Below are 286714 nucleotides of genomic sequence, written 5' to 3' on the forward strand. Positions count from 1 at the left end.
CAAATTACTATAAAATGGTTTACGATTATCTAGTATTTGAAAGTATAAAGAACTGTATCTGTCATTTTGTTTGTTTTCACACATTTTTCTACACCCTTTGATGGATGCAAACATCTCCTCCTGTTTTTTTTTTTCTCAGAGTCTTGTGTTGAATTTGGTAAAACAAATGTGTCATCCAATTGGACCACAAACGCAACATCGCCTGCAACAGAGTTCTGGGAGTAAGTGTAATTCAAACCTGTCTTTATAGCAGATGTCACATCTTTTAGGAGGCTAAGCACTAAAGGAGAATTGGCCCCCTATTGTGTCCATGTGTCCGTGTTTGTCTTTGTTTGTTGTTCATCGGTCAGTAAAAGGGGGTCTATAGCAGCCCGTAGAACCAGGCGGTCACATATTACAAGCGATCAATCGTGAGCTTCATTCCCATGTTGCTTAGCTCATGGCATGCTCGTTATTTATCAGTCGCCAATGTAGTCTACCTGTTGACACATTTTTCCCAGTGGGGAAATTCCTTAGATGACAGAAGAAAATAAATCCCTCTAGTGCTGCCATCAGTCAAAATTTCAACACATTTATTGACACGGTAATCCCTGAGTGTTAAAAAATCTACTGTATTTGTTCCCAACATTTACTCTATGTCCCCCTCAGGATGAATTTGAAAAGCATTTTTTTTCCTGAGGTCACATCATTTTCTGTGTAATACTTTGAATTTTGACTACAAACTTAACAGCCTTAACTGAACTGTGTCTTCATTGCCAAATAGGAAGTGTTAGCGTGCTAACAAACTAAATTAGATTTGTGAACATTAAACATTATACCTGCTTAACATCAGCACGTTAGCTTGATCATTGTCGGCACATTAGTAGCCTTATGTTTGCATGGCTCTAGGCTTGTTTCCTGTGTCAAGAACAAACTCTCAGATTGACTGATGATTCAGATGTCTTTGCACCTGAAGGCCCACAATGGTCTGGCCCAGTTCAATGACTTATTTTAGCTGCCATTTTAAGTTTCCCTCAAAACAAAAAACCTATTTGTATTTGACTTCTTTCAAATTTCCAAACGTCACTGAATTTTCTGTGATGCATCTTGTAAAGTACAACCTTTTTAATCTACGAATTCAACAAATTTGGCTGTTACATACAAATAAATTTGGCAGCAAAGACATAAAAATAGGGTGTGTCTCATATTGCTTTTGCTAAATCATGGCCAACCTTTTTCTAAAGATAACACGGAGAACATTTAGTACATGTAGTCCAAGCGATAAAAACGAGCCCCAGTTTGACTTACTGTAGGAGACATTTTCTTTCAAAGTTAATAAAACATTTTTCTGTCCCTGCAAGAGGATTTTTTTTCAGCAAACCTTTTGGCTATGATCAGGTTGACTTTAGTCAAGTGATACTACGAAGAACAGACTGTTTGATCCTCTACACATACTCTTCTTTGTCATTTGCTGAGCTGTAAATGAAGACACCAAGCAGATACAAATATGATGCAAGTGCTAATATTTATTTATTTTTATTCGGTTGTACAGGGCTGATATTCATACAGGGCATCACTAATGTTAGACTATGTAGCATAATTGGTATAAAATAACTGTATTAAATAGGGCTGGACTTAAAAAAAATGTAAAAAAATGTATTAATTTGGATCATCATATGAAACTAGAAGACCTAAGGCATCTGTTGGTACCATGTCATGCTAGCTTGTCAGGCATGGAGCTAAATAATGATCCAAAGTTAGACTACATTTTGAAGAGGGGAAAACTGGCATGGGCATTTTTAAATGGGTCCCTTGACCTCTGACCTCAATATCTTTGAATGAAAATGTTACTTAAAACTTACTGACTGTCTGTAGAGTTTCACTTTATTGTGTGGACTGAAGTAGTTTGTTAAATGTTAAATCATAAGTACATTAATTAGACTGCTTTGGGATCAATTCTTAATGTAAACATTCATATTTTGATAAAGCACAAGGTGGGTTCCTTGTACAATTTAAAGCATTAGTTATCTGAGAATCTCTATCATGTCCAAGAAAAATAGTTTTTTTTTAAATGGAAATATCCCTTCTTGATCAAGGACCTTGTGAATCAGAACCAAATCAATTCAGGAAAAATCTGTGGCGATACCCAGCCTCATATTCAAGTGTTGTCAGTAATACCTCGATTACTCATCTCCAACTGAATATTTCCTTCTGCAAGGCCAAAAACATTTGCTTGTTGTCAACATGAATGTGGTGCCTCTTAACACCGCATGATTAGTCACATTTGATCGTTTTTCACTTTCATAATAACCTTCTTTATTATTTTATGAAAGTTACAAGAAGTCTTGAACAGAGTTCCTAGTGTGGCTCCAAAACACTTTCCCTGCCCCTGTTTTGGCAATACTATGTGTTTCTTTTCAGGAGACGAGTGCTGGGTATAAGTCAAGGGATTGAGGAGATTGGTAGCCTGAGGTGGGAGTTGGCCTTGTGTCTCTTACTGGCGTGGATCCTGTGCTACTTCTGTGTTTGGAAAGGAGTGAGATCCACCGGAAAGGTACAAGTCGTTCCTTAGAAGACGATGTTGAATTTTGTGTTTGTAAGTGTGTTTGCGCTCCTTTTATTATTGCATCTGAGGAGAAATTATTTTATATCTTTTTGGGATCGCATTCACAGGATTCAAGTATATCATTGTCATCATTAAAAATAATTATTATGAAACCTTTTTCAAAGTCACTTTTTCATGTTAATCCAAAATTGAAGTGGACCTGCTCAGCATTTTTATACACACAAGCCGATTAAGCAACTGCTTAATTTTATCATCCACCCCTATGTGGAACAATCTGCATTCATATATATTGCCAATACAAGGAGATTCTTGGTAGCCGAGCCACGTAACCGCAATATCGCTAGTTTGATTCCTGGGGAGTTTGTTGTTGTTGCAAGCCCCCCAAAAAAACAACCATGAAAAAAAACAAACACTGCCAATACAAGATGAATGTGCTCTTCATTATCAGGCAGTGTTGTGGATTCATTACAGTATAACGTAAGTAATCCTGTTAATGTTCTGTCATTCACGTTGGGCAACAATCACTGCACTGCTTTAATCTGCTACGCAAATTTGCTCCATGTTGTTTTCACCACCTCCCAACAAACACTACCAGCACCACACGTAGCAGAAAACCCAAAGTAGACCAATCAGAAAGGTCACAACTGCACATGGCTTACAAATCACAGGGAAAACCTCATTAATGAAACATAATGAATGCAGATCTCTCCCTAAGTGGCAGACTGTACATTCTAACCACATAGTTGGTTTATACATCAGTACACATGGAGCCACATTAAGGATATATGGTGGTTTGGTATCCTCCGACAGCTCCTGTATAACAGGAGCACATTTTTGGTGTGTCATATTGTGTCTGCATGTTCAGGAAATATTATTTCACAAATGTCCACTTGATATTTACTTTGTTTTTCCTAATGTGACTCGTGCTTGTCATGTTACTGTTGTATTGCAGCTTCTTGTCCAATAATCAACTGTGATTTATTACGCGTGTTGATCCATGTATATTTGTCACACAAAATCATCTGAGAAGGCCTCATTGTAAACTCTTTGGTAAAGGGCAGGATCTCAATGAATACAAGTCTCTCCAGTTCTGATAAAACTGATGCTATTTTAGCATATAAGCTAACTTCTTAAGAAGAGCTTCCATTGTTGTTTTGAACGAGTGGCCGCCTCTCATGTCCTGGTAGGCTCTCACCTGCCAGTAGCCCCTCACAGGACACTGATTGGCCGGATGACTTTTAGCCGAAACACAAACGCATCCCTTGGAGCCTGTCAAGATAGATTTTCATATGACATGTGAATGCAATTCATGTGTGATCTCGTGTTATCGTGAGAATTCGACTGCAGTGCAAAGTAAAGTTACATCAGGGAGGGCGTAAAAACTATAAAGAATCAAATATGTAGATCAGAGGATTGTGATTTATCTGCTGAAATAAGAATAATTGTGATTTAAAACAACATTAAAAGCAGAAACCTGCCTTTGTCTTGTGTTGACAGGTGGTTTACTTTACAGCAACTTTCCCCTATGTGATGCTGGTGGTTCTGTTGGCTCGTGGGCTCACTTTACCAGGAGCTATGGATGGCCTACGTTTCTACCTGTATCCTGACCCGACAAAGTTGGTGGACCCTCAAGTAAGTAATAAAGTCGAACATTCAATATAAGATGGGCTGCCCACTGGAATTTCCTCCCACCGGAAACCCAAAATACTGTACATTTTTTTAATTTCATGGTATATGGTTCCACTCTTACAGTTTATGTTTTGGTATCTGGTTAGGTTTGGATGGATGCAGGTGCACAAGTTCTTTTCTCTTTTGGGATTTGTCAGGGGAGTTTGACAGCTCTTGGCAGTTACAATCAGTATAACAATGATTGCTACAAGTAAGTGCTGCTTTTCTTCTCCCTTTTTAATCACAGGGTGCCCGAGATTCAAGAAAAAAAATTTTCTCTTGTTTTTTCAGCCATACTTAAGTATTTTATAATACATTTTCCAAGGCAGCATTTTCACATTGCTTGATTTGGTCAAATAACAGTCCAAAGATATTACGTTTACGATCAACAAAGTTAGCAAATTCTGACTTTAGATTTTAGAAGCTGAAACCAGAGAATGATTTGCCTTTTCTTGGGTGAAAAAGTATGCAGTTAACACATATCCATGTCTGTCAAAGACACGTAAACTATGGTTTAGTTTGGATGTCGCTCGTGATTTTAATGGGCTCTTTAATACGTTCTGATAAAGATCTGTGTTTTCTATGCCATATTTTATGGTGCTTAGTTGTTCTAATTTAATGTTTATTGTTTCAGCCTCTGGCCTAATTTAGTACCCAAAGTTCTGATAAAACAATGAAACGCTCATCAATCAATAAGATGATTGATAATGATAAGATAATTCAAATTAAATTCCTCGATCTCAAAGCCCAACAAACAGAGCTGAACCGAGTCAAGTCAAACCAAGCCACCCGGTGATTATGGAAATGGCATTTTTGCTTTCTACCACAGTGTCTTTGTAAAATGGCCACTCGAAATTGAGAAAGTTAGAATTTTTTGAAGGAGATGAGGTAAAGTAAAAGCCTTTCATTAGTCAGGCATGATTTACAACTAGCATTTTCTTCAAAGGCGATCCATCCACATTAGCATTTTACACCACTCATCATCTGTTTAGATAAATGTCTAAATGTCTAATAATTAAATATTATTGACATGTCTTTTTGTTATCTCTATCATGCTCTGTTTTATTCTCATTGTAACAATTTTACACGTTCTTTTCTTTCTTTTTTCCATTTCTTTTTGAAACATAAAACAAAATAACCAGACTCATTCATTAGCTTAATCATTCTTTTGTTTGATTTGGTTTCCTCAGGGACACATTTGTTCTCTGTTTGGTGAATGGCGGGTCAAGTTTTGTGGCAGGGTTTGCAATCTTTTCAGTTTTGGGCTTTATGTCCTACGAACAAGGACTACCTATATCTGAAGTGGCTGCTTCTGGTAAGACCATCACTTCCGAACAGTACATACATTTCATGATAACCTCTCTGTTTATGTAAAGAGCTCAACCACTAAACAGTAATTAAATAGATAGGGTTTAGAGTTTAGGTGTTGTGCTCAAATATGGAGCCTGAAAACTGTAGCCATTTTGAAATGGAAACTTCCGGTGTAATAATGTTCTGTGGGACGCCTCGGTCATCACTCATCAAGCTACTCAACAAATCAAATCTGATCTGGAAGTCTGTGCTGATTTCACCACAATTATTTTCATTAATTCATTTTTAATGAAATAAAATAAAAGATGTCTTTGGATTATGTGTTATTTTTTAAAGATGAATACACTACAGGGCATGGAAAAAGGTTAGTTGGTTGTTGATTATCCTTTTAATACTACTTTTAATCCTTTAAACACCCTTCTTCCCTGAACTAATCCAATAAACAGCTGGGTTTTTTTTTTCTTTCTTTAGTATACATTTGTGAGATTTATGACCTATCTGTGCATCTCTTTGACTGAGTATTTTCTTCATGAAATAATTAATACCATCTAGTCAATAGGGTGCACAGTTCTCATCTCTTGCAACCAGAACTGTACTTCAAAGAATTTACGGTATTTTAAAGGCAAAACAATCATTAGTGGCAGCTGGAATACAGACTGTCATTTACACAGTCTGTATTTTGAATACAGAGTGTATTTTACTATTTGACACATGTTGTCCCTTAAAAGTAATCTAAATTATTTAATAAAATAAAAAGATTTCATCTGCATGTTCACAAATACAGGACCTGGCTTGGCATTTATTGCCTATCCACGTGCAGTAGCCATGATGCCTTTACCTCAGTTATGGGCTATATGTTTCTTCATCATGGTCATCTTGTTGGGTGCTGATACACAGGTGAGATAAAAACCCATTTAAGTAAGTAAGAGTTATAAGTGCTCAATTGAGTTGTATTATCTAACCTGTTCATTGCAGACAAAACATTTTAATCCTGAAGTTATTCAGTTCACTCATCGGTTTGTGTCTGGCAGTTTGTGAGTCTGGAGTGCCTGATGACCTCAGTGACAGACATGTTTCCCACCGTGTTTCGAAGAGCTTATCGTCGAGAATTGCTGCTGCTTTGTCTCTGCTGCGTTTGCTTCTTTCTTGGCCTCCTTCTCGTAACAGAGGTGAGAACTCGTGTTTGTGGTGTGTTCACAGTGACTAGAAGTGAGCCTGTGTACTGTCCAACAATAGGCCAATACAATCTCCCCTGGACCTGTGGCACACTGTATTGCTTCAGTCATCCAAGTTTAAGCAGAGCAAAATTGTTGTGTTGTGTTGTTTTTGTGTTTGATGTGCAGTAACAATCAACCCTCTATCCTCCTGCAGGGGGGCTTGTATTTCCTTCAACTTTTTGACCATTACGTTTGTAGTGGCAACAATCTCCTCCTTCTTTCAGTGTGTCAGTCGATAGCAATCGGATGGATATATGGTGAGTCATTATGGTTAACCTGCGTTAATGAAACAATGTACTTGATACAGCTTTTGCTTTATGCCTATTGAAATGACCATCAACCAAATTATTAATAGTTTCAAAAAGTTTTATAAGAAATGGACGTGGTTAAAAAAAATCTTTTGATAAAAAGTCCACTTTTTGGTTTATTAAAAAGCCTTCATTCAGTATTATGTTGTACTACAATTGGCCCTTATTACTGGAGGGAAACAAGATGAGGTTTGTGTTAGATCAACGGAATTTTAGAAGTAGCATAAAATACACCAACATGTTGGACTTTGGTCCAATAAGACCTTCAAAAATTAAGATCAAATGCTTTTCAAACAGAGCAAACTCATAGCATAGTTAGACTTCTCCTTCTGATTAACTTGACTACGAGTCAAAAATATGTATTTCAGTAAAGTTTGTCACTAGAGAGGTATTTTCACATGCCTCTCCTGCAGGAGGAGATGTCTGTACACTTCTCTGAAAAATCGCTAATATGAATAGGAAACATTCGATATTCTAGTTTTTGTTTTGTTTGTTACTTTCTAGGTGAGAAAACCATGTTAAACTAAATATTAATCATAGCAGAGAAGGGTGTTGCACTTTTTTTGACATCAGTATCATTCTATAAAATCATAATTCATATGCTCAAGAGGATGGGGCTGTAAAGTACATATATCACTGCCTCATTAAATCTGGTTTATATCGGGTTTGTATCAAGCTGCAGCAGAGTGGTCGTTTTTTCTTAACTGGGGCTGCTGTTAACAAAATGCTGGCAAACAAACCAAATTTTAGGTCTCAGTTAAATAACAATATAACCAACATTTTACTGTTGATGTTCTCAGGCGTTGTTTGTTCGTTACTAAACGAGGTTAGTGTTGATGCTCCTTACATAGCTTACATTCCTCTGGTGCATTTTTGCCTTTACAAAGTGGCCTGCACTTCTACGTAAAACCTCACTCCTGTGGTACTTCTATTGATTTACTAGATACTTTGTCCACAGTTAAATTCCTAGGCTCTCTTTTACATCCAGCTTTTACTCCAGTCTAAACTTGTTTAAGCTTGATGGGCATTTGATCCTCTTGAGGAGGGGTGTTTCATCTCTTTCCCCCTTGGCGCTCTTTATTTGAATGTGAATGAATACAAAAGATCTAAGAGAGGTCGATACATTCACTCTAAAACACGTCCTTCACACTGGCCACTTTACTTGTCAACAGGGATTTAAATACTGCCAATTTTGGGGAGTTAATGTGAGAAAACATTCAACATGATGAAGTGGTGTTGTCAACTGTAGAAGGTTAAATATAATAATTGTAACACAAGCACCCACAAAAGTAACTATTAAATCCCACCATTGTCCATTTAAACACGTGTGGTTTTGAGTTTTGGATTTAACTTACTGTTTTGGGTGACTATGCCGAATGCCTTTTCATATCTACAGATTTTAAGTTAAAATGGTATTTTCTTTTTTATTACCAGGTGCAGATCGTCTTTATGACAACATTGAAGACATGGTGGGTTATCGTCCATGGCCAATAATGAAGTATTGCTGGCTTTACATTACCCCTGCTGTTTGTCTGGTGAGTGAAATAGTTCATTTAAATTCCTTCAATAGTAAAAAGACGTGTAGTTTAATGTATTTGTGTGTGGCAAAGTGAATGACTCTTTCAAATGACTATTTAAGCAGTTTAAATAACTTATTTTTGGTAATTAACACCAAATAAAAAAATGTGTTGAGTTTACGTCCAGTGAGTGGAAGGAGGTGAGGAGAAAGAGATGCACGCATAGACTGTAGTGAGGTTTTCAAAAATGTGAACTAAAGAGCTTCTTATTAATTTCAGTTGGACAAACGGGCTACATCTTAGGTCTCAGTTTGGAGAGCTAGGGACACCCCTGCCTTCTTAAACCGGCAGGAATTTTACAGGAAAATATTCCCTACTGTGAGGTGTTTCAGAGAGAAAGGAAGGAGGGGAATCATATAGCCACCTGTGTTTATGGTATATAATTCATGGAACTTAATACACAGTATTTGCTGACACTATTTCACCTCAAAACTGCTTCTGATAAGATAGTCAAGAAGCAGATTTTGAATTTTTGTCTATCTGGTAATCTGACTAGATCTTAATCTAAACAATAGTATATGCGTGTGAAACCGCCCTCAGGGGTTTCACATAGGGTAAATGAAAAGACACTAATAAGGTCCTGTAAATTAAATGTGTGATATGTTAGTGGTGAGCACTCCCATGTGCTAACAAAAAAACAACATTCTTGAAGGAAAAAATGTGCTACAACACCGAGGGCTGAATAGACATCACTGTACTGGGGGTAGAAGACAGTTATCTGACCTGATTTCACTGAAACTGTATGAACATTTTTGTTTCTCCTGTCAGGGTACCTTCCTCTTTTCATTGGTGAAATACAATCCTCTCAAGTTCAACAAAACCTACGTCTACCCGACCTGGGCCTATGCTTTGGGCTGGTCCCTCGGACTGTTCTGTGTTCTCATGGTTCCTTTTTGGATCATCTTCAAACTGACTCAGATGAAAGGGACGATAGGGCAGGTATGTACTCAGTAAGAAAAATAGATATGACAAAACACAATTAAAGTCTTATTTGATCTAGGGCGGAAGCATGTAATTTAAATATGTCAATATGAGCTCTGGGAAATGTCCTCGTTTTCACCTTGTTTTCAGACATTTCATAAAACCGACAATTAATCGAGAAATAATAAGCAGATTAATTGATCATTAGAATTAATGTGATCATTAACCTATAAAATCAGTTTGGGAAAGCCTTTCTGTAAATCTAAAAGTCTAAACCCATTTTTTGTTGTGAGGCAAAGCTGCAGTCATTGCTAGGGACACTTTTTGATGCTTTGCACTTTTAATTTTGTGTGCAATGTCTAATAGTTTGATATTGTTCTCAGGCTTATGGTAACTACTTAGACTTTGTCTGAGAACACTGGAGTACAGTAGGGGATAAGACTGTGTGGTAGCCTGGGTACTTTGACCTCAAGTGCCTTATGACCGTAACAATGAAACATCTAAACAAATTGGTCGTACTATTCTTACTAAGGACCCAGGTTAGGATTTACTTTAAATGTTACTTGTTGTTGATGTCCTCTACTTTAAAAATACGCTGTATAAATGTAATACGTCCTTCTAAGCCTTGAAATTGTATTTCATTTTACAATACATAAGGGTTTTAAAAGCTTTCAAAAGCAGGAGGTATTAACGAGGCCCTCGAGCAAGACATGTCAAGAGTGGCAGCTGCACATACCAACACAAATTCTCAACTTGACTCTTATGACACGTAGAGTAAAGGTGTGAGAAATTAATATCTGCTTTCGTGCCTTACAGGCTCATAACGTTTAGCACCATTTTATTTGACAAGACAATATTCACTTTGCAAGCAAATGGCTCGAAAAAATTTTTTTTAAAAAGGGGCAAAATAGGGCAAGGCACAGATGTCCCACTACTCAGATATTTTTTTATTGGGTAGGTATACAGTTTTTAGTTTTGGGATTCAGATATACATTTTTTTTATTTTCAAAACTGTAGATTACAGGAACTTCACTAAAAAAACAAAAACATTTTTTTAGTGAAGTTTAGAGAATAAATTTCGAATAATTTCAAACCCTGAAATAATGTATTTTACTCCTGGTTTGAGTCTACTGAATTTTGATGTCTATCAAACTATCAAATAAACAGTTCAGAAAACACATTGCATTGTTTATTTCTCAATGCAAGTTCACCCGCTCTGATGGGTGCTCGGCACTTAAACATAATACGTCGTTACTTTTCAGCAGTTTGCTTTATGAGCCAGAACGGCACCGGTAGCATCTCCCCTAACTCCGGCCCCAAGTCAATTAACAGCCAATTACCACCACCTACTGACATAACAAGGGCATGACATGACATGAGACAGCCGGTTCTGGGTTTTGTCCTCTAAAATCATATCTTTATCTTGACCTGGTCTCTCCAATTGATGGAAATCTGTCTTGGTGACGGAAAACTTTAATCCATGAAAAAAACAGAATCCTTAAAAAACATGATGCCCTTAAGTAAACCAGGTTGCAGCGTGGTGCTTCCATTTCAGCTCAGTGTGAGAGTCTTTATTGATTTTTTGCTGTCATTTACATTCACGTTTCTCTCCTCTCCTAACGCTCGGGCTGGATTCAGCAATCCAAGAAATTGTTGCTCTTTCTAACAATATAAGCTGCCATTTCAACGATGTAGGGCTCAAAAAACACGCACAAAGGCTGAAATACACCATGGTGTTATGAGAAGAGGAAGTCCGCTAGCCCCTAATATATTCAGTATAACACTGAAACATTACAAGGTGCCGTCCATTTCAGCCAAGAACGGAGCAGTCTGGTGTGTCCCTGGCATCATTTCAGGCAATTTAATGAACATAATCATTGTCGACAGCCGGGCATAATGCCAACTCGGTCTGGCGCAGCGTTGGTTGGCTCCCTCCTGATTCATGCTGCTCACCCACCATAGACTGCATATAACGATGGACATCTTGAAGGTTCTAGTTATCTTTCTAATTCCACCATGCAGTAATGTTTAACTGGTTACAGAAAATAAACCGAAGAGCAGGCCGTTGGCCAGTGGAATCGCTGGTATGTCAACCGCACTCCTGACTGCTAGGAAACTACTTTGCTGGGAGGAGAGTGGATGGTTGGCACCTCCGGAAAGCAGAAATGGACCTTTCGTGAAAGGCTGCTGCTACGGTTGCTCATTGTGCTATAGCTACCACATGACTTTTTATGTTAGTGTTCCAACACTTGTGTGTGAAGTTATTGGTTGCATATGAAAGGTTTCCGGGCACAATCTGGTCACACCACAGACACACTGATGTCAGCTATGGATCACTTCAAACATGAATGTAAACCGTGTAGGCACAAATCTTGGTCTGTTGTCACTATTATTGTTATTTTCTGTATTGTTTCTTCAATCGATAATTTGGTAAAGTGAAAAATACCCACAGGTTTTGTCCGACAAAGATATTCAATTAGCTATCATACAAAGACAATCACCAAATCTTTTTGAGAAGGTGAAACAAAAAATTAATCACTAGTGAAGTAATTGTTTTTAACTCTATGAAATCAATTTCGAACTAATACTGAACAAAAAGACAGCACGAATTCAGACATTACCATACTTTTGTTTCAAATACACCAGGGTTACCACATGGTATCTTAGTGCAGTGGCACAGCAGAGGCACCGACACAAAGCTGAACCTGACCCAACTTTTGCCAAAAACTCCATCCAACATCATCCAGCAGAACACTGCATCCATCAAATTCCTGGTAGATTACTCTAAAGTTCAATATGCTGGTGGAACAGCCGCAACGGGACAGGACAGCCAAAAACTTACCATTATATGTAACTGGTTGAAAGACAGGTCAGGGGACTTGGATTATGTACTTCAGACCGTATCATCCTGCAAAAAGTCAGAGGATCACCAAAGTTATTACAGTTCATTATTAGGGAGATCATGTATGTACCATAACAATCTGTCCAAAAGCTGTTGAGACACTGAAAAAAAAATTGACTTCATTATGGCGCCGGAGGAATATTCAGGGGATGAAGATCTTCTATAATAATTATTCTCCCCCAGTGCTCCTTCCATTTTTAACATGAGTGCAGTGTGTTACATATTAATGTGGTGATACTTTAGCTGTTTGTGAATTTTATTCTTTTTCTGTACGTGTTTCCGCTGAATAACCTACTGCACGTCAACATTCTGTCTAATGCAAACTGTCTTATTTGTTACAGAACCTCAGGCAGCTTTGCCGACCTGAAAACAAGAAGCACAGCACAGCAAAGCAACCTGAACAATGCCCTTTGAACCCAGACAACACACTTGCTCCTGCTGGCAATGAATACAAAGCAAGTGGTGGAGTTGAGATGGAAATGCACATGTGAGAAACAGAGCATTTTTGATAATGTTTTAAAGTTATAATCCATAAGATTTTCAACTAGTTCATTGTTTTTTAAGTAACTATCTATCAAAGAGTGAGTTAAAAAAATGGTTATTGATCATATGACCCCACTGATGAAAGCACTTATATTTGCCGTTTTGCCTTTTCAAATCTGTGTGTCTGTGGCGACATTCCCTCTAGATGCAAATAGGCCGCCTTGTTAGTGGCGCTGCTGACAGCGGTTGGTCTGTCAATCGTCACTAACAGTTATGCTGCGTTCACTTGTAAATGGAAATCGGGAACTTCGCACTTGAGTCGGTCTTGTAGTAAGGGCAGAAGTATAATAGGAACATATGTGTGTGTGAGTGTGTGTGAGTGTGTGTGTGTGTGGATTTAAGAGGGTAACATATAGTAGAGAGGTGAAAGTGTTTTAATAAAGTTTACAAAAGAGTAAAAAAAATAAGTCAACACACAGTGACCGTAAACGTGACAAGATGGAGGCTCTGAAAGAACGGTCTCACCTGCAGTTACATCTTACTGCCAAAAAGGCCGCTAGAAACAAGAGATCTTGAATCTTACGGATTATGACTTTAAATGTGTTCCTTTGATTTTAAGCTCCAGGTTTTTCAAGCTAGGAATTAGCAAGATTTATTATTATTTTATTATTTTTGGCAGTTTTCAAGCCTTTATTATATAGGACAGACAGGAAATGAGGTGAGAGAGAGAGAGAGAGAGAGAGGGGGAGACATGCAGCAAAGGGCTGCAGGTCGGAGTCGAACCCGCGGCCGCTGCCTCAAGGACCTTCAGCCTCTTTATATGGCCATCAGCCGTACCAAGCTAAGCATTTTAAAGAAATTATGATGAGCAATACATAAAGGGTTACCACACCCGGTCTGCAACATGCACAGTAAGTGAGTCTTGTATCACTCTACAGTATCAAGGAAACCATTTTTTTACAAGCTATTTTCAGTTAAAGCAAATCTTTCGTTTGTCTGATTAAGTCATCCTTTTCATGTTTCAGTATAGAGATGCCAATCTTGATAATCACTGCCCACTAACATGCACTGTGGTCACAGGGTTTTAGGCACATCCCAAAAAATCCCACCTACAACATTTATATTCATACAATTCAGAATGTCTTTATAAGGAATTAAAGTAAGTGGTATATGCCTTGAACATATAAGCTTGAAACATTTGCAATGGTTTGCATTTATATATTATATATTATCTGGCTGTATTAGTTTTCTATGTTATTTTTCATGTTGGTACATTTGATTTACTTGCATATCTGTTGTTATATTACATGAGATTTAAGTGGGGACCATAAGCCTGAGTCTGCTACATGAAACAAAGTGCTTCCAATTGTTCAGTCTGCATTTTGCTTTGCCGGTTTGCCTTAGTCCACCACCATAATGTGGTTTATTTACGGGTCTTCACACAGTTTTTCATATGGAGCAGTGTTTGAGTGGATTAATTGTGGAGATTGTACGGATATTCTGCTTAAAATAATACAAGAGACTTTCGGGTAGTAATACTGTTTTTTGCTGCCTAAATTCTGAGATGGCACTGAGAATGTTACCCCTTGTTGAATGATTGCTCTGATTAATAATGACTTACATCCAAGTTTAAATGTAAAGAGAAGGAAAGTGAGACTGATGTCAATTGTTTCCAGGGTTCCAGTCATGAAACTCTCCTGTTTGAATGCCTACAGAAAGCTGGTTAGAGAAGAAGAGTGTAAAAAGTCGTAATCTAAAAGCATGTGTAACTGAAAACTTCTGGAGAGAAGTCTAAAAACACTAATGGCAGTCTGAAGCACACTATTAATACAATCAGTAATTTAAATCTCATAAATCAGGTTGAAATGTTTATAAACAATAGTAGGGCTATAATTATTCCTTGAGAAACTCAAGTTACCCAATTAAAAAGCATTGATGCAAATAATATATATACAGCGCACTTATGCTATGATGTGAAGAGGACATGGGTCCCTGGCACAGGTTCCTGCACTGTCTAAATCCAAGTTGCTACAACCACTAGCTGAAGGTCCATCTCTATGAAATATGACAGCTACAGTAGCTTGGAAAATAATGATATGGGGCATTGCTTTTAAAGAATTTACTGTTTATCAGACCCCAAATGAGACAGGAATTAGCTACTTTGCACATCCTGTGGTCCCTTCACTTGCGGCCGCTAGGAGAAAACTACTTCGCCGGAGAGCAAGCGGCAGCGCCAGTTAGAAACCGGTTACTAATTTGTTTGTTTGTTTCTTTAAAACCCAGAATGTAATATGGCAATTATTACTGTAAGCCATTTAACCAATAAAAATATAGATTTTTCCTAAAAGGTCATTTAAAGAGACGTGTTTTATTTTATTTTGTATATTTAGGGGTGTGACGACAAATCAATGGTGTTGGCTATATTTCTATTACACTGGAGAAGTAGAGAACAAATGATAAATATTTGATTTATTCTGAAATACTGTTATTTTTTATTGTTCAGAAGTTGATAGAATATCAACTGTGGCTGTAGACCTTTTTAATGGAATTCATTGCTAAGCAACAGCCTTGGTCCTTATTAACTTCCTGTCAGCTGATGTCATTCACATTCTCTGCAACAGGAATCAAACTTGGACACATTTGGAATGTTTATGTTTACAACTTTGAAAAGGTCTAAAAACAGTGACGAGGATACTTTCAATTAATTTGTGTCTGATGGGAAACATTGTGTTCTGCGTAGGACTTAGGAAAGACTGAACCCAAAGTGGGTAAAGAAATCACTTAAATTTGGAGGAGGAAGCGTCATGGTTTGGGGGGTGTTTTCTGCAGCAGGAGTTGGGACCTCCTTCAGCAACATGTAATACCTTCACTGCAGCTGTCTCCCAATCAGTCCCCAATTTTCATGCAAGACAATGCCCCCTGTCACACTGCAAAATGGGTTAAGCTGTTCTTAAAGCTAAGGATACTGAAACAATGAAATGGCCAGCCCAGAGTCCAGATCTAAACCCCATAGAGAATCAAATGGCAACAAATGTATGGCTAAGAAATCCACTACAGCTACCTTAACTGTGGAAGAGACTTGGTTATTTAAAAAAAACAAAAAAACATGCTAGAACAGTAGTGGTATAGCCACAGCGGATATTCCATAAAATTCTGAACAATAAAAAATAACAGTATGTCAGAATTAATCAAGTATTAATAATTTGTTTTTTAATTTTGATCTCCACTGTATAGCGTAATAAATCGCAGATGTGGGTCGATATATTTAATAAAGTGGAAATGAAATCTGTTCTGTGACATGAGTGAGTGGCAGCATTCACAGCACTTCCAAACACGCTCTACAGTACAGTGCCTGTATGGTGACAGTTTCTCTACTGAAATCAACCACACCTGTGAAAAAATACTTTCAATTTAAAAAGTGTTAAAATCTCATCTCTTCTCGTGGACTCAGTATCTTGTATCATCTCATCTCGTGAGCTGATGGTCTCGTCACACCCCTAATATTTACTATTGCTCTTTAATAGAGCATAAGTATTTGTTATTAAACATCGGTACTGAATAACTGGAGCCATAACCCTTTAGTTGAATTTAAATCCCAGACCTCAGTGTTTCTGTGTTGAAGAACATTCAAGTTATCATAAAAAGAAAATTTAAATTTGATTTAAAAATGGCGAAACATTTCTGTGGCTCTGCCTACAGGAAATGTATCTTTTGACAGAACAAAGCAGTGAATCAGGGAAATAAAACCTTATTTTCGTCGTGTCATCTCTATAGAAATGCAGCTGTAGCAAGTATCTCACTATCTGTGTCCTCATTCATATTTTATAATGCTGCAAATTATATCCAGCTACGAAACAATCCTGAAAAGTCGGTGGTCACAACGGAAGTACAGAGAGGCATTGCTATGGAGATGATACACCGTCTCGCCTCCTCTCCTTGGTCTGAACGAGCAGGTTTCAGAACGTTGCAGACCTGAACATTGCAAGTAGTTGCAAGTTTCAACTGGTCTTGTTGCGAATTTTTGGTCTGAACAGTGTAAGAAATTAAGTCTAAATATTTTAACCATGTTTCCACCTCAAGCAGGAAACTATGTAATAACTGCAATAACTACACTGTTTGTAATATCTACACTTGCAAGTGCACTTGCACTGTTTTCCATGAAGAGTTTGGCATGACTCCTCGCCAAGTTCTCGCCATGATGTCTCTGAGTTAATGTTCGAGGATCTCCTTCAGGTCTGCTTTTTAATAGTCCTTCTAGTCTTAGTGTCTGTCTTATATTTTTCATTCCCACCACCAGTAAATCACAAAGAAATTGTGCACTTTATCAGGTGTGGACTTTGTATAAGAAATGCAACATTTTTTGTCAAATTATATCCATGCTATGAGAAATCAATAAATTTTATATTTGGTGATTTTTAATTGAATTTGCATTTTATTTGTACACTCTTTTTTAGATGCACAATGTTTTTGTTGAGTACATTTGCACGAGTGCTATTTTAAGTATAGCTGCATGACATGAGGAAAATATCTGATAATGATGAATTGAATATTGCGATAAAAATATTACTGTTGATAAATAAAACAGATATTCAGTTCTGCCTTCCTGCTGCTTTCAGTATACTGCTAATATACAACTAATTGAATTAAACTGAACACAAAAGGAAAAAAAAACAACGATAAAATTGCAGTTTTTTTCTGATACTCTCAACTATTACTCAAACAATCCCAATTCATTCATAATGTGTTCAGTGTGCAAGTTGATATCACTATTACAGTAAAAAACAGGTCTAATTTTGAGATACATACTTTACTAGAGTATTTCATATCAGAGGAAAATATTTTGTTTTTTTAAACTGTGGTATTGCTACTGTGCTTAAGTAAATGAAAAAACCTCTTCCACCACTAGTGATTGAGTATATCAATGGAGATTTGGCTGGAAGGAGTGAGAGCTAGGAAAAAAAGTAGGAAGTAAGAAAACCTATAGTACTAGGTACAAAGTGTGGAGAAGGGGTAGGAGTTAATAAGCTAATGCCCCTTTTCAAACATACAAAGGGTTTTAATGACTAGTGCTTCAAGTGTAATATATTTTTCACATGTTTGAAATAAAGCATTCATTCATTCATTCATAGTTACTGGACAGTGCATGGTCAATGTACTTAATTGCAGTCAAATCAGTGGGTATATGCAGGTATATGTAGTATACTCTTTTTCTGGTGGTTTACAGTTTATCAGCAAAAAAGCAATTGGAATATAAACGAAAGTACAGGAATAGTAACCTACCCATCTACCTAGTTAAACACTCACCTCAAAACCACTGGGCCAGTTATAGCCTATATATATGTTTAAAACTATATATTCAGAAAAGAAAATTCTAAATTATTAATATTTCATATTATATATGAACCTGTGTTATAATTATATACTATATGACTACACTTGTATGTCCGACATCCTTCACAATATCATAACATACCATATTATACTATATTATGTTAATAGTTCACATTGACACACATTATATTATATGAGCCTGCCAGTTGTAAAATATATTTTAATATTCCTGGCCAGTGGACCCAGTGGAACTATTCGGTCATTTACTTTTACACTTAATCGTCATCATCTACTGGACTGTCTTACTCTCTTTTTTCCTCCTCATTTCTCTATTTTCACAGTTAACTACTTTTAATTTTTCATTAACTGTCAATTAGAGAATTTCTTTTGCGAATCATGCAAGTTCAATGGGAAAGACATAGGGCCCCTTGAAGGAGGTTTCCTACTGAGATGTCATTGTGTATCGTCCATTGGTTGTTGTAGTCAATGTGGTTGCCATTTCTAGCATAAGAGTCCGCATCCTATGGCGATCATTTATCTTGGTTGTGTCCTGAAAGGAAAGGAACAGCTGAAGTGCCCCCTGCTGTGACCATCAAATACTGAGCTGCACAGAAATAATCCCATAGGAGCAGAAAAGGTTGAAAGAAGAATTCAGTTTTTGCATGAGGGAAAGTGCATTAGATAAAGAGCCAACATACATTGGCGATCAAAAATAGAGAATAAATTATAAATACTTGATTTATTCAGAAGTACTGTTATTTTTTGTTGTTCCGAATTTGATAGACTATCCACTGTGTCTACACCACTGCTGTGCAAGCAAGTCTTTGTTTTTTTAAAGAACCAAGGCACTTCAACAAAAACCTTTATTTTGTGAAAAAAGCAGTGAGAAAATTAGAGAAGAGTAACCACCGTGTCAGAGTAGAAGATTTAAACAGTGTTTTCTTCGGGCTATAAGATTCATAAATTAATAGGAAGTGTAGAGGCCACAGCTTTGAACGACTTTAGCACATCTGTGCCCACAGGACATCATTAGTTTCTCACACTTCTCTGGTTTGATCTTGTTCCATTTTTCTTCAGTCTCTTTCACAGTTCAGTAACCCTGGTGAGTTTCGTAGACATTACTTTATCACCATAGATTTTCAGTGACTCTCTATGGGCTTTAGATCTGGACTCTGGGCTGGTCACTTCATTGTTTTAATATTCTCAGCTTCAAGGAACAGCTTAACCTGTTTTACAGTGTGACGGGACATTTTCTTGCATGAAAATTGCAGCTGATTGGGAGACGGTTGCAGTGAAGGTATTACATGTTGCTGAAGGAGGTTCACGTAAACATTGCTTTCACACTGACATGTAGCTGTACAAGAAGCCCAACTCCTGCTGCAGAAAACATCCCCCAAACCATGACACTTCCTCCTCCAAATTTAACTGACTTCTCTACCCACTTTGGGTTCAGTCTTTCCCCAGTCCTACGCAGCACACAATGTTTCCCATCAGACACAAATAAATTTAATCTTCTCTCATCACTGAAGTCACTCTGGACCAGTTCTCCTCTGTCCACACAACATGCTCCTCAGCAAAGGCTAATCTCGCCTTTTTATTCTTTCTGCTGATGAGAGGTTTGGTCACTGCAGAGTGGACTTTTAGTCCAAATTGGACTATTGGACTATATTGGTGAAAAAGTCCAGCTGCAGTATTGAACCAATTCCCCATTGAGAGTCTTTGCATAATCCTCTCCTCCATCCTTCTCATGCACTTGTTTTACGTTGACGACCGGCCTCTTTAGGGACTTAATCTGTGTTCTTGTAAAGTTTCAATATTCTTGAAATCACGGACTGTGAACGCCCAACCTCTCTCTGATGGCTGAGAGGGTCATCCCTTTGGCCTTCATCTGGTAAACCTGCTGTCTCAGGGTTTCATTCACCTTAGAGGGGCTTGCCATCTTGCAAAGTGACCAGGAGAGTCGCAGATAACTAAGGTGTGTCCAACAATTCAGTAAATTCTCAACAGGTGCCAGATTAACACCAGTAACTAGGAGGGATCTGAAATTGTTCTCTGTTATTTCTCACTGCTTCTTTCAAAAAATAAAGGTTTTTGTTGCAGTGCCTTGGTGATTTAAAAAATAAATGCAAGGACAGCAGTGGTATAGCCTCAGCGGATATTTTTATCAAATTATGAACAATAAAAAAAAACAATACTTCAGAACAAATAAATAATTAATAACTTCTCCAATCTTGATCTCCACTGTATGGGCAACATGAAAGAATGATTCGTACAGTAATAGATGAAAAATAGCTACTCATCATACATTTTGACCACTTTACATGCTGTTTTTGCTGTCATTCGTACCCTCAAAACACCTGTATGATGGCTATTTTTCAAATGTTATGTGTATTATAACATGTTAGTGTTAAAATCACACTTGCCCTACTGAAGATTACTGTATAATATACTTTATAATACTTGAGTAAAACAGTTTTGCCTTGAGCATAGCGGTAAGGATGAATGGCAAGTTATTCAGCCCTGGAGCATTTACCTAAAGATTAATGTGTCAGTTTGGATCCTAACATGTTTAACTTGGATATATGAATATGTTTTAATGATGTGCCCCCACATACAAAAGTAACTTTGATGTAAAATGTCTCCCTCTTGCTAATTATATGTTTTTAAGCTTTTGAGCATGTCCTCATCCAAAAAAATAAACATGATATAAATATGAGTTCACTATAAAAAAAAATTAAAAAATGACCAGAAGGCAACTTGGTACTTGGATTATAAACACAAATTAAGAGAAGAGAAGCAGGTGGAAAGCCACAATCACAGGCTCCATTTGTTACGTAGTTATTATGTAAAATTCCTGGCATAATGGATTATACAAAACCATATCATAATACAATTCATTAAATTGAAACTTGAGTTGACAGGTTGACAGGCTAATCGGTATTCGTGACTGTGTTAAAATGAGTTTTGCTTTGGGTAAAACTATTCCCCTTCTTGCTTTCTATGCCTTGAATACCATGTCCAAAGATAAATTAGTCACACTTTATTGCTATTCTTTCCGTCGCTTGAGAAGCATGGTGTTTTTGTACTTAGCAAACTTTTGACACATATCTAGAGGTCCCCCTTGTGGCTAAAATACCTTGCAGCATGTTATGTAGCCCCATATAAATGTGCATAAGACAAGTCCCCAGTCAGTAAATCCAGAAACTCCAGGATCTATGCCACTGTTGCCACTAGGTCACTTCTCCCTCAGCAGTATGGCAGACTCTCTCTGCAGGATGTGTTATCTCCCTCCTAAGGCTGATTCACAAACAGTTGAGGAGCGTGGCAAATGGGGCAGCAAAACGGAGTTCATCCTGTCTGTGGCCGGTGCTATTATTGGACTTGGAAATGTGTGGCGATTTCCATACCTGTGCTACAAGAATGGTGGTGGTGAGTATTTCTGTTTAGTATTTCTAACCTCCACTTTAAAAAAGGACAGTATATACAATGTAAGATCTTGCATGCAAACTTCTTCAACTTTCATTGTTGTCTGTAAACTACAGAAATAAATAAACTGAATGTAAAATATTGTTTTTATTATTCACCAATTAGAAAATGTGAGTTAGTTGTTAGTTGTTATTTGAAAATTGTTTTATTTGTAAGCATTTTTTTTTTTAACCTTTAGTGGACAGTTTGAAAGTAAAAAGACGGGCAGGAAAAGGATGGGAAATAAGATGTAACAAAAGGGCCCTGGCTGGAATTGAACATGCACTCCTGTTTTACTACTTTTACTTTACTTGTAAGGTTGTCTCTTGAAATTGTTGCTGTAAAATATTAAAAGAATAGTGGTTTCAGTGGACTAGCATAAACTATAAGAATAGGAGAAGAACAAGGAATAAGTAGAAAACATAGTATTTCACCTGTGATACATGTGCCATGCATTATTATGAGTTCATACAAATTATTTTTTATGCCTGTGTTTACAATCACAGACCCTCAAGGCTGTGTGCTGTAAATCTCTTAGAGCACAGTACTTTCTGTCTGTCTCCCTCTGCTACACATCTGATGAATAATGATTTGACAGGTTACGAAAGGCTACGAAAATGATGTAATGCCCGTGTTTATCTAAAGAGCAGAGTCACATTCTTTGCTGAATCCCTCTGATTTGTTGTTTTTCTAACATACAAAACACCATTTTCCTCAAGCTTATTAAAGAGGATGGTGAAATAATTCACACACGAGTGTAATCTGATTAACTGTATTCTTGAGGGCTGGATTACCTTCATCCCTATAGTTGCTCGGCGCTTTCATGGCATGATGGGGGCTTAATTAAAACTTTGAGTAAACCTTTTCGTAAAATTAAAGTAAGAGGAACTAAGATTGACAACGATGGAGGGCAACTTCATGCAAAGGTCAGAAGGTGAACATTAACATATAACTTTAACTGTTTGCTGCGAAAACAGACCAGCCTAAACCCCAACGTCTCTTTATACGTCCACGAATTTAACACGGTGCGTCACCTAGCAACAGCAACGAAGCTAACGCCAGCACCATGGAATAATGCTAACTATGCTTTTACAAAAGTTGCTGAACATTGTTAAATAAAGATTAATTTTGAGACTTTACTTGCATAGTCTACTGAATGCTCTTGAAGTTTCAGTCCAGGGTAGACCCGCGATTTACGACTTGTTGAAGGGAGCCGGTTCTTCTAGATCTCTTTCTGTTAAACAGCAGTTGAAATGTCTCATTTTTAATTCAATTTATTTGTATGGAGCCAGCCTAGGGGGTTTCGGGTAATAATCACTAAGAGGAACGATGTTGTAACATTTGGACCTGAATCATCACGACAGGCCGTTGCATGCTGGATTATATCACGGCTAAAGGGCGTTGTTCGGTTCGACGCGAATTTGTTTGTATGCCAGGAAACAAATTGAGCCTGTCTATGTTTTTTTCCACCCGCTCCTCTCCTAATTTGTACTTGTAATCCAAGTACCAAATTGCCTTCTGATCATTTTTTCTTAATGGTGAACTCATATTTATTCATTTGGGACATGCTCAAAAGCTTTAAAACACGTTATTAAAACGTATTCAACTATCCAAGTTAAACATGTTAGGATCCAAACTAACACATTAATCTTTAGTTAATTAACAAAAGCATCATCACAAACCATTGATCTCATAAAGAAATAAATCCTCCTGGCCGGCGGTTGCTATGGAACCGACGATCTGATTAGCCTGTTGCTACACTGTTAGTTTAACCGAGCGTTAGCATAGCCCGTAGACATCGTAACGTTTCTCAAAACGAACAAATACCACACATATAAACACTAAACTGCTTTGTAATCTCAATCGTGTTATAACGATAAGATATATGCGGATTGTGGACAGTTTTAGCAACTAAATCAGTGAACATGTAGAGTTTTCTTAAAGCAGAGATAGCACTCAGTAACCGGCACAGCTGATTGACATTTCCAATAACAGAGAACGTTGCTAGAAATGTAATCACCTTATAAATATGTTGTAAAAAAATAAATGAAAAAAAGAAGAATACTAACCAATCATTGTAAGAACATGTTGAAATTGTCTGCAAGTTTATGTTTAGATCCCTACACTGCCATAGCCGGGATTATTGAGAAGGAGCAGACACGTGACAATTTGGGAGGGCGCTGTGCCTGTCCGCCATGTTGGAATACCACGCTCCTGGTTGCCGGGGCAACACTGCACCAGCGTTTGCTACAGCACGGAGTTTTAAATGTTTTGTTTACATCCTAAATTTCTTGATGCGAGCCATCCGTATAATGATGTATAAATGTAGACATACCACCAATATACATTCTCTTCATGGGATATCTTAGTTTGAATCATTCTGAAATATTTATTATGATTTAATTTGGCATGTGTGAACTAGATTTTACAGTTTTTCTCAGTCGCCATGTCATTGTGATATAGAAAGAAAATACAGAACTTTTTGCACTTTAAGTACATGTTGATGCTAATACTTTTGTACTTTTACTAAGTAACATTTTGAATGCAGGCATTTTACTTGTAACAGAGTATTTCTACAGTGTGGTTTTACTACTTTTACTTAAGTAACAGCTCTAAAAGCTTCTTCCACCACTGCAAGTCAGTAGTACATATATTACAAATCAATATGGCTTATATTCAGGTATGCAAGTCAGTACAATCATAGGCTACACAGAAAGATGCTCTCAATGACAGACCTGTAAAAGTTTAGCGTCAGTGTTTGTGGGAGTTGGGCCTTTTTCAGCTTCCTGGGGAACAAGAGTCTTTTTTGGGCTTTTTAACCAAACATGACCAGCTTGTTTGATATGTTTACTCTAAGGGAACTTAATAGTCTCCATGCATTGCACTGCTTCTCTGTGTATATAGAGGGGGGATGTTCAGTCCTCTTTGTTCTCCTGCAAGGTTGTTGTCTCCACACCTCTTAGTCAGATGCCTCACCTCACGCTGTTTCCTCGCTTTCTGCAGATCAGTCCTATCACTGTAGTATCATCTGCAAATTGTATTATGGTGTTAGAATTGTGGATGGGGGTGCTGTCACGGTGGGATAATGTAAAAAGGACTGGGCTCAGCACAAGACCCCGTGGGGTTCCTGTGTTCAGGATGAGTGTGGATGAAGTGTGGTTGCTTGTTCTCACCTGTTGCGGTCTGTCTTTGAGAAAACTCATAATCCATGTGTGGAGAGGTTTGCGCTTTATGCAGATCTGGTGGAATGATGGCTTTGATGTGTGAGAGCACTAGCTTTTCAAAGCACTTCATGGCAATGGGTGTCATTTAAACAGTTAACAGGGACTTTTGGGGCACTGGAACGATGGTGGGAGACATGGGAGACTCATTCCTGTTGCAATGACAATAGAGAATAGTGCTCTTTGAATATGTATTATTATTATTATTATGGGTATGTCATGCATGTTTACAGTGTTTTATTCACTCTTGTAGGTGCATTCTTCATTCCTTACACCCTGTTCCTTATGGCCTGTGGCATTCCTCTGTTCTTACTGGAGATAGCACTAGGCCAATACACCAGTCAGGGAGGAATCATGTGCTGGAGGAAGGTCTGTCCCTTGCTCGAAGGTGAGGTATACCTGTCTGAAGTTTAGCAAGAAAGCACAGAAATGCTACAGTAATGCAGTTTTAACATTTTCTGTTGTTTGCAGGCATGGGATACGCCAGCCAAATGATTCTTTTCTATGGATGTATCAGCTACATTGTGATCTTAGCCTGGGCTTTTCTGTATCTTTTCTATTCCTTCTCTGGCGAGCTGCCATGGGCCACCTGTAATAACACATGGAACACAAGTAAATGAATCATGTTACTTCTCTCCCACACATACACAACTAACTATTAGGGTCTTAATTGTAATTGTTTTAAATATATACATTTATTAGAAATATCAGTGAAAGTTGTATAATTTACATTCAATCAATCACTTTGAACAGACTAATAAGGAAATGATTATAATGAATTATTAATGTCTGGTTTAGGCAATTGTAATGGCAACAATTAATTCATCATGTTGTACTAATCTAATAATGTGTTCATTGAGGATGCATTTCAGGTGTAACTGTGTTTTACAATATGTTGATATATTTTAGATTCTTGTGTGGTATTGAACAACTATAATGCCGCTGCTAACTGGACCTGGCCTGTGAATGCATCCTCCTCTGTCCTAGAGTTTTGGCAGTAAGTTTTGATCCAAATGAGACTGAATTGAGTGGAAATTTGTCACAGATTATTAAAGGATAACAAGATTAATAAACTTGAATAACAAAGACGTGCTATTTGAATTTTGTTGTTGATGGGAAAACAGAGCTTTACCCAAAAATAATTTCATATACCCAGCTCTACTCTTGGTTTGGCAGGTTGGACCACTGTTCAAAAGTGGTTGGGTGTGTGCGAAATTTTTGTGATTCATTGACATATTAATTTTGTACATATTGGGGCAGGACAGCTTCCACCTGTGGCAGTTTTATTATGTAGTTTCCTAGCATAGCTCCATCTAATTTGAACAAGAACAAGAGGTTAAATCAGGCGGAATAATTTGGGTGTGAAGGACCTTCTTTCAAAATAACAGTTTTAGCTATTACATCTAAAGTAATTTAGGCCAAGGATCTACAGCGTTTTTAACCCGCTCCAAGCTGTAAACATGGGAACTGTTTTTTATCTTTACCATCTATCCAAAATGATGTAACTGCAGCATCCATGTCAATCCATGCTGAATAGCTTTATTATATGACGCGTTTCAATTTAAAGCCTTTACACACTCAAGTTTTTATTATTTTTTGGTCGATTAGACCTCTTGTGAAGTAGCAGCCTACAACTAACACTTTTATTCCCTATTGAATAATCTGTCAATTATTTTTTCATAAAGTAGTGAAAAATGTCCATCAAGGTGATGTTTTTAAATGTCTTTTTTGTCAGTCCCAACCCTAAAGATGTTCACATTGAAGAGTGATCTACTCAGCCAGAATAGCATGTAGTATTAGTATGAATAGTTTGCTTAACTTCAACATCATTAGATCTTTCATGATGGACCAAATAAGAGAGTAATGGACATGCTAAGATGCATATTTTCCCAAGTAATTTGCTAACGATACCTTGGTCCTTACAGACGGCGTGTGCTAAATATATCCCCAGGCATTGAGGTCTTGGGAAACATACAGTGGGAACTTTCTTTGTGTCTTTTACTGGGCTGGACCATCTGCTACTTCTGTGTGTGGAAGGGAGTGAGATCCACAGGAAAGGTAAGACTGAAATAGAGCTTAATACATAAAATATCTATGAACGTTATAATCTGTAAGATTTTCATCTAGTTAAATGTCTTTTAAGAGTGAGTTAAAACAATGGAGCATATGACCCACTAATTAATGCGGTTGTATTTGCCCAGAAATACATTTGAGTGTCTGTGGCCAGATGCCCGTGCAAAATTCAAATGCAGCGCTCTATTAGTGATGCTTTTTATGTTGGTCAGCAGCGGTTGGTCAGCCCAGGTGGAGCTAGTCAATGAAGCGTATGCTGCGTTTCACTGTAATCAGAAATCGGCACGATAGAAGGCTCGCTCTAATGTGTCTGACCGGCGCAGGTCCATTTCATTACTGCTCATTCCTCACAATGGAGGATCAACAGACAGAGAAAGAGGGACATTCAAAAAATAAAGTGAAGAAGGCAAATAATCAAGAAACATAGTGACTAGATGAAGGGTTCAGCTTCAACTACATACAACACACCGCCGAAGAGGCTGCTAGAAACAAGGTATCTCAAATCTTACGGATTATGACTTTAAATATGAAAGATGTTTTGCATATGTAGATACCTCATACTTGCAACCACATGAAACTCTCACCTGTCAGCCTTTTCCAAGCCTAAAGCGTTGACAGAGACTGTGGTGTGAAAAATGGCAACAAGCCAGTGCTGTCATTTGTCAAGGGTAAAGTGCATGAGTAATTCTAGTGTGAAGTCTGTGATTATGTGAAATTCAACCAGAAACGCTGACTTGCAAACTGTTCCGTGAGAGGGATGTCTGCAAATGATCCTGGGCGTACACCATAGTTAAATAGCATTAATCACTGCCGGCAACAGGCCCGAGACAGCTGTACCCGGAGGCATCAGGTTCTCCGTCCATCTTCTGAACGTGATATTTCATTAAGAATATTCTTCGGATATGGCACAATTGTCCACTTGGACTCAAGAATGAACTTTGGTGGTCAAGGTCACTGTGTGCTTACTGAACAAATTTAACACATTCACTCACTGATGAGAGGAGCAATTTGGGCTTCAGTATCTTGCCCAAGGACACTTTGATGTGCAAAAGACCCTTTCTGCCTCCTGAGCCACTGCCGCCAGAGGGTTGTAACATAAATAATTTTCTGCTTAATTGTAGGCTACCTACTTCACAGCCACATTTCCTTTCGTCATGTTGTTGGTGCTGTTTGTCAGAGGAATTACCCTTCCTGGAGCCTTCCACGGTATCAAGTACTACCTGTTCCCCAACACAACGCGGCTCGCTGACCCACAGGTATCATTCTGCTGTTTTCTAAAGTCCAGTTCAGACCAAAGATTTGCAACGAGTTGAGTTGAAACTTGCAACTACTTGCAACTACTTGCAACGTGTAGGTCTGCAATGTTCTGAAACCTGCCCATTCAAACCATAGAGGGTTATCATCTCCATAGCAACGCCTCTCTGTACTTCTATTCTGACCTGCTCGTAGCTGGATACAATTTGTAGCATTATAAAATATAAATGAGGACAGAGACAGTGATATACTTGCTACAACTGTATTTCTAGTTGTGATGAAAGGGCGAAAATACCGTTTTATTTCTCTGATTCGCTGCTTTGTTCTGGATTACGGCGCTCCCTCTCCTTATTCATTATATTGCTCACTCGACCCTCTCTCTCTCCATCTCTTTTTCCTCTCTCTCTCTCAAACGCTCGTTGAGCCTCCGTTTGATTGATTGGCTGTTGAAAGAGGTGACGTGTGTTACGTTCTAAAACAAGTCGCCTGCGATTTGACAAGCTGAATTGCAGGCGACGCCATCAGCCGGTTTGGGTCCAGACGAGACGGGTCAGTTCACGCCGCTGCAACTCTCACCTGCAACGTTCTAAAACAGTTTTGTTGTGTTGCAAATCTTTGGTCTGAACTGGGCTTAATATGCATCGCATTATTCTTTAGCAAAATTAGGCGTATAATAATTTGTCCCTGGTTTATAGGTTTGGATGGATGCTGGAACGCAAATATTTTTTTCCTATGCTATATGTTTGGGATGCCTGACTACGCTTGGGAGCTACAACAAGTACAACAACAACTGTTACAGGTGAGTTCTTTAAGATATTACTTTTAGCAGCTGCAGTTGATTAAGATTTCAGACTTACTTTTTTATGAATAAAACACAATCAGCATCTTAAATCTGATATGATATATGAAATATGATTTGACTGTAATACTTTAACGGGCCATGTTACCAAGAGAGAAATGAAGACACAGTGCATTATTTCTGTTTTACAGAGACTCCTTCTATCTTTGCTTGTTGAACAGCGGGACCAGCTTCATATCTGGCTTTGCCATTTTCTCAGTTTTGGGCTATATGTCACAAAAGCAGGGTGTCGACATTTCTTTAGTTGCTGAGTCCGGTATGAATATGAATCTACTCATGATGTCTAAAAATCCCACCGCAGAGCTAAAAAAAAAGGCACTGTGGCAGACAGTAGTTGCTTACTCTGTGTTGGTTTCACTCTGCAGGCCCCGGCCTTGTGTTCATAGTCTACCCACAAGCTGTGACCCTTCTGCCGTGGCCTCAAGTCTGGTCCATTTGCTTCTTCGCCATGATCATCTTGTTGGGAATAGACGGACAGGTCAGCGCCCTTATGTCTCCCAAAAAATGTCCTTCAATGTTTCTTTTGTTAACTTGTCTTACGCTGACTCGTCTTTCTGTCCTCCTCAAGTTTGTTGGGCTCGAAAGCATCATGACCTCTCTGTCTGACATCTGCCCTTCCAAGATCCGAACAGGATATCGTAGAGAGCTCCTTCTGATGCTGATCTGTGTTTTTTCCTATGCGTTTGGCCTCTTATTGGTGTCACAGGTAAGCTGCCAGAAGCGCATTCATTGGTGGTCACATTATTCATAATTCATCATGTCAGAGTAATTTGTTCAATTAACACCCAATATTTAGCATGTAAATTATGGCTTTTAGCATTTGTTTCTTATTTAAGGCTATCAGTGGAAGCTTCTTACTTAGCACAAAATAAAAAGTAATTGGTATCCAGATCAATTTATTTATTATTTTGTTTTATTTTAAGGGCGGTGCATACATTCTGCAGATCTTTGATCACTATGTATGCAGCGGACCCACTCTTCTTCTGATGGCAATCTTCCAGTCAATGGCTATTGGATGGATTTATGGTGAGATAAAGAAGGCTGCAACTAACTATTAATCGCAAATACATTTAGTTTACTGTCATATAGGAGTATAGAAACCAGAAAATATTCACATTAAAGAAGCTGGAGTCAGAGAATTAATCTCATCTCATCTCATCTTCAACCGCTTATCTGGGGTCGGGTCGGGGGGGTTGCAGCTTTAGCAGGGGACCCCAAACTTCCCTTGAAATATAATCTCTCCACCTAGTCCTGGGTCTTCCCCGAGGCCTCCTCCCAGCTGGACTTGCCTGGAACACCTCCTTAGGAAGGCGACCAGGGGGCATCCTTACTAGATGCCCGAACCACCTCAACTGGCTCCTTTCAACGCAAAGGAGCAACGGCTCTACTCCGAGTTCCTCACGGATGGCTGAACTTCTCACCCTATCTCTAAGGGAGACTCCAGCCACCCTCCTGAGAAAACCCATTTTGGCCCCTTGTACCCGCGTGTTCTCTGAGGGTAGGAACGAAGATTGACTGGTAGATCGAGAGCTTTGGATTGGTGACAAAGCGCACCCCTGGCGGAGGCCAATCCCCACCGGGAACGAATCCGACTTACTGCCGAGAATCCGGACACAGCTCTTGCTTTGGGTGTACAGAGATTGGATGGCCCACAGAAGTGACCCCCTCACCCCATACTCCTGCAGCTCCTCCCACAGTATCTCCCGAGGGACCCGGTCATATGCCTTCTCCAGATCCACAAAGCACATATAGACTGGATGGGCATACTCCCAAGGATCCTTATGAGAGTGAAGGGCTGGTCCGTTGTTCCACGTCTAGGACGGAATCGGCATTGTTCCTCTTCAATCTGAGGTTCGACTATAGGACGAACCCTCCTTTCCAGCACCTTGGAGTAGACTTTACCAGGGAGGCTGAGTAGTGTGATACCCCTGTAATTGGCACACACCCTCTGGTCCCCCTTTTTAAAAAGAGGAACCACCACCCCAGTCTGCCACTCCCTTGGCACTGTCCCAGACTTCCACGCAATGTGGAAGAAACGTGTCAACCAAGACAGCCCCTCCAAACCCAAAGCTTTCAGCATTTCTGGACAAATCTCATAAATCTCATAAATCCATGGGGCTTTTGATTACCTCAGTGACTTCCGCCAGAGATATTGACAATTATTCCCCATCAGCCTCCAGCTCTGCCTCTACAAAGGGCGTGTTGGTCGGATTAAGGAGTTCCTCAAAGTGCTCCTTCCACAGCCCGATTACCTCATCAGCTGAGGTCAACAGCGTCCTGTCCTTACTGTAAACAGCTTGTATGGTTCCCTGTTTCCCCCTCCTGAGATGTCGAATGGTTTTCCAGAAGCACCTTGGTGCCACCCGAAAGCCCTTCTCCATGACTTCTCCAAACTCCTTCCACACCCGCTGCTTTGCCTCTGACACAGCAGAGGCTGCAGCCGTTCTTGTCCGTTGGTATCTTGCAACTGCCTCTGGAGTCTTCTGGGATAGCATATCCCAGAAGGACTCCTTTTTCAGTCGGACAGCTTCCCTGACCACCGGTGTCCACCACGGTGTTCAAGGGTTACCGCCCCTTGAGGCACCTAAGACCTTGAGGCCACAGCTCACCGCTGCAGCTTCAGTAATGGAAGCTTTGAACATTGCCCACTCCGGTTCAATGCCCCCAACCTCCACAGGGATGCCAGAAAAGCTTCGCCGGAGGTGTGAGTTGAAAATCTCTCGGACAGGGGCCTCCTTCAGACGTTCCCAGTTCACCCGCACTACTCGTTTGTGCTTACGCAGTCTGTCCAGAATCTTCCCCCATCCTCTGGACCAACTCATCACCAGATGGTGATCAGTTGACAGCTCTGCCCCTCTCTTCACTCGAGTGTCCAAAACATACGGCCTCAGATCAGATGATATGATCACAAAATCGATCATCGACCTTTGGCCTAGGGTGCTCTGGTAACACGTAGAATTATGAGCATCCTTATGTTCCAACATGGTGTTAGTTATAGATAATCCGTGACTAGCACAGAGGTCTAATAACAGATGACTGCTCGGATTTAGATCAGGGAGGCCGTTCCTCCCAATCACGCCTCTCCAGGTGTCTCAATCATTGCCCACGTGGGCGTTGAAGTCTCTCAGCAGAACTACGGAGTCCCCTACTGGAGCCCCATACTGGAGGCTGAATACTCTGAACTGCTGTCTGGTGCATATGCACAAACAACAGTCAGAGTTTTCCCCCCTACCACCCGCAGGCGCAAGGAGGCGACCCTCTCGTCCACCGGGGTGAACTCCAACACCACGGTGCTCAGCCGGGGGTTTGTGAGTTTCCCCACACCCGCCCGGTGCCTCACACCCTGGGCAACTCCAGAGAAGAATAGGATCCAACCCCTATCCAGGAGTACGGTTCCAGAACCGAGCCGACCCTCCCGCTGACTCCGCAACACACTGTGATAAAGGTCCCCGTTCTCACAGGGAAACTCAAAACAATTAATACAGCCAGAGTTCTCACATACAACTTTTTCTTCCATCAATACTATACCCTATAGTCTGTGTGATGTATTTGTCTCTGTCCAAGGTGCTGAACGCTTCAGTGACAACATTGAGGACATGATTGGTTACAAGCCTCTGTCACTGTTCAAATACTTCTGGATGTATATCACTCCTCTTACTTGCAGTGTAGGTATTTGAATGAGAAAACATTTTATTCATAGTTTTTATAGTTTTAATTTTGAGCCAACAATGTGATATCATTGTGATTTGCTTTCCTTTAAAGGGGACACTTGTGTTTTTGCTCCTGAGATACACCCCCATGAGGTTCAACAACTCCTATGTGTATCCTTGGTGGGCGTACTATATCGGCTGGTTTCTGGCCATGTCATCTCTTATGATGATTCCAGTGACCATGGTCTGCAAACTGGCCAGAGGAAGAGGGACTCTCTGGCAGGTCAGTCGAGGTTTTTAGTATATCCATTGCCATTACTATCACATTTTGTCTTATTTCTATTACTATTATACTTTCTGTTACTATTATAGTTTTTAATGTTATAATTGTGATTCCTGTGCATGTCTGGGTCTCTCTCTCTCACCCAACTGCTCATGACGGCCACACACCATAGAGCCTAGAGTCTGTTTTGAGATTTATGCCTGTTAAATGAAAGTCTTTCATCGCCACTGTTGCTCATGGGGGAATTGTTGGGTCTCTGTCAATCTTAGAGTGTGGTCTAGGCCTATTCAATTAAAATCAATTCAATTCAGTTCAATTCAAAACACTATTAATTTCCGTGGGGCAATTTAAAAGGTCGCATTACAGTAGCTTTTAAAAGGACACAATCAACAAACATAAGCATTTCACAGACACATTGCACAATCACACAACACACACCACATCAACATTCAACACATAGCAAGTGCTTCAGTTAAAAAGTGCATAAAAAGGTAATTCCATTTCATATGATCATGAGTCAGCGATCAGCATTAAGAAGCTGGACAGCCCTGGGGATGAAGGTTACTTTCCTCCTTTGTGTCCGGCAACCCGTACAGCGGAGTCTGCGTCCTGAGGGGAGCCACTCAAACCCAGGAAACCAGATGTGAGAGGGGTCCTGAAGAATCCTGCATGCTAACTTTACAGTCTGTTGTCGCATAGGGCTGCTCGATGATTTTTGAGCAGACCTTGACCACATTCAATAGGCGGTTTCTGTTTTGCAGGGTGATGGAGTGGAACCAGTTAACCCTTTAAAGGGCACGAATTTGGAAATTCGAAATTTTAACCTCTGAGAGCTAATGGGGGTTGTTACAGGACATTTTTTGGGTAAAAATTATCAATATTTTTCCTCTTTGCATTGCAAATCAAGGTCATTGAAGTTATTGTATATGAGCACTTGCAAAAAATTACAGAGTGAATTTTAAAAAATGTGAGAAAAACACACAGAAACTGCAAGGAACATTTATTTAGAGACATCTCTGTCTTGAAGTATTGCTACTGGCTTGACTGTCATACAAGAAAAACACATATTCCTGCAACAAATACACACAACAATCAGTTCGGAACATTTTCTAGAACCGATAACAAGCCCACTTGTTACACAAGTAACAGTCAGAATATTGCCAAATAAGAAGTTAATACATAGTAAAATTGGCATAGAAATTGTAAATAAATAATAACATGTGAAACAAACTTTACAATTGATAAAAAATGTATTAAAATTAAAAAAAAATCCTGAATACTTGATGAATACAAATAATATCAAAGAACAAGTAAAATATCAGCAGCTACAAGGATCATGGTTAAAAATAAAACAGATTTTGTTTAGTTTTTTATAAAAGTGCATGTATACTTGCGATCCTACCCCTGTAGTATATGCCATTATACCACAGGGGTAGGATCGCATGATCTGTACAACTGAGAATGTAGGTGATTTTACCAGAGGTGGCCAGCATCGTGAAGTTGGTCAAAACAATAATTGTATCAAAAAATGGCATAGGCCATTATTTTAAGGTGACGATATATAACTTTCTGTTCATCGACTAGGTGAGCGCAGGCAGATTAATTGGTCTATTACTAGTTGTTGTGTTATTTTATAGTTGATATTTTACAGAAGCATTTTAAGAAGCTTTCAAAGTTTATGTACTTTGTTAGAACCTATTTTCTGTTTTCTGTGCATAGTGCATGTGACATTCTTTGACAATTTTTGGAGAAAAATATGATGAGACATACATTAATACCTTCCTCTAGCGTTTCAAGACAAGCGCCCAACCTGCAGATGACCTTCCACGGGTGGCAATGTAAACATCAGCAAGCATCAGTGCCTCACTGCACGTCTTTGATGGAGGACAAACGAGAAATGCATAAGGCAATGCCAATCCTTTACAAATAACTTTTGTGTTTTTTTCAAAATTATGTCGGGTGGGTTGTTTACTATATGGTGGTTAGTATTCATTTACAGATTCTTGTTTAAGGTGTGGTGACCTATAAGAGTAAAGTTTATTAAATGTATAATAAAGGAGAGTTTTTTAATCGTTAAATTATACTTTGAATTGTTACAATACGCTTATTCTCCTATCGATCAATGCTACTGTCATAGCTGCATGGTTAATGGTAAACTACAGCTAGCAGCTGATTAGCTTAGCTTAGCATAAAGGCTGGAGACCGCTTGCCTGGCTGTGTGCGAAGGTTAAAAAAGTTAGCCTACCAACACCTCTAAAGCTTACTAATTAATACATGATATCCTTTTTGTTTGAGCCACAAAACTGAAGAGATTTACAGGGTGTTAGCAAGCTTTTTTTTACTTATAGTCAGGTGTGTACAAAAAAGTACTTTTGTGGGAATTTTTGGGGGATTTGTTGACTTTTATATTTTTGGAATCTGCAGACCTTGGAGAATTCAAAAACCAATGTTGGCACTTGCACGGACACTTTTATGATGGCCATTTTGTAATTCCAAAATGGCCGCCATTTTGAAGAATTTTAGCTACCTTGGTCTCTAAACAACAACATAAATAAATTGAACATGCCAATCCTATGATTTTTTGGTCAATATTTCCAATGGTGGTCACAGAATTATCCCCAGACTTGTGCTGTGGCACCCATAGGGGTGGGAAAGAAAATTGTGGCATCCTCAAGAAGTGGAAATGCAAATTATTACTCCAATCCCCCTTACTGATCCCATTTCAGAAGTCCTGGGACAAAATACTTAAAATTGTCATAGGTCAATTAAAACTATAATCTGTACATAAAAGTGATTTATTTTATTTTTACACCATAGGCTAGTAACAGTCGGGACTCCGGCCCCAAAACTCAAAAACTAACTGCAGCAATCTTTACAAACTAACAGATTTATCAGACAGTATAAAATGTATCAAACTGTATAAAACAATATGAAACTAAGTCCAGATCTGGAGAGTGAGGACTAGAATGGGTTTGTTGTCTCTCAGCGATCGGTCCAATCATATGGGATTGAGTGTGGAGACAAATGCTGGCAATGGTCTTGGATAAATGAATGGCTGGTAAATAAGACAGAGAATGTTCAATTTCACTAGAAAACCAGGTTTCTGCCACATCATCGCATGGCACCACACCCTACTTTGGACCCGGACATGTTCAACGTGTTGTTGCTGCTCTCAGCCAGCTGCTTGCAGAACACTTGCCACCTGAGGTCAGTAATACTTTTTATAATGATGCCTTTCGGGCAGTACACTGAGCACACAAATTTTTCTACCACATCTTTTACTTCCTGTTGCACCTCGCCTTCATCAGATAGTTTCACCAGGGCAGAGAAGATCAGTAAGGGTTATTAGAGTAACAATTTAAATTTCCACTTCCTGGGGGCGCCACAGCACTATTTTGAGCGCAATTCTGAGATCACCATTTGATTCCTTGACCAAGAAAACACAGGATTGGCATGATTTTTGGTTGTCTAGAGACCAAGTTAGCTGACATTCTTTATTTAGGGCCATTTTGGAATTCCAAAATGGCCGTCATAAAAGTGCCTGTGCAAGTGGCAACATTGGTTTTTGGATTCCCCAAGGACTGCAGATTCCAAAAATGTACAGGTCAACAAATACCCCCAAAATTCCCACAAAAGTACTTTTTTGTACACAGTGAACCTGACTATTACTTCTATCCTCAATGCTAAGCTAAGCTAACCATCTCCTAGCTGAAAAGACATGGGAGTGGTATCAATCTTCTCATCCCATTTTCAGCAACAAAGCCAAGTTAAACCATTTTACCTCAATCATAAAAGTATGCTTGCCTGGTTATGATGTTTTTTTAGTTTTGAGACAGTTTATAAGAGTTGAACATGAAAGTGAATGCTTGATTTTGGGATGTGTATGTGTGGCAAAATAATCTCAGTCTCAAGTGTGCACCTGCTTTCTTTTTCAAGCTAAAACAAGGGACTTGGCTTAGTTACACAGCTCTGTTGGTTTTTCCTTATACGAACACCGCTTGCGTACATGTTTTATATGCTTTGTTCAGGTCAGACACATAACTGTGCTCCGTGACCTCTAGAGCACCTCTCCCCTTTGTTACTCCTCAGTCTCTCTGTTTTCTAACTGAACAGGCCTGAACCACAGGGATTCATTTATTATACCAGACCGAGTTATTCATGTGAATCCATCTGTGGCCCTGACACCATGGCGTCACATCATCAATGTGTTGACATCAATTTCTCTCAAAGTTGATTTTCTTATTGTTCTTATGTGACCTCAAACTAAAATGAACAATAACAATCAAAAACACAGTTCTGTGAAATAGCGTACTCAAACTCATTTGATTACCTGTTTTCTTTGTGACTGATACTGAGAAATGTGTACTTTTACTTGTCTAATACTTCATATATTGTGTTTATTTTGCAAAATTTATATAGCCAAACAAATGTACCTCTTCAAAATTTCAAAACAAGTATTCAACTACTTGCTGCTTGAATTTATAATGCAAAACCTTTAGTGCCTTAAACACCACTTCTACTAATTAAGGTGTAGTGTTCCTTGGATTACCATATTGATGAGGTTTATATATATATATATATATATATATATATATATATATATATATATATATATATATATATATATATATATATATAAACATCTTCAATATATATTTATATATGTATATATTCATATATACATATATTGTCTTTATACATGACTTTAAATTTATATAATAAAATACTTTTTGGGGCAATATGGCTTGTTCATTTACATCATGTATGCATGTGAGTGAGATGAGTGGACTGTTCTTCTTTAACTACAGAGTGATAAATATTTGACTGAGCTTGCTTGCCATTTACTTTTTCTTCCATAGATTACTCGTCAATACAAACTATTCAAAACGTCAAAACTACTCAAAACGTCAAAACATATGTCAAAAACATTTTGAAATATGTTTTAACATTGTTTTATTAAAAAACAAATCATTTAAATCTCTTCATTTCACCTCCTTTCATAACTATTTTCTTAATCGATTAATGTGCTGATTCTTTTGATAATTGTTTGGTCAATAAAACATTTGAAACTTCCGAGGATTCAATGTAACATCTTCAAATTAATTTTTTTATCCAACAAACAAAACCCAAAGATATTCAGTTTACTGTAAGACTGAGAAAAGCAGCAAATTCTCTATTAATGATCCCGAACAAACAATCTATTTGGGGGATGTTTTTGCTTTAAAATGACAAATGATTGGTCGATAATAGGTACCTATTCATTTTCTGTCAATTAAGTAATCATTGCAGCTCTACTTTATTGTGAAATGTACAGTGCCTTGAAAAAGTATTCATGCCCCTTGAACTTTTTCACATTTTGTCACTTTACAACCACAAACTTAAATGTATTTTATTGAGATATTATGTGATAACTAACACAAAGTAACACATAATTGTGAAGTGGAACGAAAATGATACATGGTTTACAAAAAATTTTGTTTTTTGCATTTGTATTCGGCTCCCCTGTGTCAATACTTTGTAGAGCCCCCTCTGCTGAAATTACAGCTGCAAGTCTTTGGGGTATGTCTTTACCAGCTTTGCACATCCAGAGACTGAAACTTTTGCCCATTCTTCTTTGCAAAATAGCTCAAGCTCAGCCAGATTGGATGGAGAGCATCTGTGAACAGAAACTTTCAAGTCTTGCCACAGATGCTCAATGGGATTTAGGTCTGGACTTTGACTGGGCCGTTCTAACACATAAATATGCTTTGATCTAAACCATCACACTGTAGCTCTGGCTGTATGTTTAGGGTCATTGTCTTGCTGGAAGGTGAATCTCCTTCCCAGTCTCAAGTCTTTTGCAGCATCCAACAGGTTTTCTTCCAGGATAGCCCTGTATTTAGCTCCATCCATCCTCCCATCAACTCTGACCAGCTTCCCTGTCCCTGCTGAAGAAAAGCATCCCCACAGCATGAGGCTGCCACCATTTTTCACAGTGGGGATGGTGTTCAGGGTGATGAGCAGTGTTACTTTTCCGCCACACATAGCGCTTTGCATACAGGCCAAAAAGTTCTACTTTGGTTTCATCAGACCAGAGTACCTTCTTCCACATGGCTGCTGTGTCCCCAACATGGCTTGTGGCAAATTGCAAACAGGACTTCTTATGTCTGCTACTCTTCCATAAAGGCCAGATTTGTGGAGTACACAACCTTTAGATGTCCTGTGGACAGATTCTCCCACCTGAGCTGTGGATTTCTGCAATAATAGAGTGACCATGGGCCTGTTGGCAGCTTCTCTCACCACTTCTCTCCTCGCTCGGTCTGTCAGTTTAGGTGGACGGCCATGTCTTGGTAGGTTAGCAGTTGTTGGCATACTTCTTCCATTTGTGGAGGATGGATTGAACAGTGCTCCTTGAGATGTTCAAAGCTTTGGATATTTTCTTTATAACCTTACCCTGCTTTAAACTTCTCCACAACTTTTTCCCTGACCTGTCTGGTGAGTTCCTTGGTCTTCATGATGCTCTTTGTTGACTAGTGTTCTCTAAACAAAGCACTGAGGCCTTCACAGAACAGTTACTTATACTGATACTAAAATTACACACAGGCAGACTCTATTAACTAATTAGGTGACTTCTGAAGGCAGCTGATTGCACTTTTTATTTAGGGGTATCAGAGTAGAGGGGACAGATTTTTATTTGCTTAAATAATTGTAAACCATGTTATGTCATTTTCGTTCCACTTCACAACTATATGTTACTTTGTGTTGGTCACTCACATAAAATTCATCCAAGTTTGTGGTTGTAGAGTGACAAAATGTTAAAAAGTTCAAGGGGTGTGAATACTTTTCCAAGGCACTGTAGATGGGTTTGAGATTTTCTGTTCCTTTACTCTACCCATTATTTGGAACTAGTGCATTAAAGTCTTGGATTGATAAGTCATAGACTAGTTGTATACAATTAAGAAACATGACATTTAATCATTTCACAAACATTTATTTAGTTAGAAAAAAAATCAGTGTAAAAAATAAAATCAGTATTCGTTTAATTTCGTACATTAGTTCTGAGGATTTTGATATCGTCAACTGGCCGATCTTGACCGCTTGTCTCCACCATCCCAATCCGGTTCAGCACTCCCATCCCCTGGTATACTCTTCCAAAAATACTGTGCTTCCCATCTAACCACTGGGTGGGGCCAAGAGTGAAGAAGAACTGGCTTCCGTTTGTGTCCGGTCCTGCGTTTGCCATTGCCACAATACCGGCACCTCGTAGACACACAGATGAAATGAGAGAATTACAATTTTGTGACTTCTCACTGTTAAAAGTCCCTAAAGTATTTTTTAATGAGATTTCAAATCCAGAAATTATTGAGGGAAAACAACAACTTTTGCACAACATTTGGTAAACATTGACATTAATACATTTATCTGAATATCCACTGAGTTGCACATTGCTAAAATTAAACAGCCCTGCAATGAATCCTACCTTAATTTAATAGAAATAATAATAACAACATTTATGACTCAGTACTTAGAAAGATACTAATAAATTAATTGTAAATGGTGCAGGAGCCTTTTCTTTATTTACCCATCTACGTTTGTCTCCTCCACAACTACCAGCTTGAAATCAATTGTATTTTTTCCACTGTGATTACCTGTGAATTTCAGTTCTGGATTCAGCTCATCTTCAAACTGTTTACCATATATGGAGGCACCGCCGCGGCCTGTTAGAAGAGCAAAGATCAGTAAACTTGATAGAAGAAAAGGTCAACATATGTTGACACATACGTTATAGTTAATCATTTGTGAGAACTCTAGCTGTATTAATTGTTTTTTGTTTCCCTGTGAGAACAGAGTGTTGCGGAGTCAGCAGGAGAGTCGGTGATTGCTATGGGAAAAGCCGAGATATCTAACGATGTTTTCCAAAATATATCACCAAGACAACCATAACTGTTCAATTACATCCTAAAATGACTTGGATTCTGAGGACAAAACTACACATTTACTCTCAAGTGAGTTAACTGCAGAGTATATACAATTATGAACATTTAACTGTGATCCCTTTATATTTCACACTTGTGGTTTCCAATGAGGTAAAGTTAATATTAATCATGTGTTTATGGTGACAAAGTCAACAAGTTAAACAAATGTATGAGCGACTACATGGCTATTAAATATATTTTAGCTGGAAGAACAAAAATGGTGAAGGGCACCAAATTAAAAATAAATATATATATATATATATACATATATTATGTATGGCTGTGTATCCTCACTACACAGTTTGTTTGGGTGAAAGTACTGATTAATTAAAGAATGCAGAAAATAAAGCATCATTCCCCTCAGTCCTGATTAAAGCTTACATTAAAAACACAAGGCCCGCAAAATGGACAGAGTATTGATCGAGACACATGCAAGCCACTAGATACACTACATCTCAAAAATATACGGACACTTGAATATCACACACACGGATCTGAAACCTGGCTGTGGACATTTGCTCCCGATGTTCAGCAAGAAAGCCTGGCATACAGTTTCCTGTAGATCAGCTTTTGTGGTTTCAATACTATCAAATCTATACATTGTATAATTTTGAAACGTGGTATTGAAAAGTATTGAACTATATTATATTTTTATGCTGTACTACATGATTACACAGCAGCGCTTTACTTTGTGTAAAACCTTTTTTTCTCCCTAGTTCACTAAATTTATTTTCTTCATTTTGTCTTTTGAAAGAGTTTACTGCTTATTTATAATATTTTGTCTTTGAAGGACTTTGAAAAGCGTTATACAAGTCTGATTATTATTAGTGGCCCAGTTATTTCGGAATATTTTCTTCATTATGTCATAAGAGGAATAGAGACACAAATACAAATTCTCCATACATGTGGAATTGAATGCTTTGCCTGTAGACAAATGTCACCAAACTAAAGTGAACACTTTGACCTATCCAGGTATCTTTCACTAGCCCAAACCATGAATAACAGCTATGTGTGCATGGTGTGCAGATCCCACCTGTCCCTGTGGGGTCTCCTCCCTGCACCATGAAGTCTTTGATTATCCGGTGAAACTTGGTGTTGGTGTAGTAGCCTCTTCTGGCCAGCTCTGCGAAGTTCTTGCACGTCTTCGGGGCATGTCTCCAGTACAGCTCCACCACAACTGTCCCCATCCTGTAATGCATGCTCAATATTAGTAACCTGTGCTCATTCATTTTACTGCCTGGCGGTGTGTAAAAGATCATCTAAAGGCGCTAAAAGAAATTAGCTTAGCAAACCTGAGCTAACTGTACTGAGAGCTAGCTTAGCCGTGTTAGCATTCAGCGCTTTTAATAAACACTCACGTGGTGTCCAGAGCCACTGCTGGCGGCTGCCATGTGTCTGGAGGTATACCTGACATTATCGCTCCGAACTGTAGCCTTTAGGCTTTAAACAAATGTGTTTGAATTAAATGTGAGCCGAGCTATCAGCAGAGCATGCTCGCTCCCTTCATTCAGTGGGGGAGTTTCTTCTTCTATGGTTACCGCTCGTTTCTTTCCGCCTGTGGCAGGAGGCACCAACAGTGGACCGCCCTCTACAGGACAAAACCGAAGACTGTATATTTAATGTGTATTCAGCCCACTGGTTCTCAAACTGTGGTACTCAGGCTCTCTCTGGTGGTACTTGAAGAAATCTCCAAAATATAAAAAAGGAAACATTTATTACTGAATTAATACAATACTAAGAAAATACTTTTACTTTTAAGATCCTTGAAATGCGATTTAAAACAAGTTTAGCATTTCCTGTCATATTTTTGTTATCATGCTCATGAGTTACAAGCTAAACTGTGATGGCAAGATAGTAATTACAGGTGAAATAATTGGTTTGAAAACACTGACATGTCAGCTCTGTGGCTGAAGACAGTCAAATAATAATCTTCTGATTAGAAAAAAACCTTCCTGTCTGTAGCTGAATAGTGTCGTCTTACTCTACTCTATTTTCAGAGGCAGAATCAGAATCAGAAATACTTTAATGATCCCAAATTGTTTTTGTTGCAAACTCCAGCTATACAAACAACATATTGAACAACAACAATATTATACAGATAAGGTATATTAGTAAAAACAGAAATATAAAACAGTATATATATGTATATATAAAATAAATAAATCAAATTTACAATAGTAATATATACTGATCAAAAGTACTGTAATAATGTGCAAAGTACCGTAACATTGGTCTTAGTGGTGGGACTTGACAGAGCCTGATATTTTCTGAGGTGGTACATCATGTACAAAGTTTAAAAACCACTTGACAAAACACTGGAAACACTGTGTTATTTTCACTAGTTGAAGATTGACCACTATATGCAGATCTTATAATTTTATAACAAATTAGGTAAATCTTTGTGTGCGTTCATGATTGTGTTCAGATGTGTGTATACTTTATCATATTTTATGATTTTTTAAATTTATTGTACTAATGTCATGTAGTTTTATACGGAAGTCCTAAAGGGTCATGGATTACATACATTTTATTTCCTCTCTTTTACTGTGATAATGAGATAATCAATTTGAGATCTGGAGAAAAGAAAACGATGGTCAATATCACACTGGTTCTCAAACTGTGGCACTTGCACCACTGGTGGTACTCAAGCTCTCTCTGATGGTACATGAGGAAATCTCCAAAATATAAAAAGGGAAACATTAATTATTAAATAAATGTAATACTATTAAAAACTTTTAAGATCCATGAAATGTAATTCAAAATTAGTTTAGCATTCCCTTTAATATTTTTGTTTCAATAACAGCTTGCTCCGTAGTCATGAGTCCATAGTTCATGAGTTACAAGCTAAACTGTGATGGAAGAGAGTAAGCAGAGGTAAAATGATTAGTTGAAAACTCTGTAATCGTGGCTCTAAATGGGAACTATTAGGCAGAGAAGTGTGGATCAGGAGGAGAATATTTAGAGCAGTCCTTCCGAAACTGAAGGCCATGGCTGAAGACAATAAATAATCTTCTGGTTCTGAATAGTGTCAGCCTAAACTGCTGTTTGTCAACATTGGTCTTAGTGGTGGGACTTGAGAGAGCCTGATATTTAGGTGGTAGTCATGTACAGAGTTTGAGAACCACTGTCTATTAAATAATTGCAGGAAACATAACTCAGTGTATCAATGTCAGAGGAGCAGGAGAATATCGATCACCATCACAGATCTCTTCAATCGAGGCCTGACACAGGCTGAAACAGCTTTATGCCTTATTATTACAGATAGTGTTAGTGTGCATCCTCTAAGAAGACTAATAGCAAGGCTTCAGCTTAATAAACTTAAATAAAGCTCTTATTATTACTATTGGACTGAGCCTGATGTCCTCGTTAACTATATATGTTGTTTTTAACAAACTTTACTGTCAACAATATTATATCACAACATAAATAACAGTACAGGGAGGAGTTTTACAATGTGCACATAAATATACAGATTACTTATTACTGTTATAAATTAATATTTTATAACAGTAAATAACCAACTGAAATCATCTGTCAGTGTTGTCCAAAGTGTTCTTTGAGATATGAGAAGTCTTTACAGGCATGGCCTGTCACTGTGATGGAAACATCAGGCGTTTCATTCATTTTCTCAAATAAATCATCTTGTTATCTCGGGAAAACAGAGGAAATAAAATATATGTAATGTATGACCTTTTAGGGCTTGAGTTTTATTTCTATTTTTCACGGCCACTTTGATTTTCTCATGGCGCCATCGTCCTTTGTTCCTCTTTACTTTGTACTATTCTAACAGAATACTGCTTCTATTTACATAACTGCTGACACTTTATTGTTATTTTCTGATCTCACCACCGTTTGTTCTATTTTAACTAATTGCTGATGGGTAGCATTTCTCTGTTACCGTACTTTTTAAACCTGTTGTTCAGGTGGTGTAGTTCACAGTGAAAACTATGGGGGCGCACCACGAAAACAAGGCGACACGCGTGGCGGAAAAGCACGAGAGAAGAAGAAGACTTCCCAACAGTCAATGGTCTAAACTCGTCTCCGGTTGACAGCAAGGTAGGTCTGATTATTTGCGTTGTTCCGCCTTTGTTATCGGGGGTATTTCATTTATGTTTTTTCTATTTTGGGCGCAGTTTGTCAACAGGCTTCTTATACTTGTTTGAAGCGTTAGTTCAGTAAGTCAACGTTATAGGAAATGAATCACCAGTCGGACGCCGTTCGCTGGTATTATCCCTATCCGGACGGATCCGGTTTGTCGCAGTTTCCGGTCTTTTCGTGTTGCTTTTACCGGGTGATCGCCACCGAAGTGCAAGTAGAATTAATTTACACACAAATAAGAATCTACAAGTGAAGTTTCATATTTGTACATGAGCATTTACGTGTCAAATTAGTAAAATATTGTGACCTTGATGAGAGTGGTTTACATTAAAGATGTAAATTAATTTTAAGGTTTAATTTGGAGCTGTTAAAGCATGTCATTTTGTTGTAAAGTATGGTCCTGGGTGTTTTGACAACACTAATGTTAATATGGAGGACCAGCAGCTCCCAGTGTTTACGGTGAAGAGATACGAGTGTCCGACTAGGGCCGAGAGTAGCACACGGCTAATTCACCGGTGTTAGCATCCTTTTGGCCACTCTTGGAAACACAAAGATAAATTAGGCCATTAAAACGATATATGGTTACAAAGATAAGAAGTTAGACTTTAGTTGTACAGCATTAAATTAACTCTAAATATTTCACCAACATTTATATTTGTAGGTTAAACAGAGTGTTTGAGATAATTTAGCCAAAAACTGTCCGAAATGTGACACAGTTCCGTTAGCTAATGTCGACCGTAGCCAAGGAAACGTTGCGTTTATAGTCTGGATACAAAATTGGAAGTTTTATTGATTCACGACTTTATTTGGTGAGACAGTCCCTGCGGTCTGACAGTTTGCGATGTGTTAATGTAACGGAATAGTTCATCTAAGCAGCTAAGACTGTTATTTATTATTTATTAATTTCCCCTTTTTCCACTCTATTTCATTTACTTATTATTTGTTCTTATTTATTTAAAATTCTAAATTAATTGATATTGGGTCCTGCGGATGCACCACTCACAGGAGGAACCACTTGGGTCGGGTGCACTGCTGCACGGGTGGCAGTGGAGGTGAGGGGCCTCTACGGACCAGACCCGGGCAGCAGAAGCTGGCTCTGGGTACGTGGAATGCGGGAGGAGGGGGCTCCCTCAGAAGTTCTGATGTTCTGCTTCGATGCCAGACTCACATTGAGTGGTATAGTGCTCCCCGAGGAGTTGTGTCATAGCAGAGACCTGGGACTGAGATGCCGCGACTCCAGTGTTTGTGTCCCCCTTGTCCGTGCCGTACAACGCAGGCTTCCCTGTCTCCCCCAGCCTCCCCTGTCTCCCCCAGCCTCTGGCATAGCCACCCTACCGATCTCCACTGCTTTTACCAGCTCAATCAGTTTTACATTAGCAGCCATTTTCTGTGTTGAGGTAAGAAAGCTCAGGTGCTTGTGACGAGGGTCCAGCATTGACAAGATCATGGGGGCGGATGACACAAACTCATCAGACTGAACCTGCAAATATATAACGAGGGAATCAATCAAAAAGAAAGCTATACCTAAAAAGGCAACACAAAGCAGGCGGGAGGCAAGTATGCATGTAATTAGGCCTAACCCAATTGGCTATTTATTATGAAAATAGTTTAAACTAAGATTTAAAAAAAAGAATTGAGTTTCTTCTGTGTTTTACATGACTGGATAAGCCGCTGGGTTGCGAGGCCCATTTGCTCCTGTTTCTTTTGCAATGCATTGGTTGCTGCGGTGCTGTGATTGAAGTGGCTAACAAGTTTACTAGCCGCTGATATTACCCGATGTAGATACAGTGCAAATCCGTCGTTAATGGCTAACTGGATTGTGTGTGCAAAGCAGGCAACGGAAATCCAGTTCACTCTGGTGGGACTGTGCAACAATATTGGCCACGTTGTCATGAACACATGGAATAGCTCGGTCTTCAAGTCCCCATTGCTCTACAGCTTCATTCATTTTCTCGGCGAGGTTGTCAGCTCTATGCCGTACTGGCAGGCTGTCAGTGAGCAGGTCCGCTGAGTTCATGTGCCAGTACTACTGATGAAGTGGCAGGTGATGGTGATGGTGATGTAGCTCTCCGCTTTTAATGCGGTCCAACAGTCTGTTGTTAGAGCGACTTTTTCAGTTGTGCTCAATTCTTTTAACAGCTCTTGCTTCCGTTCTTCGTATTGAGTCTCTATCAGACGGTGATGACATGCCGAGGCGGAATGTGATCAGTTTTCTAAAACCTTCGCCCTCGACAATACTTAAGGGCAGCATATCCATCTCAACGAACTTGCAGATCCCTTGGGTAATTTTCTCTGCTCGTTGTGCATCGCAGCTCCTCCGTGTCCGTGCTAACATTGAGTCGATGCTAGGTTGAGACTTGAGAGTGGGATCCACCGCCACTAACCAGGGTCGGATGCGTGTTGTTCTAGTGGTACATCATTTGAGTTGTGACCGTGTTGTACTTGTACAAGGCTTCGCAATGTTTGCAGTGAACTAAGTCATTGTTTGAATCAAAATGATCCCACACTTCGCTGTGACCTCGTCCTCTTCATGATTACTTTTGAAATACACAGAAACTCAGGAGGGCCGAGATCCACCCAGTGGCTTTTTTTTTCAAACATTGCCCCTGTGTAGTAAAATGTGTAACTGCTTCCACATTGTGAAATTAATTTAATTCCTCATGACCCATACTATGTAACAGAGCCTGCATTAGTTCTATCTATGAAAAATTAATTTCATCAACGAAATCCTTAATAATCAATTAATCAATCGTTGAGTAATCATGCCCATCCCTAATATGCACCGAACAGCAGTTCAGCGTATTCGGTCTTCTTGGAGACCCTGAATGGAGTCCTGCATGTGGCTCCAGTAGGGAACTCAATAGTTCTGGTGGGAGACTTCAACGCCCACATGGGCAACGATGGAGACACCCAAAGTGTAGTGTAGTTGGGAGGAACGGCGTCAGTGATTTAAATCCGAGTGGTTGTCGGTTATTCGACTTCTGTGCTAGTCATGGATTGTCTATAACTAACACCATGTTCGAACATAAGGATGCTCATAAGTGTACGTGGTACCAAATCACCCTAGGCCAAAGGTTGATGATCGATTTTGTGATCATATCATCTGATCTGAGGCCGTATGTTTTGGACACTCGAGTGAAGAGAGGGGCAGAGCTGTCAGCTGATCACCATCTGGTAATGAGTTGGTTCAGGGGATGGGGGAAGATTCTGACAGACCGGGTAAGCCCAAACAGGTAGTGCTGGTGAACTGGGAATGTCTGGAGGAGGCCCCTGTCCGAGAGATCTTCAATTCACACCTCCGGTGGAGCTTTTCTGGCATCCCTGTGGAGGTTGGGGGCATTGAACCGGAGTGGGCAATGTTCAAAGCTTCCATTACTGAAGCTGCAGCGGTGAGCTGTGGTCTCAAAGTCTTAGTTGCCTCGGGGGGGCAGTAACCCTCGAACACCGTGGTGGACACCAGTGGTCAGGGAAGCTGTCCGACTGAAGAAGGACTCCTTCCGGGATATGTTATCCCAGAAGACTCCGGAGGCAGTTGCAAGGTACCGACAGGTCAGAAGGGCTGCAGCCTCTGCTGTGTCAGAGGCAAAGCAGTGGGTGTGGGAGGGGTTTGGAGAAGAAATGGAGAAGGGCTTTTGGGTGGCACCAAGGTGCTTCTAGAAAACCATTCGGCACCTCAGGAGAAGGAAACGGGGAACCGTCCAAGCTGTTTACAGTAAGGACAGAACGCTGGTGACCTCAGCCAATGAGGTAATCGGGCGGTGGAAGGAGCTCTTCGAGGAACTCCTTAATCCGACTAATACGCCCTCTTCTGCAGAGGCAGAGCTGGATGCTGATGGGGAATCATTGTCAATATCTCTGCCGGTCACTGTAGTCAAACAACTCCACAGTGGCAAAGCCCCAGGGATTTATGAGATTCGTCCAGAAATGCTGAAAGCTTTGGGTTTGGAGGGGCTGTCTTGGTTGACACGTATCTTCAACATTGCATGGAAGTCTGGGACAGTGCCAAGGGAGTGGCAGACCGGGGTGGTGGTTCCCCTGTTCAAAAAGGGGGACCAGAGAGTGTGTGCCAATAACAGGGGTATCATACTACTCAGCCTCCCTGGTAAAGTCTACTCCAAGGTGCTGGAAAAGAGGGTTCGTCCTATAGTCGATCCTCAGATTGAAGAGGAACTATGCAGATTCTGTTCTGGACGTGGAATAACTGACTAGCTCTTTATTCTCGCAAGGATCCTGGAGGGGGCCTGGGAGTATGCTCATCCAGTCTACATGTTCTTTGTGAAGGCATATGACCGGGTCCCCCGCGAGATACTGTGGGAGGTGCTGCGGGAGTATGGGGTGAGGGGGTCACTTCTGTGGGCCATCCAATCTCTCTACACCCAAAGCAAGAGCTGTGTCCGGATCCTCGGCAGTTAGTCAGATTTGTTCCCAGTGGGGGTTGGCCTCCGCCAGGGGTGCGCTTTGTCACCAATCCTGTTCGTGATTTTCATGAACATGATATCGAGGCGTAGTCGTGGTGGGGAGGGGTTGCAGGTCGGTGGTCTGAGGATCTCGTCTCTGCTTTTTGCAGATGACGTGGTCTTGACGGCATCGTCGGTCAGTGACCTTCAGCACTCACTGGATCGGTTCGCAGCCGAGTTTGAAACCAGGTGACCAGGTGGAGAGATTATATCTCCACACTGGCCTGGAAACGCCTCGGGATCCCCCAGTTAGAGCTGGTTAATGTGGCTCGGGAAAGGGAAGTTTGGGGTCCCCTGCTAGAGCTGCTGCCCCTGCGACCCGACCCTGGATAAGCGGTTGAAGATGAGTGATGATGATGAATTTATATGTTGAACACAAAAATATATCAATAAGTTTATCATATTTGAGAAGAAATTAAAACTTATTTTGATATTAATATATGAAAATTAAATATCATTGCGTAAAATACTTGTTAAGTAAAGTTATAAGAATTTGGTTGAGTTTGAAAAAAATAAAATAATGTATGACAGAAAAACTGTTAACTAAGTATCAACGAATTATGGAGAAGGGGTTAAACACTGTAAGCCTACTCCTTTTTCTGACATGTCAAAAAATAAAAAAATAAAGTATTTGTTTTTCATGAATCTCTATGCTTTTCAGTTGTGTAATGTTATTATTGTCTGTATGACCTTTTCCGTTTTCTTTTTTTGAAATAAAACTTAAATAAATCAACAAATGTAGATAAGATTGTCACATTCTTAATGAGAGATGCAGTGATAACAACAAAACAATCTTCACTCCATGTCTTCGTGGGAGATTTTCGTCTCCACTAGTAAATTGACGATGTAAATTGTAAATTTAATTTAATTAATTTTGAGTTAATTTAATCTTTGAGGTACTCAGCAGGATAAAGGGATAGTTTCCATAATGACAGGGATTCATATCGACAGTTAGTTGCTTTGTAAAGTGAATTAATAATACATGTGTAGCAATGTGCAGATAAAATACTTAGGAAAAGAAATAACACTATTTCCTAATGCATTTGATTATTTAATATGTGCAGTTGTTAGCCTACTTGTTTCTGCTCCTGTGTTAACTCTTATAAGTCTAGTGCTAATAAGATGATTCCCAAGCACATATGCATTTAGTTTTTGTTTGTTCAATTTGGATTACATCTAATTCTAACCACACCCAGGCCTACCTGAACCCCATGTGGTCCAGTGGCTTTAGTTCAAGCGGCTGCAAAAACCTGCGTTGCTTTGTAACTTGCTTGAGACTTGATGACCTCTGGCTCAAAATATTTGGGGGCTTTTATTTCCATTTTTATTAGAGCAGATGAAGAGCATAAGTCTGTTGTTTAAAAGTGGGAAAGTGGAGTGTGTTCAGATCAAAATTCATATTTGCCACCAAACATCTGAACAGTTATGAGTTGGATCAATTTGTCTTGACCTGTTGGAACGAATCTGCTTTGCCACTGACTTTGTTTAGATGTGTCTGCTTCATCCTCACCTTTAATCTGGTGTTTACTCGTTTTGGATGTTGAACAACAGGAACAGTCATTTCTTTTATGTCCTTGTCTCTGGCGTGCAGCCCAGTCTGCAGGAAGTCACTGTGTCTGTTAGCCTGCTTGTTTATCTGGCATGCAAAGGTTGGGGATTATCGTGCATATCGTGTCCTGTGGTTAATGGCAGACAGTCTTTGCTATGTCTTAAATAATGTTGTAATCAAGGTAGCATCATGGTGCCGTTCTAAAACTAAAATTCATACATTTTACTGAAACAACACAGGTTATTTGTAGCTGCAAGCCTAACCCTTCTTTGACAGATGCAGCAATTTCTACATTCTTACCGCCATGTGATTAATCAGATGAGAAGGTCTAATCCAATTAGGATGGTAGCATGCCTGTTAGCACTCCTAAGCTTGCAGCCAGGTCAGGATATTTTTGTGAGTAAGCCCCAAGGAGGTAGAGAGTAAGAGCTGCGCGAATAGTAACGGAGAGTTGAGTTTTTATTTGCATTATTCTTCTGTCTCAAACGAGAGCTGTTACAGGCCGAAGCCCAAGTTTGTCCAGAGGACCATCAGATAGTAATAAGTTCAACTTCTGTCTCATCTCAAGGCTTTACACCATCATGTCCATTCTCAAGATCCACGCCAGAGAGATCTTTGATTCCCGTGGAAACCCCACCGTAGAGGTTGACCTTTACACTGACAAAGGTAGGCAACAATATGACTTGTTAAAAAAATGTATAACCATATTGCCCATGTTCCTCATCAACAAAACAAATGTAATCTTCTACATAATGTTTTATGTGAAGCACTTTGAATTGCCTTTTTGTTGAATTGTGCTGTACAAATACACTTGCCTTGCCATGCATTCTTTATTGATTGTCATGTCACCTGTCTTATATCTCTACTCTCACGTACATTTCACAGGCTTGTTTAGGGCAGCTGTACCTAGTGGGGCGTCTACTGGAATCTATGAAGCCTTGGAGCTCAGGGACAATGACAAGTCTCGCTACCTTGGAAAAGGTCTGTACACCTTTTTAATGGGATAAAAATAGTTAAATGTCAGATGTGGTTTTGATATTTACCATCAAAAGTAAACAACCTTGATTGCCTCCACTCTATCTCTATCCCTCTATCTTTCTGTGTTGTCTTTACTCTCCATTCTCTCTTCTTCTTTGCCATATGTGAAAGGGTTAGTGGGTATCCATTGCCTGTCTCTCTCAATTAAAAACAAAAATTTGTCAGTAAAACAATTAATTAGACAGTAATTTAATTTTGCAACATACCAACTCATAATTGAATGCTTTTGACAATCAACCAGATATGATGTGCATGGTGAATGGTCAGTAAAGCATGGTCTCACTCACAATGTTTAGCCTGTGGATTGATGGACTGCGGAATAAGACTGTGTTGACATGTTGAACGAAAGTTATTGTATGTTCATATAAACAAATTATAAAAATAATTACTGTTGCATGTGTCTCTGTTTATGTATTTGGGAAATAAAAAGTGGCATGTGTCTCTAAATCTATATCTTTATCATTGGCTGTACCCTTAATGTTGTGAACGATGATCACACTTCATGTTTCTGTCACAGGAGTCTCACAGGCGGTAGAACACATAAATTCAACTATCGCACCTGCCCTTGTTGGTCAGGTAAGTGTTTTTTTCCCCACATCTTTTTTGTACAAACTAAGTTTTGGGCTTTGCATTGTTGTAGTGCTAATGTGAATCATTCCCAACTCATTCTTTCCTTCTCATCAGGATGTATCAGTGGTTGAGCAAGAGAAAATTGACCAACTTATGATTCAGTTGGATGGCACAGAGAACAAATGTAAGTGACAATAGTCATTCTGTTAGTCCAACTAATCTAAAACAACCATATATTATACATATGCACTGCAGTACAGTATTCTATGTGGAGTACAGCAGATTTCTGTTGAAGAAGTCATTTTTCCTTCTTGCTCGTTTTTCTGCCAAGTGAAACACCTTCTCGGGGCGCACTCACACTGTACGTCCGTACCGTGCCCCGTGCTTTAGGGTACTTGTCCCCCCCCCCTCCCTCTCCCTCCGCGGGCCAGGCCCGTTTGTACTCACACTGCCTGGGCCTCGGCGGAATGCTTCTTGCTGCCTATACGTAATCACGTTGTAACACGTCACACGCATTGATTGACGTCATCGCGAGCGTCGCTATGTTTACGAATCTTTCCATAGACCTCTGAGGTTTTGTGTGCCTTGTCCGACTGTTTTTGAATATTTTCATCTGACCAAATCTGCAGTAAACACTCCACCTCCGCATCACACCAACGTGAACCTTTCGCCGGCACTGTTTTAAATATCCGCACATGGTCCGTCCTTCTTTTTTTCTATGTCCGAACAGGCGCACATAAAATGACGTCAGAACCGCCGTAGGCCTTGTGCTCGTGCTCGTACACGTGCGCACGCTCCTGCTCGTACATGTGCAAACGTGCTTTACAAAAGCCCACCTCTCCCGTGGACGGCAAGCGTACCGCTCCTAGGTGTGGCACGGTTGCACTCACACTGGTCAAACGAACTAGACTTTAGCCGTGAAACGTCCTGGGGCACGATACGGATGGACAGTGTGAGTGCGACCTCAGTTGAATTGAGGTCAGATGATCGACTTGACCAGTAAAGAATTTTTTACTGTTTGGCTCTACGTTTAAGATCATTTAGCATTTATGCAGCATCTCTCCAGTAGTAGTAGCATCAGTATACCAGATAAAACATTATACTGGTTTAAATTTTCCTTAGATATTAATTTTTCATATTCCACCATAACAATCTGTGGCACAATAAATAATTTATAGCCTAAATAATTGTACATTTACAAAATTACACCACAGAATGGCATGTCTTTTATGAATAATGTAGATTATTTTCTTTACTCCAAATAGCCAAATTTGGAGCAAATGCCATCCTGGGTGTTTCCCTGGCTGTCTGCAAAGCTGGTGCAGCAGAGAAAGATGTCCCCCTGTATCGCCATATTGCTGACCTTGCAGGAAACCCAGAGGTCATCTTGCCTGTGCCAGTGAGTATCTGTGTGACAAGTTTGATATTTGCATCAGCCATGGCCCGAGACATCATGTTTTTTGAAGTTGTCTGTCTGTCTGTCATGAAGTCTTAAAGAATGCAGAAGGGCTTCTCTGATTTGTAATCGCGAAGTGTGAATCTGTTAGAACGCACTCTATAAAGTTCCCCAAAGATTTAAGTGAATGAGGAAGTGAGGAGACAGTCAATCCCTTTATGGTGCTTTATTCCAATGCAAGCAGAGTACACAGTGGTGGTGAGTTTGTGTGGTTCTGGAATAAACCAAAAACAATAATAGCCACCAATAAAAGAGCTCACAATATGCTTAATCATAGCACACAATCCGAATTAATAATATAATTATCATTAGCATGAAAACATATATACATCACAAACCAAAGGAATATACATGATATCACATATTAACTAACAACTAAGAGAATGGTCAGTGCTTCTTGCTTCGAGGGGTTTTCTTTAAATGTGACACAAATGTTCACTTGGACTCAAGGATGAACTTAGATTTTGGAGATGAAAGGTCAAAGTCACTCTGACCTCACAAAACGCATTTTGTACGCATAACTCAAGAATTTCAACGCTAATTCTGAAAACATTTCACGCAAATGATAATATGATAAAATAATGAAGTGATAACATTTTGTATCCAAAATGTCAACTTCATTTTGACGTCATGTTTAAGTCTTAAACATTATGACAGTGTGAACTGTTCACTGCTCTATTTCCTCTCCCCACCACCAGGCCTTCAATGTAATCAACGGTGGCTCTCATGCAGGCAACAAGCTTGCGATGCAGGAGTTCATGATCCTGCCTATTGGCGCGAGTACCTTCAAGGAAGCCATGCGCATTGGAGCCGAGGTCTACCACAATCTCAAAAATGTCATCAAGAAGAAATATGGCCAGGATGCCACCAATGTGGGTGATGAAGGAGGATTTGCCCCAAACATCCTGGAGAACAAGGAAGGTATGAAAGGAATGATTTTGTTTGAACTACTGAAAAATTAAATTATTACAACTGCAAGATTATCACTTCTTACTTATCTCGTGGGTTGGGTATAAAATGTTTTCAGAAACATATTTGTACTGTTTAGCTGTCATTTGAGAACCTTTGTGTCCTGGCCGCCAGTTTTGTTCCTGCTTCAGAACGAACTGAGCACCACCACACCTTGCAAGTGTCACTCACGCTACATCTTTTTGTTGCTCTGATTGGTTGTAGGTCCATCTAGTTGTCTCCTGAGACTTTCTGGTCCGCACACAAATTCCAGTTTACCGTCCACACTGCCTTATCTCGAAAAATATCTGCATCCACAAAAAAAACATTGAAACTGACTCAAGAAGCTGTAGTACACATGCCAAGCCCAAATGTGGCACTGTAACTCTGCCACAGAAATACACCAACAACAGAGAAGAAGAGACAGAGAGACTTTCTCACTAAATCTTGCAACTTTTTTTGTCAAAAGTGACTAAATACAAATCTAGCGTTTCTGGTGTTTTGGAGACTATCACGTGAAAGCACATATCACTCTGCAGTTTCTGTCCTCATTGAGCAGCAGGTGCTGCCGTGAGCCCTCCCCCGTCCCAAAGCACTCACAGCGGTCAGCAGTGTTGACTCACTAGATTTAGCAACTTCTCAGACCATCAGGGAAAATGGGAAATAAATGATTATGTATCAAACTCTATGGCCGTTGAGGTCTGTCTCTACCTGCAGCAGCACTGTGCAGGCACTCGTTAGGGCACAAAATATGTGGTTAAGCTGTCCTTAAGACAACACGAGGGCCGCAATGGGTGATACTACCCGTTCCTATTTTGCACTGACATTTCTAATAATTGGTTCACTTCAGTTATATACGTGCTGGAGCAAATATATTAGACCTTACAAATAATACAACAATACTGTTAAACAACGTCTTTCTGACAGTGAACAGTTAATAATGTATGTTTTGTTGGTAATATTTGTGACAGGGCTGTTGAATTGGTTTGTATTACAGTGTATAGGCGTCTCTGTTTTTCTGGTAACTCAGTGTGGAAATTGTCATTTTTTGTCTTTTGTGGTGCTCAATGCAAGTTTTATAGCAACCCAGATTTTTTGTTTTCATTGATTCACTGTGCAGCTCTGGAGTTGGTGAAGGAGGCCATTGCCAAAGCCGGATACACAGACCAGGTTGTGATCGGCATGGATGTTGCAGCGTCTGAATTCTACAGGGAGGGAAAGTATGACCTGGACTTCAAGTCTCCTGACGACCCGAGCCGTTACATCACTCCCGACGAGCTGGCTGATCTCTACAAGAGCTTTGTGAAGGATTATCCAGGTAACCTTCAGACGATTTCTCCCTTTTACACACTTTTATTAATTAATTAATTAATTTATGATCTCATCAAGGCGAGGGATCTGTTCGGTAACTTTATGAGCTACCTTTCATATTTGAATCTTCTTGTCCTCTATGAGGATCAAATGAATTGTTTGTGTGCTATCGTTAAACACTGTGTTATAACATCAAAGACCTATTTCATACTTAGAAAGATTTTGGGAACAGCAATATTCATAGTTTCAATTTTTCTGAAATTCATTCTCTGGATCTTCAAATACATTATAAAAAGATCTAGGCATTCAGCTGTAGCTCATGTCTTAAACAGATATGAAACCAAAGAAAAAACAAGGTTGGAGGTCATCTCTTTTTTGAAGCAATTAAAAAGTAATAAAAGCAGACACACTGACCTCACCGGCAAAAACAACTGGGAATTCCAACAGGAGATTAAATTTAAATTACTATTTGTCACAACACTTTTCTTTGTTTGTACTACAAAAACAATAAGTAGTATAGTAAAGTAGAGGTGGCATGGTCACAATGTTAGTTCAGACTTGCATTTATGTTTAGTTTTTACAAGCTTTAATATTAAAAATGTGAAGAAATCCTGCACACAGTCCGCTTATTGCCGAAATATTTCAGAACGAAAGGATATTTCAGTTTTGCCACAATTTAGGATTCATTTTAATATTATTCATTCCTATCAGCGATGACAACATTGTACAAACCAGGTTAACTGCAGAACATAAGCATTCAGACGTTAGGTTATCCAATCTGTCTGTTGTAAACGTCCATCACCATTTATAGATCTATTTCTTGATTCTTGGACTTTCCGTTTTACCTCAGAATAAAATGCTTTACTGTAGATAATCAGATTCTTTTGTGACCCTGTAAAATCGTCTGATTGTCTAATCGTCCATGTTTCTTGCCCTGTTGGACCTACAAAATGATTTAATATTCAACTATAAGCTGTGATAGGTTAATTTAGGAGCGGTCTGTTTGGGTTTCGATGGAATAGCAGCGGAATATGATCCTAAATATGTCAGTTTAAGCCATACTGGTCATCTGTTTCACTATCCAATGAGGAAGGTCTGCATATGTCCACTTACAGTGGTTTCTATCGAGGATCCCTTTGACCAGGACGACTGGGCGGCCTGGACCAACTTCACCGGAAGCACAGACCTCCAGGTTGTTGGAGACGATCTTACGGTGACCAACCCTACTCGCATCAGCAAGGCTGTGGAGGAGAAGGCCTGCAACTGCCTTCTGCTTAAAGTCAATCAGATTGGCACAGTTACTGAGTCTATGCAAGCGTAAGGCAACACTTTAAATTTAAAATAAGTCTGGGATGTAGCTAAAAGTCAATTGAATATTAGACTCTGTACCATACAAATGTCATGTAATGTCTGGAAGTTGGTTGATGCTCTCCCGTCCGTCCTTCCCACAGGTGTAAGATGGCTCAGGAGAGCGGCTGGGGTGTGATGGTCAGCCATCGCTCTGGAGAAACTGAGGACACCTTCATAGCAGATCTGGTGGTCGGCTTATGCACTGGACAGGTAAATTCACATAATCAAAATGTTTATTTATAACATGTACATTATAAATTGGACACTGATGACAAACAATACGGATTTGTCTCTTCTGTCGATTTCACATGAAAATGATTTCCACTGTATAAACTATTTTGAAAAAAGTTTCATTAAACAACATCCTTAGGCCCTGATCAGACACAGCATTGGCAGTTGTGTCTATTTATTATTCTTGCTACTAGGCAACCACAGAATCAGTCGTCCTCAGCCTATATTTTGCTCTGAAGTTAAATTATGTTGTGTGCTTTTCCACTGTGTTTAACGTTTCTGAATCGAGGCATAATGGGCTGTCAGGTAAAGTTGTGAGGTGCTCAACAACACAAAAGCAGCAAAATAGAAATACTTTGTTGATCCCATGGGGGGAAATTTGATAAAACGCTTTTCTCTCATTGAAAGCAATTACATAAAGGCGTCCAAGGCTGCTTAAACGCGCTTTGTCTGATTGGCTTTAGTCATTATTCATCATTGATCTGAGAGACAGACTTGGACAAAGATTAGACTCTGAATCCCTTTGGTTGAAATCATTTTACATGTTTGTCACATTCAGATCAAGACTGGGGCACCCTGTCGCTCTGAGCGTTTGGCCAAATACAACCAGATTCTGAGGTAAGACTCATTCTTGTACAAAAGGAAGAAATTTATTATTAGTATACATGTGTGTGCATGTGGCGTTCTTTAATTTGTGAAATGAAATTCCGCCAATGCTCTTTTTGCTAAACAAGTACTTGCTTTTACTGTATTGATTAAAAATTAATTAAACCATAAATAAAAGATCTTTTGTTGTTGAAATAAATGCATAAATTAACAAGATTTACTTTTCTTTACTGTAGAATCGAAGAGGAGCTGGGAGACAAGGCTGTTTTTGCTGGAAAAAACTTCAGAAACCCGTTGTAAATGAAGAGTGCATTTATTTTACATTCAAATGGATTCATACACACATCTATGACAACACACGGGATAATAATGGAAAACACATCAGTAATAATGGTTAACGTTGAGCTGCTTGTATACTGATCACTGTAATTAATTTATAGAGAGAACTTATTGTAGTTACTGAGATTGTACACAAGTCTTCTACTTTATTATTTCCTGTTTGTTAATGTGGAGTAAAATAATAGACCCAACGCAAATAATAATTATTTACAGTGACAGACTGTAATCACAAAAGCTGCACTTAATAAAATACTTTTAGTGACAGAATGTATCTTGATTATTTGTCCCATGTTTAATTTTATTTTGCTGTGTTGGCTCCAGATGGTCAGGTTGAAGAAGAGTTACTTCCCACACTTTTGATGATTTCAGCGATTTTAAATATTATAAATGTGACGCGAATGGGCAATTCAGTCAGATTATACATTTTCAAAATATTGAAAAATATACACGAGTATCCCAATCTGCAAATGTGGAATGGCATTAATACAACTAGTAAGAAAGTATGCAGTGTTTTTTTTGTTCCTGCTTTCACTTTTGATGGAGAACTCCCATGTCGCAGTACAACCTGTTTCCAGTAGTGTTTGACAACCAAATGGATAAAACAGGTGATGGTCATGGTTTGTACATTGTCACTCTCATTTTGCGTCTCAGGGAGAAAGTATAATACCTTTATTTTGATATAATGACCCAAATGAGTCCTCTTTAATTCTTACTTTATTCAAACATAAATTAATATATTATGTTCAAGAGAAATAATTGATACATCTGTCCACCATATGAGTTGTAATTCTCATTTATTGTAAGTATAAAAACATAGAGATGCTCTCATTTTTTAATAGAAATATAGATAAATGGAGAAAATTACTAAAATATTAAAATGTGTACAATATACTATAATATAGACCAACAATATGTGGAAAATTGATGTGTATACTTGATACTACAATTTGAATGCATAAATTCAACTTTCTCATGAGGAATTTATACATCTGTCCACCATGTGAGTTGTTATTCTTAATTATTGTAAGTATAAAAATAATAAGGTTTACCTGCTAAATCACAGCACCAGACATTTCTCTTTATTGATCCCTTTAGGATGATTTCTGCAAGGAAATTTAATTTTCAGCAGCTTTAACATCACTTGTGTAGAAGAAAGGGAGGTATAAAAAGTACAGTATAAAAAAACAATAAACTCTTAGCTAAATAAATATAGAGTAAAACAATAAACATTAAACAATACTCTTAGTTAAATATATAAAGTCGAGAGAAGAATAAAGTAGAATAAAATTCACGGAATAGACAATATTAGTTTAATTTATTATTTATATTATTTATATACTTATTCTAGAAAAGAAAAATGGATCAAAATGGAAAAGATTAGCATCTTTAAAATATGTACAATATACTATAATATAGTTATACAATATATACAATTATACTTACCTTTAATAGTAATGCTGAAAAGTATGTTAGAATGCAATAATAGTTAAAATACATAAATAAATAAGAATAATAAACACCTATATTTGTGATGTTTACTTTGAGTACTAAATAATAAACCTCAGTATTAGCCAGTGGTTTTCTACATTAGCAGTGATGGTGTTGGTGGGATGGCACTGCCATGTCTTACATAGTAATATTTAATAACCACACAGTGTGATCTGTTTGATCCATGGAGGCCTGTCCGTGCAGCAGCTGATGAAGATGATGAAGAGGAGGAGCAGCCTCAGTGGCTCCTGCTCCTCCTGCTGCTGATCCGCGGCACATGCTCAGTTATGTACACCCCAGACAACTTTGAAGGCTTAGCTGTGGCTGCTGAGGTCATTGCACTGGGAGAGAAAAAAAAATAGACTGACTCCCTCCCTCCACTACACCGCCTCCATTTTGAATAGCGATGTAAACGGGGATTCGCATAGTTTTTGTGTATCGCCCACTGCGCTGCTGCTGCCGCTGCCGCCGCCGCTGCTGCTGCTGCTGCGGAGTGTCAACAAGCCACAGCCAAACATCCCTTAAACATGGACGACCTGTTCAGTCCGCGGAGGTAACTTGATTTAACTTAACCGTTTTGCATTTATACTCCAGTTGTTGTATTTTTAACTATGTATTTTACAAGTGTTTTTGTGGCGTTACTTTCAAAGCCGCTTGTATGAAATAGTCGGAGTGTCACGAAGTTCCTGTCTGTGCTAACAAGCTAGCGCCCAATAACAGCGTAATGTTGCTGTCTCGTTAGCAGCTAACATGGCTTTCTATGTCGCTTTAATGTAGTTATTTCTGCGGCGGTTATTTTAAATGGTGTCAGTAAAGGAGACAAACCTCAAGCATATCTTAATTAATCGGCTGTTATTCCCTCTGGGGTTTGACGTGTATTGACATCGTTGTCGCTAACTACATGGAACGTCATGTAGCTATGACAACGTTATGTTGTGCATTCTATCTGTGGTGTTATTTATTATTATCATTGTTATTATTATTATTATTATTGATTGCACACTCTAACAGTCACTGCTGTCAACCTGTTAGGATCCGCTAAGTAGCACACACTGTTCTCCGTAATGGTGACCGTAAAAAAATGAGCAGCCCGTGTTGATTGATTGACAGTTTTTTTGCGGTCGGATTTCATTCATGTAATATAAGGAAACGGGCGCAGGTCACAGCTGAGATTGGTCCACAGTGATGGAGGGGCGGGATGTTTTTCTGCTGCTGAAATCAGTGTTTCAGTGGGAGGGAAGCTCCTCTGACAGACAAGTTACACTCGCACATCATCGCTCACACGTCGCTGTGCACACAACAGTGTTAATATCAATGTAATGTTCAGTATAACCTTTCATCATCGTGTGCAATATTTTTCAATTACACTAATATGGGCTATATTATGTTCATTATCATGTGCATTATACCTATATTACATCATGTGTCATTTGCACTTTACTCCTTAGACATATTTTTACATTTCAACTTTTTGATGCTCTTTTGTTTTCATATATTGGTGTTGTCATCTTACTTTTTTTGTAATTGTTACTGCAATTTTGAAGCAATCTGGAATAAGTAGTGCCTTCAGGATTGATAAAGCTCTTAATCCTATCTTAATTACTTGCTAATTAAGAGTTCATATAGAGCAGATTTTTATTTGTGTGAAAACAATTTAATTTACTTAAAGACGGTCAGGAGGAAAAACATTTGTTAATGCACATGATGAACATGGGATGCTTTATGTTTTTTATTTCAGGAGCCTGAACAGCACACAGGGCGAGATAAGAGTGGGGCCAAGTCATCAGGTACACTCTGCTTGAAATATTATTCATGTCACATTTTAATGAAATTGCATATTGAAACAATTAGTTCACATCCAAAATGTATTTATTCTTTTTTTAAGGGGTGAGGACATTTTTTGTAAAACTTCAGTATTTGTAGGAAGACTGTTAGAGCCTACTCACACTGTCCTTTTGGCCGCGGCCAAAACCGTTTTTTCAGCTAAAGTCTAGTACCTTTAAGTAGTGTGAGTGCACCCGCTCCGCGCTCAACTGCGGCCAGCGGACCGTCCACGGCCTGCTTGAAAGAGGTGGGCTTTAGCGGAGCCGTTTGCACATGTACGAGCACAAGCGTGCGCACGTGTACGAGCACGAGCCCTACGGCAGTATCGTTATGTCCGCCTGTTCGGACATGTAAATAGAAGGACGGACCATGCGCGGACATTTAACAACAACAACAATGGCGGTGAAAGGTTCACGTTGGTGTGGTGCGGAGGTGGAGTGTTCACTGCAGATTTGGTCGGATGAAAATATTCAAAAACAGTCGACAAGACGCACAAAAACTCCGAGGTCTATGGAAAGATTTGTAAACAAAGCCACACACACGCGATCAATGCGTGTGACGTGTTACGGCGTGATGGCGTATGGACAGCAAGAAGCATTGGCCGGCCCTGGCAGTGTGAGTACAAACGGGGCTGGGGCGCGGGGGGGAGAGGGAGGGGGGACAAGTACCCTAAAGCCCGGGTCGCGGTCCGGAAGGACAGTGTGAGTACGTCCTTAGTGTGCTTTGTTATTTGCATTCCATACAGTATGTATGCTTCTTTGTAGTGTGTTGAATTGAGGATCTATTTTAATATATTATTATATAAAACTGATTGCCAAACACCAGCAACATCTATTTGTTTATAATTAAATAATATTATCCATTAATCGCCCTACTGTAATTACAAATGGTAATAATACACTTTACACAAAATTTACAATTTCCTATAAAGTCTTAAATTTATATTATGACCACCTTAATTCCCACTTTTTTATGCCTCTGTATCAGTGAACGAGGCAAGTATTTCTGATTCTGATTATGTTTTTAGGTTAACTGTCCACCCGTCTGTCCCATTCTCTTGAACGTGATATCTCAGCAACCCATGGAGGGAATGTCTTCAAATTTAAAATGTCCATTTGGACTCAAGGATGAACTGATTAGATTTTGGAAGTCTAAGGTCAAGGTCACCGTGACCTCACTTAACACATTATTTATGTCTAATAGGATATGGCCTGTGAATGTTCTCATTTGTCCAGGTCATTGTTATCCCCAAAGCATTTTCAGTCAAAAGCAACTGGACTTGGTTATTTGTCTAGGGGACGTTTCACCTCTCATCCAAGAGGCTTCATCAATTCATGTACGCATCTGACCAGGCTGGGACTGGTCCAGCTATCTGGTGTTGAGATCCAGGTGTTTAACCTCTCACAAGGCCGATGATGTCACTGGAACCCTTTGTGCTCCAAGTGCCAACGACCGGCTTTAGTGTGACAGTCGTTGGTGGGAAGTAGGTTTGGACTTCGTTAGTGCTCTATTGAGTCTTAACGACAGTCGTTGGAGTCACAGGAGGCCATTTATGAACAGTTGTTCTTTGAGGTTAGATTGTTGAATCTCCTGGGAAGGGATGAAAGGGCAGCATTGTAAATTAGAGATAAGTGGTGTCTCAGACCTCCTCGTCCGTTTAGCGATGGTTTCTCTGCTTTTGCATAGATGGCTTCTTTTACTCCTCTTTCAAACCATCTGTCCTCTCATTCCGGGATGTGGACATTGTTGTCATCAAAGGAGTGGGCTTTCTCCTTGAGATGTAAGTGGAAAGCAGAGTCCAGGCCTGAGGAGTTAGCTCTCCTGTTTTGGGCCATGCGTTTATGCAGTGGTTGTTTTGTTTCTCCAATGTAGAGATGTTTGCATTCCTCATTGCATTGGACAGCATGGACCAGATTGCTTTTGTGGGTGTGTGGTGTTCGGTCCTTGGGATGTACTAGTCTCTGTCTAAGTGTGTTACTGGGTTTGAAGTACACAGGGATGCAGCGTTTGTCGAAGATCCTTCTGAGTTTTTCTGATACCCCAGCCACATACAGGATGACTATGTTGGATTTCTTGTTTTCTTTCTTTGGTTTTCTTTCTGGAAGCAGCTGCTGTTTTCACAAAGGTCCAGCTGGGGTGGCGACAAGTTGTGAGGGCGCCTCTCAGGTGCTTGCGTTCTTCCCCTTGGGCCTGTGAGCTGGTGGGTACGTTATCAGCTCTGTGTTGCAGTGTTCTGATAACTCCTATGTTCCAGGGGGTGGTGTGAGTCAAACAGTAGATATTGATCTTTGTGAGTGGGTTTTCTGTATACCCCAATGTGGAGGCTCCTGTCATTCTCCATATGGACGTCACAGTCTAAAAAAGGCAATCTATTGTCCTTGACTTCCTTACTGGTGAACTTGATGTTTCTGTCCACTGAGTTTATATGTTCGGTAAAAGCTTGCACCTCTTTGGATTTGATTTTAACCCATGTGTCGTCCACTAATCTGAACCAATGGCTCGGGGTTACTCCTTTGAAGGAGTTGAAAGCCTTGTCCTCTACCTACTTCATGTATAGATTTGCCACAATAAGGGATACTGGTGAACCCATGGCACAGCCGTGTTTCTGTCTGTAAAAAGTGCCAGTAAAATGGAACTATGTGGTGTTCAGGCACAAATCCAGAAGTTGGCAAATGTGGTCTAGTTTGAGGTTTGTTCGGTTGTGTAAGGAGTTGTCCTGTGTGAGCCGCTCTCTTACTGTGGCCAGAGCCTCCATGGTTGGAATACAGGTGAACAAGAAAGTCACGTTGTAGGATACCATGGTTTCATCTGGATCCATTTTTAAGTCTCTGACTTTGTTCACAAAGTCTATGGAGTTTTGGATGTGATGGTGGGTGTTGCCCACTAGTGGTGCCAAAATATTGGCAACGTTCTTAGCAATGTTGTAAGTGACCGAGTTTATGCTGCTGACAATGGGCCTGAGCGGGGCCCCTTCTTTATGGATTTTCGGTCCATATAAGCAGGGGGTTGAGTCCTGGGGATAGAGCCTGTAATATTGTGATTTGTCTATGACTCATTTTTGTAGTTGCTGTAGACACTCTATAACATTCTTTTTGTAACCGCTGGTAGGGTATCGTTTCAGAGTTTCATAAGTGTTAGTGTCACTGAATAGTGCAGACGTCTTTGCCTGGTAATCAGTTGTATTGACAACAATTGTGCATCTACCCTTGTCTGTTGAAAGGATTGTGATGCTGTGGTCTTTGCTCAGTGCTGTTACTGCTTTTCTCTCCTCAATGGTGAGGTTGGATTGGGGGACCTTAGCTTGGGACAACGCTGCTGACACTTTTAACCTTAGCTGTTCAGCCTCAGATCCAGTAAGGTTGTTTTTCTCTATAGCCAATTCTGTAGCTGTAATCAACTCCGCTATGGGTACCTCTTTTTGTGTCATGACAAAGTTCAAGCCCTTGGCTAAGACCTCCTTCTCTGGGTGGGTAAGAAGAGAAACAACATAGTCATTCCGTATGTGGCTGGGGTATCAGAGAAACTCAGGAGGATCTTCAACAAACGCAACAAACACTGCATCCCTGTGTATTTCAAACCCAGTAACACACTCAGACAGAGACTAGTACATCCCAAGGACAGAACACCACACACCCACAAAAGCAATCTGGTCCATGCTGTCCAATGCAACAAGAAATGCAAAGATATCTACATTGGAGAAAGAAAACAACCACTGCATAAACGCATGGCCCAACACAGGAGAGCTAACTCCTCAGGCCTGGACTCTGCTTTTTTTAAGACTCAATAGAGCACTAACAAAGTCGAAACTTACTTCCCACCAAGGACTGCCACTCTAAGGCCGGTCGTTGGCACTTGGAGCACAAAGGGTTTCAGTGACATCATCGGCCTTGTGAGAGGTTAAATACCTGGATCTCACACCAGTTAGTTGGACCAGTCCCAGCCTGGTCAGATGCATAAATGAATTGATGAAGCCTCTTGGATGAGAGGTGAAACGTCTTCCTAGACAAATAACCAAGTCCAGTTGCCTTTGACTGAAATTGCTTTGGGGATAATAGGATTAAAAAAAAGTTGAATGTCAACTTTACTGTGACATCATTTTTCTGTCCATTATTCAACGCCATAACTCAGGAACAGATTTGGTCGGATACTGAATTGGTGACACTAATCTTGAAACGGTGGTGATTGTTCAGAACATCTGTGCTGATAGGTTGAAGACGTGTGAAGCATCCACGTTTACCCCAAAAATACACTTAATACCTTACATTAAATTCCCTCAAAGTCTTCACTACGTATTCTGTAAAACTGGGCAGTTTGGATGTAAACTGCAACATGACTGGTTGGCAGAGGCATACAACTGCAAGGTGGTAATTCTAGTTTCAACATAGATCTTGGCAGCACATTCAGTTGCCGTTCGTTGAGTTGGTCTAATAAGTGATTTCTGGTTTTCGTCTTTTCTTTGGTTTCACTGCAGGTCAAACTGCCAGAGTTGCAGCCGCGGCCTGCTCCTGGTTTACAGAGTCAGGCAGAGAGTGAGGAGCTGATGTGGACACCGGGGGTCAATGACTGTGACCTTCTCATGTACCTCAGAGCTGCCAGGTCAGTGCCTGCTTAAAATCACTGTTATTTGTCAGTCTTGAGCCGTGGAGAAAGGCTGATGCAAAAGGGAAATATTTTAGTTTTGAACTCTAATAATCAACCTGCAGGCTCGTCCTTACTGAAAAACAAGATACAGATGCTATTTAACTAACTGAATAGCCCTTTCTATGTAAACCATAAACACATACTACTTCACTGTAGGTCAAACTTGTACTAATAGTAGATCAAATGGGACATTATTGTAATACCTACGTATATTAAAACACAAAAATAACCAGTATTACTTACTAGCTTTATCAACAGGGTAATCAGAAAAGTGGCACAAATGCGGAAGTACTTGCAAAACAAAACCAGCCTTGGTCTGGTGATGTGAATAGCGGTGTGAAAGCAGCCTGACTATTTTCAACTGTCTCTGTTTTTCTGATTTCTTAAATGTCATGCACCTGAGAAATGTGGTTAGAATTGAAGCAAGCTATTAAGAGAAACTCTGTTAACACTCCTAGTTTTCTGCTGGCGACAGCGTGGCGTGTATTGTCATGCATTTCAGAATCACTTCTTGGAATAAGACTAAAAATTTAACTAAGAAAGTGTAAAAATTCATCCTCAATGTTTATTTTTACGTATTTATATTTCAAGGAGCATGGCAGCGTTTGCAGGGATGTGTGACGGTGGATCCACAGAGGATGGATGTTTAGCAGCCTCCCGTGATGATACCACTCTCAACGCACTCAACATGGTGCTGACCGCGACTTGATTTACATTCATCAGTATCCAGTAAATTCACAGAACAAAATATTTACAAAGCATTCATGTTTTTTCTCCATTCTAGCTACATGCAAGTCACTATGATGCAGCAAAAGCTCTCCAGCGTCTGGTCAAGAAGCCTCTGCCGAAGCTTATCGAGAAATGCTGGTCGGAGGACGATCTGGTGAGACGCCTTTAGCTAGTTATACAGTAATGAAGGTTAATCACGTGTTTGTGCAGGCAGTTAAACTTCTCTGTGATGGAAAGGATGCAAACTGTTTAAGTATTTTAAATATACTTAGCATGGTAAACAGTTCAGTGAGTATAAATTAAAAGTTCTCTGATCAGAAATTGGCAGTTTACTCAACTTTGTTCACTTTAATATGATATAAGCCTGCAGTAAAATTGTGTTTTTTTACCACTACCTTAGTTTTAAATGGCAAATCAATCTAGTATTTTGTTATGATAACTATGTCACACATGTATTTAAAAATGCTGATTTATATCACAAGATTATTAAGTTTGTCCACCACCCTCCCTCCTTTTTCTTACAGAAACGCTTCATCAAAGGCCTGAGACAGTATGGAAAGAATTTCTTCCGCATCCGGAAAGACTTTCTGCCCAGCAAAAAGACTGTAATTGAAAACAATGTTTATCTTTGCATACAGAACCATTTGTAATGCAAGCTGTGATTCATTGTAGCTATATTTTTGATTAAGAAACATAACTTGGATTGTTCCTTAAAAGTTCTGTGAATGTCTCATCAGGGGGAGCTGATCACTTTCTATTACCACTGGAAGAAAACTCCTGAGGCTGCAGGAACAAGAGCTTATCGACAGCAACGCCGACAGCCATCCTCTCGCAAGGCAAAGACTCGCTCTGCAGCAGTTCCCGTCACTCCATCGCGGAATTATTCAGGTGAACAAATGGGGCTCCGCAGAAATGTGTTGTCTTTTTCAGTTTCCCCTTTTCATGCAGCTGTGTTAGCTGCATGAATAGTTAACTGTGTTGTCACAAAGTGTGGCGATCAAATGAGCTGGGCAACTTCATTGAAGCTGATCTTTTCCTTTGCAGTGGATGCGAGTTCTGCCAGTGAGGATGATCTTGATAGTGAAGACAGTGAACAGGAAATCAAGAGCTGCAGCCACTGTGGAACAACAAGTGAGTCTGCATCTTTAGTTGTGATTTATCAGACTGGACGCGGTGCTTTTGTAATACAATAAAAAATAAAAAATGTTTTAAAGCCCCATTATGTACTTGAAAGCACTTCTAAGTTGTTCATGAAATTTGTGCCTAAGGTGTTTTTTTTTTTCAAAAAAAAAAAAAAAGGTTCCAAGGATTGGCACCAGGGGCGCAGAGACAACCCGTTGCTGTGCACTACTTGTCGCACGTATGAAAACAAACACAGATGTCTGCCGGCAGCTCCAAAATCTGCAGGCGCTCCATTCATGTTTAAACCTGTTAAAGAGGAAGAAGAGGTGAACAGCAAGCATGGCATGAGGACCCGGCGGAGCAGAGCACCTGTAAGCCTGAGGCTGGCAGATCCATCACACAATCTTATCGTATTACTAGTAATGAAGATTCAAAAGAAATCGTCTGTGCAAATTAAATTTTGCAGTTAAATTGTCATTATGATTTATGACCGATTTTACACCCTTATTGAGTATGTCCAAATGTTTTACCTTCACTTTTATGCTAGGAAATAGTCTTGTACATAAGGGAATGTGTCCTTCTTGCATGTGTTTAACAATATATATAACCTTCTATTTATTTTTTAAAGCAGCTATCATCTTTAAGAAGTGGCCACAGGAGGCTCACAGGCTCCCCCACCATTGAGGATCAGCAGTCCAGTAGCCTGACCTCCTCGAGTGGAGCAACTTCTTTGAGATCGTCTACCACAGATAATAAGAATGAATCCAGCAAGAAGACGAACAAGGTGAACAAAATCAAAACATTTCATATACATAAACATGTTGCACCTGCATGACATTATCTTATCAGACCAGCTGTGTTGTTAACATATATTTCTGATTAGGAATTCTTCAAAGAATTCAGCCACTGAGATGATGAAAGTGCATAAGTAATGCTGCTGCAGCCATAGATGCTTGAATATCACTCATTGAGGGCTCATGTCAGTCATCATAATCTTTTTCTGTCTGTAATTAACACTTCCATTTAAATGTCATACTGTGTCAGCAGAAGATAAAAGAGGAGGTAACGTCACCAAAGACAACAAAACGTGTACGGGAGAGTCCTGCTCAAGAGCCTGACGAGCCTGAAAAAGTCACACCTAAAAGGCCAAAGACACAGGTTGGAGGAAACAATTTATGTCAAATACCATTTGGGTAAAACATTTTGTGCAGCAGGAACAGTTAGCTTTAGTCCTAAAATGTCAGAAAATTCTGCAATGAGTTTAAAGTGTAAGTCATGATCATGAAACCTAAATCCATGTTGTTCATTTCAATGGCTGCTCATCGAAATGACGCGGCCGTTGTCAAAGGAGTGTCAGTTGATCTTCAAGTTGTTAAAGCAATATTTCACCTCTAGCTGTGCACAGATTTATTATAATATCATAGCTTGTTATGTAGGCCAACCTAAGTTAACGAAAACATAGTTCAAGGCAGTTAATGAATGTAGACGCTTTGTAGAGGCTTTGGTTTTTTTCAACTGGGAAACAAATAGCATGTGTTGGGAGCGACCACTCCAGCATCACTTTCCCCAAAGCTGTCAAGCACACTGCTGCACCCATAGGGGAGACTCTCCGCTATAAATCAAGACACCCGTTATCTGCAAAGCATCAAATAGGGTCTCATAAGAGCTAAACAGAAGAACCTCCCAAACGACAATACGGTTTAGACATCCAAGCTCTCTTTTTCCATGTTTTTTTCCTGACATTTAATTTCACAAGCTGATGGAAACACACTTGCTGAGTGTGAATTGAGTACATCATTTGCTTGTTTGTTCCTCCAGGATCCCCGGGGCTTGCGGTCAGAGGGAGAGGCCGAGGTGGAGGAGGAAAGCTCTTCAGAAAGCCGTAGTGCTCAGGACGACGGCAGCAGTGACACCAAAGACATCGATCAGGACAACCGCAGCTCCTCTCCCAGCATCGCCAGCCCTCAGCAGGGCAACGAGAGTGACTCTGATTCATCCGCCCAGCCGAACGGCGTTCCACCAGAGCCTGTTGCTCTTGCTGCTGTGTTGGCTGACACACCAGTCCCACAGGCCCTCCCCCTTCAGGGCCATCCCATCACTCCTCAGCCAATGCAAAGAAACCCCCCTGCGGAGCCGGCTCAGATCCCCCATCCTCATCTTTCTCCAGACCCCCCTCAGCAAGCTGCAGCTCGGTCAGCTGCCACAGTAGGCCCAAACAGCCGAGCTCAGCCCACTGCTCACTCTCTTTCTGGTCCACCACCTCTTCCGTCAGCACTGGGTCAGGACTCTCCTCATTCTCCAGCATTTCAGGTCCCACCTGCTTTCAACTCTGCACAGCTTCTGCAGCCTCAGGCCCCCCAGCGACCCCCACCCTTCTTTAGGGAGTCTCAGCTCCCCCAGCCTCCTCTAACTGGCCCACAAATTAAGCCTCCTCCCACCACTCCAATCCCACCTTCTCACAAACAGATGCCCCACCAGTCCGCTACACCTTTCCCTCAGATGCCCTCCAACCTCCCCCCTCCCCCTGCTCTGAAGCCACTTAACTCTCTGCCCAACCAGCATCCTCCGGGTGCCCCCCCTCCCCCTCTTCAGCTTATGCCACAGCCTTTGCCAATGCAGTCACTCACTAACCAACTCCCAGTGATCTCTCAGGTGCAGACCCCCCCTGGAAAGAGCATGACTTCCTCTCACTCATCTGTTGCAGCCTCACACCCTCTCACATCCGTAACATCTTCTGCTATCGGCCCTGTCCCAAGCCTTCAGTCGTCATTCCCACCTCTTTCTCTGAGAACCTCGCCAAGCGCCACAGCAGGAGGATCTCAAATTCAGATTAAAGAAGAGCCACTGGATGAGATGGAAGAGCCTGAGAGCCCACCATCTCCACCTCGGAGCCCCTCGCCAGAGCCCACCATCATCAACATGGCAAGCCATGCCAGCCAGTCTGCAAGGTATGTATGACATTGTATATTGGGAAGATCACAAAAAGAAATGCTTCACTCATCTTGTAAAAATTTAAAGGTTTTCACATTTACGTGTATTGTGAAAACAGCTGTAACACAGTGTTGGAATACAGATGATTTTTATTCTTCTAGTGTGCAGATTTACCAAAGATTTTGGTAAAATTGAACTTGCATTATGGAAACACAAATCGTCAGACAACCACCCTTTCAAACAAATCCCTTAGTGTAAACCTGCAATGGCCACTTGGGATCCACTTGAGTTTAATAAGCTCGTATGACCATTCAATTTACGCATCCAGCAGATTAAAAGCAACACTAACAGTCTTTGGGAGTTAATGTGACAAATGTAAGTCCAATCTTTATTCTCATTTTTGCTCTGGTTTGGCGTCCACCCCCTCCTGAGAAAATTGCATGTTCACCAGCTGGTTGCTTACTTTGTCCCGTCTTGTGCTTTTGAGTCATTTTCCCTGAAAGCAGAAAAATGCTGATAATGACAGCAACGCCATGAGAGCAATGGGAGAGACTTAAAATAGTAAACTAAAATGATGAGCTGAAAGACAAAATTTTCCTAGAGCTGAAGTGGACCGTTGAATCTATCTTTTAATTCTCTGCAGTTTCATCACTTCAAGTCACCCCTTTCATATACAGGGGGTCATGTGAAGTCATTGTTTAAAAAAAACATTGATTGTAGCAGCTTTAAGCTAAATATTTCACTTATTTGGAGTTGAAACCAAAAGGGAAAAATGTCCAGTAGAAGTGTCACTTGGTTTGTAAATCTGCTTTTGTGCATAACTACAATAAGTGTGGTTGCAGCAGCAGGTTTGGATAATAACATTTGTTTTCCTTTACAAGTACATGGTTTACATATTACAGTTAAACTGTGGACTTGTCTGATTGCTGATGTGGTTTCCATTAAACGTTAACAGTTCTCGCAGAGTTCATTGATTCCCAGATCTCAGCAAAAAAATTGGCACCTGAAATTTCAGTAAAACCGTCAGGAAATGTGCCGTAAACTATAATTGAATGAATCATTTTAATATTTTTTGTGAATTTATTGGTCATACAAAAAAGAAAATCTGTTATTTCTTTCAGGTTTATCAAACACTTTGATCGTGGTTACAACTCCTGTGCCAGAACAGACCTGTTCTTCACTCCACTATTGTCCTCCAAGCTGGCCAAGAAAAGGGAGGAGGCCGTGGAAAAGTCAAGGAGAGAGGCTGAGCTCAGCGCTCGACAAGAACGCGAAAGGGAGAAAGACAGAGAGAGAGAGAGAGAAAGGGAGGCTGACAGAAATGCTGTGAGTGCAACAGTCCATTCATTTTTTTAAAACATCTTCGCATGTATTAGTGATCTCACACACTGTCTTTGCTTACAGAGAGCCTCCAGCTCCTCCCATGATAGTCGCACGAGTGATGCTCACATGGCGGTTCAGGTCCACGGACGCCCTTCCTTTGAGCAGCCGCCCACCACTGTGGCAGCTGTGCCCCCCTACATTGGCCCTGATACACCTGCTCTACGCACCCTGAGTGAATACGCTCGACCCCATGTCATGTCGCCCTCCAACCGCAACCACCCTTTCTATGTGTCACTGAGTCCTGGCGACCCCTTGCTGGCCTACCACATGCCTGGTCTGTACAGCGCCGAACCCAGCCTCAGAGAGCGTGAGCTCAGGAACCTTAGAGAGAGGGAACTCCGCGAGAGGATGAAGCCTGGCTTTGAGGTCAAGCCCCCAGACATGGAAACCTTACACCCCTCGGCCAACCCCATGGAGCACTTTGCCAGACACGGGGCGATCGGTCTTCCCCACATACCCGGGCCTCCCCACCACTTTGCACCCTTCCATCACGGGCTGAACCACCTGGAACGGGAGAGGATGGTGCTGGCAGGACCTCAGCTGCGCCCGGAGCTGAGTTACGCAGAGCGACTCACTGCAGAGCGGCTTCACGCAGAGAGGATGGCATCTGTGGCAACCGACCCTGCTGCCAGGCTGCAGATGCTCAATGTGACGCCGCATCATCACCAGCACTCTCACATTCACTCCCACCTCCACCTGCACCAACAGGATCCCCTCGGTCAAGGTGGGGTTGAACTTACTGACTTTTGAGAAATTAATTAGTTACTATTAATGTATGGGTTGAAGTTGACCTTCATTCACTGTATGATTTTATTTCTTCCTCCAGGTCCAAGCCCCCATCCTCTTGTGGACCCCATGGCAACAGGACCACGTTTGGCCCGGTTCCCCTTCCCTGGCGGCCCAATCCCCAACCATTTACTCAGCGATCTTCCTCATGATCATGAGATGCTGCGACACCCACTGTTTGGTTCGTAATCTCAACTCCTTACATAGTAACAACCCACAACTTGAGTCTTTTTCTCCAATTTGGTCTTTGTATATTTCCATAGGAGCTGCATATCAGCGGGAGCTGCAGGGCCAGATTCCTCAGATGTCTGCTGCTCACCAGCTCCAGGCCATGCATGCTCAGTCTGCAGAGCTGCAGAGGATGGCTATGGAGCAGCAGTGGCTGCATGGGCATCATATGCATGGAGGCCCTCTACCCAGTCAGGAAGATTATTACAGGTGAGTATTTCATTGTTTTCATATAGTTTTTAATATACAGTAAGTTTGTTATAGGCTGAAACAATTACTTGATCCCTCTGTGATTAAAGAGCATTATTATTATTATTATTATTATTACCCATTATTATCGTAGCTATGCTTTTTAATGGGACTTCATAATATGTAAAATCCCTTAATATTTGTGCAGTGGTTACTCGCTTAAAGTCATGTAAAATGTGTTCACTGGCAAAGTGTTTAAAAATAGTTTCTTTGTTTCTGTTCTCTGAAGCCGTCTGAAGAAAGAAGGTGACAAGCCATCTTGAGTGCCAGGTGGTACATGCCCTGAAACCCAACACTCATACCCAATAGAATACTGTGTACTTTTAAGACTTTAAGAGAATATTTGTGTGTCATTTTTTTTGTTGTTTTAATATATTTTAGAAAAATCTTTGTGGATCTTTCTTTGCATTCCTTGTTCAGCACTTAATGGGACTGTCAAAGTCTGTCTGAGATTTTCATATCACTTAAGACTTTATACTAGTTTTATTATTAAAATAACAAACCATCTCACTCATTCACGTGAGATTTAAAGCGACAGATTTTCTCTAACAAAGTGTTAAGCTGTTTCATATGCAGTGATATTAATTAGCTAAACTATAGCTCTTATAAAGGATATGAAAACAGACTGACTTTGGTGTTATGTTTAAATATCTATGATTTCTAAACGATTTCCTTGTACAGAATGGCATTTAAATCAGTGTTAGAATGATTGTAACGACCTAGCATGACTCAGCCTTTGTTTTTTTTTTCACCAAACTAGAGTAGCAAGTTGCATTGTGGTGTTTAGACTTTGGAGGCATAGTAGAGGTTGGTTTTACTCTTAAATCTGCTAAATATTTGTCTAAATCCTAAAGTTTTATATATCAAGATATCTTTTCACAGTATAACCGAAGCTTTTATTCGCTCATTTTTGAGATTGTAAATATACATGTTCACAATATTCTATATGAATAAGTACTATTGATATAGCAGTAGATGATAGTGAACACTTGACCCTCGATTCAGCACGATAGCCGTAAATCATAAGCTAAAATATAGTATTATAAAGGTGAGATAATTATTAATTGGACCATGATCTGTCGCTACAGTTTTGTTAGAATAATGTATTTACATTATTTTAATGAGAATTGGAGAGAAACTAAACCTTGAGCATTTGAATGGAATTTTTAAAAGAACTGCCTCTAAATTCAATATTTATGTGACATAATATGAAAATGTATCCATTGCATATTTATTTCAATAAATATTATGCAGTGACACCTTACTCTCTTTGCACTTTGAGTTCCTCTGTAAGAACAGTCTGTGGTGTATATACTCAGTTACCAGTTTATTATGTACAACAAATTCTGTCTAATACAACAGTCCTACAGTAAATTATACCTTCATGAAGGTTATACAATGTTATAGAGGGGTGTGGATTCAACTGTGGTCATTTTGGAGGATGTCGTTTATTGTGCTGTTGAACTCAACTGCATTATACAGGCAGGTGATTCTGTTATTTTGTCCATCAATTAGGACTTTCAAGATTTTTCAAAAATGTATTGTTATTGGCCTTAATGTGAAAGGTTCCCTCTACAATCATTACACATGAATACAAATGGCTCATTGAATCCACAAGAGTCTCAGCTTTCCAATGTATGCAATTCAAAGACAGTTTAGGGACTCCAGTGTGAAGAAATATGCAAATACTATATTTGTACTGCATGTTTTTTTGCCCAAAACTGCACAGAATTAGCATAAAGTGGGCATATCTGTAAAGGGGAGACTTGTGGGTACCCATAGGACCATTTTTTAATTCAGATATCATGAGATGAGATCAAGGGACCCTTTGAAAATGGCCATGCCAGTTTTTCCCTTGCCAAAATATAGCATAAATCTGTGGCATTATTTAGCCTCCCTTGCCAACTAGCTAGCATGGTGGTAGCAATGGTTTCCTTAAAATGTCTAGTTTCATATGATACCAATATCTTCTTTTCTAGCTAGAAAACGGAGTACTCTACAGCTTCTGAAAGACATTAATGAAGCTCCGGCTATGTACCTGATCATTGTATTAGACTCGTTATTTAGTTAGGTGTACCTCATAAACTCAAAACAGCATGGATATAGTGTGCAAATAATAGTATGCTTCCTGTTAGTGCAGTTTTTCCTGCACACATCAACTTTGACAGAGGGGTGATGTATTCATGGTTTTATTAAATAGCTTATTGCACAAAATCTGTCATATATGTAAAATCATATGTACCCAGTCTTGTTTGACAAGAGATATGAAGTGTTCTGCTAACAATCATTTGCTTGTAGATCTTGACGCAAAAATGTGACTGTGACAACAGCCGGTGATTTAGGGGCAATGCTGCACTCACACCTATCAGGCAATATTCAGATTTTTTCAATGAGGGTAGTGTGTTTAGGCTCAGACGGGGAAAAAACCCTGCAGCGTCCATGTAAAAAAAGTAGAGCGATCATATACAACACAACAGACACACAAATTGGCCATTTAAGTGACACTCCTACACCCCCGCCCAGTCATGCACTGATTGCTGCAATGCCTGATTTGGTGTGAATGCTGCCTAATACATAAAAGCATCAGAGACAGCAACACCAAACTATGTATATAGGCAATTATAATAATTAGCTATTCTTAAAACTTAGATTTTGTTCCAACACAGGATGTGACAGCTCTCAGCAGATACACTGGCCTTCTCACCACACAGTATTTTAGACCAGTGATTCCCATGTTCCCAACCTGGGGGTTGAGATTAATCTAAGGCATCGTGAGTAGGAAACAGGGAAAAAAAAATCTTCTACACAGTTACAGTCTTAGTAGTTTAACATTGTATAGTTTTATCTCTTCAGGCATGTAGAAAGTACTCTAAGTAAATAGTCTTAAAGTGAAAAATCTTTGTAACTGCTCTCACCACGTGCAGTCAGTGACGTGCACTCACACATAGACATTACTTTGTTTTAAAGAGGCACAAAGCCAAAAAGTTTGGGACCACCGTAGATGCTTACCCATCATGCACAGCTAATGCAGTCACCTACCGAACCTTTTCTTAGAACATCATTATAAACCAGACCAATATCTGCGAGACAACTTTCTTTCAGCCCCACATACACTTTGCATCTGCTCAAAAACTCTACAAGCTGCCGTTATAACTTAGCTTGATCGTAGCCTTAACATTCACAAACAACACGTTTAAAAAATGTGAGATTCTGTGCTTGGTCCACATATCAACACCAGTTTACCCAGAACTGAAAAATCAAAGTTATCAAAGGTTTGAAATACAGCTGAAATGTTTTCATGCTTAAAGGATAAGGCTGCTGATGAGATATTTTTCTTATTGTCAACAAATCCCATGACAAGACCAAAACCAATAATTTGTTAGTGTTGTCAGTCCCTTGATACTTTCCAGCGGGCTCTCAACACAAAGGCTCTTTCTTCCTATTAGGTCTCAAATACATACTGATTTAATAAAGAATAATTTAATATATTTCCTAAAACAACTGGGCACTGCTGTTTTTAGCAAACATAACCAATAGGTTGATTAGAGTGTGTATAGTTTACATTTTTCCTATACTGAAAATATGCACTTTAACATTTTAATGCTTATATTACGTGTATCAATACATTTATTTATCTTTGAAATGTTATCCATTACATGTTGTTTTTCCAATTCTTATTTTTTGCTGCCATACTAATTATTTTTCTTATAGCACATTTCTAAACATTTCACTGCACATATTAAAAATATATATATGAATATATGACAAATAGATCTTGATCCTGGATGAACTATCTTAAGAATTATTTTCAGCCCCTGATTTACTTGTGACTGCAGCGTCCAAACAATGTCCAAACAATACTTGTTATTAGGACAATTCATTGTTGGTTTGTCTCTCTTATGTAATCAGCTGACAGTAAGAAACAAAATATCACCAGACTTCCTTTAAGTTTAAAAAACTAGTTTCTGCCTGAAAAGAATTTAAAACATCAGTTCACTAACTTCTACCTCTACATGCTGTAGTGCAACTTGGAAACTAATGCACACACTGATGCAGTACGGATAGATATATAGATACATAGATAGATGTTTATGGATGGAACCATGTGAAAATGTTTGGAAATTACTCTTCTCTTCTATCTTGTATTTACATATCAGCGATCATCTTAAGAAGGAGTCTTCTTCTTCACATACTGCCGCAGGTACTGGATGGCCGACAGCGCACTCACATTTGCTAGCAGAGCTGAAGAGGAAATCAATAAAAGTTACTTTGGACAATTGGATGTCAGTTTATCATGTTATACAGAACTCTCCATGTTCAATACTTAAAGTAAATATAAAGTATTTCTCAATGACAATTAATATCCTTAGTCATTATTTATTAAGTGTTCAACTCTCAGCTCAATAAAACAATTTTTCAATTAAGTTCAGTTGAATTCAGTTCAGCTTTATTGGCATGAATGTCACAAAGACTATGTTGCCAAAGCATAAAAATTCAATAAAACAAAACAGCAATACATTTCACAGGTATATTAAATGGAAATGAATGAATGAAAATGAAAACTAAATAATGCAATAAAAATATAAATGATAATGATATTAAAACCAACTGCCATCAGATTTTAAATCAAGTGTAAATCAACTCTGATTGGTGCATGGAAATATGTGACAGCACAAAGATCTTTTCACAACCTTGAATGTTTGTATTTTTGATTTTATTTAGTTGGTTGATTAATCACTGTTGTTACAGTAATTAATCAGCCACTTTAAGGACTGGAGGAGTTTCATACCTGCTTTCCAGGCATCAGCAGCCTCTGGATCAGATGATTTTAGCACCCAGGAGGCAAAAGCAATGCAGACCAAACACATATCCGACTGCCTCAGTGCGGAGAAGATGCCCTCTCGCCCTGGAAGAGACATAAACATGATCATGCTTCATATAGTTTGTGTGCTTCTTTTGTTTTTACATACCCGTCCTGTGCACGAGAACGCTCAGACTTACTTGTTGTCTGAACGGCATCCAAAAGCCTTTGTGTTGAAGAGATCCTCCTCTCTGTGAGCACTGTTACTAGTGGATCCGCACTCTTGATGGTGATCTTCTCAGCCTCAACTGGGAACACCCAGGCACCAGACCTCTTGCAATAGATGCTCCCTTTTCCGGGAAAGTGAATCTTCCTTGTCAAACCTTTCCTACTGTGAAAATCACAAGGGGCCACTGTCCAAAAATCCCTGTCCTGGAAGAAAGTGTGAGACATGACTCTGATTGGAGAAATGTCTTCCTCATCGCAGTCTGAACTCAAGAAAACATAGTCCAGATTTGGGAATGTGAGTTCTCTTACAGTGGGATGAGAACAAGAGAAAATGGGGATGGGTTTCTCTTCACTGCGTTGAGAATTATGGAGGGAAGAGAATACCATTTCATCCCCGAATGTACAAAGAGTGTAGTCAAACACAGGAGCTACTGAGATGTCCTCTGGATCATAAACAGTGACACACCGAGAGTCACTCAATATTTGATGTTCATCCAGAAAAGGTGCAGGTATTACTGCTCCTAGGCCTTCGCTTGCTTTTAAAACTACGTTTTCCTCCAGAGACAGACAGCTGCTGAGAAACAGACTGTTCTCACCAAGTAGCAACTGCAAAGATAAATCATCCGCGTTGAGAGCTTGTACGTCATACATGCTTTTGCTTTTTTTTATCTGTCTCGGCCACACAATTTCGCTTGAAATTAAAGCTTCTGAGTCCTGGTCCTCTAAACTTTTCCTTACAGAGTCCTCTGTAGGCACAGGTGACTCCTTCCCCTCAGAGCCTGTGGACTCCTCTTCGTCATGTACTAAGACAGAAGAGTCACTCCGGCTTTGTTGTTTTTTGCTTTGAGGGTCAGGACTGGTGTTCCTACTGACGCCAAGAAATTGACAGTACTCTTCTTCAAAATCTGAGGTGGAAAACTCACAGCTGGAACGATCTGGCTTGGAATCGTCAGGCTGTGTGAAATAGTCTGAGTCAGCAGTGTCGTATGTATCCATGAGACCACCATCAGACGAATTATACTCAACCGAAGAGCTGTGATCATTTACAATTGATGTCACTGTTTCTCGAGTTTCACAGGAAGGGGTGCTTCTACCCATCCTGAGCTGCAAGATGTCATTTATCGTCAATTTTTCCATTTCATCCCAAAAAGCAGAAATGGCATACACAGGTCGAGTGTGGCCCGCAGCTTCAGCATATGTTTCAGGGCTGTCGGCCACGGAGCAAGGTGTTACAGTTAAATCGGGAATAGGAAGAAGCTGATGTCCTGATGTGCCACCAGATGCTGAAAGATTAATTTCATGTTTTCTGAGTTTAGGTGTATCCGAGGGCAGCGTGCTGAGTGTGTCATTATCACATGTAGAGTTGTGATCTGGCATTGTCTGACCAAAGTGGTCAGCAGATGGAAATGCCAGGGCAGGCTCAGTATCTGTGCTCTCATGGCCTTCGGAGATGGGTGCTGTTACATTGCAAGAAAGAGCGCTATCAAAAGAAAGCATTTCTCTGTCCTGCGTATTGTCTACATCAATATTGTCAGTTAGACTGAATAGACTGTTTTGGGAGCTGTTTTCTGTCAGAGATAATGAGCTTTGTTGGTGTTCCACGAGAAGATGCTGAAGTTCCTCCACTGATTCAGTAGCTGACAGAAAGCTTTCAGAATCAAAGCTGTGCATAGAGAAGAACTCAAGCTCGTCAGACTCTACGCTGTCCAACCGTGATGGGTCTTTGGGTGTAAATGCGTCTAAGGGTTTGGATGCTGAGCTGCTTGGGTCGTGTTTGTTTCTTTCAATCGTTGGCTCAGGTATATTGTCTTTGAGGGAATGAGACAAAACCAGTTTTCCTGACAAATTGTCTTTGACAGATGTTAAAGACATTTGCAATGGATTTGAAAGGACTCCCGTCTGAACACTCTCAGGATCTTCTTCAGCACTTGGATACCCTCCTGATATTTCTACCATGTTTTGGTTTGCTTGTGTAACATCCTCTGTGTCTGTCCCTCCCTCAGATTCATTATTATATTCTATTATTTCTAACTGTAGGCTGTTTTCAAGCGATCTCTCCTGGCCAAAACTGCACATGTGATTGTCCTTAGGAGTTTTTTTTTGTCTTCGTTTTTTTTTCACAGCACGCACTCGCTGTTGTGCTGGACTGTCATTCACTGTCACGAACCAGCGCTCTTTTTCTGCTCTCAGAGCAATGCCACTCAAATCCTCACTCAAAGCTCCGTCTGCAGTGCGCAGCTCATTCACATTTAGCTCTGCTCTTCTGCAAGAAAGTGGGTCATAACTGTCACTCGCCATTTGCACATCTCCATGTTCTTTTTTCAGCTCTGTTGATTGCTCATCTGAAGAATGAACATTCAGTCGCTCAGTGTGCAGTGTGGCTGTGATGTTGTCATTTGTCTCCTCTACGAAGGGATCTGCTGTGTTGATGGTAGTTCCTTCAGGATGATCAAGGCATATTTCAGCTTTTAATGTAAAATCATATTGCCCTCCTCCTGAACCACTTTGCATAATCTGCCCTGATATATACTTTACACAACCTGTGTAGTTCTCTTCCTCCATGTCCCAACATCCTGCAGCTTCACCACTGTTTGCAGCAGAGCTCTGCTGTGGCCCTTGCTGGTCTGTGCTGAAGACTGAACTTGAGTTTCCTTGATCCTCTGAATCACTGAGGCTTGAGCTATCAGGGCTGGCGAGCGAAGGCTGCAGCAGACCACACTCCTCGCTGTCGTCATAGAAGCTTGTCCAGTCATACTCTGAAATGTGCATGCTGTGATCTAAATCATCCATTTTGATACCTCACATGCTCTTGAATCTGAAAAAAATAAGAGAAAATGTAAAGAATATCAGTGAAAGAACTAATTTGCATTAAAAATTACTTAAGGAAATCTCTGCACGCCTTTATGAGTGACAGGTGCATCAGAGGAAAGTGTAGTCTTGAAAACTAGGGATTGACCGATACAGATTTTTTAGGGCCGATGCGGATTGTTTTTTTCATCAGACTCAGCCGATGACCAACACAGACTGCCGATTTTCTGATATTTGGAGCTGATTCTACTTTTGCTCCCCTAATTTACATAAAAAAATTACACAATGATGATAACATACCGTATGTTACGAGGAGCATTTATTGAAGTTAAACCAGGAACACGGAGCTGCCTGTGGACTCCTGTCTGTAAATAATGCTGGGAAAACAGCGAATGCAGCAGCCTGCATTGGCCGATGCCGATACACATAAAAAACGCAAATATCAGCTGATAATATCTGCTGGCCGATGTATCGGTCCATCACCATTGAAAACAATTAGAAAGACTCGCACACACTGTCAGCTTATAGCTAGAGCTAAAGCTTTAATAATACAGGTATCTATTTTAAATAATTCACCCCTGATGTTATTAAAGTATTTCTGATTCTGATTCTGGTATCACTTGAAACTGAAATGTTATTAGTATTTATTATTATAGCTTATCTAGTTGTAAGTGGACAGTATGCAGGCATAAAATATAATGTAATGTGTAGCAGTAAATACTTGGTATCCCGGCTGGATTATCCCGCTTGAGGCAACAGTACAGACCAAATACAGTGAGGACTGTTAGCTGGAGAGGTGCCAGTTCACCTCCCGGGTACTGCTGAGGTGCCCTTGATGTGTAAAGGTCCTGTTTGAACATGTGTTTGTATTTTGGGCCTGTGTGTGACTCTCCCCTCTGGGATCAATAAAGTATGTCTTCTTGTTATTGTTGAAGGTCCATCAACACCTTGGAGTTAAAAATAGAGTGTGCATTTGTGCGAAGCTTAATATTGCTTGTAATCGGCTGTTATTATAAGACTGAAAGTAAACAACCTCATGTATAAAGCTTGAGCGCTGAAGACTTCAGAAGTCAGAAAAGCAACACCAGAGTACCTTGGTCACACGCTCCACAACAGACCCCCAAAATACTCCAGTCATATGACCTGATGTGAAAAATTCAGCTGTCCAATGTCAGAGCACAACTTATTACATCGGCATAAACATATTCAGTGCGGAGGAGTGATACAAAGTGATAAACATTAAAATGTGACCTTGCTTAAAATAATGCCAACTCATATATTATATTTTTTCTTACCACATTTTTTGTAGTGTTGTTTTATCTACAGAATGAAAAGTTTTCATTATTTTCAGGTGTGGAGTTATTAGGATCATGTTGTCATTGTTATAACTGCTGTCAAAGTCATTAAAGGTCTGTTCTTTTACATTATTATTACAATATCAACACAACCTCCATGCAGATAGCTACAGTACATTCATGTTAATGTGTTATTGAAGCAGAAAGAAAACCTACCTGTTGCAGAAGGATGAAGCGTCCAGTTTGAATGTGTCAGTACTTTCTCCCTTCAGGGACATTTCAGCTCTAATGTCCGTCTGTCCTTGTATACTGTATGTCAGACTGGGGCATTGCAGTCAGCTGTTATAAATAGAGTATGTCCAGTCACATGTAGCTCCCAACGTCTGTCCCTCTGTTACCGGAGGTATGACATTTCAGTACCTTAAAATACAATCCCTCTTAGTTTTTAGAGGTTAAGTCACTAATCAATGCCATTATTAACATGACAGAAGTTCAAGGACATGTGTCACACTTTGGATGGATCATGGATATTTTAAACATAATAGTGGATTTATTTAAATGTGGCATGTTATTTTCATGTCTTTTTAAAATATTAGTATTATTTTAAAGCAGGTCGAGGTGCTATATAAATACTGTGAAAGTATCAAAACACTCAATCCACAGATAAATGACGTCAAAGAGGGAATATGTCAAATCTTTACTACAAAGTCTTGCAAAAACTTTTAAAACCCTTTGAAATAAGAAGAAAAACATGATTGTGGAGTTTCAAAATTGCCCATCTTTCTTTTAATAAATACTGTAGATTTTTTACCACTGCCACGGTTCTACAGATCGGTCGGTTTATGCAGGAGTGCATCTTAAATCTTAAGATTTAGAATACAAACAAGTTTTAAATCCACCCTGAAAAAGAACATGGCAATAGTCAAAATGATTTTTGACTAGATGGCCCGGATGCAGGTGGAGGCCCCCATCGTGTCCTGGATTGTGGATTACCTGATGGGCAAACCACAGTATGTACGCCTACAGAACTGTGTATCTGACAGCAACACTGGGGCCCCCCAGGGGACTGTCCTCGCTCCCTTTCTCTTCACCCTCTTCACCTCAGACTTGAACTGAGTCCTGTTACCCTCAGAAGTGCAATAGTTGGTCATTGTGGTCATTAAACTAAACAACACATCCCTAGGAGAGTCTGTCACCACCTCTCTGTAATACGGACTCAATCATAAACAATTGTTTTTTGCACATTTTTACTAGTGACCAATACATTGGCCGGCTGATATTAACGTTTTCAAAATCAGAAATACTTTAATAATTATTTAAAATAGATACCTGTATTATTATAGATTTCTCGCTATAAGCTGACAGTGTGTGTCTCTTATTTTCAATAATGTTAGGCCGATAAATCGATAGTTTTTCCTGGCATCATTTACAGACAGGCATCCACAGGCAGCTGTGTTACTGGAGACGCCATTTTTAAGTCCAATAAATGTTCCTTTTTTAAAAATTGAGACTCGTAACATTTGTTCTCATGGATGTGTATTTTTTCATGATGTAAACTGAGGGAGACAAAAGAAGTATCAGCTCCAAATATCGGCTCAAGAAAATCGGCAGTCCATATCGATCATCAAAAAAAAATCGGTATCCAATATGTATATATATATATATATATATATATATATATATATATATATAGTTTTATATTTCTGTTTTGAGCCTATGACCCACTGATGAAAGTATTTCAGTATTTATAATTTGACTTTAACTTAAAGAGTTAACAATTCTGTTTTTCTTCATTTTTACTAAGAACTCTGCGTAATTCTGAAAACTTGAATGAACAAGACAAGGGTTTAAGCTAACTATTGAAACAGCACCATGAGACTTAAGGTAAACAATAATTATGGAAAGGTACTTTATTTCTCCAAACATGATACATCTTCAGAACATTCTTCATGGCCTTGAAACTACAATATGTACATCATTACAAAAACAATACATCATCTGTATAAAACAATATGTACATGTTTTCCGTTTCTGTACAACAGCACATACATTAAGCAAAAAGGGGAATATTCATGGAATGATTGCTGCCTTTTTATCTGGTTCACTTCATGTTGCTTCACATATACTGAATGACTTTTTACAGCCTTAGTGTTAGTGTCAAGATATGTAAGTAAAACTTGGTTATCTAGCCTTGTTTTAGAATCGTGTACAGTAAAGGCCACTGGATATATAAAATACCCAATTATTTTTCCCCATCATGATAAAGCGTTTCCTGGCTGCGTTTGAAGCTCATGATGGCACAGTAATCACAGTAACGGCACACAGTAAAAGCCATTTTCGTCAGACAACATTTGGCAAAAGTTAATTGTAGTCAAGTAAATTTCACGATGCAACAATAATGTTGCCATCTATACAACAAAAAAAACAACCAATCACACTATGGCAACAAGCTGTTTCTAATATTTCTTTTAAAAAAGACAAATAAAGTGCACGAGGATTCAGTAATTTTATGTTTTGAGAGAGAAACATGACTTTGTTGTTGAAAATGACTTCACCTCTCTGGTGTTCAACTGGGTCTGATGTGGAATGCAATTCATGATGCAATGCTTAATACATTCAACTTGGTTACGTTGACAAAAAAAATGAATATGTACAAAAGTACTAATAAAAGCACAAAATCAATCAAACAATCATCCAGACAGTGTCTTCTGTAAACTCTACCTAAGACGTTCCGGTCCACCAGAAGAACTCTACTGCTATTAGACACATTATTTATTCTGTTGGTCTGGTTGTAATCCGTAAAATTCAGTGCAAAGTTACAAAATATTAATAAATAGAAACACATATAAAAAAAAAAAAATAACATCCTAATTAGCAACTCACTTTGCAGAGGGAAACAGCTGGCCTGGCTGTTTAAAGCCCAGTTCAGACCAAAGATTCACGACAAGACCAGCCACTACCTGCAATGTGCTGGTCTGCAACGTTGTGAACACTGCCAGTTTATATCTATGCGATTAGACAAGATGCTGCATCATCTCCATGGCAACAACTCTCTGTACTTCCGTTCTAACTTCCGACTTTTCAGGCTTTTTTTTGTAGCTGGATATAATTTGTAGCATCCTAAAATGTAAATGAGGACACAGGCAGTGAGATACTTGCTACAGCTGCCTATCTTGTTATAATAAAGCAAAAATAACTAAATCATTACAGCACTCCCTCTCTTCATTTATTCTCTAGCTCATTCAACCCTCTAGCTTGTTGAGCCTCCGTCTAAAACTCAAAAACTATTTCGGCCAGCTGATAATTTGTATTTGACTTGACCTGTTGACTTTGCTACAAGCTGATTGGCTGTTGAAACAGATGGTGTGCCTTACGCTGACTTGACAAGCTGAGTTCCGTCGTGAATCTTTGGTCTGAACGTGCTTAAAAAGGTGACAAAATGATCCTACCAGTAACTCTAAATCACATAAATTAACACATTATGTCTTTTTGTTTCATCTGAACAAAAACCACAGAATAGTTTGGCCAGTACGATGGGAAAGTGTGGTTTTTCCACTTTGTTTAAAGAGGTATTATGTGTTAATTAGTGAGCTTTTGAGCCATTTCCCCTAAATGTCAACTATTCCTTCATGAAACCCGTCACTGTCAAACAGCAGATAGAAACTGTGAATAACAGTGTTTAAACAAAAGGAGTGATCTTGAAGAGCTGCATGAGTCGAGAAAAATATAAACCGACATGATGAATTGACAGAGAAACTATTTTATCTGGGATAATTCACTTATTGAGCGAAAAAACAAACAAATCAGAGACTGTGTCAAGATGATTGACAGGTTAGTTGGTGGATGCTTTTTTTCAAATGTCACACTCTTGTTAAAAAGGAGAAAAATTAAAAGCCAGAGTGACCAGAATGCAGCAGAAGCAGCTACAGTTAAATATGGCCACCTACGTACAAGTCAACTGGTCTTTCTTCACATGAAAACCGAATCTAACATCGTTCCTGAGCGCTCTATCCTACCTGCACCTGCACCTACACTCCCACCCCTCCTCCTCCTACTACTCATTATAGACATGGGTGGTGGATGTTGTTGGCACGGTGTCATTATTCAGTGTTGATGTTGTGGCTGGCCGCTCCCTTCTTACATATCTTGGCTTCCTCACTTCAAAAGAAACAAAAAACAAGAGGGAACATATAAATTACCTGTAAGGGAAAACAAGAGGAGACATGCAGTGGAATCACTCATACCATCTTTGAGATTACTTTTAGCATGTTTTGTGCTTTTAAGAAAAAAAAACATTTTATTTTTTATGTCCAAGTTCACCTTTTTGTGGAAACAAGCCTCTCAACCCTACAACAGTCCTCAAATATGCAACACTCCTCACCATCGTTGCCAAATACTCCTGTGTAATTACTCAATAGCTTTGCATAATCTTACAACCTGCTCAGCAAGGTCAGAGACAGACAGTGAAGTCACCTTACCTGCCGAGGAGGGAATCATAACAGCCTGGAATGGAAAAACAAACAGAAAGTAAAACCATCCCTATTTATATATACATACACACATGTATTTGTTCTACAAGAAAATATTGCTGAGGCTTCGATAAATACATTCAGTCTCAACAAAAGGCTCCAAATGTACTGTAGTGTGCGATTAGCTAAGAACAAACGATAAAATGTACTTACTGTCTCACTTGGTTGGAATTTGAAGGCTGTAAAAGTACACAAAAATGTTTACATTTGAGTTTAACTGACTGAACATCAATATCACAAAAGCACAGCAGAAACATTTTGTTCCCGAGCTCTCCAGGCATTTCCGTGCATGCAGTACTTTGTAAATCAGGAAGAACGCAGACAGACTGCTGATCCGTCCCAAGTGCTGCTGTGCAGAAACTTAACAGGAAAGACATAATAAACAGGCATCACTGTAGAGTGCTGCAGGAATGAATACTTAAATCCAGAAACACTGTAAGTTGACATGTTTGCACTTCCAGTTTCCTCCTCTCTAAGTCAGTGTTTTGTTATGTTTTGGTTAGATGCCTGAAATAAGGTCTGTGGTTAAAACAAACTTTTAAAAAAATTCACTTTTATTTCTACAACATAAAAGGCAGTTTCTAACAAGGGTCTAAATGAAACTACAGGTTGTCGCTGAACAAGCAAAATCACTTTGAATGTTGTCAGGCAAAAGCATTTACACTTCCAAAATCATAAATGTGGCGTTTGTGAAGATTATATTGCTGAACACACCGTTTTGTTTGCCACTGATCTTATTTTCTGCAATAATCGGAAAGTCAATGGAAAGATCCCAATGGCTCTTTATCAAGGGAATGGGTGATGCTTATCTGTGTTGGCCTACAAAGATATGTCTAAAGCACTCTATGGAGCCTAGTAAACACGATATGCCAACATTGATGGGAATTAGAACAACATATTTCACCACACTGAACAACATGGGCAGCTAGCTGCTGGGCGTACAGTAATATGCCAAAAATATTGACTGACCGGCTGGTTTGAATAAACTAATTTGACATTTTTTGACACTTTCTGAGAGTATGCTGATTCAAAATGCAGTAATCTTTGCTCACAAGCACAAAATCCACACGCTTCAGACATCACTGTGTGACCTGAGTAGTTGATATATTGCTTTAAAAAAAAAAAAAAATTAATCTGATATAAAATGCATCCAAAATAGGCAAACAAGAGATTTCCGAGTAACTTCGATAAAAAATAAAAGAATGACAGAACAGATATCATTAAATATAACAAAACATTTATTTACAGATTTTGTTAGTGACAAAGGAGGTGCTCAGATAATGTGCTTACCCTTGTTGCGGCGGTAGAAGATGCCTGGGAGTCGGTTGGAGCGTTTGAGGTAGAAAAAGGAGGCGACGGAGAGGATCAGGAACAGGCTGATCAAGAGTGTTCCCAGAAGAAGAGAGGCTGCCACACCGGGCCCTCCTGCTCAGAAACATTAGCACAAAACAGGACAGGGCTGAAAAACGTGGTGAATATCTTAGCGGCTGCTGCAGACGTCCTCATATAAAACAGCTTGCTACTCATGGAAAGGGGTACCGTTTTATTATCTAACTTACATTTCAAAGTCATTATAATAAAAAAATGACGATATAACCTCTTAAAGTTGGTTCACTGACTCACTTCATAAGACATTTGCAGGAAACAATTAACAGGTTATTTTTTTCTACTTATCTAAACTCGTAGAAACATTACAGTCAATATTATACATAAGGAAATTAGTAAATCAGTCCACAATGAGTGTGGATATGATTTCTTACCAATTTTAGGAATGACAGTAGTAACAGTTGTGTGATTTTTCCTCTCCACTGTGTAGTCTAGCGAGCACACAAAAAAAGCAAAATTAAACGAACAAATATGTAACATCCAGATTTTCATCGTATCTAAAAAACCGACCGTCCTTACTATAGGTGCAGACTGTTATGTTCTCCAAATCCACAGCTGCTGAATCACAGAATATGCAAACAGTGTTGCTGTTCTCAAGGACACGCAAGAAGCATCCTGAAGAAGTCAAAACAAGGACATATTTCACTTTTATTATTTTATTTGCCCTTTGACACCCTTACTTAAATGATGGATTTCCTGCACTTTAACAGAACAGACGTAACCATGAAAAAATTCACGGCTTTATAAACTGTATTTACATTAAATTTAATACAGCTTTAAAAATGTGACAGTTTAAAATGAATAAAGAAAAAGATGGTTAGTTTTTTACATGTTGCCAAGGATACAGCTACAACGTGAGCAGGCAGGGGATAATGACTGCTGTTTCACAAGTGCAGTCTATTAACTGTGCCCTTTTTCTTCAGTCTTAAATTCCACCAACACTGTCATACTTGATTCTCAGAAATTAAACTTGACTACATCTCCTCACTGTGATTATGTCTTTCAATGAACTCTGGATTTACTAAAATAATTATATGAGATAAACAAATTAATATCCAGAGCATCCTTCCCCACTGGGCCAATCTTTAACTGATAATGATAAAAATAATAGTGATCAAAACTCTTGGTGACATTCTGTATATGCGCACTTGAATCAGAGCTGTTATAAAACACATTACCTGGTTCGCAGTGGGTGTCATTTGAACATGAACTGTTGGCTCTTTGCTTCTCGCCGCAGCACTCGAGTGAGTTCTGATGTAAAGCCTACGGACAGGAGAGCATCCACAGATCAACAAATCAGTGTAACCTTGAGAAAAAACACCAGTCTGGCTGAGTGACAAACATTTTCTACCTTAGTTACAGGTGTCTCGGGTCGGATGAGAATCACAGTCGCGGCCAAGACCAACAGGAATGACAGAGCCATATTCGAACCCTTGAAGATCAAACAGATTCAAAATAGATCAGTCACTTTGTTGAGGCTCACTGAAGGACACAAACCTGGGAAGAGCAGGAAGAGCAGGGAAGAAGAATGACCAAACAAAACCCTTAATGACTGGTTGGATATTTATCTAACGCATGTTTCATACAGTATATTCACTATTATTAGGATATCCAAATAATTCAAATAAGTTGTAATGTTCTGTCTTTTTTTTGGCCAAACTAAATTTAATAAAAAGGTCTGCTAACATACTTTGTGGAAACGGTTCGTGTCAAATCTGGTCACAGTTGTAGTCTTGCTGACTCATTCTTTAATCACATTACTTTGTCATTTAAATCCCAATCTTGTCCATAATAGTGTGTGGACAACATTTAATATTTGTTTGACATCTTTTGGTGAATGGGAAAACTGATATTGTAGACAAAACAATGTAATTCCTCAGTGTAAGGTAGAATATTTAATGGCATATGTATCTTGCAGATTCTGCACTGGTACAAGAACATTTTCAAACAATCCTCAGCCCTTTAATAATGCTTGAGGTGTCGTGCAAGGCTGATTTGATGTTTTTGTTAATTTTTATTAGAGTTTATTTACAAGTGTTGCTCCCCTCCATTTGTCACAAAACAGTGAACCACAGCAGGATTTTTTTAGGTGAATGTCTGAAGTTATTGCTTATAAACATAAAATATATAAAAGCACATTTGAGTAATAAGTTAACCATCGGCCAAACACATTTGATATTAATTAGTGTTGCATCCAAATGATCAAGTTTAAATATATGCTATAAACACTGCTCATGTTGTACCTACGTTTTTTTAAGGTAAAAATAATTTAAGAGTAAAGCAACATTTCTTTTTAATGACGTGTGCTGACGTCAGTTGAGAGATTTGAGTTCAGCTGCTTCTATCCTACAAATATTGCATACAGGGCTAAAGAAGTACATTTTAAAATACTGCATAACATATATTCAGTTAGTAGTATCATTGCTAAGTTTATAGATGTTGATGATCCCTGCACGTTTTGTAAAATCAATACAGAAACAATGTCACATCTGTCTTTTTATTGTGATATATCTAAGAAGTTTTGGAGTGATGTTGAATATCTTTTTTTTATGCTGCTAACTCTGTCTACTCTCTGACCCTTAGAGATGTTATTTTCTACCATGTTAGCCCAGAAGATACACCTGAGGAACCTTGTTATCCTACACGCAAAATTATTATTTATTGCAAAATCACTACCTAAATTTGCTCCTTTCCTCCTAGAACTGACCTCTTTGCTTAAATCTCTGATCTTGGTAAAAAAACAAAAAAAGTACTGAGTCATTATGAAAAGTTTCCCCCTAAAGCCCCTATTTTAAACTATTTTTTTATTTAATTTTTATTTAATTGTTTTTAATTCTCCTTGATTTGTATATTAAGTATGTCACCAATGTGCTGCTTATTGTATGCCCTGTATTTTTGTACATTTAAATTGTTCAATAAAGAAAAAAAAAAGATCACCTCCCACAAAAAAAGGAAACGTGTGTAGCTGCTGTAGCTAGCACCTGTCACTGGGGGAAGTTAAGTCGTAACTGTGCTGTGATGTAGCAGTCGGGGCTAAAATAGCTTTGTCAGCGCTACACAGGTAGATCTGCTAATCTATTTAAATCTGTGTATCTCATCGGGTTTGTGAACAATCACACACTGAGCAGCTGCTGCTTAATAACTAAAAGTTAACTCACCAGCGAAACACTCGGCTCTGGCCAAACCCCCGGTGCCAGGTGTGGTTCAGTCGCCGCAGAGGTGTTGTCACAATCTCACTGATAGTTTCTGCAGCTTTGTCATCAGCACACCTCCGCACTTCTACCACACAGGAGGTCCATGAAGGTCCCACGGTGCGGAGCTCATAGCGCGCATTGAGCAGCCACACTTCCGGGCATGACTTTCAAAATAAAACCCTGACTCTGTTTACGTCGAATATGTGAATTGGATTTTGTTGTTGTTGTTGTTGCTTAAATTATTTTTGTGTTTTTCTATTTTATATACTGTATTAAACATTCCAATCAATCAATCAATCAATCAATCAATCAATTGATCAATTAAAATGATAATAGTATATATATAATAATCATAATAATAATACAATACATATTGAAATGTTCAATTCTATAATACTAAACATAATAAGGATGATAATGAATATAAAAAAAAAATAATATTATTATTATAATGCAAATAAAGGAGGGATTGGTGTTTAATTTAAATTAAAGGGCCACTATAACCAGTCCAAGTAATTTTCAGGTGTTTAAGGCCCACTGAGGACACAATATATTAAAAATTAAAATATTGTTCACTAAAGCACATTTTGAGTACAGCACTGTGACATTAAGTGAGAGATGGGGGGGAACACTCTGGCTTGTTTGTATTTCTCTAAACCAGTGGTTCTCAAACTGTGCCACGTGTGTCAAAATGTACATAAGAAATTTATTATACAGCATAGGTAAATACATGCTCAGATGTATATCTTTTAGTGGTTGTTCGACGTTTGTTTTGGATCTTTCAATTCCCGTTTCGGACTTTTTCGACGGGCCCTGAATGCACCCCAGCCTCGTTCCAGGAGGTCGCATGGCGGGAGAGTTAAATCCTCGCGAGCTCACTACGTGTGTCAACGTCCATCTCACGGCTGCTGAGGACCGTGTGAGTCCATTTACTACATGTTTATGTCTTATATTTAAAGCGTACGCTGCTAAATTTAAGTTGATAAGCCTGTGGTAATGGTTTGAGGAGCTTTTCTAGCTAAACGGTTAATGGTAACTTTAGTTTAAATTGGCTTAATTAAGCTAGTGAAGCCATTTCTAGATTAGCGTTAATGCTAGCTAACTGTAATTAACTCACACCATTACCACACATCTACCAGCAGCTGAACAGAGGCTCTTGTGATGAAACATCTTATTAAACCTGCTCCTAACTTGTTATCTTTACAAACAGGTAAAGAAACGCCATGACTCATATGAGGAACATAAAGGAGATGCTGAGCATCCCTTCGGGAAGCAGGTGGTTATCTTAAAGGCAGGGTTGTGCTTGAGATCCTTGGAAATGCTTGAATTTTAATGTTGTGTTTTCAAGGTTTGAAAAGTGCTTTAATTTTGGATAAAGTGCTTGAAAAGGCTTGAAATAGTACCCACATTTGTTAGCGATATAATAAAAATTGAATTGAATTTCTTATCCTTATGGTATAAGAAAACAATTTCAGTTGTTTATAACATAATACCGTCTCTTTTAACATGATTTTAATAAAACAAAAGAGTGAAGTGATCATTTTCACTGTATTTGTAGAAATATGTAACTTACCACAACTGTAAGGGGCTGGAAAAGCTTGAAAATGGACCTTGAAAGTTCTTGAAAAGTGCTTGAATTTGACCTCGGAAAAGGTGTACTAACCCTGAAAAGTAGTGTAATAACATTCGACCATTAAGCCGATTGTAGAACAATGTTTTCTCTGTGTGTGTCTGTGTGTTTACCTGATATCTGCACAACACTTCATCTGTTTTTTGCCTCAAACCAATTGTGTGTTTTCTTTTCTCGTCAAACCTTGTTGGGGCAAAACAATCGACAGAAATGTGTCTACTAGTGGCTACTCCAGTTTCACAGACTCTCAGTTGTTCTTTGGGTCTCAGTTTTGGCCTGAAAATTCTCAAGGCACATCTCAAGATATGAGTGTGTCATCCAGGACATCCCAGCACAGTTCACAAGAGGTGAGATTTATCAGCGTCATCTGACAAGTGGTTTTTGGTGATGCAGTAATATCTTTGAGTACTGAAATGGATGGACAAAGCCCTCTGGTTTAATGACATTATTACTTACATGAATATAAGCAGGTGTAATGGGACAGTTGAGGGCGATATTTGCAGGGGTATACTGTGAGAAAAGTAGAAAATACATGATTGCGGCGCAACCACCTTTCTGCTTTTGTTCCTTTTAGTAACTTTATACACACTACATATATTTAAAATATATAAATCCCAAAAGAGTGTCCCCTTAACAATATGAAGATATATTAAATAAAACCATTTCAACCACAACACATGAGATGTTTTTAGGTTTCAGCAGTATGACAATATTCAAGGTGAGGCAATAGATTTTTCTATATTTAGTAACAAGCAAATGTATTCTTATAGTGCATTATACATTATTGTGATACTCTTTAGTTTAAATTAAATGGGCTATAATGATTGAGTGCAGTAATTTAAGAGGCCATCGGTTTCATAGCATTAAATGGAGGATAACATGCAGTATACTGTCGTGTCAGAAAACTTTACCCCATGTATAGGACCATGTGCATACAGTTTTGTTAATCATCACTCAGATTATGTAAAAAAAAAAGTCTTGTGTCTCTTAACCTCATTTTTTAAATTATGTTTTTTTTTTAGGGAAGTGACCCAAAGTTTTCAAGCAGTTATCACGCTAAACCTTTCCTGTTTGGAGACGTAAAGGACAAGAGTAAAGCTTTTGGAATACTGGATAAATTTGAAGAAGACAGGAAAAGGGCAAAAGAAAAAACAGACAGGTACATTTCTGTATCAATGGAAAAACATGAAATTCACCTTTGATTTATACTTGTGGGATTATAAAAAAGAAGTAGGACTAATCGCTTCCAACATCTTTACATGTGTCACTTTGCTTTGACAGTGACTTTTTAGCCAAAGAATGTAATCACTTTCGAGAAACTCTCAACAATGTAAGTGATGATATGTTTCCATTATGTTGTTTTTTAAGTATACAGCTCCTCTTTTGTAGATTTTTAACATGTTAAAAAATGTTGCTGTGTTTTTCAGATCCAGCAGCTGGTGGCTGGCACAGAGAGAAATACGGCTGTGTGCCAAACAGTCCTTGAAAAATTTGACAATTTTGTATCAACATGTAAGTTTACTAATTTATTGATGTGTATTTTTGTTGAACATATTGAACCTGGAGTTGCTCTCTGTGTACTGTATACCTCCTTAAGTCAGTGACAAAAGGCATTGACCAAACATTTGTTATGCCAGTAGATGGTGCTCTTTGCCCAGTGATTAATCATTGGTCATCGATAATCTCCTCTAACTTTGGAAATTACAATATGGTTCCATGCATTTTTAAATTGTATGTAGTATAAACTTCAGTGCATTAATATGAAATATTTCTTTGTCAATTTTTTTTACCCATTCATCACAGTGCATGATAATCTCAGCAGTCTTCAGAGTGACATTTCCCAGCAGTTTGAGACACTGCTGAATAAAGTGACCTCCCAGAAAGAGACGATGACTAAACTGGAGGAGAGGGTGCAAAAGGTGAATAGTATGCATGGCTTATGGTCACGATTGCTGCAGTTTCAGTGAGGTAAAAGTCGAATTTTGGTGGCTAATAAACATTCATTCTTACCATTTAGAGTGGCAACAACGCAGCAGAACTTGGTTCAAATATGGCAAGCTTAAAAATTAGTCTAGTTTGTCTTAGAGAGGAGCAGAAGAGAGAAAAAAATATGCTTGAAGAGGCTCTGAAGCTGCTCAGTACCTTAGTCTCAGAGCACTCAGCCAAACCCAGCCCTGAGAGAGTGACGGACAGCTCAATTCAGACATCACCAGGGCTGGAGCAGTCATTCTCCAACATTCTGCAGAGCAACAAGCTTGAATGCACACATCTTGCACATAAGTCATCCAACCTTGAACGCCATCCGGTTGAAGTCCCCCCTCAGGGTCCGAGCTGCATCATAGGGAAGAGGAAACTCACTCTGAGAGGCCATAGGAGGCATAAAAAGAGGCCTCTGGTGCTCTCACAAAGGAGTAAGCGCACTGTCACGGATGAAAACAGTCAACCTCTCATGAACCGTGAACAACAAAACGTTTCAGCACCGCTCTACGAGTGTCGTGATTCAAACATGGTAACCAGCCAGAATGGGAAGAGATCCAGAGCTGAAAGATGTTTTATCACACCTTTCAGCTGCTGGTCTCAGGACAGCAACAGCTCCGGATGCATCACAGGTATCGAACCCAACTTAGAGAAGCTCCCAGCTGAGTCCAATGCAGGGACCCCAGTGAAACCTGCAGGCTTCTGGCAGTTGTTTACCATGGATAGTGAGTGAGTTAGACTTAGAAGATGAGTAAAGAAAGATTAAATCATCTGTGTTCTTGTTTTTGGAGTAAAAGCCAGAAATGGTTGTTATATTTATTGTTTGATGTACTTGTGACCTATGTTATATTAGTTGTAGACGTATTCAGGTTTTGAAGAATGAACACATTGATAAATTTTTTTTGTCTTATATTTATGGTGGAAGGGTGTAAAAAGCTACTAATGACAAATAAGTTAAGTACACACTGACCCACAAATTCACATTTTTGCACCTCACAAGAACTATTGTAACACTTAAGTGTCTGTTGACTTTTTGATATGAACTTATTCTGTATTTGTACTGCACTGACATTTAAAATATACTAAAGAATGTAGTGTCTGTATTAAAATAAACAGCCATGCTCCATATCGTTAAGGTGCATGTTTATTAGCATTAAAACATTTTATTATGCTTTAGCAAGCATACCAAAATAAAGAACATACAAATTGATTAATACTTTTAGTATACCAATGTCAGTATACTATAGCCATTATGAAGCTTGAGTAATTCCCCACAATAACAGACCACATACTTACCAGCATCTTGTATGATTTGTATCAAACACCATAATTATAACTAGAGCTGCAACGATCAGTTGATCGACAGAAAATTAATCGACATAATCCTTTCAGTCATTTTTCAAGCAAAAATATACAACGTCAGGATCCAGCTTCTCAAATGTCACAATTAGCTGTTTGTCTTTGTTGTACATGAAAGTAAAATGAAAATAATTGGTAGTTGCAGCCATGATTCTAACTATGGCTAACGTTTTTCAATCTCATGACATTGTATTTACAAATGATCTCTCTATTCTCATTAACATATGAACCTCTCAACAATGTGCAAATCATTAGCCACAGATCCCCTTTCATGCAGGGCACTAAAACCTTTCTGCTTGAAAAAAATGAATGCCTTTGGCCCAGCAATATGTGCATTAGTAATTAATAATTTCCCTCTCTAATCTTCCCACACAGACTTTGACCTTAACTGACAGGGGTGTCACTGTTTAACTAAGTCTGCAGGTGGGGACATGAGTCCCCTTGGGTTGAGATTTGCCACTAAGCAGACGTCATAGTTGTCATGCATCAGAGCGTGCCGAGCCACCACTGTCCATCGGTTCTCCCATGGATCCAGCTCCAAAATGTCCTTTGTTATATCATCATGGCGATCTTACGGTAAATAAAAAACAGGGGTAATACAGTCACTTGGAAACATTGTTCAAACTCTTTTCATTTGTTGAATATGGGTATTTTTTAAATTACCTGCTCCTTTGTAGTATCCACACACATAGATCTTGCCTCCCACCACTCCTGCGTTGGAGGCGTTGGTGCGCAGTGCAAGTTGTGCAGATGGGAGAGGAGGTCCATCCCTCCAGTAATCTCCATCAGGGTTGTAGATCTCCACAACATCAAGGCAGCGGCGTGATTGCCCACAATCCCCACCCTCACATCCAATACCTCCTGCAAAATAATTTTTTGTTTTTTTATCACAAAAAGCATTATTTTGTAAAAAACAATTCTTCCATGAAGAGATGCCGTTCAATTTATGTAGCAGAATCATCACAGTATTGTGTATTGCGTACCAAGAGAGATTTGAAATAAAAAATAATCTTACCTATTACGAAAATTTCACCATTGAGTACAACAGCACTGCAGCGGTACTTTGAGTACCTCATGGGACCTAGCTCTGTCCACTTATTAGTGTTTGGATCATACTCCAGGAGGCGGTTACTAAGACGGTCAGGCTCATCATCCATCCGGTATGACTGGATGGTTGAAGGGGAGGGAGGGTTTGACAGAGCAGAGCAGGTGCAGTCAGAGAGGAGTCACATACGGATACTGTAAGAGCTCAAATTAAATGTGTTAATTAAGTTTGATTTTCTAGATTTAACAATAATTGCTAAGAAGTTACCATGTGTACAGATGTTTTGACATCACCTGTGGTGTTCGACCACCTAATACATAAAGGCGATCTTTCATCTTGACCACGCTGTGATAGGCCAAAGGCATAGGCAGGGGTGCTGCACTGCGCCAGGGTCCTCCTTGCAGAGACCATCGCTCCACACAGTTAGTGATGAGAAACTGGTTCTTTAGCTTCATCTGCCCACCCAGCAGGTACAGAGTGTCACCCAGTGACCCCAGAGCATATGAATCACGGTACTCCGCTGACGTCAGGCGCTCCCAGCTTCCTTGGGCTTCTATTTTGTACCTGTCGACCCAGGATAATAATCAGTTCCACCTGTATGTACAAACAGTCATCTGAGTCAACAGACATCTGAGTCATCAGATGTGTCATGTAATATCTTACCTGTAAATCTCAACATGCATGTCCTTCTGTCGGGCCATTCTGCGAGCACCTGCTTCTCCTGCCACTATAATGTCATTTTTTTCAGTTACAACCCCGGCACACACATACCCCAGGGCCTCTGCATAGCGAGGTGAAGTGATGTAGTAGGTTCGGCCAGTCGATGGGGCAAAGCAAAAGCTCCGCTCACTATAGTTGCCATATCTTGACCTAATCCCACCGCCGTCATTTCCAACACAGAGCAGCAGATCTGTGGTCTCCATGCCGTACCGCAGCTTAAGTTTTCGTGGTGCCGCTGAGGGATGCATCGCTGTGGCCTCCAAGGCTTGATTGATCATCTCTAGACATTCAGCATCAGCCAGCAGAGCTGTGTTCCTCTTCATTGCCTCTCTTAAATAGTCACAGCTAATCAGAGGCAGACGGACCTTCCTCAGAAGCTCTGGAAGGTGCAGAAGACGGACCTCTCCATCCATCAGTGTGCTGTGTTTGACCCAGCGAAGGACCACGTCTAGGATGGTTTCTTCTCGTGAAACATTTAGGTCATCAGAAGTCAGGAGCTTTCCCAGCTGATGGGCTTCCAGCTCCAGAACCTCTTCATTTTGGCAAACTTGGACAAAGTGCTGTCTCAAGACGCGCTGAGCGTGATCAGCCAGTTCCTCTGCACCAAGGTCACGGGCAAAGTAATACACACCAAGGCAGTTGGAGGCATCCATGTTCTCGGTCATGTGCTGCTGACAGCGAGTGAAGACGTCATCCATCTGCAGGAGAAAAGCTGCAATAGAAATGCCTTGTACATTGGCATTAGTGAGAGGAAGATCTGAGCAGTACATATAGTTCAAGAGGAGGGCCAGGCTGTCTGCAGGGGTGTCACGCAGGAATATTTCTCTGTTGCTGCACTCACGCAGGCCGCATGTGAACATTACACGGAAGTATGGGCTAAAGGCGGATAGAACGACCCGGTGACAGGGAAAGCTGATGCCCTCGGCAACCAGCACCACATCTGTCAGATGCTCACTCTCCCTCATCTTCCTCAGCTGGTCCAGCAGCACCAGCCCATGTTTAACTGTAAGATCCATTTTGCCTTAACTTTTTGGTAACAATAAAATGTTTTATATTCACAATACAATTTAAAAAGTCACACAGGAAGTTTTATGCGCTCTGCAATCACAACTGGTCAGGATGTTGTCTCTGTAAGAAAACAAACAGAAACAAATGTTGAGCAGCCATCATTATCAGAATCAGAAATACTTTAATAATCCCAGGGGGAAATTTGTATTATCACATCAAACTGCAGTTTAATAAGCACAGGCTAGTGTGACCATATAATACTAAAACTGCTCGTCAAATCAACTCTTAACTTTATTTTATTTTTTTGTCCATTTTTTGCACAATTGTCAATCTTAGATATCCTGACCGAATCAAAATGTAGATAAATATTTTAATTATTTTATCACTTGACTAACCACAAGCAAAAATGTAACATTACAATCGGTTAACCATTAAAGCATATAAAACCACATCCTTATAATGGTAATGGCAAAGCTTTTAAGGATACTTTCATAAACTTCAAATTCAAGCAGCTCTTATTCTAAAAAACAATTTCTTAATTAGCCTTAGATATAACAAATACAGAAAAATGCCACTATTGTCCACATAACTTACACTCCTACAAGTTAGCACTACATCTGTCCATGTCATACAGCATTCCCTTGAAATAGCCTCACCATAGTCATCAGCTCCTCTGTTGCTTTTGGTCTAAACAGACCAGTAAATGTCCACGTTGTTCATGTGTTGTTAATATTGCCGAATGTGTCAGCTGCAGGTCTTAGAGAGGGTCTGAGCAATTGCAAGAGACAAAGATATGTGCCCCTCCACTGCTGTGGCCCCCTGAGCTACTCACCCAAAATAGACAGTGTTGTGGCAGGCAGCAAGTAGGTCAGAATGGTTTGGGTGATTAGGATAGAGCTGTTTTTCAAGCCAAGACAGTGACAAATATTGGGAATTATTTTGACATTCCTAATTTGACTCATCTGCATTTTGTTGTACTATGTGATAAAAGTAATTGTCCGTTCCAGTGAGTTTGCCTCGGTCACGTGTGTGCAGCTCTGGAATGACTGAAATGAAACATTGCTCCTAGCTCGGATTCAGATTTCATGACGGCACTCTCTTAAAGGCCCAGTATACTATTTGCTCACATGCGGCAAAAATCTGACTTTGGCTCTTACTGTGAATTTGATTAATGCTTGAGCCTGTTGGTCCAACTATAATAAAGTTTGTAAACTAAATATATTTATACATTTTACTTTTTAACTTGCCAGCATTGTGTTGAATATAAATGGACCACTAGTGTCATTTTAAGAAAATTATTTTGTATTTTGTTCAAAAGTAGCCATCACTTGACTCACTTGACCTATAATTTGTGCTGACGGTGACATTTCACGGTTCATTAGCTTTACTTTAGCTAGTGAATGGAAAAACAACCAGGAAGGATGGGAGGGACACCTGTTAAACATCCATTGAAATTCAACAGAGTTAATCTTTTTCCTCTTTAACATCATAATTACATGCTTTGCTTCTTCCGGTCAGCCATAGTTGTCATGTAGAGGCTCTGCCCACAACATCCTGACTATAGTTAACCATTAATGCAATATGATGTACATATGTAGATACAGTTGTTCTTGTGACAGTGGAACAGAAGCATCAGTAGGAAAGAGTAAAAAAATTAAGTTGCCCAGATTTTGATAGATTCAGCCCAATGGACTCTACTCGCAGATTTGGAAAATACAGAGTTGAGCGGGAAGTGCTTGATGAGGAGAGACTGGAAGAGGTAACGCAGAGAAAAACATACTCCGACACTCACCCTTCTCTAACTAAACGGCTCAAAGACTCCTTAAGGTAAGTCCCATTTTATGGCTTGATCATGTAACTTTGACATTTACTGGACTGTTGACGTCTGATCTTCTTGTCAAAGATAGCCAGAGACCCATCTTCTGCTAATACATGCTGTAAAATAGCCAATAAAAAGCCTTACGCTTTTGTCTCTCTGTATTCCTCAAATATCTTCCAGATGTACAGTACCCAAACTAAAACAAAGTGTGGTGAGCAGCTTGCCTGTGTTGTACTGGCTTCCCAAGTACTCAGTGTGGGACTATGGCATGCCAGACATCATCTCCGGCATCAGCGTGGGTATAATGCACCTGCCACAAGGTATGACAATAGTCCTTAATCTTGAGCGTAAATATCAACAATATTAAAAGAAAAAAAGTATTTTTTTTCTCATAGGCATCGTATGTTGAGTGAATTTCATGACTTAAGAGTATATCATTAAAACCTAACCTAACCAAATATAATTTAATAAGGTACTTTCCCTTTAAAGAATATTTAATTTTTCACAGGTTTGGCATATGCATTGTTGGCTTCTGTACCTCCTGTATTTGGGCTCTACTCGTCCCTCTATCCAGCATTGATCTACTTCTTTTTTGGAACATCACGCCATATCTCAGTCGGTAAGTAGAGAGCAGGAAAGAAGATGGCCATTGCCATGGCCATTATAACCTCTGTAATAACATTCATTGTGTTCAGGTACATTTACTGTCCTCAGCATCATGGTGGGTAGCGTGACAGAGAGACTTGCTCCGGACATGAATTTCCTCATAAGAAATGGGACCAACGTCACTGCAGAGGTGGACATAACTGCCCGGGACTCATACAGGGTGCAGGTGGCGGCTGCTACAACTGTCCTCGGAGGACTTATTCAGGTCTGAACACAACGTCCCCCAGATATGATAATGTATAATGTTGTTGTTACAGCTGCTAAACTCATATATACATAAATTGTTGTTTGCATAGGTGGCACTGGGTTTGGTAAAGTTTGGATTTGTGGGAACGTACTTGTCTGAACCTTTGGTGCGAGCTTACACAACAGCTGCTTCAGCCCATGCTGTGGTGGCACAACTGAAGTACATCTTTGGAGTTTCACCAACACGGTCTAGTGGTCCCTTGTCACTGGTGTATGTGAGTACTGTCACTTATTTTGTTCTGATTGCTGTGTGTTTGTTGACACAGCAGCACTGATCTGATTACATTATCTGTTACAGCACAGCTGTTGTAGCAGCAGCTTTGGCAATGAGCAGATCATTTTAATCATTTGATTATTATGGGACATACATATAAACAGGGAAAGAGTATTTCAAGAACTAAAAATAACAATGGACCTACAATCTAAATGTTTTTTTTCTTGTAAGATCAGTGTACATAGATTATAGATTGTAGAATAAGCTAACAAGGTTGAAATGTCATCTCTACTTTATTATGACTTTAAATGACCAAACCATTAGATGTGTGCAGCTAAAAATGCATGTTTTAACATGTGCAGTAGCCATAACCAAATCCTGCTTTTCCTTTCTCCATTCTCAGACTCTGAAGGATGTTTGCTCCCTGCTGCCACACACTCATCTTCCCACACTGCTAGTCAGCGCTGTGTCCATGGTATTTCTAATTGTATCCAAGGAGCTCAACTCTTTTCTCAGTCCGAAGCTGCCAGTACCCATCCCAGTGGAGCTCATCACAGTCAGTTGATAAGAGGACACACTCGTTGGCCTCTCTTTATGTACATACAACTCTGCACTCTGTGCTGCTGCTGATGTTGCAGCACTGAAAAAGCACACACACGGTGAAGCCAAACAGCTGAATCAGCAGTAGTGCCCTCTACATTTTTGCAGTTCAAAGCAAAAATGTGATATTAATGGCTAATAATTAGGTTCACATCTAGCACATGATTTGCCAGATGTTTAATGATTGAGCGTTTGAAATGTGTTGTGTTGTGTAAGTGTTTATAATCTGTATGCTTTCTGTGATGGCTTTAGATTGTGGCAGGAACATTGATATCAGCCTATACCCACTTGAACAGCAACTACACTATTTCAGTTGTTGGAGAAATTCCTAGTGGGTAAGCATTAGGATTTAATTTATACTGCTGTGATTATTTGTTGAGTCACTTTCACAGCTTGTCAAGTACTAACTCATGTCCTTCTCTACCTGTGCACCAGTCTAAGTCCCCCCAGTGTACCGGACGGGAGTCTTTTTGGGGAAGTTATTGGTGATGCTTTTGCGTTGGCCATGGTTGGATATGCCATATCTATTTCACTTGGCAAAACATTTGCACTGAAACATGGATATAAGGTGGACAGTAACCAGGTAAACCACAACTCTTCAAACACCTGTTTAATTCTGCAGATAATCCTTTCTCTCTGTCTGTGCCTACTCATTCTTGTGTCTGTCGTCACACTGCTGCAGGAGCTGGTGGCGCTGGGTCTCAGTAATGCAGTGGGAGGATTCTTCCAGTGCTTCTCTGTCTGCTCCTCCATGTCTCGAAGTCTTATCCAAGAGACCACCGGAGGAAAAACACAAGTGAGTGAGTAACAGAGGTAACAGCATTACATCAGCATGACCTCACAAGTACTGTGAACATACAACATGCAGTAGATGGACTATAAATATGCCATGAATATGACCTATTTAAGGATGATTGACGTAGGGTAAAAAGGAAATTATGTTCAATAAAATATAAACACATTATGTACATAAGAAGCATGTGGAAATTCAAAACTGATGGTACAGTACTAGAACATGCACTGTTGTTTTTAGCTTCAAAAATGTATTATGCAGCAACATAACTACCCCATGCTCTACAAATGAAATCAGGATCACGAAAAGTTTTCCTTTAAAAACACATTTCAGGTTTTTAATAAGCATTCATCTTGAAGAACTCATTACAAATTCGAAACTGAGATTTTACTGAAAAAAAGTTTCCCTCAATTCACCATGTAATGAGAGATAAAACATGAAATGGACTTCATCTTCAGTTTCACCTAAATCCCAACTACACACACACACACACACACACACACACACACACACACACACACACACACACACACACACACACACACACACACACAGTTTCTTTTTATTGAGGGAGAGATGCATGTTTTTATAGCTATATATGTTAATGACTGCATGGGCACACCCCTCGACAGCGCTGCAAGCAGCAATACCAGGACTCAAGCAATCAGCCCCGATCAGGCACTGCACCAGTCTAAACATTATACCAAATCAATTAATTATTGGACACAAGAGTTGATAGCTGCTACAGTACCACTAAATTTTGAAAGTTGAAAAATGTGTAGTAAATGAACTTGTACCTGTAGATGCACCGTTCAAAAAGATAAAAACAGATATTGATTTTGTAAATATGGATGATGCATAAAGAGTGTGATGGCTGTTCATGTTATATGTAACTCCAGATGTCTGGATAACACCTGGGAGAAAAAGAAAAAAGCCCTTTTCTAAAATAATCTGGAGATATTTGTTTTTATGTGAAAAAAAATATTATTTTTTTGTTTGTTTTTGTTTTTGTTATTGCGGTTATTGGTTTACATGCTTTTGTATATTTTTCCACATGTTTTGTACATGCAAGATTGGAAGATGTAATTTAAATAGTGGTGTCTTGTAATCCCATACAGAAATAAAAAACATGAATGAATTAATGGATATAGTATATAACACCTTTCTGGTCTTCCACTAAAGCATTTTTTACACTACTTCAGAATCAGAATCAGAAATACTTTAATAATCCCAGGGGGAAATTATATACTCCAGATATACAAACAACAAATATTATACAGACAAAACATATATTAGAAAAACTTTTTAGAAATATATACAAGATACCAGTACCAATCCCACTCTCCTAGTATCGCGTTGTATAGTTTAATGACCACAGGCAGGAAAGATTTCCTGTGGTGCTCTCTGGTGCATCTGGGTCTTCGGCTGAAGGTGCTCCTCTGCTGGGCCATTGTGTCGTAGAGAGGGTGGGAGACATTGTTCAGGATGGACCAAAGCCTGGACAGCATCCTCCTCTCTGCCACAGTGGTCAGGGTGTCCAGCTCCTCCCCCACGACATCACTGGCCCTCCTGATCAGTTTGTCCAGTTTGTTGGTGTCTGCGACCTTCAGCCCACTGCCCCAGCATGTGACAGCGAAGAAGAGCGCACTGGCCACAACAGACTCATAAAACATCCTGAGCATCGTCCGGCAGATGTTAAAGGACCTCAGCCTCCTCAGGAAGAAGAGTCGACTTTGGCCCTTTTTGTAGACAGCCTCTGCATTTCTAGTCCAGTTCCACTTATTATTGAAGTACACACCAAGGTACTTATACTCCTCTACAGGACCCCCTGGATGGAGACAGGGGTCACAGGTGTTTTCACCCTCCTCAGATCCACTACGAGCTTCTTTGTTTTAGTCACGTTGAGCTGCAGATGATTCAGCTCTCTCCAAGTGACAAAGTTGCCCACAACAGTCCTGTATTCACTTGCATCCCCCTTTCTGATGCAGCCAACTATTGCTGAGTCATCAGAAAACTTCTGAAGGTGGTAGGACTCAATGCAATAGTTCAAGTCTGAGATAAAGAGGGTGAAGAGAAAGGGAGAGAGGACAGTCCCCTGTGGGGCCTCAGTGTTGCTGACCACCCTGTCAGACACACAGTTCTGTAGGCGTACGTACTCGACACATTCACTCATTCCCAGACACATTCATACACTTATGCTCATCAGGATATAATCTAATCATTCAGATGCATCTTGCACAGGGACCCATGGATTTTACCGCCAGTCTACCTATTGGAACGACCTGCTCTACCTCCTGCTGGCATATTATCAATCTATTTTCCAAAAATTGATTTAATTAATCTTTGCTAAACAAATGAAAGTTAACTTGCCCACTGAACACAAATGTTTTAATAAAACCAGCACCAAACTTTGTGTTGTTTTTGCAGATGGCTGGAGTGGCTTCAGCTCTAATTGTGTTGGTGACTATATTGAAACTTGGACCCTTGTTCCAGGAGCTGCCAAAGGTTCTGTTGCTCTTCCACTTATCTTTACTCTAAAGTAGATTTGCAGTAAATATTTATGATGCATGGCATGTTTTGTGTCATGAATTTTATTAATATTTTCTTTATTTACACTTCTGTCCGCACATCTGATTAATCACGTCATACTTGGGTGTGCTTGTTTTAGGCTGTCCTTGCAGCGATCGTCTTTGTAAATCTGAAAGGCATGTTCAAGCAGCACTACGACATTGTTACACTGTGGAAAAGCAGCAAGATTGATCTGGTGAGAGATTGTTTTAATGCCCTTAAAAGCCGCAACAGTGACATAAGTAGCTGTGTTGTTGAACCTGGAGAAGTGTCATTATTATTGTGTACTTTTCATCATCACACTAAAAAATTAATAATGTCATCTCCCAGGTGGTGTGGTTGGTTACTTGGGTGTCAACGCTGATGCTCAATCTGGATCTGGGCCTCGCGGCATCAATCATCTTTGCTCTGCTGACGGTTATCTTCAGAACTCAGCTGTAAGACTCCACTGCAGCTCATCATAGTATATATACATAGTCCTACTGTGTGTGTGCGTGTGTGTGTGTGCATGCCTGCATGCGTGCATGTGTGGCAATGTTAGTAATTAATGTTAGGCTGCAAAATCTGCCAGATAAGACAAAATACTGTACAAAAACATAATGCACACATTATAGTTTTGTGCTTTTCATTCCATTTAGACCAACATACTCTGTTCTTGGAAATGTTCCAGGTACAGAACTGTACGTCGATATAGAGACCCACAGAGAGGTGAAACAGAAAGATGGGAAACTATACATAAAAGCTTTTCTACCTTCACTGCAAAAAAAGCTAATAATTCTTTTGCTGTTTGGCAGGCAAGAGAGATTCCAGGTGTTACTATATTTCGCTCCTCTGCTACAGTATATTTTGCGAATGCTGATCTCTACCTTGAGGCTCTGAAAGAAAAGGTTTGTTCTCTTTCCTAACAATACTATTTATTCTAGGGCTGCAACTAATGGTTATTTTCATTAATGAGTAGTAATCTGAGGATCTCTACTGATCTGAAGTTGGCGCCTTCAAATTCCTTGTTTTATCTGACTGTCATCAGTCCAAGAACCAAATACATTTTAGGGTAGCCATGTTAAGCATTTTTGCATGAAAACTGACAGAAACAATTCATTTATTAGCAAAATACTTGTCCATTTATTTGAAAGCAATCGATTAACCAGTTAATTGGCTAATTCTTTCAGCTCTAATCTCATCTCAAAGTCTAAGAATGTTACCCTCTCTTCTTTAGCAAAGCAACAATTTCTATTTATTTCCTTTCTGATATGTTTATAAGATGCACCTTATGCTGTTTTTTTTCTTCATGATCTGTTTTCAGAGCGGGCTGGATATCAGTAAAATGATTATCTATAAGAGAAGACAGGAGGCCAAACAGAGACGCAGGGAAAGGAGGGCTGAGAGACGGGCAAAAAGGCAAGCCAAGAAAGAGGTAGATATGCTGGAAATGTATAACATCCAGACGGCAACATACAACAGCATACACTGCAGAAGGGGGGTTTGTTTACTGAAACATTTGAGGGATTACGGTGAAGAAAACTGGCACTAAATCCTGTGGACAGAATCCTAGACAGAACTACAGAACCGGATCAGTCAAAAAGTCAACATACTCTAGTATGGCAGATATTTCAATAATTTCTTTCCTACCACTCTGCAGAGACAGGCACAGAGGGCAACTAAACAGCTGTCTGGAGCACCTTTGTTCTCTGTGGAGGAAGAGGCCAGCCGCTGCAGGGACACACGTGTGGGTGAGAATTTTACAGACGAGGAAGAGCAGGGCTGGACTGAACGTGAGAATGGGACAGTGTTTGTCATCCCAACTACTCCTCGAACACCAGACGGCCCATCCAGATGGGAATACCTGAAAGGAGGAGAACCAGACTGCACCAGCTTAGGGTCGATGTCTGAGCTGCAGGATGGGGACACCACAACTCTGGGCTCCAGCAGTGAGGACACACTAAGCCGTGATCTGGAGCGGGTCTCACTTGGGTCACTGGGCAAATGGACCTGGGACATTCACTCCATCATTATCGACCTCTCGACGGCTAATTTCATTGACACAGTGGCTATCAAGACCATGAAAAATGTAAGTCATGAAGGGACAAATATCCTTTGAATGAAGGCTAAGACATGACGAATGATGTTTATAAAGGTCCCATAGTCTAATAAAATAATTTCCATGTCTTTTTTTAATATAAAGGAGGTTGAGGTGCTATATAAATACAGTAAATGTATCAAAATGCTCAATCTACAGAGAAATGCACACAGCCAATATTCAGAAACTGTGTCTTTAAATGATCTGTCAGGACTTCTGTACAGTTGTGATGTCACAACTACACTATATAAAAATAAAAAAGTGTCACTGCAGTCATTTCCCAAAACAACCAAATACAAAATGAGCCTGAAAATAAGAATATGTTTTTAAGGAGAAAATCCCTTTTAGTAAATATTAAGTGTAATTCGAGAAACATTAACAAAAGCATTGTTTACAGGTTACCATGGAAATTGTTACAAGGAGTTTTGTTAAACAAAACATTTTACAATGTTAATATATAGATTGATTTGTCTGACAATAATAAAGGTAATAAATAAACACAGGTCTGCAATCACCCGGTCCTGACATAGTTAAATTTTCAAGGGTAATAATACAATGGAGCAAAATGTTTTCTATCGTGGTCCTTGTAAGAATTGGTAAGATGGCGTCTTTGAAACAAACAAACTGATTTTGATTTAATTTGGCAATTGTTGATGTCGCTGAAATGGGAATTTATGAACTTGTAGATACACATAGTTCTACTCATAAATGAACCATGATGATTGACTGTGAGATGGATTTTTAGGCTATTTAGGAATAGTAGCACCTGATGGGAAAGGTGGGCGCAGTGGCTTTTGATATGGATAAATATTCCATGTTTGCTTTACTGACAGGTTTTCCATGACTTCAGTGAGATTGACATAGATATCTACATAGCTGGTTGTCAAGGTACGTGAACACTCGCTTTGTAGAGGCTGTACTACATGAATAGGGTCATCGTGGTGGTAATTTGCCTGTAAACTATTTTCTCCTCAGCCTCTGTGGTGGAACAATTAGAGCTTGCCGACTTTTTCTCAGAGTCGATTACAAAGAGACGTCTTTTTGTCTCTGTTCATGATGCTGTGCTCTACTGTCTGGACCATCGTGGAGCGACATCGTTCCCCAGATACGAGCCCTCAGTGGTAAGTATACACAGCTGGTGTTCAGTTTAATGGCCCAATGTTACACAACATTTAATAATGTCAGTTTGACTAAATCCTTTTCTATTGATTTCAGGACACATACAGCAGCACCAAACTTTAAGGACTTCAACCAAACAGCACTCAAGATGGAAAAATTATCTCAACATCTACTGGGGGGAATATAAGTGCTTTTGTGAAATTTGTCTTCATTTAATAATTGTAAATGAATAGAATCTAGACGATTGTTGAGATATATTCAACTTTATTCAACGTGACAGAGTGATGCAGTGCATTTTTAGAGAAAAAAATATATCAATAAAATGAAACATCCAAACAAACAATACCCTTCAAGAAGAATCTGGTAGAAAATAATGAGGAATAAATACAAGACAACATGCATCACACTGACAATGTGTGAGCCTTTTTGGTAATGGCAGCAAGAACAAGGTAGGACATTGAAATGTTTACGGAAGCCATTTCAATTTTCAAGTGCAATTTCTGCTCATAGCAACAGTAAAATCTGTGAAGCTAATGCATGCAAAGGAAATTTTTTGTCTCAACTCCTTAAATGAGCTTCTAGTGCAACATTCCTAACCTGGGAAATTATGGGAGATAAAAAAAAATACAGGATAACAATATCCAGGCAATATTTACCAAAAACATCTCTTTACAGTTGCATAAAGCCACTGTGACGTCATTCCCTGAAAAAATCTTGTCTTGACATAACGGGCCACAGAGGATGTTGCCAAAGTAGTTGTGCACAGGACCGAGGAAGGCTAGGTAGATTTTATTTAAATATAAATTTGGTTTTGGAGCTACAAGTCTTGATGGATATCAGAACTCTGTATGTCCGGGTTCAGAGTCAGACCTTCATCATCCTCATCCTCTGGCTGCTGGGAAACCAGCTGCTGGTAGCGAGCTTGCCGCTCGTAATCTGGATCAATGTTGATCCATTTATTTGCGACCCACTTAGTGCCATGGGTGACCACACAGCCTCCATGCAGAGCGTATTCATCCTGTTCTCCCACCCAACCTTTGGAGAAAAAAAATCAATTGATATTTTGCAACAGTTTGCAAAGTCCATCTCTTTTTTAAATTCACATTGATATTATGGATATCAAACAAGTTGAATTACTTGTTTTACTCTCCCAACTAACATCTGAGTTGATTTAGTAATATTATTATTATTATTATTATTATTATTATTATTATTATTGTTATATTATTACTATTGGATGGATTATGATAAAAATGTTGGTGAACCTCAAACTTTTTATCTGGTGATATCAGAAACTTTCACTTGGAAACACTTTAAAGGTCTCAACATCTTCTAGATTGGCACAACATTTTATGTAAACATTCATGGTTCCTGGATAATGTATCCAAATGGCTTTGGTGATCCTCTGACTTTAATCTAATGCTACCATAAGGTTAATTTCTCCACCTCATTGGTTTAGGTCCAACTAGCTGCAAAGCTATTGACATTCCCATCAGCTGGGCTTTGTTTTTAGTGCTAAATAGCAAATACTAGCATGCCAAACTAAGATTGCGAACATACTGTAATAAACATTCCACCTGATAAACATCATGTTAGCATATTGTCTTTAGTATACATGTAGTTTATTGGGAATCCTACCTCTTCCATCAGAAAGGTAGTTGTACCAGAAAACAGCTGTCCCTTTGGTAGGCTTCACCCTCAGGTTACTCTTGTCACAGTTCCTTCTGGTGTCCAAAAGGTCAACGTCATTCTGTATGAGAGACTAAAGCACACTCAAACTCAGTGACACAGTTTGCTTAATGTCAGAGCCATACACTCACTGACAAACGTGAGTTAATGCAGATATCAAAGACAAGCACAGTATGTACAGAGTACTTTTGCAGGGCTCTCCCTGCATATTTCCAGACCCACACACAATTACGCACCACTTCATCATAGGTCCTGTTGTCTGCCACAGGGAATGCGGTCTCCCCGCCCCCCTCAACAGAGTTCAGGTAGAAGAGAACTGTGATGTACCTAGGTGTGCAACACAGATTTAGGATGCAAACAAGCAAACACAAACACTTTGCAAGCACACTATCTCTCCAGATTGTGGAATCGCACAAACTAACATCACAATGGAGTTTAGTAATCACACTGCACGGATGAATTCACAGATATTATTGTTGAGAAATGCTTCAATCAACACTGCACCTCAGTGATCTCACCTGCAGGACGTCTCAAAAGGAGTGGATGTGTTGGCTGCTAGGCGCGTGTGTGTGCAGGCTGTTTCAGGATACACAGGGCCGCTGTCATGGTGGGCGTGGTAGTGTCCTCCCTCCTCATAGCGAACCACCTGGAGTGGCTCACTGAGGTCAACTAATGCTTGCGGGAGCCGAGTGAGGCGAGTCACTCTTTGTTAAAGAAAGGTAAAGAAAAAAAGTTGAGATGTCTGGGAGAAACTTCGGATTATAAGTCGCAGTTTTTTTCATAGTTTTGCCGGGGGTGCGACTTATACTCTGGAGCGACTTATGTGTGAAATTATTAACACATTACCGTAAAATATCAAATAATAGCCCGGGCTATTATTTATCTCAGTCACGTAAGAGACTAAGCGTATATCAGCAATCGTCACACACATGTCAACCAATCAAAATTCAGCGGGGGCGGGTCATGGCAGAAGTGCATTGTGAAATAAAGATGCTACCTGCCAATGCTTGAGCTAAGCGGCGCTATGTCCACCCTAGGAGTTGGCGGAGTTGTTCAGAAATGACACCGAGGAAGAAGAGTTCATTGGATTTAGTGATTAGGAGTGACGGATTGTTTGGTAAACGTATAGTATGTTCTATATGTTATAGTTATTTGAATGACTCTTACCGTAATATGTTACGTTAACATACCAGGCACGTTTTCAGTTTGTTGTTTATGCGTCATATAACGTACACTTATTCAGCCTGTTGTTCTATTCTATTTTTATTTTAAATTGCCTTTCAAGATGAAATGTCTATTCATGGTGTTGGATTTTATCAAATAAATTTCCCCAAAAATGCGACTTATACTCGAGTGCGACTTATATATGTTTATTATGCATCTTCGGCTGGTGAGACTTATACTCCGGAGCGACTTTTAATCCAAAAAATACGGTATATATAGTTCATCATGGCACTACAACAGTCAGAGGACATGGTTACCTCGCCTTGATGTCTTGAAGGACCTGGTGTGCTCCTTTGCCCTGATACAGCCAGGTGTGTCTGCTGTTTCTCACCAGCTGACTCCTCTTCACCCCTCGCTGCAGCAGGAAGCGCTGGAAAGCATCATTGCTCAGAAGCCTGAACTCTTCTAGACTCAGCAAACCTGTCCAGAATATGAAAATGTTTGCTACATATTACTCTGATACCTTCTGTAAGTCTTCATTTCCTGCATTACTGACAATTTCTCTCATTATTGTTACCATAAATAGTATCATGAAGAGTTTTCATGTGTGTTCAGCCCTTTCTAGGCAGAAACCTGACGCATTCCTGAAACAGGGTTTAAATTGAAGCTAATATGAGTTCAAGGTGGGATTCATGTAGAATATGCCTCTACAAATTACTCTCTTGTCCATACTAGACCCACCTTTAAAGAAGGGTCACAAGTCAAAATGGTTGGGAACAACATTATGTATGCTTTAAACACGGGTTTGTTTCGAACACTACTGAGGTATGCAGTGCAATCAATAGTTCCCCTTTTGTACTGTGTTTTAACTGGTTTTGACACTAAAAAATATGCCCAAATCTACCAGTGCTGTCCCTCCTGGTGTTGTAAAACTGGTTTACAGGTCACATTTTTATGTACAAAAATGTTCAAGATTATCCCACAAATTAGACTACATATACCGACATACACATGAACTAATGTGTAACACAAATAATGTTTCCAAATTAATTTTTATACAAACAGATGCATTTTTGTACAAAGTTGACCTCTTACCATCACCATCCTTGTCAGCTTTGAGCCCAACATAGATCTCTCGCAGATTCTCTGGTGTGAGCCAGATGCCGTCCCTCACTCGAGAATGAGTCAGTATCTATTGGAGGCAGGACAGTGAAGGCCGGAGTTAACCAGCCCTGAACCAATAACTGCAACTCAACAGTACATGCTCACAATCCACAAATATGACATACACCTCATGGAGCTGCAACTGTCCATCCTGGTTGATATCAAGGAGGTTGAAGATCTCCTCTGGGCTGAGGTTGAGCTCCTTGGCCAGCTCTTCCTGGCCATCTTGCACCATTAGCTGGCTCTCCATTAGACCCCTTAGCTGTGCAAGCTGCATCACAACACGGCACTCATCCTCCGACAAAAAACCAGGGATCTCTGCAGAACAACAAAATTATACACAGAGTAAAATACCTTGGGTCAACAGGATGCTCTGCTGCATGTTTCACAGTTTCTACTACTCTGTTGTACCTTATTGTATTTTATGTATAATTAAATTCCAGTCGGTTTTATTTATACAGCCCAATATCACAAGTCAGAAATTTGCCTCATGGGGCTTTACAATTTGTATCCCTCTATCCTTAGACCCTCGCTTCGGATAAAGAAAAATAATAAAGCCAAAGCCATCTTGTCTTGTCAATTAATCAATTAGATCACCAACATGAAATCAAACAGCAAGAATTATTCTTTTTTTCCAGATTTTTTTTATTAGATTTGCAAACAAGAGCACAAGAAAAATCATAACAGCCGTACAGTGTGTCTGCCTTTAAGTCAAAAGGGGAGAGAGACAAAAACAAAACAAACAAACAAAAAAAACAACACAGACCCCGCCATCCCCCCAACTACCCATGTCAGACACGACTACAACAACCAACCAAACAACTTATATAACAACATATAACAAAAGTAGATAGGCACGGTAAAAAATAAATACATAAAAATTTAAAATAAATAATTAAATAAATAAATACAACTAATAGCAAAAATAAATAAAATAATTTGAGAAGTAATATACAAAAAAAGGGGGGGGGGGTGTCTCTCCTTCTAGGCACTAGGAAGTGTCCTCGGCATCATCAGGAGTAACAGTGAGACTATTACTAATAAGCCTGTGAATGTTCTCCTTTGTTGAGATCATCGTTATCCCCAAAGCAATTTCAGTCAAAAGCAACTGGACTTGGTTATTTGTCTAGGAAGACGTTTCAGCTCTCATCCAAGAGGCTTCATCAGTTCATGTACGCATCTGACCAGGCTGGGACTGGTCCAGCTATCTGGTGTAGAGATCCAGGAATTTAACCTCTCACAAGGCCGATGATGTCACTGACACCCTTTGTGCTCCAAGTGCCAACGACTGCCGTTGGAGTGACAGTCGTTGGTGGGAAGTAGGGTAGGACTTCGTTAGTGCTCTATTGAGTCTTAACGACTGTTGTTGGAGTCACAGGAGGCCATTTGTGAACAGTTGTTCTCTGAGGTTAGATTGTTGAATCTCCTGAAGGGATGAAAGGGCAGCATTGTAAATTGGAGATAAGTGGTGTCTCAGACCTCCTCCTCCGTTTAGCGATGGTTTCTCTACTTTTGCATAGATGGCTTCTTTTACTCCTCTTTCAAACCATCTGTCCTCTCTGTCTAGGATGTGGACATTGTTGTCAACAAAGAAGTGGGTTACACAGAGCTGATACACAGTGGCAACCCAGAGCTGATAACGTACCCACCAGCTCACAGGCCCAAGGGGAAGAACGCAAGCACCTGAGAGGCGACCTCACAACTTGGCTACCCCAGCTGGACCTTTGTGAAAACGGCAGCTGCTTCCAGAAAAAAAAACAAAGGTTGAGAAAGAAAAAGAAAACAAGAGAAACAACATAGTCATCCCGTATGTGGCTGGGGTATCAGAGAAACTCAGGAGGATCTTCAACAAACACTGCATCCCTGTGTATTTCAAAGCCAGTAACACACTCAGACAGAGACTAGTACATCGGAAGGACAGAACACCACACACACACAAAAGCAATCTGGTCCATGCTGTCCAATGCAACGAGGAATGCAAAGATCTCTACATTGGAGAAACAAAACAACCACTGCATAAACGCATGGCCCAACACAGGAGAGATAACTCCTCAGGCCTGGACTCTGCTGTTCATTTACATCTCAAGGAGAAAGCCCACTCCTTTGATGACAGCAATGTCCACAGCCTGGACAGAGAGGACAGATGATTTGAAAGAGGAGTAAAAGAGGCCAGAGGAGGAGGTCTGAGACACCACTTATCTCTAATTTACAATGCTGCCCTTTCGTCCCTTCCCAGGAGATTCAACAATCTAACCTCAAAAAACAACTTTTCACAAATGGCCTCCTATGACTCCAACGACTTGTTGTTATGACTCAATAGAGCACTAACGAAGTCCTAACCTACTTCCCACCAACAACTGTCACTCCAACAGCGGTCGTTGGCACTTGGAGCGCAAAGGGTTCCAGTGATGTGTACGTGGTCAGCTGGGGACTGCTTACAACGGTTACAAGCATCACTGTGACTAGGGTATATCTTAGCCAGTTTAGCATTGGTGAAATGGGCTCTATGAAGCACTGTAACAGGCTGTGCCTGGCACAAATCGAGGATTAGTGGACCAGTTTTAAAATTTCCCTCCACTGGGCCTCAGTGATGTCTACCCCCAAATATTTTTAAGTGATACAGTTGGCACTGGGCTCAGAAGAGCAATCTTATTATAACTTACAAATATCAGTCATTTGTGTTGTACGTTGATAGCCAGGAATTGGTCCCTCTCAGCTTCAAGGGGGCGGTTTGGAAAATGTGGGAATTGCTTTTGGATAAAATGTCTCATTTGAAGGTACCGAAAAAAGTGGCTATTAGGCAGGCTGTATTTGTCCGACATAAATGCAAAGGATTCAAAAACACCTTTGTCATACAGGTCATTAAGCGTCTTGAGGCCCCTATCTGACCATATGTGGAATGCAGGGTCGGTGCAGAAAGGGAGAAACGCATAGTTATTCAAAACTGGGGCAAGGATCGAAGCCCTGCAAGCCGTACCGCGTAAATTTTGATGGCATTAATGACAACCGGATTGGGTGAGACCTTGTTGGCAGTTAAATGGAGCTATGAGCAAATCGTAGAATGCAAAGAGCAGGAAGAAGATGTTATCTCCGTATGAGTCCAGGACGGGCAGACGTCTGCATCTCCACCGCGGAGCCAATATAGAAATTTATAAATGTTGCAAGACCAGATTTAGGGTGTTGAAGAATTTGTTTTTTGATACAGGCTTGTTTATTCTGCCAAATAAAAGCATTAAGTTATCGGGCCTGTGAATGTTCTCTTTTGTCCAGGTCATTGTTATCCCCAAGGCCAAGGCAATTTCAGTCAAAAGCAACTGGACTTGGTTATTTGTCTAGGAAGACTAACTGGTGTGGAGATCCAGGTATGCAGTAACAGCACTGAGCAAAGACCACAACATCACAATCCTTCCAGGAGACAAGGGTAGATGCACAGTTGTTCTCAATGCAACTGATTACCAAGCAAAGACCTCCGCACTACTCAGTGACTCTAACACTTATGAAACTCTGAAACGAGACCCAACCAAGCAGTTACAAAAAGAAGGTTGGCCTGGACGCCGCTGTCCACTTACCTCTCAAGGAGAAAGCCCACTCCTTTGATGACAACAATGTCCACATCCTGGACAGAGAGGTCAGATGGTTTGAAAGAGGAGTAAAAGAAGCCATCTATGCAAAAGTAGAGAAACCATCGCTAAACAGAGGAGGAGGTCCGAGACACCACTTATCTCCAATTAACAATGCAACGACGGTCATCTGCACTTGGAGCACAAAGGGTTCCAGTGACATCATCTGCCTGGATCTCCACACCCGTTAGTTGCAGCTGTCTCTCCACTGTGCGTGTCATTAAGAGGCTGTGTTCTGAATGTAATAGTAGCCGTTTCTTAGTGGAGTCGGTTTAATCTAGTTTTACCAGTTCTTCCGAAATTTCCCCCTGTCTAGCCCATTCAGCCTTTCTCATTTGAGAAATATAGGATATCACTTGTACCCGAATAGTGGCTTTAAGTGCTTCCCACATAATGGCACTGCTGACATCAGGGATGTCTATAAACTCTATGCAAGAGCGGATTTGGGTCGCAACAAAATCTTTAAACTTACTATTCGACAGTACGTGTGAACTGAACCTCCATGGGGAACGTGGAACTGCATCCCGTGGAAACCTAATGTCAACTGTGGTAGGAGCGTGGTCAGAAGTGACTATTCAGATGCATTCACGCAGTCGAGGAGGTTGTTATCGAGTAAGAACAAATCAATTCGGGAGAATGTGTTGTGTACGTGGGAAAAAAGGGAGAAAGCTTTCCCATGGTGATTTCTAAACCTCAAAAAAAGGAACCCAAACACACATAGAACACCACAAAACAAAATATAGGAAACAAGACAGTAACATTGAGGCCAATCTGAGGGCTACTCCCAAAGAGAAAAAAACCCCTTCTGAGCTCTCCAGCTCGCAACCAACAGCTAAACTGAGCTTCCGGGGTCTCCTTCCTTAACTAACAGTGTTTGAACCCTTGAGTCACATGACAGTAATACCGATAATAATTTAAAAAAAAATAACAGTGACAGCCATGTAAAATAAATTAAATGTAATTAGCCAACAGAGGGCGCCAAGATGCCTTAGGGCAGGCAGACCATGGAGGCATTTCTCCACACCAAACAAGATAAATAGAATGCCTGTCTATATGAGGGGCCACCGTCCAACCTGGGCCAGAGCGCATACACTGCGCTGGTGCAGGTCGCCTCCGCACATCAGCCCATGATAAGTGCCAGGCTGCAGGAAAACACTTCGACGAACGAGTCACAGAAAAATGAAATACTTCAGATAACCCTGTGGCGGTGGGTGATAAACATCCAAAACAGCATAAATTAAAGCTGTGAAGAAAATATATAATAGCGAACTGAAATCAACATGTGGACACGCTTCCAGTGCTCGGCACAAAGGCCAATTAAAGAAAATCTGAATTCACATAATAGTGTGAGCAGGAAAGGAAAGAAAGATGAGGAAAAATACAAAAAACAAAGAGGAATTCAAAAACATCAGAAAGCACAGGATCTCAAGTCAAGTCTGTCTACAGTGTGTTAAAATGTCCATTTAGCGATTGCAGTTCAAACTCTTTAACAGACAGAATATCCACAGCCTGTCAGGACTTTAACTATTAACGCAGCGGCCTAAAAATAAACTCTGGCCAGTCCAGGGCTGTTAAAGCACAGCTATACTGTCAACAACACACAGACTCACAGTTATCCAAATAAAATGACAGTGGATCTTCTGCGGTGAAATCAACAGACTCCCGCAGTAATCAGGTCTCCTCCATGCGGATGCCTTTAACCTCGGTGACCAAAAAGAGCCTTTTCCTCCCTCCCTCCTTCATCCTGCTGCCACCACCTCCAGTGCGTAGTCCTCGTATATGGCAATAGGGGAGCCTCTGTAATGCAGCTTCCCACTCCTGGCACGGGCTTCGCATATTATTTTCTCCTTCACCTGGTATCTGTGCAGCCTGATAATGACTGCCCCCTGGCTTCGGTTTCTCAGCTAGTGTGCAGTGAGCCCTGTCACATTCTAGCTGTGATTCCAGGAAGCCTTGGCTGTAAACCTCCATGAGCAGCTTCGCAAAGAAGGCTGTCGGCCACGGTCCCTCCTGTGCTTCAGGCAGTCCAACCACTCTGATATAATTGCGCCGGCTCTGGGACTCCAGGTCGCTGACTTTAGTCAGCAGCCTAGCGTTGCTCTCTGTTAGTGTGGCCCACGAGGCCTCCAGTGGTAGCAGACGCTGGTCTTATAGATTCACATTTACCTCAAGGGAGCCTACCTTGTGAGCAAGGTCAGACATTGTGGCGTGGACATGGTCCAGCTTTGCTTCGAGCGTTGAAATGGAGGCTTTGAGATCGTTGGAGAGGGCTTTGTTCCCGGCAGAGAGGGCTGCACGGTGCTCTGCCCAGAGGTTAGTAATGGCTGCGATGTTAATCTCGCCGCCTGCATTCTCTGCGGGGCTAGCAAGACAAATATTACTATTCTAGTGACTTCTGGGTCTTGAAATGTTAAATTATCAAAAATTGCGAGAGCAAGGCTTGACCCGTGTCTAGTCCATCTCAGCCAAACCGCTATCATTTATTAGCAATTATTTTGGATATTCAATTAATACTTTTATTCAAAATACTTGAAGAATTTTCAAATTTTTCTCATATGAAAGTAACCTGTGTTACAACATTGGCCTCAGGGAAATTGTTATAGACATTTTTAATTTTTGTTTTGTCATTTTTTTGTCAGATTTAATAGAGAAAAAACACAGCAATTATTTGACCGTCAACATATTAGCAACATGTAGCCCAAATTCAGACAGACAGTGCAGAGCAACAGGGCCATTAATATCAAAATTGAACCAGTCATATTTAATCTATTCTTGTCACAAATACAAAACACTTAGGAAGAGAACAGAGAAAAAAAAACTGAGTACATTTTACATTTTCCTCTCTACAATGTTAGTGTCACCTTTACTCCAGCACATCTAATGACAGCCAGTCAGCTATGAGCCCTTATTGGAGTAGTTGCCCCAGGACTTATTGACCTCTTTCATGTCGCCTTGATTGACCTGACCTGAATAAACTAGGTTATGTGTTTGGGGGTGGTGGTGAGTGTGTGGTGAATGCATGTTTGTTTTTATCAGAAGGAGAAGAGAAGAAGCCTCTTTGGCCACTAGAGGCTGATGTGGGTGTGCTGCAAATTTGTTTTGACACATGGGTGTTTTGGCTCTTACCAAACAGCAGAGGTTTCAGACTCAGCGTCCGCATTTCATGCACTTTGCTTGGCACCAGTGACACCTTCTGCACGTGTCCCACCTGAGAGATACACCAGAGAAGGGATGTGGTGGTGGTGCACAATGTGTGTGAGAGAGAAAACGTATAGGGAGTAAATGAAAGAAAGAGTGGGAGTAATGCATCATCATATTACTCACCCTTATCCCCTCTATTCTTGTTAGGGAAACATCACGCAGAAAGTCGGGCTTCGATGGCGGACGTCGCGACTCGGGGCGCTGCTGGTTGCTGCTCGGAGCATCACGACTCGGGTTGGCATCTTCCTGACCGCTGTTGTAGTGCACGTAAAACAGCAGCGCTATAACATTTATGATGTATACGTGAAAAAACACCATCACTACCACGAAGTAAGAACGGGAGCACACACTGCTCTTGGTGCAAGAGAGGCGGTCGCACTGCGGCCGGAGAGGCAAGGTCGCGCTCCCGGACGGAGTCGTATCCTCCTCGCCGTCTGATGTTTCCTGGTTGTCACTCATGTCCCTGAGATTCAAGGAGTTGATACCTCCTCAGCAGCAAAATCCATCAGATTAATCAAACGATAGAATTAATGTTTTCTAGTTGCTTAGAAGTAAAACCTTGCAGGTGTGCTGACTGACAGATGCCTAGTTTAATTAAAAAAAGAAAGATAGACACTTTCAGCAGAAATTAAGTCGTTGCGCCCTGATACACCAAGGAGGGTTCATGATGAAGCTGTGCTCCTTTAAGATGAAAAGTCAACTACAATTGGCCCTGTGTCGTTATCGTTTCGCCCTCATACAGCAGCGCTGCAGGCTCGGACAGCTTTGTTTACACTGCAGCAGTCCCAGTCAGCAGCGCCAGCAAAGCGCACTGCGCATCCCCAAAAGCACCACGGCGGTTATCATCTCACAAACCTAGTCCATAAACACGATACAGCATCAATAGATCACGCAGAATAATCGCCATCCACAACAACCGAAAAACATGATCTGTGAGCACAGCAAAACATCACTGTCTGCAAAATATCGGTTATCACGCCATCGTCGGAGCTGATACAGTGCAATAGAAGAGAGTAACCCCACGTCACGTAAAAGGGGGGCGCGGCCTCATGTGTAACTCTCACCAGTGCCACCTGTAACTTTAGAAAAAGCATCAGGAAACATGATGAGTATGGAAGAATGGGAAGGTTTTCTTTTTTACTTAAACATTCTCACGTCACATTTCATTTTTTATGAGCTGAGTATTTATGGTTACTCTAGAACTTTGAGCTTTAAATAACATTGCCTCGATTGAAAAGCATAATGTGAAGTGTACTTAACAAAGTTTCATGTTTCATGGCACTGTTAAGTTTTAATTGTGATGTTTTTTATATATTAAAAAAAAAAAAAAAAACCTGTCTTTGTTATGTTTTTGTGTGGAATAAAAGAGATCTCAGAGTCAAAAATCACGCCCATATTTTTTTTACGAACTTTGAGGGTTTAAAATCCTGTAACATTGGTAAAAGTTGTTCTCTCTGGCCTTCAGGACCAATGACTAAAACCTCTGTTTTGTCCCGGTTGAGCTGCAGGAAGTTTGCTGCCATCCATGACTTGATGTCTACAATGCAGTTAAAAAGGGCATCAGTTGGCCCCCTGTCATCAGGAGACACAGCGATGCACAGTAGCATATCGTCAGCATAACTATGAAAGCTGATGCCGTACCTCCTGATGGCGACGCAAAGGGGAAGCATGTAAAGATTAAAAAGAGTTGTTCCTAAAATTGTGGAACCCCACACCTTATCTTATGGGTTCTTGAGGAACATGTATCCATATGTATCGTGAGGGTTTGATATGTGGTGGTTGGATCGCTCTTTAGGAGAAGAAAAAGCGACAACAACAGCCGTTCCTTTAAAGAATCCAGACAGTGTTTTAAAAAACGGCGTGGGAATTGGATCTAAAAGGCAGGTTCTGGGCTTTACCTGGTAAAAAAACACGACCAAGTATCCTCACATCAACCAGGGCAAAACTCCTCAGTGTTTCTTCCGGTAAAAGCAATGAGCCAGGTGTTAAGAGCTGTTGGGATAAAATAATGGATCTGATTTCATTGATTTTTTTTCTGAAGTGGTCTGCAAAGTCCTCACAAAGGGCGTTATCTGGTGTTTTGGAGGGTTTAAAAAAAAATGTGTTTGTTAAAAGATCAATTGTGGAAAAAAGGATTCAGTTTTTTTTAATGGTCAATGATTAGTTTTTGGAAGTGGGATATTCTTGCTTGTTTGACTGTATTATTGTAAATTTAGAGGTATTGATGTAAAATTTCATAGTGAACTGTTAACTTTTATTTTCCTCCATCTCCTTTCAGCACTCCTGCACTTTTGACTCTTAACTTCCTCAGTTGTCCATGGGGGTGTAGGTCTTGTTTTAACTGTTTTAATAAAAAAAATTATTTTGATAAAAAGTGGAGCCACTGAGTCCAGTGTTGTTTATTTTATGCTTCAGGTTGTCAGTGATAAGATCACAGGGTGCTGGTAAAATGTCGGCAGTAGAGCTCTGTGAGATCTGGATCAAATTTGCAGCCACTTTAGAAGTTAGGTAGCGTTTCCTCACTGTACTCACAGGGGCCTCCCGCTGATTAAAACTGGTGATTCTAAAAACACTCAATAATGGTCAGATACTGCCAGGTCCACAACAGAGGGCGCCCCAATGGACAGGCCAAAAGAAATTGCCATGTCCAAGGTGCGCCCTCTGCTGTGGGTCGGCTGCATGACATGTTGTTTAAAATCAAGGCAGTTTAAAAGGTTTAAAAAGTCTCTGGACATTGAGTCTGTGGAGATATCCATGTGTAGATTAAAATAATCGGTTATTAAAATTCAGTTAAATGTGCTATGAATAATTGATAAAACTTCTGAAATTCACTAATAAAAGAAGTAGAATACTGAGGTGGTCTGTAGACTGTTATACAGAGAATAGGTGGGCTGCTAAATACATGGTATGGTACTCAAGTAGCTGAAAGAGGGGGTGAAGGTGAGTGTGAGTGAGGTGCAGAGGGCCTGTGTCTGAATGCAATGAGTCAGGAGGTGGTGGTGGTGGTGCAGTACCGGACAGTCAGGTCAATGTTGAAAGATAAAAGCCTTGATCCCTCCTGGTTTGGGTGCAGGCCGTCTCTGCTCTCTATCTCTGACAGGAGAGAGATATTCTGCTAATTCATAATCTCTTTGAAGGGCAAGATAACATTCCAATCTACTTTGACTTTTAGTTGTTTCTTCCCAGATAGGTTTCTTTACATTGTGATATAATTTGCTTTACTCTGATTGGTGTTTAGAGAACAGTGCTAATGTGAGGCTGGTCAGCCTGTGTGTGAGAGGGGGCAGTTAACCTCAGCACCAAGTGACATAGGGGGCTCTTTTCTGGGCTTAGCTCTTGGGTTTGGGGGGCTTTGTGGTGGAGGGTGTCTCTGGGGCTGGTTTAAAGGTGGCTAAAAAGTTGAGTCTTCTCTTCTGAATGTTAATTATCAATGGGTATCTGCCTAATTCTGCTCTGCATGCATTTGTTGGTGTGTTTCTGTGTATGTGTAAAATATATCTGTAGAATTCTGCTTGTAAAGATTCTGTTGGATGTTTGTCCCATCGGGTATAGATCTGATGACTGAGTGGACCCCATACTTCACTATCCCATTTTGCCCCCTATACCTCAGTTTACAAGTATGTAATAGAGCCCTTCGTGCCGGATAGAGTCAAAAGCTTTCTTAAAGTCAATAAAGCAAATGAATATTTGGCAGATTTTTGTTTGTTGTACATGTTTGCTGATTAAAGTGTGAAGGGTTTATACATGGTCGGTGGTGTGGTGTTTTGGTAGGAAGCCACTCTGACTTTTACTCAAGAAAATCTAGTATTCTTGTGTTCAGAATACTACAGACTAGTCCACAGATGCTGACACGGATGCCACGGTAGTTACTGGGGTCTGATTTGTCCCCACTCTTATGAATCGGGGAAATGAGCCCTTTGCACCATATATCAGGAAAACATCCTGATTATAAAACAATGTTAAACAACTTTAACACTACACACTGCCTCTCTTGGGTGCTGTTTTTGAGCATTTCATTTTTAATGCTGTCTGGAACACAACCTTTCTTGACTTCAGACATTTTGTCTGTGTGGTTAATTCTTTCCAAGTAATTTCAAAATCAAGGGGGTTTTGGTTGTCTTTAGTTGTTTCTTCTAATTTTTGGAGTTTTTCTTTTATAATATATTGATCAGAATTGAATTTAGTGATTGGTATGTCATTGTACAGACTTTCAAAATGTGCTCTCCAGCTGTCACCGTTTTGGATGGATGATGTCTGCTGCTGCTTTGTGTTGAACTTGTTCAACATATCCCAGAATTGATTTTGATCAATGGAATTCCCAATTTCTTCAAGTTTTTTGTTGTTATAATTTTGTTTTTTGTTCCTAATTGTACATTTATATTTGTTTAAAATGTCATTGTATTTAATGCGTAAGGCTGGGTTGTTTGGTTGGTGATGTTTCTCATTTGGTGTTTTTCTCATCTCTTTTCTGATGGTTTTACATTCTTGATCAAACCTTTTCTCAGCATTTTGCCTTTTAACAGGTTTCCATTTTTGCTTGAAGAGGCCAGCCTCTCTCAGCCTGTCTTGGTCTCATCTGTAATTAGGATTTAATTTATGCAGCTTACTGGGTTCCCTTTTTGTGTCATCATAACAAAAGTTATCTCAGGACACTTTACAGAGCAAGTAAAGACCACACTCAGTGACTTATTTATGATTTACATAGACCGAACAATTCCTCTGTAGAGTACGGTGGCAATTAGGTTAACTGTTATCCCTTTAACAGGCAGGAACATCGGACAGACCCAGCTCTGTGGAGGACGGCCATCTGTCTTGACCGGCTGGGGAGGAAGAAAAGGAGAGAGAAAGAGAGAAAAGACAGACAGATAGACAGAGAGAGACAGACAGACACACTTCCAGAGATGCAAGCAAGCAAAGCCTAACAGTATCTATAACAATATCTATAGTAATGTGAATATGACGTATATGTTAAGACAGTTAATACAACAGAATAGTAGAAACAAGCACAGCTAAGGTGATAGAATATGACAATGATAATAATTATGGTGGCCAACATGATCAATGATGAGTAGTGGCAATAGCAGCTACGATACAGCTAGACATACCACTGGTGGTGTTTTTATGGCTACAAATTTTATAGTTTATTAAACTAGTGATAGTATATATGACTAATAGTGATAATAGCAGCAGGAAGCGTCATGTAGGACCACGGCAGCAGGCACCACCACGATCAGCAGAGAACTGCGAGACGACAAAGCACAAACAACTCTGGGGAAGAAGCAGAATTAGTAACATGCATTGATGACTAGTTTTTCTGCATCTTTCTGAGACACAATGTTCCTAATTTTCGCAATATTACGCAGGTGAAAATATGCAGTCCTTGTCGTTAGTTTTATGTGAGAATCGAAGGACATATCCTGGTCAAAAATAGATTTAGTTCAGTTTTAAGAACACATTTATTTGGTTGTGGTCTGAAAAGGGGGATAGCTGTCTGACAGCGAATGCACTGATAGTTGAGGGGTCCATGTCAGTGATTGCATTGTCTACTACACTAGACCCAAGAGCTGAGGAGTATGTGAACCTCCCTAAAGAGTCCCCCTGAACCTACCATTAACTCTCTACAGGCCTAAGGCCCGACAGAGATGCACTATCTCGCTACCAGAGTCAAGGTTGTTCCGATGGGTGATGGTTGGTGTGGTGAACAGGGGGGCCTGACCAAATACATGTTGCCCTGTGGGTCCATGACATCAGGTTAAATTTCTGTTCGACCATTCAGATCTCCAGTTAGACCACATTTCCTTGCGTCTGGAAATACGCAATTTCTAAATTTAGTGTGTAAAAAATGTCTTCTTCAAAATAAGGAGATATATATATGTCCCTCTCTGTTATGTCTCTCTCTCTATCTCTCTCTCTCTCTATCTCTCTCTATCTATCTCTCTCTCTCTCTCTTTCTCTCCCTCTCTCTCTCTCTCTCTCTCTCTCTCTCTCTCTCTCTCTCTCTCTCTCTCTCTCTGTCTCTCTCTCTCTCCGTTCACTAGTATGCTTTTGATTCCAATTACTGTTATGGCTTCCATCATACCTTTTATTTCTGCTCAACTATAATTGTATAACTGTCTGTAATTGCCATGTCCACCACTAGTAGGCTTGCTGACATGACTGCAACAAAATAATACAACATACAAAGTATTGTCAGATAAATAGGTTTAAACATAAGTTATATTTTGTGTTTGTATTATTTTAGCATGTTCAATGAATTGACAAAATGATAAAAAACACAACAAAATAGAAGAAACAAGAAAACAGCAGTAATAGGCCAACATTTAACAGGCATACTGCCAGCCCATTTGATGAAAGCTTATAGATAAACATATGGTCATTATCAGAAAAAGTGCTTTTGAGACTTGCCAATTTCTTAAAGAAAATGATAAGATTTTCCATTTCATTTCAAATTCGTTGTAGCCTTAAGTAGAGGATGTTAGAAATACATGTTGGTCAAGCTCCAGAATTTTTTTTAAATTAATTTTTAAGCAGACTGTGTACCAGCCCCCCACAAAATATGTCCACCCTCTCATGGACATATTCAAAGTGGAGTATATACATTTTTATTGCACAGTCAATAGTTATTAAATGTATGATACAACTTCTATTTTTGATGATAACCCAGTTGTCACTTCCGGTCACCATCTTTGTTTGGCTCTTGAGAAAAGTGCATTTTTGTCCCAGATGAAGAGAGGAGTTCTTGAACCAACCAACAAGTTTTTGAAATGTCTTCAAAACAGTGGTAAGCGTTGTCAAACATGCAGTGTTTGAATTGTGGCGTTATTCAAATGTCATGGATGGTTAACGTCTCCAGGAGATAACGTTATTAGCGTTAGCAATTCAAATACAACCGTTAGCTAGCGTTAGCTTCACTGCCAAAAAATGACAGTGGTTGTTCGAGAGGGATAATTTAAGGCTAGTCTTTAAAGATAGCCTTACTTTAACGCTGCTAAGTTAGAGGGAAAAAAAATGATGTTGGTTCTTAACCTAATGTTAGCTACATTTGCTGATAACAGCTACTAAGTATGTAATTTTATCATATTCACCACCATATTTATTATTATGCATATTTCTGTCACCTTAACTGCTATTATTACTACTCTTCATACATATATATGAACTGTCATGACTTGTTAGTCATAATCACATTAATATAGATATTATTACAGTTAATGTAAATCCTGTGGTTGCTTGCATCCTTGTGTCTGTCTTTGCTTGCCTGTGTGTGTGTCTGTGTCTGTGTGTGTCTGTCTGTATATATAATTATTTTATAAAGATAGTGTGACTTGCTGGTGCTCATGGAGGAATGATCAGGTCTCTATAAATCATAAATAAGTCATAGTGTGCAAACAAACAACAGGATCACAGGAGCGCTGCTGGTGTCCCTCAAACCAGCGGTGCTCTTGCAAGGGGTAACATAAGAAATACAGAAGCGCAGGCACTCAGGTGGGTTTGAAAAAGTTAAAAGCCCTTTGAGTCATAGTGGGGTTTAGACCTTCTCCTCATGAAAGTGTCTTGAGATAAGTTTTGTTATGATTTGACACTAGAATAGAATAGAATAGAATAGAGTTACTTTAATGATCCCAGACTGGGAAATTATTTTGTAACAGCAGCAGTGGGTCAGCAAATAAAAACTTTGTACATAACATAAATAGAATCTAATATATACATAGTGTGTATATCCAGCGCACAGTGTCTTATAAACAATAAACAATAATAACATATACAAAAAAATATATAAAAAATATGCAAAATATACTATAACAATAATAACAATAATGATATATACAACAAAACAGTAGAGAGACCAGAGTTCTCTGTCAGGCAGAGGTGAGAGAGTTGTTATATACAGTGATGGATTGTGGCAGGAAAGATTTCCTGTATCTGTTGCTACGACAGCGAAGCTGAAGCAGCCTTCTGGAGAAGGTGCTTCGCTGTCTGACCAGTGTGAGTTGGAGAGGGTCGAGAGGATTATCCATGATGGATAACAGTTTATATATAGTCTATAAATAAATTGAATTGAATTGAATTGACAACAAATTATACCTCATGTACGTTACAGCTCACTGTAACTTATATTGTCTTTATCTTCAATTAGCTGTATTCTGGCCCATTTTATTTTGCCCGAATGCCTTAGCTGCCACACTTTAAACAACTATTCTTTTGCTGGTGGTTTTCAAAGTTGTAAGTACCTTGTACAGGAAACCGAAATAGAGTTCACAAAGTATACAATTTTAATTCAGGAAACTTCTCATTTGATTTATAGGGGAGGCATTTGGAACTTGATGACATAAATTAGAAGGAAAATTAAATATTTGAATGTTAATATTGATAAAGACTTGGACCTACATTACAGGGATATACTGCAGCTATAATTGGACGTGTGTGGCACTGAATACCACTGTGCCTTCCATGTATCATATTTGACTATATTTGAATCTCATAATTGATTTCATAACTTCCTAACTTACTGTCATCAACCTGGTGTGAGTCACATAATGAGTCATAGTGATAAGCCCCTGAAGATCGACCAGCTATCAAGGAAAGGCATTAACATAGGTGATGACCAATGAGGGTGTGTGTGTGTGTGTGTGTGTGTGTGTGTGTGTGTGTGTGTGTGTGTGTGTGTGGGCGTGGGTGGGAGGGTGGTTGTGTGTGTGTCGAGGGGGGGGTGTAGGGATGGATGGATGGGTGGATGGGGCGCATGTATTGAATCATGTGTGGAAATATATGTGGAAGCAGGTGTGGTAATATATATGGAAACGTGTGGAAATATATATGGAAGTGTGTGTGAAGCGGGTGTGGAAGCATGTGTAATCATGGGTGCACATGTTAGGGGATTGTGTGTGTGAATAGGGTGTGTGTGAAGGGTGTACTGTATGTATGTGTGACAACAGCAATAGTATGAATGATGTGGGGGGGGGGGGCACACAACCTCTATGAGCAATGTTGTATTTACAAAGTTGATGGCTCTGTCTTTATGTACAAAGTATATGATGTAAAGCCATGATATGTCCATATGCTTTGTGAGTTTGTGTAAAAAATAATAAAAATAATTGGGGATAAAAAAGAAAAGAAAAAAAGATAAGCCCCTGAAGTATGCAATAATGTTAATACTGCCTAAGCACCCAGTGCCTGACCTTGCTTTTCTCAAATATGTATTGTAAAATAGGCAGTACGTGTATAAGACCTAAAGGAATCTCTGCATGCACAGTAGTTGGTGGATTAATGGAGTGAAATAGTTTTTACATTACAGTATATTCTAAATATTCCAGAGGAGTTTTCAGATCTTTACTCAGAGTTGAGAGACATATATAGGTACATTACATTTCAACCTTGTTTTGTAATGTTTGTGTATAATTAGCTCCTTTGAACTAAGAGTGAAGTGTAACAAACTTATTAATGGCACAAAGAGTCATTCAATTGCTTGCAGATTTATTTCTTGTTACATGCTCGACACATAAGACAAAGATCATATTGTATGATTTCTTGTTTCGTGTCTTGTCTAGGCTGACGTTCATTCTTCGCCCTCCTTTCCCTTTAAACACAAAAGAGACAGTAAGACGTAAGTACTTAAACACTTTTTCAGGATGTAAAGATACAGAAATGACTTGTATAAATATCATTAGAGTATCCTACTGAATGATAAGAAATAAAGAATTGAACATACCCTGACAATCTCACGGCTTTTGGCTCTCAGCTTGTTGACCTGAGACTCGGCGATGTCAGCGCGCTCCTGAGCCTCCTCCATCTCGTGCTGCACCTTCCTGTACCTGGACAGGTGAGTGTTGGCCTGCTCCTCCTGTTTGATAAGCCACAGTGTGATCAAAACCTCTGGGCTGAGTGACATTTTCAGAATGTATGCTGTTAGGAATAATTAGGTATACTCACAGCCTCCTCAGACTGCCTTTTGTAGGATTTCACTTTCAGCTGCAACTTGTCCACCAGATCCTGAAGTCTGGCGATGTTCTTCTTGTCCTCCTCAAACTGTTGTAAATAAGGAATGACAGAACATTGTCATACATGCTAAATGCCAACTAACACCGGCTGTTTTCGTTATTATTATGACCATTAGTATAGTTAGTTGAATATTTAGTATTATAAATTTACCTGATAAGTGAGCTCCTTTACTTTCCTCTCATATTTCCGCACTCCCTTGATAGCATCAGCACCCCGCCTCTGCTCAGCATCAACTTCACCCTCCAATTCACGAACCTTGAATAAAGAAGAAAATGATTCTAAAATGAAAAATGTTGTCTTGACTTCCTGTAAATATGAGAAATTTGGTCCTCATGGAACTTACCCTAGCCTCCAGTTTCTGGAGCTGCTTCTTGCCGCCCTTCATGGCCAGATTCTCAGCTTCGTCCAGGCGGTGCTGCAGATCCTTCACTGTCACCTCCAGGTTCTTCTTCATCCTCTCCAAATGAGAGCTGGTGTCCTGCTCCTTCTTCAGCTCTTCTGCCATCATGGCAGCCTGAAATGTTGTTGAGTTTTATTTTATTAAATATAAACCTATTGCAGTCTAATGTTTCATCCACTATAATACTAGATAGGGTGAAAAACATAAAACATATGCAACATTTTAGGCTTTTTACTTTGTGTTCAGTTTCATTTAAATGGGTAAGGATGACTCACATCAGTGATGGCCTTCTTGGCCTTTTCTTCAGCATTTCTTGCCTCCTGGACAGAATCTTCCACTTCGCCTTGGATCTGAATCAGGTCAGTCTCCAGCTTCTTCTTGGTGTTGATGAGGCTGGTATTCTAAACAAAAAATCGCTTGGATTGTATCGCATACTGTCATTTTAAGTTGTGGGGTGTTTCGCATCTCATTTTAATCTTAAATTACCTGAGAGTGAAGCAGAGTCACACGCTCGCTGGCATCAACCAGCTCCTGTTCAGCCACTTTGCGGCTTCTGTCTGTCTGCTCCAGGGCAGCTCTGAGCTCCTCGATCTCAGCCAGCATCAGGTTGTTCCTGCGCTCCACCATGGCAACCTGCTCCCTCATTTCCTCCTGACCTCGAACAGCATCATCAAGATGCAGTACTGCATCCTAAATGAATTTAAAAAATGCAAAAAAAAATGCAATGCATTCTGGATAAAGTAAACTTTATCTTAGTTTTTTTGTTTAATAATTTACTATACCTTTAGCTGTCCCTGCACGTTTCTCAGCTGTTTCTGGGCTTCAGCTGCCTGGCGGTTGGCGTGGCTCAGCTGAATCTCCATCTCATTTAGGTCTCCCTCCATCTTCTTCTTGATTCTCAGGGCATCATTCCTGCTCCTGACTTCCGCATCCAAAGTGCTCTGCATGGACTCAATCACTCTCTGGCTGTTCCTCTTGATCTGATCAATCTCCTCGTCTTTCTCTGCAAGTTTTCTGTCAATTTCACTCTTGACTTGAGTGAGCTCGAGCTGAACACGCATAATCTTGGATTCCTCATGCTCCAGGGTAGCCTTGACAGAAAATAAATGTATTTAATGTTGCCCCATCATCATTTAAAAGCATGTTTATTGAGATATATTTCATCAGAAATTACCTCTGCCTCTTCAAGTGATGTCTGGAGTTCAGACTTCTCTATTTCTACAGTCTTTTTCCCTTTTTCAAGTTCATGAATGGTTTTTCCACTCTCACCAATTTGCTCGGTTAGATCTGAGATCTCCTCTGTAAGAAACATGTTATAAGTGGTTATTTATGTCTTCTCTGGAAGAAATTTAGATTTAATATACTGTACACTCTGCATTGATAAAAAAACTGCAATGTTGTATTTTTTATTAGTATTACATTTGATATTGGTTTTAAATCATAGACCATGCACATTAAACCTATTGGCCCACTGGGGGGCATACTCCTCAAACCCTGTCCTTTCACTCAAAGCTCATGACACAGCTTCAGTTATAAAATCTCCTAAACTCTGCACATTTTTTTCCATTACTGGTGTATTTGAGTAGTCTGCGTTATAAAAGTTTACATACGTTGCAGATTTTTGTTCTCTCTCTTCAAGGTCTCCAGGTGGTCCAAAGTTTCTTCATATGAATTTTTAAGTTTGAACATCTCAGTGCTGAGAGAACGAGATTCTTTTAGAGCTCCCTCCAGCTCTGCCTGGCTTTCCTCGTACTTCTGCTTCCACTCTGCCAGAACCTGAAACAAAATAAATCTGTGTTTTTCAGTAACTCACAATTATACAGTCTTCCTTTAATCACACAAGGCCCAAATACAAATCTAACCTTATCAAAGTTCCTTTGCTTCTTGTCGAGGCTAGCAGCCAGAGCATTAGCTCTCTCTACATCAATCATCATGTCCTCCACTTCACCCTGCAGTCTCTGTTTTGTCTTTTCCAGAGAGGCACATTTTGCATTCACAGCCTCAATGGATTCCTCTGCATCCTGAAGACGCTGAGCAAGCTTTTTCCTGAAGAAACGCACAGTAAACAGGTTTCATGCACATGATAACAGACTCAAGTTCCTATGTAGGTGCATCGCTCCCAAACAACCAAGTGTGTTCTGTGCCACAGTGGGAAAACTTAAACTTGTCATTGACACAAAGTTAAATGGTAATGACTTACTTAGCCTCCTCCAGCTCCTCAGTGCGCTGAATGGCATCAGTCTCGTATTTGGCTCTCCACTGAGCCACCTCGCTGTTGGCCTTGGACAATGCGCGTTGCAACTCAGATTTGGCCTCCTGCTCCTCCTCATACTGCTCTCTGAGCAGTTCACAGTCATGGCGAGCTGACTGAACAGCATGAGCCAGGGCGTTCTTGGCCTTACAATGAAATAAGAGACATTTGTTTTTTTTAACTAAAATGTGTCTAAATTAGCATTGAACTTAGTCGTTTTAATCATGGAACACTGCAGTTCTGTGATAGTCTTAGTGTTTTTAATTTGCACACATACTTTTACTTCCTCTTCAATGTGCCGCTTGAGTTCCTCAATCTGCTGGGTATAGGCCTGTTTGCTCCTCGTCAGCTGAGAAACCAAGGCTTCTTTCTCTTCCAACTGGCGACTTAATTCACCTGAGGAAAGACAGAGATTTAGCAGTAATCTAAAAGCAAATATTGGCGTGGTATTGGATATATAGCATTAGGATCAGTAAAAAAAAAAAAAAAAATCCCACCATTTTCTGTTAGCAGTCTTGCCCTTTGTGCCCCAATGTCATTCAGCTGGCGCACATGTTCTTCATTTTTGGTCTTCATCTCACTCAGTTGATCCTCAAGAGTACGACACATTTTCTCCAGATTGCCCTGAAATTTACAAAAGTTGTGTTCTGTTTTAAAGTAATGCAAAGGCAGAGTAAGTTTTGTTTGACTCATTTGCAAGTAAAATGTTCTTTCTTTACCTTAGATTTTGCAACAGACTCCATATTGCTGCTGAGGTCATCGATCTCCATCTTGTATTCGCTTTTCTCTTTCTCCAGCTTCTGTTTGACTCTCTGGAGGTTATCAATCTGTTCTCCCAGCTCTGCCACACTGTCAGCCTGCTTCTTGCGCAGAGCTGCAGCGGTGGCCTCATGCTGCAAGGTGGACTCTTCGAGATCCCGACGCAGCTTTTGAAACTCAGCCTCACGCTTCTTGTTCATTTCAATCTGAACAGATGTTGCTCCGCCGGCTTCTTCCAGCCTCTCGCTGATCTCCTCAAGTTCCCTGGAGAGATCAGCCCTCTGCTTCTCCACCTTGGCCCGAGCAGCTCGCTCAGACTCGATCTCCTCCTCCAGCTCCTCAATACGAGCCTGATATGTACATGTTGAAAAAAAAAAACACAGCCACAGTCTCAAAGTCAGGCACTTCCGGCTCATCCAAAGTCAATGGAGGGCAGTCACTGTTGGATACTATTAAGGTACTGTACCAACCTGAAGTTCTTTGATTTTCTTCTGAAGCTGAGCAGAAAGTGATTGCTCATCCTCAATCTTGCTAAGAAGTTGACTTGTTTCAAAGTCCTTCCTGTGTGGGGACAAAAATTCATAAACTTTACATCTGCTGTTAAAATCACAATTACATTCGTTTTCAAGTTTTTAGAGGTGGCTCAATTCCATTTTTTCCTGTCTGATACCTCAACCTTGAGCATCAGTTGATATCAATCCTATACTATATTTCCCCCTCTATGAAACAACTAAGCTATTTATAAAACATTTGTATGGATGTAATTTGTGTAAACAAGATTACCTGTTTTCATTACAAGTTTGTGTACAACTCTCTTTGGCTACAGGAGGAATTTATTCATTTCTGGCTATCGTATACTGGACAATTAGGTAAGACATGAATACACTGTACACTAAATTGATACGTTAAATTAAACACTTACTTCTTTATCTTTTCCTCAGACTGCTGCTTGTCATTCTCCAGATCCATGATTGTTTCATGGGCCAGTTTAAGATCCCCCTCAAGCTTTCTTTTAGCTCGCTCAAGATCCATACGGAGCTTCTTTTCTTGCTCGAGGGAACCTTCGAGCTGTTTTAACCAAGACAAGGAATTAGTTTTTGTTTTTCATTTTCAGGGGGACTGAATTCACTGTTGTATACATACATCGTCCACTTGCTGCTCCAGCTTGACTTTAGCCTTCGTCAGAGTGTTGACTTTGTCTTCCTCTGCCTGCAGATCATCAAGGGTCTGCTGATGGGCCTCTTGGAGGGCTTTCTTCTCTTTGGTCAACTTGGCAATGGTCTCATCTTGAGATGACATTTCCTCAACCAGGTTTTTAACCTGTATTCACAATATTTGGGAAATCATTTAAAATGGTTTTAGTATTCTGCAAAGAGCAGTCTTAAAGGCCACATGGAAGATAAACCAACCTTGTTCTCAGTGGCATGTTTCTCTTTTTCGACTTTGGCCAGGGTGAGCTCCAAGTCATCAATGTCTTTCTTCAGCTCAGAGCACTCGTCCTCCAGCTTCCTTTTCTTTGCAGTCAGCTCAGCATTCATTTCCTCTTCATCCTCCAGTCTCTCTGACGTCTCTTTGCATTTTGCCTCAAGCTGGATTTTTGCTTTAATGAGCCCCTCGCACCTTTCCTCTGCATCACTGAGGTTTTCACCTTCCTACATTTGCAGTGGCATAAATTAAAATAATTCATTATTTGTAAAAAATGGGATCACTGAAGCAGAAAACTTTCTTGTTCTTTTTACGTACAGCCTGAATTTGTAGCTGCAAGTCATTCTTCTCCTGCAGCAGAGAAACCATCTTCTCCTCCAGTTCTTTCTTCTTAGCCAGAGCCTTTGCTAGATCCTCTTTCATCTTTCCAAAGTCCTCTTTCATTTGGGCCATCTCTTTTTCAGTCTCTGCACTCTTCAGCAGAGGCTTAATCTTGAAGTACAGCTTCATCCATGGCCAGGTTTTGACATTCATGAATGAGCGGATGTTGTACTGAATAGAATAAATCGCCTCCCTGGGGATCACATGTATCAAGTAGAAACACAGATTAATTTATATTCCTAAAGCTGCTTTGATAACGCTGAAAACACACCAAGCAATGGCGAAGTGCAAAAATTTAAATTGTCTGCAGCCGAGAGGTGTGTTTATGTGTTTCAAGCAGGAATAAATTATTTGTAAACATATATGAACATGTCACAGGAGTCACAGAACTCAGTTGCTGATTGCCGGCGGGTATCATCTGGCTGCACTTTGCTGTTAAAAGATAAACTATCCCCAACTTTTTTTTAGGCCAGTGCAGACATTGTCGAGCCAAGGTTTTCAAAGACATGAATGGCAACTCGCCACCGGCCACACAATGTGTTTTGTTGTTTTTTCAGCATAAGAAGTATTAATTGGGTTTTCAAATAAATATTGGCTTAAAAAATGGCAATCAAGATGTCATCTAAAAAATGTACAGTGGCCCTATGATGTATGAAAGTGGCTTTCTTCAGTACCTGCGCTCCATCATCTTGACAAACTCTCTCCTCATGAGGAAACCTCTGCAGAGAGCCTGAGTCATTGTGACCAGGATAGCAAGTTTTTCATCTCTCATTTCCTCCAGAGTTCCCAGCAGACCGGCTTTGAAAAACACCTAAAACAAAACGTTACTTGACATGACGACTACACACCGTATTAGGGTTTGCAGCAGTAAAAACACAAAACACACACTAATAACAGGCTTACAGATTACCTTTGTGTGTCCAAATTTGTACTGAGATTGGTCAACATCAATAGAGCCCAAGAGTTTCTCTGAGGCCTTTTTGTTGTCGATGAACTGTCCCTCAGGAATGACACTGGCATTCAGAACTTTGTATCTGATTGGAGCGGAATAAATCGACAATTAATTATTTATTGTAATATTAACAAAAGTATGGTTAATTTTAGTAATTATTTACCTCTGCTTGAAGTCACCATAGAGGACTCTGCTGGGGAAGCCCTTTCTGCAGATTCTGATACCCTCCAGCACACCGTTACATCTCAGCTGGTGGATGACCAGGAAGTTCTCCATGAGACCTTAAAGACATGCAGACTTCAGTCTTGTGTTGCATAATTACAGTAGTTTTTAAATTAAGGCTGTCAAAATAACTTGATCACAGAAATGCTGATTGATTAATCAGGCTCTACTGTGTCACTTAATGTTCTGAATGTTGAGTACAGCTCCTTTAACATTATTGAAACAGCAGCTAATATTGGTAGTGAGAGCAAAAAGTTAGCATACTGTGTGTGATTAGAGACCAGTAGAAGAAACAGTAAATGACACAATAACACAATAAAGACTTACACTGAGCTGAAACAGAGTTGACTATTCAGATCCAGCTCTAATGTCTATCCACTGATTCACTTATGTACCGAAACCCATTTGAATATTTTTAAATTCCTCTCACCGCAAATATTGATATATGCGATTCACTACGATGAATTCTTTTTTATCCTTTGACAGCCCTTGTTTCAATGCATATGAATACTGATATCAGGCTTACCAGGAGTCTTCGATTCATTTGGAATCAAACAACGTACAAAATGAGGATGAGTGCTCCTTAAGTTGGTCATCAGCTTGCCTAAATTCTCCTGAAATATGTAAAAATTCAAATAGTTACCTAATACAAAATGGCAAAGCATATTTCACTGGATGCTACCTTTAGCAGCATTTGGGAATTTAGTAGTGTTTGTATTGTGTTGTATTTATGGAGTGATTCCGTGTGTCAGAGTGTAGTCAGGTATTTTACGATACTTACCCTGAACAAAGCAGATACAGTCTGAAAAGAACCACCCTTTTTCTTGCCACCTTTTTTTGCACCACTGTCAGCTGTACCATGAAGAATAAATGCAAATTATTAGCTACATAAATGTATAAATTCCTTTTATTTAAACAGCATTCCTATACAGTACTTATGATACAAACCAATCACAGTATTTCAAAATGTTATGAAAGCACTAGAAAACACTTTCAAATGTCGCCCTATAAAATATAACCCTTACCATCTCCTGAGGCATGTGATGCATAGAGGAGAGCCAACAGCTTGGCTGATGACTTCTGGTAGAGCTGAACCGCAGAGTCGTTCAGGGGGTCTTTGTTCTTATCCAGCCAGCCAGTGACATTGTAGTCAACAGTGCCAGCATAGTGCACCAGGGAGAAATGTGCCTCAGCTTTGCCTTTGGCAGGTTTTGGTTTCTGGAAGGGGGCACTTTTACCAATATGCTGGTCATACAGTTTGTTCTTGAAGGTGACGTCTGATGCCTTGGGGAACATGCACTCCTCTTCAAGGATGGAGAAGATGCCCATTGGCTGTCATGATGAAATTATATTTAGAACAAAAAGCTTTCAAATCATTTGATAGTTTTCTGTGTTTAAGACACAGTGTGTCGCTCACCTTCTCAATCAGCTCAATGCAGGCAGCCAAGTCCATACCAAAATCAATAAACTCCCATTCGATACCCTCTTTCTTGTACTCTTCTTGCTCCAGGACAAACATGTGGTGGTTGAAAAACTGTTGCAGTTTTTCATTGGTGAAGTTGATGCACAGCTGCTCCAAGCTGTTGTACTAATTTGTAACAAGAAAATTAGTACAAGCGAGTTATTTCCAAAATCATTGTCATCAAAAAGAGAAAAAATTGCATCACCAAACTTACATCAAAGATTTCAAATCCAGCAATATCCAGGACACCGATGAAGAACTGTCTGGGCTGCTTGGTATCCAGCATCTCATTAATTCTGACAACCATCCACAAGAACATTTTCTCATAGACCGACTTGCAGAGAGCCATGACGGAATTGTTGACCTGATTTTACAATTGAATAGTACGATATTAACAAGGATGTTGTAAAAATGAACAAAAAGGATTCAACATTTCAGGGGTTAAACTGGTTATAAGCTTACAAAGCTATGATCCAAAGAACTTAATGAGGGACATGGTTGCATTGCAAAATTATTATCTGTCATATATGTTAAAGTGTCTTTAATTGTGAAATGGAATAATGTGTTTTGTATGTGTTAATTTGTTTTGTTTTTGTGTATTCTTGACATCCCATACCTGAGGGACAGTTTGACCTTTGGTCACATACTCGTTCCCAACCTTCACTCTTGGGTAGCATAGGGCTTTTAGCAAATCAGCAGAGTTCAGACCCATGAGGTAGGCGATTTTATCTGCCTCTAAAAGAAGAACACAAACAGTCATCTACTTTATGAAACCTGTTGTAGAGTAACTTTGTAAGTTTCCTCTTTTATGTGTCAAAAACTTGACTAGTACATTAAAACTCCTGGTGTTTTGGATTCGTACCCTCAGTGCCATCAGGCTCAGCCTGCTCTTCACGCTGCTTCTGCTTGAACTTCATGTTTCCATGATGCATCACAGCTCCAGTCAGCCTGTAGATGCTTGCTTTTTCTTCAGCAGTGAAGCCCAGGATGTCAATGGCAGTCTGTATAAATAGTAGTAAATAGTTTAAAACATAAACTTTTATTATTGTTGGAAGTTAGCAGTTAGCAGTTAGCGGTAAAATTCAAATGGTGTAATATATTAAGAAGTACTAATGGCATGTGATACAATTTCGACTAAATCTGTTCCCTATAAACAGACAAAAACTGTAGTTCCTCTGGAAAGTTGTATGTTGTTGTAAAATATAAGTTCAGGCGGTATCTAATATTTCCCATATTATAATAAACGCAATTTATAAAGTGAAGTTGTTCTTACATCTGTGGCAATGAATTCTTCAATGTCATCGATACTCTTGACAGTGATTTCGCCCTGACTGATCATGTGGTAGTCATATGGATTTTTGGTGATCAGGAGAGACTCTGAAGAAAAGGGAAAAAAACATGTCAATATTATAGATTATATACATTTCATAAGCCACGATGGCTGCTGTAGAATAACTGACAATATTATTCACTAATCTCTCACCTATCAGCTCAGGTTTGTGTCCTGTCATGAGCTGATAAAAGATGTGGTAGCTCCTCTCAGCAGACAGCTGGAACGTCACTCGAGACTTCTCCAGCAGATCTGTGTGGATTTATGTTGTGGAAAAATTGAAGGGACATCTAATGTAAAGCACACTTGAAGGAGTTGGCCATGTAAAGAAACAGATATTGCATAATGTGTTTCATGAAACAACTTACACGTTTCAATATCAGCTGAAGCCAGCTTGCCAGTTGTCCCAAAGTGAATTCTGATAAATTTACCCTATGCAAAACATATCAGCATTTAAATAGATGTCATGGTGAATGATTGTTGACACACACAAAAAAGAAACATAATTTCAAGTCAAAGAAAAATAACTTACAAAACGTGAAGAATTGTCATTCCTCACAGTCTTGGCATTACCATATGCTTCCAACAGTGGGTTTGCTGCAATGATTTGATCTTCCAGTGAACCCTAGGAAAAACATTGATTTGTGACAATACTCTTAATAGTTTTCATTTTAGATTTCATCATAATGTAATTCCACTTCTCTAACCTTCATTTTCCCAGCCTGCTCCTGTTTCTTTCCTCCAGCCACTGCGATTGTCGCAAAGTACTGGATGACACGTTTGGTGTTGACAGTCTTTCCTGCACCGGATTCTCCACTGGGTTGAGGGGTGTGTTTATTAGTATTTGAAATGAATGATTTAACTGTTTTTGGCAATACTTGTAGTGTAGTGTAGATGATATAAAAATGGTAACTTACGTAATCAGGATTGACTGGTTTTCTCTATCTGTAAGACATCAGAATGGTGTGCAACAGTTAGGACTTGACTCCTCCCTACTACAGTATATTTCAGTAGTTTAAAAACAAATTGATACCTTGGAGCATGAACTGATAGGCGTTATCAGAGATGGAGAAGATGTGGGGTGGAGCTTCAATCCTCTTTTTGCCTCTGTATCCTGCTACAACCACTGAGTCATACACTGGGAGCCACTTGTAGGGGTTCACAGTGACGCAGAAGAGCCCTGAGTAGGTCTATAACAGTGTGAAATATAAAAGCGTGATCAGTCGTTGTACAAATATATGTGTATGATGCTATTAAAGTTCTGTCTTTCCCTCACAAAACTCACATAGATCATCCATGCTGCATAGCGCTCTTTGAGGTTATACAGCACAGAGGGCTCACTGAGGTGGGTCATCATGGCCATGTCCTCAATCTTATCGTACTTTGGAGGGTTCATGGGAAAGATGGCATCGTCTTTGACAGTGATCGTCTGTTACACAGAAAGAAGAGGCACAAAAATAAGTTAAGATATCCAGTAGTCATGTGCTGTCTAATGTGTTTAAAATCTTAGTTGCTCATCATAAATCATTCCTCCATTGTCTGCATAACAATTTTTGACAGGAGAAATTGTTTTATGTTGAACTTTAATTAAAATGTTTTAAACCATCAAATAGTAAACATATGGCACAGCTGCTAGATTCTACATGAAAAATGTTTAGCACTGTAAAACTTTAATTCTAGTGCATTGGTTCTCACCTTTCCACACAGAGTATCCACAGTGGCTTTGCCGCCCTCTCTCTTGGTAAGTTTCCCCTTTAGATACATCTCTGCGGGCTCGGTCACAAAGTATGATGTTTTAGCATCAAAGGGAGCCGTTTGAGCTTCAATTCTCTCTTTTTCTGGCTTCCGGAGGAAAATGGCCGCCGGGCCAAAACACTGCATTTCTGGGTCGATATTCATGATGACCCTTTACTGCATGAGAGGAAACAAAACAATAGTTATACATTTTAAATTTCACATGGATTAATGTGTACCAAAGTATTGGTTTATACAATGTCAGTTGTTATTGTTGTCAAAATAACGCTCTACCATTAAGATTGGTTCAATACAGATAGCTACTGGTCTTTTTTATAGTACATATGCACTAGTAATTAAACCATATCTCATCTTTTAGTTGTTTACCAGGATGCCAAAGCATTATTTACCTCGTATGACACCAGATGAGAAAGGGGTTTTCTGGTTCAGTGCAGACTTCTGAAAAAAACCCAAAGATGTTATTTGAGAAAGGCTACTTTTCAGTGTTAACTTTATCATACTTTATTTTATAATAAGGTGAGGAAAATTAAATGTCAGTGTATTAAGAATGGTTAAATGTTAAATCCTCTAAATTTTAAACACAATATTGACTTAATACAAATGGTGCATGGCAGTATTATAGTTATGATATATTGTATTGGAGTAATTTAAAAAACACTAAATACGTGTGAGTCGCAAAGAAACTTACCTTTGCTGGGTGTCTGTCCTCAGTGGAGGTTTGCTGTGCCTTTTATACAGTGTGATGAGAGCCTATTGCATGTGTATTGCTGTATTTGGTCATGTCGCCTGCCATAATGCTTGTGCAGTATTTCTCACCTCTAGCTGTCACATTACAAAGTTTATGGGATGGCTTCCACACTGGATCATTGTCAGACTTAGAGAATATGTTGAGAATTGAGGTTTTGAAAATATTATCCATATTCCTGTGATTATCGGCAAACAATTAGGCTGTTGTGTTGCTTGTGGGAAAAAAATGTCATGAACTGTGAAGATAGGAGCGATATTTTGAGATTTATTCAAATTTTTATACCAATTATGAGTTTGATAGATGCTACATGGGGATATGAAGTGGGTTCTGCAGTTTTTCAGTTTTGGTGCAAGGTTAGTTCAGCAGTTACAGGCAGTCCAAAGGTGTGACTAATGCATCTTTTTTATGCTTTTGGCACAACTGTAGCCCCTTGCTATGCTTTGGAGAAGCTTTAAAAAGTCACTGATATACTGTTTCAGAGTCTTTACAAGTCAGAAATTATTTAAAAAAATGAAATGAGTGCCACTGAGCTTTAAAGAAAAGGAAACTATTGCCAAGGAATTCTTTCTCACAACAGTGCCAACAGCTGTTCTTATTCTCGCTCTTAAGGGATAAAGAGGGGAGACTGGGATCGTCCCTAAATGTAGAGCAGTTGAGTGATGGATTTCCAGCTCTGCTTCCTTTAGGTTGCACAAATCACCACACCATGAGAGTTTTATGTAAATTTCAGAATGATTAGGGAATTCAATTCTAAGCTTTTTTTTTATTAAAGGTATGTCAGTATGTGATGACATAGCAAGTGCACTTGTCTGCAATTGATGAGTAAGAGTATGGGTAGGCATCCACTTTTTCCATGGCAAAGAGTATCTACTTACAGCGAAGATTAAGAAGAAGAAATTCTGAAGTGGTTACCCACAAGATATAATGAGCCTCTGTCTTCAATACACGTGTTACACGATACCTGCTTGGAAATCTTCTGTCTTATTATGGCAAAACTCAAATATAGCACTAGGCTTGTGTCGATGCTCAAGCCAAATGCTCAAGAGGCTTATTGTGTTTTTATGGTCTTTGACCTCCGACTGTCACTTTCTTCATTTGTCAAGCAGCAACAACTGGGCTCGAGAAAACAAACCAAGGTGAGTGTTGAGTAACATTCCAGTGTACACGCTGCCCACAAAGAGCATGGATATACACTTACTGTAACAGTAGCAACCATGTTTAACATTGTAAGTACAACTTTTTTTTAAATATATTTATATATATTATATTTATATTTATGAATTGTAATTATGATTATATATTGTTATATATTATACATTCACTTATATAGATAGGTTTAAGTGTATCTGCATTTTAAACTTCAATAACTGGGCTGACTTTTAAACCCTGTTTTTTTGTACGTTGTGGTACGGCAGCCATTCATTTGTAATCTAATGTAATGTAAAACTTTCAGCAACCATTTGTTTGGTTTGTGAAACAAGGATGCATGTTCACTAACTGCTGCCGTAGCTTCAAGGTCCTCGACCATCTCAGAATGTGTTTTTCTTTTTAAGAACTTCTGTATTAAAAGTGCTCTGGTGTCACTCATGATCCAGGATATACACATTGTTATATAGTCTTGCAATCTTTCAATGAAATTCACTAAGTTCATTAATCCGTACTCAAATAGACGCCCCAAGAAGTCATTTTATAGATGGTTAAAACGTTTTGTTTGTGACACGATTCAGGGTTTGTTGGTTAAAATTAGGTCTCCGTGTTGGATTTTGACTCTAGTTACTTGTCCATCTTGCAGAAGGGCTCCTGGGATTGGGGTGTAAGAAGGTGAGAAGTGGAGGGGTGAGTGTGGACGCCCAACAGCCTATTAGTCATCCTGATATTTTGGAAGCTTCTGGCGTCATTTTGCCACTGGGCATATTATATTTCAAGTTCTTCAAGATACACTATGATTAGCCATGCATCAACTGTATGATGACAGTGAACAGCTCATTCTTTGTGTCGTAACAACTTTTCTTTATAGCCTCACTGAGAGTGGTTGCGTGAGGTGCTGTCAGTTCCTTGGTGGTGCTAATGTCACAAGGATGTGTGTCTGTTAATGTTTGTCGAGGGGGTCACTGTTAACTTATAAACACCAGAGGGAGCCGCCTCAAGTTGCAAAAGTGCAAACATGCTGCTTATGTTACCAGCCTCTCTATCATCACCCTCTCCTCCCTTATTGTTACACACTTATTCACCAACTCATATTAAGTTCATTAAGTAGGGCGTTAAGTATTGTGACACAAGTAATTCATGTATTATTAATGTATACCAATATTGAAATATGAATTCAGTTATATTTTGTCTTTCCTTTGTTCATATTCAGGGTTGCAAAGTCATGTTTGAATCTGTCCCACCACACATTGGACAAAAGGCAGAGAAACCCCCTGGACTGTCCATCATAGCCCTTTTAAAATATGGTATGACAAATTTACAGATCAAGATTTAAAAAGTTGTGATTCATGTTTATAGATTTTATTGCAGTCATGTCAGTACAATACTTCACTGTTCTTGTCTTTGCCTGTGTTTTCAATTAATTCACCAGAAATGTGATAGTCAAAATAAAATTCAGTTTTCTGCTTTCTTGTATTAAGTATCTCTGGTTGTAATTGCTTATTCTTCACTTCACTATTGTACAATGTGATTCAAATGTAGCAAAGTGCTGTAGGTCATTCGTCATATGAATATTTAGCAGCTCTTGTATCGCCTTTTGAAAGTATGATTTGAAATGTGAAACTACAGTAGAACCAGTCAAGCCAGTCACAGAGTTCTGCTATTTGTCACCTACTATATGCAACTGATGTAATGCACCCAGTATACACTGAATTAATTCACTCAGGGATCAGTACCCATCTGCCCAATGGTGCCAATATAAAGCATCACAGCAGTTAAAGGGGTACCCCAACAATTCAGTATTGCACTCCCTTCAAGTTGGAAAATTCATTAGATACAGATTAAAGGTCAGGTGACATATTCACAAACAGTAGGTCCTAACTTGCTGATTTAGGAGTAACTTAAAAATAAGGGGCGTTTCACTCCGAATTTTAGGACTCCGAACTTTTTGTGTGTAATCCACAAAGTCCGTAAATCTATAAAAGTCCTTTAGAGGACTCCTAATTCACTAAGAGTAAATCAGGAACGACCTAACATGGCTGCTTCAGTCAACATTTTGGAGAGATTAAATTATAGTGAGCTTTTAAAAAGGTATCGCCTTCATGGAGATGGCATTCTGAACATGGTAGAGTTGGTCAGGGATGCCATCACATCATCAACCATTAAAAACCACCCAATATCACCACAAATTAAAGTTGGTGCAGCTCTCTGCTCTTTGGGCATGGGAAAAATGCAGCTGTGCAGCTCAGATGATCTTGGCGTCTCTCAGCTGTCGGTCACAAGGATTATGCTCCAGACGATAAATGTCCTATCCAGACCCCACATACAGTGCTGCAGTTCATTCGCTTCCCCATTGAAGTGTTTCTATCATAAATTCACTCATTCCCTCTCAGCCAATCACTGTGGGCATAGAAGGTATGAACATAAGGTCATCCATAGCAACAAAGTCAACCCTGCCCTCTAGTCTGATCTTAGGAGTCCGACCCACTCCTGAGTAAATGTTGGTCTCAGAGGATTTTGGAATAGGTTTGAAGAAATTAATAATTAAATTACTCTTAACTAAGAACTTTTAGTGCTCCTTAGGAGTACTCTTAGCGCTAAGATAAAATGTTTTGTGAATACGGCCCCTGGTGCACAGTTTTCCAAGTCTGTCTCACATGTCCACATGTACACTGAAATGGTCGGTGCTTGCTGTAATCATTCCTCAAGTTCAGACTGGCAGACTTAAGAGATTCCTTTCTAATGTGCTTCCATTATAAGTGATGAGGGACAAACTCTACAGCTCTTCAATTGGCATAAACAATCTGAGAAGAATAGTCCCTAAAACCGTTTAAGCTACCCAGTTTGTGATGCAGGTTTTCTGTTAAAAATAACTCAAGCCCCAGCTGGGATAACCGATGACATCATGGTAGTCATTTTTCAAACTTTGGAAAGCTCTGTTAGAGCTACAGATGTTACTATTTACATTGCACTGTTTTAACAGGCTGTTTTACTTCTCGTAGATCAAACTCCATCAAACCCAAATAGGTTTCCCTTTTCACTACCGTTTTTTAATGACTAGACTATTTTCTTGTTAAATGCCATATGCATTTGTTACTAGATTTGTGCTTTTCCAATCAAGAAAGTTAATTACCTAATTAAGAAAATGGACTAACTAAACCAACTAACTGATGCTATATTATTCCTCATCTTTTGCAATAATAACATGCTCCACTCTAAATATACATATTTAGTATAGTTTCTTTTCTCCACCCATCTGTTTATACTGTTCCCCATCTGTTTATACTGTTCCCCATCTGTTTATACTGTTCCCCATCTGTTTATACTGTTCCCCATCTGTTTATACTGTTCCCCATCTGTTTATACTGTTCCCCATCTGTTTATACTGTTCCCCATCTGTTTATACCGTTCACATTATTATATTGTTTATACTTATTGTGTTTTTATTGCTTATATTATACTCTGCTTATTGTTTTATTATATATTATTTTCTAAAATATACCAAGGGGGAGTAGCACTCCAATTTCGTTGTATGCAAATGCAATGACAATAAAGGCTATTCTATTCTATTCTATTGTATTCTATCTACAGTGCACAGGAAGTGGAAGAAAAAGAAAGGAGACCTGGTTGAGATGGATTCATACCAACTGACAGAAACATCAAAGAAAAGTTTAAGAGATAGCTGGAGGTATAACACTAAAACATATAGTTGCAGTAGAAAATACTCTGGGATAAAGGGAAATAATAGCAATACCAGCAATATATGATCCAAATTACCTTTATTTGCATTGGTGTTTGCATTGACAGTCTGTAATTAAAAAATGTCTTGGGTATACAGTAATATTTAGAAATTTCCCCAGAGAACCATCTACCTACAGAGGACAGAAATAACCAGTTACAAACATGTCAATATATGGTTGAATCTGTTACTGAATGCAAGATGAAGCAAAATACAGAGAAATACACATCTGATGTACACATGTAGTTCTGTAAAATTAAAGAAAAAACAAACTAAACTTGATATTTTAAACTAACCAGTGACAACTAACTAAATTGATTCGATAAGCCAATAACTTATTATGGGCATATGGAACATTAAATAAGCAAAATTAAGATAAAAAGGCCTAGGTAAAAAGACAAGTTTTCTTAAGATTAGTTTAAAAGAAAATGGTAGTTTTGTCAAAATGCCACACAAATAAAGGATCAATACCCACTTACCAAATTAATTCATAAAGAGTGAATCACTGATGTCCCTCATGTCCGTGTTTGTGGAGATTAAGAATGAGCTGAAAATGTGTTGGGGTTACCAACTTACCTGTCAACAAACTGAACAAACTATAATTATGAATACAGTCCAAATACAGATTATGTATTTGCATTACATTGCCTTAGTGTGTGTCTCTTGAAATGTCATGAAATCTACAGATGTGCATCAGCTTCAGCAAGTGATTAAATATTTTTTCACCATAAGTCTGGTTAAGTAATGTGGCTGTGGTGACAGTGTTCACTGTACCTTCAATTTAATCCAGCCAACTTTTCTAATGACTGAAGCTTAAACTTTCAGCAAAAAATACCCTAATCTTGATGAAAAAACTTCACTGCATCACATTTCTACAAAAAAAGCCATTATGTTGTATAAAGGTCATGTTTATAACATTTTCAAATGTCGCAAACAAAAAAGATATTAGGATAATACAAATCTCTTTGCACAATCTATCAGTCAAAATAAATCATGCTGTTAAACTTTACAGGTAACTGCTTTAATATTATAAGTAATCCCGATCTAAATGCGAGAGGCCCCATGCACGTTTATCTTAAGTATTTAACTTACGTGAACTTGCTGCTTTCAGTAGTCTAAACGCAATTCAGAGCATTTCCTTTTCAGAGCATCACTCATAATTTCTCTTTTCCTTGCTCCCTTTCTGTAACATGAATTTCTATCTCACGCAAGAGTAAATGGTAATACACACACACATACATACACACACACACACACACACACACACACACACACACACACACACACACACACAAACAAAACTTTCTGCTGCTTAACACCTGCACAGAGTTGCCTTATTTATCACACACAAGGGAATATTAGCTGCCTAGGAATTCACAAATGTCTTGGCCACCCTGAAGAGTGGAAAGTGTTTACCCAAAACCAACAGGTGGTCTACTGTGTGTACAAGTTGTTAATCTGTTTTCATTTAGGCAATTATTCCAAGTTGATTATTGGCTCTATTTCTTTCTACAAATTAACACTGTATGCTGGATGCAACTGAATGTTTATAAATACACCAATTTAGAAAATATGGCATCTTGTATAGTAAACCACTTGCGTTTTTGTAGAGACTTATATAGGCTTAGAGAAGCTCCATATATATCTTCCAATCTCACATGTACGTGTGAGCTTCCTAGGATTTTATTTGCGTGTATATATATTTACTCTTAAAGAACTTTCCACATTAACAGTATAATATGACTTACTTTCCTAATGAACAGCACAGTGATATTTATTAGTGTTTACCAGATCCTAGAGCTGCAACGATTTAGTTGACTAATCAATTAATCAATCAACAGACAAATAATTGCCAACTATTTTGATAATCTATTAATCATTAAAGTAATTGTTCATGCAAAAATGGCAGAAAATGCATTTCAGCCCCTCAAATATGATTTCCTCATTTTCTCTGTTTTTTTTTTATCATATCACAGTGAATATATTTGGGCTTTGGACATAGACTGTATAATACATCACCTTGCACAAATAAATGTCCACAACTAGGGTGGGCATTATTTTTCCTTTTAAGATCCAACAATCGAAATAGAAAATAATTGTTAGTTGCAGCCCTATCAGATTGCCTACCTCATCTCCTCTTGTTTACAGCATTACATATAGAAAACAGCGCACTGGCCTTTACAACACAATAAAAACCCTTCCCATACAACTAACATGTTAAGGTAGCAGCTGGAAAATTAAATTACAAATAAATCATCACCATCATCATCATCATGTGTTACTTTCCTTTAGAATACATAATGTGATCGCTGCATGTTCATTAAACAATTTCTGTTTTGCAAGGTTAAATTTACCGACAAAATTGTGCAAAGCACATTAGCTCAATGGACCATTGTTACCATCATGTGTTATCGTTGGCAACCAGCTTGCTGCACTTAATGCTTACAGCACTTTTTCTAAACAACATTAACTGTAAGCACCATAAACAACTCAGTTACCCATCGCTCATTTGGTGTGGAACTTTTTTCCAAATACTTACAGCAAAAGCATTTCTAGCATTAGAGGCCCCTGCAGGAGCCAATCAATAAGCAATGCTAGCACCATGCGCTCATTGACTCATCAAACTACAGAGAAACAGAAACAAACTTCTTTAGATCTCTACTTACCACAATACAGAACCTAACTAAATTGAACGTGATGAGTTTATGACATAGTCACAATACTCACAAGTCTGGAGCACGAATAAGGAGCTTCACAGCCGGGATTTTTTTCTGAGGTGCTTAGTAACAGGATGCTGAAATACATCTGACGTGTAATTAACAGAAACATTCAGTGCATTTGTCAACAATTGCAATAGTAAGAGCATGAGCATTTGCTGGCTGGAGGCTATATTTGCTTTAAGTCCTAATAAGACTAAAGAAAGACCAGGCATATTGAATATCATGTTTTTATTGCAACTTAATCACACAAGAGAATACTTTCAGAGGGTCCCAGGTTTCATCTTTCTTTAGAGAGAAAACACAACAGTATAATGGACCATAATGGATCTTAAATTAGCCTCAGCTGGCTCTATGCTCAAGAGATGTTTGAAACAATGTCACTAGCAAAGGTTTGTTTGATGGTATTAACTTGTATAAACTTGAGTGCATGCAGATGCAAAAAAGCATGTTATAAGAATATCTATACAAAAAGTATCATATTAACAAAGAAATACAGTATACACACACACACATATATATATATATATATATATATATATATATATAAATTAACTGATGAACGAGATGATAAATGAGAATTGCTGAATCTGCAGTTCTCATCTGGGGTTAAATTTAATGTTAATCTTGTTTTTGGATAAGGTGACACCAGTTAGGATGATGGGGTGGAGAGGGCCATCTGATATCATTCTCAAGAAAAGCTCAGTGACCTTAACAGGAGGGCTGCTCCTTTGTGGTGTCCAGAGATTTCAGTATAAAAGCAGCACTCCGAGGCCAGTCAGAAGGTTTGGACTGACAGGCTGCCAACGAAGGTAAGTCCTCTATCACACTTTTTTGCCGTGATCAGTGCTTTGAATTAAATAGCTGTTCAAGAGCATTTCCTTATGTAAGATTGCAGAAAGATGCTGATTTCAGTTTCAGTGAAACATGTTTCTTTTTCTAATTTAACTTTCACTTTTTTTTAGTATCCACATAACAACTGCATCACTTGGGAACAAAAGGGTAAATGACGTGAATTACCACTTGACTGAAAAAATATAATTAAAGGAAATTAAAAATGTATTGATAAGTCATTTTTTTATTTTTTATCATTTTTTTTTATTGAATCTAATCTTAAAATATGTTAGTTATCTATATATGTCCAAATTGTATTGTTTCATTCATGCTTTAATTATTTTTCTAGAGGCACCATGAGTACGGATGCAGAAATGCAGTGTTTTGGCCCGGCGGCCATATACCTCCGGAAATCTGAAAGAGAGAGAATAGAGGCTCAAAACAGTCCCTTTGAAGCCAAATCAGCTTATTACGTGGCAGAGCCCACTGAGATGTATTTGAAGGGAAAACTACTGAAAAAGGAAGGTGGCAAAGCCACGGTTGAAGTTAAGGGTGGGAAGGTATGGAGACATCTAATTTAATAGACAATGGCTACAAATCCTCACACTTTATTTCATAATGGTGCCGCACACTCTTAGAACCAATTCTTCACTGTTTTGCTGCAGACGCTCACTGTCAAAGACGATGACATCTTTCCTATGAACCCTCCAAAGTATGATAAGATTGAGGACATGGCCATGATGACCCACCTCAGTGAGCCCTCTGTGCTGTATAACCTCAAAGAGCGCTATGCAGCATGGATGATCTATGTAAGACCATTTTAAACATTTAACAAAACTTGTTTTCCTGTATATACAGTATACACTGCAAGTATGAAGGTGTTAAATTTAATTGTCCTCTTTTTGAAACAGACTTACTCAGGGCTCTTCTGCGTCACTGTGAACCCCTACAAGTGGCTCCCAGTGTATGACTCAGTGGTTGTTAATGCATACAGAGGCAAAAAGAGGATTGAAGCTCCACCCCATATCTTCTCCATCTCTGATAACGCCTATCAGTTCATGCTGCAAGGTACAGTATTATACAGTTTTTAGGCAGCAATCAGAGCAGTACCGGTAAATATGATATTTATTGTGACACTCTGACTGCTGTAATATAAAATATATAATGCAAAAATACTATTTAAGATGAATTAATGTAATAACTCAATGTGTATGTTTAAATTTCGTCCTCTTAACAGATCGTGAGAATCAGTCAATCCTGATTACGTAAGTCAATGCTTAAGAGAGCGAATTTGGACTGAAACAAGTCAGATTGATTTTGTCTGTACTGTGACTTCTGACTTACACCATATTATATATTCTTCTGCACTCTAGCGGAGAATCCGGTGCAGGAAAGACTGTCAACACCAAACGTGTCATCCAGTACTTTGCGACAATCGCAGTGGCTGGAGGAAAGAAACAGGAGCAGGCTGGGAAAATGCAGGTAAATGATGCGTAGTTTAAATGATCTGTGGTTAAAATAAATAAATAAATGCACTTCCATTATCTTTTATCGTTTATTTAAACACAACTTACATTAGAGGTGTAAATTCCTTTACCTTGAAAAAAGGAAAAATCCAATAGTGGTTCATTGGCCATATCTCCTAATGTAAAGTAAAGGCTCTCAAATACTGGCATATTATTGCTTATTCCTGATCTGCATCTGCATTCATTTATACAGGGCAGGCATGACAGACTGACTAGAATGAACAAGTTCAATTTTAGATTATTGACTTTTCTGCATCTTTTGAGAGAAAATCACAGCACATCCAAGAATCAACCCCTCCCCTCCCTATGTATAATATCACTGAAAGTGTTAATATAAACATGTCATGTAACATTGTTTTAAGGGGTCGCTGGAAGATCAAATCATAGCAGCCAATCCTCTGCTGGAGGCTTATGGCAATGCCAAAACTGTGAGGAATGACAACTCATCCCGCTTTGTAAGTTACAAAATCCTGCTGTTTTAAAATTCTGTCTGTACATTGGTCAGCTGGTCCTCTTCCTTCAGTATTTCTGTTGGTCCTGATGCAATATCAAAGTTCAGAAGCCTGCTGTTTTTGTTTGTATAGAACTGAACAAGGTTTTGGTAGGCCAATATGATTTTATCATTTAACTTAGTGTGATTTTCTGGTGTAGTGCAAGTGGAAAGACATTCAACGGAATTCAAATATAACCTTTAATACCAAGTGAAAGACATGTGAGTTACACATATGCCCACATTGATACTGGATTCTTTTGTAGGGTAAATTCATCAGAATCCACTTTGGATCAACTGGAAAGTTGGCTTCAGCCGATATTGAAACGTGTAAGCGTCCATCCTCTCATTATCCAGAAGGTTTGATGAAAGGACAAACTGTAAACCAGCTTATCACCTTGTTTCATAGATCTGCTTGAGAAGTCTCGAGTGACGTTCCAGCTGTCTGCTGAGAGGAGCTACCACATCTTCTATCAGCTAGCGACAGGACACAAACCTGAGCTGATAGGTGTGAGATTAGTGAATAATATTGTCAGTTATTCCACAGCAGCCATCGTGGCTTATGAAATGTTTCACCTGAGCGTATAATACAATGCATTTTGAACTTTCAGATGGTCTCCTCATCACCACCAACCCTTACGACTTCCCCATGATCAGTCATGGTGAAATCACTGTCAAGAGTATTAATGATGTTGAGGAGTTCATTGCCACAGATGTGAGTAAACACTGCAAAACTTAGTTACACCGTAACTTTAATAATAAGTATTCAATGTTGCACATGCTTGTCTGTAAAGGTTCCTCAGATGTCATTATGATAACACACATATTTGTCTGTAATTAAGGTCCTTGTATTGTAAAGAGAAATATGTTATAATAAATATGTGTCTTTGATGATTCATTTTGCAGACTGCCATCGACATCCTGGGCTTCACTGCTGAAGAGAAGATGGGCATTTACAAGCTGACTGGAGCAGTGATGCATCACGGAAACATGAAGTTCAAGCAGAAGCAGCGTGAAGAGCAGGCTGAGCCTGATGGCACTGAGGGTAAATGCTGGAGTAACATTTCTTAATATCTTACTTGTGCAACCAATTAATGCTAAATAATATATTGTAATGATTTCCACTGTTTAAATTTAATCAGAGTTCCACTTTACATATGTGTTTGTTCAGTCATGCTTCTACAACTGAGAATGCTGGTATTGTAAAAGTTAGTGCTGCAGGGTGTTTCGGCTTACCCTTAAGGCCAGGGCAAGGAGTCCAGATAACTGGAGGGAGAGTAGAGTAGACCTGCAGGTCCTTTGCATTGACAGAAGCCAGTTGAGGTGTTTTGGGCATTAGATAAAGATGCCAAATGTTTTCTGGGCACATCTAACTGGGAGGAGACGCTGAGGAACACTCAGAAAATGCTGGATCCCATCTGGCCCAGAAATACCAGATGGGGAAGGCCTCCTCGGGAGGGGCTGGAGAACAAAATCTTGGCTACCCTACACATTGCTAGTTGTCACAGTGGATCCAAATAAACAGCACAGGATAAATAATTATTATGTTAAAAAAAAACAAAAAAACCCCTGTAGATTTTCACATCATTACCATTCACCCTTGCAATTTATCAGCATCATTGAGTGATAATCGTTGTGGTTTCTGTTTTTATCAGAGGCTGATAAAATCGCCTACCTCTTGGGCCTGAACTCTGCTGATATGCTCAAGGCTCTATGTTACCCGAGAGTTAAGGTCGGCAATGAAATGGTGGTTAAGGGTCAAACAGTACCACAGGTAATTTACATAAAAGTGTTAGTTTACAAAAATGCATGTATCATTTAAAAAATTCACTTGTTCGGTATAACCACAACTCTTTCGACCTTTAGGTGCATAATTCCGTCATGGCTCTCTGCAAGTCGGTCTATGAGAAAATGTTCTTGTGGATGGTCGTCAGAATTAATGAGATGCTGGATACCAAGCAGCCCAGAAACTTCTTCATTGGTGTCCTGGATATTGCAGGGTTTGAAATCTTTGATGTAAGTAAACAATACTTTGCACTTGAGTTTTACAGAATGAACCAACAAAATTAAGCTTTGACACTGTATCTTCTTTCTCATCTCAAGTACAACAGCTTGGAGCAGCTGTGCATCAACTTCACCAATGAAAAACTGCAACAGTTTTTCAACCACCACATGTTTGTCCTGGAGCAAGAAGAGTACAAGAAAGAGGGAATCGAATGGGAGTTTATTGATTTTGGTATGGACTTGGCTGCCTGCATTGAGCTGATTGAGAAGGTGAGCGACACACTGTGTCTTAAACACAGAAAACTATCAAATGATTTGAAAGCTTTTTGTTCTAAATATAATTTCATCATGACAGCCAATGGGCATCTTCTCCATCCTTGAAGAGGAGTGCATGTTCCCCAAGGCATCAGACGTCACCTTCAAGAACAAACTGTATGACCAGCATATTGGTAAAAGTGCCCCCTTCCAGAAACCAAAACCTGCCAAAGGCAAAGCTGAGGCACATTTCTCCCTGGTGCACTATGCTGGCACTGTTGACTACAATGTCACTGGCTGGCTGGATAAGAACAAAGACCCCCTGAACGACTCTGTGGTTCAGCTCTACCAGAAGTCATCAGTCAAACTGTTGGCTCACCTCTATGCATCACATGGCTCAGGAGAAGGTAGAGTTTTTAATATATATTTAAGGCATTACAAAACATGTAAGAAAGATGTAAATGTAGTGTGCTGTGGTCATTTCACCCAGACATCACCAATACATTACATACAGGTAAGGGATAAGGGCAGCTGCTTTTATCTTAAACACAGTTAAGATAAAAATATAACAAGGATATTCTGCAACATCAATACCATCATACTTGGAAATAACTGATGTACCAAATTTCAAATGAGATTGCAAAATGAAAATAAAACCGTAAATGCTTTTCAGATGCTAAAGGCGGAAAGAAGAGTGGTGGCAAGAAGAAAGGTGGCTCCTTCCAGACAGTATCAGCTCTCTTCAGGGTAATTTGTGTTTTCACAAATACACTTTTGTGGTCTCTTTTAACACTGAATGGCTGTCCACTGTGCAGGGGAGATCATAATAGGAGATCCTTACACTAAGGTTTACACAAGAAGCTTGTAGTTTAGCAGTGACTCGTTAATTAAGCAGTGACTCATTACTTTCTTCTTGTAGCTAGCCAGGTTTGTTTCCTGAATGCATATCGCTGCAGATCAAGGTCGTGTATGGATTAGGGAGACCTTCAACATGGGTGGGGTCCTGATACTGCAAACTGTGGGAGAAACAAGAAAAAAATAGAATTTTTTTACAGATCTGTAAAACTTGTTTTAACGAAAAATAACATCTAAGGTAAAAATCAAAAACACATAACATACATTTTATGGACATAAGTTCAAACATACAACAAAACCTCCCACTTTCAACGTCTGCAAGCTGAAACTTCAATGTTAAGCTCATATATTTGCCATCATTTATATTTTTAAAGTTGTGAATCATGTATAATGCAATAGTGTAAGCAGTGTCAAGTCTTTGGGTAAAATATAAATTATGAATGTTTTGTCCATCAATAGGAAAACTTGGGCAAGCTGATGACAAACTTAAGGAGCACTCATCCACACTTTGTGCGCTGTTTGATTCCCAATGAAACAAAAACACCAGGTAGGTCCCAAAAAAAAGTCATGTTTATGGCTGACAGAAACCTCATATTCCTCACAATAAGGTAGATGAGGGAAGTCTTCCTCAGCTATCACACTGGGTTCTTACTGTTTAAGGTCTCATGGAGAACTTCCTGGTCATCCACCAGCTGAGGTGTAATGGTGTGTTGGAGGGTATCAGGATCTGCAGGAAAGGTTTCCCCAGCAGAATCCTCTATGGTGACTTCAAGCAAAGGTACAGTAGCTGTTTCTTTACCTCTCAGTCCACATTTGTTGATTCTGTTATGTTGTTTTGTTAGAATCATTTATCAGTGACAATACAAGGCGTACTTAGAAAAAAAAAAAATTTACAGCAATACTAATAATATAAGCATCATGGTAATACATACTCAACTAAAGATAAAAAAAATAAAATGAAAATGAAAAGAAACACAAAAGTGTAGTGGTGGAAATTAGAGGGGAAAGGGGGAAAAACATAAGAAATAAATTTGTTATTTAATCCTTTATGTGTTTGTGTGTTTATGTTTGGATTTTCTTGCCGGGGGGAGATGTACGGCAGAAAAGGAGACCATGTTTCTGTTCTGTTGATGATCTAATTGAAGTAAACCCTTTCAGATACAAAGTACTGAATGCTAGTGTCATCCCCGAGGGACAGTTTATTGACAACAAGAAGGCCTCAGAGAAACTTCTGGAATCCATAAGTGTGGACAAATCACAGTACAGATTTGGCCACACCAAGGTAATAAACACAATTCATTACAACCACAAAATAATGGAATCACTGTGTAGCTTGAAACTGAAAACATGTTTTGGTTTAATCAATGTTATTACATCTATCGTCAGGTATTCTTCAAGGCTGGACTACTGGGAACGCTTGAGGAGATGAGAGATGAGAAACTGGTTGAACTGGTCACAATGACTCAGGCTCTCTGCAGAGGTTTCCTCATGAGAAGAGAATTTGCCAAAATGATGCAGAGAAGGTGGGCTTTCATTTTGTGCGCTACAAATACAGTATATTATTTAAAAAAAGCATTTTAATAGATTTTTGATATTAGAAAATATAATATACGGTAGAGATAGGATGATAGTTATATATTAGTTTTTTGTTTAATTTATATCTATTTAAAATAAAAGCACATATTTATAATAGTTTTTAATACTAATTTAATGTACAGCTCACACAGATTATTTACAGTCTGTCTTAGAGGTATTTTAACACATTAACATTAATTACAGTCTAAGCTAGGGTACATCTTGAGTTTTGGTAAGGGTGGCTGAACATGAGCAACACATCAATCCAATTGCCAACCCCTCCCTTATAAAGCTAGTGTATGGAAGCATTAGGCCCAGGCTCAAGCAATGTATACTTCTAATAAGAGGAGATTGATACTTACTAACTGCTGTAGAGCAGAGACAAGGTGGTTACACTGGGTTAGTCAAATCTATGAGTTCATATCTGTGGTGTCTTTTGATGGCTCTTCCTTCATTGGTCATGAGTTCCTCAGCTAAGGCTTCACAGAGGTACAATATCCATAAAACATGAAAATATGTCACAATGCTGTATTGTTATGCTGTTGAGATCATTTCTACACACTATACAGAATGCAAGGGTTGCAATAATTAGAAACCATTTCACCTGACTGTCATAATGTCTGTGGAACAATTCTGAATTTTGTTCTGTGTCTTGCATCACCAGGGAAGCCATTTACTCTATCCAGTACAATATCCGCGCATTCATGAATGTCAAAACCTGGCCATGGATGAAGCTGTACTTCAGGATTAAGCCTCTGCTGAAGAGTGCAGAGACTGAAAAAGAGATGGCCCAAATGAAAGAGGACTTTGAAAAGATGAAAGAGGATCTAGCAAAGGCTCTGGCTAAGAAGAAAGAACTGGAGGAGAAGATGGTTTCTCTGCTGCAGGAGAAGAATGACTTGTTGTTGCAAGTGCAGTCTGTACGTTGGATCGTTACACTGCATGTGCATGTATACAACATCAAATCATATCAAATGACTGATTTGGCAATGACGTGGATCTGTTTGTATTGACTTTAAGGAAGGTGAAAACCTCAGTGATGCAGAGGAAAGGTGCGAGGGGCTCATTAAAGCCAAAATCCAGCTTGAGGCAAAATGCAAAGAGTCGTCTGAGAGACTGGAGGATGAAGAGGAAATGAATGCTGAGCTGACTGCAAAGAAAAGGAAGCTGGAGGACGAGTGCTCTGAGCTGAAGAAAGACATTGATGACTTGGAGCTCACCCTGGCCAAAGTCGAAAAAGAGAAACATGCCACTGAGAACAAGGTTGGTTTATCTTCCATGTGGCCTTTAAGACTGCTCTTTGCAGAATACTAAAACCATTTTAAATGATTTCCCAAATATTGTGAATACAGGTTAAAAACCTGGTTGAGGAAATGTCATCTCAAGATGAGACCATTGCCAAGTTGACCAAAGAGAAGAAAGCCCTCCAAGAGGCCCATCAGCAGACCCTTGATGATCTGCAGGCAGAGGAAGACAAAGTCAACACTCTGACGAAGGCTAAAGTCAAGCTGGAGCAGCAAGTGGACGATGTAACAGGCTGTGTTTTTGTTTGAAACAAGTGTACCAATGTTTTTTTTTTTCTGTATTCCCACTGGTACTCATTACACTATATGTGAATCCACTAGATTGAAGGTTCCTTGGAGCAAGAAAAGAAGCTCCGTATGGACCTTGAACGATCAAAAAGAAAGCTTGAAGGAGATCTGAAACTGGCCCATGAATGCATAATGGATCTGGAGAATGACAAGCAGCAGTCTGATGAGAAGATAAAGAAGTATGCAATAATAATTACTTAATTTATAATCTCCAGAAAACCCCAAATGATATCTTACATTGTTTTTTTTGCTAACAAAGGAGGGACTTTGAGATGAGTCAGCTTCTTGGCAAGATAGAGGATGAACAGTCAGTGGGTGTTACACTTCATAAGAAAATCAAGGAACTGCAGGTAATGTGTATGAATTCAGTTATTTTACACTCACTAAAATAATATCAACTCTGAGACATTATGGTTTCATTTGCTTGTTTATAATAAACTCAAAGAAAATATAATGATTGGTGTAGGCATCACTTGAGACCTTTAAGTAAACTGATGTTTAAATGCTATTTCACAAACCTGCCTGCTTTAAAAAATAGTTTATTTCTAAGAAACTCAAGTTTTGAAATGTTGAGTTAGTTGATGTTCTCTGTATTATCACGATAATCATGTTATACAGACCATCTGAACATGACTGTACTTTTGTTGCATCACAGGCTCGTATTGAGGAGCTGGAGGAGGAGATCGAGGCTGAGCGAGCTGCTCGGGCCAAGGTGGAGAAGCAGAGGGCTGATCTCTCCAGGGAACTTGAGGAGATCAGCGAGAGGCTGGAAGAAGCCGGCGGAGCAACATCTGTTCAGATTGAGATGAACAAGAAGCGTGAGGCTGAGTTTCAAAAGCTGCGTCGGGATCTCGAAGAGTCCACCCTGCAGCATGAGGCCACCGCTGCAGCTCTGCGCAAGAAGCAGGCTGACAGTGTGGCAGAGCTGGGAGAACAGATCGATAACCTCCAGAGAGTCAAACAGAAGCTGGAGAAAGAGAAAAGCGAATACAAGATGGAGATCGATGACCTCAGCAGCAATATGGAGTCTGTTGCAAAATCAAAAGTAAAATTTACAAATGTTTCTTCTATTTAAAGAATAATAATTACCACATTTCATCATCTACATTGTACAGTGACATTATTTCTAGCACTTAAAATGGTGTTGATTTGTTTCTGTAGGGTAACCTGGAAAAAATGTGCCGATCTCTTGAGGATCAACTGAGTGAACTGAAGACCAAGAATGAAGAGCATATGCGTCAGTTAAATGACATGAATGTTCAGAGATCAAGACTGATTACTGAAAATGGTGAGTGTTACATATGGGATGAGAATAATAAAACTTATCATACATATATGTCAGTAAACATTACAATGTAAGTAAGCATAAATTACTAACCAAAGACTAACTTCCCATCCCATCAGGCGAATTTGGTCATCAGTTGGAGGAAAAGGAGTCTCTTGTTTCACAACTTACGAGGGGAAAACAGGCTTATATTCACCAAATCGAGGAGCTTAAAAGGCACCTTGAGGAAGAAGTTAAGGTACTTTAGTGCAGTATGCTTTTGTCTAACGTAACAACACTTAATCTAATGTATTTATTAGTTATTATTTTTATTTTAGAAATTTGTATTTTATGTATTTCGTTATTATTAGGCCAAGAACGCCCTGGCTCATGCTGTTCAGTCAGCTCGCCATGACTGTGACCTGCTCAGAGAGCAGTATGAGGAGGAGCAGGAGGCCAAATCTGAGTTGCAACGCGCATTGTCCAAGGCCAACGGTGAGGTGGCTCAGTGGAGAGCCAAATACGAGACTGATGCCATTCAGCGCACTGAGGAGCTGGAGGAGGCTAAGTAAGTCATTACCATTTAACTTTGTGTCAATGACAAGTTTAAGTTTTCCCACTGTGGCACAGAACACACTTGGTTGTTTGCGAGCGATGCACCTACATAGGAACTTGAGTCTGTTATCATGTGCATGAAACCTGTTTACTGTGCGTTTCTTCAGGAAAAAGCTTGCTCAGCGTCTTCAGGATGCAGAGGAATCCATTGAGGCTGTGAATGCAAAATGTGCCTCTCTGGAAAAGACAAAACAGAGACTGCAGGGTGAAGTGGAGGACATGATGATTGATGTAGAGAGAGCTAATGCTCTGGCTGCTAGCCTCGACAAGAAGCAAAGGAACTTTGATAAGGTCAGATAGTTATGCAATGCACTGATTCCACTCATAAACATGAGGTGACAGAAAACACTCATTTGTTTCTTTCACATTCAGGTTCTTGCAGAGTGGAAACAGAAGTATGAGGAAAGCCAGGCAGAGCTGGAGGGATCTCTGAAGGAGGCTCGTGCTTTAAGCACAGAAATGTTTAAAATGAAAAATTCTTATGAAGAGGCTCTGGACCACCTGGAGACCCTAAAGAGGGAGAACAAGAACCTACAACGTAAGACAACAAATACTGCATGTGATACACTCTTTACCAAATATGTTTAGCATTCACAATTGTGGAAATAAACAAAATCTTACAGCATATGGGGAATAAATGTAAATGAAATAGTTTTTTTGTAAACATGACACATAACACATATTGAAGTCTGGTGCAATTTTATAATTCCAACTGTCAATTTTGTGTTTTGTTTTACTCAACAGAGGAAATCTCAGATTTGTCTGAACATATTGCTGAATCAGGAAAGACAATTCATGAGCTTGAAAAGGGGAAGAAGATAGCAGAGAGTGATAAAGCAGAAGTCCAAACTGCCCTAGAGGAGGCGGAGGTATTTAAAATGTTTTCAAAGAAAACTCTAAACTAGGAACTCTGAAGTCAAGAATCTTGATCCAAACACTGCAGCCTATTGTATACGTATTACTTAATAATTCTGAAGATTTCCACCTTACAATTCATTTTGTAGGCTACACTGGAGCACGAAGAATCCAAGATTATCCGTATCCAGCTCGAGCTCACCCAAGTCAAAAGTGAAATTGACAGAAAACTTGCAGAGAAAGACGAGGAGATTGATCAGATCAAGAGGAACAGCCAGAGAGTGATTGAGTCCATGCAGAGCACTTTGGATGCTGAAGTCAGGAGCAGGAATGATGCCCTGAGAGTCAAGAAGAAGATGGAGGGAGACCTAAATGAGATGGAGATTCAGCTGAGCCACGCCAACCGCCAGGCAGCTGAAGCCCAGAAACAGCTGAGAAACGTGCAGGGACAGTTTAAGGTTAGGCATAAATATGCAAAATAAATTTGTACAAAAACTCAGCTACACAGCTCAAACATATGTAAATTTGTAAATGGAATTTGTAATACCTTGACTCCAGGATGCCCAGCTGCACCTTGATGATGCTCTCAGGGGTCAGGCAGACATGAAGGAGCAGGTTGCCATGGTGGAGCGCAGGAACAACCTGATGCTGGCTGAGATCGAGGAGCTCAGAGCTGCCCTGGAGCAGACGGAGAGATGCCGCAAAGTGGCTGAACAGGAGCTGGTTGATGCCAGTGAGCGTGTGGGACTGCTGCACTCTCAGGTATGCTCAAAGGTTGACACATTATAATGTTGACTTTTTCATTCTATAGTTTATGCATGAAAAAACATTTCCTACTTTAATAATAGAATACCAGCCTCATCAACACCAAGAAGAAGCTGGAGGCTGACTTTGTCGCGATCCAAGGCGAAGTGGAAGATTCTGTCCAGGAGGCAAGAAATGCTGAAGAAAAGGCCAAGAAGGCCATCACTGATGTGAGTTTTAGTATTTTGGAATGCCTTTATTGTTTCATTTAAAACCAGCTGCTTATACAGAAGGTCCACGATTGAAACTCAATGAGACATTCCAGTGGTCACTTTGGATCAACTAGTAGTACCCTGGTTTTAAAGGTCTCATACTGTATAAAAGTGAGGTATTCATGTCTTTTTTAATTATAAAGCAGGTCAAGGTTGCTGTATAAATACTGTTAAAAGAATCAAATCGAGAAATGCTCACAGCCATAAGGATTTATTACTGTTGCGATGTCACAACTATACTGTATATAGGTAGTGCTGCTACAGTCATTCCCCGGCTACAATGATGGTGCAGGAAGATGCAGAAGACCCAGAAACACTGACCAATCAGAGCACAATGGGCTTTTTCAGGAGGGGGTCTTAAAGAGGCAGGCGCTAAAACAGAGCGTTTCAGACAGAGAGTCAGTTCAGGTATATATGAAAACAGTATGAAAAAATGATTGTGTTTTTCAAACATTAAAACGTGTAAACATGCTCTAGTAGGACCAAATTACAAGGATAAACCTAAAAATGAGCACAATATGGCTCATTAAAATAAAGGACAGCAACATGAAATGAATTACTAATGACTGTCTAATTATGACTAAAGTAGCATATGCAACCTGTATAACAGAATATTTTCTGGATTTTTGCCTTTATTATAGTACAGCTGAAGATTGACAGGAAATGAGAGAGAGAGAGAGAGAGAGAGAGAGGGGGCAAAGGGCAGCAAATAGCCACAGGTCAGAGTCAAACCAGGGCCGCTACAAGGACTTTCAGCCTCTGTATACTGTAAATGCTGTACAACTGTATATGCTGTACAACTGTATATGCTGTGTATGTGCCCGCTCTACCGCTGAGCCAACGAGCCACCTGCAATTTAGGAAATGTTTAAACAATGTTAAACTGTAGCTTTATGTCTGCCAGTCTAATGCACCTAGACAGTAACAATCAGTTAATTAAAAAAGTGATCTCAGGGAATAACTGACATACAAAAAACAGAATGGGACAAAATCCTTTACAATAACTCTATGAACATTATAGTTCCATTATAACTTGAAGTACATTTATATTGTTTTATATTTCTTTGATCATTCTGCTCATTGGCCTTCTTACAATCACTACATGTGTAGGCTGCCATGATGGCAGAAGAGCTGAAGAAGGAGCAGGACACCAGCTCTCATTTGGAGAGGATGAAGAAGAACCTGGAGGTGACAGTGAAGGATCTGCAGCACCGCCTGGACGAAGCTGAGAATCTGGCCATGAAGGGCGGCAAGAAGCAGCTCCAGAAACTGGAGGCTAGGGTAAGTTAAGTTAGGGTAAGTTTTGGATGTATTGAATAAAACCACGAGTAAGGTTAAATTGCTTAATCTGCTTTAATTTGAGGGTCTTTACATCCCCCTTCAATGAACAATTCTCTACTTGTAACAAACAAGTTTGTTTACCACAAAGCTCATAACAGATTACTCTTACTACTTATCTGTTCAAACATGTTCAGTGCTGTCACCATAACATCTGAACTTGGTATCGTCCAGGTCCGAGAGCTCGAGTCTGAGGTGGAGGCCGAGCAGAGACGCGGAGCTGAAGCTGTGAAAGGCATCCGCAAATATGAACGCAGAGTTAAGGAACTGTCTTACCAGGTACAGAGAACCAAAAAAAAATTGCAACGCAACTGCTTATTACCATATGTTATGTTTTTGACTTGTGCTGTTTAAGACAAACTGGATGTAGAATATTTTTCAAACCTCTAGAGGGCATAAATCGCCATCATATGCCTTAAGCTCCAACCAACTTAAATGATCGAGTGGACCGCAGCAGTTGCAGATATAAATACATGCAGTCATGTGCTTTTATTAGTATAACCACGTGATATTTACAGATGTTTAACATATTCTCACTGTGAAAAACTGTAAAGAGGAGGAACCCTTGTATGTACACTTTTAACAGCACTAAGCAATCCCCTACAGACATGGGTAAAGCTGAAAATATGTACGTTTCTCGGCAGATGTGCATTCATTAATATCTTCACTGTCTGTAGCCTGTTTGGTTGCTATTGTCAGTGCATCTTAAGTGGCTTTACTGCAGAAGATGTATGTAGGAATGTATTGTGTGCTCTCAAGGGTTTCTTAAAGATACTCCAAAAATATGCTGGCATGATGGTGGTATCCGACTTAGTGTTGGTCTCAAACAGACTATACTGTATGCCGCCTCTAGACTGAAGAGGACAAGAAGAACATCGCCCGACTGCAGGATCTGGTGGACAAGCTGCAGCTCAAAGTGAAATCCTACAAGAGGCAGTCTGAGGAGGCTGTGAGTGTGAAGTATTCGACTCATGCAACTCAAATAGGCGACACACCAGTAACACATTTTCTGACACCAGAGGACTGACAGCATGATGCAGTGTGATTTATTGACTATGTGGGGTTTTCATCTCATACAACTGGTCATTTTGTTCACTTCTTTACCTTTCAAGGAGGAGCAGGCCAACACTCACCTGTCCAGGTACAGGAAGGTGCAGCACGAGATGGAGGAGGCTCAGGAGCGTGCTGACATCGCCGAGTCTCAGGTCAACAAGCTGAGAGCCAAAAGCCGTGAGATTGTCAGGGTATGTTCAATTCTTTATTTCTTATCATTCAGTAGGATACTTTAATGATATTTATACAAGTCATTTCTGTATCTTTACATCCTGAAAAAGTGTTTAAGTACTTACGTCTTACTGTCTCTTTTGTGTTTAAAGGGAAAGGAGGGCGAAGAATGAACGTCAGCCTAGACAAGACACGAAACAAGAAATCATACAATATGATCTTTGTCTTATGTGTCGAGCATGTAACAAGAAATAAATCTGCAAGCAATTGAATGACTCTTTGTGCCATTAATAAGTTTGTTCAAATGTAAAGTAATATACTTTTAAAGTAGGCGACACAGAGAACTATCTCTCAACTCTTATCTATGAACTCCTCTGGAATATTTAGAGTAAACTGTACTGTATAACCTATTTCAATCCATTAATTCACCAACTACATGCAAAGATTCCTTTATCAAGGCCTCCTAGTTCACCTTCACAAAATCAAGACAAGCTACAACTACAGCTGAAGACAGTTACTGACATTTTTTATACATTTAATAAGCAAATTAAACTTATTTCATAGTGTTAGAAATCAGACAAATCCTCCAACTTTAATCAGAAGAACATACAGCTAATTACATAATTACTGAGCAACAGAGTTTGTAACTTCATTCAAAAATAACCGTGTCGTCAACTGTCGCTTGTTATCACGTAGAGTCCTTTAGGTTACGATAACTGCAAATCTTTGCCTCATGGTGATAATGTTACTGACAGCCCAATGACCTTACAGCTTTTTTATGTGCTTCAAAACACATGTTGCACGTCTCAAGTTGTGATGAAAATAGACCTATTAGTGAAGTGCAACACACAGTGATACCTCAATGTGTCTGTGAGTAGTGATGCCTCGGCTAACTTAACACTGTAGGTTAACGCTCATTATAAATTGATTTATTGGTTATTTATGTTAACAAAATATAGATGCAAGCACATATAAAGAAAAAGAGAATCAAGTTTTCACTGAATAACCAATAATAAAAATGATTACTTCACATTTGTGCGTCACAAACAAAATACTGAACAGGCATGTTAAAATAATATTTTAGCACAAGTCATTTTAAGAAGATAAAGTTAAAAAGTTAACTGACAGAATCTGGTTGACACATACTGGTCACTGATTTGACACTAGGTGTTTCAAAGTTTTGAACAGACTGACGGTATTGTATATTAATAAGTTGCTGATCTACCGCTGCCTCAATCGGTTGTTTGTTTGTTCCTAACCATTTTAAAACACTCAGCACAATAACGGAAATAAACTAACCAATCGAGGCAGCAGTAGAACAGCAACTCCTGTGATCTGCAAGGAGAGCAATAAAACATCTGTATTTCCCCATTGGAAAGGGTACCTGATACCAAGGTAAAGCAGTAAAAATATTCTGAATAAAGCGTACATTTGAACTGGTATTGATGTTTCAGGTGGCTAAAATACTACATTTCTTAGCTTTGTGTTAGTACTCCTGGCTGCTGGGGCGTGTTAACCGCCATCTACTGTAGGTAACCGAACCCCCAAAGACTTTTTACTACTTGATAAACTGTGCACTGTACATCATTATTCCCATATTGTATTTTCATTCCTTATTTTATTATCACTAATCTTTAAGACTTAAAGCTTATTGGACAATGATAGAAATTGGACAGAAGTCTTATTAATTAGTAATCCTTTAAAATTGTGTTCATCTGCTGTCATTGCGAGCAGTTGCCGCTGCAGAAAGCTGATGCCCTAAAATAGATTTTAAGTCTTGAGACTATGATATATTGTTATAAGCATCCGTTCGCTCATTGCCTTTGTGAAGCCCACCAAGGAAGTGAGTGTTTTATATCAAAGGTTGTTCCACAATAAGACTTGAGGCAGTGGCAAATGGCAGAGCACTGAGAACATTGCTGAGGAGACAGCTATATTTGTATTTCTACCAAATAAGAACACCCGGGAGCATACGAGATCGAGTTTCACATTTTTATTGAACGTATAGGCCTGTTTGTGCGGGTGTGAAGTCCTCAGTATGTAGCTCCTAATGCCCTCTCTCCATCTTTCCCAGTTCAGTGTCATCTTTCAACAAGGAAAGAATGCAAACTACCACACATGATATAACATGATCCCCTTCTTGCCGCGTATGGGGAACAAACACTTGACTTAAGGGAAGGTCATGCTTCAAGCCTGGCCTTGTCTTCAGTTCATCTGTCAGGACACACAGTACAAGACCATTTAAAGAAAGGGTTTATAAATACATAGGCGCCCTTGAGACAACACAAGTGCCTGTCTCGAAAAACCTGGAGACATAAATGTAATCACCTGTTGACTCAAGATTCCACATCGGACAATAGAGCTGTGATCGACATTTATAGAGTTTACTGACAAATAAACCAGGGAGCTTTATGAAGCACAACACGGAGGACTTCTGAAGCCACCCGACGAGTCACAAGAGCCACTAGAATAGGTGATATAGCGGGGTCAAAACGGTTTCTCACGTCTGATACTGACAGTTGAGTTGTCAACAGCAAACCTTTAAACCTTTGACTTTCAGCAGCACAGAGGGGAGATGAGAGGGTCAAAGACAGACCTCGACTGACTGGTTATACTGTCAGGAATGCAGACATGTAATCTGATATGCTGGAAAATATGAAGCGTGAAAGTGACACAAAATCTGATCAAATGGATAATGTAAGGAGGGGATTTGTTAAAAACAGAAGCCTTGATATAATTTGCCAGAAGAGAGAGTGTCAAACAGGAAACATGATTAAAATGTAAAACTTAAAGTGAAAGCTGTGTCAACTGAGGTGACTTGAACAGTCCTCCTTTGTTCTACTACATCATTAATATGGTTGTTAATTGTTTGTCTAGAGTCATTTTGGTAACTGTTTGGCAGTAAGAGTCAGTCCTGCTAAATGATGAACTATATGTAACACAATTGAGTTGCATTAAACAATACATTTTGAGAGAAAAAGCAACTCTTAATCCAAATAATGAGCAATGCTCAGGCTTTCATTAATATTTATTGAAATCAATTATCACAAGTTTCTGATTCAAATCCAGTTTGAATTTCCATCCCTCTGCGCTTTTCTCCTTTAAAATCTTAAAATCAATCTTCCTCCTCCCCCGCTGACAGTTTGCTTCTTTATGCTCAGACAACATTGGGCACGACTCGGCCGCTCAGCTCTCTCTATAGAGCTACAAACTTTTGGATCACATATTCAGTCTCTGAATCTCATATCAGATTACAATTACAGTTAACATTTGACCATTTAACACAAAGTTTCTTAACAGTTCTTACATTTTTTTTGTATGATGTACTGTTAAATAGAAAGTGCTTTTATTTTTGTATAATGTTTGTTTATTCCCTGTCTGAATTATACCATTTAATGCCATTACCATACCATTTGACCTGCCTAAGGACTGCTGATGAAATTTAGCTATCTAGCAAACTCTGGTTCCATCGATGACTGTCCATGATCCTTGTTAAATTAAGAAGCAGATAAAAATATGCAGTTTCGTTAGTTTTATTTTGCATTAGCCTGCTAACCCATAACCAACGAGCCAGGTATAAACTAAAAGTCAATTCAATTCAGTTGAAAAATACTTTATTTGTAGCAACTTGAGGCAAGCATGTTTACAAACACAAAAACAACAACAATCTTAACATACAAATATTACAATGTTACAAAGAGTCGAAATACACAAAGACTAATGACAGCTGTCAATTTATTTGCCCTGTAATATAAATGAAACAGATTCATAACAAATACATTAATTCTGTGAGCTGAATAAGATATGTCTATTTATCTATTAGTTTTCTGTGTGATGTGACACCGTGTTAATGTTCATTATATCAGGTTTCAGAGACAGTCCCTAGAAAGCCCGAGCCCTTTGACCCATCCACTTGACCCTATTTAGGATGACCACGTCTCTCATCCGTTTGAGCTTGGCGATCGTCACAGCCTCATAAACCACCGTGAAAATCAGACATGTGAGCCAATAAATATTTGTCATTCTGTTGGTTCATTTTAGATTTTAGAAAGAACTGTGAATAGGAAGAACTGTGTGAGAAATAGTGGACAAGAAGCCTCTGACTGTGTCAGAGCACTGTCAGTAGGGGGTTAATGAAAACCTGAGACTGTTCTCCCTCCAGACAGTTCCCTAGAAGTCACGTCAGCAGCCAGAGAGTGTAAACATGGCAACAACTAGTTTTCACTTCTCTCTTTAAATAGTGTGTTCAGATCATTTACAATATTTTTTTAATTACCGTTACCACCTTGTTAACTTCTACACTTGTAAATCTTTTGTCTGGAGCCACAATAGTTTATATTTATTTAAAATCACATGATGACACTTAAAAACACTTAGTAGCAAATGAGATGGTGGTGTTTACAGATCTCCTTTCCATCACATACCTAAATCAAAACAGATGGCTCAGGCTTCCGCCGGGCTCCACTCACTTTCCAGACAGTACTGTATGTAGTTCAAGTTTATTTGTGTGGTACAATTTCATACAAACTGCAGTGACTCAAGACTGTAGACTTGGAAAGTAATAAATGCAAAAATAGAACGAGGACCCCTGCAGTCCTCACTTGTCTGTTCCTTTATGCAGGCCGATATACGGCTGCAGAGCCTAAATTATTCCGGGATAATTGCAAAAATTCTTTGAGATAATGAATATGTTGTGAGTCTAAAAACAGGACTGCTTTTCTAAGAAGTTTCAATAATAACTGGTCAAATTACTTCTGTTCCCAAAGAAACTGAAATGTCAACACCGCTCTCTACTGCACAAGTCTGTTGTATCATCTATTAAGTGGTTCAGCTGTGTGACAGTATAGAGCAGTATTCAAACATGTAATAGATGTTTTTAATAACACGTTTGTCGAATACTCAGTTCTGATTGGCCAATAATGGCATTCTACGGTGTGTCATTTCTGAACAGCAGACCGCTGCTATGAATAACAGATTGTTGCTATGGACTCGGTTCTCATCATAGACTCTGAAGGAACAATTTAAATCAATAAATCATCTCAGAACAATATTTTGTGTCAAATTATTGTTTTTTTTTAAAAAGTAGCTGTTTAATAAACAGGATAATGTACAGAGAGCAGGTCATTCTTGCAAATTATTATACTTTCTAATTTGCAGTAATGATCGGATCGCTCTACATTATTCTTTACATAGCACTCTCTAATGTAGTTGTAAGCAGAAAAGGACTTTAATGTCCAGTATTTGTCAAAACTAATCTTGTCACATTAACCTAATAAAGACATCAGATTTTAAAACGAGACAATTAGACAGTTTGACAAGCTTTATTATCATTCAAAGTGGTGTAGTGATCTCTCTTCATTATTCTGGCACAACGTTACAATCTTTCTATAATAAAACAATATTTTGTGTGAAAATATTATAAAAAACAGTGGTATTTTTATTTTCCACAATATGCGTTGACATTGACACAACAGAAGCTACAGCGCTTTGAAATGGACTTTTGTGTCAAGGGAACTTCAAAGCAAAGTTATCTTTCTCGGGATACATATTTCACATTTTACCAGATACATAAATATCTCCTTGACGCATTATTGAAACAACAGAGGAAATTAAATGCTATAAATATAAGTATTGTTCTTCTTGCTATTGTCCTTCCTGCCTACAGTACAAATCTAATTAAGTTTGGGATTTCATAAAACACAGCCAATCATGAGGTATCATCATTTCACAGGTTCTTAGATTAGCAACTGTTAGGCCCAATTCTGCTCCTTTGTCACAGGAAAGACTTGCAAGGCTCTAAAACCGAATACCAGTGACATATGAGAGCTTCTCCACGGCTAAAGTCGGATCATGTGCAGTGCCAAGGTGCATTAAGGAGATTATCATAAAGACCAAAACAATGTCTGAACTTCAGTAACCGATACGCCTGCCAGTTCAATATTTACACTAGGTTAAAAAAAATGCTGCATTGTAAGTCTTGATCTATTTATACACCTATACATCCAGTCTCTAGTTTAACTGTGTTTATGTTTTATGTGCTCTCTCTCGCTACGAAGCCACTAAGGACATTGTGACTTCTATTTAAATCAAATGATACAAATTAATATTGTCCTGAATGAAACAACATCACAATAAACTCTGTCCATGTGTGTTTTTGTTGATAAAGCTGAGTTAATCTGGGGATGACACCAAGGATGAGCCATTTATATACTGTACACACTAACTAACCACAGTCATTTGAATTTCAAATTTCAAAGAACAGTCTGTGGACATATTTCTCATTTAATCCTCATCACTTGCCTCTTCAAACCAGTGACTCTGAAAAAGTTAAAGCAACAGTAGTTTAATCTGCGATAAACTGTGCGTCTGTTGTTCAGTGACAAAAGACACCAGAGGTCAGATTATAGGCAAAAATACTCAAGCATGAGAGCGTAAACGTACATGACCAAATAAAGCAAGTCATTTGTGCTGTGTGAACACCGATCTCTCTATATAAGAAGGGAGGCTGGACACCCCCAAGGACTGACAGACGACCAGTCAAGGTGAGTGTGTAACAGTCTTTTATTAGCAGAGGAAAAGCAGCAGCTTAATGAACAATGCAGGGCATGAAAATGCATTACCAGACACCGCAAAGTGAATACAAAACTGTCTATGCCAGGACTTCAGTGTACAGTAAGTTCATTTTTAATATGAAATAGTTTAATTACAGTTTTTAATTTAAAAAATACTTGTGCTTTCTTCAGAACCCTCATTAGACCATCAATATCTGTTCATCTGACGGGAGGGAAGAAGGTAATTTAATTGTTCTACAGCTGTTTCATTTTTATCCAAAGGCATTTTTAATCAAGAGCTGAGATTATATTTGTGAGTCAGGCTTTGTTATATGAATGTTCTATGTTTGTTAAACCTTAACCTTGTGCGGAATGGGTAACAAATCAATTAACATAGCTAATTGTTGAGTCCGATGTCATCATTAATGCATCATTAAATAGAAAAAAATAAATAGTCACTTTTATTCAGTGTTATTGCTGTTAACTTGTTATGGATTTAAGGATTTAGTGGCACATGCAACAAGTCATGGCTTTACCAAAGATACTACACAATTAATGGAAAATGTATGTGATGTCAAACTGTAAAGTTAGCTTTTGTGTTTAACTTTTCATTTGGAATGAAACACAAATAAGTAAAATTATAACACTGTCCTTTTTTGGCTTTTCTCCATTTGAGTGTAACATTAATCACAATGTTCACAGCTTTGTTCATTGATGAAGTACCACAATGAGAAAAAATAAGGAGCCTGTTTTTACTTACTTGCAGTAAAGGGTCACCATGAGTACGGACGCGGAAATGGAGTGTTTTGGCCCGGCGGCCATTTTCCTCCGGAAGCCAGAAAGAGAGAGAATTGAAGCTCAAACGGCTCCCTTTGATGCTAAAACATCATACTTTGTGACCGAGCCCGCAGAGATGTATCTAAAGGGGAAACTTACTAAAAAAGAGGGCGGCAAAGCCACTGTGGAGACCCTGTGTGGAAAGGTGAGCATGATAGCGGTGGATTAACTGATGCCAATAACTGTCGGCTTTAAGTGTGACACTGTGACACTTTTTTTTTTAAATACTAGTAGATGAAGGGTCTTTTTATGGAACAAAATATGTTCAGCACAAAGGGAAAGGTAAAATGATACCTCTGGCTATAATAAATTAATACTGACCAGCTCACTCTCATTTCGGTCTACTCTCTCCCTTGTTGTTTCTCTCTCTGTAACAGACGCTCACTGTCAAAGACGATGCCATCTTTCCCATGAACCCTCCAAAGTACGATAAGATTGAGGACATGGCCATGATGACCCACCTCAGTGAGCCCTCTGTGCTGTATAACCTCAAAGAGCGCTATGCAGCATGGATGATCTACGTGAGTTCGACCTAATCATCACATCAGACAAAACAATGATCACAGGAAGACATATGTCACTAAAAACTCTCTCTGTCTCCACAGACTTACTCAGGGCTCTTCTGCGTCACTGTGAACCCCTACAAGTGGCTCCCAGTGTATGACTCAGTGGTTGTTAATGCATACAGAGGCAAAAAGAGGATTGAAGCTCCACCCCATATCTTCTCCATCTCTGATAACGCCTATCAGTTCATGCTCACTGGTGTGTGAGAAGTGTGCCGAATCTTTGCAAGTTTTAAATAGAATATCATATGAGAAGAGAGCAGCTATTACAGTTCATATCAAACATTTTGAACTTTAAACGCATATTTTGCAAAACCTGTTAAGCAAGTAGCACAGAACCTCTTTTTTTTAAGGGTTTTTAATCATCTTGACATTATAAGATATTATAAGTCCACATAATTGTTGTACATTTCTATCAAATGTTAGAAATGTTTTGAAAATATTTTGTTGTTGGGTTTTTTTTACAGACCGTGAGAATCAGTCAATCCTTATTACGTAAGTTTGCCAGTTTTATACATTATTAACAGAGTAATCCTGAAATCAATTTAACTGCATGTCGAAGAAAAGTCTCAGCACACTAAATTAAGTAACAACACACAGTAATACTGATTGGAAAGCATGCTCTAGAGTTTATTTTAATGGTTGTTCAGTTCACCTTAAACACAATGTTTCTGCTGCTAATTGATCTGTTTTTATGCTCAAAGTGGAGAATCCGGTGCAGGAAAGACTGTCAACACCAAACGTGTCATCCAGTACTTTGCGACAATCGCAGTGGCTGGAGGAAAGAAACAGGAGCAGTCTGGAAAAATGCAGGTAAATGAACACATCTGTTTTAAGGACACAGACATATTGAATATGATCTTGGAACCACTAGGTTTGAAGCATGAATTTTTGACTTGATTTCCAAATGAAGGGGTCGCTGGAAGATCAAATCATTGCAGCCAATCCCCTGCTGGAGGCTTATGGTAATGCCAAAACTGTGAGGAATGACAACTCATCCCGCTTTGTAAGTGTTTGTTAACCTGAGTTTTTAAACAATATCTTAATTAGATAAAAGTGAATCAAACTTTAATCTAGTGCTCTTTTATATAGGGTAAATTCATCAGAATCCACTTTGGAACAACTGGGAAGTTGGCCTCAGCCGACATTGAAACATGTAAGGCTAGAAATGATGAAGATGATACTTCAGTTTGTTTTTAAACTCATTCTATATTAATGACTGGTGTCTAACTGTGTGATCGGCAGATCTGCTGGAGAAGTCTCGAGTGACGTTCCAGCTGTCTGCTGAGAGGAGCTACCACATCTTCTATCAGCTCATGACAGGACACAAACCTGAGCTGATAGGTGAGACACTTTAGCTTTTTAAAAGCCATTGACTACCTGCTATATAGTGTATGTCTGCTTACAAGAAGTAACCACACGTGATTTCTTGCTTCAGAGGCTCTACTCATCACCACCAATCCGTATGACTATCCCATGATCAGTCAGGGTGAAATCACTGTCAAGAGTATCGATGACGTTGAGGAGTTTATTGCCACTGATGTAAGAAAATTATCAAGTCCACACGCAAACTGTATATATTTGGAAAATGTTTTAATTAGTTTCCTGAAAGCAGAATTTCTGACTTTTCTTTGAATACTTAAAGACTGCCATCGACATCCTGGGCTTCACTGGTGAAGAAAAAGCAAGCATTTACAAGCTGACCGGAGCAGTGATGCAACACGGAGCAATGAAGTTCAAGCAGAAGCAGCGTGAAGAGCAGGCAGAGCCCGATGGCACTGAGGGTATGTTGTACTTTTGAAAACGAGTAAAAAGTCATTTGGATTCCCAATAAAAAGGACATCCCTCAGTCTTCTTTTCTTTTCAGTCGCTGATAAAATCGCATACCTCATGGGCCTGAACTCAGCTGACGTACTAAAGGCACTGTGCTACCCGAGGGTGAAAGTCGGAAATGAGATGGTGACAAAAGGACAAACTGTGCCCCAGGTAAAATATTCCCATGCAATGCAACTTTTAATCTATTTATTGTTCATTTTTGCAACATTGTCATTCATGTTTTGTCATTGCTGTATCGTTAAAATCAGGTCAACAATTCCGTCATGGCTCTCTGCAAGTCGGTCTATGAGAAAATGTTCTTGTGGATGGTCGTCAGAATTAATGAGATGCTGGATACCAGGCAGCCCAGAAACTTCTTTATCGGTGTCCTGGATATTGCTGGATTTGAAATCTTTGATGTAAGTCTGATTATGCAATTTATTGCTTTTTTTTATGACAATGATTTTGGAGATTTAACTTTGGCTTGTTTCAAAAAAATCAGTTCAACAGCTTGGAGCAGCTGTGCATCAACTTCACCAATGAAAAACTGCAACAGTTTTTCAACCACCACATGTTTGTCCTGGAGCAAGAAGAGTACAAGAAAGAGGGAATCGAATGGGAGTTTATTGATTTTGGTATGGACTTGGCTGCCTGCATTGAGCTGATTGAGAAGGTGAGCGACACACTGTGTCTTAAACACAGAAAACTATCAAATGATTTGAAAGCTTTTTGTTCTAAATATAATTTCATCATGACAGCCAATGGGCATCTTCTCCATCCTTGAAGAGGAGTGCATGTTCCCCAAGGCATCAGACGTCACCTTCAAGAACAAACTGTATGACCAGCATATTGGTAAAACCAAGGCTTTTGAGAAGCCAAAGCCCGCCAAAGGCAAAGCTGAGGCTCACTTTTCCCTAGTGCACTATGCTGGCACTGTTGACTACAACATCAATGGATGGCTCGACAAAAACAAAGACCCCCTGAACGACTCTGTGGTTCAGCTCTACCAGAAGTCTTCAGTCAAACTGTTGGCTCTCCTCTATTTATCACATGCCTCATCAGAAGGTACATGCTCTTGTCTCTATACCATGGGATATGAAATATTCAAAATGTATGTCTTTAGTGTAATTATTTGTTGTTATTGTCGTTCCAATGACAGCTGAAGGTGGTGGCAAGAAAGGTGGCAAGAAGAAGGGTGGTTCCTTCCAGACTGTGTCTGCATTGTTCAGGGTAAGATATGAAAGAAGGATGTATGTACCTCATTGGACACTTTAAGTGTATTTTGCTAATGTAATGTCCTTTTAATTCTTCAGGAGAATTTGGGCAAGCTGATGACAAATTTGAGGAGCACACATCCTCATTTTGTGCGCTGTCTGATTCCCAATGAATCAAAAACACCAGGTATCTGATCCTTGTATCGATGTTGATTTAATATATTAAGCTTTCAGAAATTGGAAACAAAAAAATGAATCATGAATTGACCATTTCTAGTTCAGTATAAATTCTAAATGATATATCATAGGTCTCATGGAGAACTTCCTGGTCATCCACCAGCTGAGGTGTAACGGTGTGTTGGAGGGTATCAGGATCTGCAGGAAAGGCTTCCCCAGCAGAATCCTCTATGGTGACTTCAAGCAAAGGTACCAGACCTTAACAGACATTGAAATGTGTTTACTGTCTTCAAGGTAGTGTGTCTAACGGAATGAAATCTTTACTTTTAGATACAAAGTATTGAACGCTAGTGTCATCCCAGAGGGCCAGTTCATTGACAACAAGAAAGCCTCAGAAAAACTGCTGGGCTCCATTGATGTGGACCACAGTCAGTATAAGTTTGGCCACACCAAGGTAGAGTAAGAAGTGCTTTCCTGGCTGTTTACAATGCCACATAAGAGTAACTAGTATTGATAATGATTTACTTAAAAATAATGAATTCTCAGGTGTTCTTCAAAGCCGGTTTGCTGGGAGTTCTAGAGGAGATGAGAGATGATAAACTAGCAGAGCTTGTGACAATGACTCAGGCTCTCTGCAGAGGATTCCTCATGAGGACAGAGTTTGTCAAGATGATGGAGCGCAGGTAATGTGTACATTTTTAAAGCATGTTTTTAAAGTTCCAATTTTTTCAACAAAATTCTTTTCTAACTTCATTTTTTTTCTTTGTTGTTGACAGAGATGCAATTTTCAGCATCCAGTACAACATCCGCGCATTTATGAACGTCAAAACCTGGCCATGGATGAAGCTGTACTTCAAGATTAAGCCTCTGCTGAAGAGTGCAGAGACTGAAAAAGAGATGGCCCAAATGAAAGAGGACTTTGGAAAGATGAAAGACGATCTAGTAAAGGCTCTGGCTAAGAAGAAAGAACTGGAGGAGAAGATGGTTTCTCTGCTGCAGGAGAAGAATGACTTGTTGTTGCAAGTGCAGTCTGTACGTTGGATCGTTACACCGCATGTGCATGTATACAACATCAAATCATATCAAATGACTGATTAGGCAATGACGTGGATCTGTTTGTATTGACTTTAAGGAAGGTGAAAACCTCAGTGATGCAGAGGAAAGGTGCGAGGGGCTCATTAAAGCCAAAATCCAGCTTGAGGCAAAATGCAAAGAGACGTCTGAGAGACTGGAGGATGAAGAGGAAATGAATGCTGAGCTGACTGCAAAGAAAAGGAAGCTGGAGGACGAGTGCTCTGAGCTGAAGAAAGACATTGATGACTTGGAGCTCACCCTGGCCAAAGTCGAAAAAGAGAAACATGCCACTGAGAACAAGGTTACAAGAGGACTTTTCAATCATACATTTTCATGTAGATTAAAAACGTGTTAATTGAAAATTCATGTCAACTTTTACAGGTGAAAAATCTCACAGAGGAAATGGCATCTCAAGATGAGACCATTGCCAAGTTGACCAAAGAGAAGAAAGCCCTTCAAGAGGCCCATCAGCAGACCCTTGATGATCTGCAGGCAGAGGAAGACAAAGTCAACACTCTGACAAAGGCTAAAGTCAAGCTGGAGCAGCAAGTGGACGATGTGAGTAACATCGACATTTAAAAGCAAAACATTAAATTACTATAAAACAGCAAAAATCTCAAAAATTTTAAATTTGGTGTTCTTATAAGTTCAGTCCTGGATAATTTGGTGACACCCGTGGTTACCGCACAGCAAGACAAATTGGACTTTGTCTTGCTGTGTAGATGCATTTTGATAATGGATGACTGAATGGCGGACTGCTTCTAACAACAAAAACAACTTTATAGAGGGGTAGTTACTGTTGTGAATCGGATTCTGATGTTCATAAAATCTTGAGGATTATAATTTAGAAAACATCTATTTCATTGACAGCTTGAAGGTTCTCTGGAGCAAGAAAAGAAGCTCCGTATGGATCTTGAGCGCACAAAAAGGAAACTTGAGGGAGATCTGAAACTGGCCCAGGAATCCATAATGGATCTGGAGAATGACAAGCAGCAGTCGGATGAGAAGTTAAAGAAGTAAGAATAAACATATGCCATCTGTTTACCTACTTGAAACAAAAGCATGAATTGAGAGAACTACTTACACTTTATTACACCGCTTTATTCTGTCCCCTACAGGAAGGACTTTGAGATAAACCAGCTCCAGGGTAAGATTGAGGATGAGCAGTCCCTTGGAACCCAGCTGCAGAAAAAGATAAAGGAGCTGCAGGTACAACTTGAAGTATTAGTGGAAGGTAATAGGAAGATTGACATATCTTGAAGGATTTTCAGTGAAACCTTGTGTGTTTCAGGCTCGTATTGAGGAGCTGGAGGAGGAGATCGAGGCTGAGCGAGCTGCTCGTGCCAAGGTGGAGAAGCAGAGGGCTGATCTCTCCAGGGAACTTGAGGAGATCAGCGAGAGGCTGGAAGAAGCCGGCGGTGCAACGTCTGCTCAGATTGAGATGAACAAGAAGCGTGAGGCCGAGTTTCAAAAGCTGCGTCGGGATCTCGAAGAGTCCACCTTGCAGCATGAGGCCACCGCTGCAGCTCTGCGCAAGAAGCAGGCTGACAGTGTGGCAGAGCTGGGAGAACAGATCGATAACCTCCAGAGAGTCAAACAGAAGCTGGAGAAAGAGAAAAGCGAATACAAGATGGAGATCGATGACCTCAGCAGCAATATGGAGTCTGTCGCTAAAACAAAGGTGAGAGAGCAAATTTTCTGACAGGGAGAAAAAAATAATGCGGATACTTTTATACTAATATATGCTATCTTTTACCAGGGAAACCTTGAAAAGTTATGTAGGACATTAGAAGATCAACTGAGTGAACTCAAATCCAAGAATGATGAAAATGTTCGTCAGCTTAACGACCACAGTGCACAGAAAGCAAGACTTCAAACTGAAAATGGTATGAATATCATGGTTTGGGCTGGGGGGGGGGGTCATTGTTTTGAAGATACCTAGTTCAAACTTTACCTCCTATTGTTTCTTCTATTTTTTAAAAACCCTATTCCACATTCACTCCTCTACCTAAATTTAAGATTTTGTTGCACATTGCACACATGGCCATATGTCACTGGTGACAAACTTGCACAATCTACCTCTGTTCAACATGATGGCCGAGAAGAAAAACCTGCCTTCCGTGATTAAGTGAAAGCTGTATATACATTATATAGTTGTTGTGTTTTGATGTGCATTAAGTCAACTCATATCTTTGATTAGGTGAATATTCACGTCAGATAGAGGAGAAAGAAGCTCTTGTTTCTCAGCTGACAAGAGCCAAACAGGCTTACACCCAGCAGATTGAAGAGCTGAAGAGACACATAGAGGAGGAAGTCAAGGTAACAGTCTGAAATTAGCCAGATAATTACAGAGCAAAAGGGAATTGGTATCAAATATTAATTATGTGCTTATTTGGTTCATAGGCCAAGAACGCCCTGGCTCATGCTGTTCAGTCAGCTCGCCATGACTGCGACCTGCTCAGAGAGCAGTATGAGGAGGAGCAGGAGGCCAAATCTGAGCTGCAGCGGGCAATGTCCAAGGCCAACGGTGAGGTGGCTCAGTGGAGAGCCAAATACGAGACTGATGCCATACAGCGCACTGAGGAGCTGGAGGAGGCTAAGTAATAAAAAGTCCTAAAATCCCACTTTTTCCACATGCATTGACTCTGTAAATCCTCATAAAACCTGTTTACTGTGTGTTTCTTCAGGAAAAAGCTTGCTCAGCGTCTTCAGGATGCAGAGGAATCCATCGAGGCTGTGAATGCAAAATGTGCCTCTCTGGAAAAGACAAAACAGAGACTGCAGGGTGAAGTGGAGGACCTGATGATTGATGTGGAGAGAGCTAATGCTATGGCTGCTAACCTCGACAAGAAGCAAAGGAACTTTGACAAGGTCAGATATTTTTGTATAAACAGTATACAGATATACAGATAACACATGTAACGTTTTGATTGCTTAATGTCAAAGGTGACAAAAATATAATGAATCATTCTTTGCATTTTTAGGTTCTTGCAGAGTGGAAACAGAAGTGTGAGGAAAGCCAGGCAGAGCTGGAGGGAGCACAGAAGGAGGCTCGGTCCTTAAGCACTGAGATGTTCAAACTGAAAAATTCATATGAAGAAGCATTGGACCACCTGGAGACCCTGAAGAGAGAGAACAAAAATCTGCAACGTAAGACAATTGATTCTGTTTTTACTCAACATGCACTCTGAACACCAAGTCAATGTATCTTAATGATCTCTATGATATTATTTTATCCTAAAAAGAATACTTTATAAATCTGCTTCAACAGAGGAGATCTCAGACCTGAGTGAACAACTTGGTGACACTGGTAAGACGATCCATGAGCTTGAGAAGGGAAAGAAGACAGTGGAAGGTGAGAAGACAGAGATCCAGACTGCTCTGGAAGAGGCAGAGGTAAATATTACTGTGTGAGCCTCATCTTGTAAATGTTTTGGAAACAGCCCACCTCACTGCTATTTCCATTCACTTCATCATTAGTTTCTGTATTTTAATTGAAAGAGCTGTTTTTTGCTTGAGTTAATAAAGCTCACCTTTGTTCACAGGCTACCCTGGAGCACGAAGAATCCAAGATTATGCGTGTTCAGCTCGAGCTCACCCAAGTCAAGAGTGAAGTTGACAGAAAACTTGCAGAGAAAGACGAGGAGATTGATCAGATCAAGAGGAACAGCCAGAGAGTGATTGAGTCCATGCAGAGCACTTTGGATGCTGAAGTCAGGAGCAGGAATGATGCCCTGAGAGTCAAGAAGAAGATGGAGGGAGACCTAAATGAGATGGAGATTCAGCTGAGCCACGCCAACCGCCAGGCAGCTGAAGCCCAGAAACAGCTGAGAAACGTGCAGGGACAGCTAAAGGTACATCCACTGGAGGATTTGTGGCAGAGCATCTTGCTTCTAAAAACAAGCTAAAAAAATGGGTGCTGATAACCTTTTATAATTTAGGATGCCCAACTTCATCTTGATGATGCCATAAGAGGCCAGGAAGACATGAAGGAGCAGGTTGCCATGGTGGAGCGCAGGAACAACCTGATGCTGGCTGAGATCGAGGAGCTCAGAGCTGCCCTGGAGCAGACGGAGAGATGCCGCAAAGTGGCTGAACAGGAGCTGGTTGATGCCAGTGAGCGTGTGGGACTGCTGCACTCTCAGGTATGCTCAAAGGTTGACACATTATAATGTTGACTTTTTCATTCTATAGTTTATGCATGAAAAAACATATTTCCTACTTTAATAATAGAATACCAGCCTCATCAACACCAAGAAGAAGCTGGAGGCTGACTTTGTTGCGATCCAAGGCGAAGTGGAAGATTCTGTCCAGGAGGCAAGAAATGCTGAAGAAAAGGCCAAGAAGGCCATCACTGATGTGAGTCATCCTTACCCATTTAAATGAAACTGAACACAAAGTAAAAAGCCTAAAATGTTGCATATGTTTTATGTTTTTCACCCTATCTAGTATTATAGTGGATGAAACATTAGACTGCAATAGGTTTATATTTAATAAAATAAAACTCAACAACATTTCAGGCTGCCATGATGGCAGAAGAGCTGAAGAAGGAGCAGGACACCAGCGCTCATTTGGAGAGGATGAAGAAGAACCTGGAGGTGACAGTGAAGGATCTTCAGCACCGCCTGGACGAAGCTGAGAATCTGGCCATGAAGGGCGGCAAGAAGCAGCTCCAGAAACTGGAGGCTAGGGTAATGAAGAATTCGATGGGATCTCAACTTTTGTTTTAACATTGAAAACTTGCCTTCCGATTCACAGCATACACGGTTCATATTTCAGGTGCGTGAGCTTGAGTCTGAAGTTGAAGCCGAGCAGAGACGAGGAGCGGATGCCATTAAAGGTGTTCGTAAATATGAAAGAAGAGTGAAGGAGCTCACCTATCAGGTTGGCAGTTTTTCCCCTATCGATTGGTCCAGTCATCTGACAAAGGTGCCAGTTAATGCATTTCAACCATGAATTGATTGATGTTCACTGCAGACAGAGGAGGACAAGAAGAATGTCGCCAGACTTCAGGATCTGGTGGACAAGCTGCAGCTCAAAGTGAAGGCCTACAAAAGACAAGCTGAAGAGGCTGTGAGTCACAAACATTTTTCTGTATTGTCTCAAATAAAGTTGTATGCAGCAGTATGATTCACACTTCTTTCATGTCTGAAAAATGACGGACGGTAAAAACATCATTATCAGAATCAGGACATTTCTGTGTCCTCAGTCTTGATGGATGTTAACTCTATTGTTGAATTTCCTCACAGGAGGAGCAGGCCAACACTCACCTGTCCAGGTACAGGAAGGTGCAGCACGAGATGGAGGAGGCTCAGGAGCGCGCCGACATCGCCGAGTCTCAGGTCAACAAACTGAGAGCAAAAAGTCGGGAAATTGGAAAAGTACGTAATTCATAAAAACAAATGGGTTTCATGAGCTGATGTGGTTTGATAGTTACAAAAACAACAATTTGTCTGCATTGATGCTGCAAAGTTTTGTCAAATCATTCATCATTTCTTCTTTCCATTTTCTATCATTTCAGCCAAAGGATGCCGAAGAATAAACTGCAACCTCTTCCTGAGACACAATTGAGGATCATAAAATATGATTTTTCATTGAACTGCTCTCTAAATATTGTAGATCTATATTAAATAAATTGTGTTGTCTGTCTGCAGTCTTTAAACCTTTCTTTGCACAACACAAACACAGGTACTACCACACAGAAAGTGCAGGTTGGAGAAAACACTTGGGTAATGTCCTTGTAATACATGCCAATAAATAGTTAATCAGGGCCTTATGAGAATATATGTGTTAATAATAGCATCATAAGCGTAAAAATAAAATGTTTTTTTTCGTTAGATTATAAGACATTTATAAGCACTTGTAAGAAGTTAACAGCAATTAACCATGCACTAAAACAGCAGTGTTGCAGTTTGAATGTCTTTGGATCTGAATTTACAAATCAAACTCACTCACCTAAACACACCTTGTAGTCAATGGCCATGCATTTTTTCCCCCCACAAAAGCTTCTTTTTTCATGTTTTTTGTTACATGTTAATGATTTAAAGGGAGTTTTGTCGAGCCTTTAGGTTTTCACAACGAAATGTTGCATTTTTTAGTCGTGAGACAGAACTAACAATAAAAGAAACATCTGAGTTACCAACCTGATGTGGAGAAAAGTGCAGAACAGATGTTGTGTATTCCTAAATGAAAAGGTTGACATTTTGGTAAGACAATGTTAAATATAAAGCTAAAGCTATTAGCTCAACTTAACGTTAGCACAAACACTGAAAACAGGGACAACGGTAACAAAATCCACTGACCCGCATGTTTTGCTTAACTGGTATAAAAACCAAAGTGTAAATACAACATATTGTGGTTTTAAATCTGCACCTACCAATTTCTTGGCCCAACACAGCATCCATGGAGACTTGTCATTGCCATGAGGTTGCCAGGCAAACCACAGAGACTCAACTTCGGGACTCTCAGAAAGAATAACTGCATTTCCTCAAACCCTTCTTCAATAGGTGTGAAGAATGACTGAAACTAAACACTATTGTACCATAGTTAAACACTTAAAGTTAAATTCCGTCGCAAAATCTTCCCATGGTCTTTTCGGCTCTTACATACATAAAATAGGCCATCAAGTCATTTTTTTGCGTATTACTGCTCAAAATAACACTAAACCTCTGCAGTAGCATGATAAGAGTCCTTACGAATAAAATACATCATCAATGGGCTCCTAACTTTTGGATTGCATTTGGTAAATCGACTTGGATGGACTTTACTACAAGAGGAATTGCTGCCGGGGCCACTAGGTAACACTATTTTAATATACTCGGGGTTTACTAACTACGTTGTTGGTGCTTTGTTTAATGTGTAAGCCTCTTCTCATGCTACTGCAGAGGTTCTATTTCTAGCAATATTATTGTTTACAAAATATTTTTTAATGCCTTCACCGTACTGCCCTGAGCTAATCAGTGTTAGCCATGTCCGGCTGTTAGCAAATCTCCAGGATTTCTCTCCGTTGTTATAGGAAAAAATGTCTTGATGGCTTATTTGATGTATGTAAGTGCCGAAAAAAAGACCAAGGGATGATTTTTGCACCAGAATTACACTTTAATCACAAAAAAGCGATAAAAAGCTCCAATATTCTACTTAATTGGATTTGAGCTTCTAGCAATGTAAGACATAGCCTATCTGATTGTGTTTTCCATAATATAATGTGTTGTGAATTTTACATATCACATTTATATACATATATGTATATATATATATATATACATACATATATATGTATACATATATATATATGTATGTATATATATATACATATATATATATATACATATATATGTATATATATACGTATATATATATATACATATATATATGTATATATATATACATATATATATACATATATGTATATATATGTATATATATATACATATATATATGTATATACATATATATATATACATATATATATGTATATATATATATACATATATATATACATATATATATGTATATATATATATGTATATACATGTATACAGATAAAAATAGATAAACCAATATAAAAACTGAAATATAGCCTAAATAATCAATATATTGCAGGTGATCTACTGAATCATAGACTAAACATGCTGGCTATGTTGCGAATCTTTGATTTATTGCAAGTTCAGTTTAAATAAAGACAACAGGAAAATGTTAGCTTGGAAACCAGCCGAATCTGCCAAACTCATGTTTCATTTGTTCTGGCAGATAGGTCTGGCCCAATTTAGTTTAGACAGATTCCCAGCAGCTTCTCATTGTATGGACCAATCACATCTGCTTATCTCATGTGGGGCGGGTTTAAGATGATGACCCACAGCGTTATTGTCCAGGTTGCAGGTCTGTTCAGCACAGTTTTTTAGGCTAAGAAAGCTCAGCTCATACTAGACGGCGCTGATCAAATATAACTCGATATTCTGTGTTTTGCCCATTTCCCACATTTCTAAAATGTTTTCAAAAAAACACATTTTAGTGTACTGTTAAGCTATATTTTGAGAATGTTGTGACCACGGTGCCATTGTTTTCCACTGACCAAGCTCTGCTGTTTCGTTGCTGTGGTTGGTTGTAGGTCTATCTAAGTGCATCTAGAAGCACTTTGTTTTGCACCATTGATAATGCAAGATAAATGCAAGGATAGGAAAATGTTTTCAGACCAGATGAATTAGAAAAGATAAAAACAGAATAATGGAGTAAAAATAAACATGGATGTCAGTGTTGCTTGTGTGAATTGCCTTTAATCCAGGCTAGCTGTACTGAAGTGGGTGATATAGGGTAGCCAGATCTGGTAGAATTTGTTTTCACACCCTCTCAATAATGCAGAGCTGCATATCATCTTTCATAAGGACAGGGTGGGATGGTGCTTGCTTCCAGTTTAGTAATATCAGTCTGCATGCTAGAAGGGTTACTAATGTTATCATGATCTATTGGCACGTGGTTATCACAAGATCAGATCCTCAGCTCCAAAGACAGTGGGATTTTTTGGGCTGTGCCAGAACAAATGGGTAAATAAAGCTGGTCACTGCCCACATTGGTAGAGAAAGAAAGCCTATTTTTGCTTTCATCATTATCACAAAACGTTTTACGGTAATGAATGTAAAATAAATATTTTCATCAATATCTGCCACATACCTGTACATGGTTTCTCTCACCTTCACCTTGAACTGGGCTTATACCTGCGAACAGTGAAAACTCAGCACACAATTTAACAACACAATCAGTACCATCATGGCACTAATATCTTAACTGTAACATTAGGCAGTAAGGAGTCATTGAATGCAACATTTTAAGGGCAAACATATCCAACTCAGTGAGTCAAGACGGAGTGTGTTTTATCATGGCTCTTCCTGACAACACAGGAGAAAAATAAGTTCCATAAATCTTTCAGGAGTAAAGCAACCATCTCGTACTGTGTGCTTCCTCTTTGGGAAGTCATTCATTAACAAACAGCTGCCTTCACTAATTTTCTGCACCTGTCTGCTCCTGAATCTGTGACACCAGACACGACTTTATACTGCTCTATTATTGTCAGAGGTCTCTCTTTACTGCACCCAGTGGACAAGTGTTTTTACAGCTAAATGTTGTTAATGTACATTAACACACTGAGTAGACTATGTTATATTACAGTGGTATTTTTCTCTGAATAAGGTTAATTTCTAATTAGAACTTCTCACAAATGACTGTATCTATGTTTCACAAAAAAGAAACTGCTTTACAGTAAGTCTCAATCCTGCTACATTATATCACTGTATATCAAGTATTATAACATAAATAACTCCTTAAAAAAGGTACAAAAGTATTTAAGACATTACCAGTGTAGTGAAACACACTATCTTCTCAAGATTGTTTTACAATATTAAAAATGTTGAAATATGCTTTCTACTGCATAATGCACAAACAATCATATTTATAAGCTACTCGAATATAAACGAAGTACACATTGACACTTTCAGACACAGCATCTAATGCTTCACCAGATCTGCTGTTCAGTAAATTGAAATTTAAAACAGGTTTACCCCAAAGGAAGTCGTGTTGTGCAGCAGACCTCGTCTCTCCTGAAAGCCTCATCTGTTCGGTGAAGTTCAGCTTATGTGAGACAAGCCTCTGAGGTCTGCTGGTTACATGATGCATGAAAATGACAATAAAATTCGAACTGCTTTGCCAAACACTGATGGTCTGATATCATGGCTAAATCAGACGGCGTATTTCTCTTTAAGCCACATAACGAGGCACCATGCCTGTGGGATAGAAGGTATCACTAATCAAAACAATACCACTGAGGGCAGCTGGCATGCAGGACGGCTGGTTTATTGATATCAGAGAAGCCAAAACATGCTGAAACTCCCATCCAGAGCTTTTTGTGTCTGTGGAAGTAGCCAGAGACCTATCATCTTTCTGCTGACCTTAGCTTAGCGTTGAATATCTTTACTGACTGACAGTATGAGCAAATGCACATGAACATACAAGCTGCCGGACTTGGATTTCTTTTCTGGTCCTCGCCTAGCACCTCAAAACTCATGTTTTAATCCTCGACAGCTGCGTAGAAACACTGTCTGCATTAAGGGAAGGGCTTCTAAGTGGAATATACTGAAGGGATACAGTTCAGTCAACTGCATTTCAAACCAGTGTCTCACTTGTCTGTCTTCTGGCTTAAGAGTACGCAGGCCAAAGGCCCCCCCCATGATCTCTAACTGTACAGTTTTAAAGGTCACATGTTGTAAAAAGTGACATTTCCATGTTTTTAAAAAAATATAACAATTCAGAAACTGTGCCTTTAAACGAGCCGTCACAGTCATTCCCCGGCTGTAATGGCGGGGCAGAGACGCCAAGAGCGCAGATGTTGGTGAAAGGGAAACACTGACCAACAATCAGAGCAGATTTTTTTGTGAATACAGGTTTAATACAGGCAGCAACGGTGCCCTTGCAAAATAACTAGCCTAAATGGTGGAAGGGGAGGAGCTTGTCTCATGCTCCTCCCCTTCCACCAGCTCAGGATCTCATGATTTATAGCTGCATTGTACATCAGGTAACAGCGACTATTCTAACAAGACCGACACTTGATAGTGGGCACATTGTGATGCAGCAGCCTAGTAGTGCTTTAAATAAAAGCCAAAAGTTAAAGTATTGAAATGGACTGCTGATGATTCAAATACAATGCATGCCTTTCATGATACGTTCAGGGGCCGTACTTTTAGAAATTATGGTCTCAAACTGAGATTTCAAAGTGGGAAGCGCGCGTCCCCAGGGGGACTGCAAACGGAGTCAGGGAAGGTTCAGTAAATGGAGGTTGAAAAAAAGGTAACAAAAGTGCATAACATAGATTAACATATATGGGACCAAATAACACAATGATGAGTGTAGGCCCTCAGTTTCACCCCTTGTCTGGAAAATAAAAGATCAGCAAAGAAGAAGAATGAATCAGAGCTGAAGTGAAAAATATCAACAGCATTTAATCAACAAAGATATAAACATTTAAATATCCATTTTTGTAATGTGACTGACAAAATCTTTACAAAGTTAGCCTTCATCTTCTGCTGACTGCTTCACATCGTCTGTACAAAAATGAGGTGGTGTTGGAGACTGGCACAAAGAGAGGAAACTGTCCCGAGTAAACCACAACGTCAGCAAAATTCAAAGCAAAGTTACAGCAAAAAACATTAACATTCTTATGTTTTGATATTCAGTAAAACATAAGGACATGGACATACAGTTTATATATATTTGTTCTCTTTTGCAAGTTTCTAGTAAACTGCTTAGTGTGCCCACAAAAGCTTCAAACCCATTCAGTTCCATCCTGTTCAATACAAATATTATCCACAATACCCAAATAAATAATCAAATGAAAATAATTCATAAATAAATTAAATAAGCGACACTTAAATATAATTCATAAACAAAGTGAATCAATAAAGGGGCGTCCCCACACATGTCAATGCCTTGTATTGGTTGATACAGCTTTTAAAGGAATAAATCATCTCCAGTGGTTTTATTTCACCTTTTCCCTAAATAATTGACAAAAGTTTAATCAGGCAGTATGTTGCTCATGACTCTAAACTTCTCTGTGCTTTCACTTGCTGTAAAACACCTTAATTGCAAACACTGACAGTTATTGTAGGCTTCACTGAAGTCAAACTTTCAGCTTCATTCAGTAACACACAGCAAAGAGCTCTGAGGCCTCAGCAGAGGGCGCCATCACTTCTCCACATGACACTGGAGAGCCGGATGTGGACAGGAATGTAAAATACCTATCAGATTATGTACACAGATCTGTAAATTGTTCAAAATATCATGCAAATAAATAGCGATAATTCAAAACGAAACTACAACACTGACCTCAACAGTAGTAATATATTGTAGGCTATAAAGAGTTCCACAAAATGTCTTTCCGTCAATGTACAACTGTGTTAAGTTAATACTGCAGGTCTCAGAGTAAAAGCTTTTTTTTTTTGTTAGGTTTTTTTTTTTAAAGCAGTGTTTTTGCTGAGGTCTCCAAACAGTGTTGAGCTGGAATCTGCTTCTCCGGGTTCCCATCATGCTTGGGTACAGCAGAGATGCACAACAGTAGGTATCACTGTACATAAACATTCACTCGTTTCAGTCAGTCCTAATGGAAAAGTACATGTTTCTGACAGGCTTCAAATAGAGAATACAGAGTGCAGATGGGACGAAGTAAATCTATGAAAATGGACGGTGTCTGTGCTTTGATTCTAGGCTGAACCACAGCGTAGAGATAGCAGAAGGGCAGAAGGGTTGGTTCTCGTCGCTTTGACAAACGTCCACAGCTGCTCCACACACTTCTGTTGTGCTCTCTCACAACTGTGCTGTGCTCCCTTAAAATACTTCATAAGTTCATGAAGAGCATCCTTTATTTTTGTTCCCTGACCGAGAAAGTCCATTTAGAGCTTAACCATCGCAAGCTTGAAATTCAAGTGTGTCTTTCGCATTGGCCCTGCAGGGTGAACGTCCACACGTCTAAGAGCTAAATGTTCCTGCCATCAAAAACGAGTGCAACAAGGCACTGCAGGGTGGAACACCAGGCAGACGGAGAGAAACACATTTTACAAATATTTTGTCAAAAAAGCTTTTTAAAAATATCCCCCATGACTTTTAACCAGATCAAATGATCAAAAAGATTCCAGGGGCTGATGAATCACTGTGGGACAATGTTTTTGTATATCATGCATAACTCCTCATGGATCAGACAGTGATGCACTGATATAGACTCTGTTCAGTCTTCACCAGAATCCATTTTAATAATTTAACGTTCGCCCTCGACATGAGTCGTGTTAAGTTTCTAAATGTCTTCAGCTCATTATTATTTCACTTGGTTGTGTGAGCTTAAATTTGCTTGATGCATGTGCTGCATTTTCACATTAATCCACTGCTCTGTGCTCTGAGTTTAACATGAGTACGTACCAGCGGGATTTGTGACATCACATATGGACTCAATCGTGGTCCAATATGCAGTAAATGACATCCGTTTCTAGCAGTTAACCCTTTGTAGATGGAAATAAAAAAATGAACAAGGTAATTTATGTTTTTGTAGAAAAAAAACTATATTTTTGTCTTTTATTTTCTCTGTCTCTGATTTTCAATACAGCACAATACTTAACACATTTAATGTATTTTAACATCCCATATGATGTAGCCTTGTTCATCAAATTAAGCAATAGATGAAGAGTTTTAGTGAAAACAGCCTTTAATGCTACTGCATACCTTTGAAATTACAGTCCTTACAGCTGAAATTATTATATAAACTGATTCCTTGATCAAAAGGAAATGTATTTACATTACATTACAGTTTACTAGTTCCAGTTTGTGCAGTGTGGGGATTTAAATGCTTTCCTATGTTTTAGATCACTTTAAAACAAATATTTTCTTATTTTGACAAAACAACTAATCATTGATCGAATCAGAAAATAATGGTCAGAATAATAGATAATGAAAATGTGTATTACTTTTCTGTTATGAGCTTGATATTAATATAGTTGGGGTTTTATTTACCCTGGAAAGAATTAATCTAAAAAATGTTTTGTGCAACACTTCTAACTCAAGTAGTAATGGCCTCATACAATCATATAGTGCTGCTTAGACATTTCATCAGTCATACAGCTTTATAATTTAGTAAAACATTGAATTAGATATCACCGCCATGATGGGGTATGCATGATGCATTTCAAACATTCTGCCACGGCGAATCATCCCTTTTCACGAGACATCAGAGGGAAATCTCAACAGAGGGTGAAAAAGCATCACATACTGATAACATATCGATAACACCGAAAGCTGTTCAGAAGCTACATTCCCCATACAGAAGCATACATAAGTGCATAAATTCAGGTTTGACAAATAGTGCCGATACAAGATACAAAAAAGGGAACAGAGAGCTTCCCTTCGATCAAACTGATGTTTAAAGACACACACTGAAGTCTGCACTTTTTGTGCTATAAGACCACAGATATCACTGCATGTTAATGAATCTAAATTTGATGATAAATCGATGGCCATGATGATTACTGCTAAAATGAAGTACCAGATTATCACATTATTATTGCACTAAAACATGCAGTTTTTTGGAGGATTCACTACTACATGTAACTAAATCACTGTTAACAATGGATAGTTTTTGTCTTTTTCAGATTCAAAACCCTTGTTTTTATAAACTGGAAGCACTTCAAAATAATACTGAGTATCGGTGGAAGCATTTCAGCAAGACAAACCTTGACTTTAACGATCCTTGCATCAGTGAAACTACTTTGATGTTGAAAGTCACAAAAGAGGTTTAACACTGGCATTTTTCATCACACTGGCTTCTGTCATCTGTGGTCTTGTTTGTCAAAGTGCTCTGTGAAAATATTTTTTTGGGAGGGAAAAATACTTCTGGATATATTTAGATTCAAAGATTGAAGAGACAGGGCGTACGCGAGAGGACAGAGGGAAATCATTCTGGGTCATGTCATATGATACAATTTATAGTACTGAAGCTGTCTTGGCAAAAGTTTAGAGGTGGATTGAAAGACACTGAAGTGAATGTGAGGTTAAGGCCCGGATTTACTGTCATGTGAAAACTGCTGCAGGTGCAGGGAGCTCCTTTATCTGCAAAGACATTTACAAGGACCGGAGATGCAAATGAAAACTGGTGCAGATAATTTGTTTTGAATTTCACAAAGCCAACGAAAGCAAAGTTTCCAGAAGCAGCAGCAGCAGCAGTGGCGGCAGCAGCAGTGGCGGCAGCAGCGCTGAGCTCAGCAGATTCTGTCCATCTATTTACATTTTCATGCTGTGGCAGTTAGCTTTGTGTGTGGTGTGCACAATGTCAATAAATGCCTGGGATGGCTTTACCCAACAGTTGTATGGAAATTGTGAATCCATATAAACAGACTATTCCTATAAACTATTGATGTGGGCCATCGCACACGCAAATGCTGTTAAACCTACAGCTGAAAAACCATATAAATATATTCAGAGCTGTTCAACAAAGTATCAGACAGATACAATGAAAGATCTAAAAACTCTATTAGAAAACTCTAAATACTCCTATCCAACAGCTGTGATAAAAACTCAGGGCATGTGGCTGCGTTGTAATTCAGTACATTTACTCAAATACTACACTCGGGTACAGTGTTAAAGTTGCTTGTACTTAACATTTTATTAGGTCTTTACACTGTTCCACTGATCTACAGGTGGCAGTAATGTGTCAAGAAATGCTGCAATACCTCAGAAAATGCAGGGAATAATAAGACTGTAAACAAGTAAACATGGCTGTAAACAAACCCCTCTTCTCGCATTTCTCAGTTTCTACATCCTTGATTCTTTTCCTCGCCTCCTCTCCTCGCATTTCAGTCCCTCCCACCTGAGATTAGAGCGGAGGAGACCCCTAAGAGCAACTTAAAAGTGAAATATATAAATACGCCTTTCCACCACTGTGTATTTGCCACAAAGAAAATAAATCCAACTGAGTTTTTAGATCTTTTATATAATTTCACCCAAAAAAACTCTGACCTAAAACTGTGATTGATGTCCATTCCTGCTGGGTGATCATTTATTGGCCCGGTAAAAGTACATTTCAGCTGCCTCCCTGACTTTTGGTGGTTGCTTACATGGCTGAGCCCGTGTGCAAAAATGTTAAACATGCTCATCCTAGTTTAAGTAGCATGCACTCAACACATTCCATTCCACTATTTTGCACTCACGCCCTGAAACACCAACAAATGCATAAGCAGTAAGGCAGAAAACACTAAGAGCTGATCCACAGATTTTTTTTAAAGCATAAATGCACTGTGTGCCGTTTGTAGATAAAAAAAAATAATAATTTTGCAGTTTCTGTTTGAGCTGACCTTAGTAGATCCGAGCCTAAACCCAAAGAGATGAAAGATGTCAGTTAGAGTGTTTGCATGTGTCAGAGATGAAGGAGCGGCAGAAGAAGCTGAATAAAGAGAAGGACTCCTACGGTGGACTGCAGTGCATGACCCCGTCCACACTCTGACGTGTTTTCCTGCAACAAGAGTAAACAATAAATCCTCTTTTTCCAAAGCAAATGATTCATCACTTGTACATTAAGAAAATTCTTATGGTTGTTTTAACACGTCACGTATGGAATCTGTGCCTCATTTTTAGGTGTGCGATTGGAAATTTTGAACCGAGAAATGTTTTTTTGCAAGCATATAAATTATAGTTTGTAGAGAAATTATAATAATGCAATTCCAGGCAAAAGAAAACTGGAATATATTGTTCATGGTTGGCTGTTTTGTCTCCAATCCAATTTCTAATTCCATGATTATTAAGGTCAGTTGGAGCAGCACAATATGAGGAAGATATAGTGAATATTGCAATAAAGATATTACTTGAGATAAATAAACAGATATAAAAGTGTATTCAATGCTTTGGCTGCGTAGTTAACCAACTAGCTTAGTTAAAGGTTGAATATGCAGAACCTTCATTAAAAGCTATATTTTCAAAAATAATAATACACCCAGGCCGGCATTGCGTGTTGCCAGGGTTGTCGTTGTTCGGTGCAGCCAATGTAGGGTGGCACTGGGTGAAATGGAGTTCGCCAATCCTGCAGCTGAGTGACCGGAGATGGGCAAAAACCAGAGTCAATATAGGCCAAGCATTCACTCCATGGACTGAAATAAAGGAGTTCAATGGCATTAAAACGCACACCCAAATGGCTACGCTTCTCCTTGATCGGTAACTTTCATGTTTACTTAGCTGTAACGATAACGGTCAACTCCTCTGCAATACTTGTTTTTATGGTGTGATTTGCCGGAGGAGATGGGTTCAAATAGGCTCCGGTCTCCTGTAGGCTACTGGACCGGCTCTGACCAACCGGACAAGTGGTGGAATTATTTTTTGTTGTTGTGACTACGATCTTGAGACACTAGATGGTGGTGTTCTGCTCATTCTCCATAATCAACCTTTTACTACTTTACCTGGTGAGATTAGCTAGCTTTAGACCAAGTAAGCTCGGGAGAGGCTAATTTATGAGTGTAATGTCATACAGATTTGTGAGTGCACAGAGCAGAGACACAGAGAGGGAACATTTTAGTTCCTTAAAAATTCTGCAAAAAAATATTTTTCTGTGCTCAAAATATCCCATACAAACAAATATAACATCTTACTTGTAGTGTGTCTACTTACTAAGGCACTGTAGTCAAAGCAGGATGTCGGGCCTTTACGATATCGTGCGTTGCTCAGTACTTCGCATGGATTCTCCTCCTGAACTGGTTGTTTTTTTGTTAAGGGAGACAACAGTGAACTTACCTGCCACACAAGATTGATGAGATGTCCACCTTCAAGCACAAATGAAAGCAGTGCAGAGTATGTGAACATGAAAAGGATACACTCTGTCCTGATCTGTGTCAATCTCTCGATCTCGCATGAGCTGCAGGGAAGCGTCTCAGCGACCACAAAGAGGAGGTTTGTGTTTTCTATCCGCTTTGCGTGGAACAGCCTGTGGGAGACAGTGATGGATAGTTAGCCAACATGTGTAGAGTACAGGTTTGAGAGCACAAACACGTTCTGCTGACGCTACAGAAAAACACACCGTGAGCAGTTTCCACAGTCCTGAAGCACGTTGTAGGAGTTGGTGGTGTTTGTAAAATAGAACTGGCTTTGGATGGTCACACAGCTGCTTTCCCTCGTCTCAAAACCATCAACCAGGAGATCATCTACAACACAAACACATACAAATTTGACGTTTTTATACAATATACATTACAATCTTAAAGCTAATTTTGTTTTTTAAACTTGTACTCCGTATATGTTACCCTCTTAAACTTGTACTTGTACATAAGAATTGAGATCTCTTGTTTCTAGCAGCCTCTTTGGCAGTAAGATGTTACTGCAGGCGTGCCTGTTCTTTCAGAGCCCTCCGTCTTGTTACATTCACGGTCACTATGTGTTGACTTTTTTTGCTCTTTTGTAAAGTTTATTGAAACACATTCACCTCTCTACTTCTAGTCTGTCCCCTATTATATATACTATATATGTATATAAATAAATATTGACAACATCCCTACCATGAGCCTAAACCAGATATACACGGGATATCAAAAACGCAATTTATCTTAGGGAAGTTAGTAGCTTCATGGGCTAAAAAATGTGATTTCGCTACCACTCCTGCACTGCTACCTTGAGTTTTCTAGTACTAGGGGTGTATACCTTGCCAAAAAACAATGATAGCATTTGTTCCCCGATGATACCGATCAACCCCTCTGGCTCATGGACTATATGTTACCCTCTTAAATCCACACAGAATTTTAAGGCGGAAAATATGCAAATGAGTTGTTTGTTAGATGTTTGTAGGAGTTACTTTTTTAATCTAATTTGTATCATTTTATCATAAAAGCAGAAAGTAATGAGCCTTAAAAATCCCTAAATCCATTAATCTGTGCAGATATTCATGTGCGCCCACAAATAGTGTGTTAAGATGCACAAATCCACCTTGGTAGAGCCAGCTGTTGTAGGCCAGTCCATACAGTAGCTGCTGGGTCATGGACCTGGAAGAATGTTCACAATGCACTTAATGAAACAATTAAATATGTAAACATCAATAAATATACACGTCACAGCTACAGTAACAGAGCTAACAATAACCACAATGGTTACTGTCTGTACACAGTTAAGATTGTTTTAAAGGACACACAGGCACTTGATTTGCAGCCAACAAATTCTCACCATGCCACTGTCGACGTCCACCAGGCCAAGCTGAGGATGTCAGCAATTGACGGCTGCAGAAACGCAGAGGTGTTACAGGTGAGAGCCTTCCATTATATCAAAATGTTATAAAGGAGGTCCCAGAATCTGTGGGTGGTTTCTTACCACAAAAATGCCCCTCGGTGCTGCTCCAGTGTGGCTGCTGCTGACTGGTTCACATGCAGACTGGTAGTGGAAAGACTGATGGCGAGTGAAGATTGAGTTGTTATAGAGTGCGTGCATCAGGTAAGGGTCCACATCACCAAAGAAAAGACCAATCTGTGATGGATGAAAGAAATGGAAGACAGCTACAGAAAGGAAAATAAAGTGCATAAAGGAAACAACTTATAACTATATGACTATATTCATGTTTTCCACTAGTTTCTTTCCTCGCTCTATATATAATTAATATATCTGGCCCTGAAGTGAACTGGACTGAACTTTACTATAAAGGGAAGAAAATTTAAATAGCTTTAGCTATTAATTGAGTTCAGTTATATATTTAAATGATCCTTTAACAAAAACTGCATTTTTGAAACCAGCAATCACACAAAGAACAACAACAACAACAACAACAACAGTAACATCATTGATTCTTACACTTTTGGTTTGCATCACTTTTAAAACATCGCGAATAAGACACATTACCACACACAAAGACAAACCTTTTTCCAGTGATCTCTCTGATTGGACATGACCAGGAATCCACCATCATCGATGAGATAACAGAGGAGGTCCTACAGACAACACGGCACAGTTTATACCAACTCTTTACTGTTTCCCTGAACAGCAGCGGGACACCGAAAACCTCAAGATACAGTACAGGTGGATGTGATCTCATAAGATGAGATAACAGACTGTAAAAGCCTGCAGGCAAGTGTAAAAAGCTGAAAAACAATAAAAGTATAATATGTTTTCATGTGTGCTTAAGGTATGAATATGTTCTATATAAAAATATATGAAACTGCAAAAACATTTTTCTTATAAGTCATTTGGTCTTAAATAATTGTAAAAACAAGCCTATCTATAATATTATATCAGACACTTGTTCCAAGTTTTCTAGTAATTACCATAGATAGTTATATGAAAGCAAATCACTGATCTAATATCAAGGTTTGAGGATTTAACAAGTGTATATGTATGTATGTATGTATGTATGTATGTATGTACGTATGAATAAGAAACTGATTAAATATTCATACCCCACAGATCTTTTTTTGTGCCTTTTTTTTTTTTTTTAAAGAAAATATGACTTTAGGCCTGTTCACCCTGCTGGTGTCTGGGAAGTGAGACAGAAATATCCGCTGTTCCAACAAACTACAGAGCAGCTTCTTTTCTCTGAGACTTCTCAACTCATCCTCTGTACTTCACCATAAAAAAATGTGTTCTGTTATTTTTTGTTAGCATAAAGGGACTACAGCTCTCATTTTGTTGTCCAACCTGTGCTGTGGGATGACAATAATGCGACCTTGTGACATTGTTATGTTGGACTAAAATTAGTAGTTAAGAGGGAGATTTTTAACAGGGCAATATCCTGCAGGGTACAAGTGGAGCTCACAGCCTGAAACAACTGCTTATTCTTAATCATAAATGAAGGCAGCGATGTGGATTTTGTTAATTGAACTGGACACATCAGCTTTAACTAAGTGTTCCTTTTTATCCATGAGTTGTTTGACAGAGAGAGACGAAACAAAAGCATATGTCTGGTGGTCGTGTGTTGAGAATGAAATACAAAAGACTCTTACGTCAGTGTTGACCTCACAGTCCATCTCACAGCTTCTAGATGGTCCACACTGTTTTAACAAAAAAAGGTGCAATGAGACAAAAATGTCACTTTCGTTTCACTAAATGCAGTCTAATTAAGTCATTAGTGGCACCGTGTTGCACCTTGTGTGAGCCCTGTCGACTGTCTGACACGTTGCTGGCCAAAATCTTAAACTTGTCCACCCATGCCTCCAAGTCAAGCTTCACTCCGACCACTGAGCGACAACATCCACAGGATCAGAGCAAAGAGAGGCGGAAGAGGGCAGGAAGCAGTGTTTTGGTGAGAAGAATACAAAACAGAGACAGATGAAGTATAACAACACTTTAAGTTTACCACTTAAAAGTATTTTTCTTACCTGAAGGTTTGAGCAGTTTGCCTCCTAAATTAACCTCGACAGCCGAACTAACCAGAATTCCAATGGTGCCGTTTTCTGCGCCTACAGGGTCGTCCAATGCTGTTCACAAACAAAATGTGGTTTGAAAAAAAAAATGATGTGCAACACACACACACACGTGCAATTTATCATTTCCCAAACATGTTGCATGTCTCAGTTCAAAGATCACACTTGTGATGACATCTGAGATAATGTTGTTGATTCAAATAGTGCGACCATTTTATCCCATGGGCACATCCAAAGTGAATGTTGTTTTAAAAAACGACCATTTCCAATATTCACTCCCTTTTGGCTCTATTTTTTGTCATCACCACCTCCAAAGAGAAATATCTGGCTCTTTAACTGCTAAAAGCTCCACAATGTTCACCAGCTAGTCACTGATTTTGTCAGTTTTTCAGTTAGTGCTAAGCAGGTAGTGAACAGCTGCCTGCTGTGGCTGAAAAATGATGCTGTGAGAATCAAAAACAAAACAAAAACAGTAATGTTGTGGGCCACAGAAAGAAAAAAAAACTGCAGTGATATTTCTCTGTGGGTTGTGTCTAATCATCTAATGATATTTAGATAGTATCTACAGGATCTTGTATGACAAATATTGATTTTTTATTAGGCCGTGGTGTGCTAAATAACTACAACTCAATAATGAGCCATCTTTGATTCTATATCCCCATAGAAGTCCTTTGTTATCGTTTTTACACTAACGAGTCCTCTGTTGTGTTGTGTAGTATTTTGTTTTGCACGTTGTTGTGGTGTTGGTCATATATGGGGTCCGTTTCACAAAGCAGGTTCAAACTCTGAGTCTCACCCTGAACTCTGAGTTGATCTACTCTGAGATAGGAAACTCTGAGTTTTCAGTTCCAGAACAGCTGATTTGCGTTAGGTTGATCAACTCAGAGTAGTTTGACCTGGAGTTAAGCGCGTGCGCAGGTTTACACCGCTGCAGCAGCAAAAGAGAGGGAGACGGTGTGGGAGAACATTGCTGCTTGGGTCAGTGCATAAATTTAAATGTAGTCCTGTTGCAATCACAATAATATCACAGGCGAAACTCCTTGAGTGGTAGTCTATTAATTTATTTCATTTAGGTGCAACCCCGCGGGGGAGAAGTGCACTTGGCAGCAGCTTAAGATGAAACATAAAAACATTTTGAGCATGTTTTACATGGTAAAGTAAATATTACCGTAAGTGGCTGTTTTATATGTTGTATAAAAAACTCCCATTTCCAAAAAAACGCAGCGCAACACACAATATCTACTGGGATGTGAGAGCATGACTTTGGTTGTTAATGTTAGAAATGTGAGGACGGATGAGATGGACTGTGACGTGAAACGGCGTTGTGCCGTATTCAGCACCCCTGCCATGAAATGCCCCCCCGGCATTATAGTTGATATTCTGGATCAGAAGGTTGTTTCCACCTATAGGAGTAGTTTATATACCGGTAACCCAATTCAAAGCACACACTTTTGAACCTATGAATTGCAAGAAAAGCTGGGATTATATTTAGGAAACGCTCAGTCAAATACATTCAACATGCTCAAAAGATCCATTTCATTCATTTTGTAGTTATGGCTGCAGTATATTAAGGACGTCTATGCGCGGTCTGATAATCATCTCCCGACGAATATTTAATTAACTTTGCGATAATGCGTCACCTTCATCCACGGGATCGTTATCAAAAGGACATGCCATGGTAGTATAAATAGTCACCACCTAATATAACTTATATATAGGCCTACTGACTGATTTTTATACGTTGTATACAAAAACTCGCGTTTGCAAAAAAACGCAGCGCAACACAGAATATCTGCTGGGATATGAAACGGTACCGCTCAAAAAGATAATTGCCTGGAAATGCAAGAACATCTATAATCAATAGTTTGATAATCATCTCCCGACGAATATTTAATTCTCTGCGCACTAATTCTGTACCTTCATCCACGGGATCGTTATCAAAAGGACATGCCATGGTAGTGAAATAGTCGCCACCTAATATAACTTCTAATTTCTGATTTTTGCAATGATTTTCTGAAAAAACAGACGACAGAACTATACTACGCCAAAACTCGCCTGCTGACTGAATGAATGAGGAAATCAAACACTATGTGTGGCTGAAAGAGGGCGGAGACAGAGAGAAACTCAAGGTTTTCTGAGAAAAACCTGGTCCCGACCAGGTTAGTTTCAGAGAGCATGTTACCATGGTAACTGACCGAGAGGTTATGTTACCTCTCTTTGTGAAACAGGTTAGAGTTACCCCTCTGTCTCTGGTTTGAGTAACCTCCCTTTGTGAAACGGAAAACTCAGAGTTTCCCTCATTTCAGGGTTAACAGACTCAGAGTTTTCACTAAACCTGCTTTGTGAAACAGGCCCATGGACCTTTTCAAAGATGTAAACATAAACATTCTAAATGTGTCCCAGTTTGATTCCTGTTGCAGTGAATGTGAACGACATCAGCTGACAGGAAGTTAACAAGGACCAAGGCTGTTGCCTAGCAGTGGTATTCCATTAAAAAGGTCTACAGAATACTGTGTTTGGTGGGAAGAATAGCTGCTGCTTCGGCTATAAGATCATAATCGCAGCCACTTTAAGGTGTGTTTGCACAGTTACTCACATGATCTCGATGGCGCTCTAAACATGTAGCCTTTGTTGTCGAGGCTCCTTCTATAATAATTTGAATTGAAGGGTTCAGGATCCTCATCCCAAAGCTCAGCAGCTCTGTACAAACACAACACAAATCATTACATTGTTACTGTTTAAAGACAGGATATCTTTGGGATTTCCAATATATTTCTCCACTTAAGGAAGTAAATTCATCTTACTCACATGTTGGGAAAAACACGTGTTATTCCTCCATCAGTCGACGCAAAAACAGCCAGGAAGCCGTACCTGTAACAATTAGTTTTTACTTAGCTAGCTTTGTTTATTTTAACAGATGCAATGAAAGTAGATTGCTGTGGTTTTGCACAACGTTTAGTTTTTTAAAAAACCCAGGTGGATGAGAATGTTGTGTACAAGCTGACTCACGAATTCAGGTCCTTGTTCTTCCAAACACGAGAGGCTAGCTGCCCAATAATCCTGGAATCCAAAATCAGGTTGTGGATGAGGCCTTGGTCACCTGAGACAAAACAAAACAACAAGTGTATCATCCCGTCGATGAATCTGCAGCAGGAACGGCACATTTTGCAAACTACAACACGCTGTTAACGCACTCACATTCATCAGATTCTGGGGAAATGTCCAGCATGAGCGAGAGGAAGTTCTGCAAAAACTGGGTGTTGTTGTCAGACAGATGCAGACGTTTGCAGTATTCTCTGGAGAAACAGAATTAATGATAACTTTCTCTTTACTAACGGACTGAGAAAGAGTGAAATCAAGAGGGGAAAGAGAGACGGTCGTCACCTTGGAGCCAGAAACACGTGTCCTGAGGATTCAAAGGAGCTGGGCAGTAGCGACTGCATATCTGCAACACAGACACAGATGTTAGTATTTTTATCTCCTCTTTGTGTTACAACTTTAAAAAACACACAACTCCCTGTACTCACACTGGAGCTGCAACATCACATCACTCAGGTCTGCCTGGATGAAGAATTCGTTGTAGGGGGGTAATACCAGTCCAAGACTGCAGGTGGCGGCATCCCAACAGGGAGAAACGTACAGGAGGAAACAGAGAGAGGAAGGTGAGAGTGAGTCCATCTGTGCGTACAGTCCTCATCAGGCCACAGCTGGTTATTATTTGTAGTTCATAACATTGTAACTGCTCACCTGTAATCCGTGCCGTTGATAGGAGTCCAGGTGTAGCTCCTGTGCACCTCATCGATGTATTGCTACAGTAGAGGAGACATTTAAAGGACATTTCAGTCAACCAACGTAAACAGGCTTTTACTTTATTTAACTTGTGAGTGAGATATAGTTTTCTGAGGTGTTTGGATATGAGGATGCAACCGTATACTGCACAGCCCACAGGAAATATTCCTCCATTTTGAGGCCTCTAAAATGATCCCACTTTTAATACAGCGGAAAACACAACATCTAAATTAAATAACCCATTATTAACATTTTCTTATGAAGTTCTTACACCAACACTTTTTGTAAAGACTCTTATCGCTAGAAAGAACTGCTTAAGAGGCTTTGTGATGTGTGTTTTCAGTATCAAAATCACTTTTTTCACTAAAAGCACAATGTAGACAGCAATTTGACTTGTTAATTAAGCAGTGTAAGGTAAAAAGTTAAATGCAATTATATACAGTTAAGAATGATCGATATGCTACATAAACTGGTTGGTGTTGTATGCAAACAAACAATACTACATATGCTGCATCATTTGCCAGATTTTCAAAACTAATGAGTTTTCATATTTATTTTACAAATAGTACATGAAACTTAAATTCAATGAATACGGTCAAAAGAAAGCAATAAAAAAGAACTGGGCCTTTAAAACAGTTACTTAAAGCAATTATTTGGAAATATATACAATGTGAAAGTTGAAAATGATTACAAAATAAGTTGTTGTAATGACTCATATTTGATGAAGAACATGTTGAATTTTACTTGATTTTGACTTTTACATTATAGAATTTTACATCTACTTTCCAAATGTGTAGTTTAGTTAAAGGTTGAATATGTAGAATCTTTATTAAAAGCTATATTTAATAATAATAATAATAATAATACACCCAGGGGGCGTTTTGAGGGGTACAGAATAAAGTATAGCTTTTCCATAATTTACATTTTTTTGACAGGTTTCACAATGACTTTCTCTCACTTTCTGTTTACATTGTAGCAGTCAATAGTGCCGGCATTGCTGGGTTTCCAGGGTTTTATGTTGTTGCTACAGAAACAAGGAATCATTTTGAGTTGAGAGCTAGCTAATGGATTACACACCACTCAAAGAAAGACTTCCAGTTGAAGACTGGCTAACGTTAAATACTGTTGTAAAATTAATCAATTAGTCCAAATGAGTCGTTTCCCTGTTTGATTCATCACTTGACACACTCGGCAAGGAACCTGGCAACCCGACTGCTGGACTTATTTTTTGTTGTTGTGACTATGATCTTGAGACACTAGATGGCGGTGTTCTGCTCATTCTCCATATTCAACCTTTAAATAGGACTTGCTTTAACTGTCTGAGCAGCCTGTTTTATAGACCTAAAAGACAACGTTGTTAATTTGCTAGTAGGTGTGTCACCAGGTCTACAATCTGTACAATGACCGATTGAACACGTGTTTGTGAACTCTACATGACGGCTACAGTCAGACTAAAGGGGGAAACTATTTCAAGCAATACAGAAAGAGAATGTACTTGCCTCATCAATTGACTTGACAAGAGTTTTGACCTGCATTTCACCTGGTCTTCCATCGATCATTTGTCGCCGGATCTAGAAAATGAAAACACCAAGTGATTTTTTCAGTCATGAACATGTAAAGAAAACATGTCACGTGGGGCCTTCAGTTACCTGGTAGGCAGGTTGTCCTGAGGCAGAAAATGTTGTTCACTGGCGGGGTAAGAACTTTGAACAACAACAACAACAAGGAACAGAAAATGCCTGAAACCAGAAAGTTTTCAGTCCCACTTGCCACTAAGTACTCACCTCCTCTTTATTGCTGTCCTCCAACTCAGCATCCAGGAAGTCCAGCGTCACCGGCTCAGGGAGGTTCACCAGCTGAGAGGAGTCCAGTGAGAAAAAAAACCATTAACATTAAATGTAGGACAGATCAACCAGCATGATCATTATCTAATAAACAAGCATAATCTGAAACCCCCACCTTCGGCTGAAGATTAGGGTGAAGGAGAAGATATCCGTTTGGATCAATGGCAAATATGTATCCATTGGCCCCAAGCTGTTTGGGACATAATAAAAGTAGTACAGCAGTCTGAACTTTCCGTCACAAGTACAAATGAAGAACCATGAGACTAATGATGGTGCTAATTTAATGTACATACATTGTACCGTGGTGTTAGTCGCTTTATTTCATCAAGATGCACATCCACTCCCATGACACCTAATATCAGCTGATTCTGGTTGGACAAAAAAAACACGCAGCCGGTCAAAGTTATAGTTGGACATTTTGGAAAATATGCTTATTTGCTTGCTTGCTAAGTTAAATGAGGCAATTCATACAATCATACCATCAGACTGTAAAATAAAGATGGACGATGAGTCTCTATTTTCTCCCACTGTATAAAAGTGAAGCCAAAATATCCCAGATGCGTGCATTATCATCATGTAATTTTGTTGTAGTAGCGATAGGGTGGTGGATGCTGCTGTAACGACATTCCTGCCGATACACCCGCCCCGACATTTAACACCATTTTTATAGCATGAAGTAATTAATTTAAAAAACAATTTGTCAGAAGCATTATGGGCGGGGGTGGGGCGGGATTTCTGACAGCCAGCCAGTAGACATATGAGCCAGCCACCGGAGGAAGATCGAGATATTTTGGCGTCACTTTTTTGGGGAGCTGTGACCATAACCTGCAAAATGCAAACAAAATAAGCCTTAACCTTTCATATAATAACCAGTTTTGTTACCTGTGAGTTTCCATCCATGGTGAGATTAAATACAGGTAAAGTCCCAGTTACTACCATGCCAAGACCCTACAGAGTCCAAAGACAAATCATATAATTCATGAGCGTATTCATTCAGTGTGTATATACTGTTGGATGCATTACCTATATTTGATCAGGTCACACAGTCTCACCAGAGCATCCTGATACACATTGGTCCACTGAACCTGCTTGGCGTCGCTGCCTGCTAGAACCATGGGGCGGCCCAGCACGTCAAGGTACTCCTGACGAAACAAAAGAAATATCTGACCGCCTGTCTGACTGCAGCTATAAAACAACCGAAAGCAGGTACGGGGAGAATGGATGTGCAGATTAATTAATATAGATGTTTCTACAGAGTGAGTGAGCCGCACAAGGAGAATGTGAAACAGTGAACAGGGATCAGCTGTATCAGAGGCACTAGACAAACCTACCTGGGTGTTAATCCTTATAGCACAGATGGAACGGATCTCAAAATAGTAACCTGGCAAGCCACAGAGAAAAAGGAAATCAGAGAAAGAGAGAGAGAGGAAGAGTGTGTGTGAGCGATGCTATTAGAAAAAAAAACATGAGCATCATAAATATTCCAGATTTTACTAGATGTTACTAGATAAGTGACTCAGCCACTTAACTCCCACAGATAAGAAGCTTAAAGAGGAAACCACTGAGCTTTAAAACTAATGTATCTGTACCTGCACAATGAAGTCAACACAATTAAATCAGATGGTTATTTCTTGTCAGGATCATGAGTGCAAGTTTTTTGAAATATAAATATCTGGTTTCCCATCATGCTTCTTTGTAAAAGGGCTGCAACTAATAATAATATACATTATCAACTTATTTGCCAGCTATTCTATAGTATATATATATAGATATACAAATGTTGATTGACTAATTAATTAATTGACCAATAATGTCAGTTCTAAAATGCAATACAAACAGAGATATTAAAATATAAAAAAGATATAACAATATATTGAAAAATAGAAATAGTGTAAGATATGTATACTACAATATAAAACAACAGTGTAAATAATAATAATACCCAAAATGTAATGTATGCTAAAATGCAGGAATAGTATAAGTGAGAATATTAGTTGAAATGTACAGTATAAATTAAGTATTAGAGTGTTACATAGTTGAATTCTTGCACACAATGATTGCACTGTTAAGTCAGTGTTGCACAGTTGAAGATATAAATTATGAATAAATTATGGGGTTATAGCTGCTGACGGGGGGAATAAGTCCAGGGCCAGTCTATTGACTCAGAGTCTGACACTCTGAGGGAGGAGTTGAAAAGTTTGACGGCCTCAGGCAGGGATGACTTTCTGTGCTGCATCTTGGTGGAATGAGCGTTGCACCGAATGCGCTCCTGTGCTTGACTGGCACATTATGGAGTGGTGGGAGACATTGTCCAATATGACACATAAATTGGACAGCCTCCTCTCTGAAGCAACATCGCTGGCCTTGCAGATCATTTCGTTGAGTTTGTTGACATCTGTTACCCTCAACCTGCTTCCCCAGCACACAACAGCATACAGAATAAACCCGCCATAACAGACGTTGAAGGAGATAATTTTACTCAAAAATAGAGACTTTAACCCGCAATGTTCTAAAATAACTCAGGCTGTGCTATGAACTTTAACAATCATGGACAAAGAATGTGTGATGTATGCATTTCATTAAATCACATGATTCATAACCCATGGTTTCATGTGTCATCCTGGGAGATGAAGTTCCCTAACTGGACGTACTGATCTCAGACAACCATATGTCACAGCTATTTACACTGGTTACACTGGTCTAGAAATAAACTTTACTTACTTACTTACTAGATACAAGTTGTTCTCCCCCAGTTTAAATCCAGCTATTTCTGTCATAATAATATTAATTCTATTAATAATAAAATAATAATAATAATATTAGTAATAATAATAATAAAGCCTGCACCCAAAGAAACAAATGACAAGACTCGTGCCATTAAGTCACTGTCCTCACGAACATGAGTTCTCCTGGGATCTGTGTCAGCTCCCAGCCGAGAGCAAATCTGAGCCTTGTGAGGACCAACTCTGGTCTGCTCACAGATCTGAGAGGCAGCCCCATTAGTAGGGTCGGTGCACTGTACTGTACATTAGGCTCAGTGATTTATTTATTTGTTCCTCTGTCTCAGGAACATTGATCAATAAATATACTGTAGACAACTCTTTTAAAGAATAGACTGAGTGGGGCTATTATAGCAATACTGATTCCTCTGCTCTCGCTGTGCTTTCTCTCTCCAGGGCTGCAGACCTGATTGAGGGAAATCAGCATCATGGGACACACATGGGCCCGGTGTGACCCGTGCATAAAAGCCAGAGCAGCAGTAGTCCTTTGTGTGGCAGATTTCCTCACTGCACCTCGCTGCATTTTCACATAGTAAACTTTGGTTCCTTTCTTTTGTTTTTACAGCACATATTCACTCATCCACTCCCTGCATACACCAGTGACTTATTCCTCCCATGTATTTGTTTGCCTTGTTTTGATGATTTTGTGTTTAATAAATCACTTTCTTCACTAGCATTCCTGTGTGTCTCCCGTTTTTGTCCGGTCCAAGAGTCGGGTTGTGACAGTTAATTTAAAGATTATCTTCTATGTATACTTGTTGATGTTTTACACATGGCAGGACAGCACAGCCATTATCAGCAAATGTTTTAAAGTTCAAGTTGTGATATGATAAAAACATATATTCACATATTTCAGGGAGTAAAAAAAACAGCCAAATAGTTTTACAAACGCTGGTCTTAAGTGAATTTAATAACCAGTAATATGCCTGTCAACCTGAGTGGGTGAACACTAGTTAGCACGCAGAGATGTTTGAATAATTATCTAAAGTTCTTAATAAAATGAGAAAATGCTTTAATTTGTTACAAAAATACACTGTACCATGTGGTTATTTTTATAGAGACTATTTATTTATTGAATTACCACAGAACATGCTGTATCATGATATATATTTTATCAAGATATGAAATGATCTATATCAGGACAGAAGATTTTTGGAGATATCGTCCAGCTCTAATGAATCACACAAAAACGTCAGCTCACCTTTATTGGTGCATGCGATCCACTGTAAAGGTGTGACGTCATAGTTGTGTTGACCCACAGAAAAGGTGAAAACTCGAACCTTTGGAGGAACAAATGGATTAAAAATTAAGCAAGTTTTCCGTAGGTGCAAAAATGGTGGATATTACTGAAAGATGCCTTTATGATCACAATACACCAACCGTTTTGTTGGGCCAGTTGTATTGCATGAAGACATCCTGAGCTCTGTCCTCTCCTCCGTCAGTAAACAGCATAATTATTTTATTGCAGTTGGCACGAGGAACATTTGTCTTCTGAAAAATACATTTAAAAAGGAAGAGGAATGAGAGTCAACATGCGGGTTGGCCAATACAGTTGTGTGGATGTGTGGATACGTTAGTATTGACATGACGATTTGAATAAATATTTGACCTACATTTAATAGCTGATTGAAGGCAAAATGAAACCCAGACTTGTAGTCGGTGGTGCCTTTAGCCTGCATCTGCTGCACTGCATCCTTGAAGATCTTTTTGTTGCGCACGTTAGCTTGGACGAGATGTTTGAAGCAGGGAACCACAGCCTCGGCCTTCTCGTTAAACTGAAACACAGCAGAAGACACAGTTTGGGTTTAAATATGTAAAGAATGAAGTTTAGGAAACAAGTAAACTAAGCTAGACAGATGTGACATGATGGAGAATTAGCGATGAATAGTCGGTGAGTATATTAGCTACCAGAGATGTGGACTTGAGACTTGGTGACTTAAATGAGTTGTCTGTGTTCATTTAATGTTTTGAGTTTAAATATTAAAATATTGTCAATGCGTACATTACAAGTGTCGGTATAATGTGACCTGGTGTATAGGAGGGCCAATCTGTTCTTCAACTTCATAGCTAACGGTCGATATCACTAATCCACACAGTCGGCATAATAAAGCACTGGCATTTTGCCTGAAAAGAAATGAATAAATAAGATTTATCATTTTGTTTCTATAACGTTGTAATCTGGCTGTCAGTCTTTCACTGTTGATGTGGGTGATGGGGAGGAATATATGTTTTGATCGAGGGGAATTTAAGAAATTAATCAGCTTTTATAAAGTTTGATTAATTTGATTCATTTCACTGAATATCAATAATTTTAGTACAAATTCTATTCACGGTCATATTTTTGAACACGTTAGATTAATAGGCCAATATAATAATAATAATATCAGGCAGGTATAACCTTAGACTGTATAAAAAATGGACGTAGCATACCCGTAGAGGTCTGTTCTCTCAACTTGATCCAATCGTCCTCACCTACGGGAGTCTCCATCTTGTCAGACTTTGACTCCGCCTCATTTCCTCTTACCAAAAAAGGGCATGTATATGACCATGGGGGGAGGGACATACGTCCGTCTGGCTGACGTATACCTCTGAGGACAAGAGAGGGCCAGTAGCTAGCTGTCACTCAAAAACTAGCCTGCTATAAAACAATTCGCCCCCCTCACTGTTGTCATGGAGATATGACCTCAACATACAGACTAGAATGTTTTTTGATACCAGGCCTTAAATGGGTTTAATTTTGCTGTGAAAAACGACCTGTTTAACATGGGGGTCAATGAGAAATTGCTCTATTATGAAACTTGCCCCTAGTGGACACTTAGAGAACTGACATTTTTGGCACTTCCTGACTGGATCAACCAGGAAGTCGCTGCGGTTGGGGCTTAGGTATGACATTGTCATTTTCCCTTTTAGAAAGACCTCCGATAACTTGACGTCAGAAAAGAAAAAAATGACCTGAGTCACCGGTCTGGCAGATACTAACCCTGGCCACGTTGACATAGTCATCATCAGACAAAGTGTCCAGCATTTCCATCACTGACGCTTTGATGAGTTTCAGGGTGAGTCCACTTACACTGCCGCTCCTGAGGAAACACACGCAAAAATAGAATTTCAGACAAAGGTTTGCAAAATGATGCAGCAGCATGTGTTTTAGTTTAGCAGTAGAGTATTTACTAAAGGTGAAGGTGTGCAGTATATGAGCCTAGCTGCAGTTGATATAAATAAAGTGCTGCTAAATAGGAACTAATATTGTGCTGTTAAATACACATTTGGTGCAAATTAGTTGTGCCCTCTCTCCACAACAATGGCGCTGGATATGTGAGGAAATATGATTGAGTTGTAAAATCATCTCACCTTACCAGAGAATGTCGAAGATTTTTTAAATAAACTTTTTTACTCCTTCTAGGTGGCTGTTTAAACAGATTTTTTTAAATCTGATAGGTCTGTCTTAATAACTACAGTATAATGATCTATTATGATGCAAGTCTTCAGTAATGCTGAAAACTGTACACATGCTTCCTCCAGATGTTCAATCACAGGCATGATTACCCCTGCCACAGTGATTCATCTGCATTGATAAGTCCTTTTCAGCAGCTATTTGTTTGTATTTCCTACTCCCATGTTTTGCGTTCCACATAATGAACTCCCAGCGGTGCTGCAAAAGTGGCAAGCACGCAGGTTTTGGCCTATAACTTATCCAGCAAAGAATTACAGTAAGTCTTCATAATGGATGAAAAATAATACAATGAAATTTGAATGTAGTTAGAAAATGTCCATTGTTAAATACTCGCTGTTTCATGTAACGAACCATGTTGATGAAAGGTCGTTCACAAGGGCTACTCTATATATTCCCCGTTCAACTCAATAATAGGGTTGCAAAGAAGAGGGCCAATGAAAAGCCCAGCACGACCATTATGAATAGAGAAGAGGGAGACAGTTGTACAGTGACAACAACAGGCTGCTGCACTCGACCATGAGTTACACTACACTCAGCAAAAGACACTCAGCGACCTGATCTACCATAGAGACAGGAAACAAAACTTGGTCTGATCATGTTTCAGCTTAAAGCAATAGTTTGACATATTGTGACATACGCTTATTCGTGTTCTGGTGAAGAATAAGACGAGAAGATTGACACAGCTCTCATACTGTATTCGTCTGTAAAATATGAAACTATAGCTGCACCTATGAAGCTCACTAATTAACATTTTCTATATCTCAGTAGTTCAATCCCTACAATAACTGAACTGTATAAACAACAACTTGCTGGTTTACACTGCAAGCTAGCGGTTTCCTACTGTTCCTAGGCTTTGTGCTTAGCTAACCTGTAATGAGTCATGTTGTCTGGTTTTTCACACCTGGAATACTGCGCTGTTATTTGGTCAAGTGCTGCAGAGAAACATCTGAAAAAACTTCAGGTTGCACGGAACAGAGCAGCAAGATTAGTTAGATTAATTCTTCATTGTCCTTTCCGTGCTAATGTGAGTGTGATGCATTAACAATTATCATGGCTGTCAGTGGAGGATAAATTACATTTATGTGTTCTGTTATTTATGCATAATGTTATTTGGAACAATTCACCACAATTCCTTTGTGAAGAGTTTGTTTATACAGGTTTTTGTTATGGACATATCACACGTCAAGTGAGTTCTGGTCATCTGGTGGATCCAAGACCACGAACAAATTTAATGATGAGAATCATTTTTTATATTCTTCTTCTTCTTTATAGGGCGTCTTCAGCATGGAAGCATGCATCCCCGTCAGCATTACACACGAAAAGCAGGCCTTCTGTTGAAAAGTTACTTAAACATAAATTAATGAATCCCTTTTATTTTTATAGAAATTGTGCTTGAGGATTACTATTAGTTATTACTGTTTGGTGTTTTTTTTGTACCTATTCACTGAGCTTGTTTTTTTGTTTTGTTTTTGTTTGTTTTGTTTTTTCGCTGTTTTTGTTTTGTGATTATAGCTACCTTGTTTTTTTTGTTTTATTGATATAGTTGTTTTGTTTTAATGATAAAGTGTGACTTTATTAGTTTGTTTTAATTGTTGTAGCTTCCTGTGTGGACCCCAGGAAGACTAGCGACCACTTTGTGGAAGATAATGGGGATCCATATAAAGAATAAAGAATAAAGAAAAACAGGCTGCTGGCTGTAGCCTTAACTTTAATGGAGACACATAAGAATGGTATCCATCTCCTCATCTGACTGTACGCTAGAAAGAAAATAAGCATGTTTCCTAGTACACCATGCACACACTTGTGCATTTAAATAGCAAAGCTCATGTCTCATCAAATTGTTTGTTCTGTTGGTTCTCCAGACCTCAAAACAAGAACCATTTAGATTTTGTTCTTGTGTTTGAATCCTCTCTAACTTTATAGGCTGTTTAACATGATAAGCAAAATACTGTATGAGCTGCACTCTCAGCTGGTTTTGGTGCAGAGTCAGTGCCAGGTGCACTCTTTTTCCATGACAATACAGCTTTTTAGTCCGGCTTCTTTTTTAAACATTACTAATTACTTACACATCAACGAGAATGACCATATCTTTAGGGGATGAGGCTCCCTGGATGTACCTGTGACAAAGGAAAAGAGGAGCAGTACGTCAAACCTGGGAATCCACTGCACCAGTGATAGGCTGGCATGAAAACAAGCAGCATACTGTACCAGGGCCTCCTCCTGACATCATACAAGTCGATTTTGTCAGGGGCTTTCCATGGTGTAGCTGGAAAAAAACGAAAAGATGGTCCCTTATACTGTTAATGTACATTTGAGTTTTCCCTGCATCAATCCATCTAAAATGTCTGGTTTACTGTTTGCAGAGGATATCCTCGTCAAAGTGTAAATACAAAAATGTGTGCAAGAGGGGAGATAGTAAAGATATATATTCAACATCACAGGAATGTTTTTTTAAAAAGCTACCTGGGTAGTAGCGAGTGACACCCGTTGCACTCCCGAATGCTTGCCACAGGAGCGAGGGATCCTCTTGACTGTTCTCCATGAACACTTTCTCCAGCGCCTGTGTCCAGTTCAACTCGTTCAAAATGACTGGAGCTGATGGGAAAAGAGTATAACCTTCTTAGAATGCTCCTTAAAATATGTTGTAAAATTAATCAAATTAAATCACAAGACATCTTTCCATGCTGCTGAGTAATAAATGATAAAATCAGAACTTCACTCACCTCCTTTATAAATATCTGTGGGAATCTGAACAGCCGTGTAGGAATAGTTGACATTGTTTTTGAAGTTTGGATCATAAACAAACTCCAGTTTGATGTGCGAAGGATTTTCCACCTCTCCTTCTCCATCCATGGAGTACTGTGAGAACACGAGGAAGCACGCATGTCACATAAACCATCTTTTCACCACCACTATTATAACAACTACTGTAACTTTAAAGACATTCTTTGTACTTTTAAGTCCATTTATTTCAATGAGACACTTAAAAAACACCAAACTATTTTCCTTCTATTGACAGTCCACTGTAAATAAAGCAGACAAATGTGTTTATTTGTCCCTTACTCACATAATCCAGCTCTGCTTTGGAGTCATAATAAGCCATTTCCAGCTCCTAGGACGAAACAGATGCATTTATGAGGAGGCTGCAGTGTTGGCAATAGTGAAACAACATGAGGACTAGAAGTCATACAGTATGCACCTACATGTTAGGTCAACCTCTACACGCATGGCACACTTAGACACACTACTCAATTACGGCTGCAGCTTAAGATTTATTGTGAATAGTTGCATTCAAAATCTATGATTGATGTCCATTTAGAAAACGTTTGCAAAGATATAAAAACGGAGAAAAGCCGAGGCTGTAACCACCAAATGTTTGCTATTGTTTTTTGCTCACTGCTGTCAAATTATGAATCAGTAGATAGGCTGTAAGGCTTGGATAGAGCATCGCCATCTGTTAGGGTTCATTTCTGAAGAGACCTAACATACTTCGGAATAAGCGTGACATCTACTTGGAGGCTGCTATGCTCCTATTTTTGGCTTGTTCTGATTATGGAGTCCTATCTGCAGAGAACGCCTTAGCCTGTATTACATTCCAACTAAACATGACAAGTCTCTCTCTAACCCTGAAAACATCCAGTCCAGAAAGTGACATTGTTCATCTCCTCTCAGCAGTGTTTCAGTGTCTCTTGTATATGATAAAATATGCACTGATTGATTGAATAAAACTATTTAGGGGTGGAGATCTTTGGCAGTCTTATGATGCTCTACTCAAAATGACACTGGCTCTTACTGCAGCGCACTGAGCTGCAAATGAAACATAACTGACTAACTGTTGTTTATGACGATGACTGTCAGACTAACAGAAACAAATAGAGAAAGGTGCAAGAGCACACAGCTTTTTTTTATTCAAGTTATTTATTCAAGTTTTAATGTTAGTGCACCGATATAAAGCACCTCTTTGAAATCAATTAACTTGTGCCTTTTGGACATTTAAGAAATTGAATTCTAAACCTCCCAACCTCTTCTTCCAATTGTTTTAAATCACTGTATTTTGTTTCACATCTTAATTATCCAAATTCATCTATCAAATCATTTTACCTCATCAGAAATTTTACAACGGTTATTACTTTTATAAAGATATTGCTTCTGCTCTCTTAGTTACCTTCTTGTTGTTGTTTTGTTTTTCTTTGTAAATGACGTGTTGTCACTGTCTTCCGGCTGTACGCAATAACAAAATGAAAATGTAACTCACTGATCAACATATCTGGTAAATGTTTTTGTTTGTAAAAAAAAACTAATCGTGTGTGTGTGTGTGTGTGTGTTTGTGTGTGTGTGTGTGTGTGTGTGTGTGTGTTTGTGTGTGTGTGTGAGATAAGAATTGCTCAGAAATGTTTAGTTTTTACTTTATAATATTGTATCTTAAATCCTATCTGTAATCAGCTTTTCTGTCATCATATCTTTACTTTTAAATATAACAGTACAGTGGCTCGTGATTAAAATATAGGCAACATAAAAACAATAATTTTACATTTTGGATGGTTAGCTTAGCATAATGCCTGGAAACATCTAACCTGGCTCTGTCCAACAGTAACAAAACGACAATGGTTTTATAGTGGGTTACATTAGGGACTATTTCTTGGCCGGATGCAGAGATTTTCCAGAAATATAACATTATTAATAAGTGAGCTTTAGAGAAGCTGATAAATAGATTTCTTCACATTGGACAGAGCCAGTTTCTATGCTAAGCTAAGCTAATCTACTGCATCTTCATATTTCACTGACAGGCAAGAGAGTGGCATTGATCGTCTTCTTCAGCCAGAAAAACCTTTACAATTCATTTTGGGTCGATTTTCCAATCGTACTGTATCTATTGGATACTTATCATATCTAGTAGATACTGGAAAACTCCCTGGGAGGTAAGAAATTAATTTAAAAGATGGGGGAATGCTTTGTAAAATGGTTGACAGTGTTGAAAAGTCTCCACCATTTTCAATGAATGGGGCTGAAAAACCACCTTTTAAAATGACAGAGTGCCTCAGAGAAGGACACAAGAGGCCATGTGAGAGGATGAGGTTAACCCCATCTCATTTTGTTGGGCAAATGAAGCAGACCAAGTGGAAAAGTGGAATGCCAATGTGTGTAGGACTCAACAGAGCCACACGGCTGAGTGCACTCGGTCATCTGTTTCAGCCAGCTGAGCACTGAGGGATCTGCTCAGCTGACTGGTGAAAATGTTCTTTCTCAGGCCGTCCCATTTAGAGTCACAACGCTCTGAGACATCAGAGCCATCTGGTTTGAATTTACATCAGCGGTTCAGCCTGTGTAACGTTTCCATTATGGGAGGAAATGAGGATGAAAAAAAAAGTCACAAGTTTTGGGTTTGCATGCATGAGATTAAGCAATAAAAGTCAGTACTGACCAGACACAGTATTGTGTTTTATATCAAAGGCCCTCAATAATGCTGAATATAATATGTAATATAAGCTGTGATCCAACTGTACAAATGCATTATCTTATTTTTGAACGTTAAAAATAATAGGAACAAAATAAAATGTGTAAGCAATAAAATCCTTTTTTATTGCTTACACATTTTATATATATATATATATATATTTATATACAACAAACAGACAACAAAAAATAACTTAAATAATACAAATAATATAGTTCATGTTCAAAAGGGGTAAGAAGAAGATTAAAAACTGCTGGTTCTACCCCCTCTTATGTTTTTATACATTTTCATGGAAAAAACGGATTTAATCGAATTTAAATTTAAACAGAATTTAAATTTAAACAGCCATCAGTATCTATGCGATTTAAATTAAACAGCTTAAACAAATCAAATCAACCCTTTTGGACTAGATAAGAACGAAGAATGGGAACAGATGGACCCCAAAACAGTCCACAAACAAGACCACGACCAAACAGATAATCACTGGTCCAGCTTATAGCCATTCAATATTTATTTTAATAAACAATTATATTATTTTAAGATTTTACCTTAATTCCATCCTGCCATGGATGCTCTCGCTGGAGCCGCTCTGCTTCACTCGCTAACCTCTGCATGTTTAAAACAGAGGAACAATCACATTAGAGGAGCGAGTACGACGACATGTCTGATTTATCTCATCAGAAGGGGAAAAACACTGCAAAACACGGGAAAATAATATTGATACATAGTATCTTATGGCAGTTTGACACAGACCGTTGCCCTCCAAGGACATCAGAGAAACACATTTAAAAGGATGTGCAATGGTTAAATGAAAGGGTTGCAAGAAATATTTGTATTATATTATATTTTATTGACTGTAATTCATTTTTGCAGGCTGAAACAAGTTAAATTGTCATTCTCATCCCACAGATCTTACACTTGGTGTCTCTAAAATGTAATTCTATATTATTATTATTATTATTATCATTACATCATATTAAATCTAAACTAAACATTAAATTAGCAAAAAGTCAGTACCTAACTTTATTAATCAAAACTGTACAAGCTAGTTCTAAAAGAGAGATCACATTAATTGCAGAAAAACATGAGAAGTAGAAGATTAAATAGCATCGCAACTGTCAGTCGTATGAACAAAGTGTTTGTCACAAACATGTACTCACATCGAGTGCTTTGCGCTTCTTAGCCAGCAGTTTCTCTATATCTGAGGCCACCTTCTCCACAATCTTTCGAGGCTGATTCTTCACCAGACTAAACCGTCGTCTTTCTTCATTGTATATCTGTAAATATTTAATGGACAAAGTCAAGAGCAATAACAGCTGAACGTTAATTTCTATGTGGTCTGTTTCTGCTGACCTAATGTCCTGTTATTGACTATGTGTAACCTCTGACATATTGTCAGAGCTGACTTAACATAAATCTGTGTTACCATCAGTGCAGCTGATTGTTACGGGCAGTATCTGGTCTGGATGACGAGAAGTTTGAAGCTCAGCATCTAAGAAAAATCCTGATGATAAGTCAAAGCTCATGAATTTGCAAAAGCAAAAGCTTTTTATACTCAAATAATGAGGCCACAGGGGAACAGTGACTTGTTGGGTTGGTGTGTTCAATCCAAATCTAAATATGGATTCTTTCATGTCGTCTATTCCCACACAATATCTGTTGTCTTTGAAAGACGTTTTCACTGAAGAATCACAAAATGACACAGACACCATGTGGTATTTATTCTCTTATCCCTGAAATAGTATAATAACAATAATAATAATTTACATAAAAGAACAGAGTGTTTTTTGAAAGAACAATCAAGGAAATTGCCCTTGAAAACAGATAGCTTCAACCTAAAAAATAACATATCATCCTCATCCTGTGTGACTGTTACATGTTATTTAACTCACTGTGTGAAAACAATAAAGCTGTTAAAGCTGGAGTGGGCAGTGTTTTTGGGTGTCAGTGAGCAAAAATTCCATAATAACCTTTTAGCATATTGTAATTCAAGTGGTCTTAGGGAAAACTAGACATCCTCTTCTTGACTCTGTTTTCAGGCTTTAGGAAATCTAGCCCATGATGGGAAAGTCTGATTGAATGTTGGAAAACCCTGCAGAAAAGTTGCTATTCCAACATTGGCAACAACTGCAGACACTGCAAAGCAAGCCAGAAAAAAGAGAGTCTAAAAATTGTCTGACGAAATAGTGCAATGAAACGTGTCAAACGCGTTTCAGAGCTGGATCGTTGCTGATAGTTCGGCCAGTCACAGCTGAGGCTAATTCAAGTTCACGTTATGTGCTAGAACCTGAAATCACAGTATGTCATCTTGAAGGGCTTTACAGGACCACGACAAAGCAGAACAGGTTATTATCATAGAATTGCAGCTTTATAATGGCATCACACACACAATAACAATCAGGATTAAGCACTGTATCATGCAAATGCATAAGCTTGTGTTGATTTGGTGGGAGGGGCTTAGGACAGAGAGAGGAGGGCTGCAGGAGGAGGTCTGCATTTTCAAATTCTGCGTCTCTTTTTCTTTTTTTGCCCTTTTAGAAAACGGCATACCCCAGCTTATAACTGTTGCTTGTATAAACACTAACAGCAGAGAGCCAAAGTGTGACTTTGTCTATTAAAGTTGGTTTGTAGGGTAGTAATGAGGTTTAAGCCACATCACCAGTTGACAGTGAGACATTCTGCTTTATATCCTTTGTCAGTAATGTTTTCCAATGCAGATGAAAGACTGAGGTTTATTTTATGGTCTCCTCTCAACTAAAAGATCACAAATATTTCTGGAAAGCGTAATTATACCATTAGACTGAAAACAAACCTATTGTTTCTCTATAAATTAAAATTTTATGATATGTTTTCCAACACATACAGAAACAGCAGACTGCCAGAACAAGGACATGACTAACACATTAATGACAAGACAGAAAAATTAGATGTGGGGTTGAAGGGGATGCAGGGGTTACAGTGAGTTTCTGTCTGAAGCAGCGTGTGATCCCAGGAACACATGCATGGAACGGTCTTACATAAACACATGCATTGCTCCAATACATAACTACAATTTTCTTTTTAAATAATATTTTCTTTACTGAAAAAAAGACCAGGACTGGAATACTGAGTCCGGCCAGGACAAACAAATCTATTGTAATGTCAAACACCATGTTGTCCTTTTTCATCACATTCTGAATCCAAAGTCTACTGATTCACCCAGATTCTGCTCTTAATTCTCCAGAGGACCTAAAGTTAAATAAGACCCCACCTGGAAACACTTCACAGTTATCATCTGAAATGTTTCCTTTCAACTCGCTCACAAATTAATCCTTCTGGTTTCTTACACCAGGGAACTTTATGGGTCATCAGGAGACATCTCGGACTGACGCTGAGCTGCATGAGCAAATGAGTTAATGTTATACTAATTTCTGCCTAGTAGAGAAAGTTTGGTGTAGAGTAAGTTTTCGTACTATTTCACATTCAATATTTTTGTTTTACCCATGCTCAGAACTCGTCTATTCACAAACAGGAGCACAAAGAGGAACTTTCACAGCTTTAGTTGGCAGCTGCACACATTCAGGCCTCTCCAAAAACAAATCACACTTTCTATTATGTGCTTGTTTTTTCCTGCAATATCTCACTATATTAACATTGTCTTTAGATGTATATTATTACACACACGAACCATGGTGCATTCAAGCGGTCCACCCTCACCAGATATGCAGAGATATGCAGGGGACAAGACGCCTACAGTATCTTTCTATAAGATCGCTGTCTGGTAGGTTTTTAGGCCATTAGATTAAGAAGATTTCAGAGACAATATTGTGACCTGGATAAATACATAAGGCAAACCTGCATAGAGTACGACAGACCTCTCCCTATAAATGGACTTCACAAAATTAACTTAAAAACATCCCTCACATTGTGCACTGGCCAGATGCTTTAATTGCCCAGGCTGCACAGATGGGAACATGTGAGTAATAATAAACAGGGTGCTGTCTGAGAAGAACTAGGTCCTGTGTAGAATATATTCAGAATCAAGACGCACGGAGGATGGATACAATGTTGGAAAAAACCTTTAGCATATCAGCCAGAAATGGGACTAGGAAATGTAAATGCACACAAACTCCCCCTACACTTAATTTCAAGCCTTAATTTCAACACCAACACTCTGTTGGTTAGTCTGTCTTGTCCAGATTTAAGTATCCCAAGATTTAGAAGGATTGCATTGACTATCTTGACTTTAGTGAGCTTGACTTTTCAACTTTTCCAGCAGGTCAGAATATATACTTATCCAGTGAAATTACCCTCTGATCTTAGCCCCCATCTGTCTAAGCTTTACGCATCCTATTTTCTAAATACATGACTTTCGTTTAGCTGTTGAACATGAGCTGGCTTCTTGCTTCCTGTGCTTGTAGAACGTTCAGCCCTAATTATATTTCCCTTTCTTGTAAAAACTCACAGTGAAAAGATGGGACATGAGCTGCAAGCCCCGCACCTGACCTGGTACACGCTGTACATTCATGGTTACCAAATGATATAACCTTGTCTTCACTGATACCCCGGTTTCCAAATTTTCTATATGTCCAGTACTTTTGTTCATGACCTAATATCGGCAAAACCTGCTAAATTAATGACATCCCAATTATCCTCAATTGTACATTGTCTTAGTGCTAATACGTAGCATGTTTACAAGCTCAATAAGATAGTAAAATGGTCAACATGCCTACGTACAGCCTCACAGTGCGGCTAGTTTAGGGGTGTCTTGAATGGTTTTTCCCAACCCTAGGAATACAGATTTTCTCAACCTCCATATAATCACGTTGGCATTTGAAATAAAATAAATGCAAATTGTGCATTTTGTGGGATTTCATTGAAAAACAATCCTGTCAAAAACTGATGTAGAACAGAGTTTTATCACATAGGCCATCAAAAGTGAAATGAAAAATCATGGCTTTGTATTGCTTGAGGGATTGAAAATGACATTTAATTTAAATCACAATCACATTTCCTCGACAAGAGAAGATTGCACTGAGCTCTCTGGGTAGAGGGGAACAATTTCTTTAACAGATCCAGAGTGTTTCAGGAGCATGGAGGGATTAATGACGACTGACTGAACAAGTGAGTCTCAGATCAAGGCATTACTGCAGGCTGCAGGCTGACCATCTGCTCCACTGTGACACAAACAGAGAGGACACGTGCCACTGCTCTCTGCTGAGGGAACGCTCCCACACATCTTCACAGAGAAAAGCTCTCTTGCCCCCTACAGTTGAGCTCTAGTCCTGTTTGTTGGCATTTGCCTTCTCAGGGACAACCCCTATTTCTCAGCCACCTGTTACAGCAACAATGTGAAATAACCTCCATAACTTATTGGACACGACAGCAATAGTTGCTGATTCATTTTCTATTCATCAACTAATCTAATAATCAACAAATTGTTTCTAAATCCTTTTCTACACCAAATCATTGCCAAATAATTTTTTATTTAGCCTTCATTTAAAGCTGAAGTCAGTAACTTACTATGAAAAATGCTGAAATTGTCACTATATCCTGACAAAACAATGAGACAGATGATCTGTGAAAAAGTCATGTATCAGAGTCAGAGTCTCTGATGGAGTGTCAAGGATTGCTCATGAACTCCGATCAAACTGTGTGTGTTTTCAGAAACATATTAAAGTTTAACGTTTAGCTGTAAAATGAGAAAATTTGTGATCAAGCTTTGCCATATCAGCCGACCAACCAGACAAACATTCTCATTTTACAGCTGAACAGTACACTAAAATGTTTCTGAAGACACTATTTGTGAGAAAAATGCAATACAGTAACATAATCTTGATTATCTGCGTCAGAGACTGCTCGGCTCTGATTGGTTGTCGGTCACGCGCAGTAGATCTAGCAGATGATATTAGGAGCACACAAAGAGGGCCGAGCGGCATTACTTTTTCACAGATCATCTGTCTCACTGTGCTGTCAGGATATACTGACAGTTTCAGCAAATATGAGAAAAGGTACTGATTTCATCTTTAACCAGGAGAGTCCCATTGAGATTAAGAATCTCATGTCAACGGAGACCTGGCCAATACAGCCAGCAGTATAAATAAATAATAAATAAAAAAGCAAAAAGAGACTAAATTAAAGCTGCAGTCGGCAAGTCCAGCTGATCGAGTTGACTTTGCTATATCTAACATCATTTAGCGCAGACTAGCGTGAGGCATGTGTCTGTGCTATTGTAACATGCGCGAGCGGGTAGGGGGGGATCTGTGGCATGTGCGCCAACTGTGCCTGGCTTTCAGCTCTGTGCTGAGTGGACAGGAGGACTCGGGCGCTGTGGATTTTTGCAAAACAAACAACAGGCTCTATGTGCACGTAGAGGCCTAGTTTTTTTCTAAGACCGGGTGATTTATGTTGTTCTATCGGAGCATAGTTGGAGCAGTGTCGGCTTCAGTGAACATGATCAAACGAGTGTATTTAAAAAAACATTGACATCCTGATGAAACTACCTCTAATTCTTTCATTCTGGATATAAAACCACCTTCAAGTCATTCTACAAGATGCTTAGTGCCATTCACAGTGCAGAATACACAAAAGTGATGAATGAATTTTCGTACCAGCATTTGGTACCACAAGCATAAAGACTTTGAGAGACTTTTCTGTGAGATCAAGACACACAGGTAATATGGGAGCAGACCAGGAAGTGCCTTATGTACAAAGAAGATTTACTTTTAAATATTAATTCTGGTGATATTCGGTGTTTTGCATATTGTCAATAAATCCCATAAAAAGTAAAAACAAAAAAAATAGACTGATTCTAAAATGAGAATTGTCTCTGCATCTCAGGAAGTTGTAAAGTACAGAGAGATGGACAAACACGTCAGTTTCGGTTTTTAATAAGATTTATTTACCATACAGAAAATTTAGAATATCCTCAACATTATCCTTTAAAACCAGACAAGTCCTCTGGGTCATCCACATACCTCAGTGACAACCGTTTTCACTGGAGCTACTTTTTAAAGAAGAAATATAATATTCCCTTTGAAATTTTTTTTTAAACGATTTAGTATTTATGAGGAAACCAGGTTTCTCATTTACAGGGTATGACAGTTTACAAAATCAGGTCACTCACTGCAGAAAGCCGTGAATCAGATTACCTTAATGCATGTAAAATGTAATCTAAAATGCAGAGCTGGCTGAATGATATGATCATAAAAGGAATGAAACAGTTCATGTGAGTGAACAAATAACACAAACATTACATGATCATCTTATGAAAGGCTTGCATTAGTATTCATGAATGTAGGTGTAAAACTCATGACTTCATGAAACATAATACTAGATATTCTAAATCGAACAGCTGTGGGCGTGTGTTCAGGCATCGCTTTCACTTTGTAGGAATCATGAAATGTGTGCAGGATTGATAATTATTGCAAACAAAACACAAAGTGCCAGCAAAATTTGGCTACGGCATCGAAGAAAAACAGAGAATACATTCAGGAAACTGATGAATTAAAAAGGCTATTAGAGAGAGTTGTATGTCTGTTATTGGCGTCTCAAATCTCTGCAAGAAACCATGAAAAAACTGACAAAGTTGTTTCTGAAAGGTGACTGTAGGCCTAATTGTTTTCTTGTTTTATGCACCTTTTTAGCTTTAACTCTTAAACTTAGTGGATTTACAGTTATGACCTATACGCTCGGTGCATTTATTGTTGAGTTCATGCAGTGCTATGATGAGTAAGACCTGTGTACTATAAAAAGAAAGCTACACAAACTCACCCCTTTCAACTGCTGAGCTCCAGTGATGTGCTGAAAGACTCTGTCAATCTCCTGCTCGATACGCCTGGCCCAGTGCATTATCCTGTGGATAAACATCACAGACTGACTGTCACACAACACAAACAAATGAAAACGATATGTGTGTGTCTGTGTGTGTGTGTGTGTGTGTGTGTGTGTGTGTGTGTGTGTGTGTGTGTGTGTGTGTGTGTGTTTGTGTGTGTGTGTGTGTTTCACAGAAGTAAGCAGTGATGTTGCAACAAAAATAGCTGTAACCCATGCAAAATGTGATTCATTTAACGAAATCTAAACTTGTGGCTCTTGTAAAAATAAACTGTAAAATGTTTCAAGATGTAATAAACATATAAAAAAATGTGTCTCAACGCTGCAACCAACACAATTAATAAGGTGATCTGCTCATGAACAGGAAATAAAGCTGCATAAAGATGTCTGAGTATTTTATGTTTGGAAAACAACTCCGATTTGTGCAACGCAGCAATATTTTCTCAATATAAAAATTATGATTAGCCTGCGCCAATTCACCCCTGAATTCAGCCATTCGTTGAGCGACATCAGGAACAGAAAAGAAGATTAGACAACAGGCTGTGGTGGAGAGAGTAAGCCTTGAAATGTTAGTAACGCTACTTAATCAGCTTTGTTGACTAATCATCATAATTCAGTGAAGGGATATTTCCGGAGCAAAGAAAAATATACAATTTGCTACATCATTATTATATAAGTACATAAACAGCTTTTAAAAGCTGCTGCGACAGCCAGGACCCCATGACGCTGAGGCAGGATAAACCAAAGTTTTCAGACAGAGGCAATTCAATGAGGGAGATGTATATGTGTGGCTGTGGAGCTGAATAAATTACAGTTGAACATGTTTAATATCAAGACAGTAACACAGATATTCATGAAAAGCAGCGACTGTCTCTCTGACATTTTTTTTGGAACTGCAATCAACTGCACTTGAACCAGAAGATGTGGCTTGAATTATCTCACAACAGCTTTAGTGTGTTGGTCATGTATAACTTTGCATCATATTACAGTGACTGTTTAGCCCAAATCAGATCCTACGGTTCTGCCTTGTGGTTGGTTACCTTTTAGAGGACTCCAAAATATTTAACATTGATCTTTTATAAATATATTTAAAATGCTTACACCTGTAATAACTACAAGTTTTGATCACAACATTGACATGTGTATTAACTTTTAACACTAGTGTATCATTCGTACGCTGAGATTGGTCCCATACGAATGTTTCATAAATCACACGCGGGTCCTGTCCTACGACTAATTCTGCGCTCAGATCTGCGCCCGTTTTCAAAGATTGATAAATGAGGGCCAATGTATCCAAACAAATATCTCCCCTTCTTTTACTGAGTTATGTCACTGAATAGAAAAGCATTTTTGCAGACATTATGATGTCATTGTAAACTTCTCCTTTGACCTTTTGGATATAAAATGTCATCACGTCATCATTTTTATACATTCAGACATTTGTGTGAAATGTATAATATATAATAATTAAAATAGGAATTCTTGAGTTATTGCCGAAACAGCGTTTTGTGAGGTTACAGTGACCTTGACCTTTGACCTCAAAATGGAATCAGTTTATCCTTGAGTCCAAGTGGACATGTGTTCCACATTTAAAGACATTCCCTTAAAGGGGCTCCTGAGATATTGCGTTCACAAGAATGTGATGGACGGACAGACGGACGGGCCGACAACCCATCACACGGACAGAGGCATAATAAAAAAAATGGTTAAATCCTGTAGCTTTCATTTGAATAAAAAAAACGAAAGCAAAACCATTCTTCACTCAGATACTGTAGACTACAATCTGTCAGTTTTTTGCCCATCCTTCGCCACATTTCATCCTATTGATTCTGTTTATTTCTCAACAATATTACAGCATTTTGAAAAACAAGCTGTATTGTTCTGAGAGAGTCTTCACACTGGGCTTGTGAAACCGAGCAGTTGTGTTGCAAAAACATCAAAGTCAGAATCACCAGAGATATCGACCACAACCACTACAGCCGCTGATGGAGTACTGCCAGCACCAACACAGATTTCTTTTAGTGAACTCATTTTAAAAAAAGAGAGGGTTTTACAGGTTGATAAAAGGTTTGGGTACCTAGGTTTTTAACAGTAGTACCGGCACTCGGCAGAATCAACAGCCCTCCTACCTCTGTGTTAAATGTCAACTCCAACACAGAAATAACACCCACCATCAGCTGCACACCAGAAACGCCAGAACAACCAACCCCAAGCCCATGTGTTCCAGCAGCTAATTCCCTCAACGCCCACGCAAACCAATACAGGGTTTCAGCTACAAAAAGAAATGGTAATGTGTATTTTGCTTGGGGGCACTTTTACATTCAGACCTGCAAAGAAACATGTCCAGAAAACTAAACTGGCCTTGTTAAATGGGTATGGACTTCTCCTTTTGAAACACACTCTATTTCCTCCATGACCAATTTTATTATTTTTAAGAGCATAAAGTAACTGAGAGAAATGCAGAACACTGGCATAAAACAAGAACATAACTGCATCCTTGCAAAGCCATGGAAACAGACATTTAAAGAGGTAGTTTTTCCTTTTTTTTGCAGATGTGATTCTGCCAAGAGAACCATGCTGCTACTGATTAACAATCTTTCAGGATTCACTTGACACTGCCAGTGACCACAGCCTGAAGTGAATGCAGAAGTCAGATGGCAACGGGACAAAGCAAACAGACGGCCGGTTTGTATTAAGGGTCAAAGAATATAGTCAAACACGAAAATGTTCATCAATGTGTTTTTTTAATGTCTGTCTCTGTACTGAATTATTTATAGATAAAAAAATATATAATGATGTGAAGATCGGTGTTTAATGTTTCCTGTCAACACTTTTCAGGGTGATTTTCTCTTGGGGAAGCTTTCTTCCAGAGCCACAGGAGACATTACAGCTGTTTGGACAGGATGAGTAGTGCTGCTCATGAACGGTGACAATTTTAAGTATAGCAGCTGTTTCCTTCCATCTTTAAGCAGCATTCAGTGCTCTCTAATGCAAGAGGCTATCAACTTTTTGAAGACCATAATATGTTAACCAATTAATCAACCAGTCACTTAAAAGTGGGGTTTTAGCTGGGACTCATCATGGCAACATCAACATTTACCAATCGGGCCAAACATTTTCCAGTATTTCACTGATTCAAAGATCAGTGAGGAATTTGCTTGCTAAATAGGCCGGTTCACTAAACTAAATCAGTAGAGGTCAGGTGATCAGTGTTAAATAATTTTCACTAAACTGATTTTTTTAATGAGAAACTCTGATTCGAATGAAACTTAAACTTCACGTTAATGGCCACATGGCCAGAGTCAGTGGAATTTTCTTTTTTAGTATAGCATGGAAAAACGTCCAGGGGTGTAAGAAAAAATATTGATACACGATACTGTATCAAAAACATAGTATAACTTTTTAATTAACTCTGAGACCTGTGCAAAGGCTGGTGATCTCAAGCCAATGATACTGTCTTTAAGAGGCATGCTCAGCTAGAGTAAAGATATTTGGTATCATATGAAACTAGATAACCTAAAGCATCCATTAGTACCAAAGCTATGGTAGAAGCCATGGACACCAGTCAAAGATGGCCTCGCTTTGGGGGTATGATGCATGCGCAGTGGAACTGGTGCTGCGCTGTTGGAGGGTTTCAGCAGATGACGCTACAATTAAAGTGATGGTTTCGGCTCAGGTGCTGCTTGAATGTGCTGCTTCTTCTTCTATTTCTTTGATAGTGTGCCATCTACTGAGCCTCATGGCAATCGCGGACCAGATTTTACTGCGCATGTGTCATACCCATGCCGCCATCTTTGATGTCCATGCCTCCTTCCATAGCCTTGATTGGTACCAACCATTTCATGCTAACTTATCGAGAAGGGGGCTAAATAACATTCCAAAATCTGGTGAGGGTAAAACAGGCATGACAGTGGTTCATTATGAGATGTTTAATCCCCAGACCGCTAGATAGCAGTGTTGAAATTTATCTTCAGCTACTTGACTCTTCCACCCCAATGTAACAAAGATGTATATGCTCTTTGTACTACAACAAATCCTAAAATTAAATAAACGAAACAGCAATATATCACCATACACAGCCCTAAAGAACTGTGCTAGGGACACAACACATTCATTATGTTACATTACATTATCTTATTCTTGTGTTCTCATCCCAGACTGCGATTTCAAAGCAACACACTCACACACAGACTCCTACAAAACCAGAGCAAAAGCATCATCCTACAGTATAAGAACAACTGTATTTGAACAACTAGTATCTTTCATAGTCTTTGCATCTATGCCACATTGAAGCAGATGCCATTAGCCACAGGGAACATAACTGCTTAAGATGCAAAATATGCATTAAAAGACTGCAACTAGACTCCCTGTACGCCCAGACTCTGCCACCCTTTCCTGAATGATTGCAGTCTCAATGAAGATTCACATCTCCCTCGCTTCACTGGTTCAACCTCTATTCACTGGCTGAATATGTGACCCGGCAGTTCAGCCTGGCCAAATGGATAAGAAAAGACTCTGTGGAGAGCAAAACAATAAATTTGCTTACTACCCAAATCAGACCAAACCAGGGAACAAATCTCAATACCCAGAAAACTGCCATGGATCCTGTATGTACCCCAAAAGTCAATTCATTATCAGTCAGACATTTCCGTGCAGAGTTACGAACAATCTCGATTTAATTGCTCAGATCAACAGAAAGAAACTCTTCACAATGAGGACCTTGTATTTGAATATTATTTGTTTTCCCGCTTTATGATTGTATTGATTAAAGACTTTTAGACCTAATGATGAATAAACAGCCCTTACTTTAGTTCTCATCCCGGACTGATAGAAAAGTGCCATGTTAAAGGAGTGTAAAACTAAGACGTAAGCTTTTTTTTTTTTTACTCCAACATCAATACTATTACTCTAGAGGCCCATTGAAGATATGAGTGAATACCTGACAAAGTATTTTCCAAAAGCACAGCACTATTTAAAAGTGAAATTATTTTCAGCTAGAGGCAGTCGAGGCAGCAGCAGAAAAAAGTGACGAGTTCTCTGAAAAAAAAAGAGCAGCAGTGGACAAGATTTTATATATCTCTCCCTATTGAAGGTATGAAAAATATGTCCTTTTTCTGATAAAACCCTTTTGAAAATACATTCCGGTTGTCATTAGGCTACCAAAGTGTTAAATGGTAATAGTGATGGTAGTAGTAATAGAGATTACTGCAGCCCTGACACCAAGAATACCTCGGATCATCAAATGATGATCAAATCACAACCAAGCAGTTCTTTCTTGCTACAGAGACGCATTTCCAAATATAAAACATTGTGCAGAACAATGGTGTGTCAGCATCTTGTGATTCTCTTAAAAAATACCTAACATTAAAAACATTGCTGATTAAAAAAACACATTATTCTTAAACGTCCCATATAATGCTCATTTACAGGTTCATGCTTGCATCTTGGGTTTCTACTAGAACATGTTTACATGGTTTGATGCTGTTCAGAAATACATTTTCTCACACTGTCTGTCTAAATATACCTGTATCCACTTTCTGTCTGAAACACTGTTTTAGCACCTGTTTCTTTAAGACCCCTCGTGAAAAAAGCCAAGTCTTCTCGGATTTGTCAGAGTTTACGGGTCTTTTAGGCTCTCGACATCTCTGCACTGTCGATGCAGCCGGGAAATCACTGTAACGGCACCTGCTGTACTTATAGTTTAGTTGTGACAACACAACCGTACAGAAGTCCTGACAACTCGTTTAAAAGCATAGTTTCTGAATACAGGCGTGGTAAAGGTGTTTATTTCTCTGTGGGTTGAGCATTTTGATACTTTCACAGTATTTATATAGCCCCTTAACCTGCTTTATAACAAAAAAAAGACATGGAAATCTGACTTTATATAATATGGGATCTTTAAAGTCTCGATACACTGTGCAATAACAGCAGTCTTGCAGGTTTGTTGCATGTGAGATTGTATTGACCAGCCTATTCTACAGCATTTTTATGGCATGTTTTGATTTGTTATTGTAGATGTTGTTTATAGAAGTCACATTGTGAGAATGTGGTCTTAAATTTCTGATCTTATCAGAATAAAGACAACAAGCTTGTTGCATCACAATTTATTTTAAATGCCCTTGTAAAGCATGGTAAAAATTCTACCATTTCAATAAATTAGGTCTGTTGAATGACCGTAGCCCACAGAACTGCAGAGAAGCTTTAACCGTGTGAGTCAGTGCAGCGGAAACACAATCCTAAGTTTTTTACCGTGTGCTCCATTTCCTCCTCTCTCAAGCCCTGTGGGATGCCAGGAAACTCTGTATCGCAGTGCTATGATGAGGCAGCTGAGCAGCACAGCGCACTTGTGCCTCTACTCTTTTACTTGCTATACTCACACACCCCTGGGACGAGATAGGGAGAAGCACTGTGTGATGTGACCCATATTCCATTACAGCAGAGAGAGTGAGAGGTTGAGAGGGTGGAGCAGCAGAGAGATGGGTGGAGAATTAAGAAGCAGAGAGAGGAGACATGTACAGCTTCATGTATATATGTGCTCTATCTACATCAATCTATAGGAGAGTATATAATCATCCATCCATCCAGCACTACAGTCTCGTAGAGATTACGTTTCTATGAAACTAATTTGCAAAAGCAGGTATTTTTTGTGGGACACATAACACTCTGTATTTCATTTTTAGCCATGCAAGCGGCATGTCTCTAGGGATGGCAATGTCAAACTGCCCACCACTTTGGTCCAGGCAGAAATAATTCAACAACTACTGGCTGGATTGACATGACATTTTTGGACAAAAACTCATCCCAAGAGGCTAGTCTGGTTTACCGAATGAACAGTGTTGGGATAACGCCTGACATCCGGTGCGTCTCTGTAGATCCGGTAGAATACAGTAGAGACTGGCTTTCTCCCCTCCTTCTATCTCTGCTATTGGAATTAGCGAAGACGATTGTGATTGGTTTAAAGAAATACAAACATGACGTATCCCAGATTGAGCCAGCCCATACTCCAGCATTAACACTGCGCTGTGGAGACTACCCAGAGGATGAATCCTAATGACTTTGGTAATACTCTGACCGTCCTTCTAGCGTCAACACAAGGTTCACATTTGTTTTTTTTAAATGAAAAAACTCAACTGTTGAATGGGTTGTCGCTCTCAGGATGAATCATGAACAGTTCTGTAAACCAATACTTTGGTTTAGGTCCAAATAATAAGTATAATGACATTCCCATCAGCCTCAGCTGTACTTTGTGTTTAGAGGTAATTAGAAAATGTCCGCCTGCTAACCAGTAGGCCATTTGTTCATTAATTTTTTTCTTAATGGGGAGGATGGCAGGTAAACAAGAGCCATGAATGAACATGATCAACATTATACCAACTAAACATCAGCATTTAAGCATTTAAGGACAGCTGTGCACTCTCAGTCTTGTTATCAAATTACAGCTAACAGAAACAGACATTTTGGACACAGCACTTATGTTTCATTTTTTTTCTGTACAACTAAATGATAAATACTAAATAAATAAATACTAAAATGTCTATGGTGACATGTAGGAAGCTCAAAGCAATTAGCTAAGGTAAAGGAAAGGCCATGTTTGGGTTTAATGTTGAAAAAGTGAACACTGGTTCGACCTACCAGACCTTTTTTGTTCTTCTCATAAGTTACCGTGGTACAAATATAAAATATGAAATATTTATCAAACGCAATTACACAAGAGACACAAGGCTCTCCCACTGACACCGACAGCCATATTGAGAGCATGACAGGCTTTATTTCAGATATGACTCAATGATACTGGATAAGCATCACCAGTTATTATTTCCTTCCCTGTTAAAACTCCAAAAACCTATCTATAAATCTTGCACTTTCCCTTTCATGGTCATGTGCCGCATCCCAGATAAATCACCACACAGCTTCATAGCTAATGAAAATATCACAGAAATCATTAGGTGCAGCCCTAGAACTGTGATCATTCCCCAACCTTGACCAAGTGTTTTGGTAGCCTGAATCCAAAAACCACAAGGAGAGCAGAGCATCCTACTCTGTGAAATATATGAATGTTGCACCTCCTGATTGGAAGAAACACTGCCAGTAAATCTAATCCAGGCATCAATTACATTTCCTCCACAGAGGCTGCTTGGCGAGCCATTAAGTAATATAAACACAACATATGTTGTAGAAGACAGGGTTGCTATCCATCTGTCTATCCAACTATCTATCTATCCAACTATCTATCTATCTATCTATCTATCTATCTATCTATCTATCTATCTATCTATCTATCTATCTCATCTATTTATCTGCAGAGACAGACAGAGTCAAGACAGAAGGGGCGGGAGTGAAAAGCGTAAAGGGGAATAAATCCTCACTGCTGCAGTATTAATTCTTAATTGGAAATAGATGCTGTTCCTTGGCGTAGCGATTCTGCTTCATTTAGCTTACATGAAGAGAACCAGGGCAGAGGGCTATTTAGCTGTTTCAGAGCAGTCAGCAAAAAAAATAAATCAGCAGAAAGGAGAAGGAGGAGGAGGAGAAAGCAACAGCTATTCTTGAAATCATAAAATTCATCATAAAATACATACACACACCTCCCTGATTTATAGACCCCTTTCCTAATTGGTAAATACACCTCAAATCTCCAGTTGTGATTGGCCAGAAATCCCTTCACTGAGTGCCCCAAAGATGAGAGGACCATCTGGCCTGTTCCTCCCTCCAGAGCAGCCTGATTGCAGAGCCTGGAGGTGGGCCCAGATAACTGTAGTCTCAAGTGAAGTGCCAGCTGCACTTAACAGCAACGGGTTAAAGGTTGGTAATTAAGAACTAAGCACGGGATTAATTAAAATAGAGAGAAAATATTCATTTTTAAGTCGCCATCAGCAGGAATTCGCAGTAAAAAACCACACCTTTCTTCTTCTACGCAACATGCTCAGCCTACTACTTGTACTACTGAAAATGCAGTACTACTAAAGCTATTTCTGCCCTGTTGATTTTCTCAAGAGGCTGCAAGAGAAGACAGTGGTTTGCAAAACAGAAAGAAGAAACTTGAAAGCCTGCATGGAAAAATATAGTACTCAAGTACTGGCCAAGTACTTTAACTGATAAAAACAATGCCAGCCTCATCTATAACTTCACTTGTGTGACTTTAAAGTAAAAGTGCCATCTCTCCATCTTTGCCATTATATTTTTGTGAACAGATTTAAAAAACAGAGTACTGAGAGTCGTTTTGCAACAAATAAACAGAGACATCTGGTTTGAGGCATTATGCCAATAGATGTATAGCTGTCAGTTTTCAGATAATTAAAAAAATAAGGCTACAACTCATCATATGTTAATGGCCAGGCTAAATTAAAAAAAAAACATTAACGAGGTATTCTGTTTAGCTGAGACACTGAAATGTATTTGCTCATATAAATACATCCCTGTGAATGGTGTGAATAGCTTTTCTATGTCATACTGTGTACTGCACCTTACGCCGTAGCATTGAGCTTTGACGTTTACATAGATGCAATCGGCGACACTGTCAAATTATGTAACAGCAGAAAAATAAAAACAGGGCGAATGAAGTATCTCTTGACAACAGAGCTGAGTGGACAAGCCCAAAGTTGTCTCCCATCACGAACCCCCCCTTCACAATCAGTGAAGCCGTCACTTACGTGTACTGCTGGGGGAACGTGAGACCCGCTGCTCCAGGCCACGATGCGCTGAAAATCAAGATAATCTGGATAGATACCAAGCAGACGATGCTGCAAGACCTTTTGCCTATCGCCATTTTCCATTAACGATTCTCGTCACGGGGTTTCTGTGCGTGAATGTAGCGCCCCGGGAGCATATAGCGAGTTATATAGTGTGGACGTCCGGCTCAGTTTCCCGACGAGTTCATGTCCGTTTCTGTTGTCAGGTGGACGCGGAGGAGGAGGCAGGCATTGGCCGCGGAGGCATCGCGGACGGTGGGAGATGCACTGATGCAGCTGCCAAGACACTGCAGAGTCTCTCCTCCTGCTCCCACATATACACCACCGTCAACAGTAACAGCACACAGGCCGGCGCGTCCACGAAACCTCTCTCTCTGTGTGAACGCGTGGAGCCAGGCGCGTTCACGCTCACCAGGCAACAGAGAAGCAGAAGAAGAATCTAGTGTTTAGGTTTTATTTATCTCTGTAGAGCCACGTGGGATTTGTCGTTGGCATACATTTAGTCTTTATACAAGAGTGACCGCAGCTTACTGGTGGATCACTGAACGGGCCTACCGGGCAAAGGCCCAGGGGCCCATAAAGTTAGGGGCCCTGACTCATAAAATTTTGCTGGAAAAAAACCACAAAATGATTACAAAGAGATGCTAATTATCGTTTTGAGAGATACGACAAAGATAAGACAAAAAATGGAAACACAAATTATGACAAAGACACAAAATGATTAAAAATAGATCATGAAATGATCACAGAGAGAAACAAAAAGACAACATATAAACGTAAAATGTCTAAAAATACATGCAAAAATACTACTAGTATTACAAAGACATAGAAAACCACAAAAAATGGATGTAAAATGACCAAAAAATAAGTGCACAGTGAGCACAAAGAGACCCACAATGACTACAAAACGACTACGAGCAGACTCTGAATTTGGGTGTCTTGCTCCCACATAGAAAGAGTCAGGGGCCTCTTACATGTCTGTGCCCTGGGGCCCATTGCCTCATAATCGGTCCATGTGTGTAGCATATAGACCAGGAGGAAGTAATAAAAGTATTCACATGCCCTCAAGGATGCATTATTAAACACCCGGTGGGTTTGGTCAATTGATTAATGTAGTATCTTTTCATCCTTTTAGGGAACTTTCATCTGATCGTGTGGAGAGGTTTGTGTGTCCCTGTGAACCTAAGGGCTGTGTTTTCTGGAGCCTGGTTCTCCTGGTAGGATCTCCCATGGAAGAGTGGTCTCAGGCGAGGGGCCGGACTAAAAGTGGTTTACAAAGGCCGTATGCAAAATCAAGGAAGGGAAAGCCTGCCCGGAGCCCCTGTCTGGAGCCACGCCCAGACGGAGGGCTCACTGGTGGCTGGGTCTCTCTTCCACTCCCTCTCCGTCCTGTGGGCCCACCACTCACAGAAAGAACTTCTGGGGTCGGGTGCGCTGCTGCACGGGTGGCAGTGAAGGTGAGGAGCCTCTACAGACCAGACCTGGGCAGCAGAGGCTGGTTCTGGGGACGTGGAATGTCACCTCACTGTTGGGGAAGGAGCTGGAGCTTTTGCGGGAGGTGGAGGCTTACCTCCACGCACAGTCTCTTCTCTGGAGTTGCCCAGGGTGTGAGGCACCAGGCGGGTGGCAACGTGGGCACAATGGAGACACCTGGAGAGGCGTGATTGGGAGGAACGGCCTCCCTGATCTAAATCCGAGCGGTCGTCTGTTATTAGACTTCTGTGCTAGTCACGGATTGTCTATAACTAACACTATGTTCAAACATAAGGATGCTCATAAGTGTACATGGTACTAGAGCACCCTAAACCAAATGTCGATGATGGATTTTGTGATCGTATCATCTGATCTGAGGCCATTGAAAAGTTGGGTCAGAGGATGGGGCAAGATTCTGGACGGATTGGTTAAGCCCAAACAGGTATTGCGGGTGAACTGGAAACATCTGGAGGAGGCCCCTGTCTGAGAGATCTTCAACTCACACCTCCGGTGGAGCGTGTCTTGCATCCCTGTGGAGGTTGAAAGCATTGAACCGGAGTGGGCAATGTTCAGAGCTTCCACTGCTGAAGCTGCAGCGGAGAGCTGTGGCCTCAAGATCTTAGGTGCCTCAAGGGGCGGTAACCCTTGAACACAATGCTGGACACCGGTCGTCAGGGAAGCTGTTTGACTGAAGAAGGAGTCCTTCTGGGATATGTTATCCTGGAAGACTCCTGAGGCAGTTGCAAGGTACCAACGGCCAAAAGTGCCGGCAAAGCAGCGAGTGTGGGAGAAGTTTGGAGAAGTCACAGAGAAAGACTTTCGGGCGGGACCAAGCTGCTTCTGGAAAAACTGTTTTCAACAAACACTGCATCCCTGTGTATTTCAAACCCGGTAACACACTCAGACAGAGACTAGTACATCTGAAGGACAGAACACCACACACCCACAAAAGCAATCTGGTTTATGCTGTCCAATGCAACGAGGAATGCAAAGATCTTTACATTGGGGAAACAAAACAACCACTGCATAAACGCATGGCCCAACACAGGAGAGCTAACTCCTCAGGCCTGGACTCCGCTGTCCACTTACACCTCAAGGAGAAAGCCCACTCCTTTGATGACAGCAATGTCCAAATCTTGGACAGAGAGGACAGATGGTTTGAAAGAGGAGTAAAAGAAGCCATCTATGTAAAAGTGGAGAAACCATCGCTAAACAGAGGAGGAGGTCTGAGACACCACTTATCTCCAATTTACAATGCTGACGTTTCATCCCTTCCCAGGAGATTCAACAATCTAACCTCAAAGGACAACTGTTAACACATGGCCCTGTGTGACCCCAACGACTGTCGTTCAGACTCAATAGAGCACTTACGAAGTCGAAACCAACTGCCCACCAACGACTGTCACTCTAACGACGGGCGTGGGCATTTGGAGCACAAAGGGTTTCAGTGACATCATCGGCCTTGTGAGAGGTTAAATACCTGGATCTCACACCAGTTAGTTGGACCAGTCCCAGCCTGGTCAGTTGCGTACATGAACTGATGAAGCCTCTTGGATGAGAGGTGAAACGTCTTCCTAAACAAACAACCCGTCCAGTTGTTTTTGACTGAAATTGCTTTGAGGATAACGATGACCTGGACGAATGAGAACATTCACAGGCTTCTGGAAAAACTATTTGGAAACGGGGAACCGTCCAATCTGTTTACAGTGAGAACGGGACGCTGGTGACCTCAGCTGATGAGGTAATTTGGTGGTGGAAGGAGCACTTTGAGGAACTCCTTAATCCGACTCACACACCCTCTTTTGTAGAGCCAGAGCTGGAGGTTGATGGGGAATCATTGTCAGTATCTCTGGTGGAAGTCACTGAGGTAGTCAAACAACTCCACAACTTGATGAGATTTGTCCTGAAATGCTGAAAGCCTTGGGTTGGGAGAGGCTGTCTTGGTCAACATTGCATGGAAGTCTGGGACAGTGCCCAGGGAGTGGCAGACCGGGATGGTGGTTCCCCTGTTTAAAAAGGGGGCCCAGAGGGTGTGTGCCAATTACAGGGGTATCACACTCAGCCTCCCTGGTAAAGTCTACTCTAAGGTGCTGGAAAGGAGGGTCCGTCCTATAGGCGAACCTCAGATTGAAGAGGAACAATGCGGATCCCTTCCTGGATGTGGAACAACTGACCAGCTCTTCACTCTCGCAAGGATTCTGGAGGGGGCCTGGGAGTATGCTCATCCAGTCTACATGTGTTTTGTGGATCTGGAGAAGGCATATGACCAGGTTCCCTGGGAGATACTGTGGGAGGTGCTGCAGGAGTATGGGGTGAGGGGGTCACTTCTGTGGGTCATCAAATCTCTGTACACCCAAAGCAAGAGCTGTGTCCGGATCCTCGGCAGTAACTCGGATTAGTTACCGGTGGGGGTTGGCCTCCACCAGGGGTGCGCTTTGTCACCAATCCTGTTCGTGATTTTCATGGACAGGATATCGAGGCTTAGTCGTGGTGGGGAGGGGTTGCAGTTCGGTGGGCTTGGGATCCTGTCTCTGCGTTTTGCAGATGACGTGGTCTTGATGACATCGTCAGTCAGTGAGGACCAGCACCTCTAAATCTGAGGCGATGGCTCTCAGCAGGAAACCGGTAGATTGCTTACTCTGGGTAGGGAATGAGTCCTTACCTAAAGTGAAGGAGTTAAAGTACCTTGGGATCTTGTTCACGAGTGAGGGGACAATGAAGCGTGAGTTTGGCCGGAGAATTGGAGCAGCGGAGGCGGTATTGCTCTCGCTCGAAAGAACGAGGTCGTGGGTACAAGCGGCCGAAATGGGTTTTCTCAGGAAGATGGCTAGAATCTCCCTTAAAGATAGGGTGAGAAGTTAAGCCATCCATGAAAAACTTGGAGTAGAGGCGCTGCTCCTTTGCTTTGATAGGAGCCACTTGAGGTGGTTCGGGCATCTGGATAGGATGCAGCCCCTGCGACCCGACCCGGATAAGCAGTTGAAGATGAGTGAGTGAGTAGGTTACTTTTCATAAGCACACATTAGCACATTTTACCGCTCTTGTCAATAAATATGAGGCTCTTTATTGATGTATTCCATATTTAATATTTTTAACTTGTGGGACTTCACACTGAACGGGCCCCAGAAGTCTCCGATTTACTATTCTAAGCAGAGTTAGTGTTTAAGTATGAAAATGTGACAAAATAAAGTATCAAACCATATGCATACTGGATACGGTGAATTTTTGAATGTGCTATCAATACTAAACTATTCTCCCACAAATAAAATGGAAGAGCTCCTCACAACTGATTTTTTTATTTTTATTTTGATTGTCTTTGTTAAATGGCATTTCAAAGTCACTATTTCTTTTGTACTGATCATTTCCTGTTTGTATTAAATAGTAATGTATTTAGCTTTTTTTGGTATACTGCTCAAACAGTATACCATGGCAATTAGTGTTTTTCATCCTACACTGAAGTAGTATGTAGTGGTACATACAGGCCTTTTTACACAGCAGAGGTTTTGACCTGTCACAGCTGGAGAAAAAAAATGAAAATAAAACTTATAGCAGTAATGATTTTAAGAGATAGTTTACCCATTTTTGATTTTGGCCGATCTCCATTCCTCCACAGCGACTGAGGGGCTGAACACAGTTCATCTGAACATAATATCCACTTTGCCATGACACGGACCTGGTCTTTTATTCAAAAACAGAATACAGTCATTGTTTAACATGTCTGCTGTGAAAAGGATTTTTGAAGCTGCTGTGTGTCGTTATGGGCATTGTACTAAATGGGAACTTGGAGGCGACAGGGACATATATATGTGGTAGTCAGACGTGAACAGGAGACCCAACATAATTGTTTTCTCCTGGGGCCCGTAACACGTTATTCCAACATGCACTCCCCTGAGATGAGCATTAAAGCATTAAATCATGGAGACCCAGATGTAAAAATGGGGAGACCTCATAATAATTCAACACATACTGCATTGGCAAGGAAAACAGAAAACATAGGAGTTGAAAATTAAAACAAGTGACAAAACAAGTGTGTGGCCATGATGAATGGCAGTTATTACATCAACTGCTTAGAGGTAATAAATCAACATGAATCTGTTTTGATTCTTTTGCAACGCATTTAAAGTTCCCATATTATAAAAAGATGAACCTGAAAATGAGCATATGGGACCTTTAATTATTGAATTCAACTAAAATATTTCACTATTGACTCAATGACAATAGTCCTGAAACACTGTACAAAAGTAGTTTGAGTATTAAGCCTTTCAGATCAAAAATAAATATCCTAAACTAAAACAATAATGACAAATAGCGTAACAGGATAACAAAATGTATTGACAACAGTATAGTGATTGTGGAACTTCAATCTCTGACAGACTACAATTAGTTCCCATGTAAGGAAGATTATTGTGGCTATCACAGAAGGATTTTACTTTAATTACCTCCAGAGGACATTTAGTTGCACAGCAGGAGAGCGCAGCAGACAGCAACGCCATTCGGCAGGAGGATTTACAGTATGCATGTTCCTTCATACACTGCAGCATCTGTGAGTATAAACAGCTCTCCCCAGAAGCAGGAAAACGAGAGAGCAGACTCAACTGCAGTGTTGATGATTTAAAATCCAGCTGCTGTAAGGACTGTGAAATGGAGATTGATTTTGTCCCCTAATTGCAATATCTCTTGAAGAGCTTAGATTGTGTATATTATACTATTGATGCTGATAAGACCTGAATAGGGTGTACTGTATGTGGAGAGACTGCAGGAGTTAGGGTTAATGTCTCCATGTGGGTAAGCTCCCTGTTCAGGCGTCCTTGACCGAGACTTGAATCCCCACCTCGCCTCAGCATTGCTGTTATTGAATCTGATCCTGACCCTGACCGAGAGCAATTGTTGAGGGATTTTAAATGGAGAGAGAAATAACATGCATAAAAAATACATATTTTGGCCTCAAACTAGAAGGACCTGGCTGCAGTTTTACAGAGGAAATGCTTGTTCTGTACTGTTCTGTTCTGATTAATGAAAAGCTTTCCTGAGAAGATGAGATGTGGAACTGTTCTTTGATGAACTGTTTAAACAGCATCTGTTTTTCTGCAGCTGGGCATTCAGAAGCTTGACAGCTCAGCCGACAGGATGACTGCACCTATTCCTGCCCCCTCTGGGAGGAAGGATGTGGGTTCAGCTTTTAGTCGTCTCCCTGACGGCCCCATGTGCTAATACTGCTGTCATGTCCTGGGGAGAGAGAAGACTAATTACTGACTGCAGTCTTCCTGCCAGTCCCCCTTGGAGAGCCATACACTGTTAATTGGACGACAACTCCAAAGGGAGCAGTAGATGAGACTGACCTTTTCCGCGTGTAAACAGCATTACATATGAAAAGACATTTCTCATTTCCCTTGCACCTCCATTACAAAACATCCTTGTTTAAAACAATTACTCATTTTATCTACATAATTCAAGGAAAGTTCTCTTGAATAAATGTTGTTAAAGTCGTTTGCTGTAGAAACTGTTAAAGCTAGGCTAGGTAGTGACAGGCCATTTATAGACTTTGTCCTGTTCTAATATATTATAAAATCAAGGTATCTGGGTTCCCTGTCAGAGCAATAAGAAATGTATTATTAGATATTTAACTGCATAAAAATAATACACAGACTGTGCGTTCCAATACCCATACTACCACACTATTAAGTATACCAGAAACATATTTAGCATGTCACAATATAGATTGTCAGAAGCAGTATGCCAATAATACCAGGATGTCCTACTGCATCTGGTCGGATTTTGCAGTATGCAAGCAAGCATGCTTTTCTGGTTATTCTGACCCACAATCCTTTGCACAGCATATATGAGCAAGAGGGTCAAAGTTCAAAGTAAAAAATTAAGAAGCAGCATGTTCCAATTGTATGTAATACTGCATGCAACAGTGCATATTTTGTAAGGCATCTGTAGTACATAAAAATAAAATGTACAGTATGTGATTTGGAACTCATCCAGTCTAAAGCTGTACTAGCAATCTGTGAAACAGCACTTTTGCATAGCAGTACATCACCAAAGGTCACTAAAGTTATTAAAATTTGTAATGAATGTCTGTATTAATGTTTGTGTTATCCATCCTGTATATGCTGAGATATTTCACTGATGGGGGACCGACGGAACGGCCAACATTGCAATCCATAGAGCAGAGTCGCTAGCATGGCCACAAATAGATTTTATAACTTTGTATTAAGCCTATTCGCTTCCTTTAGGACACTTTGTGTAATGCTTTAATTCCAACTTGCTCATTGTTTAAGTGTAATTGCAGTGTAAAATCATCCCAGGGTCTTTTTCGGCAAATATCATCATCAAATAAGCCATCGAGGCAATTTTTTTTTGGTATGAACTATTAACGAACTAACAGTGATTAGCTCGGTGCAGCAAGGTGAACGCTCAAAATAACACCAAACCTTTGCAGTAACATGATAAGACATACAACGAAGCACAAACAACGTAGTATGTGAACACTGAGTTTATTAAAAGTGTTTTGAAAGACTTATCTATGGCATTCTTCTCCAAGCACGCCCTCTCTGGGCTCTTTGGGCCAGAAGCTCTTCTAGGACTTAGCGCCTAAGCGTCTTGATCTGCGTCTCAATCTCCAGATTAAAAACAATAGACCACTGGGTTATTTGATGACCGAATTTGCCGAAAAAAGACCCTGGGATGATTTTACGCTGGAATTTCACTTCAACGACAGAGACAAAATGCACTCATTTTGGTGAGCAGGCTGGACTCTCCTTCACAACACTCAAACATGGAAAGTAATGACCAAATACCTTTATTCAATTCCAGTTTATTAAATAAAATTACATCTGTGGAATCATTGTTAATTAAGTGGCAAATGAATGACTGTTTGATCTCAAAGTCATCTTCACATTTTAGTAAGTTGATTTTCCCATACTAATGGAAATAATTGTTTACACAATAGGTGATATATCTTTAAGACTGCACAGGCACACTCAGTCAGCACTATTGACGGACAGTATGTATGTTGTTTAAAAAACTGCTGCAATACTGAGTAACGCAAAGTCTATATCCTGAGAATCATAAAAAAAAAAAAAAAAAAATCAATAGTATCAAAGGCTAAGTGCTCAGTTTAACCCCATGATATGCATGTTATTATTCTTTGGTAATCTCTGCAAAATGTTCAAGTTAAATATTCAAATCATCAGTGAAATACAGTTTTAGAGAAGATTAGTATAAAAACTTGTCTAAGCCTCCTCAGGAAAGGCAGGAACATTGGCAAGAGCCGAGATGAGCCTCTCGAACACGCTGATGCCTTTCAGGAAGACTTGCTCATTCAGATACTCATTGTGATCGTGCAGCAGGATTGGCGTCCGGTTCATTGGGGAAAAACCAATAGCAGGGATACCCACCTAGATTTAACAAACAAACAAACCAGAACTGAATAAGTGGAGCTGTTTCCAATCGTCCCCACTATCATATCCAGTTCTTAAACTCACCGCTCGGATAAAACGGCTGTCTGTGGCAGCTGGAAATATCTCCTTTTCCAGAGTCATGTTCCTACAGCGGAGATATAGACAAAAGTCTTCATGATACAAAGACAGATTCGGTCATTCAATTCAATTGAACCTGCATGATTTTGACATCTACAGTTAACTGGATAAACATCCAAAAAAAAATATCCTAAAAGTGCTACGTCTTATGTTAGACATGCATGACCAAAAGGGCCCTATACACATTTCCAGTAGAATACATAGCAAATGAAAAAAGAAAACCAACTTTTCTTTAGATGCTGTGATAAGCAACAAAAGAGGAGGTTTGTGGGAGAAGTGTGAACGTTTGCAGTTAAGGTGTGAAACCTCATGGAGTAAATGCATGAAAACGAGGACAAAAAATAACTTATTTTATGATCCGCAAAGAGTACTCAGATGTTATTCATGTAATGTTTCTGTTGTTTCAGCAATTGCTCAGCAAGGAAAATGAAAAACACATGCACACACTGAGAACAATTAAACCTAAACTAATTTCACCGGTGTACACTGGTAGGTGTGTAGGTTATGGAGCCATGAAGGAGGTTAAAGTTGTCACAATATATTTTAGCTTTTATCTAGTGGATAATGTAAATAGAAAATGATATTTGTAAGTTATTTACACAAAATCTGACACCTGCAATCTGATGTGCAAAAGAAAAGGTGGCATCACAAACAAATGATGCATTAGTGTCTACAGTGTACTCACATTGCCTTGCAGGCTGCACTGAAGGCGCTCCACCAAGGATCACTCTCCTCTGTAGAAGTCACGTTCTGGTTCATATGTTTCTGCAATGGATGGCAGCTGATTCAATGTATTTGACAACAGGAACAAAGAAACATTTTTATAAGTATAAGAGTGTGAGGGCACTGACCTGAGCAAATTCATAAGTGACATCTTCTCCTGCTTCTTTACACCACTCTTTTATCTGTCTCTCAAACTCCTGGTAAGATAATAATAATTGAGAGATTATGTTTAAAGTTAACATTGAGCTGGAGGAGACACACGTGTCTGTCGATCAGATGACGAACACAACTTACACGCACGTGTACGTACCTGTAGATTTACTGTAGGTGGTATTCTTAGGTCAAAGCTGACGTCCATTTCAGCTGGGATGACGTTATAGGCCACGCCTCCTTTGACCATGGTCATATTCACTGTGGTGACATCGCCGAGCGTGAAACACTCGCTGGTATTCAGCCTGAAACACACACACATAAAAACATCTAAAGCAAAATTGCATTTGTGCAAGGCAAACACTGAAATCAACCTTTTATTAATTTGACCAAAGAACTTATTAATAAATCCATGTATTCACTCGTATTCATTTATGTCTCTGGTACACAAAACAGAAATGGCTGATTAGCATTTCTTTTAAATGACCGGAAGCCAAATTCATGAAATTTTTTTCTATAATTTTGTAATAATTCCCTTGAAAGTTTCCTGGAGAAAATTATTTATTTTGGTACCAATTATAGGGAATAGAGGCAAAGTTCTAAAACTGGTATTTTAGATAGTTAAGTTAGTCGTGTAGATGGATAAAAGATAAAAGACAGAGCAAATGTATATGAATAAGTTAGGATGTTTGAGTGCATGTGTATATAGATAAAAGTATATTTTTATTTTGAACAATCATGTATACATATATTTCCATTTTGAATAGATTTTTTTACTGGAAATTCTGCTTTTATTCAGTTAACTGTGAACATGAATGCTAATAAACTCAAACATAGAGCTCATCATTTCCATAAAATAAAGAAATGAAGGCCCTGTAAAATAAATCCTTAACATGCATAATTACAAGACAAGATGAAGACCTTACAAGACACTTCATAAAAACAGGCTTAGTTTTTCTGGGGTATTTGTGGAATATTTCAGAAATTTTCTGCAAGCTTAGCTCGCAGCGTCACTTCAATTTAAGTGACATAATTCTGTTAAATAGGTATTAGCACAGGTGGCAGATTATTGTCTCGACAGAGTAGGCCATGAATAAGGACTGCTTACATTCTGAAGCTTTGAATATGAATGCAGCATTTAATTGTTCATTAAAACATCTCAGTACCATTACTCTTAGGAGAACCAGCCAAACACAGATACACAAGCCATTCAGAGCAACACTTGCACAGTTGGAAAAGTCAGAATGAAAAGCAGCATAGAGGGACTTCCTGTAAGGACAAGGGAATCAAACCTTAAAGCTCACAGTTGAACTGCACACAAGAGATCAAGTGTTGTACATATGCTTAAGAAAGAATGTCTTAACACATACATTATGCAATATATTAAGATAAACAGTTCAATCTCACCTGTGTTTCTCCTTCTCTCTGAAGTCCAGGAAGGAGTTTATGACTTGGCGCTGAAAGGGATAAGGCAGTATGGTCACTGACACGGTCCTCCTCAGTCCTTGTAACAACAGGCTTTTATGATTAAACTGTTTTACTAACTGTTTGCACAGTATGACCCTTACCAGCTTCTCAGCAGCTGTGTTCTCCACAAACCTAGACCCATGACCCGGACTGCCTGGGCAGTGGACTGTTATCCCTGGAAAGAGGAAGTCTTGCTTGATTCCAGATCAACTATATTATCCTTTAAAAAAATGCTGGTTTCTGATAAGATGGTGAAAGCATTAAACTGCATGTATTTTATACTCACACCAGGGGTTCCTCTCTCCATAAAACACAGTAAAGGCCTCACCAGGGTTGGCCAGACCTACAGAACACATGCGGAAAAATAAAATAGTTTTAGCATTTAATATTAGTGTAGTGCATAAAGATAACTAGAACATAAAGGACATAAGTTGGTGATGTACAGATTAACAAGTGCACCACAGGAAGGGCTCTCAGGGATTTTCAGCACATCTTCGCTGTTGGCAGAAAAAAATCAATAGGGGTAATTTGGCACAGTGGGTAACATAATAACATCTAAATATTTGGTTGTCAGATTTTGACACCAATTTCTGACTGTGCATCAGATCAAATCAAATACTGGCTCTGTATCAAACACCACTTCACTATTTGCAGACAGGTCCATTTTGGAAAGAGCAGACATTCCCCGAGCAATGGACATACAAAAATAATAAATATACAATTACTGACATAATGGGTTTCTCACAAACCTAAACCCACTCCTGTCGCAAATTTCAATAAATTGTCTGAAAGACATTTGTGAGTGACCCTTCACAACAAAGGATAAAGCAGCAGTGCTGACGCCCCAGGGCTCAAGCTGCTGACCATGACCTGCAAATGTTCCCAGTTCCAGACCTTTGTTGCATCTCTCTCATATTTCCTTTTGTCTCATAACTGTTTGTAGTCACAAAACGGCCCAAACAAACTTTAAATCTATATAACCATAATCTTTCACATTTGCAAATGACAAAATATTAATGCCCTTTTAAAAAATAACATCATCCAGCCCTAGTTTAGTCAGTACTAATAACCCATAAGAAAGCGATAATCCCTGATGAATGAACGGTAAAGATGTCAAGACATTAAGTTAATTGAAGAAACCTTCATTTCACCTTAGTGGAGGGCATTAAACCAAGTAGTTTTACCAAAGACGACTTACTGGTGATGTAGCCTGAAGCAATTTTTTATCTGGTATAGTGACCTGCAGTTTAATACACTGTACCTTGCACAATGACCCAGAGTGATAATTATAACTAAACAGAAAACTGAATTTGCTGCGGCCATGGTATAAACTCAATAAGTGAACCCAGTTTCAAGTTAATAAGTAACCGGGTGACTTTCAGTGTTCAGTTTCTTATTTATTAAATTTGCAAACATATTTATTTACCTTCATCAAGCGCAAAGCCGATGTCTAATTTTTTGAACTCTGGATGTTTTACGAATGTTTCCATTCCTTTGTGGCCTCCAACTTCTTCATCTGAAAAGAAAGAAAAATATATGTTTTGTTATTAATGTCATATTTCCATTTGCTAAAATGCACATCATTGGCGCTATAGCTTGACTTCTTCAAAACAAGTAGTTGTAGTAGCAGCAGCAGTTTTGGATAACAGATAACAGATTGTATTTACGCATTATCTTAGTTTAAATCATACAATTCACATGACCGAAAGGGGGAGAAGCAAAAGCTTATCTAGTCCCGCCACCATTTGACATGTTTCAGCATCCGGTAGCAATCAGAGCTGCAGTCTAGCTCTAGACAGTCAAACAGACTACGTGTGTGTCTGTTATTGTTTGGGTACAAGTGTTTTTTGTTTTTTCTCCCATCCCGTCTCAACACAGTGTCTGCTGACTCCTGCCTTTGACCTTTATCAACCCTCATCCTGGGTCATTCTGTAACGATTAATAGTCATATTTACATACTTCTTTCTGAAGATACTCAGTTTTGCTCATTTTTAACCTCCTCATCTAGATCATTCCACTGTCTGACACCCTGACATGACTTGGTAAAGGATTTTAATGTAGTTCGCACCTTCCTCTGCCTGAAATTCATGTTCCCTCTCAGATTGTGTCACTCCTCTCTGTCTTGTAATAGTATTTGCAAGTTGTGAGGGAGGCTTTTGTTGGCAGCCTTGTATTTGATCTCCACCCCCTGCTGCTGATTGATTATCAGCTGATAGATAGTAATTTTACTAATTAAAATGGAAGAAAGGAAACCAGTCTGTTCAGCTAAGAGGCTGTTTGCCCTCCTTTTCTCTCTCTTCTCCTGAGCTGTAACCTGAAATATGTGTTCACTCTCTCTGACTGAGGTAACGTCGAGTCTGACTTCTGTGATTCCCATACTCTTGATCGCGTAAGTGTGGATCCTGGAAAGAGACACCTTATTCCTCTTTTGGGTCTCGAGCTAAAACATTTTGGGAACTCCTGCCTTGAAAAGGTATAGTATGAAGGATTTGTACAGACTAATACAAGACTAATCACTCTCAGTCATCACTTATGGCCAACTACCATTGTGTGGCAGTGTCTGTATCTGCAGAGAAAAAACAACACAAATATAGCGCGGCGAAGCATCGCACTGACGTAACAAAAACAAGAGTGAATCTAGGGTTGGCTTTCACTTTGGCTGCCGTATGTGATGTTGATTTACTCGCTTTCATGTCTTGAGAACAGGTCTAGTCTGGCAAAATCAGTGAAAACACCTGCGGCTGCGGACCAAGGGTGTGTGGAACTACAAAAAGAAGAGGGAAGCAGTCAAATGTCTTACCAGGAACAAACATTAAGTGCACAGTGCGCATTAGTTTTCGTCCCTCTGCCTTCAGTCTTCTGACTGCCTGGATGAACCTGCGAAGAACAAAGGAAACACGGCAGAGTTATGACAGAAATAAGAACGCATGCAGGTTGAGTAAGTGGGTGTTAGATCAGGTGTCTCTCATAGAACATAAACAAGTGAAGATCACAACACTAGAGTACAAATCCTGTTTCATAAAACATGTTATCAAGGCAGTTTATACCCACTGTATAGTTACACATTTCATGTCCTGTGATCCCCGGGCATAAATGTTGCCCTCTGCATCTTTGAAAGCACTGAAAGCATCGTATTTCCAATGTTCCTGGAGAAGAGATTGATATCAAATCTATTTTTTTTCCATGTCTGTTACAGATAACAACAGGTATGTAACGCTATAAACAGAGACAGACGCCATACCTGGTAAACAGGTACAACATCTGTGTGGGAATTCAGTACGATGGATTTCAAGGTCGGGTTTGTCCCTTCCCATGTCATGATCGACACAACCCTGCCCGGACAAACCTACAGGGAGAGGGAACGGCAGGTCAGGTCCGCTGCTTTCTTTCAGAGGAAGTATTACTTATGATTTCTGTAGTGTATTTAAAGCATGTACGCAAATAAATTACATTATCATCACTGGAACACACCTCGATCTTTCTCATTGGAAGCTCAAGCTCCTCCGCTATTCTGTCCAGGAACTGAAGAGCAGCATCTTTGAACGAGTAAATAAATAGACAGCAGATCAATTGTTTAAATACTAATGATTATTAAACCTCTCAGAACACTAGGAAGTCATAATTCCTGTTGCTAGTTGAGCAGCACTGTTGGACTGAAGGTGAAAAAAAATCAAGAATGCTTTCCCTTATCACCTATGTATTTTCATAAAACCTAAAGCATGCAAGAAAGTAGAAATGAACCTGGCTAAGGTCCATCATGAAGAACGAGGCCAAACTGCAGACAAAACAATCACAGCTGCCACTACTGTAGGCGCAATGCCCTTCTTTTGGTCAGGCCACCATTTGTTTGTTAGTTAGTTTGTTTGTTTGTTTGTTGAAGTGAGAGACTTCCCAGCTTTCTTACCATGGTCACTGGGTTCCTACATAACTGTAAGTATTTAATATTTAACTTTAACTGATGCAGATACGAATTGGACTTTGATAAATTACAGAACATAATGATGTAAGTGACAGAGGCAATCACATTTCACACCGGACTTAAAAAGTTTACTTTTAAACATATCTACAATTTTTCTTAACTATGGGTGTGTCAAGTGATCTGATAATGATAATATATAAGGAAAATTAACATAACACACACTATAAACTGGAGAAAGTCACTCTGATCTCCAACAAACTGGGTTATATAAATTATGACATATCCAAAGGTCACGGTGTGTTATCAGTGTGGTGTCATGAAGCTCTCTCACCGTAGTCAGGGTCTGGATGGACAGTTTTGAGACGGAGGTACTCTCTGAACAGACTCACAGAGAGATCCTCTCCCTCAAGAGAGCTCTGTCCGCCTCCAACACCTGGACCGTCTTTGTCAGGCAGCATGGTGGGATTAATTTACAGTAGTCCTGTTAACTGAGGACACACAGATAATACCATTATTATTATAAATAATTATACTTAAGTGAATGTATATCTTGTTATAAAGTAAAGATAAGTGGTGATTGGTATTTTATAAATTAGAAATAAATATGCTGAAATTAAATTATATTTTTAGAAAGTAAAGATAAAGATGAGTGAAGATTTTAAATCTCAATGGGAATATTCTGGTTAAATAAAGGTTAATACAACAAATACATATTGGAAATAAACTTTCAATCAATAAAACACACGCACGCACGCACGCACGCACGCACGCACACACACACACACACACACACACACACACACACACACACACACACACACACACACACACACACACACACACACACACACACACACACACACACACACACACACACACACACACACACACACACACACACACACACACACGACATATTACAATAAACATAATAACAAACACAACATGTTGTGAGAAATATGTAATGACTGTAACACACGTACACCTAGCGTTAGCTGTCGTTACCTGCTGGAGGAGGAGGGCCAGCTTCATGCTGAAACAGCCAGCTAGCTCTGTAGCTACTTAATTTATTATCCTCTCTTTAGTTGTACAAGAAGCTATGGTCGCGTCTTACGCGTCATGTTCGGCAACTAGGCTGCTGATAGCAAACAAGGACTACCGGGCTACGAACAGCGTGATTTATTAAACTATTTTAGCCAGAGTTATCACAGGGCTCACCTTGTGCGGTCCACTTGCTGTAAGCAGCTTCACTCTCACCGTCAGCTGACAGCTGGCCGGGCTGCTCTTACCCTTCAAAATAAAAGACCTGGCGCCGGAAATAAATCCACTTTTCTGCTTAATAACAATTTTAGGCATTGACATAAGCATTTTTTTAATTCACACTTTAGTTAACGAGAAGTCCGACTGCGATACATTATCTCTTCTGTGTGGGTTAAATATAGGCGAATATATGGTGCTTGCAATGAATATTTTTTGTTTTGTAAAGTCACTTTGAGTCCCAGAAAATCACGATATAAGTACAATTTATAATAATAATAATAATAATTATTATTATTATTATTTATATATGAAAAATATACTATTTTTAAAAGTATAATCAGAAAAATGTACTTACAGTATCAAAAATAAAAGTGAAGTGTAAAAATGTTTCCTGTGAGTGTCAAACTATAATATATGGCCTCCAAACAGATTCAGGGGAAGCTCAATGAAAGGAAGTGAAAGATATTATATTAGCTATAAAGATAATGACACACATAATAGCCTAATTGTGTGTGATTTGGTTAAACAGATAGATCAGAAATAGAGTAATTTGGGGGAATTTAAGTGTTTTTCCCACTTTCCCAGAAACTAATAATTGTCTCAGGGCAGACCATTTTATAACGTAGTCTGCACTTATGTCATTATTATATATGCCATTATTACAGTATCTTGGCTGAAATCATGATTCCAAAGGCATCCAGGAATTTCAGCAAAGCTAAGCAAGTAAACTGGCACCTTTTTTCAAGCTTTGTCTGAAGGGAGACTACAGTCTCAGACTTGGAGAGCCCCTGATATAATCAGCACTTCAGTAGGCTGACTAGGCGCTCTATTCCAAAACTACAAAAAGAGTCACCATTGAGAGAAAAAGGTTTACAGTAAAATGAACTAATATTCTTTAAGTCACATAAGCCAGTGATTCGATAAAGGTAAAATCCTGTGTTTCACAGTTTTGGATTATGCATGGCAAGAGACAAGATTGCAAATAGTTTATATATAGCCCCTCTTGGTTTCCCTATGGTAGAAAATATATGATGTTGCAGCCTGAATGCAAACCTCATTTTAATGAATGTGTCCCCTCATCAATCTACATGCAACACTCCATAATTACAAAGTAAAAACAGGGATTTATGAAAAAGACAAAAACTGACAAATATCACATTGCCCTCAGTATCCAGACCTGTAAGTCTTAGTTAAAGCACCCCGGGCAGTGTAGAGGCTTATTGGTGCCTGGTGATCCGCCCCCCACCATGGCTCCATCCACTCCGCCTGCTTCTCCCACAGTGGAGCCAAGATTGCCTCCAGTGGAGCCAGCAAAAACACTAAAGATATCAAAGCAGACATATTTCTTTGAGTGTTTTTGTGTATAGACGTGAGTGATAAAGTCATGAAGGGCAATAGTTTCCATGGAGACCAAATACTGGAAAAATATGGAGGGTGATCCGGTTTTATTGCTGGATGAGGTTATGAAAAAACATCAAAATTCAGAATTTTTGTCAGCACCCACATAAAAATGCAAAAAACACTGCCTAAAGGGGGGGGGGGGGAATCACTTCACTGTATAAAGCAAATATAATTAAAAATAAGAGGTCGTTCACTCCAATTATCCAGCTTAATGGTGGACCTCTTACTCTAGTATTTAGTTTTCTTCTACAGTGAAACAGTTTGAGCTCCTTTTGGGTGATGTAATACTTTTAATGAATACAGACATTGCTGCACAGCTGTTGTCACCATACCTTTAGACTTGGGTGTTTAAAAACATGAGGTGCCCTGCTGTGCCCTCTCCCCTGACATCTCCTAACAACCTGCTCCATTGACAGTAAAGTTAAGGTAAGCAGATAACTGTCCACTGACCCATTGTGACCAGCATGATTACATCAACAAACAGGCAAGTAAATGTTTGTGATTTATTTACATATATGTTTTTTTTTTCTCATTACTTTCCTTCATTTTGCATGCTTTGTCTCCTTCTTTCTAAGTATGGATTTTTTGCTGTATATTTGGGCTAAAAGAGTAAAATATATGGTGGCCCTGAGAGCTCAAACACGGCAACTTTAGAAAACCCATGCAAATAGAGAAAGCACAAGCAAATTAGACACATTTAATCATGTAGGAAAAAATGCTGCAAAATTATAAAAAAAAAAGCCCCTCCACAACGCCTGTGCTACGCAGTGTTCTGTATTTGGTTGTGTTTTCTCATTTCAAAGCAAAAACATGGCATTTTATCAATGGAAACATACAAAACGCACAATTTTTGTTTTTATTTTAAGCTGTGCACATCTCTTATTTTAAGTTTGTTTTTTGCATGATTGTCCAAACTTATTGCAAATATCTTACATATAACTTTATCATCATTATATAAATAAAGGTATGTTATTTGTTGTTTTTATTAAGTTATTTTATATAGTCCATATCCAACTTTTTCTTTAAAGTTACAGTGTGTATCAATTCTGTATTCAGCATTAAGTTGAGCATGTGTTTTTCTTGGAAGCTGGCATGGTTACAAGATCTTAATATACAAATCTGTTTGTCAAATGGGAAGCTAACAGAAGCTATTCAAACACAGGCACCTGCTACATTTGCATATTTACAGCAACCAACAAGTCACCTACAAAAATGGTAACAGTAAAACAAACATATTCCATGTTTTTACATGCAAATAAAGACATGAAACACATGAAACAAAACTCACCATTATACAAATCTGAAGCTATTTTTACAACAAGCTGAGCTCAACTATTACTTTTGGGTGGAAGATGGAAAAAAAAAATATAATGCTAAAAATACTGTATTATTAAATGCCACTACAATGTTTTACATGCTATTTTCCATGTATTGAAACCAACTCCCATGTCATTGTTCTTTGCCTCAGGTGATGATAATATGAGAGTAATGTAGTTCTTAGAACCATTGACTAGGGGACTAGTATTCCTTTGAGTATTTCTTCTCCTTCTTCTACAAGTTCTCCTTTGTTTCCATCTTTTTATCTCCTGTTCCTCCACCACACATCTCACTTCAGTTTGCTGAGGAACTCAATCAACCCTTGGTGAAATTCCCTGGGTTTGTCCATGTAGCAGGCATGGCGAGCTCCTTCTAACTTAAGCACAAAGTGATGTGGAAGTTGCATGAGATTCTTGTGGGACTGAGCGCCCAGATTCGTGTCCAGGGCTCCATACACAATTAGAGTGGGAATCTATATACATACACACACACACACACACACACACACACACACACACACACACACACACACACACACACACACACACACACACACACACACACACACACACACACACACACACACACACACACACACACACACACACACACACACACACACACACACACACACACACACACACACACACACACACACACACACACACACACACGAGAGAGAGAGAAAACTATGAGACCACAGAGTAAAAAAACTGTTTTCACACATGTACACACGGATATACACGGCCCTCTGACATACTGGTGGATGGTAAATTTACCGTAACGTACTGCAGTAATAAATGAATAAATGAGCTGCTTTCAGGCCGTCTTATGTTACCTAGTAAATATTTTTGTTAGTTAAACAAAACAAGCCATTTTGGACAACAATGAATCAAGAAAATAACTTTCAGACTAATCGATAATGAAATTAATTGTTAACCCCGTCTAGAGGTGTAGCGTACACTCTCAATTTAATCTATGTATTTGTCTGCACAGCCTCCGTGCAGGCTTGCATGTTACCGGAGTACGTTTGGGTTTGACCTAAAGCGCAATCTTTACCTCCCTCACCTGAATATTTTGGTACTGCTGTGGAGTGTAACTTCGGGTACCGACTGGTGCTATGGGAATGAAGCCTTGCAGCAGAGCGCTGTTCTTCATGAGGAAGGGGATGGAATAATGCCCACTCATGGAGGGGCTCAGGAGCACAGCCGCCCTGACACCCAGAGACTCCATGAACCTTGAAAGGAGGTCGACTCTATTCTGATCAGTCTTCAAAGCCTCAGAGTCCGGAGATTTTCCATACCCTACAAGAAGAGGAACAATTTGTTAAACATAATTACAAAATGGTAGTGATCAGACATTTTCTTTTTACATATATTTGCGTTACAGACTTCATTTATAAGCCCTGCACACCAACACAGGTGTTTTGAGTTATTCTGGACACAGTTACAGCACTGAGAATAATTATAATGAGAACATAACCCATTTATCAACATTTAAGTGGCAATCCTTGAGATTTCAGTACTGGACTATTTAGAATTTCGATTTAAGTGGAAACAATACAGTTTAGCAGTCTGGAGTCTTGTTGTTGATTCAAGTTTTCAGAATTGTGTATATTGTTACAAGAATAATTACAATACTGTAATACAGCATTTTTTCTGGATGTCACCACAGACGCCCAGTTCATAATACTGCAAATACACAAATTATGCACTACTTTTATCAGGCCACGACGGTGACAGTGGGCTCAGTCACAATTATGTTATCTCCTTCAGCGATAGATAGTGACTTATCAGTTATTTAAATAAAAATCTTCAAGATTACTGCTTTGAATGGCAAAAAAATCAAAAGAACTTCAATTTCTATTTTCCCTCAAAATATCTAAATTCAAGCATTGAATGAACCATGTCTATTTAGGGCTATTTATGATTTTCAACTTTGATTTCTTTCCTTGAATTCACAAACTTTCAAGGCATTCTAGAACCCATGTGAAGCACGACACATGGCAACCCAGCAGCAAGTGAACGCTGCAAACCAAGCGTATACGCATCCTAACATGATAGTACACGTCAGTGTTCATATATGGCCAAATGTAAGAATACGTCATGTGTTCATTTTTTTCATCTCAGTGACAGGAAACTCATCTTTGTAGGAGCAAGACTACATTCAGATTAGACAGGTAAAAACAAGTTCTGATTATCGACCACAAGAGTGCACTATCACCTCATGAAACCCAAAACAGCTAAACAAACAAAAACAAAAAGAAAGAAGATATTTTCCATTTATACTTTCTGTATTCATTCAGCTAAGAGTTTATTGGTTATCTTACACTGTATTTTTTATACCTCCCTTGTGTTTTTGTAAGCTGCAGGAAACTCAATTTCCTTGCAGGAGTCATCCCATAGGGATCAATAAAGAGAAGTCTAAGTCTAAGTCTATATTAAAAGCCAACAGTGACGGTGGTGTTTATATCAGAAAGCACGTGTCAGTCTACTCATATGTTACTTTTAGAGTTATTCATCTCTAGTATATTACTTTTCACTGTGATGAAAACTGAGTGCATGTCACTGTTCTCCATGTTTACCTCAATTCAGCTCTCCAAATCTAGTTCATGAGTGTCTCAGATCATACACGTTATTTTGAAAATGTTTTAAAATATCAGATCATACACGTTGTTTTAAAATGTTTGCGTATAGTCACTAACATAAGTGTTGATTATGTGCGATAAGACTTATTTTATCTATTTATTTTTTTAAAAAGGACGTAACATATTAATGAATATTTACATGTAAATATGTATGGGATTTTAGCCATGCGGGTAATTTGCATTCCTTGTCCCATTGGCAGGTAGAAAGAGAAGAGAGAAAGGGAAAGACATCAAAACAAGTAAAAATATAACAGAGGGAAATAAGGCATAACATACAGTAACATAACTTGACAATGATGGAGCTGACAGTAATAAAGAAAATAACAAAGTGGCAATTGTGCATAAAAATTTGGGTTATTATTGAAAAATGCCCGGAAAAGTGAAGAATGCTATTGTGCTTAAAGTGCTTTATTTGATAAAGTGACTTAAGTTCTACCTGGAAGGTCCATTGCTAAAGCCTGATATCCATTAGTCGCCAGCAGGGCCATCGTGCCGAGCTCTTCCCAGGTTTTGGATGTGAAGGCCTGGCCATGCAGAAGGACCACTTGCAGCCTGCACAGAGAAATAATCTTGTTTCTCAGGATTTATCACAGGCCAGACAATTATCATATGTTGGAGCTGTAGGTTAGCGGCATGACCTGCGTTTGTATGCAGCACCTCAAAACACTTAATATATTATTATCACTGTCTAGTTCGTTCACTAGGGTTAGTATGATAACAAGGAAAGGGTATGTTATCTGCTAAGATGTTATAAAAAGGTCTCTCCACTCATCAGCCCACCTTGGCAATATCTGTCGTCCAGCTCCATCAACCGGTAAAGCTTCTCTGAAGAACAGTGGAGGGTCCCCAGGTAGTTGTCCGGTGCGAATAGTCACATTGATGGTTGGAAGTGGAGGAGGAGGAGTGGCCATCAGTCCCATTCTTTGAGCATCTAGGGACGGCTCCATGCTGCCTTGGCGAATGGACGGGAGCAGCAGGTAGAGAAGTAACGTGGCCAACAACACCAGGCCCAGAACAACAAGACGGTTACGCAAGAAATTCATTGCGTCAAGATGAACGATCTAGAAAAAGTGTAAACAGGGCATTGTCTGAGAGAAATTGACATCCCCATCCATCAAGACCACTGAGGTTCAACCTATAGATTTGTCTTAACAATCTTTGGTTTCTAATTTTATTTTTCTTAGTTTAAGCCCTTATTGATATATTCACCAACTGCATTGTTACAAGCTTTGAGAACACGAATGTTGCCTAGAGCTACCACGATTAATCGATTAGTCAATAGACAGAAATATAATTGTAAACTATTTAGATTATCGAATAACTGTTTTGGTAATTATTTTAAGCAAAACAACCCAACATTTGCTTGTTTTGTGCTTCTTAAATGTGAGAATTTTATGTTTTTATTTATCATACATGATAATAAACTGTCTCAAATATCCACCATCGGTCGGGCCCTAAAAATACTTTAAAACCCTTCTACTTTGATTAGGTGGGTAGGCATTAAATTCTATATCTGGAGCTTAGAAATGGTTATTTGCCTAAAAGGTTAAAGCTTCACCAGGCAGTTTGGTCCTTGACAAATAAGTTGAATCCTCTAAATTTCAACAACACATCTACTTGCAGTTCCTGTTAACAATGCTCGGAAAAAAAAGGGCACTATTAAATTAGAGGATTAATAATGTTAACCAGATTAGTATTTCAACTAGGACTGGAGGTGACCGTGCAATGACACGAAGTTAATAAATAAAAAACAAACAAGAAATGTAATTAGTTAAAAGAAGGTTAACCCTCCAGGATGAAGGAGGACGAGCTGATGAATGTTATTTAGAAAAAAAGGGGGAAATGAGCTAACATTAGCTCGACGTGTCACAGTCACTCCTTTAATAGCGACAGTTCTGCACAGTGGGACGCTGCAGGAGACAATAAAGGTTGCAGCACCAGAGGAAAGCATACCAGCACAGAGGAGATGGTTGTCGGACACGTTCACTGACAGGTGGACAAGGTTGTTGTCTGCTTAGTCGTCATGTCTTCTGCATTGCTGGTTGCCAGCGATGGGAGATGTTGCAGAAAGGTCGATGCTGGTGGAAGCGTTAGCTAGCTGTTTGAAACTGAGAGGAGGAATCTGATAGCTTGACGTTAGTTAGACACTGTTTTACTGACAAGAAACTACCTGTATATTCAGCGTCTGTTCGATACATGTCCGATCAATCATCAAGTAAAAACTGGATAAAAACGAGAAAGAACAGAAATGCGTATGGATTTATGGTGAATGTGCGGCTCATAAACGGTTTAAATAATTTGTTCCCCGTCGGAGCAGATTTCGAGCTGCACATAACAACACTAGTGCTGCGTTTCAACCATAGAAATATAGACATAGACCGCCGCCATCTTGGAACAGGGCTAGCAGAGGCGGCGGTGCGTCAACATACGCAGGAAAGAGGAACTCCTCATCTCTAAGCAGAATCATTCGCATTGAATTTTGGACAGATTTACAAACGTATTGGTTTGTTAAAAACGTCACAGATGTAGCTATGATACAGGGTGCTTGGATATTTAAAAATGCAGGTTTTACTACACAAATTATACTTAATGTTATCAGCAGACGAGCTTCTGACAGAAGATTTGTGAAGACAACAGACATAAACAACACATCCTATGGCTACAATAATAATAATAATAATAATAATAATAATAATAATTATATAATGATATAGTGATATATCTTAATAACAATAACATAATATTAATAATAATAGATATTACATGATAATAATAGTAATAACAATATATACATACACACACTCTCGATATATTATTATACTTAAATGCAATGCATACCAAGGGAGACCATAGGAGGGAAAGGGGGTGGTATTTGAACATGATCAGTGCAATTAAAAAGAATGAATAGTCCAAGAATGTAGAAAATGTATTTTGCAGTTCACATTTATTGTTAGGAGGGGAGCACAATGGGAAAAAAACATGTCCCGCGCAACGGGAAGACGCGGCGGGCCTGCATGTTTACATGTATATGTGTCTATGGATGCACTCATGTACGTATGCCCAAGGATGTATACATGCATGTGTCTATGAATGCACTGTAAGAGCGACTGGCCCTGTTCCAAGATGGCTGCCTGGTAGGCACGCCGCTCTAGTGGACGATGCGACGTCTATGTATATATGTCTTTGGTTTCAACCATGGACATAGGAAGTCATAGGAAGACTTCCTAGTTGATCCAATACGAAGTACCCGAAACTGCGGTTCTCAGAGTGTCCAGATGAGTAGTTTGCACAATAGAGCAGTTTCTTATTGCCCCCCTCCCCCCATACATATATCAGTGTAGGCCATCGGTATATTTGATACATCATGTCCACTGTTTTATCTCCTTTTAAAAAATATCTTTGCAAAAAGGGAGAACATGCATTATTAAATGGATGGAACCCCAGCACACTATTACTCCCCAGAAAATAACACAAACAAATACATTCACATTTCTCTTTAAATAATTTAATAATCTGATGTAAAATGTGAAAATGAAATGTTTTTGAATGCAAAACCATTGGATTTTTGGTTTCAGATTTGGTGTCAACAATGCAATTAATACATGTAGAGCAAAGTAAAGCCTGTAAATTAAGGTAATTTCCTTATTAATGCTGACGCTGCGTCTTAAAGGGAGAGCTGGAGTCATACAAAAGTAAAGTTATAAGATTATGTAAATTATAGATTACAGATTCATTGTTTTCGATTTTTTATAATTTTACCCTCTAGGCAGCCACTGATTTTCTAATGGTTGGCAATATATGGCCTCATTGCAAAATCTGCATTATACAAAGGTGACATCTTCCCTTTCTACACCATACACCAGTGTTACGGTATCAGACCTGGTTTTCTAAATCTGCTTAATATGTTCAGGATTCTTTGCTCAAACACAATAAAAAATAATGACTATTAAAAACCAAAGATTATTATTACAATGCAACTGAGTTGAAAGCCAATGGAGGTATCACAATTCAATAAGCACTTGTATTAGACAAGATTCACAGTGGAACAAATCTCTTACCATGACACATTATATGAAAAGAAAAAGAAAAAAGGTCACTTCTTATAACATGAAATTAGGCCAGATACACCTCAATAAAAAGCAGTTAAAGTGCAGTATTTTAAAAGGTTTGCAGCATACATAAAACGTTCTATTGCAAAAACAGCACAAACTGCCACCTGCCCACTGGTATCATGAGTCATTTTAGGTAGCTAAATACTCTTCTGAGCAGTTCCATAGAGAATAAAAACACAGAACCTACTGTACCAATATGAAACTGATCAGCTAGCTTCAGTCTAACAAAGATATCTAATTGGTGATAAACTAATATGAAGATTTATCAACAGTAGTTGCTATCAACACAGTGTTACTGGCAGAAACACCAACACAAGCTGCTGTGCAAGCAAGTCAAACTACACACACAAAAATCATTACGGATAATTGTGTACAGGGCCAGAGCAATACTGGCTGTCTGAGGCTGAAATCGATATTCAAGAGCCAAATATTAATTTAGTTTTTTACATCAATAGTATCATGATCAAAATGAACCCTTACATATTAAAGAATTGTGGCCGAGATTGAAGAATAAACATATTTTTGTACTATCGTTTTTCTGCAGACAGACATGCCGGTATATCTGTAACCAGCCTAAATCTGCCATGACAGGCTGGACTCTAATTGTGTGGCTGTATATGCTGCTAGTATCTGTGTTTTTTTTCTTCAAATGGCAATCAACAAAAAATTGGCAAATGTTACGTTACCTGGACACTGAAATTTAACTCTTTGGACATGAAAATCATAACCTGTTTTTACAGTGATAACCATGTAAATTACAAGACACCATTTGGAAGTTAATAATAACATTTACTTTTTCTTTTCCGTCTTTACCGATCCGTCCACCCTTTCCTTCATTATACGGTTCCCTTGAATAGAAACAAAAACTGGTAGGCATATGGAGTTCATATCAGTATAAAGCACTGTGCCCAGCAGAGGGCTGAGAAAAACACTGCTGTAAAAACCTCAACAGTCACAACTTGTAAACAAAGGCAACCATAAAAAACAGCCCAGTCAAGGCACAATTTTGAAGTGAAACAGGCTGGTCCAGCCATGTTGTTTCTTTAAGCAAAAGATAGCCAAAGAGATTTAAGACTCATAATTTATCACTGTCTGGCATTATTAACTATTTACATTTAATTCATAAGGCAGCATGATCCATCGACAAATACAAACTATAATGTTTGAAGTGGGCTGCAATATTCAAGTGCAGGATATCTTGTTCTGTTGTGATGCAGCAACAACTTGTCAATACTTTACGTCACCTTTCTTTCACTTTTATTGTATCGTGTTTAAGTTTCCTACTGTTCTATTGTTGTGTCAGGTAAATGACCACCTTTACGTTGAAAAGTCTGAACTGTCCTTTTCAGGGCTGGCAGAAACAGTGAATAGTTTGGTCTTCTCAGTTTCCTCACTGTAGCAGAGTGAGGAGTCCTAGTGGGAGTAAAAAGCAAAGAGACCAGGTTCCAAAGACAGAGGAGGCTCTATTCTGCCCGTTTTCTTTCTGAGCACAGGCCTCACCCCTGTACCCACTATAGCATTGGCACTGGAAGTGTGTGCGGAAAAGAGCCAGCTCGGCTTGGCCAGGCGCGCCTGTAACCTTCAGCTGGCCACCCTGACTGGTGATGCTGTGCGTTAAGGGGCTGAGATGAAGGTACACTTCTTTGTCTGGTATTTTGCGTTGACATCGGCCGTGGGATTTACACAGCACCTGACTGCACTGTTCTGCTGCTGTAGTCACATTGAGGAGGTACCGACCCAGCTCCCCCTTAAGATACTCATTTAGGATGGAGCAGTTGGCCTGCAGGCAAGAGAAGAAATGGATGTTAACCCCAAACCAGTGAATGCTATTAAACTTCAAATGAGCAGACAGGATATGACACTTACAGCGCTGCCTGCATAGGAGGTGTCCCCCCAGAAGATTACACCTGCAGCTCCAAGTGCAACACTCTCCCCAATGGTGGAGACCAGATCTGTCTACAAAACATTTACACAAACAGTTCACTGGTGTACCATACAGTGAAAAGACAATGATGATAGAACAGTTTGGTACATTAGACTTTACAGGGTTTTCGATGACTGAGACAGTGGGTCTCACCCTTAGACAAAGCTGAGTGACTCCCACGTTAAAAACCTCTGGACTAAAGACAATATTTTAAATGGCCACTAAGGTAATACACTTTTAACAGTGTAATGTTACCCTGTATTTCATCTAACCTGATCAAAGCAGTGACAGTGACCATGTTAGCACAGGCTAGAACATTTTCAGATATTTTCTAAATTTTTTTATCCATTAGCAATGTGTGGTCCCCTGAATGCTTCATCCTCCCATCCAATGGTGAAATATAATAACTGAACTTCTAGATAACATATCAAGATAACAAGATAACTTATCAAAGCAGTGACAGTGACCACGTAGCCCGGGCTAGAACATTTTCAGATATTTTCTAAATATTTTTATCCATTAGCAATGTGTGGTCCCCTGGATGCTGCATCCTCCCATCCAATGGTGAAATATAATAACTGAACTTCTAGATAACATAATAAATATATGAGCCGTCTTTGTTGGATGAATTGTTTCTCTAGCTAACTAACCTGAGTTAGGAGGGTCATCTCATTGATGTAAGTAGGGCGTGTATAAACAAAAACAGGCAGTGCTAATCCATCCCCAACAGATGCCAGACGCATCGCCTCCATGACCCTGTTTCGGACAAAGAGGCGTCCATCATTTGTAGAGGCCAGGACAGAACCCATGTAAATAGACGGGTAGAATGCAGTGCATTCCTTCCATAACCAGTTAAGTTGATCATTACGGCCCATCTCCACATCAGGACAGCGTCCTGTGTAGTCCTTCAGGCCACTCCTGTAGTCATGGTTGTAGCAATCTGGAAACAAGTAGAAGCCCCACAGTTGATTGGGCCTCAAATTCTTGGCAAGTTTCAGAGTCTCCAGCATGAATTTGCGGGCTGATAGCTCAAATTCCTGCTGTGCAACTTTGCCCACTTGTTCTGGGGTCCAGTTAGGATTCTTTTTGGCCACCATTTCACGGGATTTATTCCGATAGATATCTTTAATATCCCAATTCCGGATCCACAATGGGCGCCACTCCTCCCAGTCAATTACAGCCAAACCTTTTGCCTTTGGCTCACGTATATATTTTTGCAAACCTTCAGGCATCTTTTCAAAGTGCTGAGTGAGGCTGGCAAGCTGTGGGAGGCCTCCATTCACTGCAGAGCCACCACGCTCATAATAGGGATACAACCCAAGGCGCTCCTTATAGAAAATTGTGAGGTTCTGTCGGACAAAGCCCTCATTGGGGGATGCCACAATGTCAAACTGGTCCAAAGATAAAGTTACGCGATGTCGCGGGAAACAGTCCTGTGTTGGGGCATTCCAGGCAAGAAGGACTGGCTTCTGGGAGTATAATGGCCATCTTGTCGGCTTTATATCTGCTGAACACAAGACTGTCCATGATGTTACCAGAGTCAGAAGCAACCAAGGCAGCTGGCCAGCTGTGGTGAAGAGAGAATGAAATCCAGCCTCCATCGTCACTGCTCGCCTTCTCTCTTCTTTCTCTTGAGGAGAAAAAAAGAGTACAAAAATATAAACACAAATAAACAATTACGTAAAAGTGTGAAAAGACAATCACTTTGTGCAGACTGAACCCTTTCTCTCAGCATCAGTTTGCTCTACCCGGATTATTGACTTGATGGTGTTTAAAGTGTACTAAAATGATTACATAGGTCATGGGTGAGTAACAGCAAGCAACATAGGGCAATATCTATATTGTTGGGAAAACTTAAAGCCCATTATTAGAAAAACTTAAAGTTACTAATGTTTTGTGCGTACTTGGTAATAAACAGTTAGCAGTTTCTTTTAATTCACATTAGACAAGTTACAGGTAGCCTACTATACAGTGGAGATCAAAATTAGAGAACAACTAATAAATACTTGAGTTATTCTGAAATTCAGAATTGGATAAAATATCCACTGTGGCTATACCACTACTGTACTAGAATGTTTTTTTCTTCAACAACTTCAACAAAAACCTTTATTTTGTGAAAAGACAGTGATCATTAGAGAAGAGAAGATTTAAACAGTGTTTTTTTAGGGTTATGGGATTAAAAAATGAATAGGAAGTGTAGAGGCGCTTGCTTTGAATGACTTCAGCACATCTGTGCCCACAGGACATCATTGGTTTCTCACACTTCTCTGGTTTGATCTTGGTCTGTTCTTCAGTCTCTTTCACAGTAACTGTAGTGGGTTTCTTGGACATTACTTTATCACCAAAGATTTTCAGAGATTCTCTATGGGGTTTAGATCTGGACTCTGGGCTGGTCACTTCATTGTTTTAATATTCTCAGCTTCAAGGAACAGCTTAACACGCTTTACAGTGTGACAGGCGACACTTTCTTGCATGAAAACTGCAGCTGATTGGGAGACGGTTGCAGTGAAGGTATTGCATGTTGCTGAAGGAGGTTCACGTAAACATTGCATTCACACTGACATGTAGCTGTACAAGAAGCCCAACTCCTGCTGCAGAAAACACCCCCCAAACCATGACACTTCCTCCTCCAAATTTAATTGACTTCTTTACCCACTTTGGGTTCAGTCTTTCCCCAGTCCTACGCAGAACACAATGTTTCCCATCAGACACAAATAAAAACTCTGGACCAGTTCTCCTCTGTCCATACAACATGCTCCTCAGTAGGGCTGCAGCTATCGAATCTTTTTGTAATCAAGTAATTTAGTAATTTATTATAATTTGTCAGCTGGGATCGGCTCCAGCCCCCCCGCGACCCTGACCCCGGGATAAGCGGTTGAAGATGAATGAATGAATTATAATTTGCGTTATTTTGAAAAAAAAAAAAAGATGTCTGGGGTAGGCGTATTTGGTGTGGTAACCTAACAGGGGTGGGTGTGTGTGTGTGTGTGTGTGTGTGTGTGTGTGTGTGTGTGTGTGTGCATGAGGGGGAGAGAGAGAGAGAGAGCGAGAGAGAGAGTAGATGCATGTTTGTTAAAGGCAATACTCGCAATTTACCATGGCTAAGTTTACTATATAAACAATTCAAAGTGGTGCATACAATTCTACGTGACACACCTGTTTACTCAAACAGGTTTCACAGACAAATAGATCTGTAGAGCTAGATATCATCAGGAAGAGTGAGTCGTTGTCTTCCTGTTTACCGTAACAACAAGCAACAAACAAAACACCACTGACACATTTACTCAAACAAAACTATAAAGACTGATCAGGTAGGTGACGTTATGTTTAACACCGTCATGTCATGAAAAACCAATCATAGAGGCATTCACAAGGACAGCTTAGGTTACGCGCACTGCAACAGGCCACCTTAAACTGGAACAGCGGCGCTCACTGAACAGGCCGCACAGCGTGCAAGATAGGAATTAAACGAATCATCAAGGCAGAGATTTCTGCTGATGAGAGTTTTGGTGACTGCAGAGTGGGCTTTTGGTCCAGATTGTTTTAAACGACAAGACGTTGTGTGCAAAAAAAGATCCTTGCCCTGTTCAGCACTGATCTGGAGAGCAACTTTAGCTGCAGTGTTGAACCGATTCCCCATTGAGAGTTTTCGCATAACCCTGTCCTCTTGTGCAGTTGTTTTACGTGGATCTGTTCAAGGGACTTAAATTAATCTGTGTCCTTGTAAAGTTTCAATATTCTTGAAATCACGGACTGTGAACGCCCAACCTCTCTCTGATGGCTGAGAGGGTCATCCCTTTGGCCTTCATCTGGTAAACCTGCTGTCTCAGGGTTTCATTCACCTTAGAGGGGCTTGCCATCTTGCAAAGTAACCAGGAGAGCCGCAGATAACTAAGGTGTGTCCAACAATTCAGTAAATTCTCAACAGGTGCCAGATTAACACCAGTAACTAGGAGGGATCTGAAATTGTTCTCTGATATTTCTCACTGCTTCTTTCAAAAAATAAAGGTTTTTGTTGCAGTGCCTTGGTTATTTAAAAAAACATGCCAGTACAGCATTGGTATAGCAACAGCGGGTATTCTATCAAATTATAGATACAAACTAACAGTATTTCAGAATAACTCAAGTATTTATTAGTTGTTCTCTAATTTCGATCTCTACTGTATAGTAGGCTACCTGTACCTTGTCTAAGGTAAATTATAAGAAACTGCTGACTGATTATTACCAAGTACGTAAACACATCGTTAGGATAACGTTACAGTGTTTATCTCCCACAGTACCTAAAACACCATAATAAACGGAAAATAACCAAGGTTACTAAGTATGATTATATCAGTCAACTTGCTGTTTGATTGGCATCACATTAATCATTGTGCTTCGGCAATCTGTTGTGACAAACAGGTTTAATGTTGCTTAGAGCGAGATGTAAAGCAAAAAACTAACAAAAACATTTACTTTATTCACATTTAACTGCATATGCAAGTTCTCTCGGAGTACTTTAGACTTATTTCGTACAGGACCTCAGTCAACGTAAGTTGAACAAATTAGCTCAAAAGTTTCATTGAAACTGACGAACGTGCTAACTTTTAGCTAACATGTTGTTACTTCTTCTTAACCAGTCTGACCTGTTGTGATGAAGCTGAGGACAGGGGCTTATTCCACTCATGTAACCGTCAGATAGACTGCTTTTCCACCGCCCTGCCATGTGAAAGATAAAAGTCAGAGTCCCTTTAGTCCATGTCGATGATTGACAGATGTGCCAGCTAAGCTAACGGTACAGCAGGAGCGACGGAGACCGTAAAAACGTTGAGCAACAACAGTTCAGTCCATTTAGTTCCGGAGTAGGGGGGGATTCAATTGGTCGAAGACGTATTTTGTCTTGTTTTACCGTTTGTACTAATACAACATGGAGTTTTCATTTTAAAAAATGTTACTTAACACGGATACCTGATCATAACGCTGGCTGGCATTCATTTGAGGTTGAAATTATATCCCAAGGCTTCTCATCCCCCCTCGAGTAAAGACAAAAGTAATCTGTTCTTCAAGTTATACTCTCTATACTATGACTGGAGAGGAAAGTTCCATTGATTTGATCAGATGTGAAAAAGTCCTCCTGAAACGTCATAATGTTCAATTGTATTTTGTTCCCACTATGAAGCCTATTTTAGCTAAATTGATACAGTGTAAAAAGTCACAATATAACCTAAGGAATTAATGCCACTAGACACTTGGGCATGGTGCATAGTTAGGTAATTTTGTTTCTCTTTTAACTAATAAGATTCAGCAAATATTTTTATTTTTTGTGACCATAAGTAGTTTATAGACTGGATTGAACAATTTGGCTACTTAAAAGAAGCTTTACCCTCATTTACAAAAGGCATCATTTTAGACTTGAAAAGTTCTTTGTTTTTTTTATCCACCACTTAAGTGCAATAATTTAATCTTACTGCTCATTTCTGTCATATAGTCATACATATTTTATCTTATACATTTCCTCTACGTTTAACTTATATGATTTAATTTTCCATGAATTTTATTTTACCTGTATTCTTACATCTACTTTATATATATTTAACTAAGAGTTTATTGTTTACTGTTTTTTTTTAATACTTTCTGTATTTTTTTAGCTAAAAGTTTATTGGTTATCTCATACTGTATTTTTTTTATACCTCCCTTGTGTTTTTGTAAGCTGCTGGAAATTCAATTTCCTTGCGGGGCTCATCCCAAAGGCATCGATAAAGAGAAGTCTAAGTCTAAGTTGATAAGAGTAGTGCCTTGGAATTTAATTGGGTTTATATATTTAATCTATTTAATTTCCACTTAAAATCTGTCAGGCTATACTTCCAATTTACTTGGATTGAATATGAGCAACAAATGTAGTTCCACAGGGAAAGAAAATACATATATTTTTATGTTGATACAGCACAATTATCATTAAAACGTTTTAAATCTGTCATTGACACGAATGGATGTGTCCAGAAAATGTCTCTTACCAGCAACCTTTTCCTCTCTGATCTCCAGATGAAAATAGTTAAATCAAGCTGTTGAGTTGTTTGGATCAGGACACATTCAGCTCCAGCTTCTTATTATGCTCATCATAGTTCCCCTCAACAGAGCAGATGAACAGTGGTTCTGTGTTGAAATGCACCACCGACTATTTAACTATTCAGCAGACTCCACCTCTGTTAGTTGTTGTACAGTATTTGGCTTTATAGCTTTTAACCAGTAGTCAGTTCAAAATAAGCTTGTGAAAGCACCACAGCAGTAGACAGCACAGTAAACAGATTTTACCATCATGACTCAACTGAAAGCATTTAAAACCAATTCACAGCTGAAACCGAGTTTCAGGCTTGTGGCTTACTCGTAACCCTCAGGTATGAGTGGGAAGTTTGGGATATTTATAAAGACTTCAGAATCCATTATGAGGGTTTTGGCACAACTTTCTGAGTACCAAGTAGTTGATGTGCAACATTTTGTTCATCATTACAAGTATTAATGATAATTAAATGATAATTAAAGTACCAAAAAAATTAATCTTTTTGGTACTTTAATTATCATTTAATTATCATTACTTTATTAACATTACATAGAGAATAAACTCATATCTTATCTCTTACATGCTTGTAAGCATCATGGTGAGTAATGCCACCTGATTTTTACTGTCAGCTATAGATATTACTGCTTCTTGGGTAGACATTTTTTATGAGATTAGCATATGATTTCAGTTCTCATTGTAAACCGGTTAACACATGTTATGCAGCTGAAATCAGCTAAAAGCTTTTTTCAAGTAATTGTATGTTGAGTTGTTTTTGTAAAGGAAATCGTCTTATTTGAGAGTTTGAGCTTGTTTTGATGCTGTTGCAAGTCTGCACCCTCTGACATGCTGTAGTGATAAGAGGTGCATGTTTCTACTGAACTCTGAATGATATTAGGAGAAGTGGTTGCGTCTGGGCGAGGATCCTTTGCTTGCAGAAGTGCCTTATTGTATGAATTGTATGCTTATTTGTCAGACTTCTGAACCAGCTTTGGTGAAATAACTCCGTCCCTACTCAGCAGAAAAGTTCTTCTATGACTTGTTTGACTTGAATAAATTCATAAAATGCAGCGGAGCTTAGACTCTTAATTTCCACAAGTTTTGAAATACTAGGTTGTTTGTTATGTGATGTGTGTAAAGAAAGCTATTACATGACGGCCATCAAATTGTCTCTAAATGGGACTTATTGTAGATGCCAATACTAAGAGACATATGCATCATAAAAATACCGTTTCAACCTTTTGTTCAACTGAATGGGGTCATTGTACCTCTGGGAGTTAATGGATTACTTCAGAAAGATCTTTTGTGAGATCTCTGTACCTAGATCAAAAGTTCTGATTTTGACAAAGTGTGTGTTTCACACAATGAACCTCATGGCCTTATTACATTTTTCAAAAACATGTTTAGACTTCATAATTAATGGGCAGTTCCCAAAAGTTTATACATTAGTAAAGATAGCCTTGATTTCTCTGATGTGGTTTACACATGTATTCTTTTTTTTTACAACATTCAAACATGACATGTCTGAAAAATACAGCTTTGTAAGAAATTGGAAAACTTCACACATGATTTTTTTTAATGAAAAGTTAAAAGATATGTATGCATGTTATTTGTGATTTCATGTCTTAATGTGTGCTCACTTTTGTCAGCAAAGCCAGAGGATGGGTGGTTTGCTGAGTCAAATCTTTTATTTTAACCTCAATACTGCAATTCACCTCATGGCCTTGCATGCTATTACAGCTTTGTGAAAGTAAACAACAAAAAGTAATTGTACTGCCCTGTCTCCCCCAGACTCAGCTAAAAAAGATACTTGCCCAGAGGCAAAAAAAAGCACAAAGGCTTGTGTAGAGTAAAATAATTTCATGGAAGCAATAAAGTGTAGTGGATTTTGGCACAGCCATCTTTATCCTCTGAGGAGAACAATATCACAGACAGCTTTGTAGAAAACCCTTTCCCATGGAGACTGCGTTGGTACCCTTCACGTCTCTTACCCAGTGCTCATTAGCAAACACCATTGCAATTTCCTATGCAGGTGGCTAAATTCCTCACAGGAGGTCAGGGGTATTAATTCCACTACATGGGTGAACAGGTCCTGTCAGCTCATTTTAGTGTTTACTACCTTTGCCAAAAAGCTGAATTCTCTGTTGGTTATTTGACAAACAGCTCTCGTAAGCTTGCCAAATAATTCTTATATAAAGACTCAGTCTAGCAAGACACATTAAGAGATTCCCTTCTGTGACTTCCTTCATCTTCCTAACAATTTAGTTTCACAGCAGAATGTGGTGTGTATCGGGGTTAAATATTTCCCACCATGCATGTACAGTATAACATCCCAGACTTAAGTATGGTCCTTAGGTTATGTCGTTACAGGTAGTCATACAGCATGTGGTGGTGGAGAATATAACCATCGAACAAAACTGCCAGTAAGTGGATTTTAAAGCTAAAAATAATTTTCACTTTTTGTTCTTTTCCGTGTCAAGAGTGACTATTGTCAATATTGTCATTCCAAACGAGTAACCAATAAAGTATATTATTTTACTTCAATAAAGGTCCCACATTCTGCTCATTCATATTTATTTTATTTATTTTTTTGGGGGGGGGGGGGCATTTAATGTTCAGGTGTCTCTGTCTCCATTTTGGAGCCTGTCTCCTTGAGACCCCCTTCTGAAAAGGCCCAGTCTGCTCTGATTGGTCAGCCTTTCCAGTTTTTCCACATCTGCACACTCTGCACCGTCATTGCAGATGAACTAGAATAATCCAATTAAATACCTACCACAAGTATTCTTTCTATATATAATACAATATAATATAGGCAACGATTATAAAACATCCATGTATTCCCCCTTTGATCTTGCCAGCTTGTGAGAAGGTAAATGCACTTTAATGTGCTGTTCAACATTATAGCATTCATATAAAAAAGGACCATGACACAGTTTAGCATTTGATAGTGTAATTAAAAAACAGTTATAATAAATTAAAAGTGAAACATAGTATGCCAAAGCTGCAAACGAAACAACAGGATCTCTTACTAGACTCACTGCTGCTGTGTACATGTGTGGCTCTGAGGTCACGGAAGTCAGTCCATCCAACATTATAATTTGACATTAATCCACTTTTGAAGTTGTGGGCCGCTGATTGTCAACTCCCTAGCCCAATACCAATAAGAAGATCCTGTTCCATGCATAATAAAGCAAGTCAAGATGGTGTCAAAAAAGTGTGCGCTTAAAACTTTACCCCCCTAGATATGACTGTGGCAGAGGGCAGATCTGGTTACACTCTTCTCAAACTCCTAGAGTTCATGAACCAGAAACAATCTACAGCAACAAATTCAGGATTCTGTCTCTCTTAATCTCATGTCTGTCTGCACTCACATTCACACTTGCATGCATACAAACCATGATCTGTAAACTGAGTAGGCTTTTGCCAACTTGGCATTCTTCTTGATCTTCACCGGTAACCTATTCTGTGTCTAACTGCACACAAGCCAAAACAGATCACATGCAGAGGTTCAGCACACATTGCCTCAGCCTGTCCACAAAAGGGCATCAACTATATCAAGAGATCATGTTATTTTAAAAGGTGGTTCAGGCTTCCAGCTATAGGGGAAACCACAGGACGGAGTTGACACAGTGGCTAGTCTGAGAAACTGCTCAGACATCATCAGGCTTCACAGAGGACCACTGGGAAATCTACATGGATGCAAGGGATGTCCAGCTTTATAATTCCCTGGAAGGACATAAAAGAGATTGAAATTATTTGGACTGATAATACAGAGCTGCTGTTGGTGAGTAAAGCTCTAGATAAGGAATATAATTTCCTCACCTGAGGTGTTAGGTTTTTGTGAATCCTCTTCAGCTTGGCTTTTTTACGTCCATTTTTTGTCACAATTGTCTCTTCATAGAACTCATGGGCCAAGTCACCATCTTCATCAAAGTACAAAGAGCTGCAGCAGAGAGACTAAATTAATGATGTGTACATACATAGTTTGTCTGTGTATACAAATGGTCAGATAGTAAAAATACAAGTTGTTGGCAATTTAACAAGATATACTACAATTATTGAGAGTAAGAGTAATTCAATTTCATTTTATGTGTATTTCTAAATCCCCTACATATGATGACGTGAATATCAAACATTTGCATATACTGTATTTGTTGTTACAACAAAGAGTTTGTCACTGAGAAAGCCACTAAAAAAAAAAAACACAATAAAAAAAAAAGGGTTTAGGGTGTTGAGCTCAAAAAAGTGAGGAATTCAAAACATCCAGTCAACTTTTTTTCTGTGGGTAAAATGCCTGGTTTTTAAAAGTCAGGTGTACAGTAAGCAAACAGCGCAGTACAACAGTGGTGCAGAACACTAAGCTTTTGTCCACTCCTGTCAAAATAACAAGGGTAATGAAGATAGAGTGGACACATTATTGTGGCAATTGGCTGAAGGAATAGATATCCCCAGATCTGATCTATCATCTGAAGTCCTGGTTCATTGTAAAATGCACCAGAGGATGGGTCCGAATTGTTGTGCAAACAACTTGATTTTATGGGTCCATTTTGCTAAAAGTGAGGGCATGTTTTCGGTGCAAACACAAGTGCTTCTCGTTTTGTCTTTTACAACCGTTTTTGTAAATTTGCACATAATACACCATGTCATACAACATTCTCGAGCTCTGTCCAAGAACATTAGTCACATTGACTTAGTCCAACAGCCTTCATTTCAGCCCATTAGTACTCATTTTAGGTGAGGTTGGTTGGATGTTTAAAGCTTGTAATGTATGTACAATATGCATTGCCACATTGGCAGGAACTGAGCGATCACACCAATATAAGGAGGACTCCGTAAAGAGAAAAGGTGTAGGACTGTGTGTTTGCATTAACAACAGCTGGTGCACAGCCGTGGACATCGTAAATACACACTGCTGCCCAGACTTAGAGCTCCTGACAGTAAGGTGCAGACCTTTCTCTCTACCAGGGGTATCCATAACAATAAAAAACATGGCAGCATATGTACTTCCACTAGCTAAAGCTAAATTAGCCTTGGAAAAGCTACACGAAGTTTCATAAAAATGTGAATTTTACCAACCAGAGAAAACAATGTACCAGACCAAGTCTATACAAACATCCCAGGAGCATTTAAAGCAGCCCCATCGCCACACTTAGGGCGCACTCACCAACTGTCCAACTGAACCGTGCCCCGTGCCTTAGGGTACTTGTCCCCCCATCCCTCTCCCCCCGCGGGCCAGGCGCGTTTTGTACTATCACTCAGAGTGATAGAAAGATTATCTGATTGTCCTAAGGGCGCACTCACACTGTCCATCCATAACGTTACCCAAGCACGTTTTACAGGGAAAGTCTAGTCCGTTTGACCAGTTTGAGTGCAACCGCACCGCGCCTAGCTGCGGCCCGCTTGCCGGTCAAGGACCGTTTGGGAGAGGTGGGCTTTTGTAAAGCATGTTTGCACATGTACGAGAACGAGCATGTGCACGTGTACTAGCACGAGCACGAGGCCTACAGCGGCTCTGAGGTCATTTTATGTGCGCCTGTTCGGACATAGAAAAAAAGAAAGAAAAAAAAAAGACGGACCATGCGCGGACATTTAAAACAATGATGGCAAAAGGTTCACGCTGGTGTGATGCAGAGGTGGAGTGTTTACTGCAGATTTGGTCAGATGAAAATATTCAAAAACAGTCGGACAAGACGCACAGAAACTCCGAGGTCTATGGAAAGATTTGTAAACAAAGCGACGCATCGCGATGACGTCAAACAATGCGTGTGACATGTTATGACATGATGACGTGTAGACAGGCAAGAAGCATTCCATGAGGCCCAGGCAGTGTGAGTACAAACGGGCCTAGCCCGCGGGGGGAGAGGGAGGGGGGGACAAGTACCCTAAAACACGCTTTGTTTACAAATCTTTCCATAGACCTCTGAGTTTTTGTGCGTCTTGACCGACTGTTTTTGAATATTTTCATCCGACCAAATCTGCAGTAAACACTCCACCTCCACATCACACCAACGTGAACCTTTCGCCGCCATTGTTTTAAATGTCTGTGCATGGTCTGTCCTTCTTTTTTCTATGTCCGAACAGGCGCACATGAAATGACGTCAGAACCGCCATAGGCCTTGTACTTGTACACTTGCGAACGCTCATGCTCGTACATGTGCAAACATGCTTTGCAAAAGCCCACCTCTCCCAAACGGACTGTGGCCTAGAAGCGGTACGGTTGCACTCAAATTGGTCAAACGAACTAGACTTTACCCGTGAAACGTGCTTGGGCATGTTACGGATGGACAGTGTGAATGCGCCCTTAGGACAATCAGATCATCTTTCTATCACTCTGATTCCAGCCTACAAACCACTATTCTACAGAACAAAACAGCAATCAGAACAGTAAATGTATGGACAGATGAAGCAACCTCTATGCTGCAAGACTGCTTTGATAAAACAGACTGGGGCTTGTTTGCACATGAATCAGACCTGGAGGAGTATGAGTTCAGTCCTAGCATACATTCAATTCTGCACTGAAAATGTCCTAACAAAAGGACAATTAAGGTGTTTGCTAACCAGAAGCAATGGATGAACGGCACAGTAAGAGCAGTTTTGCAAGAAAGGGATGCAGCTTTAAGATCTGGTGACAAACAAGCCTATAGTGAAGACCAATTCAATAATGGAGACCCCCGTAGCATGTGGAAAGGCATCAGGGCATTGACAGACTATAGAAACGAACACCTTGCTTCCCAGTGATGACACTTAAATGCCTGATGTCCTAAACAACTTATTTGCTCGCTTCGACACCCTCAGGACGGAGTCTGCCCCTCCCATCCTCCCATCAGCTGGAGAAGCGACGCTGGTGCTACATCCACACCAGCTGAGAACCACTCTGAAGAAGATCAACCCACATAAAGCAGCAGGCCCAGATGGAGTGGCAGGCTGAATGCTGAAGACATTACAGAACTGTTCACTAACCTATTCAATCTCTCACTGCAACAGGCCTCTGTCTCAAATCTTCCATCTTTCCAGTGCCCAAAAAGTCCTCTGTGAACTGTTTAAATGATTAGTCAGGTTGCGCTGACTCCCATTGCCACGAAGTACTTTGAAAAGCTAGTGCTCTCTCACATCAACCCATCGTTCCATCAGACTTGGACTAACACCAGTTTGCATACAGAGCAAAGCGCTCCCCAGAGGATGCCATTGCAACAGCTCTCCACACAGCCCTGGAACACTTAGGGCGCACTCACACTGTCCTCCCGCACCGGGCCAAAACTGTTTTTTTCAGCTAAAGCCTAGAACGTTTAAGCAGTGTGAGTCCACCCACTCCGCGCATAACTGCGGCCAGCGGGCCGTCCACGGCCCGCCTGAGAGAGGTGGGCTTTTGTCGAGCCAGTTTGCACATGTACGAGCACGAGCGTGCGCACGTGTACGAGCACGAGCACGAGGCTTACGGCGGTAGCGGTATGTGCGCCTGTTAGACATAGAAAATAGAAGGACGGACCATGCGCGGACATTTAACAACAACAACAATGGCGGTGAAAGGTTCATGTTGGTGTGATGCGGAGGTGGAGTGTTTACTGCAGATTTGATCGGATGAAAATATTCAAAAACAGTCAACAAGACGCACAAAAACTACGAGGTCTATGGAAAGATTTGTAAACAAAGCCACACACACGATATCAATGCGTGTGACGTGTTACGGCGCTATGACGTATGGACAGCTAGAAGCATTTGCGCGAGGCCCAGGCAGTGTGAGTACAAACGGGGCTGGGGCGCAGGGGGAGAGGGAGGGGGGGCAAGTACCCTAAAGCCTGGGGCGTGGTGCGGAAGGACAGTGTGAGTGCGCCCTTAGAGACACAAAACCAGTATGTGAGGATGCTCTTTGTGGACTTCAGCTCCGCATTTAATACAGTAATTCCACACAAACTGGCAGACAAACTGAACACGCTGAGCCTTGGTTCTGCACTGTGCTCATGGATCATGAGCTTTCTCATGGACAGACCACAACAGGTGAGAACAGGCAACCACACCACCTCCACACTCATCCTGAACACAGGAGCCCCGCAGGCTTGTGTGCTGAGCCCACTTCTTTTTTACATTATTCACCAGTGACTGCACCCCCATCCGCAATTCAAACTCCATAATAAAGTTTGCAGATGATGATTTCAGACAATGAGGAAACAGCGTACAGGCATGAGGTGAAACATCTTTCTGAGTGGCGTGGGGACAACAACCTTGTCCTTAACACCTCAAGACAAAAGAGGTGATCATTGACTTCAGGAGGACAAAGGGAACTGAACGCCTCCCCCTCCACCTACACAGAGAAGCAGTGGGACGTGTGGAGTTCATCGGAGTCAACATATCAGACAAGCTGGACTGGACCTCTAACACCTCATGCTTGGTCAAAAGAGCTCAACAGAGACTATATTTCCTCAGGAAGCTGAAAAAGGCCCAGCTCCCACAAACACTGATGCTCAACTTTTACAGGTCTGTCACTGAGAGCATCCTAACCAACTGCATAACTGTTCGGAATGCCAACTGCTGAGCGCAAGGACCTGCACAGGGTGGTGAAGGCAGCCCAGCGCATCATCGGGCTGGAGCTCCCTAGCCTCAACACCATATATACCAGCAGACTGATAGCCAGCAACATACTCAGGGATCACACACACCCTGGAAACACTCTGTGTGAGCCACTGCCGTCCGGTAAACGGTTCAGGGCACTTGGATCCAACACCAGCAGGATAAGGAACAGTTTTTACCCCAGAGCTATGGCCTCTGTCACCCCACATCCCCCTGATTGCACACCCACCCACCTCCTAACTGACTGATACTGATTTGCACTAATAACTTATAATATACTGTACCCTTTTGTAAATATACATTTTAAACACTTTTAAAATCGTTTAGTTTTCACGCTATTGACCAGCTGCTGCCTACCAACTTTGTCTTTCTATTTTTATTTTATTTATTGTTTTGTGTATGGGAGACACCATACAAAATGTCATTGTTATAAGTATAATGACAAATAAAGAGAATTCTGATTCTGATATGGAGCTATTTTTATGTGGAATATAATGGATGCAAAGGGGGCCGAGACATCAAACTATATAATACCTGAAAAAAAGTATGATGAAGGCCCGTGCTGCGGAGGCTATATTTACCTTCGTCTCGTTAACACAAAGGGAGTTGCACCTAGGAAACTTCGAACTCTTGCCATTGACTGCTCGTTTCCATCTTTGGTTGGATCGTCCGTACTACCTGAGCCAGAAAAAGGCCAAAATCCTTTGGATTTGGAACCGCTACCACCCATCTTCAGCTGCAGCACATAATTTTCTTGGGTCACAGGACTGCCAGTGGTGTTACAGTGTTACTGTACCAGATGAAATGTGACCTTCAGAATATGAAACCTATGAAAAGTCAGAGGTGAGTTAAGTCATTTTAAGACATATATTATAACACCAGCAAAAAAATAAATCCACAGTTAACATCGTCTTTTTCAACTGATGCTGGAGAGCCAGAGAAAGAAGAAAGTGATACCAGACAGCGATAGGCTATACTGCAACACCTATACATTTACCTCTTGCCAGTGCAAAGGTTTACTGTAGATGCTATTGCTCTATAGCCAGAAATTGAATATAGCGTCTAGACCTTTTCAAGGATGCAAACATAAACATTCTAAATGTATTCTAGGTTATTTCCTGTTGCAGTGAATGTGAATGACATCAACTGACAGGAAGTTAACAAGGACCAAAGGTGTTGACAAGCAATGGAATTCTGTTGAAAAGGTCGATAAACTGTAAAACTACATAGAGCAGAGATCTTCAACAGGGGGTCCGCCAATTTGTTTTAAATAATCTTACCAACATTTTTTTATTAAAAAAATATGGCTGAAAATAATTAACATGAATGCATCGATTATTAGCAAAGATACATTTATGAAAAAACGAATACATTTACACAACCTTGATGATAGGCTTACTGACTTATAGGCAAAGTGCCCACTAAGGTAGCCATGCACAGATACAATTGAGCTGGATGATTTAATGTGCCTTCATAATGTGAATTTAACATTAACATATTATGTATAAATATGAAAATAATGATCATTAGATAGATTAGAGATGCACAGATCTGATATCCGGATCAGATATCGGCTCTGATATTGCCTAATTAGCTCGATCGGATATGAGGCCGAATGAATGAGGTCGATCCAGCATTCTGATCCAGTTATTTTTTATTAATATCATACACAGCAATACAGTTACAGCGATCTAGTCACTTCGATTCTATGTTTGCAAAACCTGTTAGGGTTTGGTTACATTTTAAAATATCTGTTTGCAGTGCTCTTTACATTAAAGTGTTTTTTATTTCATTTTGCTGCTAACGTACACTTTGTTATTTTGTTAATAAATAATATTAAGTACATTTATGTTTATTTGTCACCTTTTTCTAACAAGGCTAAATGTTTATGTCAAGCCTGACGCCTTAACTCATTGCAAGGTATAAGCTTCATTCATTCAACAATAGAATGGGATCGGTTTAGGGTATCGGATTGGACACAAATGGATCGTTGCGTCTATAATCATTGTAATATCTTGGTATTGTATGCACCATAAAAAGCTGTGTGTATAGGCTTCAGGCCACCCTAGCTGTTAGGCCCAGTTTAATATGCAGCTCAATTTAATACAACATTTGTATTTGTGCTTCGTCTCTCTATCAGCTAATGCGCCCTTTGCTTGACAAACGTGTAAGACCCCTGACAAACAGAAGAGAAAGCCCAGACTGGTGTCGAGTTATAATATAATTCTAGGCATATGCCCTCATGTCCATTATGGCAGAATATAGCAGGCCAGTAACATGACAGTGCAACACTATAAATTTTATAATACAACACAAAGCCTGCCAACGTCGCACACTTGACCGCCCTCCTCTGTCCTGTTGTTATCAGGCTGAAAACAAGTAAACCCTGACTAACGCACATCGGTTTTGCTTTAACGCCAGAGGGCTTGGTACATAGGTTATCTGGACAGGTCGGCTAACTTGGCTAGCTGTAGCTAACTTTAGCCGACAACAGCACGAAGACACTGGTCATGCATGATAACAGTGGCTGTTGTGTCACTTTCTGTCCTGGCTGCTAACATCACCGCTGCTAAAGCCCGTTAGGTTAGCACCCTGTCACTAGCATTAGCCAGGTCAACATGTTTCTATCTGGCTTTCAGTAATAACGCTTCCTGACGCCGCCAGAGGCTAACTAAGGTTAGCTGGTTTCATAACTGCCGTTTGTCGCTTCCCGCTTTGCTGGTTGAAAACGTACCTAAAGTGAGGTCTGATGTGTTGGCAGGTTTGAAATGTTCTCTGATGGGTTTGTCTTGATGGTGTTGCTAAATCTAAAGATAACACACACACACACACACACACACACGGCTCGGTGTGACGTAACACGTTCTTCTTCTCCGCTTAATTCGCTGCCGGCTGGTGAAGCGATGACGGTGTGCTGTCGCCCCCACATGGAAAGTGTGGAAGTAGAAGATTGATATAAAGTACATCACTATTTTTAACAATTTCTCGGCAGATGGAATTAACATAAGCAACTTGATTAATATCTTAATATTTTAGAATTTAAATATCATATTTATGAAACGATATGGCTTTAAACTACCTTTTCTATTTAAAAGATAGGCTACATATTTAAAAACGTATTTGACTGCTATTGAAAACTGAAAACTGAAATATTCTGGATTTGCAAAAACTATTAGATTTTTTTTTTTTAAGTTCCTCCATTGTTTGACCCGAAGCCGTTTCTTTTGTTATTGTTGTTTCTTTTCCCTACATTTTAGTTGTTTTTTATTTATGGTTTAGTTTTCATTACTGTAGCCTACAATGTAATTTATTTTTATATTATGAAATATATCTGCTGCAACTTATATAATGAGACTGTACTCTCCATAAGCCTGTGAATGTTCTCATTCGTCCAGGTCATCGTTATCCTCAAAGCAGAATTGACTGAAATTGCTTTGAGGATGTACTCTCCATGTGATGAATGTATCGAATGTTCTCATTAAATAAAACAAATTAAAAAACCACCAAACAAACAGAATGTGCTGAACACTAGTAAGAGTAGGAGCAGCGACTTACAGGAAACGTACTGCTTTTCCCTTTAACTAGACATTGAAAGAGAACAGTATACAGTACACTATACATCCAAAAGTATATTGACACCTCATACCGCTACAACACTCACTGATCTTGTGGCTGTTTAAAATCAAATCCCCCAAAGAGTGGAGGCTGTTACAGCAACATATACATGCCTATAGTTTTGCATGAGGTGTTCAACTGTAACATATGTATAGTGTATCATTTATTTAATGTGTCCCCATAATTATTTCACTAGAATGTCGACTAATGGTCTAACAAACAGTCTATTAGTACTTAATGTGTAATTTAAACAGTGACATCAAAATGACCCATGATTTATTATCATCAGTTTATTAGATAGTTAGAATGTAAACACATTGTTTCACATTTTAACTGGCCCAAATTCATTTCACAGGTTCATTAAAGTGACAAAAATTTAAAGACAGCTTCACAGAATATAAATGAAACTAAATATCACATGATAAATTAAGACTAAAATTGTGTTTTTAATACCACTATAAATAATCCAGTGAAGCAGCATGTTTGTTTTTCAAGAAAGAAGTGCATCCAATTAAATCCAAGATGATCTATTATTGCCCCTGTTCATGTCAAAGCAGTGGCTCTGCTTGCACAAAATTAGCAGGGCCTTTTTAATGCCATTGTCTGAGCTCTTTCCTTTCCTTTTACGTTGCTAATCAACAATACTATTCAAAGTGGCAGATTGTTCTTCTTCATGTTTAGATATGATGAGCAGATGAATTGCCCAAAGTCAACCAGGAGTAGTAATCCTCGCCATGGCCTGCTTCATCGTGTCTCTAGCAAGAGCGTATCGCTTCACAATCTGCCGCACGTGCGCTTCTTCCTCACGCTTCAGGATTCGCAGGAAGTTGCACAACTCAGGAAAACTAAATGCATCCCACTGTGGAGGAGATAAATTTCCCATTAGAATCTGGTTTAAACACATACTGACATGCTTATCATATTAATTAATTCTTAGAGCCAAATGGAAACTTACATTTACTTCCCCTGTCTCATTCTCTTTCAAAACCAGACTCAAGACCTTTTCACTGGGGCCAGCACACAAGCGCAGGTAGAGGGGACACTCATCATCAGAGAGTTTACGCATGAACACTACAGAAAGAAAATAAAACTCAGCATTTTACACCTTGATACTTGTTCTTGTTTGTTGTTTTTTTACAGTTACTTTGCATGATTGAAGATTCTACCTTGACTTTGTCTCTCAGCACGTTCAAACAGGGCAAACTTGGCCGGGTTGTCCACCACAGTGAACTTGTTGAGCAATGCCTCGATGACTTCTTGCACACGTGTTTGGGAACTTATGTGCAGGTGCTTGGCAGCATCTTTGGGGAGGTAGAAAGATGTCCTCCGTTTCATCCGTCTATCCCGCTGATCTTCATCCTGTAGTGAGGACAGACTCTCAGATGAAGGGAGGGAGATGGGACGGACTAACTGAAAGTGGACCTTAATGAAACCAGTGTAGGAACCGTCTTTATTCTGCAAGGTAGACAGACACATAGTGTAAGAAATAGAGTGGTCTGAAAACTATTAAATAATAATAGAATTAAAGGTCCCATATTGTAAAAAGTAATTTTTCCATGTCTTTTATAAAGTAGATTATTATTGATTATAAAGTAGGTGCTATATAAATACTGTGGAAGAATCAAAACGTCCAATACACAGAGAAATGCACACAACCTGTATTCAGAAACTGTCTTTAAACGAGCCATCGGGACTTCTGTACGTTTGTGATGTCACAACTGCACTATATATAGATAGAAAGTGCCGCTACAGTGCTGTTACAGTCATTCCCGGCTGCAGTGACGGTGCAGAGATGCCAAATGTGCATATGTGGAAGACCCAGAAACACTGACCAATCAGAGCAGACTGAGCTTTTTGGGCTCTTAAAGAGAAAGGTGCTAAAACAGAGCGTTTCAGACAGAGGATTAATACAGGTACATTTAGATAGAACGTATGATAAAAATAAGGTGTCTTTTGAATATTATAGTATGTAAATATGTTCTATTAGAAAAACAAAATATGTAGTATGAACCTGAAAATGAGCAAAATATGGGACCTTTAAAAGACAGTTCAAGTACACATTTGTTCATGAATGAAAAGAAATAAAAGGTTTAGTCACTCACAACCACCATGTAGAGATTGCTGTTGATCTGTGCATTATACTCCTTAACCTTCTGTTGAATCTCACCAACAGTCAGCTCCTGTTTACCCCAATCAAATGGCTCATCCTAAAAAGAAAAGAGCAGAATGAGAGAAAACAGATGCATGTAAATGAAAGTAAAAACAATTCAAACTTTTTGTACGTGGTAAGCAAATAACAATGTGATTTGATCTAGCTAACCAGAAAGTGAAAATGGCTTTGTGCCTATAGGACTGATGAATTCTGCCATAGTCTCACCGTTGACCTTCTGACCTTGTGAAAGAAAGACATATATGCAGTAAAATCCAGCTCCTGCTCTGCGCTACTGTTCTCCTGACTGCAGAATGTCTCACTTGCTATGCTTCCCCAGGTCATCTCCAAGGTTCAGGTTTTTCTTGATAAGAATCCTTAAATAGTTTCTGAAATTTTATGGGAGAATCTTCTTAGCTTTCTTCTGTCTCTGTCTCAGTCTCTCTCTCTCTCGTTTGTCTTGAGAGGTGTGATTCTGCTGACAGGTCTTTTGACCTCAGCATTTCCATTTGCTCCTCCCTGACAATAAAACCTCACAAACATGTCTAAAGGACTGTCCCGCTCCCAGAGAAGATCTGCTCAAATGATCCTAAGAGCAAAGCTTTCACCCCATGTTATTGTTGATGTGTGAATTAACATCAAAATGTCCTATAATATATTTCACCATATCACAACACCGAACCAATTCTTTACAGTAACTATCTGTCAACTTGTGCTGGTCCCAGATTTTTTTCGTGTGTCATTTTGAAACGAAGACAGCTGTTTTATTGTGAAGTTGGGAGGTAAACTCCTCCCCTCTGCTCTCTCCTGGATTACTTTCTGTATTGATGCACTGACAATGAAGAGGTAATAAAACCAGCATCTTTGAGTACATATGGCACACTGATACTCAGTGGACAACAGTTACTAATCTGGTAGCCTCCATCTGCTTTGACCTACCCACCTAAAACAATACAAAGAAGACTGCTTTGTACACAAATGCAAAAATGTACTATTGATAAAATATGCAGTTTATTTTCTCACCACATTTGTGTCCGTCTCGAGGGATTCCACAGAGAAATCTTCCACGTCTTTTAACAAACTTCCATATGTGCTGCAGTCCAGCTGGATGAATGGTCGGCAGCGGTGGTGACAAGTGTAACTGCAGTCTGAGAGAAAGAGAGAGAGAGAGAAAGAGTGACACACCTGAAAACCTGCCTGGGAACAATTCCCAAAATGAATTAATAGGCATCCACATTTTATTAAGTCAGAAAGTTATACTGGGGGGAAATAAATACACTTGCATTCTCGCAAGACAGTTTGTCTCAACCTGCCACGATATAGACCTTTTTAATGGAATTCCATTGCTAGGCAACACCCATGGTCCTTGTTAACTTCCTGTCAGCTGATGTCTTTCACATACACTGCAACAGGAATCAAACTTGTACACATTTAAAATGTTCATGTTTACATCTTTGAAAAGCTCTATAGGGAAATCAGACTCAACTACAACAGGCCTAAGATTTCTTTTCTTTTTATTAATGTATTATATGTGTTGGCTATTTCATGCACATGCTCAATAATCAATAATTCAGCATGTATGCACATGCACAATAAATTAATAATTCACAGTGGGGTTGTTGTAAATGTTATATGAATTTGAGAGACAAGACTTGCATTTTCAGTTATGCTTTGGCCAGCAGTCAACGCTTGTTGTGTAGAGCCGTCTGCTGTGGATTTTGTTCAGTAATCTGTCCTCTGTGCTGAAAAATATCACCTCAAACACACTAACCTGGGTGCATTACTTATGCTATGTGAGCAAGATGCCAGAATCTTTATACTAAATAAAAAATGCTCATGTTTGAAGAAACGCATGCTTGTGGTCAAATCACATTCCCAGGAACTGTCTGTGCCAACATGAAGCGGGCCAGAGCTTCCGACAGATTAGAACAAACTCAGTGATAAACTTTTTCACACAGGGAAAAAAAACATGAGCATCCTGCATTCTGCTGATACTGGAAGTACTAATGTCACAGCTCAGTGAGCTTTGGGTGGATCAGGGGTCACAGAGCTGATTTGGGATTTAATTTGAGAGTATTTTAAGCCATTTTTAATAAGGCTAAAGAGTTTATCTTCATACCAGTGTTGTTTATGAACCTTGAGTAAACAACCACAATGGTTCACAATGTCTATTATTAAGCACGTAAACATGATGATTCAATGCAGCCTATAGCGTATGTCATTGTGCTAAACGCAATAAAGATTTAGTGGCTCTTTGCTTTTTAGGTCAATGGTTAAAGAAAAACATGCTTGTACACTCCAAACATAAAGGGCAAGGCTGGTGGTATTCTATATTTCTCTTATCTTATCTCTCATATATACTTTAATTTTCAAATAGGGCTAAATTATTTACTAAACAGCTGGGCACATTAGCTTTGAGCAAATGTTACATACAGGAGTAAACAGTGAGTTTGTTGGGGACTATTTTCAGTCGTGTATAAATACACATTTGGTGCTCTAGTGAGTAGGACCAGGCAGCAAGACCGTGAATGAGGGCCTGACTTGAAGTAAACTACAGTGCGCATGTTAATGGTATTGAATTAACGTGTGCTTTTAATAGCCTAGTTTTTGGACAACAACAGAGGTCCATGGCACAGAGAAAATAATATAGAATATTAGCAAGACAAATCCATATGCAAAAGGTACTCACTGGCGCAACGTAAACTTTGCTTATAAAGACCCCAGATGAATTCTCCACACAGGTCACACCAGGTGAGATGGGTGTGACTGTAGGGCTGGAAGTCATGGCCCTCTCCAGCCTCTCCTATCTGACACAGGGGAGCCTCAATGCTGACGGTGTCTCCGACCAGACGGACGACGTGGAAGTGACCTGGCTGACCAGGGTTTACAGGTGGCGTGGCTGTGCGGGCCACAGGAGCAGCCAGCTCAATTGGATCATTTAAACTGAGGTCCTTCAGCTCAATCAGCTCACATTTAGACATCCTGTCCCTGATACAGACTCTGACATGTCAAGAGAGAACTTGCTGTCCATGAGTAAGCACAGGAGTACATCAGGCTCTGACAGGAGACAGCATTATGTGCACCTTTGCAGGATGTTGTGAATGTCAGGCTCTGATGAAATGTACAGTATTTGGGAAAATACTGTACATGTTGTGCAGAGGAACAGGTGGCCACTAAGTCCTTCGGAACTGCAAGACAGTTTAAAATCATCATAATCATCATCAACAACTACAATACAACTAAAAAATATGGGTCTGGCACAGGCAATAACATTCCTAAAATCAGTGTCTATGCTTTATTACAGTATGGGCTCCACAAATGGAATAACAAACAAGAGATTAACCTTCGTAATGATGCCAGGATTCATGTGATTATAATAAAATGTGGGACAAGATGACGATGGTATAATCCTGTGCAATCCTGGGACAGTTCGTGTTGTTTTTCTGTATGTGTGACACTGAATCAAAACTAAATAAAAGTTGGCCAGTACCATTTCATTCATTAACTTCAGAAAGACTCAGAAGAAATAGCTACACAATGAAAGTAAAAATTCTACAGCATGAACGTACGTTATGTATGTAGCACCTAACGACACACATTGGTGGGACAGTTACTTTGAGTATTGTACAAATTTAGGGTCCTTGTAGTTTACTTGAGCAGCCTATTATCATTTTACGCTATTTTACACTTTGTTTCCGCTGTGTTTCAAATAGAAATATTCTACGTTCCCTATACTGTTCATTATACAGCTGTACTATTTTCAGATTAAGATACACATAAACATATGATCCTTTTATAGAATATAAAGCAAACTAAGCAGCTGTGTATTACATAAAATTAACTTAAGATAAGATATTCCTTTATTAGTCCCACAAAGGGAACATTTCCATATTACAGCAGCAAAGTGGGTAGCAAACATAAAAGAAGCATCAATTATAAACAATAAATTCTTGATAAAAATAGTATACAAACAATAATAGTAAACAATATAAACACAGGGAAGTTAAAAATAAGAATAACAGGAACACAACTACGCACACAGGAAAATATATATATAATATAATATACTATTATTGCACATGGTGATTGAAGTTCACCTGACCTAAGTATTTTACACTAAAGTGAATCCATTTGGTGAACATTAAAGTGTTCTTCACCCAGCATTAAAAAGGCTTCTTATACATTAATAAATCAGTGTATGAATCAATGTAATAAAACATACGAAAATTGAACACTGCCAGAGGTCATTCAGCTGCATAATGAGTATTTAAATTGTGATAATTTAAGTAGGTCTACTTTTTTCGCCTATGTACTTTTACCTAAGGAAGATTTTGACTTCTGGGCTTTCCCTTGTAATTGAGTAACTTATTTTTACATTGTGGTATTGTAACTTTAACTAAAGTATATAATCTTAATATTTATTTCATCCCTTTGTGACAGATTGATATACAATCACCA

General features: G+C 39.5%; 19 protein-coding genes across 26 annotated transcripts in view; 7 read left to right on the plus strand and 12 right to left on the minus strand.

Moving 5' to 3' along the window:
• The window catches only part of LOC310965139 (sodium- and chloride-dependent GABA transporter 2-like), a 24082-nt gene extending 6803 nt beyond the window's left edge, over nucleotides 1-17279 (plus strand). Inside the window, exons 5-15 of the mRNA XM_083938565.1 lie at nucleotides 140-221; nucleotides 2401-2533; nucleotides 4043-4177; nucleotides 4321-4424; nucleotides 5404-5528; nucleotides 6309-6421; nucleotides 6556-6693; nucleotides 6896-6998; nucleotides 8484-8584; nucleotides 9395-9565; nucleotides 12791-17279. Of these exons, the coding sequence (XP_083794691.1) occupies nucleotides 140-221; nucleotides 2401-2533; nucleotides 4043-4177; nucleotides 4321-4424; nucleotides 5404-5528; nucleotides 6309-6421; nucleotides 6556-6693; nucleotides 6896-6998; nucleotides 8484-8584; nucleotides 9395-9565; nucleotides 12791-12940 (1355 nt within the window). The 3' untranslated portion in view covers nucleotides 12941-17279. The remainder of the gene's footprint in view (nucleotides 1-139; nucleotides 222-2400; nucleotides 2534-4042; nucleotides 4178-4320; nucleotides 4425-5403; nucleotides 5529-6308; nucleotides 6422-6555; nucleotides 6694-6895; nucleotides 6999-8483; nucleotides 8585-9394; nucleotides 9566-12790) is intronic.
• Nucleotides 17280-21517: 4238 nt separating this feature from the next.
• Nucleotides 21518-34910, plus strand: LOC310965810 (sodium- and chloride-dependent GABA transporter 2-like; the record flags this gene model as incomplete). Its single annotated transcript, XM_083939563.1, has 14 exons — nucleotides 21518-21692; nucleotides 25203-25337; nucleotides 25421-25561; nucleotides 25859-25946; nucleotides 26875-27007; nucleotides 28144-28278; nucleotides 28972-29075; nucleotides 29267-29391; nucleotides 29501-29613; nucleotides 29704-29841; nucleotides 30059-30161; nucleotides 32700-32800; nucleotides 32898-33068; nucleotides 34857-34910. The coding sequence occupies 14 exons, from the start codon at nucleotides 21518-21520 to the stop codon at nucleotides 34908-34910; spliced, it is 1716 nt and encodes a 571-aa protein (XP_083795689.1).
• A 5120-nt stretch (nucleotides 34911-40030) lies between these two features.
• On the minus strand, nucleotides 40031-42491 carry ppil1 (peptidylprolyl isomerase (cyclophilin)-like 1). The gene is made up of 4 exons (XM_083939859.1): nucleotides 42382-42491; nucleotides 42057-42211; nucleotides 40697-40765; nucleotides 40031-40307 (listed from the first exon to the last, which is right to left on the minus strand). The coding sequence occupies exons 1-4, from the start codon at nucleotides 42435-42437 to the stop codon at nucleotides 40087-40089; spliced, it is 501 nt and encodes a 166-aa protein (XP_083795985.1). The 5' UTR covers nucleotides 42438-42491; the 3' UTR covers nucleotides 40031-40086.
• A 2531-nt stretch (nucleotides 42492-45022) lies between these two features.
• On the plus strand, nucleotides 45023-59227 carry eno1b (enolase 1b, (alpha)). Of its 4 annotated transcripts, XM_083939361.1 has the most exons (13): nucleotides 45041-45079; nucleotides 46127-46173; nucleotides 51696-51793; nucleotides 52013-52108; nucleotides 52683-52741; nucleotides 52850-52919; nucleotides 54001-54134; nucleotides 54890-55112; nucleotides 56260-56457; nucleotides 57566-57767; nucleotides 57902-58010; nucleotides 58591-58649; nucleotides 58874-59227. In XM_083939361.1, exons 3-13 carry the CDS (start codon nucleotides 51709-51711, stop codon nucleotides 58935-58937), a joined length of 1299 nt encoding a protein of 432 aa, XP_083795487.1. In that variant the 5' UTR covers nucleotides 45041-45079; nucleotides 46127-46173; nucleotides 51696-51708; the 3' UTR covers nucleotides 58938-59227. The 4 variants fall into 4 exon arrangements, with proteins under 4 accessions (XP_083795485.1, XP_083795487.1, XP_083795486.1 ...); XM_083939359.1 differs by lacking the exon at nucleotides 46127-46173 and having other exon boundaries at nucleotides 45023-45079; XM_083939360.1 differs by lacking the exon at nucleotides 45041-45079 and having other exon boundaries at nucleotides 46139-46221.
• Nucleotides 59228-60775: 1548 nt separating this feature from the next.
• rereb (arginine-glutamic acid dipeptide (RE) repeats b) lies at nucleotides 60776-75560 on the plus strand. 3 transcript variants are annotated; one of them, XM_083939741.1, is made up of 17 exons: nucleotides 60776-61017; nucleotides 62203-62251; nucleotides 66760-66884; nucleotides 67521-67620; nucleotides 67714-67812; nucleotides 68183-68263; nucleotides 68396-68546; nucleotides 68703-68789; nucleotides 68958-69151; nucleotides 69409-69564; nucleotides 69825-69938; nucleotides 70599-71728; nucleotides 72833-73037; nucleotides 73116-73818; nucleotides 73921-74061; nucleotides 74144-74318; nucleotides 74587-75560. In XM_083939741.1, exons 1-17 carry the CDS (start codon nucleotides 60992-60994, stop codon nucleotides 74618-74620), a joined length of 3570 nt encoding a protein of 1189 aa, XP_083795867.1. In that variant the 5' UTR covers nucleotides 60776-60991; the 3' UTR covers nucleotides 74621-75560. The 3 variants fall into 3 exon arrangements, with proteins under 3 accessions (XP_083795867.1, XP_083795868.1, XP_083795869.1); XM_083939742.1 differs by having other exon boundaries at nucleotides 69828-69938; XM_083939743.1 differs by having other exon boundaries at nucleotides 69412-69564.
• A 2343-nt stretch (nucleotides 75561-77903) lies between these two features.
• Nucleotides 77904-81466, minus strand: perm1b (PPARGC1 and ESRR induced regulator, muscle 1b). The gene is made up of 3 exons (XM_083938700.1): nucleotides 79359-81466; nucleotides 79147-79263; nucleotides 77904-78599 (listed from the first exon to the last, which is right to left on the minus strand). Exons 1-3 carry the CDS (start codon nucleotides 81460-81462, stop codon nucleotides 78523-78525), a joined length of 2298 nt encoding a protein of 765 aa, XP_083794826.1. The 5' UTR covers nucleotides 81463-81466; the 3' UTR covers nucleotides 77904-78522.
• Nucleotides 81467-85520: 4054 nt separating this feature from the next.
• cUnh1orf159 (chromosome Un C1orf159 homolog) lies at nucleotides 85521-92669 on the minus strand. The gene is made up of 9 exons (XM_083938429.1): nucleotides 92563-92669; nucleotides 90756-90836; nucleotides 90583-90667; nucleotides 89924-90019; nucleotides 89779-89835; nucleotides 89309-89443; nucleotides 88172-88197; nucleotides 87968-87992; nucleotides 85521-87647 (listed from the first exon to the last, which is right to left on the minus strand). Exons 2-9 carry the CDS (start codon nucleotides 90825-90827, stop codon nucleotides 87544-87546), a joined length of 600 nt encoding a protein of 199 aa, XP_083794555.1. The 5' UTR covers nucleotides 90828-90836; nucleotides 92563-92669; the 3' UTR covers nucleotides 85521-87543.
• A 4664-nt stretch (nucleotides 92670-97333) lies between these two features.
• On the minus strand, nucleotides 97334-101129 carry kbtbd12 (kelch repeat and BTB (POZ) domain containing 12). Of its 2 annotated transcripts, XM_083939471.1 has the most exons (6): nucleotides 100994-101129; nucleotides 99273-100457; nucleotides 98903-99173; nucleotides 98580-98730; nucleotides 98228-98425; nucleotides 97334-98134 (listed from the first exon to the last, which is right to left on the minus strand). In XM_083939471.1, exons 2-6 carry the CDS (start codon nucleotides 100343-100345, stop codon nucleotides 97965-97967), a joined length of 1863 nt encoding a protein of 620 aa, XP_083795597.1. In that variant the 5' UTR covers nucleotides 100346-100457; nucleotides 100994-101129; the 3' UTR covers nucleotides 97334-97964. The 2 variants fall into 2 exon arrangements, with proteins under 2 accessions (XP_083795597.1, XP_083795598.1); XM_083939472.1 differs by lacking the exon at nucleotides 100994-101129 and having other exon boundaries at nucleotides 99273-100572.
• An 895-nt stretch (nucleotides 101130-102024) lies between these two features.
• On the plus strand, nucleotides 102025-110562 carry slc26a6l1 (solute carrier family 26 member 6, like 1; the record flags this gene model as incomplete). Its single annotated transcript, XM_083939564.1, has 19 exons — nucleotides 102025-102164; nucleotides 102337-102476; nucleotides 102665-102775; nucleotides 102852-103027; nucleotides 103119-103283; nucleotides 103686-103838; nucleotides 104135-104217; nucleotides 104318-104465; nucleotides 104565-104678; nucleotides 107103-107180; nucleotides 107344-107439; nucleotides 107574-107680; nucleotides 107882-107951; nucleotides 108038-108130; nucleotides 108547-108657; nucleotides 108883-109311; nucleotides 110154-110208; nucleotides 110296-110441; nucleotides 110536-110562. 19 exons carry the CDS (start codon nucleotides 102025-102027, stop codon nucleotides 110560-110562), a joined length of 2442 nt encoding a protein of 813 aa, XP_083795690.1.
• A 214-nt stretch (nucleotides 110563-110776) lies between these two features.
• Nucleotides 110777-122111, minus strand: p4htmb (prolyl 4-hydroxylase, transmembrane b). Its single transcript, XM_083938514.1, has 9 exons — nucleotides 121401-122111; nucleotides 121203-121284; nucleotides 114584-114774; nucleotides 114388-114484; nucleotides 113610-113772; nucleotides 112647-112832; nucleotides 112365-112455; nucleotides 112078-112201; nucleotides 110777-111474 (listed from the first exon to the last, which is right to left on the minus strand). Exons 1-9 carry the CDS (start codon nucleotides 121734-121736, stop codon nucleotides 111257-111259), a joined length of 1488 nt encoding a protein of 495 aa, XP_083794640.1. The 5' UTR covers nucleotides 121737-122111; the 3' UTR covers nucleotides 110777-111256.
• An 8627-nt stretch (nucleotides 122112-130738) lies between these two features.
• On the minus strand, nucleotides 130739-142654 carry LOC310966108 (myosin heavy chain, fast skeletal muscle-like). Its single transcript, XM_083939921.1, has 40 exons — nucleotides 142603-142654; nucleotides 142154-142369; nucleotides 141744-141887; nucleotides 141492-141648; nucleotides 141376-141403; nucleotides 141166-141274; nucleotides 140991-141083; nucleotides 140827-140890; nucleotides 140612-140710; nucleotides 140402-140505; nucleotides 139991-140129; nucleotides 139745-139863; nucleotides 139343-139492; nucleotides 139084-139254; nucleotides 138692-138998; nucleotides 138448-138518; nucleotides 138193-138280; nucleotides 137608-137725; nucleotides 137403-137526; nucleotides 137167-137303; nucleotides 136430-136685; nucleotides 136096-136338; nucleotides 135830-136006; nucleotides 135609-135754; nucleotides 135157-135247; nucleotides 134647-135036; nucleotides 134425-134551; nucleotides 134205-134323; nucleotides 133877-134073; nucleotides 133539-133722; nucleotides 133287-133452; nucleotides 132851-132975; nucleotides 132459-132767; nucleotides 132163-132366; nucleotides 131952-132077; nucleotides 131620-131790; nucleotides 131427-131531; nucleotides 131208-131303; nucleotides 130987-131118; nucleotides 130739-130854 (listed from the first exon to the last, which is right to left on the minus strand). Exons 2-40 carry the CDS (start codon nucleotides 142355-142357, stop codon nucleotides 130834-130836), a joined length of 5811 nt encoding a protein of 1936 aa, XP_083796047.1. The 5' UTR covers nucleotides 142358-142369; nucleotides 142603-142654; the 3' UTR covers nucleotides 130739-130833.
• A 9099-nt stretch (nucleotides 142655-151753) lies between these two features.
• LOC310965509 (myosin heavy chain, fast skeletal muscle-like) lies at nucleotides 151754-166277 on the plus strand (the record flags this gene model as incomplete). The annotated part of the gene is made up of 39 exons (XM_083939164.1): nucleotides 151754-151957; nucleotides 152063-152206; nucleotides 152309-152465; nucleotides 152635-152662; nucleotides 152771-152879; nucleotides 153286-153378; nucleotides 153680-153743; nucleotides 153823-153921; nucleotides 154025-154128; nucleotides 154320-154458; nucleotides 155069-155187; nucleotides 155280-155429; nucleotides 155517-155687; nucleotides 155773-156079; nucleotides 156346-156419; nucleotides 156987-157074; nucleotides 157188-157305; nucleotides 157686-157809; nucleotides 157914-158050; nucleotides 158767-159022; nucleotides 159123-159365; nucleotides 159455-159631; nucleotides 159728-159873; nucleotides 159954-160044; nucleotides 160350-160739; nucleotides 160856-160982; nucleotides 161099-161217; nucleotides 161330-161526; nucleotides 161681-161864; nucleotides 161946-162111; nucleotides 162318-162442; nucleotides 162578-162886; nucleotides 162987-163190; nucleotides 163277-163402; nucleotides 164554-164724; nucleotides 164956-165060; nucleotides 165635-165730; nucleotides 165894-166025; nucleotides 166158-166277. The coding sequence occupies 39 exons, from the start codon at nucleotides 151754-151756 to the stop codon at nucleotides 166176-166178; spliced, it is 5814 nt and encodes a 1937-aa protein (XP_083795290.1). The 3' UTR covers nucleotides 166179-166277.
• Nucleotides 166278-172541: 6264 nt separating this feature from the next.
• Nucleotides 172542-183885, plus strand: LOC310965508 (myosin heavy chain, fast skeletal muscle-like). The gene is made up of 41 exons (XM_083939163.1): nucleotides 172542-172677; nucleotides 172749-172797; nucleotides 173323-173538; nucleotides 173771-173914; nucleotides 173999-174155; nucleotides 174424-174451; nucleotides 174661-174769; nucleotides 174870-174962; nucleotides 175049-175112; nucleotides 175202-175300; nucleotides 175395-175498; nucleotides 175602-175740; nucleotides 175824-175942; nucleotides 176041-176190; nucleotides 176274-176444; nucleotides 176530-176836; nucleotides 176931-177001; nucleotides 177085-177172; nucleotides 177294-177411; nucleotides 177493-177616; nucleotides 177709-177845; nucleotides 177939-178194; nucleotides 178295-178537; nucleotides 178618-178794; nucleotides 179107-179252; nucleotides 179355-179445; nucleotides 179528-179917; nucleotides 179996-180122; nucleotides 180437-180555; nucleotides 180640-180836; nucleotides 180924-181107; nucleotides 181221-181386; nucleotides 181508-181632; nucleotides 181782-182090; nucleotides 182178-182381; nucleotides 182470-182595; nucleotides 182757-182927; nucleotides 183016-183120; nucleotides 183214-183309; nucleotides 183486-183617; nucleotides 183758-183885. Exons 3-41 carry the CDS (start codon nucleotides 173335-173337, stop codon nucleotides 183776-183778), a joined length of 5811 nt encoding a protein of 1936 aa, XP_083795289.1. The 5' UTR covers nucleotides 172542-172677; nucleotides 172749-172797; nucleotides 173323-173334; the 3' UTR covers nucleotides 183779-183885.
• Nucleotides 183886-194128: 10243 nt separating this feature from the next.
• On the minus strand, nucleotides 194129-234058 carry cacna2d2b (calcium channel, voltage-dependent, alpha 2/delta subunit 2b). The gene is made up of 38 exons (XM_083939293.1): nucleotides 233918-234058; nucleotides 224208-224289; nucleotides 217616-217732; nucleotides 217004-217063; nucleotides 214068-214112; nucleotides 213724-213859; nucleotides 213464-213595; nucleotides 213209-213266; nucleotides 213067-213117; nucleotides 210527-210626; nucleotides 209160-209321; nucleotides 208927-209037; nucleotides 208748-208826; nucleotides 206098-206147; nucleotides 205819-205908; nucleotides 205649-205714; nucleotides 205060-205134; nucleotides 204882-204956; nucleotides 204707-204778; nucleotides 204422-204493; nucleotides 202881-202942; nucleotides 202661-202737; nucleotides 202518-202578; nucleotides 202332-202429; nucleotides 202143-202233; nucleotides 201942-202004; nucleotides 201730-201833; nucleotides 199089-199187; nucleotides 198856-198947; nucleotides 198714-198761; nucleotides 197634-197705; nucleotides 197095-197247; nucleotides 196951-197003; nucleotides 196717-196772; nucleotides 195818-195941; nucleotides 195615-195724; nucleotides 195412-195494; nucleotides 194129-194266 (listed from the first exon to the last, which is right to left on the minus strand). The coding sequence occupies exons 1-38, from the start codon at nucleotides 234031-234033 to the stop codon at nucleotides 194171-194173; spliced, it is 3291 nt and encodes a 1096-aa protein (XP_083795419.1). The 5' UTR covers nucleotides 234034-234058; the 3' UTR covers nucleotides 194129-194170.
• An 8175-nt stretch (nucleotides 234059-242233) lies between these two features.
• Nucleotides 242234-250517, minus strand: LOC310965347 (aminoacylase-1-like). 2 transcript variants are annotated; one of them, XM_083938884.1, is made up of 15 exons: nucleotides 250451-250517; nucleotides 249564-249720; nucleotides 248785-248849; nucleotides 248555-248659; nucleotides 248365-248459; nucleotides 248114-248190; nucleotides 246740-246829; nucleotides 245600-245656; nucleotides 245415-245488; nucleotides 245254-245303; nucleotides 244007-244151; nucleotides 243825-243893; nucleotides 243659-243738; nucleotides 242920-242980; nucleotides 242234-242832 (listed from the first exon to the last, which is right to left on the minus strand). In XM_083938884.1, the coding sequence occupies exons 2-15, from the start codon at nucleotides 249688-249690 to the stop codon at nucleotides 242668-242670; spliced, it is 1260 nt and encodes a 419-aa protein (XP_083795010.1). In that variant the 5' UTR covers nucleotides 249691-249720; nucleotides 250451-250517; the 3' UTR covers nucleotides 242234-242667. The 2 variants fall into 2 exon arrangements, with proteins under 2 accessions (XP_083795010.1, XP_083795011.1); XM_083938885.1 differs by lacking the exon at nucleotides 250451-250517 and adding an exon at nucleotides 250238-250355.
• Nucleotides 250518-252767: 2250 nt separating this feature from the next.
• Nucleotides 252768-258131, minus strand: abhd14a (abhydrolase domain containing 14A). Its single transcript, XM_083938526.1, has 5 exons — nucleotides 257811-258131; nucleotides 256638-256918; nucleotides 256294-256409; nucleotides 254279-254514; nucleotides 252768-253682 (listed from the first exon to the last, which is right to left on the minus strand). The coding sequence occupies exons 2-5, from the start codon at nucleotides 256898-256900 to the stop codon at nucleotides 253500-253502; spliced, it is 798 nt and encodes a 265-aa protein (XP_083794652.1). The 5' UTR covers nucleotides 256901-256918; nucleotides 257811-258131; the 3' UTR covers nucleotides 252768-253499.
• Nucleotides 258132-261036: 2905 nt separating this feature from the next.
• Nucleotides 261037-266616, minus strand: hyal2b (hyaluronidase 2b). Its single transcript, XM_083939200.1, has 4 exons — nucleotides 266519-266616; nucleotides 262544-263523; nucleotides 261836-261925; nucleotides 261037-261749 (listed from the first exon to the last, which is right to left on the minus strand). Exons 2-4 carry the CDS (start codon nucleotides 263492-263494, stop codon nucleotides 261360-261362), a joined length of 1431 nt encoding a protein of 476 aa, XP_083795326.1. The 5' UTR covers nucleotides 263495-263523; nucleotides 266519-266616; the 3' UTR covers nucleotides 261037-261359.
• Nucleotides 266617-270866: 4250 nt separating this feature from the next.
• Nucleotides 270867-279335, minus strand: tusc2b (tumor suppressor 2, mitochondrial calcium regulator b). Its single transcript, XM_083939793.1, has 4 exons — nucleotides 279227-279335; nucleotides 277074-277319; nucleotides 271750-271870; nucleotides 270867-271653 (listed from the first exon to the last, which is right to left on the minus strand). Exons 2-4 carry the CDS (start codon nucleotides 277220-277222, stop codon nucleotides 271588-271590), a joined length of 336 nt encoding a protein of 111 aa, XP_083795919.1. The 5' UTR covers nucleotides 277223-277319; nucleotides 279227-279335; the 3' UTR covers nucleotides 270867-271587.
• A 1481-nt stretch (nucleotides 279336-280816) lies between these two features.
• rassf1 (Ras association domain family member 1) lies at nucleotides 280817-285237 on the minus strand (the record flags this gene model as incomplete). The annotated part of the gene is made up of 6 exons (XM_083939210.1): nucleotides 280817-280966; nucleotides 281063-281178; nucleotides 281274-281562; nucleotides 282210-282314; nucleotides 283280-283404; nucleotides 284946-285237. 6 exons carry the CDS (start codon nucleotides 285235-285237, stop codon nucleotides 280817-280819), a joined length of 1077 nt encoding a protein of 358 aa, XP_083795336.1.
• Nucleotides 285238-286714: the final 1477 nt, after the last annotated feature.

This window comes from Echiichthys vipera (assembly GCF_963691815.1).
Source record: "Echiichthys vipera genome assembly, chromosome: X".
Classification (NCBI taxonomy): domain Eukaryota; kingdom Metazoa; phylum Chordata; class Actinopteri; order Perciformes; family Trachinidae; genus Echiichthys; species Echiichthys vipera.

Coding starts and splice junctions, on each gene's coding strand:
- ppil1 (XM_083939859.1), bottom strand. CDS start 42,437: ATGTCAGGTATACCTCCAGACACATGGCAGCCGCCAGCAGTGGCTCTG. Junction 42,212..42,381: donor GCAGTGGCTCTGGACACCAC/GTGAGTGTTTAT, acceptor CATGCATTACAG/GATGGGGACAGTTGTGGTGG. Junction 40,308..40,696: donor TCCAGAACTGAAATTCACAG/GTAATCACAGTG, acceptor TGTGTCTACGAG/GTGCCGGTATTGTGGCAATG.
- eno1b (XM_083939359.1), top strand. CDS start 51,709: ATGTCCATTCTCAAGATCCACGCCAGAGAGATCTTTGATTCCCGTGGA. Junction 54,135..54,889: donor AGGTCATCTTGCCTGTGCCA/GTGAGTATCTGT, acceptor CCCCACCACCAG/GCCTTCAATGTAATCAACGG. Junction 58,011..58,590: donor TCGGCTTATGCACTGGACAG/GTAAATTCACAT, acceptor TGTCACATTCAG/ATCAAGACTGGGGCACCCTG.
- rereb (XM_083939741.1), top strand. CDS start 60,992: ATGGACGACCTGTTCAGTCCGCGGAG. Junction 67,813..68,182: donor GCTGGTCGGAGGACGATCTG/GTGAGACGCCTT, acceptor TTTTTCTTACAG/AAACGCTTCATCAAAGGCCT. Junction 68,264..68,395: donor TTCTGCCCAGCAAAAAGACT/GTAATTGAAAAC, acceptor ATGTCTCATCAG/GGGGAGCTGATCACTTTCTA.
- perm1b (XM_083938700.1), bottom strand. CDS start 81,462: ATGTGCAGTTTTGGCCAGGAGAGATCGCTTGAAAACAGCCTACAGTTA. Junction 79,264..79,358: donor GGATGCCGTTCAGACAACAA/GTAAGTCTGAGC, acceptor TGTCTCTTCCAG/GGCGAGAGGGCATCTTCTCC. Junction 78,600..79,146: donor TGCTGATGCCTGGAAAGCAG/GTATGAAACTCC, acceptor TTTCCTCTTCAG/CTCTGCTAGCAAATGTGAGT.
- cUnh1orf159 (XM_083938429.1), bottom strand. CDS start 90,827: ATGGCTCTGTCATTCCTGTTGGTCTTGGCCGCGACTGTGATTCTCATC. Junction 90,668..90,755: donor CCGAGACACCTGTAACTAAG/GTAGAAAATGTT, acceptor TCCTGTCCGTAG/GCTTTACATCAGAACTCACT. Junction 88,198..89,308: donor CTTCTACCGCCGCAACAAGG/GTAAGCACATTA, acceptor GTACTTTTACAG/CCTTCAAATTCCAACCAAGT.
- kbtbd12 (XM_083939471.1), bottom strand. CDS start 100,345: ATGGATCTTACAGTTAAACATGGGCTGGTGCTGCTGGACCAGCTGAGG. Junction 98,731..98,902: donor TAGGTGGTCGAACACCACAG/GTGATGTCAAAA, acceptor TCAACCATCCAG/TCATACCGGATGGATGATGA. Junction 98,426..98,579: donor TGGTGAAATTTTCGTAATAG/GTAAGATTATTT, acceptor ATTATTTTGCAG/GAGGTATTGGATGTGAGGGT.
- p4htmb (XM_083938514.1), bottom strand. CDS start 121,736: ATGAGTGACAACCAGGAAACATCAGACGGCGAGGAGGATACGACTCCG. Junction 113,773..114,387: donor AGCTGACAAGGATGGTGATG/GTAAGAGGTCAA, acceptor TATTCTGGACAG/GTTTGCTGAGTCTAGAAGAG. Junction 112,202..112,364: donor ACAGGACCTATGATGAAGTG/GTGCGTAATTGT, acceptor AGTGTGCTTTAG/TCTCTCATACAGAATGACGT.
- LOC310966108 (XM_083939921.1), bottom strand. CDS start 142,357: ATGAATATCGACCCAGAAATGCAGTGTTTTGGCCCGGCGGCCATTTTC. Junction 134,552..134,646: donor AGTCTGTTGCAAAATCTAAG/GTAAAGAAAGAA, acceptor TGTAAATTTCAG/GGCAATCTGGAGAAAATGTG. Junction 132,768..132,850: donor CATCACTTGAAGAGGCAGAG/GTAATTTCTGAT, acceptor TTTTCTGTCAAG/GCTACCCTGGAGCATGAGGA.
- LOC310965508 (XM_083939163.1), top strand. CDS start 173,335: ATGAGTACGGACGCGGAAATGGAGTGTTTTGGCCCGGCGGCCATTTTC. Junction 176,837..176,930: donor ATCACATGCCTCATCAGAAG/GTACATGCTCTT, acceptor TTCCAATGACAG/CTGAAGGTGGTGGCAAGAAA. Junction 178,195..178,294: donor TGTTGTTGCAAGTGCAGTCT/GTACGTTGGATC, acceptor ATTGACTTTAAG/GAAGGTGAAAACCTCAGTGA.
- cacna2d2b (XM_083939293.1), bottom strand. CDS start 234,033: ATGGCGATAGGCAAAAGGTCTTGCAGCATCGTCTGCTTGGTATCTATC. Junction 202,738..202,880: donor ATCAACGGCACGGATTACAG/GTGAGCAGTTAC, acceptor CGCCACCTGCAG/TCTTGGACTGGTATTACCCC. Junction 198,762..198,855: donor GTCGACAGGGCTCACACAAG/GTGCAACACGGT, acceptor TTGTTAAAACAG/TGTGGACCATCTAGAAGCTG.
- LOC310965347 (XM_083938884.1), bottom strand. CDS start 249,690: ATGCTGCCTGACAAAGACGGTCCAGGTGTTGGAGGCGGACAGAGCTCT. Junction 246,830..248,113: donor GCACTTAATGTTTGTTCCTG/GTAAGACATTTG, acceptor CTTTCTTTTCAG/ATGAAGAAGTTGGAGGCCAC. Junction 242,833..242,919: donor ACAGCCGTTTTATCCGAGCG/GTGAGTTTAAGA, acceptor TGTTAAATCTAG/GTGGGTATCCCTGCTATTGG.
- abhd14a (XM_083938526.1), bottom strand. CDS start 256,900: ATGAATTTCTTGCGTAACCGTCTTGTTGTTCTGGGCCTGGTGTTGTTG. Junction 256,410..256,637: donor GGACGACAGATATTGCCAAG/GTGGGCTGATGA, acceptor TTCTCTGTGCAG/GCTGCAAGTGGTCCTTCTGC. Junction 254,515..256,293: donor TTTAGCAATGGACCTTCCAG/GTAGAACTTAAG, acceptor CTCTTCTTGTAG/GGTATGGAAAATCTCCGGAC.
- hyal2b (XM_083939200.1), bottom strand. CDS start 263,494: ATGGAGGCTGGATTTCATTCTCTCTTCACCACAGCTGGCCAGCTGCCT. Junction 261,926..262,543: donor AGATGACCCTCCTAACTCAG/GTTAGTTAGCTA, acceptor AATGTTTTGTAG/ACAGATCTGGTCTCCACCAT. Junction 261,750..261,835: donor CCTCCTATGCAGGCAGCGCT/GTAAGTGTCATA, acceptor TCTTGCCTGCAG/GCCAACTGCTCCATCCTAAA.
- tusc2b (XM_083939793.1), bottom strand. CDS start 277,222: ATGGGTGGTAGCGGTTCCAAATCCAAAGGATTTTGGCCTTTTTCTGGC. Junction 271,871..277,073: donor TTTGTGTTAACGAGACGAAG/GTAAATATAGCC, acceptor TCTCTGCTGCAG/CTCTTTGTACTTTGATGAAG. Junction 271,654..271,749: donor ACAAAAACCTAACACCTCAG/GTGAGGAAATTA, acceptor ATGTCCTTCCAG/GGAATTATAAAGCTGGACAT.